The 258,402-nt window shown below is 52.0% G+C and overlaps 16 protein-coding genes and 1 non-coding gene across 20 annotated transcripts; 10 read left to right on the forward strand and 7 right to left on the reverse strand.

Annotated features, from left to right (window-relative positions):
• Positions 1-8,091: 8,091 nt before the first annotated feature.
• TRPM2 (transient receptor potential cation channel subfamily M member 2) lies at positions 8,092-59,969 on the forward strand. 4 transcript variants are annotated; one of them, XM_070366819.1, is made up of 33 exons: positions 8,092-8,337; positions 16,460-16,719; positions 17,384-17,472; positions 21,901-22,069; positions 23,222-23,384; positions 23,905-24,071; positions 25,591-25,771; positions 26,302-26,363; positions 28,235-28,435; positions 32,301-32,403; positions 34,207-34,328; positions 34,523-34,858; positions 38,160-38,297; positions 39,497-39,626; positions 39,796-39,941; positions 40,789-40,901; positions 41,275-41,488; positions 41,973-42,091; positions 42,926-43,058; positions 43,488-43,659; positions 45,923-46,106; positions 47,149-47,330; positions 47,551-47,683; positions 48,357-48,444; positions 48,607-48,694; positions 49,292-49,449; positions 50,077-50,153; positions 50,336-50,437; positions 53,294-53,380; positions 53,811-53,916; positions 55,320-55,421; positions 56,593-56,709; positions 57,357-59,969. In XM_070366819.1, exons 2-33 carry the CDS (start codon positions 16,546-16,548, stop codon positions 57,480-57,482), a joined length of 4,482 nt encoding a protein of 1,493 aa, XP_070222920.1. In that variant the 5' UTR covers positions 8,092-8,337; positions 16,460-16,545; the 3' UTR covers positions 57,483-59,969. The 4 variants fall into 4 exon arrangements, with proteins under 4 accessions (XP_070222920.1, XP_070222918.1, XP_070222922.1 ...); XM_070366817.1 differs by having other exon boundaries at positions 8,093-8,337; positions 23,204-23,384; positions 57,357-59,965; XM_070366818.1 differs by lacking the exon at positions 8,092-8,337 and adding an exon at positions 8,805-9,020 and having other exon boundaries at positions 23,204-23,384; positions 57,357-59,965.
• LOC138986843 (Z6 small nucleolar RNA) lies at positions 55,295-55,363 on the forward strand. Its single transcript, XR_011463464.1, has one exon. It is a non-coding gene; the product is annotated as a Z6 small nucleolar RNA (small nucleolar RNA).
• Positions 59,970-71,291: 11,322 nt separating the features above from the next.
• Positions 71,292-76,515, forward strand: LRRC3 (leucine rich repeat containing 3). Its single transcript, XM_070366813.1, has 2 exons — positions 71,292-71,462; positions 72,153-76,515. Exon 2 carries the CDS (start codon positions 72,289-72,291, stop codon positions 73,069-73,071), a length of 783 nt encoding a protein of 260 aa, XP_070222914.1. The 5' UTR covers positions 71,292-71,462; positions 72,153-72,288; the 3' UTR covers positions 73,072-76,515.
• Positions 76,516-87,279: 10,764 nt separating this feature from the next.
• TSPEAR (thrombospondin type laminin G domain and EAR repeats) lies at positions 87,280-230,279 on the reverse strand. Its single transcript, XM_070366815.1, has 12 exons — positions 229,784-230,279; positions 146,807-147,027; positions 112,777-113,015; positions 111,204-111,294; positions 110,006-110,162; positions 108,654-108,785; positions 107,749-107,975; positions 104,532-104,718; positions 103,356-103,585; positions 91,200-91,387; positions 88,754-88,855; positions 87,280-87,848 (listed from the first exon to the last, which is right to left on the reverse strand). Exons 1-12 carry the CDS (start codon positions 229,866-229,868, stop codon positions 87,695-87,697), a joined length of 2,013 nt encoding a protein of 670 aa, XP_070222916.1. The 5' UTR covers positions 229,869-230,279; the 3' UTR covers positions 87,280-87,694.
• Positions 115,666-116,292, reverse strand: LOC106700751 (keratin-associated protein 10-8-like). The gene is made up of 2 exons (XM_070366816.1): positions 115,898-116,292; positions 115,666-115,846 (listed from the first exon to the last, which is right to left on the reverse strand). Exons 1-2 carry the CDS (start codon positions 116,290-116,292, stop codon positions 115,666-115,668), a joined length of 576 nt encoding a protein of 191 aa, XP_070222917.1.
• On the reverse strand, positions 122,209-122,925 carry LOC138986840 (keratin-associated protein 10-8-like). The gene has a single exon (XM_070366801.1). The coding sequence runs from the start codon at positions 122,923-122,925 to the stop codon at positions 122,209-122,211; it is 717 nt and encodes a 238-aa protein (XP_070222902.1).
• On the reverse strand, positions 130,545-131,321 carry LOC102264845 (keratin-associated protein 10-8). Its single transcript, XM_070366802.1, has 2 exons — positions 130,923-131,321; positions 130,545-130,829 (listed from the first exon to the last, which is right to left on the reverse strand). The coding sequence occupies exons 1-2, from the start codon at positions 131,319-131,321 to the stop codon at positions 130,545-130,547; spliced, it is 684 nt and encodes a 227-aa protein (XP_070222903.1).
• On the reverse strand, positions 139,442-140,083 carry LOC106701685 (keratin-associated protein 10-8-like). Its single transcript, XM_014483627.2, has one exon. The coding sequence runs from the start codon at positions 140,081-140,083 to the stop codon at positions 139,442-139,444; it is 642 nt and encodes a 213-aa protein (XP_014339113.2).
• On the forward strand, positions 160,008-160,709 carry LOC102286938 (keratin-associated protein 10-1-like). Its single transcript, XM_014483625.2, has one exon. It carries the CDS (start codon positions 160,008-160,010, stop codon positions 160,707-160,709), a length of 702 nt encoding a protein of 233 aa, XP_014339111.2.
• Positions 171,489-172,070, forward strand: LOC102264562 (keratin-associated protein 10-8). The gene has a single exon (XM_014483620.2). It carries the CDS (start codon positions 171,489-171,491, stop codon positions 172,068-172,070), a length of 582 nt encoding a protein of 193 aa, XP_014339106.2.
• Positions 180,795-181,776, forward strand: LOC102288366 (keratin-associated protein 10-8). Its single transcript, XM_070366803.1, has 3 exons — positions 180,795-181,162; positions 181,194-181,324; positions 181,484-181,776. The coding sequence occupies exons 1-3, from the start codon at positions 180,795-180,797 to the stop codon at positions 181,774-181,776; spliced, it is 792 nt and encodes a 263-aa protein (XP_070222904.1).
• LOC106701683 (keratin-associated protein 12-1-like) lies at positions 187,910-188,371 on the reverse strand. Its single transcript, XM_014483619.1, has one exon. The coding sequence runs from the start codon at positions 188,369-188,371 to the stop codon at positions 187,910-187,912; it is 462 nt and encodes a 153-aa protein (XP_014339105.1).
• LOC102287224 (keratin-associated protein 12-2) lies at positions 190,559-190,933 on the forward strand. The gene has a single exon (XM_005911466.3). It carries the CDS (start codon positions 190,559-190,561, stop codon positions 190,931-190,933), a length of 375 nt encoding a protein of 124 aa, XP_005911528.1.
• Positions 194,742-203,973, reverse strand: LOC102287793 (keratin-associated protein 12-2-like). The gene is made up of 4 exons (XM_070366804.1): positions 203,725-203,973; positions 203,549-203,622; positions 201,273-201,386; positions 194,742-194,847 (listed from the first exon to the last, which is right to left on the reverse strand). The coding sequence occupies exons 1-4, from the start codon at positions 203,971-203,973 to the stop codon at positions 194,742-194,744; spliced, it is 543 nt and encodes a 180-aa protein (XP_070222905.1).
• Positions 207,897-208,271, forward strand: LOC138986841 (keratin-associated protein 12-1-like). Its single transcript, XM_070366806.1, has 2 exons — positions 207,897-207,988; positions 208,067-208,271. Exons 1-2 carry the CDS (start codon positions 207,897-207,899, stop codon positions 208,269-208,271), a joined length of 297 nt encoding a protein of 98 aa, XP_070222907.1.
• Positions 215,902-216,741, forward strand: LOC106701684 (keratin-associated protein 10-8-like). The gene is made up of 4 exons (XM_070366807.1): positions 215,902-216,202; positions 216,254-216,287; positions 216,405-216,498; positions 216,547-216,741. The coding sequence occupies exons 1-4, from the start codon at positions 215,902-215,904 to the stop codon at positions 216,739-216,741; spliced, it is 624 nt and encodes a 207-aa protein (XP_070222908.1).
• LOC138986842 (keratin-associated protein 10-8-like) lies at positions 221,653-229,717 on the forward strand. The gene is made up of 5 exons (XM_070366808.1): positions 221,653-222,005; positions 222,051-222,475; positions 228,611-228,652; positions 229,524-229,552; positions 229,679-229,717. Exons 1-5 carry the CDS (start codon positions 221,653-221,655, stop codon positions 229,715-229,717), a joined length of 888 nt encoding a protein of 295 aa, XP_070222909.1.
• Positions 230,280-258,402: the final 28,123 nt, after the last annotated feature.

The raw sequence follows: 258,402 nt of genomic DNA on the forward strand, positions 1-258,402 counted from the left end.
GATGCCATCCAACCATCTCATCCTCTGTTGTCCTCTTCTCCTCCTGCCTTCAGTCTTTCTCAGCATCAGGGTCTTTTCAAATGAGTCAGCTCTTCACATCAGGTGGCCAAAGTATTGGAGTTTCAGCTTCAACATCAGTCCTTCTAATGAATATTCAGGACTGATTTCCGTTAGGATGGACTGGTTGGCTCTCTTTGCAGTCCAAGGGACTCTCAAGAGTCTTCTCCAACACCACAGTTCAAAAGCATCAATTCTTCGCTCTCAGATTTCTTTATAGTCCAACTCTCACATCCATATATGACTACTGGAAAAACCATAGCCTTGACTAGATGGACCTTTGTTGGCAAAGTCTCTGCTTTTTAATATGCTCTCTAGGTTGGAATCCTAGTAACTTTCCATCCACTTGCCCCTCACTGCTCCTTTTCTGTAAATCCCCCTAGTCCTTGTTGAATTTGGAGTTGAGCCCAGTCTGTCTCTAAGTGCAATAGTCTTGAATAAAGTCTTCCTTACCCTTTTAACAAGTGTCAGGATCATTTTTTTCTTTCACAAGGGTCAGAGTTGGCTTTGCCAAGGTGTCACGGCAATATCCGAAGCCCAGGGCCCTGGAGACTGGTGGAGGACTTGCCTGTACGAGGGACTCCTGGCACAACCAGGGGCCCTGATTCAGTGGGGGAGAGTGGAATTTTGCTGTAGCCCAGCTATCTTTATTGTAAAGACAATACAGGGGATTATAAAAGAGAAAAGCATCCCCACAGTAGTTTAACTGCTGCATTTCCTGTATTTCGTCCGGTGTGCAAATTGGAAGTGGTCAAACGAGAGATGGCAAGAGTAAATGTCGACATTCTAGGAATCAGCAAACTCAAATTGACTGGAATGGGTGAATTTAACTCAGATGACCATTATATCTACTACTGCAGGCAGGAATCCCTCAGAAGAAATGGAGTAGCCATCATGGTCAACAAAAGAGTCTGAAATGCAGTACTTGGATGCAATCTAAAAAATGACAGAATGATCTCTGTTCATTTCCAAGGCAAATCATTCAATACCACAGTAATCCAAGTCTTTGCCCCAACCAGTAATGCTGAAGAAGCTGAAGTTGAATGGTTCTATGAAGACCTACAAGACCTTTTAGAACTAACACCCCCAAAAAGATATCCTTTTCATTATAGGGGACTGGAATGCAAAAGTAGGAAGTCAAGAAACACCTGGAGTAACAGGCAAATTTGGCCTTGGAATATGGAATGAAGCAGGGCAAAGACTAATAGAGTTTTGCCAAGAAAATGCACTGGTCATAGCAAGCACCTCTTCCAACAACACAAGAGAAGACTCTACACATGGACATCACCAGATCGTCAACACCGAAATCGGATTGATTATGTTCTTTGCAGCCAAAGATGGAGAAGCTCTATACAGTCAACAAAAACAAGACCAGGAGCTGACTGTGGCTCAGATCATGAACTCCTTATTACCAAATTCAGACTTAAATTGAAGAAAGTAGGGAAAACCACTAGACCATTCAGGTATGACCTAAATCAAATCCCTTATGATTATACAGTGGAAGTGAGAAATAGATTTAAGGGCCTAGATCTGATAGATAGAGTGCCTGATGAACTATGGAATGAAGTTCGTGACATTGTACAGGAGACAGGGATCAAGACCATCCCCATGGCAAAGAAATGCAAAAAAGCAAAATGGCTGTCTGGGTAGGCCTTACAAATAGCTGTGAAAAGAAGAGAAGCCAAAAGCAAAGGAGAAAAGGAAAGATATAAGCATCTGAATACAGAGTTCCAAAAATAGCAAGAAGAGATAAGAAAGCCTTCCTCAGTGATCAATGCAAAGAAATAGAGGAAAACAACAGAATGGGAAAGACTAGAGATCTCTTCAAGAAAATTAGAGATACCAAGGGAACATTTCATGCAAAGATGAGCTCAATAAAGGACAGAAATGGTATGGACCTAATAAAAGCAGAAGATATTAAGAAGAGGTGGTAAGCATACACAGAAGAACTGTACAAAAAAGATCTTCACGACCCAGATAATCACGATGGTGTGATCACTGACCTAGAGCCAGACATCCTGGAATGTGAAGTCAAGTTGGCCTTAGAAAGCATCACTACGAACAAAGCTAGTGGAGGTGTTGGAATTCCAGCTGAGCTATTTCAAATCCTGAAAGATGATGCTGTGAAAGTGCTGCACTCAATATGCCAGCAAATTTGGAAAACTCAGCAGTGGCCACAGGACTGGAAATGGTCAGCTTTCATTCCAATCCCAAAGAAAGGCAATGTCAAAGAATGCTCAAATTACCACACAATTGCACTCATTTCACGTGCTAGTAAAGTAATGCTCAAAATTCTCCAAGCCAGGCTTCAGCAATACGTGAACTCTGAACTTCCAGTTGTTCAAGCTGGTTTTAGAAAAGGCAGAGGAACCAGAGATCAAATTGCCAACATCTGCTAGATCATGGAAAAAGCAAGAGAATTCCAGAAAAATATCTATTTCTGCTTTATTGACTATGCCAAAGCCTTTGACTCTGTGGATCACAAGAAACTGTGGAAAATTCTTCAAGGGATGGGGATACCAGACCACCTGACCTGCCTCTTGAGAAATCTGTATGCAGGTCAGGAAGCAAGTTAGAACTGGACATGGAACAACAGACTGGTTCCAAATAGGAAAAGGAGTACGTCAAGGCTGTATATTGTCACCCAGCTTATTTAACTTATATGCAGAGTACATCATGAGAAATGTTGGACTGGAAGAAGCACAAGCTGGAATCAAGATTGCTGGGAGAAATATCAATAACTTCAGATATGAAGATGACACCATCGTTATGGCAGAAAGTGAAGAGGAACTAAAAAGCCTCTTGATGAAGGTGAAAGAGGAGAGTGAAAAAGTTGGCTTAAAGCTCAACATTCAGAAAATGAAGATCATGGCATCCGGTCCCATCACTTCATGGGAAATAGATGGGGAAACAGTGGAAACAGTGTCAGACTTTATTTTTCTGGGCTCCAAAATCACCGCAGATGGTGACTGCAGCCATGAAATTAAAAGACGCTTACTCCCTGGAAGGAAAGTTATGACCAACCTAGATAGCATATTCAAAAGCAGAGACATTACTTTGCCAACAAAGGTCCCTCTAGTCAAGGCTATGGTTTTTCCTGTGGTCACGTATGGATGTGAGAGTTGCACTGTGAAGAAGGCTGAACGCCAAAGAATTGATGCTTTTGAACTGTGGTGTTGGAGAAGACTCTTGAGAGTCCCTTGGACTGCAAGGAGATCCAACCAGTCCATTCTGAAGGAGATCAGCCCTGGAATTTCTTTGGAAGGAATGATGCTAAAGCTGTAACTGCAGTACTTTGGCCACCTCATGCGAAGAGTTGACTCATTGGAAAAGACTCTGATGCTGGGAGGGATTGGGGGCAGGAGGAGAAGGGAACAACAGAGGATGAGATGGCTGGATGGCATCACTGACTCGATGGGTATGAGTCTGAGTGAACTCTGGGAGTTGGCGATGGACAGGGAGGCCTGGCGTGCTGTGATTCATGGGGTCGCAAACAGTCGGACACAACTGAGCGACTGAACTGAACTGTGGTGTTGTGAAGGGTTTATCAGTCAAGTCTTGGCCAGAACCCCCTCATCCATGCCTGGGTTCTGCTGTACAGTGGGTTCTCTTAAGTGAGTAGAACCGGTGTGAGGGGTTCGGGCAGAGAACACGGCCAGCTGGAGTACAGGTGTCCCAGACCCACATGCCACCTGCCCTGGTTTACTAGCCCGTGTGGCCACACGGGGGCTCCTCTGATCAGCTGGTGAAGGATGGCTGGCTCAGTGCTAGCTGCAGAATGTCTCCCTCTGGTGGTCCCGAAAGAACTCATGAAGGCCAATGCCCGCAATAGGCAGCACTTCGAGCAGGGCACTGGCCTGGGATTTGGTTTGATCCCACTGAAGGAGTTAGTCACTCAGTCCAGACTCTTTGCAACCCTATGGATTGTAACCTGCCCCAGGCTCCTCTGTCCATGGGATTCTCCAGGCAAGAATACTGGACTGGGTTGCCAGTCCCTACCCAACCCAGGGATTGAACCTGGTCTCCTGCATTGCAGGCAGATTATTTACCATCTGAGCTGCCAGGGAAGCCCTTCATCCCTCTAGCAGGCTAGTGAGTCAGCCTGTTACACCTTTGTGAGTGCCAGCAGGAGACTGCAACTCCTGGGTCAGAGACAAAGGACGGTTTATTCCTCGTGGCACTGACAGATATGCATCAGCACCCCCACATCTGAATTTCACAGGAGCAACTCAGTGGGCTCTGTAGATGCTCACTGCCTGTGCCATGGGCACACATGGTACTGAGAGGGATCAAGGAGCTGTGGATCCACCACTTTTCCAGCCAGTAGTGAGAGATCCTCATCTTGGTCTGGGGTGACGACCCTCATGTCTCAAGGTTACCAGGTGTAGAAACAATGAAAGGAAACAGCCTTGCCACCTTGGCACACCAGCAAGACCTGTAGGTGAGCAAGAGGTCCAGGGGCCTGGCCGCCACGTGGAGTGCCTGTCCCTCTGCTGTGTGTGGAGGGCAGTGTGCTGACATTGGATTGTGCGTGGACTCACAGACAGGTAGGGATGGCCTGACCCTCTGGTGGTGGGGGGACCAAAAGGAGAGAGATGGAGAATCAGGGGCAGAGAGGTCTGGAAGGGGTGGTAGTGTGGGCTGCCAGGTGGAGATACTCATACCCCGCTGTGAGGCCACTGGGCACCCACCACAGATGAGGCACTGGACAGCAGGGAGACAGCCCATTGATGGCCGTCAGTCTCTTTCCTCAGCCAGCCTGGTGCTGGCTGTGGGTCAGACAGGGTGTGGCTGGGATGGAGGCTGAACATGGCATCGTCCCTCGGAGAGACTGGGCAGTGATGCACTCCAGCAGGATGGACACGTTCTGGGTTGGCTCTGCTTCCTGCCTGTGGGGACTCACCTGGTACCAAAGTCTTGGGGCTCATTGTGGTTTGATCCACCAGCACAGGATCGGTCCCACACATCACATCAGACTAGGGGACCCACTTCAGGGGCCCCAAGGCCCTGCGTGATGTGCCCCCACCCCCTCCCCTCATCTTGTGCCACACTCCCCTGGCACACTTCCCTTCCTGATGGTCCTCAAACATACGACTGAGTTCACCTCAGTTTGCAACTGCTCTTCCCTGGATCCAGATGCCTTTCATTGATTGTTATGGCTTGATCCATCACTTCCTCAGAAAGTGGATCACTTCCTCTATCCACCCTGCTGAGAAAGGCCTTCCCAGCTACCCTCCCACCAACCCTGTGACCTCTAGTTCCTGCCCTGCTGACCTCAATGTTTATTATGTCCCTTGTGCTTTATGCTGTTCTCCCCCTGGACTACGGGCCTGGGCTCTTCTCCCTGGAGACCCAGCACCTAGACATGGTCTCCCTGTAGCAAGGCTTCAGTGCCCGTGGGCTGGCTGGCTGATGAACATGCAGGGTCTGCAGGTGCCTTTGATGCCAGTCCTGGCAGGTTCCCAAGTCACCGCTCCCTCATCCACTGGGGGTGAAAAGATTTCCTTCTGCACTAGATCACAAAGTCTTCAAACAGTTGTGGGAACTTAGCATGGTGCTTGGCGTGTGGGGGGCCCAGGCTGAGTGATCGAGCCTTTCTGCCCTCCTCCACTGACAGTGACCCTGGCCAGTGCAGAAAGCCATCAAGATGGACAGATGGACTCTGTGGCAAAGCACAGAAAGGACTTGTAGAGAAAAGACTGGCCTGTGTTTATTCATTTTATTCCATGTCCTGACTGTCCGGGTCATTTCTACCTCCATTCTCATCACTGTCACTGCAGAATCTGGGCAATCTGGTAGAACTTTCTGGAATGGCACTCAGCCACTAGGGTGTCCACAGTCTTTACCCTCCTGGGCAGCACACCACACCCACTTACTTCATTGGGCAGGCTTTTCTGATTAGATGTTTCTAGAATGGAGGCCATCTGTTGACCTCATCGATGAAGTGATGAAGGAAAACAATGTTGTCCCCCAGCATTAGGCCCACTACTTTTCATCCTCTCTCTCGACCAGGGTTCAGCAACCTACAGCCCACAGGCCAGATCCAGCCACTGCCTGTTTTTGTAGATAAAGTTTTATTGGCACATAGCCAGGCCCTCTGCTTGTTCTTATAAGTAAAGTTTTATTGACACACAGTCAGACCTACTTGCTTGTGTTTTGCCAATGGCTGCTCTCTGGCTGTAAGGACAGAGTAGTTCAAATGGAGGTGCAAAACCTAATGATTTATCATCTGGCCCACTATAAAAAAGTCTGTACGCCCTCTCTAGGCTTCTCATGAAGACTCACCACAGGCAGACCATGTCTAGGGGCTGGGACTCCCAGCCCCCGGACTCTCACCGCCTTCCTCTGCCAACCCTCCCCAGCTCTTCCTCCAAGGAGCCAACAGCCTCGCCTCTCTATTTCAATGTATTATTCACAAGAGCGCGCCATGCTAGTAACTTTTTCAGTGACTGTGGTTTTCTCTGGCTGGCAGAGCAAGGGGCTTTATGTTTTTGGCATGATGTCTGTGCTGGAACAAAGTCCTCTACTCTGCATTTCCTTTATCTGAACTTGAAACACCCCTCAGTCAGGATCAGTACTTAATGATCTTGTACTCTATGGTTCCTGCTTTTTATTTTTATGGAAAAGATGTTTCATAATTGGTTTTGCAATTATGGAGCATGACCTGCTTGTGAAATATGTGGTTTTCTAGAAGGGAATGCACCCCAGGGGGGACCCTGTGGGCACAAATGTTTTGTCAGAAGCCTGGTTCATGAGATACTCGGCCTTAAGTGATATTTCCACGAAGGCCCTGGGATACATGAAAATGAAAGCCAGCCTGTCCGACGGCTCTGCAGTTACTGCTGTGTCATGAAATATTAACTTCCCTTTAGTATGCTTTTAGATGTGAGATGACTCTCGGGCCAGAGGGCATTGGGGAAGGAGCCCTGGGCGAGAGCGTGGACAGAGCTGCTGAGAAGCAGCTGCGGACACGGGTGGGTCTCCGCTTCCTTTGCCTGTTGACTAGGGTCTGAGATGCCTCTTAGGGGTTGTGGCTGTCCATGTAGCAGGATAACCCCTGTGATGGCCACTCACTGAGCTCCTGCTGCTCTGAGGATGCAGCTGTGGCAGATGGAGCCTGTGCCCCTGCAATGTGAAGTCCTACAGACCAGAGTTGCAATCTGGTGGACCAGCCATGATGCCTAGGTGCTGTGCCCCTGCAGTGGGCAGCCCTGCATATGAGAGCTGTTGGGTAACAGCCACCATTGCTGGTGCCAACCACCTTGGAAGAGAGACTCCAGTCATCTTCAAAGTACTTGAGAAAATGATCTAGTGCTGTCCAAGGAGCTCTGATGGGTTCTGACACTTACCCCAAGCTGCTTCGAAACCTCTGGGTGGTGGGCGAGTGAGACAGGGGCCAGCCATTGGCCAGGGCACCTGGGGCACTTTGGTCAATGCACCTAGCAGCTTTGCAGAGAGGCAGAGGCAGATGGAGGCGAAAGGCCCTCCAGAGGAGGATGCTCTAGGCAGGAGTCTGGACACTGCGTCCATGTACCCAGAGGAGGAAATGAGGGTCAGCTGGCAGCCCCTGGCCCTGCAATCAGAGGGAGCACGGGACCCTGTTCACTTCCCTAGGTCATGAGGCCACATGGGGTGGCAGCCAGGAAGGAGAGGGCAGAGGGCTGCTGTGGGGTGAGAGATTTGTGGTGAGGGAATTTGGGGTTGTAGGAAAAGCTTCGATCAGTTTTTCGGGAGTCAGCATTCAGTCCTCTCTGTGCTCCAGTCAGGAGGACTGGGAAGGTGCAGCCAGGGTGGAGATGAGGCACCTGTGGGTCCGGGGCAGCACCTGCTGGGGTGAACCCTGTGTGGAGCTCCTCCTGGTGCCTTGGATCCTGCCTTACAGGGAATGGGCTCCTGGCTCGGGGCCCCTAGGAAGATGGGGCAGGGCAGCTGCAGACCAGTAGGGGAAGTGGTTCACCCAGTCTCCGGGCCCCCATTCTCCGACACAGCCCCAGTACAGTCCTGCGCCCCACCTCCCAGCGGTTAGGACTTGATAAGAACTTCCTCCGGGTTCACACTTGGCGCCAGCCTCTTGGGAGGGGATCTGGGGAGGCGGACCGGGCTCCAAAGGGCTAGTCTCTCCTCCTGGGCTCTGGTCTGGAGTGCGGAACTGGGCGGACTGCGCTCTCTGGAGCCGTGACGCGGAACACGCTGCGGGGGCCCCGCGGGGCCAGGGCTGCGGTCCTGCTCAGCCGCGGAGGCGGCGGCGCGAGTGACGCGAGAGCGCGGGCCTCTCAGCGGGTGGGTACGCACGCCGGCCCGGGTGGAGGGAACCGAGGTGCTGCGGCGGCGCGTATCAAGGGCAGGATGCCCCAGGATCCAGGGGGAGGGTCGGGCCGGCACAAGGGTCGGAGCCCAGGCTGGGGTGCGTGGGCCAAGGGATGCGGCTGGGTCCGGGCGCGGGCGCGGGAGCTGGGGGTCGTGGAAGGCTGCAGCAAGCTCCAAAGTGTGAGTGCGCCGGAGTGCAGAGGGCTGGGCTGGGCGCGGCTCGGGCTGCGGTGCGGGCTGCAGCGGGGGTGCGGGGCTGCTGCGGGGGGTGCGGGACTGCTGCCACAGGCAGGCGGCTGGCCGAGTGCGGATGTCCGCTGGACTGCGGCGCGGGGCGCAGGCGCTGCGACACGGCTGGGTGCGGTCTCTCCGGAGGCGCCGTGTCGCGACTTGGGGGCATCTGGGACTTGGCCATCTCAGGCTCTTCCTCTGACCCGCGCCCCCAAGACCTCCCGGCCCAGTTCCGTGGTTGGCGGTTCCTTTGCCCTTCACCCGCATGTGGCTATTTTTAGTCTTCGAAGTGCTGTCACAGCCAGGATTTCAAAGGATGCTGGAGGAGGAGCTCAGGGAGCAGCTACAGGGTTAGAGAAGTGGAGAGGGGGCGCACACAGGGCAGCAGCCAGTGTGCCCAGACCAGCACGTGGTTCTGTTTACCGGTGAGTCTTCTGGGGTGGGGAGGGTGGGGTACCAGGAGGAGCCCTGTCTGGGTGAGTCCCCATGGGAACATCCACCCTGTGCTCCTGTCAGCCCCCCACTCCTCTCTAGGGCCACAGGTTCACGTTTTGTTAGTGTTTTGTGCTGGATGACATTTGTAGGTGAGCATGTTGTTACTGGAGAAGGCGATGGCACCCCACTCCAGTACTCTTGCCTGGAAAATCCCATGGACGGAGGAGCCTGGTAGGCTGCAGTCCATGGGGTCGCTAAGAGTCGGATACGACTGAGCGTCTTCATTTTCACTTTTCATTTTCATGCATTGGAGAAGGAAATGGCAACCCACTCCAGTGTTCTTGCCTGGAGAATCCCAGGGATGGGGGAGCCTAGTGGGCTGCTGTCTATGGAGTCGCACAGAGTCGGACACGACTGAAGCGACTTGGCAGCAGCAGCAGCAGCAGCAGCATGTTGTTACTATATTCAGGCCTGCTGCTGCTGCTGCTGCTGCTGAGTCGCTTCAGTCCTGTCCGACTCTGTGCGACCCCATAGACGGCAGCCCACTAGGCTCCTCTGTCCCTGGGATTCTCCAGGCAAGAATAGTGGAGTGGGTTGCCATTTCCTTCTCCAATATTCAGGCCTAGTGGTCAGATTCTCTTTCTTCTTGGAAGTCATTTCCTTTTAGAGTTTTCTCAACATACCTGTGCTAATTGTTGTTGCTGTTCTGTCCCTAAATCATGTTCAACTCTTTGTGACCCCACGGACTGCAGCACGCCAGGCTTCCCTGTCCTTCACCATCTCCCGGAGCTTGCTCAAACTCATGTCTGTTGAGTTGGTGACGTCATCCAACCATCTCATCCTCTGTTGCCCCCTTCTCCTCCTGCCCTCAATCTTTCTTAGCATCAGGGTCTTTTCTAATGAGTGGCTCTTTGCATCAGGTGGCCTAAGTACTGGAGCTTCAGCTTCAGCATCAGTCCTTCCAATGAATATTTTGGATTGACTTCCTTTAGGAATGACTGCAGTCAATCATCTCCTTGCAGTCCAAGGGACTCTCAAGAGTCTTCTCCAACACCACAGTTCAAAAGTATCAATTCTTCCCCACTCAGCCTTCTTTATGGTCCAACTCTCACATCTGTTCATGACTACAAGAAAAATCATAGCTTTGACCATACAAACTTTGTCAGCAAAGTGGTATCTCTGCTTTTTAATACACTGTCTAGGTTTGTGATAGCTTTTCTTCCAAGGAACAAGTGTATTTAATGTCATAGCTGCAGTCCCTGTCTGCAGTGATTTTGGAGCCTGAGACAATAAAATCTGTCACTGTTTCCATTGTTTCCCCATCTATTTGCCATGAAGTGATGGGACTGGCTGCCATGTTCTTCGCTTTTTGGATGTTGAATTTTAAGCCAGCTTTTCCACTCTCCTCTTTCACCCTCATCAAGAGGCTCTCTAGTTCCTTTTCAATGTCTGTCATTAGAATGGTGTCATCTGAATATCTGAGGTTGCTAATTGCTCATGGAGAATTTTTGCTATATAACAGGGTGGCCAAATTTGCTTTTAGGTGAGATGTGAAGAGAGCAACTGATGGTATGATTCTGGGGAAAAGAACCCCAGAGAAGGTTTGATGCGGGGGTTGTAAGTTCATTGTCAGCTTGGTTTTCTGGACTCTCCCAGGGCCTAGACTGTTGGGCAGGGGTCTGGGTGTGGTGTGGAGGGTGTGGGTGGAGGGGAGGAAGGGGAGGGTCAGGCCAGACTCCCCCTGCGCTGGGCATGGGAATGGTTACACATGGCTTTGCCCTTCAAAGTCTGATGAGTGGTGGGTGTGAGGAATGGTGTTTGACACGTTTCCTAGGGACCTGTTGGCAGCTGGGATTGAGAAGATGTGCACAAGCCTCTAGTGAGTGTGCTGAGATGGGCATGTGTGAATCCAAAAACTGTGAATCTGGGCAAACGCACTTGAGTTTCTTGAGACCAAGTCCTTTATTGCTTCTTCTGTCACTTGTCCCGTAGAACAGTGGTCCCCGACCTCTTGGCTCCAGGGACCAATTTCGTGGAAGATAATTTCCCCACAGACCGGGATGGGGGAATGCTTTTGGAATGATTCAAGTGCATTACATTTATTGTGCCCTCTGTCTCTATTATTATTACATCAGCTCCACCGCCGATCATCAGGCAGTAGGTCTTGGAGGTTGGGGACCCTGGCTGCAGGACTGAGCCCTGGAGAGTCCCGGTCCCCTTACAGATTAGCTGCCCAGTTGTGAGATTCTCAGAGCCTTCTTTTCCTCTTCTGTCACCTGGAACATTTCCTGCAGGTCTGCTCCCCCGAGACGCTGACTGTGAGGTCTGGCAAGCTGCCGACTAGGACAGCAGGTGGCCCTGTAAAGGCCACTCTCGAGTAAGCCCCCTTTGCCACGGGGGGTGTGCCAGGCGGCTCCTGAGGACTGCAGGGCCAGCGCCGCTCACTGCTTGCCTCAGTGCATCCTGGCTGCTATACAAAGACCATGTTCGGTGGCTCATAAACAGCAGACATTTATTTCTCACAGTTCTGGAGGCTGGCCATCCAAGACTGTGTGGTTGGTGGTTCTGGAGACTGGAAGTCCAAGACTGTGTGGTCAGTGAGGGCCCACTTTGGGAGCAGACTCCTGTGTTCTCACGTGGAGGAAGGGCCCTGGGGCTCCCGGGGGTCTCTTTTACAAGGGCATTGATCCCATTCATGTAGGCTCCACCCTCCTGACCCAACCACCTCCTAAATGCCCCATAGGAATTTTAGGGGAACACAGCCCATCCCATTCTGGCCCCCCAAAATTGTGTCCTTCCCACATGCAAAATACAGTCACTCCATCCCAACAGCCCCCAAATCTTAACTCACTCCAGCATCCACTCCAAAGTCTCCCCTAAATCAGATGTGGGGAGACCTGAGGTGGATTCACCCTGGGGCATAGTCCTCTCCAGCCGTGAGCCTGGGGAACCAGACTGTCAGTGGCACTGAGCTCCAGTTCACGTGCTCGATGGACACACAGGGAGGCTAAAGGAACTGAAACATCAGCATTGGAGCAGAGAAAGGTTTACCGCAGGGCTGAACAAGGACAGATGGGTAGTTTGTGCCCCCCAAATCTGGAACCCCTGAAGCCTTCAGCAAAGCATTTTTAAAATCCAGGCCATTGGGGAAGGGGGGCAGTGGTCACAGGGTGTGTGATCAGCTCGTGCATGGCTCTCTGATCAGCTCGTGCACGGCTCTCTCATCTCCCACTGGTTGATGGCAACAGGGCAGGGTCTCGGGGGCTAACATCATCAGTCCTCAGGCTCCAGTAGGTCTGGGGGCTACATGCTTATGATCATCAAGTAATTAACATCTTCAATTTGGTGGAGGTGGAGCTTTCATGCGTGTAAAACCACTCAGGAAATGTACAAGAGAGGATGTGGGCAACACACCTGCCCTGGGAAGTCCCCCTTATAGGGTCCTGCTTGGTTGCAGTAAGCTGTGTGCTTCCAGAATGGAGTGGAAGGCCAGGCAGAGGGTGGACATTCCCATTCTGAAAGGGGAAGTGGGAAAGAAGGCAGGGTGACAGGTCCTAAGTGAGCCCAAAGCCTTGAGGACCACTGGGGGATGGTCCTGCCCCGAGGCTTTGCTGTGCAGAGCCCACTGCACCCTCCCGGCTGGAATCTCAGGCCAGGGGCTCTTCCGGTCTGGGGCCGCCCCGCCCCCACACATTGCCCTCTGCCACAGGCTTTGGGCACCTCCATCCTTCAACTCTGAGTGGAAGTAACCATGTGTAATCTCCTGCCCCCAGCCCTGGGGGTGTGCACATCCCTGGTCAGAGTGCAGGCCATCATGCAGGGTCACCCCGTGCCACACCAGGCCACTCCTGGGGCTGCTGAGGAGGCCAAGATGGGAGGGGCGCAGGGCAGCTGGGCCCCCAGGAGAGCATTCTGCCCTGTGTGCCCTTTCCCTCTGGGCCTGTGCTGGGAGGGCTGCCCCCTGAGCCGTGAGATGCCTTGGGGCCCATCCTCCCTTGTCACGGAGGCAAGTCCCGGCCTCTGTTGACTCTGTTGAGATGCTGTCTAGTCTCCCTGCTGGATGAAAACGGCCAGCCCACCTCCATCCCGAGCAAGTCCAGCCATACCCTCTATGTTCTTCCCTGAATAAGCTTTCTCAACCCTTTCTGTGTCAATAGGCTGAGCATCTCCCAACTCTCTAAGCTCTGAGTCTTTTGTGATTAGAAGTCCATCTTTAGGTCATTTCTCTCTTCTTGCATTTTGCTGTAAGTACTCAAGAGAAGCTTTGCTGTACTTTCAACACTTTGCCTACATGTTTCCTCAGTCAAATTTCATCACTCACAAGTTCTGTCTTCCACAAAACACCAGGAAAGAAGCAGTCCACCAAGCTCTTTACCTCTTTATAAAACGATTGCCTTTCCTTCAGTTTGCAATAACATGGTCCCTGTTTCCATCTGAGACTCATCAGAATGGCCTTGACCACCCCTCTTTCTACAAGCATCTGCTGGTGACCACTTAGGTTTCTCTAAGGAGGCTGGGGCACTCCCTACCACTCTCCTGTCCCGAGCTGTCGCCGCACTCGTTCTGTGTGCCCGTGGTGATGCAGGCTTTTTCTAGCACTCCTCTGAACTCTTCCACTCTGCACGTTGCTCAGGTCCAAAGCTGCCTGGGCGTCTGTAGGTGTCTGTAGCATCAGCACCCACTCCTGGAAACAATGTCCTGAGTTGTCGCGGTGCCTCCACGGGAGGGAGGTTTGGCTCCCTTCCTCTCCGCAGGTGTGAGCACGTCTGGGAGTGACCCTGGCCCAGAAGCAAGGGGGCAGGAGCTGCCCAGGGGGAGGAGTGAGGACAAAGAGGTGAGAGGTGGCCTGAGCCCTGACCCCAAGTGCCCAGCACTGAACTGAATAGCCCAGAAGAGGGTGGGCCAGGGAGGCCAGGTGATGGCAGGCGCCTCGCTCCCTGGCAGATCCCAGCCCCCCTCCACCAGAGCACGGTGACCACGTGTTGAAGCTAGATGAGAAGTGTTGGGAGGGGAAACTTCCTCTGCTTCCTGTTTTGGGTTCTTATGGTTGAACTATAATAAAACTGACACAAGACTGATCAGCAGGAGAAAAAGAAACTAATTTAATTTCATGCACCTGGAGGTCCCATAGGCATGGGACCTAAGAAGTGGGCAAAGCAGGCAGCTTTTAGTATAAAATAGTATATTTAGGAAAAGAAACCATACACTAGTGAAGAATTGACAGGGCAGTGACACTTAAGTTTGGGGTCCCCAGCGAGTGAAGGATCTAAAGAGTTTGGGCTTTAGTCAATGGAAGAAGTCGCGAGGCTGGTTTACACAGGCCTCTTGGCCCCGAGCCTGCATCTCTGGTGATAGAGCCCTTCTGTCTCTGGGTGCAGGGGTGCACCTTTCACAGGAGAGGTTTATGCCCTGCTCCCAAGGAGACGGAAGGGAGGGGAAGAGTGGCCCTCTTTCGTTGGTTGTCTCTTAAGGAATTTTTGTTGTTGTTCAGTTGCCAAGTAGTATCCAACTTTGTGACCCCATAGACTGCAGCACGCCAGGCTTCCCTGTCTTTCACCATCTCCTGGAGCTTGCTTAAGTTCATGTCCATTGAGTCAGTGATGCTATCTAACATCTCATCCTTAAAATTCATTCAGTTCAGTTGCTCAGTCGTGTCTGACTCTTCGCGACCCCATGGACTGCAACACGCCAGGCTTCCCTGTCCATCACCAACTCCCGGAACTTGCTCAAACTCATGTCCATTGAGTCAGTGATGCCATCCAACCGTCTCATCCTCTGTCATCCCCTTCTCCTCCTGCCTTCAATCTTTCCCAACATAAGGGTCTTTTCCAACGAGTCAGTTCTTCTTAAATTTAAATTCAAAATAATCAGTGTGTCTCGGAGGCGCATTTTGGGGCCACCTCTGCTGGACTCCACAACGGGCAGAGAAAGGACCGTCAGTGACCGTCAGTGACTGTCTTGTATGGGGGAGGGGGATGTGGCCAGAAAGGGCTTTGGGGCGGGAGAGGGAGGGAGACCTCACGACCTGTCCTCTGCCCCTCTTCACACCCTTGGAGCAGCTGATGGCAGCGGGGCCTCCCTGGATGACACCTTGTGTGATATGGGTGATGTCATGAGATGTCACTGTGGGCGTCTTGTCTCCAGGGAAGCTCATGGGGTCTGCACGTATTTATTTTCACATTCATAACCTGAGTTATGAATAACTGAGTAAGCAGTAGTCATACTGCTTACCGAGGCCCCAGGGATGGAGACCGGGTCAGAGCAAGGGTTTCAGAAAAGAGGATCTGTTCTACTTGGAGGGTACGTGTCACAGAGTGCAAGGCTCTGCCACTCCCAAAACCAGCTCTGTGGGCAGTGGGGGCTTTTCTTCTTCTGGGAAAGCAGAAGAAGTGACCCATGTCTGGAAGCAGGAGGCTGGGACCCCATCGTGAGCACTGTGTGTGAGGACTGGGCGGTTTCTGCACTGGTCTTGGGCTCCCGGGCATCACCGGGCACACAGGAGCAGTAGGGGTGGGCATGGTGCTCTTTCTCTGGCCCTTCACGGTGACCAAAGAGGATGAAGGGGCATCTGGGCCCCGTGGCTGTACACGTGCCTCGAGACTGCCCACACCTGATGAGGCCAGAGCTCGGGCAGTCAGAAAAATGTGCAAACCAGAAGGCAGTGGGGCCCCACAGGAGGAAACACCTGACTCGCCCTCTCTGGCCCACTGCAGCAGCCCGGTGGCTGGCTTCTCACCTTGGGTGGTCTTGGGGTATGACAGCTTCAAGTGGGATCTCATTCCCTGACCGAGAATTGAACCTGGGCTGTGACGATGAGTGCACTGAATCCTAACCACTAGACCACCAGGGATCAGTGGCTAGAGTCAGTAACTAGTGGTTCGGTTCTTGACTATTTTGAAGAAAGAAATCAGCAAAGAGATGAAAAGCAGTGGGACAAGTAAAGTGTGTATTAAGAACAGGATACTTGCAAATAGACACCTGGTCAGGTTCACAGAATTGTGTGCAGCGGGGGCAGCTTAGATGGCTTATATGGGGCCGTTTTCTGGGTCTTTGTTTTCCTCTGGCCAATTATCCTACTTTCTGCCCGTATCTGGGCTGACTCAGGGCCCTCCCCTGTGTGTGGGTACATCTTCTAGCCAAGACGGATTCCAGCACGAGGGTCTCTGAGAGGTTGACAGGACATATTATGGGCTAGTGCTCCTTCCTTTTGGACCCCCACCAAACGTTTCTGTGCTTGTGCAGAGGGGTTGGGGGGAGTCTCCTTGACCTCAAGGACGAAAACTGTGGTTGTCTTGTTTTTATTCCATCAGAGCTTAGCTCCTCTCTGCTCCTGCCAAGGTAACTTTTCCTTGAGATGTTAGAAGGAGAATTTCCTCAAAATGTCTAATTGCTCACCTTGGGGCCCACCCACCTCCTACCTCACTTCCAGGCCCCCTGGCTTCAAAAGCCAGAGAGAAGCTTATTTTGAGGTAGCAGGACCAAGCCCGTTCTGTGGAGCCTGAGCCGGGCATCAGGATGGAGTTACTGGCGAAGAGGCATCGGGATCAGGCCAGCTCCGGGGAGGAAGACAGCTTTGGGGTGCAGCCCAGGAGGGTGGCCGACCTGGCCATGGTCCCCAACCTCCGGTGGAGCAGCACCGGCCTCTGCAGGAGAACGAGGTCGCAGTGCCTCTTCAGCAGCTGTGAAAAGGTAGAGCTGGGGTCACTGGGTCCGCCAGGGCCCTGGTGGGGCACAGTGACCACCTAGTTTTGCTGGGGACCACAACCCAGCAGAGGGGACCTGGAGAGAGCACTGGGGGCCCGGGTCCATGCCCCTGGGTTGGTTCCTGTCCTGGTTCCAATTGGGAAAGTGCTGGGTAAGCCCCCACACCCACCTGCCTCATTGTGCAATGACTTTGCCTCCTTTACCCAACAAGGAAGGCCCAGGCACCAGCTGAAGCCTGGGTTGGCTGCACGGAAAGCCCCAGGCAGGCTTGTGTTGGGGACATTTGAATGTCATACACCACTGGTTGGGTGTGAAGATGGTGTCTCACGTTTTAGCCTGGTCCCACAGATGTGGGCGGGTGTCCTGATACTCATGGTCACCTTTGCATCACACTGTTGTTCCCGAGGAAGGCAGCGCTGACCTACAAACTGTAAAGGGCTGTGGAATCCCAGGGTTCCCTCCTCCCTCTGGGGTCTGCATCTGAGGGTCTCCGGCAGGTGGTGGGGGAGGCCTCGGTGTCCTGTCTCTGAAGGAAGACCCTGAAGGGTGTCAGGGCTCACGGGTGGGCCTGAATGGGGTGTGGGGTGTGGTTTTTGGAATGGCACTGATCTAACTGCCTGAGAATCTCTCAGTGACCTTTTACCCTCAGCAAGGAGACCTGAGTTCATGGATTTCTGACAACATCAAGAAGAAAGAATGCATATACTTTGTGGAAAGCTCCAAACTGTCTGATGCTGGGTGAGTGGCTTGTTCTGTTCCCACTGGTGGTTCAGACAGTATAGAATCTGCCTGCAATGCAGGAGACCGGGTTTGATCCCTGGGTTGGGAAGATCCCCTGGAAAAGGGAGTGGCAACCCACTCCAGTATTCTGGCCTGGAGAATTCCATGGACAGAGGAGCCTGGTGGGTTATAGTCCATGGGGTCACAGAGTCAGACATGACTGACTGACTAACACATTTCTTTCCCTGTTTCCACATGGAGTAGCTGACCAGGGCAGGGCTGACAGAGCCTCAGCAGGGGACAGTTCCAGTGTATATACCAGCCTGGGGTGCTCGGAACATTCCCCTCCAGATATACCCTAGTCCTCACTCTGCAGCAAACAGGCCTCACTGTTTCTTACTTCCGCTCCTTTGTCACCTGGTGATGCCGCCTCCACCATGGAGCCCTCCTTGACCACACTCAGGATGTAACCCGTCCCTCCACTGCACTCTGTATTTGTCTTTTCTGCTGCACTGCTATTATGTGGCTCTGTGGTTTTCTCAGATGAGTTCTGAGCTCTCACCGTGGCTGAGTCACTTTATGACTTCCCCACTAGACAGATAGCCAGCGTCCAGCTCAGACTGTGAACAATACAGAGGGGAGGGGCATGCCGTGTCTGGGTGATGGAAGAGGATGATAATCTGGAGCCAGAGGTGCATGATCATCGACCATGATGCTGTTCCTCCTGGGACGTGCCCAGGATGTTGTCACAAAAAGTGCCCCATTTGGGGGTTCACACTCCAGCTTGGCTCCTCTTCAGACAATGGCCCCCCTTCCTCCTCGGAGGCCATGGGGGACCCCCGCATCAGAGAAGTTTGCCATCAGGATCCAGCTGATGGCCTCAAGGTTGTATTCAGTAGTGATCAGAGTTCAAGTTTAGGCCAGTTGCTCTGACCATGTGCAGAGGGCTTTGCACCGAGGTCTGTGATTTTAGTTTTTAAAGCAAGCTTACAACAGTAGGCCCAGGTTTCCTTGCAGGAGTCATTGGCTCCAAAACCCTTTGAAGAAGGTTATTGCGGAGCCCGGGTCTGGTCGGTAGAGGTTCAAGGGGTGCCATCTGTCCAACCTCAGCCCCTCCTGTCCTCTGAATTCTGAACAAATAGCAGAGAAACATCCACAGGGGTCAGTGAGGGTTGGGGTACAGTTTGTATCTGAGACAGAAATGGGGCTCCTTCCTGTTCAGTGTTTCTGTCCCTCTTTGAAGGAATGGCGCTCAGGATATGTTTGGCTCTGAAACTTCTGAAACACCTTTCTTGGTACCTGGACCCATGCGAGGAGCAGCCATGGGGGCTCTGTTGGGGTGGGCGGTGGGTGGGGCGGGCTGTTACTTGAGTGTGTGTAACTCCCCATGGCAGCTTCTTCCTCATATGTCCCGAGGTGCTGGTGAGGGGAGGGGAAAGGGGGTGGAGCCCCACTTACCCACATGGGCCAAGAGTGCTATGAAAATTCTCTGATTATTCAGCTTCTGGGTCACAGTCTGTGGTTTCCTGCTCTGGGTCAGGCTTGGGAACACTCTGTTGATTGAAGACCTTATCTCGTTGGGGGATGGTTGAAAGAGAGGAGGGGAGGGTGTGGGCTATTTTGGGCTGTTACAACTTATGAGAAAGTTTGGGGTGGCCTTGGGCAAGGACACAAGACGGAGTCCTTGTCCTGGCGGCCCCCTTCCCCAGCTTGGACCCAGCTTCCTCCTACCTGAATGGAGGTGCTCACGGGTGGTGCTCAGGGGAGCCCTACAGGTCTAGAAGTGATCTGAGTCCCCTAAGGGGTCATGAGAGCTTCCCAGGTGGCGGTAGTGGTAAACAACCAATTTGCCAATGCAGGAGACAGAAGAGATGCAATTTTGATCACTGCGTTGGAAAGATCCCCCGGAGGAGGGTATGGCAACCCACTCCAGTACTCTTGCCTGGAGAATTCCATGGGCAGAGGAACCTGGCGGGCTATGGTCTGTAAGGTCGTAAGGAACTGGACACAACTGAAGCAATTTAGCATGCCTGCACACAAGGAGTCATAGAAGAAAGTGGGCTCGGAGTTCCTAACGGCTGGGCCAGTGCTCCTGGGCCTGAGGAGGCCCCGGCCTGAGCAGTGGGACAGGGGTACTGAACCCAGGAGACCAGGAGACAGAGCACAGGGTGGGCCTTGGCCTCTTGATTTTCTGCAGCCTCGGTTTTCTGCACGGTTAGTTAACCTGCACAAATTTTATATGTTAGCTTTCATCTAGAACCTTATTTGGCCCTCACAAATTCTGCAGGTCAGGGGTCAGAGAATGTATTTTTTTCTCCCATTTAATGATTGAGAAGTTGAGAGTCAGAGCCCCTAAGGCCACATTCCACAAGCTACAGGGAAACCCATTTTCTCTCTCTAGGTCCGGTCGTGTTTTCCCCTGGGGTCGCTGGGCTCACGTCTCACCTGGTGTCAGATTTTTTGATTTGGTCTTATCTGTATCTTGTCTTCTAGGTCACCTGTTACTAGCTAAAGTAGCACTCTAAAAAAATGTGTAGATTTCCAATTTAACAAGCTGTGAATAGCATAGTTGCTGTCTCCTCTCTCTCCTCCCATGAACGGCGTTAAAGGAGTAAAATGATTTCAACCCACCAAGACAAAGGAGGAAGGGAGGAGGTGGCAGTTGAAAAGAGATGACGGGTGTTCTCTCTGGGGGGCCATGTGCATCCCTCTAGCCCCAGCTCTAGGTGTTTCTGCTTTGAGCCTACACCGTGTGCTTTTCTGACCTTTTTATTTTGAAATAACTATAGATTTATAAGAAATTGTGAAGATACTGCAGATGGACCCCTCGGTCCCACCAGTGGTTACTTCTTCTACCCCACCATCCATAACACCTGGCAATCACTCATCTGCTCTTCATTCCTACAGTTGTTTTGGGTGCTGAATGTCACACAAGAGGAATCCTTCACGAGGTGATGTGTCAAGGCTGGCTTTTGTCACCCAGTGGAACGCCTCTGTGATCCGTTGAGTTGTGTGTGTTGGTCCTAGGCTCCTGTTTGCTGCAGAGGAGCCAACCAGCCTAGATCATAGTATTTGTAGTGAGGTTTCGGTAGATGACAAATAATTGGATCTTATTATGTTTTATCCACTTTGCCAATCTCTGGGGCTTCCCTGGTGGCTCAGTGGTAAAGAATCTCCCTGCAATGCAGGAGACACAGGAGACATGGGTTTGATCTCTGGATCAGGAAGATCCCCTGGAGGAGGAAATGACAACTCACTCCAGTATTCTTGCTTGGAGAATGGACAGAGGAGCCTCGTGGGTTACAGTCCATGAGGGTGCAAAGAGTTAGACAGAACTGAGTGACCAACACTTTCACTTTCATTGATAATGAGGACTTAAGTTTGCCATTGTATTTTTTTGTTTGTTATATTTCTCTATTTTTCTTTTCCTGCCTTTCTGTGGGTTACTTGAACTTTTCTTAGAGTTCCAATTGGTTTATCTATGCTATTTTTGCCTATATCTCTTTTACAGCTTTTTAGTGGTTGTTCCAGGTACTACATTATATATATTTAACTTATCACATATTACTGATATCCATGTGTATTGGGAACTCATCCTAGTCTCCTGGTGTTGACATTCACCAGTTTGTGGGAAATGTAGAAACATTCCCACTTTTACACCTCTTTGCCCTTCCCCATTTATATTATAACTGTTACAAAATTTCCTCCACATACATATTAGGTCATGGTGCAATTTTGCTTCAACCGTCAAACATACTTCAGAAAATTCAAGAGGAGAAAAATGTGTTTATTCAGGCACCCGTAGTTTTACTCTTTCCATTCTTCTTTCTTTGTTTTCAACAAGTTATTGACCAGAGACAGAGCAATACATCTTAACACATCTTTCCTCACCTGAACACTATTGACTAAAGATGTCTCAGTATTCACTTACAGAACAAATAGCCGGCCGTAGGCATTGGTGTCTAAACAAATCCCCTGCTTGACAACATGCTAATATTCCAGAATTCCTCCTTTTATCATTTCCTTTCTGTTTGGAGAACTTCCTCTAGCCATCTTCTTTGGGGAAGTTTGTTTGTTGACCAGTTCCCTGGTTTTCTTTCATCTGAGAGTGTCTTGATGTCCCTTTCACGTGGAATGATATTTTTGCTGGATGCAGAATTCTGGGTTGGTAGTTTTCATCTTTAGAAAAATGTTGTGTGGATTCTTCCTGGCACTGATTTCTGACTTCTGATTCAAAATCAATTGTGCAATTATTTTCCTCCAACAGGTAAAGTATCATTTCTGACCTTCAAGATTTTTGTCGTTAGATTTTAGATGTTTGACAATTATGTGTCTCCGCTGACTCTGTGGCTGGGGTGCCAGTCATGACTCCACTGGGCCTCCTTTATCCCTGCTGAGGAGAGGAGCAGGCATCAGTTGCCCCTGGTGATCCCGCTGCCTTTGCAGGAAGGTGGTGTGTGAGTGCGGCTACCCACGTGAGCAGCACCTGGAGGAGGCCACGGGGTCCCACACCTTCCAGGGCCAGGAATGGGACCCAAAAAAGCATGTCAGAGAGATGCCAACAGACGCCTTCGGTGACATCGTCTTCACGGGCTTGGGCCAGAAAGTGGGAAAGGTTGGTTTCCATGACTCCATTGTTCTTATGATGGACCAGAGCCCACCCTAGGTGACTGCAGTGGCCGGACCTCCTTAGGGAGGGAGTGAGAGGCTGCAGAACCCACCTGCCCAGTGCTGGGGGTGGGGTGGAGGGCTCTGCATGGCAAATAGAGCTACATGGTGCCCTCAGGGGATTTGTTGCCAGGGCTCCAGGAGAGGTGTGGGCGGGGCACAATGGCAAGTTCAGGGGGTGGCCTGAATGGCTTTTATCACTGCCAGGAGGGAGCAGGAGAGCACACGGCACGCAGGTGGGGGTGATGGGCAGTGGGGAGGCCTTGGGGCTGGCAAGGAGAGCCAGTAGTAGAGCTGAGAGCCCTGCAGGTGGTGGAGCAGGGTGGGTTAGGGCCCCAGGCCTGCCCGGGGGCACGGGGGTGCGGATGGGAACAGCAGGGGGCCAAGGCCTGGCCGGCGTCTCCCTCTGGTGCTGCGAATCTCAGGGTGGTCACTGGGCCAGCAGCGTTGCCAAGCAGACTAGGGCCCCACCCCTGCCCTGCTGAATCAGAGTCCAGTCCCCTGGCTTTAACCCACCTTCTGGAGGGTTCTATGACAGCTCGTGGGTAGCTCTGCCCTGAGGGGTCTGGTGGGGTCACTTGTTTCTGTGCTGCAGTTCTGGGACCCCAGCCTCTTATTGGCTGGGTGTGATCCTCCTCCTCGATTTCTTAGAGTCGCTGCCCACGTGGCCAAAGAGGCTAAACAGCATGTTGTACAGGTGAACTTGGCCCCAGAGCTGCCTTCCTCAGCACCACCTCCAAGCCCCGCCCCTCCATGAGCTGCTGTTGATGCATCACCACGTTGCCTTGTGGGGAGACTAGAGTCAGGCCGTGGGGCTCAGGCTGGGGCACCGTCAACAGAGAGACCCCAGGGCTGCTCCCCTCCCTCCCCCCGGTTGGCCTCTCTTCTCAGCCCTTGCCTCCCCTTTCTCTCAATTGGCTACCTGCTTGGTGGCAGCCACTCTTGCTTCGTCTGGACCCAGTGTGAGCGTCTGTCCACCTGCCTGCCTGGGGCTGTCAGGCATGGCTGGGGCAGGGTGGCCAGGTTCTGGGGCCTCAGTTGGCCACCCACTGACCCCCAGGGTCTTCTGACCTCCCTGCAGTATGTCCGCCTCTCCCAGGACACTCCCTCCAGCCTGATTTACCAGCTCATGACCCAGCAGTGGGGCCTGGATGCCCCCAACCTGCTCATCTCCGTGACCGGCGGGGCCAAGGACTTCAAGATGAAGCCCAGGCTGAAGAGCATTTTCCGAAGAGGGCTCCTCAAGGTGGCCCAGACCTCAGGTAGAGCAGGGACAGAGGGACTGAGGCCCAGACCATGGGTGGTGCTCAGGCCTGGGAGTGCTGGGTGGGCGAGAGGACCCCTGGAAGGCAGAGTCAGGGCCTTGGACTGGCCAGCCCTTGTGGGTCATCGAGTTGGGCCCAGGCCTGGGCCAGGTGGGGAGTGTCTGATCAGATTCACCCACTTCCTACTGCTGTACTGGCTTGCTCATGGTGTAGACCCAGCTCTGGTTGGCTCCCCACTGATGATGCTTTGAAACAGAAGCATTTAGAGAAAGTTCTGAGATGCCATGTTCCTGAGAGCAGGACAGAGGGAGGCAACAGGGAGGTGGGGGAGAGGGCAGGGCCTACAGTCAGAGACGGGGTCGCCTTCCTGCCCCCACCTGACTGAGCATCGTGGAACATCACGGGTCCTGACTGCCACAGGAAAACCTGATCGTGGTGGGGCTCACACCTGACCATGAGTTTGAAAGCCTTGGAGCAGAGTCTGCATGGCACCAGGTGTCCCTCTGCTCCTCCCCAGGGGCCTGGGTCATCACCGGGGGGTCCCACACTGGCGTGATGAAGCAGGTGGGCGAGGCGGTGCGGAACTTCAGCCTGAGTGGCAGCTTCTGCAAAGGGGAAGTGGTCACCATCGGAATCGCCACGTGGGGCGCCCTGCACAACCGGGAGAGCCTGATCCACCCCATGGTGAGCTGGAGGCTGCTTCTGGGCGGGTCAGAGCACAGCAGGGAGGTGGTGGGGTAGGATCTTAGCCAGCGGTCAGTGAACGGGCCACCCCTTGGACACCCAGGGTAAGTGCAGTGTCACGGGAAGTGGCTGGATAGGGACGTGGGAGACCCAGGCTCAAATCCCCCCCAACCCCCCAGACCCTGGTGACCCCAGGAGAGTAAGCACCTTGCCTGGACTTTGGTTTCCTCCCTCGAGATCATAGGATGGGTCCACGTAAGAGCTGCCAGAGCTGCCGCTGATCTGGGGGCCCTCCTAACACCACTCTGATGAGAAATGGACTTTGCAAAGGTGTAGCATGGCTGGGAGCATACAGCCTACCAGCATCTGGGTTTTCAGATCCCAGAGCCTGGCCTTTTAGCCCAGGGCTCAACAGTTCCCTGATTCCCCTCCCGTGAGCTTCTCTTCTGAGCTTGAAGACAAAGCCTTCCTGCGTCCATTCACCTGGGTGCAGGCCTGAGAAACAATTGCTTAAATGTGAGGATGTGAATTGGAAAAGAGAACTGGTTCATCCAGCAAGATTTTTTGAGGACACAGCAGATTTGGCATAATGAGCACACGGAAGTTTGGAGGGAAACACTGGCCCCAAAATAAAATTCTCCTTGACACACCGAGGAGGTGTGATGACAACTGTCCCACGAGGTTTGACTGATGAGCGAGGCTCTGGCCTTCCTGGGGCGGGGGAGCTGTGCATCCACTTCCTGGGGAGCGCGTCCTCTGCAAAATGACTCCTCATGTCAGTCACAGACGCTGGTCACCAGGCCCCTCGGCTGCTGTCCTTCCGTGTCCACGTCACAGATGTGCTTAGTGGGCTGGATGGGCTCTGTCTTGAACGTCGTTACAGAGTGGAAATTTGAGGCCGAGAGATACTGGCTGACTTCCAACATCACGCTTCACTTTTCTCCCCATGTTGAGCTCAGAGGACTTCCAGCGGCACCACCTGCCCTCCTCTGTGGCATCCAGGGGCCGTGTGCACGGGTCCATAGCCAGCTCTCCTGGACCTGTGTCCCAAGTGACCACAGAACTGATGGCTTAAAGCAACTGAGTGTACTCTCTCGCATTTCTGAACACAGAAGACTGAAGCCAGTACCACTTGGCCAGAATTGAGACGTGGGCAGGGCCGGGCTCCCTCCAGTGGCTAGAAGCTGAACTCCCTGCCTCCTCCAGCTCTGCTGGATGCCACTTTCTTGGTGTGTGCCCGCATCGCTGCAGGCTCTGCTCTTGGTCACGTGACCTCCTCCTTGTCTAGGGACACTTGTCATGGCATTTAGGACCCACCTGGATGGTCCGTGCTAAGATCCTTAGCTTCATCACGTGACCAAAGACCACGTTTCCAGATGACAGAGCATTCACAGCCTCCAAGTTTTAGGACCTGATATCTTGGCGGGTGTATCACTTATCCCGCCTGCTAGAGCACCCATTCCTGGTATGAAAGATGTAGAGCTGTCTGTCTGTCCTGCCCACCTCTCTCCATCCCCAGGGCGGCTTCCCTGCCGAGTACATCATGGATGAGGGAGGCCAAGGGCACCTGACCTGCCTGGACAGCAACCACTCCCACTTCATTCTTGTGGACGACGGGACCCACGGCCGCTATGGGGTCGAGATTCCCCTGAGGACAAAGCTGGAGAAGTTCATATCGCAGCAGACCAAGGAGAGGGGAGGTGAGCAGGGCCCACTTTCTAGGGCACTTGGAGGAGACGGGAGCAGGCTGGTCCAGGGGTCTGGGGCTCAGCTGGCCGTAGCCAGGACATTTGGTGGGTGGGGTGCTGGGGCGGCCATCAGAACACACCTGGACATCTGTATACTTGGTCAGGGGGTCATCTTCTCACGCCCCTTTAACATAAGGAAAGGCTAGGCAGGCACTCAGGACACAGAGCACCCTGTGGTCCCTTCACTACACACACACCTCAGTCCGGAAACCAGAGTGTGAAGGAGTCAGAGCTCAGACTTTGATCTCATTTCCTCTGTGCCTGGGGTGGGATGGATCCTAGGGCGCTGGGAGGTCAAATACACAGGGTTCTGCACATGTTTTGCTGGTTGGTTAGACACCTTTGAGCTGAGGTTTTCAAGTTCCACTGCATATTGGGGTTCCCAGAGTGTTGTTAGGCTGCAGCAGCTGGCAGGAGCGGGGAAGGCCCCAGGGGATGCTCGGAGCCCATGGTCCTGAACTATGCTCCCTGCTTCATCCTAGGCGTGGCTATCAAGATCCCGATTGTCTGCGTGGTGCTGGAAGGGGGCCCCGGCACACTGAACGTGAGTCCTTTTGGGGATGGGTGTCTTGGGTCAAGTTCTGTGGTGGGTGAGTAACTGCCCAGAGTGCTGTGGCCTGCCTCCCAGTGAGGCTGTCAGCAAGAGGGGGCAGAGAGCCTGTCCACTGACAGAGGGAAGTGCGTTCACCATGCGCAGTCTCTCTGGGTGGGTGGGCTGGAGCCTCCTGAGAGGCCCTGCCATGGGAGGGTCAGTCCTGGGGCTTGACCAGCACAGAGCAAAGAGGGGTTCCAGAGGGACTGCAGCCCTCACCTGTAGGACCCCTGGACAGCCTGTGGGGGGCTTCTATAGCTCTGCACTCAGGCTCCCAGGAGGGGTCCTCAAAGTACAGCCCTCAGCAACCCCCACCCCCAGCCCCTTTACACTCAGCAGCTGAGTGTAAAGCAGGTTCTGACACACGGCCACGGAGCTTCATGCAGAACCGATGTCCAGCAGGGAGTGTGCCTGCCTCATGGAACTCGGGCCAAACTGACCTCTGCCATAGGATTGTAGGATGATTGCAATTGCAGGATTGCCCTGGAGAAGCTGAACTCCCTGCCTCCTCCAGCTCTGGTGGATGCCACTTTCTTGGCTTGTGCCCACATCACTCCAGTCTCTGCTCTTGGCCACATGATGGCGGCCGTGGGTCCTGTCATCCACAAGGATGAAGTGGGAGTGGTTGCTGTCCAGGCAGGTCAGGTGCCCTTGGCCTCCCTCATCCATGATGTACTCGGCAGGGAAGCCGCCCTGGGGATGGAGAGAGGTGGGCAGGACAGACAGACAGCTCTACATCTTTCATACCAGGAATGGGTGCTCTAGCAGGCGGGATAAGTGATACTCCCCGCCAAGATATCAGGTCCTAAAACCTGGAGGCTGTGAATGCTTTGTCATCTGGAAACACCGTCTTTGCTTATGTGATGAAGCTAAGGATCTTAGCACGGACCATCCAGGTGGGTCCTAAATGCAATGACAAGTGTCCCTAGACAAGGAGGAGGTCACGTGACCAAGAGCAGAGACTGCAGCGATGTGGGCACAAGCCAAGAAAGTGGCATCCAGCAGAGCTGGAGGAGGCAGGGAGTTCAGCTTCTAGCCACTGGAGGGAGCCTGGCCCTGCCCACATCTTGAATTGGGGCAGAGCATGATGTTCTGTTTATGTTTAGTAAACTCAGGGGGTCAGCATAGGTCCTGGGGTGCCTCGGGGGGCAGGATGTGTCTGATCCCCCCCACTACCTCCCAGACTCTCCCGCAGCAGTGCTCAGTGCAGGTCATCCTTCCTGCTGTGGTGGTGCCCATTCCTCATGGTGCTCTCACCCTGGTCTCTGGGGGTCTCCCTTCATGTCCTTGTCTGACCCTGGGTCTCAAGGAGGGTGTGGAACTCTGGCCCAGGCAGTGCCCCCTTCTTTCTGGGGACGGCTCTCGTGTCCACACGTTAGGGGGTGGAAACGTCCCAATCTTTCATGACAGTGGTGTCAAGTGACAGGCCTGAGAGAGGTGGCAGGTCGGGTGTGTACCCCATGTATATCAGGATCAGCGCCCTCCCCTCTGAGCAGAGGAGCGCACCAAGTAAATGTCTTCAGTAAACTTCCCAGCAGGGCTTTCCTGGCGGCTCAGTGGTAAAGAGTCCCCCTGCCAATGCAGGAGATGCAGGTCCGATCCCTGGGTCAGATCCCCTAGAGAAGGAAATGGCAACCCACTTCAGTATTCTTGCCTGGAGAATCCCATGACAGAGGAGCCTGGCAGGCTATAAGAACCGACCACGACCAAGTGACTAAACAACAAGAACAAACCTTCAGTAGCCAGACAGCAGGGCTCTCGGAGAACCCTCCGTTTTAGGAGGAGTGGGTGTGGGTGGGCTCATACTGGCCCCTGTGTTGCAGACCATCTACAATGCTATCACCAACGGCACCCCCTGCGTGGTTGTGGAGGGCTCGGGCCGCGTGGCTGACGTCATCGCACAGGTAGCCGGCCTGCCCATTTCTGAGATCACGATCTCCCTGATTCAGCAGAAGCTGAGCATGTTCTTCCAGGGGATGTTTGAGACCTTCACTGAAAGTAAGATCGTGGAGTGGACCAAAAAGGTGAGGCTGATGGGTGTGTCAGTTACCAGGTGTGAACCTGCAGCCATAGGTTAGACGCTGTCAGCCTGGCCAACGGGACCAGGACACGCATAACCGAGACTCAGAGGCCCTGGCTGACCTGGGCTGGGCACGGGAGCCATCTGCAGGGGTGGGGGCTGTGAGCCAGGCAGGCGGGGAGCTGTTGGCTGAGGCAGCACGCTGCCCTGCAAGGGAGGATGTGCTGGGCCTCCACCTGCAGAACTCCAGGTGGACAGGTAACACAGGGCAGGAGCCACGGCCATCCTGGAAGGAGGACCCTGTGCACTGGGTGGGCGTGAGGCTGGTGCTGAGGCCCTGGGGGTGGCAGAGGGGTGGGGAGCCCAGATTCAGGCAGCTGGGGTGCTGCAAGTGATGGCAGTGGGTAGCAGGGCCCACCTTCTGGGGTTGTGAAGGTGGGGAGACATGTAGATGTATCAGATGGGGGCCTGAGTGGCTCTGGGAACCATGTGGTGATCTGGGGGTGGTTTCACATGCACCCCCAGATAGAGGCATCCGTGGTCCGGCCCATCCTAGGACCAGCATTCCAGAGGGAATCCCGTCGCCAGTGGTTTTGGAGACTCGAGTCCTGGGAGGGAGCTAGTTCCACCCAAAGAGGGGACCCCCACCCTGCCATGGGAGGAGATGCTGAGTGGAAGCACAGGGAGCTGGGGACCTGACCTTGGGGCTACACATCCAGGGACAGATCATTCAAAGAGGACTCAGCCTTGCTTCGTGAGCCTGCCTGTCCTCTCTCCTTGTTTTGGGACCATTTTAGATTCTTGGAAAAAGCACAGGTCGTAGAGGGTTTCTGTTTATCTTCACAGCTCCCTGCTGTCAGTGCCCTACGCAAGCCCAGCCCGAGCGCCAGAACGGAGCAGTCAGCTCTGGTTCATCACTGTTGACCAGACTCGGGCTGTCCGGATGGCTGGGACCTGAACCATCAGCCTGTTGTCTTCATTGTCTCTTTTCTTTCTCTCTTTCTGTGACATTTTCTAGCTAGCCCACTGGACTCCAAAGAGTTTTCTGGAACGTGACCATATGAACTGGATGATAGTGGGCTGCTCTGGTCGAGGGAGTGGGCGGGGGTCTCTGGTACATGGCTTTCTGCCCATCCCCTCAACTCCTGAGCAGTGAACTTCATGGGCACCCCCACTCCGAATGGTCTGGCTTGGACCCTTCTCCTGACCCGTGGGGAGAGCATGGCTGTTATAGCCCAGGACCACGATTGCCCTGCATTTCAGTAATTTTGCTGTAAAACGCATCAGTACTTTGCTCTTCCATGGCTAGAGTGGGAGATGACACCAGGTACAGGCGGGTGAAGACCTTGCAAGGCTTCTTCTTCTGAAGACCTTACAGACAGGCTTCTTACTGGGCTGGGAGGGGAGGTGGTGCAGGAGTGTACATGGGACGTCTCTCCAAGTCCTGGAAAGAAGGAGCTTCTCTTTCACGCCCTTTGAGTCAGTTGGATTATCTGGGGCATTTGGAACGGGCCTCAGAATTGGTCAAATCCCCAGTGCAGATTTTGGGGGTCCTGTTGAGCTCTGCAGAGGGACACATGGCCTGGCCCCAGCCTCCAAAGGCGGGGCAGGTGGGAAGGAGAGTGGCTAGGCGAGCCCTCGACACCCACGAAGTCCTTGGCTGATAGAGAGCCCTGCCGCCACGGCCGCCCCCCAGCCCCAGTGGTCCTACTGACCCTGCAGTCCGGCCATGCTCTGAGCCCCTGGGGCCTGGGCTCACCTGTCCTGAGGTCCCTTGACCCCTGTTTCCTGGCAGGATTCTTTGTGGGATGGAGGCAGTCAGGGCCTCTCTGACCCTCGGTTTCCCCAACAGTAAGTTGAGGCTGACAAAGCAGTTGGGGTCTGTGTCTGTCATATATTCCGTAGATGCTAAACCAGATTGTTAAATCTCCTGGAGGCTCACAGTTTAAGTGCCTGACGGTCTCCTTTCAGGGCAAGTCTGTGGAGCAGCTTGGTTCTAACCACGTCCAATTTCAGGCCTTGTGGACCAGCCAAAGACCAAGCAGAGGGTTGGGAGCTGGGTAGGGGGACGGCAGCAGGCAGCCCAGGGCGAGCAGGACAGGTTCCAGAGGCAGCACAGCGACCCTCTCTCGCCTGTCTTCTTGTGTCCTCAGCGGACCTCTTAAGGTTCTGGGGGGTGTTTTCACTGTGGACGTCAGATCAGCTCTTCATGGAGCTGGTGGGTATTGGCCGGCAGGCCTTTGGCCTTCCCTCAGTTAGCTTGTAAATTATTCAGGCGATTCTCAGAAGTGGGTCTAATCTGCTGAGATTTAAAGGAGCTTGTGTTATCAATCCATTCTGAGTCAAGGCCTGAAAATGGTGTTTCATACATGCCAGTCTTCAGCCGGGGGGCTGCCCGCGATGGTGGCTCCTGTTCAGTGGGGAGGGGGCCCCCAGAGCTGTGATCACTGATTCACTCCACACGCCTTGGGGCTGCTCTGCCCCATGGTGGGTACACAGGTGCAGCCCCGGGAGGATGCGGATATCTGCCCTGGGGGTCTTCTTGTTGACCCGCAGCCAGCACCACATTGCTGGTGTCAGGAGTGCTGGCCCTCTCTCAGAAGTCCTGCTGTCTTATCTACAGATCAGGGGTGATTGGGGCTTAGACTCAGAGGATGGAGCAGGGCCACCTGGGAAAGTACTTAGTGCCTGGTCAGCGCACAAGCTCAGTAGCTACTCCGTCCTGTGAATCAGGAGTAGAGTTAAATCCAGGAGAGGTTTTGGCTGGAGGATGGGGTAGGGTTGGGAAGAGAGACATTTTGGCATTTTGGAGTTGACATGAAAGCTGGATCCTGAGAGATGGGGAAGGTTGGGGTCTTAGAGGTGGAGGCAGGGTGTATGAGGGGCCCTCTAGGTGGGAGAAGTCTTTATAGAGGGTACAGAGGCAAGAGCCGTGTCCAGGCTGAGGGGAAGGGGGTGGGGGAGGGCAGGAAAGCAGGTGGGGCTGGGCGTGGTGGCCTGGGAGCTGGGAGTGGAGTCTGAAGATTTGGGCTGTGAGGAACCAGCTGAGGCCCACCCCTGCCTCAGGGTGAAAGTTCAAGGGAGCAGTGACTGGTGGCAGGTCTTGTCATTAGGTCGTTCAGTCATGTCCAGCTCTTTGCGACCCCATGGACTGCAGCACTCCAGGCTTCCCTGTCCATCACCATCTCCTGGAGTTTGCTCAAACTCATGTCCATTGAGTCTGTGATACCATCCAACCATCTCATCCTCTGTCGTCCCCTTTTCTTCCTGCCTTCAATCTTTCCCAGCATCAGGGTCTTTTCCAATGAGTTGGCTCTTCCCATCAGGTGGCCAAAGTATTGGAGCTTCAGCTTCAACATCAGTCCTTCCAATGAACTTTAAGGACTGATTTCCTTTAGGATTGACTGGTTTGATCACCTTGCAGTCCAAGGGACTCTCAAGAGCCTTCTCCAGCACCACAGTTCTGGCAGCTGAGAGACGATAGGTAGATGAGATGGGTGACAGCTAGATAGAAAGGGGACAGGAAATAGAGGATAGATAGATTGGTGATTGATAGGTAGGTAGGCAGGGCCCAGGCAGAGGACCAGGCGGAGGTCTTTGGTTAAGCATTGCTGGGTGTTGAACAGATACCACTGATCAGTGAGCTGGAGGTTCTACCCCAAAGGCCACTCGAAAACACCATGTGTTTGGTCCTCACACATCTTCATCTTCATCACCGTCTGGGCGTGGGGGCGAGGCGAGGTGGTGGTCCTGGCCACACGGCAGGAGAGACTCCTGCCTGGGCCTCCGGTTCTGTGTCCGGGGCCTTGGTTCTTCAGGTGCTCTTTGAAGAGGTTGGGGGAACCTCATGCGGAAAATGCCTGTTGCAGATTCAAGACATCGTCCGGAGGCGGCAGCTGCTCACTGTGTTCCGGGAAGGGAAGGATGGCCAGCAGGACGTGGACGTGGCCATCCTGCAGGCCTTGCTGAAAGGTGAGGGTCAGGCGCGGTGAGGATGTGGGGGAGGAGCCAGAGTCCTAGTCCAGAGGAAATACCACCCATGGGCAGACGGGCTGGTCAGAGAGCAGCTGGACCTCGCCACACCACCTCACGCTCCCCCTGGGCAGGTGGTGCCAGTCACTGATGTTGGGGTGTAGGCGCCTTTCTCAACTCACCTTCTTACCTGAAATCTGAGTGCAGCCTGTACTGATTTACCCTTTCATGGTCTTCACAGTTCCTCATAAAATTCTAGGGTGGGAAGAAAGAGCCTCGGATGTCCGCTCCTGTCTCCCCACTCTCTGTCTCCTGTCTAACTCCTGTGTCTCCAGTGGCAGAGTCCAAGTGCAAGGGAGACTCCAAACTTAGGCATCCGGGAGACCATAGAACTCTTGGCCAACTTCCACTCCTTAGTCTCATTTCTGCCCTTCAGCTTGTTCTCCCGGGACCCACACTTCCTGCCTCTCCCAACTCTGGGGTGAGACCCATGCTTCCCTGTCCTTCCTGCCGGCATGGACCTGGACATGACATCCCTGGTGCCCAGGAGCATTTGTTCTGGGCTGAATGGCCCCTCACCCTGCAGGGAGGCCGGCCCCAGGCCAGCAGCGATGGCAGAGCGGGAAGCGTTCACTCTGTTTCTGTGCACTGGTCCCCACGCTGTGGGTGTGGGTCCAGGCTGCTCTGTGCCCTCACCCACACTTGGTCCTGTCAGTCCGTGAAACTGTAGCCCTCCTGGTGGGTGTGAAGCCAGATCGCTGTGTGGTTTGAATTTGTGTCTCCGGGCTTGTTGGCCATTTCCATTTCATCTCGATGAAGTGTCTGTCAGATCTTTTGTCCATGTTTAATTGGTTATTTGTCTCTTTTGTGGAGGTTTAAGAGTTCTTGGTATATCCTTGTGCAAATCCTGTGTTGGACCTATATGCTGGGATGTTTTCTCTTGGTTCATGGTCTGCTCTTTTATGTCCTCCAAGGTATCTTTAGGGAGCAGAAGGGATATACACGTATCTATTCATTTTTTTTGCCACACCGTATGGCCTGTGGGATCTTAGTTCCCCACCTGGGATCAAACCCACAACCTCCTGCAGTGGAAGTTTGAAGTCTTAACCGCTGGACCACCAGGAAAGTCCTATTGGTAACATTTTAGTTTACCAATTTTTTTCCTTCATTATTTATGTTCTTCACATCCCAGGAAATCTTTTCCTTTCCTGCGGTTGCAAATACTTTCTTCCATAGCCACAGCCTTTACGTGTAGGTTTGTGATTCATCTCAGGTTACTTTCTGTGTGTGTTGTGAGGTAAGGGTCGGAGTTCTTTTTTCTTTTCCCTAAATAACAACCCATGTTTTAAAATGTTAGTCCAGAAAGAGCAGAAACTAGTTGGGCAAATAGTTGCACTGAGAACCGGGGTGAGGTGGTGGTTCTGCAAACAAGGCAAAGAAGGACATGTGCTGGCTTTCGTGGTCTAAGCTTTGAAAGTGAATGTTAAAGTGCCTGCCTTCCAGAGAACCGTGTCTCCTTTAAACTTAGGGCGGGGGGCTTGAGCAGGACCTGGGGCCAGGGCTGGGAGCTGGGGTAAGCAAGAGTGAAGACAGAAACCCAAAGATGGTCTGATGGTAGCCTGAAAGGAAAAGTGATTGCATGAAGGCGTGTGTGTGGTGGGGTGGGGCGGTTCGTGACTGAGCACCTTATCTATTCACTTGAAACGATGGGGACGACTTGCTGACCCCACTCTGACTTTGTTGGGCTTTGAAGTGGCTCTGAAGCCCAGATGAAGTCCCCAGTGTGTGTGCTTCTACCTGTAGCTTCTCGGAGCCTCGACCACTTTGGCCATGAGAACTGGGACCACCAGCTGAACCTGGCGGTGGCGTGGAACCGCGTGGATATTGCCCAGAGTGAGATCTTCACCGATGAGCGACAGTGGAAGGTGAGACTTCCGGGGTTTGCCCTAGGGAGGGGCTGGCTGGGGCTTGTCCAGACTCCAGCCCTGTCCTTGGTGAGGGCGACTGGCATGCCTCCTCCTCCTGAAGTGGGAGACGACAGCATCCCTGTCTTGGGGATACCAAGATCGGGGCCTGAAGGCTGGTGACCAACCACATGGCCCCCATGGCCCCCTTTCAGCCCTCAGAGCTGTACCCCATGATGGTGGCCGCCCTCATCACCAACAAGCCCGAGTTTGTGAAGCTCTTCCTGGAGAACGGGGTGCAGCTGAAGGAGTTCGTCTCCCAGGCCACCCTGTTCTACCTGTACCAGAACCTGGAGCCCACCTGCCTGTTCCACTGCAAGCTGGACAGGGTGCTTGGCGGGGAGCCTGAGCGCCTGGACCCCGGTGTGCTCCTGCAGCGTGTGGCCCAGGTGCTCCGGGAGCTCCTCGGGGACTCCACGCAGCTGCTATACTCCCAGCCCCACTCCAGCGACCAGCAGCGCCTCTTCACAGTGCCCAGCGTCAAAATCAGTGTGAGTGCTGGCCAGCTTTGGAGCTCTGAAACACAAGCTATTATTGTTACTGGGAAAGTCGGCTCTCGCCGTCATAACACAGATGGGGCAGGTTACGTGGCGGGCATCTTCTTTTCCCTTCTCTGGAGGCTGGAAGTCAAGGTCTTGGTGCTGACAGGTGAGCTTCTGGTGAGGCCTCTCCTCCTGGCCTGCAGAGGAACGAGAACTTTCTGGCTCCATCTTCACGGCGCCCAGTATGGGTTCCTTTCCTCCCAGGCACCCTAGGGCTAGGGTCCTGTTGGATCAGGGCCCCACTTCTATGGCCTCCCTTAACCTTAATCACATGCATAAAGTTGTTGTTCAGTCGCTCAGTTGTGTCTGATTCTTTGCACACCAGCAAAGAATCCTATCCTTCACCACCTCTTGGAGCTTACTCAAACTCCTGTCCACTGAGTCGATAATACCATCCAACAATCTTGTCCTCTGTTGTCCCCTTCTCCTGCTGCCCTAAATCTTGCCCAGCAGTAGGGTCTTTCCAATGAGTCAGCTCTTCATATCAGGTGGCCAAAGTATTGGAGTTTCAGCTTCAGCCTCAGTCCTCCCAATGAATATTCAGGACTGATTTCCTTTAGGATTGACTGGTTTGATCTCCTTGCAGTCCAATGAACTCTGAAGAGTCTTCAACACCACAGTTCAGAAGCATCAATCCTTTGGCACTCGATCTTCTTTATGGTCCAACTCCCACATCCCTACTACTCGAAAAAACCATAGCTTTGACTATATGTACCTTTGTCGGCAAAGTAATGTCTCTGCTTTTTAGTAAGCTGTCTAGGTTTGTCATAGCTTGTCTTCCAAGAAGCAAGCATCTTTTAATTTCATGGCTGCAGTCACTGTCTGCAGTGATTTCAGAGGCCAAGAAAATAAAGTCTGTCACTGTTTCCATTATTAAACTATCTATTTGCCATGAAGTGATGGGACCAGATGCCATGATCCTAGTTTTTTGAATGTTGGGTTTTAAGCCAGCTTTTTTACTCTCCTCTTTCACCTTCATCAAGAGGCTCTGTAGTTCTCTTTCCGCCATAAGGGTGGTGTCATCTGCATATCTGAGGTTGTTGATATTTCTCCTGGCAGTCTTGATTCCAGCTGTGTTTCATCCAGCCCATGTGTGAAGAATCATCTCCAAATACAGTCACATTAGGGTTGGGGCTTCAGCATATGAAAGTGGTGGACACAATTCAGTCCAGGAGCTTCCTTTCTAAAAACTTCCAACAGTACAAAAAATTATGCGGGAAAATGCTGTCCCCTGTGCCCCTTCCCCTGAGCCCTGCTCACATCATTGGTGTTTGTGTGGCCAGGTCGACATAGCTCATCTGTGTCTGCGTGAGACGCACATGTGTGGCGTCTAGGAGGGGTTTCAATAGGAGGGGTTTTCTAGTCTGAATCTTTATTTGATGAGGATCCCGAAGTTTCCAAGCATTAAGTGTAATGCTGGCATCTGTGGTATATTTATGTGAGTGAAACTCCTCTCAAGATTCAATAAAGTTTTACAAATGACACCTCAGGGCTGAATTTTGTCAGATGCCTTCTGAGAAGTTGCAATACTCTTCTTCTTTGACATATGAACTTGGTGAGTTATAAGTCATTATTCTTTTTTTATCCCTATTTTGAATCTCAACTTGATTTCAGAGTAACATGTATTTAATCCAATGCTGGAGTCCCAACATTTTTTTAGGGGTTTGCAGTGGTACTAGTGGTAAAGAACCCACTGGCCAAAGCAGGAGATGTAAGAGGCATTGGTTCAATCCCTGCTTCTGGAAGATCCCCTGGAGGAGGGCATGGCAGCCCACTCTAGTATTGTTGCCTGGAAAATCCCATGGACCAAAGAGCCTGGCAGGCTACATACAGTTCATGGGGTCGCAAAGAATCAGACTGAAAGGACTTAGCGCATCAGAATGTTATCTTTAATTGTCGTTTTATTTGGGGAGAGTTGTATATGTCAGGTTCTGGTATCAATTTTATGTTAGCTTTGTAAAAACACTGGGAAGAGTTTCTTCTTTCTCTGCCCTGGGACAGTTTATGTGGCTGGAGTTCACTGCCTCTTACACACTTGGCAGAATCCCCTGGGAGTCCAGCGCCTTTTTGGGTAGTAATTCTGATAACTTTCTATTTTTCTTTCCTGATGGTCCTGATGTTTAGGTTTCCTGTCTCTTCTCAGATCACAGTGATTTTGTTTTCTTCTTGCTAGAAAATTATGTACTTTCTTCAGGCTTGCAAATCCATCCATTGTCCTAGGTGAGCTGTGCCGAACCCCTGAGACTGAAGTGGCTGTGGCTTGTTTCTATACATTCATGGTTCTAGTTTTCTTGATTCCAGTATATTTAAGATGCCTAGTTGGAAAGTGCTTATGAAAGTCCCAAGAGGAAGCTCATATTGAACCATGTCTGTAATTTAAGAAGATGAATTAATTTTTCTTTCTTTTTTTTTTCATAAAGATGAGCCTTCAGATGATTTCTGAAATCACTTAAAGTGTAGGTTTGTGTGTGATGTGGGAAATGTGTTCTCTGGGAATTGCTTCCAGAGGATGGACTTGTCTGAGGATGTGTTTGTTTACAGATGGGCCAGGAAGCCTGGAATCAATGTAGACTGAGTGTGTCTGGGGCCGGAGCCCTCCCACTCACATGTGGCTCTGTCTGTCTGGTCTTTCTTGCTGGTCTTCTCTGCAGGAGACACTGCAGGTTCCCTTGAAGAGGTCACAGCATGAATCTATTAACAGACTGTCTTAGAATTTTACGACTCCGCCTAGTGGCTCAGATGGTAAAGCGTCTGTCTGCAATGCAGGAGACCTGGGTTCGATCCCTGGGTTGGGAAGATCCCCTGGAGAAGGAAATGGCAGCCCACTCCAGTATTCTTGCCTGGAGAATCCCATGGACCTCAGAGCCTGGTAGGTTACTGTCCATGGGGTCCCAAAGAGTTGGACACGACTGAGAGACTTCACTTTCACTTTCCTTAGAATTTTACTTCATAGAAAAAGATTTTGATGCTATCACATAAGACTAAGGAACGTTGGGATGCCTGGCGAGTAGCAGGGGTCTGCAAATGATGGTAGTAACTGAGCATTGCACTTTCTTGGTGTTTCTTCATGTCTCCAGAGTGGTGCTTAAGAAACCCCAGTGTGCGTGAGTGTTCATGAGAACATCTGAGTGCTGTTGGAAAAGTGGCTTTCAGGGCTCTTCCTCCGAGGATAGTGGGGCCGAGCTCAGGTCCTGCGTCTTCAGTAGCTGTCCCCCGCCAGGTAGGGGCGCTGACTGTCCGCTGCTCACAGGTGCAGGGAGTGAATCCCCAGTCCTCCTACAAGCATTCATCAGGCCAAGCTACCTTCACCATAGATCCCGTCCGTGATCTTCTCATTTGGGCCATCGTGCAGAACCGCCGGGAGCTGGCAGAAATCATCTGGGCTCAGGTCAGCAGACTGCAACTATCGGTGGACCAGTGACCAGGCTCCAGCCCCATGGCTGCCCGTGTCAGTGGACTCTGTGGGCACGTTCCACCCCTGGAGGGGCCGCTTCTCTTCCCATTGATGGTTGGGGGGCTCAGGCATTATCTGTCGCTAAGATGGGCGCTTCCCAGATGCCGTCACCCCAGGCTGTTGCTGGGCTGTCTGGGAACTCCCACCAGTCAGCTGGGCGGCTCCTGGTAACTCGGCCTGAGTTTGGCTTCATTTTCAATGAAGGGGACTGGCCGGGCAGCTCCTGGTCAATGGACCGCATGGGGCTTTATCACCCATGGCAGGGACTGGCTAGGCGGCTCCCTAAGAAGCAGAACACTGCAGGCCAGGACTCCCCTCATGGTTTTCCTTTATTTCAAGCTGGCTTTCCTTTTAACAGGAAAGTAAAGTTTCATAATTTTTCTCAGAGAGGCCTTGCTTTTCTGAGCCAGCATATCCAGGCTGCTCTCAGAGCCAGCTCCCTCAGGGTCCTGGCAGAGGCTCTGGTGACCACGGCCCCCCCAACCCTCACCAAGGTTCTTGGAGGTACACCCTCTCCCAAGGTGCTTGGGGGAGGGGGTGGGCGACAGAGCCGGCCTGACTGTGGCCTCAAGTATGCCCGGTGGGGCTTATTGGCCAGAAAAACCAAACTCAGGTTTCCAGGCTCTGACACCAACCCCTCACCCGGGCCAGTGCTGCCTTCAGACCCAGGGCCTCTGGGCTGAGTATTGAGAGCCTCCTGTGAGATTCTCTTGGCCCCCTGTGATGCCTGGGACTGGGGGTGCCACCGAGGGTGAGGCCCTGGCCTTGGACAGGGCCATGTGATGGCCAGGTCCTCGTTTCTCCTCTTTGGGAGCGCTCCTTGAGTGGGGTTGACCAGATGCCTAGAGAGCTCTGGGCCTTGTGCCAGCAGAGCTGTTTGAGTGCTTGTGTCCAGTCTGTGTTCTTGGGGAGCAAGGGGGCTGCCTGGCCTGTGCAGAAGACTGACTGACAGCAGGGCTTGCATGTGACCTGGGGTGAGCCCAGAGGTTTATGTGGAAGGAGCCACACTGAGTCCTTGCCCCGCAGCCTGTGCTGTCTCAGGGCCTCTGCTCTCATCAGCCTGGGTGGTGGCATGTTGAAGGTCCTGGGGCAGGACCATCCAGAGCCTCATGGTGGCTCCCCTGGGTACCCAGAGCCAGGACTGCATTGCGGCAGCCTTGGCCTGCAGCAAGATCCTAAAGGAGTTGTCCAAGGAGGAGGAGGACACAGACAGCTTGGAGGAGATGCTGGTGCTTGCGGACGAGTACGAACAGAGAGCCATTGGTGAGCTTCTGAGGCTGCAGCCTCAGACCCGGGGCCCTCATAGGTGACCCTGGGGTCCTCGCCCCATCCCTGTGCACACTGTGCTGTCTGGAGGGGCCGTGCTCCACCACTGTCTGCAGCTCCCCCTGGTGAGGATCCGGCTGCTGTGACGAGACCTTCTCCCATCCAGGGGTCTTCACTGAGTGCTATCGGCAGAATGAGGAGAGGGCTCAGAAGCTGCTGGTCCGCGTGTCGGAGGCCTGGGGCAGGACCACCTGCCTGCAGCTGGCCCTGGAGGCCAAGGACATGAAGTTCGTGTCTCACGGGGGCATCCAGGTGATGTTCTGGGGGCCTCCTTCCAGAAATACCTGCCTTGGTGCTGCAGGGGCGGATGCAGCCTCCTGTGCATGTGGATAGCACAGGAGGTCACCATGTTGGGTCCTGTGGGGACCCAGGGATGGCGCTGGCCATCGGTCACCTGCTGCAGACAGGCATACCCTCTCCTCACTGTTTGCCGAGGAGAGAGCCGATGCTGAGTGAGAGTGCGTGGTTAGTTGTGAAGGCGGTGGCTCACCTCTGCACAGGATGGATGTCCCTACCTGGGAGCCCCCAGCAGGGCTCCAGGGCCAGGCCTCAGCTCCACCCACCCCTGCTACCTGGGGTCTCAGGAGGGATACATGGAGGCGGCACGACATCCTCCTGGAGCAGCAAGTGCAGGACACTCTGGCGTTGCCTTGATGACATGAGACATGTAGTGTACCGGGGGGCCCCTCAGAGCCCTGGCGCTTCCTTGGAGCACAGTCTCATCCTGTCACCACATGCTGAGTTGGCCATGCTGGATCCCAGGGGCTTGGTAGGGAGGAGTTCTGCCCACACCACCCACCCCAGGGAGAACTCAGGGGCCAGCTGGTGAGAGTGGGGCAGGGGGACAGAGCCCGGCTCCGGGTTTGAGCCTCACTTTCTGGTCTGGGAGAGCCCGGTCCTGCCCCCAGAGCCTCTTCCTGGGCTGTCAGACTCAGGACCAGACCAGAGCTGCCCACTGTGCTGCCCATCACGTCACCTGTGGGCCTGGCAGAGCGCCGTGCTTGAGCCTGCAGAGTCGCTCCTCCTTGGGAGTCTCAGGGAGCACAGGGTCAGGGTGGGTGGGGGGCCCATCGCCCTGAAACCCTCCTTCTGTCCGCAGGCCTACCTGACCAAGGTGTGGTGGGGCCAGCTCAGCGTGGACAATGGGCTCTGGCGCCTGGTGCTGTGCATGTTGGTCTTCCCGCTGCTCTACACTGGCCTCGTCTCCTTCAGGTGCTGGCCCGGCTGCAGGGCCGCTGGGGCTTGGGGCCAGACCTCCCTTCCCAAATGCCCCCTCTGGGTGTGTTCACTGCTGCCACCGGTCCCAAGATGGAAGGGATTCGCGCTGGGGAAGGGTGAGAACTGCCGTCGCCCAGTATCCACCGGGGCCGAGTTCCACCATGGCCTGAGGATTTTTTGATAGCCCTAAAGGAACCCGAGGGCCCTTCGGGGACCTCTTTGAAGGGCCGTCTGGCCGGGCCCGTACCATAGCCATGCGTGGAGGGTGGGTGGCCAGCCGCAAGTCCTGGGCCTCCCTTCTGTGGTGTGACCCATGGCTGAGCTTGCCCCTCACGGCCGTGGTCTCCCCTGCCCATGTCTTCCGCAGGAACCGGGAGCTGCAGGCAGACAGGTGCCTGGCCCGCGTCCGCGCCTTCTTCAGCGCGCCCGTGGTCGTCTTCCACATGAACATCCTGTCCTACTTCGCCTTCCTCTGCCTGTTTGCCTACGTGCTCATGGTGGACTTCCAGCCCCAGCCCTCCAGCTGCGAGTTCCTCATCTACGTCTGGCTCTTCTCCCTGGTGTGCGAGGAGCTGCGGCAGGTGGGCCAGCCCGCTCCCACTCCACCCGTGGACCCTCCTACCCCCAGGAGCATCCCGGGCTTGGTCACTTTCTCGTGGTGGCCCTTGGCCCCATGCCATGCACAGTGAACCCCACGTGGGTACTGAGAGCCGGGCGAGGCCCCTCAGAAAGTGCAGCCTGTGGTCTGCCAGCCGCTCCTGCCCTTGCTCCTCCTCCACCCGACCCCCTCAAGGCATTGGTTTTTGCTTGAAACTCTCTCTTATCACCCCAAGGGTGACATCACTGAGTGGTGTCCTGGATTTTGTGAGTCCCTGGCTCCGCTGTGAAGGACACTGCAAAATGTGGGGGTCCCCTCTTGGGAGGGGAGCTGGGCTCAGCGGGGGCCACCTCTTCTGCCAGCAGCCCCTCCCCGACTCTCAGCTACCCAGGAAGTGGTGCCGGTTTGTTGGTGGGAAACTGAGAAGGATGACCCACAGCCCCGCATGTCCCTGCTCCCCCCTCCAGCTCTTCTATGACCCTGACGGGAGCGGGCTGCGGAAGGCGGTGCTCGTGTACTTCAGTGACTACTGGAACAAGCTGGACGTGTGCGCTATCCTGCTCTTCATTGCGGGGCTGACCTGCCGGTGAGTGGCCTCCCCTCCTGGTGGCCCTCCCGTCCCATCAAAGGAGCAGCCCCCACAGGGCTGGGCTGGGGTGAGGCTGTGAGCTGGGTCCCCCTTGCGGTTTCAGCACCTCTCTGGATATATCTGTGCCAAGGGTGCCCTGCCCACGTGGGGACAGGGAGGAGCTGGGGCAGAGACGTGGGCTATGTCACCACGGGGAGCTGTCTGGTGGGAGTGCCCACATCCCAGCCGGGGGCCCTGACATCTCTAGAGCCCATCAAGGCCACATGTCTGCCCTGCGTGACCCCTTCATGAGCAGAAGGGGCTGGGCCAGCCTGGTGCTTCCCAGGACGCCCACAAGGCCCAGCTTCTCTGCCTGAGGCTGGGCTTCCGAACCCTCCTGGAGGCTCTGCCTCTGAACTTACACCCAGTTTTAATGCTTTGGGGTCTGGGGTCACAGTGGGGCTGGGGCCAGGCCTGAAGCAGCCAGCTAAGGCCCTGCTCCCTGTCAGGCTGTTCATGGGGCTGGGGAAGCTGGGCAGGGGGTTAGGGCCAGGCCTGGAGTGGCCAGCTGAGGCCCTGCTCCCTGTCAGGCTGTTCATGGGGCCGGGGCAGCTGGGCAGGGGGTTAGGGCCAGGCCTGGGGTGGCCAGATGAGGCCCTGCTCCCGTCAGGCTGTTCACGTGGCTGGGGCAGCTGGGCAGGGGCCTGGGGCCAGGCCGGGGGTGGCCAGCTGAGGCCCTGCTCCCCGTCAGGCTGTTCACGTGGCTGGGGCAGCTGGGCAGGGGCCCGGGGCAGCTGGGCAGAGGGCTGGGATCAGGCCAGGGTGGCCAGCTGAGGCCCTGCTCCCATGCAGACTCATGCCCTCGCTGCTGTACACCGGGCGCATCATCCTCTCCCTGGACTTCACCATGTTCTGCCTGCGGCTCATGCACATCTTCACCATCAGCAAGACGCTGGGGCCCAAGATTATCATCGTGAAGCGGATGGTAAGGGGGGGCCCAACGCACTCCAAGGTGGATGGTAAGGGGGGCTCTGAAGCACACTGGAGTGATGGTAAGGGGGGCCTAAGGCGCCCCGGGGCACAGCACACCCCACAGGACCCCAAGTCACCACTCTGCTTCCACACCCTAGTGTGCCTGTCTCGGGTCTTGCCTGTACGTTGCCTCTTCCAGGCAGCCTTCCCTGATCCCTGTTATAGCTCCTGTCGCTCCCCTTCTTGGGTCATGGTCACGACCCTTCCTACTCCTCGTGGGGTGCCCAGCACCCCTCTAGGCTGTTCCCTGAAGCTCCTGGCTCCATGCAGCCATGCTGTAAGGGTTGATGGAGTCTCGTCCATTGCAAGGCACTCGGGGACCCTCCTGTGGGCAGGGACAGTGTGGGGTGGTGTGGCTGCAACTGGTACCCCGCTCCCACAGATGAAGGACGTCTTCTTCTTCCTCTTCCTGCTGGCCGTGTGGGTCGTGTCCTTCGGGGTGGCCAAGCAGGCCATCCTCATCCACAATGAGAGGCGGGTGGAGTGGATCTTCCGGGGGGCCATCTACCACTCGTATCTCACCATCTTCGGGCAGCTGCCAACCTACATTGACGGTAGGAGGGGCCCTGACAGCTGTGGAAAAGGAGGTGCCACCCTTGTGGGATTCCTCCAGGGTCACAGAAGTGGGAGGATGGGAGGACTGGGCACATCCCACTCACTCAGCACTGCCTGGGGCTGTGGCTCCTGAAGGAAGAGATGGGTGCACTTGGGAGCCCATCAGTTGAGTGGGGCAGGCATCAGCTGGCCGCAGCTGGGCTGTACTTCGCAGTTGCGGGGAGATCAAAATGGGTCGGGGATGTGGCCTGGAGCATCAGCTGACACCACCCCCCCCCATTAAATGCCATCTGATTCCTTCCGTTCCTCCCACTGCAGTCAGACATAAGTCTTCCTTTTCTGAGTGGAGAGAACACAGAGTTTGTTCTCTGTCACGGCTTCATTGAGATGAATTCACATACAATAAAACTCGCCTGTAAAAAGTGGCCACTTCCACGGTTTTTAGTATATTTACAGAATCTAATTTTAGAACGCTTGTTCCAAAAGTCACCCCATACCCTTTAGCAGTCACCCCCGCCCCCCAAACGCAGGTGACCTGTCGTCTACTGTCTCTATCGTTGATGGTGCTCAGTAGCAAGGTCGTGTCGGACTCTTTGCAACCCCATGAACTGCAGCACACGAGGCTTCTCTGTCCTTCACTGTCTCCCGGAGCTGGTTCAGATTCATGTCCACCGAGGTGATGATATCATCCAACCATCTTATCTTCTGTCTGCCTTCTCCCGCCCTCACTCTTCCCCAGCATCAGGGTAGAAGGTGCCTTTTCTGGACGCTTCACATAAAGTGGATCATATGATATGTAGTCTTTTGTGTCTTGCCTGTTTTACTCAGTGTAATGTTTTCAAGTCATCTGTATTGTTATCCATATTTAATTCCTCCAGGGGATCTTCCCGACCCAGAAATCAGTTGACTGTTAACAAAAGGGTTTACCTGTTTTATTCCTATTAACCATGTGTCTATCCAGGTGCCAGCACCATGGTCCTAGCCAGTGTGAGTCCTTCAGCTTTGTTCTTTTTTTCATGATTGTTTTGGCCTCTGGGTCCCTTGGGTCCACATGAATTTTCAGGTGATCTAATCAGTTTCTCCAAAAAAGACATCCAGGATTTTGATTATAAACATGGGGTTTCTTCCAGTTATTTAGATCTTTAATTTCTTTCCATAGCATATTTTATTTTTCATCATATAAGTTGTAATTCTTTTGTTAAATTTACTCCTAAGTGTTTTTATTCTTTTTCATGCTTGTTGTAAGTAGAATTGTTTTATTAATTGGATTGTTTACTGTATAGAAAAACACTATATTTTGTATATTGAACTTGTATTCTGAAACCTTGCTGAACTTCTTTATTAGTTCTAATAGTTTTTAGGTGCCTTTTGAGGGATTTGCTATGATCATGTCATCCGCAAATACTTGTTCCTTTCCAATCTGGATGTCTTTTTTCTTTAAGTATTTAGATTTGGCTGCGCTGGGTCTTCACCGCTGCACGAGGCCTTCTCTAGACAGAATGAGTGGAGGCTACTCTCTGGCTGCAGTGCATGGGCTCCTCACCGTGTTGGCTTCCTTCGTTGTAGAGCATGGGCTCTAGGGTGTGGGGGCTTCTGTGGTTTTAGTGCACAGGTTTAGTTGCCCCGAGGCATGTGGAATCCTTCTGGACCAGGGATTGAACCCATGTCCCCTGCATTGCAAGGCAGATTACTCACCACTGGACCACCAAGGAAGCCCTTATCTTACAGATTTTTAAACGCCGAGTATATAGTTATGTTTTGTAATATTATGTATCCTTTACTTTTCTGCAAGTGCGGAGCTGTGTTTTGGTTTCTAGTCACATGTTCCATAGAGAAGGGTCGCCTCTGCAGCACGTTTCCTTTCTGACGTCTCCCTTTTCTTTACGACAGTTGTTCATTTTCTCTTTGACGTCTTTCCTGCCACATTCTGCTCCCAGGGTTAGGACCTGTGACTTAGATGACATAGGCCCTCCTGTGGATGACACACCCCCAGGAAGTGCCCTCGTAGGGTGCCTGGATCCCAGAAAGGCATGTGCCAGCCTGCAGTGCAGGTCTGGGTCTTGGGCTTTCCTGGCAGCGGGACTTCCTGCCCGTGAGGATGCTGGGTGTAGATGGTCAGCCCTTTCTGGCTTCCCTCGGGCTTGAGCTGACAGCTGAGGTCACCCAGATGTCCGGGGCTCCAGGCCAGTGAGGTCATTTCCCAAGGGCCCCTGTGACTCCACATGGCTTTCTGGACTCACTTGCCCCCTCATCCCGACCCAGGCGTGAACTTCAAACCAGACCAGTGTAGCCCCAACGGCACGGATCCCTACAAGCCCAAGTGCCCCGAGATCGACCAGGCGCGGCAGGAGCCCGTGTTCCCCGAGTGGCTGACTGTCCTTCTGCTCTGCCTCTACCTGCTCTTTGCCAACATCCTGCTGCTCAACCTGCTCATTGCCATGTTCAAGTGAGTGGCACATGCAGGGTACACACCCTGCTGCCTGTCCCCACCCTCAGGGTGGTGTGGATGGCGTGGAGCCTGGGACCCAGGACCTGGCTCAGCCCGGGCTGACCTGGTGATCGTGGCATCCAACCTGGGCACTACTGCTGGGGGGCAGCCCATGGGCCCTGTGCTCAGAGACCATGGGGAGGGGCACTGAAGTCTCACTCCTCCCACCCCAGCAGAAGGAGGTGGATGCGGGGCAGCGACTTAGCTGAGATCATCTTTGGGGGTGGAGGCGTGTGTGTCACACTTGTTAAGAATCTTGTGAGGCAAGACGACCTGTCTTTGCTCTCCATGTAAAGCAGGCACATAGGGCCGGCCCTGACTGTGGTGCCCAGGAGGCTGACCCTGTGGCTCAGGGCATTGCCACCCCCTCAGGCCCCTCCCGGCTTCTGGAGAAGAGCCCCTGGGACCTGTGGCCGGTTTGGGCACTGTTTCTCTTCTCTTCATCAGCTAGGGTGATGAGGTTGCCACTTGATGATTTTCCGTGTGCTCTGAACAGTGAGAGACCCTGCTCCAGTGCTGGGCTGTGATAGACAGAGGCCAGAGGCCCAGCAGGCAGCGGCTGTGTCTCAGCCCTGCCCAGCCTCCCTCCCCTCCTCCGAGGACCTCTGTCCGGGATCTGGGCCAGCTGACCTCTACCCGCACGAGACACAGGGTGTGGAGAACGAGCATGTCAGCCTGTTGAAGACACTGTCTCTTCTGTTTGTCAGATTCAGGGGAATCAGACCCTTTTAGGGTCCAGTGCAGGACACCATCCATCTCCCAACACATGAGGGTCTGTTTTGTTCTCTAGCAAGGTTTATGGGCTCTAAAATCTAGGTCTTCTTTCTTCATTCTCCTCTGGGCCCCCAGGGTGCTCAGCTGCCTTTCCTGTGTCCCGGTCGCCCTCCCTGGTGTGCCTTTGTGGGCAGTCACGGCGCACACTCAGGCAACGACACAGTTGTGCATAACCCAGCTTGTGTGGCCCATGTTCCTGGTAACCAGTGCTCCTCGCCCCCTGCAGCTACACCTTCCAGCAGGTGCAGGAGCACACGGACCAGATCTGGAAGTTCCAGCGCCACGACCTGATCGAGGAGTACCAGGGCAGGCCCCCCGCGCCGCCCCCCTTCATCCTCCTCAGCCACCTGCACCTCATCATCAAGAGGGTCGTGCTGAAGATCCCTGCCAAGCGGCATAAGCTGTTCAGTAAGCTGTCCCTCCCTCGTCCCCAGAGCCGCGTCTGGGGTGCAGCCGGGATCGGGGGGCAGCTCCTCTGAGCATCCCAGAAGCTCGGGGTGAGAGAGGGGACATGCAGTCCTCTCAGGCCCCCAGACTGCTGCCAGCCCACTGGGGTTGGGCGTGGGTGGGCTCCTCCGCCCCTCCCTGCGGGGCCCCCAGTGGGTCAGAGGCTCTCCTCCCCGCACAGAGAACAAGCTAGAGAAGACAGAGGAGGCGGCCCTCCTGTCCTGGGAGATGTACCTGAAGGAGAACTACCTGCAGGAACAGCAGTTCCAGCAGAAGCAGAGGCCAGAGCAGAAGATCCAGGACGTCAGTGACAAGTACGGGGCTGGGGATCTCGGCAGGGCTGACGCTGCAGCCCTGTGGTCCCTGAAATGCCTGTCACTTTGTTGTGGAGCAGGAGGCTCTGGGAGAAGGCGGCTTAGAAACGCCAGGGGAAAAGACCGGGGTGTTTGGATGGATGCTTGGCTGTGGAAGTGTTCTTCCTATGAACACATAGGCCCACTTGGGTGCAATTCCTACATTGTAGCAAACTGAGACCAAAACCAGCAAACATTTCCCAAACCACAGTGTCCCCTCCTCCTTCCAAAGTCCCCACTGGTACTCGGAGGCAGCGTCCCCTCCTCTGCCCAGAGGCCGCTCTGTCCTTCCTGAGTTTGTAACTGACAGCCTGTAGGCATATTGAGGTGAGGAACAGGTGTGTGTGCTCTGCACACCTGCCCCTCTGGCCCGGCCACGCCCCTCGGGCTGTCGGGTGGCCTGTGGGCCTGGGGCATCACTGGCTGCGAGGTCTTCCCCCTGGGCCACTAGGTGGTGCTCATTCTCTATGAAACTGTAGAGTGTAACCTTTCAAATCAAGAAGCCTGAAACTAGAGCTGAAGGAGCCTGTGCTGCTGGATGTGGTAAGCTGCCCACCTGCAAAGGGCACCAGGCTCTCTCCACTCACACCCAGACCCCTGGAAGGCCGCGGACCTCAGCTGTGTCCTCTTGCAGGGTGGATTCCATGGTGCGCCTGCTGGAAATGGCACATCTGAAGAAGTCGGGCGCCGTGGAGCAGAGACTGGCCTCCCTGGAGGAGCAGGTGGGCTCCGGGCTGGGACCTCTGTTTCTGCGCATGGTTCCGATGGCCCTTCTGGCCAAGCCCCAGGTGTTGGGTGGCTGCCTGGGGAAGACGGGGGTGGGGAGCTGGGCATCCCGTGTGCGGGCACCTATTGACCAATCTTGTTTTGAATGAGCGTTCCAGGTGGCCCAGACAGCCACAGCATTGCACTGGATTGTGAAGGCCCTGAGGGACAGTGGCTTTGGCTCAGAAGAAGGTGTCCCCACTCTGGGTGAGTGGGTGGCTGTGCCAGCGGCTGGTCTCTACCCACCTGTGCTCTTTTCTGTCTGGGTGTCTTTGGAGTGGAGAGGAGCAGCCCCAGCACCTTGGGATGCTTGACGCACCCCACGGCTACATGTGCTGAGCGTGGCCAAGTCCCCCGGCTTGACCAGGCTGGGGAATTCCAGAGGTAGCCTGTCCCAGGCCCCTGACCTCCCCGTGTGCATCAGGTCCAGCAGACCCGAGACCCAGTTGACCGGGTGACAGAAAGCACGTCTTTGCTCCCAGATTTGCAGCCGGCCAAGAAATGGTCACGAGCAACCCTCCTGGGCTGTTGCTGGCCCCAAAGGAGCCATCTGCCCTTTCATCCGGACAGGCTTCTGGAAGGGCTTGTGCATCATGTTGATTACTAAGAGCTCTGCTGGGAGCTACCCCAGGCAACGGGGGCCTGTGCCCAGGCCTTGGTCCTCCTGGCTGCAGTGATGGGAACCCTGGGGATGGTGCTCTCTTTGTGGCTGACTTTCAAACTGGGCTCAGGGAGGTGGAGGCAGCCCGGAAGTTTGGGGGAAAGGACCTCAGAGGGTGGCCCTGTCCCTCTCCCCATTTCCAGCACCCCAGAAGGCCTCAGTGGGGCGGGATCCTGAGCTGGACAGCGGATCGAAGGCAGAGGACCCAGGTGATGCCTACCACGTGAATGCCCGGCACCTGCTCTACCTGAGTTGCTCTGTCTTGCGATTCCCGGTGCCCAACGAGAAAGTGCCCTGGGAGGTGAGTGCCTGTTCTGGCCTCACCCACCAGGCTGCAGGGGCCCAGTGTCCTGGGGGGAGTGGTCTGGGCCCCAGGGTGGCTGAGCCTACCGAAGCCTTGAAGGGCCACGAGGGACAGATGAAGAGGGAAGCGTGGTCCACGAGACCTGAGGGCTGAAGCTGGGCCATGAACCTGGACACTGGGCTGCTATCCACACAGGCCCCACTGCCCTGCTTGTCCTCAAGCCCCCGTCCCCAGAGAACAGCCCCTATCCCCTTTCTGAATGCTGGGGAGGATGGAGGTAGAGAGTGAGAGGGAGCGAAGGAGGAGGCCTGGGGGTGTGCCACCACCCCCCGCCCCTCCCCCCACCCCGGCCCAGGCCTTCTCTCTGGTTTTCCTGGCACATCCCGGGCTGTCACTCCTCCCCAGTCTCTGCCAGGGGACTCCTCCTTCTGGAGTCCAGCCTAGCCCCCCATCCTCCCGCCTGGGGAGACTCCCCTCGACCACGGCTGGCCTAGGTGTGTGTGTCTTGAGGTCAGCCCAGCTCGGACTTTCGTGTCCTTTGGGCCCTCCCAGAGTTCTGCAGTCAGCTGTCCTGGGTGACGGCCAGCCTGGGGTGGTGACCGTCTGAGTCCCTGTGTCCCACAGACGGAGTTCCTCATGTACAACCCGCCCTTCTACACGGCCGACAGGAAGGACAAGGACCTGGTGGACCCCGTGGGAGAGTGAGTACCCTGCTTCCTGCCTGGGTGGGCGCCCCATCCTCCCTGGGGGCTGGGACATGCTAGGAGGCATGTGGCTGGGGGCGCCTGTGGCTGGAGGAGCCCCATGGTGGACGAGGGGTCACTGTGGCCACTCTGCCTCCCGCCATCTCTGTTGGGGATGCGACTTCTCCTCTCCCTTCCAGTGCCCTGGAACCTCTGTCCAGGATCAGCTACAATGCAGTGGACGGACCTCTGGACCGGCGTAGCTTCCATGGAGTCTACACAGTGCGGGACGGGCTCCCTCTGTGAGTGTACCCCCCCCCCCGCCCCCGCCCCGGCCCTTCTCCAGCCCTCAGCCACATCTGCGGTTTTCCTTCTGGGGTCAGGCTTCCTCTCCAGCAAAGTTGGTGTTTTTCTGATTTGTTGTTCAGTCTCTCAGTCATGTCCAACTCTTTGGGACCCCATAGACTACAATATGCCAGGCTTCCCTGTCTTTCATTATCTCCTGGAGTTTGCCCAAACTCATGTCCATTGAGTCGATGATGCCATGCAACCATCTCATCCTCTGCTTCCCTTCTCCTCCTTCCCTTGATCTTTCCCAGCATCAGGGTCTTTTCGCATCAAGTAGCTCTTCAGCTCTTCGCATCAAGTAGCCAAAGTATTAGAGCTTCGGCTTCAGCATCAGTCCTTCCAATGAACTTTCAGGGTTGATTTAAATTTTTCTGATAAAAACAAACAAAGTATGGAAGAAAGAAACATCAACATAAAGTACTTTCTACCAACCCCCGAGGCCTACACTTGGCAGTCTCCCTGGACACGTGTGGAGGGGTGGGGACTGTGAGCTGGCCCTGCTGGCCCGGGCACTGTGCCGTGGTTCTCTGACACAACTTTTAGGACCTCCATTCCTGAGGTGTAGAAAGAGGGTAAAACGTGGACCCCATTGTGAGAGTAAAGCAGGGGCAATGTTAAAGGGCTGCTGGGCTTACATTTCCAGGCTTGTGCTGTAGGGACAGTATGCCCCACTGCACAGGTATGGAATCAGCATAGAGATGAAAGGGGGCCTGTGGCGTCAGGCCCAGCAGGCACTTGGTGGATGCCTGCCGTGTGATGGCCTGGGGTCTGAGGGTCGCTGGGGAGGCTGCACCACCAGGGCGGAGGCCGGGGATGGGATCACAGTCAGCTGGGATTTGGAGACTCCAAGGAGCAGGCGGTTGTTGGGGGAAATTGCCTGTGGAAGGAGGTGGGTGGTGGGCCTCTGGGAATGTTCTGGAGCAGGGACGGGTTGCCGGGGTCCAGCCCCGGCTGATCCAGGGAGTTCGAAGTGGGGACGGCGTCGGCGAGGATCAGGATACAATAGCTTCAATTAGATATTAACTTGAGGTATAAAGAGTAATAGAATGAGGATAGCTCAGTAGGAAAATTCAGTGGAGAAAAGAGGCTGAGTAGCTTGGTTTACGCAGGAGACCAATAAAACTTCAAGACAAGAAGTTTGCACCACTTACGTAGGCCGCAGGCGTCCTTCCGTTCTCCCAAAGGAGAGGAGACTCTGAGGCCTCCCCGGTCGGATCTTGGAAGCCCAGGCAAAATTAGTAAGCTTGGTGGGTTCCGCGCTCCAGATGGAGACTCAGCCAGAGTGAGAGAGAGAGCGACATGGAGAGACCAGTATTTCAAGAAACTGATCCCAATTCTTTATTTTCCATGGTCTACTTTTATACACTGAGATGTTATGCAAAAGTCACGCGGGGTCAGCAGTCCTGACTTTTATCAAAGTCAGGTGCTTCATACAAATGTATACAGAGATCCTGGGGGTGTTACATCATCTTCTGGCCAGGGGGCCTGCTGACAATTTATGACCCTCTCCTTGTGACAGTGGTCAGTCAACCAGGACACTTATTTCTCCAGGGGTGATTATTCTCAAAACAGATGCCACCCAAATAAAGTTACATTCCTATAGGGTGAGGGTGTAGTGGGTTTTAGTTAAGGAAAGAATTTACTTAGCCTAAGGTCTAACGTGATTTATATCAAAGGTTAATACTTATTTCTTCTATATATTCATTAATGTGTGTAAGGCCAGGGGATGTGGAGACTTAGCAACAAACATTGGCTCAACAAATGAAAAACCCTTCACCAATACAATTTCTAATCAGCCCACTATACTTATACTAATGGTTTTCTAACTTTTCTAAGGAACCTGTTTTTAGAAGGTTTAAAGCATCTCGTGCCTCTCACAGTTGGGAGGCTGTGAGCAATCACATGTGGCCGGACAAGCCTGTCAGGCAGGCTAGAGAACCTTCAGAGGAGTTTGTAGGTTAAAACACTCTTGTCACGCCCAGGAGTTTTTATTAACTGGAGCTCTAAGTTAACTCCTTCTCTGAAAGAGGTGGTGGGGGACAGCCCCCCATAAAGTCAGAGGTGTAGGTGAGAGCACAAAGTAGTAAAGTAGGCAGGCTCTGGTTATGGGGGTAGATGCTCGAGGATTTCCAGGGGGACTCCTGAGGCTCGATCCCGCCTTTGCGTATGTCGAGCCTCCTTCCTCATGACCTTTGCCACGGGCCGAGTGCCTCACTCTGGCCCCCAACAAGGGGTGACCACTGGGGTAGAAGCTGCAGGATGGGGCGGTAGAGATGAGTGGGGCAGGGAAACTGAGGTGACCAGGTGCGTCTCCAGCCCTGGACAGGGGAGGGGATTGGCGAGGGGGATACAGTGTGCAGGAAGACAGCAGTGCTGAGAGTCACAGGCAGAGGAGGGGGACCGTTGATGCATGCTCACAGGCCAGCTGAGGGCCTCAGGCACGGCGCCATGGTCAGTCAGGCGCTCTTTGGGGGGACATCTGCCATGGGGCTGGTTTCTGCTCCCAGAGGCCCCTTTCCTCTCCAGCCCACCCCAAGGTAGCCACTGCCCACCCTGGAACCCCCGACAGACAGGGTTTGCAGTGGACAGCCCCAGCGCATGACACAGAGTCACCCAGCCTGGTCAAGGGGCCTTGGGCTCTGGAGTCTGGTCTGGGCCTCCTCCCTGGTCCTATCCAGGGGAGCTGCCTGGGCTCCAAGAACCCTGAGCCAGGGCAGCTTTGGGTAGAGCTGGCACACAGCCCCTGCCTGCTGCCCTGGCTGGGGTCTCCAGCCACTGGCGGTGGGCTGAGCTGACCCCTGTCTACCCAGAAACCCCATGGGTCGCACGGGACTGCGCGGCCGTGGGGACCTCAGCTGCTTCGGCCCCAATCACACGCTGCAGCCTGTGATCACCCGGTGAGTAGCCCCTGATAAGTACAGTGTCACCCAGCGCCCCACCCGTGGTGGGGCAGGGGATGAATGTGGGTGCCTCCAGGAGAGCCCAAACCCTTCTTCCCCACAGGCTGCCTCACTTCCCTGTGGGTCCCCTCCTTCAGAGGCCCCTTGGGGAGGACTTTGTCACTACGCAGACAAATATCCATACCAATTCACCCTTCACTTCCAGAGTGACAGAGGGGGAAGGGCTGGGTCCAGGGCATGGGCTTCTTTAAGGCTTTTGGTAGAAAAATATTGTCCAACAAGGCTGACCCGCTCTGGTCAGACTGGAGGTTATGGGAGCAGATGGTTCCTCTCCCCTGGAGCAGGTGCTAGTGGCCTAGCAGGTGGCCTCCTGGGGCGGGGGTGGGGGCAGGGGTAGCCTGACCCTTCCCCTCGCATCTTTTTGCAGCTGGAGGCGGAGCCTGGATGGTGCCATCTGCAGGAAGAACGTCAAGAAGATGCTGGAGGTGCTGGTGGTGAAGCGTGGCCCCTCCGAGCACTGGATGCTGCCTGGGGTGAGGCCCCCGCTGTCCCAGGCCCTGCACTCGTTTGCCTTCTCTGCCACCGACAGGTCACCAGCCACCAGCGGCCGCTGCCCTGGACAGCTTGGAAGCTGTCCCTGTTCTGAATGACAAAGGCTGGTCCTTGCCTTAGAAGGAGTGCTTTCTCCTAGCTCTTCGTTTGGTGGTTGTGAAGATGGGTTCAGGCGCTCTTTGGAGCGTAAGCACTGACTGAGCACCTGCTGGGTCCAGGCACCAGGCTCAGGGCTGGGGCTGCCCCTGCAGAGCTCAGGGTTGGGGGTGGGCGTCTTGGGCACGCAGGCCCTGGGGCCTGAGCTGAGCCCCGAGGGCAGGATGGTGTTGCTGGGGGCAGGGCGGGGCATACACGTGTCCTCTGCTCGGGGCAACAGCTATTTGCAGGACTGATGGGCTCATGGTAACATAACTGGGATGTGTTCTGCTGGGCCTGTCCTGACCAAGCAGCCCAACCACTCGGACTCTGACCCGTCTGTCTGCCCTCTGCTCTCCCAAACCCTGTCGTTACTCTGGGGTCAGAACAGGCAGGTCCAGACAGGAGGACCGTGCACCCACAGGCCCCAGGCCAGTGTCCCTGTGCAGCTCTGAGGGGCCCCTCCCCCGAGCCTGCCCCTGGAGTCCATAATCTACCGCAGCTCAGCACGAAGCTGCTGGGTTTTCCCGGCATCCACCCGGTGGGGCAGCAAGTTAATGAGTGTGCGTGGGGCAGACCCCCTGAGGGTCTTCAGACCCCAGCCAGGATTCCAGGGCTCTGGGTGGTCTGGCTCCTGCAGCCACGACCCCCGTGCCCTCCAGGTGAGGGAAGGTGAGCGCAGGCTGGGTCATCTCCCCCCGAGAATTCTCCAGCACCCTTCAACCTCCCTCTCCAGTCTCTCTTGACATCTTCTGAGCAGTGTCCCCTGAGAGACAGCTGAAGGTCCTGCCACCCCAGGCGGTGCAAGGCAGGGAGTCTCCCAGGCTGGAGCAGTAGATGTGGTGTGGATGAGGCGCCCTAGATGGGTGGAGAGGGGAGTGCAGGTGCAGGCCCGTGTCCAGGGCAGGGTGTGCCAGGAGCCCAGCACACTGGAGCCGAGGCTAGAGGTGGGGTGGGGACGCACACACACGAGACACAGCCCTCTGGCTGGTGGCCAGGTGGCAGAGTTCAGGGTGCTGGTTCCCCCATGGTGCCTGGTACCCCTCAAAGGTTGTGACACCTGGCCTCACGGGCTGACATGGAGAGTAGGCTCTGGGCAATGTCACACTGGCCCCGAGGCAGCTGCTGCCAGAGGCTCATCCGCTTGAGGCTCCGGGGGGCTGGCCCACTGCCCATGCCAAGTGGGTGGCCAGAGGACACAGGTCCCAAACCACCCTGCCCACCTGCCCCTGCCTCCCTCTCTGCTCAGGGCTTCCGGGAGCCAGGAGAGATGCTGCCCCGGAAGCTAAAGCAGGTCCTGCGAAGAGAGTTCTGGTCTTCCTTCGAGCGCCTGCTGACTCAGGGCATAAAGGTGAGGTGGCTCTTCCGCTTTGCTCCCACCTGTGCGCCTGGGCCCTGGGGTGTGGTTGTGCCAGCTGCTGAGCAGGCTGCAGGAGCCGGGTGGGGACCCTGCCCTGAGCCCACTGCCCACAGCTCCTGGAGGGAGAACTGGGGCCATGTGGCCTGGCTCTGGGCCCCTCGCCTTCCTTCCCTGTCTGGGCTTTCTCCCGAGATCAAGGAGGGCTCTTGGGTCAGGGAAGGCCTATTGTCTGGCTCACAGTCACTCTTGCCCTGAGCACAGCTGGGCACAAACACATAACTTGCTTTTTCAGTGAATTTGCAAAGGCCGTAGTTTTAGGTCTTTATTTCCGAATCCACTTGCTCTTTTTCACAACCACGTAACATTCTGTGCCGTGATTTATTTAAGCAGTCCTCCAGGTGGGTGTGTGAGTCGTTGGTTCTGCCTCTTGTGTCTCAGGATGAGGTAGGCAATTGCTGATATTTACGGCTTGACCTACAAACCCAGCAGTTCCGCGTGGTTTGTCCGCTGCAGCCCCTGAGGGAGCATCGCCTTCTCTCTTTTCTCTACTTAGTAAAAAATAATTAAACTTGATTTGTTGAGGTTAAATCTAAACAACATATAATGAGCCATTTTGAAGTGAGCAGTTCAGTGGCATTTGGTGCATAGACAGCTTGGTGTGGTCCCCACCTCTGTCTAGCTCAAGAATGTGCTGTTACCCCCAAAAGGGAGCCCGTACCCTTGAGCAGTCACCCGCTTCATCCCCGCTCCAGCCCCTGGCGCCCATGAGGCTGCCTTCTGTCTCTGTGGATCTGCCTGTTCTGGACATTTATTGTCGGTGGAATCATTTAGCGTGAGGCCTTCAGTATCTGGCTTCTTTCACTTAGCCTACTGTCTGGAGGTCCACCCATCCTTTTTAATCCTTCCAAGGGCAGTTGAGGCAGGTCTGGATGCCAGGCCAAAGACCAAGAGGGTGACGAGCGAAGCCATGGCCCCCTGTGATGGGTCATTCAAATTGAAGGCTGTGCTGGGGGCAGGAAGACAAGGCAGGGAGAGGCAGGTGGGGCTGGGGCATGGTGGACAGCTGTGCTCACAGTGGCCCAGACCCAGAGAAGTCTTGGGGCCCTCCCTCTGGGGGAAATCCAGGGGATCAGGGATCCATCACACCCTTGCTACCCACCAGGTGTACAAAGGATACATGGATGACCCCAGGAACACGGACAATGCCTGGATCGAGACGGTGGCTGTGAGCATCCACTTCCCAGACCAGAGCGATGTGGAGCTCAAGAGGCTGAACTCTGTATGTGGCCTGGGTTTCAGGCTTGGAGGAACAGGGGCTGGGGCCATCAGTGCTCTGGAGAGGTCCTGGGGCCTGCAGGGAGGGGTCTGAGGGGTCCCTGGCCTGGGGCCAGAGCTGGCCAGGACCAGAGAAGGGGGCTGTGGGGTTTGAGTTGTACCAGAGGGTCTGTGGGGGCAACCAGGAGAGGCCAGAGGGCAGCAGCAGGTGGGTGGGGCAGAGGGGGACCCTGGGGCCTCTGGGCTCATGCCCAGGTGAGGCTGGTTCATGCACTCTTGTGGGGATATCGTCCTGTGTACTTTGATCCCCCTACAGACCCCGAATCTGGAACTGGGCTGGGAAGTCCCAGGGAACAAAACCCAGGCCTTGTCTGCAGGACAGAAAACCGCAGAATAAGGCTGTACCCACCCGCCCCCCACGCTTTCAAAGTTTCTGGGGCTTCGCAAACATTTTCTGATTTGTGCCTGAAGGGGGTGATCTTAGCACCGTTCAGTAGAAGTACAAAGGCAGCGGTCACTAGCCAGTCTGTAGCAGGTCTGGGAGCCGGGCCTTGGGGTCCCCACCGCCCTCCTGCTGTCTATGGGTTCAGGGTGTGGGCGTGAGGGCAGGGCTGCTTGGGAGGGACTCAGGACTCACTTCTGTTTCCGCAGCATCTGCACTCCTGTGACGAGGGGATGGCCATTCGCTGGCAGGTGGTGGATGAGCGCATCCCCCTGTATGACAACCACAAGGTCATCCTCCAGAAAGTGGCCGCCTTGTTCATGGCCTACTACTGACCCGAGACACAGCCTGCGTGGCCCTGTGGGGGCCAGCGGGGCTGGTGCATCTACGGCCCACTGGGAGTGTCTGCCCCTCATGGCCAGCTCATGAACTGGAGGCATTGGGGTGGTCTGGGAGGAGAGCTGAGCAGGACACAGGCAGGCTCTGGCCACGAGGCAGGGCCTCGGGGTCAAGGTGGCCACTGGGACTCCGCCAGCCAACACTGCCTCTCCCGAGCCTGCTGGTGGCCTGTGGACGCCCTCCTGGCCACATCCTCTGAGCAGCACGTCCGCCACCCTCAGTGCATCTGCCCCAGGCCAGCGCATCTCCGAGAGTCAGCGCTCCCTGTGGCCTCCTCAGGCCCACGGCCCCAAGAGGGCCTCCACTGTGCCCTAACTGGGACCCTCACCTGGTCTGGGGCAGCCTGGGACTCCAGTTCCCATGACCGTCAGGGCTGAGCCCCGTGGTGGGACAGGAGGACAAGCTCCCACCTCCTCTTGAGTTGCGGAGGTCTCTGCCTGTGTGCTGTCCCGGGCCCAGGCGGGGAGGACGCAGAAGCACCGGGGGTGGGACCTCTCCTGCACGTGGTGCTCCCTCCTCCCTCCTCCAGGGAGGAGTGGGTCGTGGGTGTGGACTGAGGGGCCACCCAGTTTAGCATCAGTACCTCACAGACTGTCTGCAGCCTTGGGATGTTGTGCAAACCCTGCACCAAACCCGCCCTCCCCACCAGAGTCACTGGTCTCTTGTTTGTCCTTCAGATGGAGTTGCAGACAGGAGCAGTGGTGGGGGATTGTGTCTGAGTCACAAGACCTCTTCCAGCCACAACCAGGCTTCCCGGGGCCCAAGGGGATCTCCTGTGGACACCCCACAGCCCCCTAGTCCAAACTCATGACTGCTCCTCCAATCAACAACCTTCCCAACACGCACACACAGCTTCCCTCTTCCTCATTTTCCTAGAGCCCAGCTCCAGCCTCCAACCTGGGGCTCAGCTGCTCATGCCTTCCCTTGCCCCTACCCTGCAGGTGCTCAGGCACTGTGGGGTACTTGCTTGTTTTTTTAATCTAGAATTACAGATCCAGCCAAACTAGCGCTTAAGTGGCAGCACCAAATAAAGACATTTAAAACTCATAAAGAAAGTTACTCGCTCAGTCGTGTCCGACTCTCTGTGACCCCATGGACTGTAACTCACTCTTCCCCTATCCATGGAATTCTCCAGGCAAGAATCAAGAGTGGGTGGCCATGCCCTTCTCCAGGGGATCTTCCCCCTCCCAGGGATCTCTCACATCGCAGGCAGATTCTTTACTGTCTGAAACGTGCTTCTCATGCATCCTTTCTGAAAGAACTTCTCAAAGAAGAACTACAGAAAAGTGAAACACACCGTAACAAAGGACCACAGCCGGACCACTCCCTTTCCCACAGTTCTAGAGGCTGGGAGTGGAGGTCAGGTGTGGGCAGGGTGGTCCCTTCTGAAGCCTCTGCCTCTGCTTGTCCCTGGCCGCCTCATTCCACGTCCTCAGGTGGTCTTTCCTCAGAGTGTGCAGGGAAGGAGGGGTTTCTAGTTCTCCTCTTACAGGGGCACTAATGCTGCCATGTCTGGGCCCCACCCTACGACCTCATTTAACCTTACTTATTTAGAGGTCCTTGCTCCAAATACAGCCACATGGGATTGGGGCTTCAACATAGGGATTTGGGGAAGGGATACAAACAGGTGTCAAACACGAACAGGACACAAATATCTGGCTTCCCTGGTGGCTCAGTGGTAAAGAATCTGCCTGCAGTGCAGGAGACTTGGGCTCGATCCCTGGGTCAGGAAGATCCCCTGGAGAAGGAAATGGCAACTCACTCCAGTATTCTTGCCTGGGAAATCCCGTGGGCGAGGAGCCTGGTGGGCTGTAGTCTGTTGGGGTCACAAAAGAGTCAGATGTGAGTTAGCAACTAAACAACAGCACAGACATTTAGTCCATCACACAAACACACACACACGTAACCAAAAGCGGGGTCCAGTTGCTCACTGCTCAAAAGACAATAAAGAGGCCAGGTTGTTGGAAAGGAAAGTTTGTTTTATTCTGGATGCCAGCAACAGGGGTTGGGGGGGAGGGTGGACACCTGTCCAAAAGCTGACTTCCCCCACTTTACTGACAATCAGTGGCAAGAGCGTTCATGGACAGAGGGAGGGACTCCTCACAGAAACAGCAGTCAGCTCTGACTGTCATCTGGTGATTGGTCTTCAGTGGTCTGAGCAGCGTCACCCGGATTGTCTCAAGTACATTAATCTTCAATTCCAGGGTCGGCTTGTTCCCATTTCCTTGAGGCCAGTTCTTGGAACTGTGGCAGCTTATGTCATAGCTACACTCTGGTCATTATGCACCAATGGTTAACTTCTCCACCTGGTAGGGGTTTCAGTATCTACAGGACAGCTCACAGGAGATGGCTCAGAATATCCTCTATAGCACTGGAGGAAGAACTAAAGGTCCTTGACTCAGCTTCCTGACTATTTTTGTTTTGTCCCATTTGACTGTTTTCCTCTGCTTTTGTATTTTTTCACTTCTCTGATTAAACTTGTTCTTGGCTGAAGTTTTTCTACAGACAAAAGGCAGGCAGAGAACATGGGAGGGAAGGACCCGTTTCACACATAGACTGAGCTCTGCAGAAGCAAAAAAAAACCTACTAAATGTAGAGCTAAGTTTTACCACTGTTGAGGCATGATGTAAAAAGAAAATTTAATGGTCGTTCTTGTAGAAATCCCAGCTTGTGTCCCTGGGAGCGGGCAGAGGAATGAACGCAGCCAATACAAGTAGAGAAGGTCTCCTCTTGTCACAAGGAAGAAATAGATGCTGACCGTCACAGTGCTGGGGGAAGAACACGGGCAGTGAGACCTGCGAATGTATATCACAGCCCAGGTAACCTCCAGAGGATGGAGAGAGAGGAATAACATCAAGCCACCAGAGGAACCAAGCAGAAACCTAGTCAAAGGGAGAAAATAGCAGTAGAGGATGCTTCACATGGAATAAGGTGGCAGGAAATAATCAAAACGTATTAGCAATTATGACACATGCAAAGTGTGAGTCGCATATTGGGATAAAAGATAACAACAAATTTCTCTTCTTTTCTGTATATTTTCCTCTATCACCCCAAAGAGACATGTTTTAGCTGACAATAGTAGGGAGTCAGCCCACCAAACACTGTCCAGAGAAAAGGTGCGGATGCAGGTCCAGCAGAGGACAGAACTTAAGGTTTGAGTTTGTCCTTTTAAGAACAAAGGGGAGTTTGAGCGGGAAAAGGTAACAATCTATTAAGAAGGTAGCGGTTTTGCAATGGCACCCCACTCCAGTACTCTTGCCTGGAAAATCCCATGGACTGCTCCTCCGTCCATGGGATCGCTAAGAGTCGGACACGACTGAGAGACTTCACTTTCACTTTGACTTTTCACTTTCTTGCATTGGAGAAGGAAATGGCAACCCACTCCAGTGTTCTTGCCTGGAGAATACCAGGGACGGGGGAGCCTGTTGGGCTGCCATCTATGGGGTCGCACAGAGTCGGACACGACTAAAGTGACTTAGCAGCAGCAGCATCCATCTTCCCAGGTGACTCAGTGGTAAAGACCCCGCCTGCCGATGCAGGAGACGTGGGTTCAATCCCCGGGTCAGGAAGATCCCCTGGAGAAGGAAATGGCAACCCACTCCAGGATTCTTACCTGGGGAATCCCACGGACAGAGGAGCCTGGCAGGCTATAGTCCAGGAGGTCACAAAAGTCAAGACTCAACTGAACACAAACTTCCAATCTAGCATCATATCTTTTAAAATATGAAATGCAAAATTGATAGAAATTCCAGGAGAAATGGGCAAACTCACAGTAATGTTTAAGATTTTTCTTTTAGAATCAAGGAATCAAGGAGCAAACAAAAAATAGGGCAAAATTTGAATAACGCAATCAACAGGATTGAGGTCATTCTATGCAGTGTTTGTGAGCATGTTTATCTAAATATTGTGAAACTGTTAGTTGCTCAGTCATCTCTGACTCTTTGCGACCACGTGGACTGTAGCTTGCCAGGCTCCTCTGTCCATGGAATTCTCCAGGCAAGAATACTGGAGTGGACAGCCATTCCCTTCTCCAGGGGATCTTCCCGACATAGGGATTGAACCCAGGTGTCCTGCACTGCAGGCAGATTCTTTGCTATCTGAGCCACCAGGAAAGCCCCTTACCTACATATTACATGTGCTTCAGTTCAGTCCAGTTCAGTCCAGTTCAGTCGCTCAGTTGTGTCCGACTCTTTGCGACCCCATGAATCACAGCACACCAGGCCTCCCTGTCCATCACCAACTCCCAGAGTTCACTCAAACTCATGTCCATCAAGTCGGTGATGCCATCCAGCCATCTCATCCTGTGTTGTCCCCTTCTCCTTCTGCCTCCAATCCCTCCCAGCATCAGAGTCTTTTCCAGTGAGTCAACTCTTCGCGTGAGGTGGCCAAAGTACTGGAGTTTCAGCTTTAGCATCAGTCCTTCCAATGAACACCCAGGACTGGTCTCCTTTAGGATGGACTGGCTGGATCTCCTTGCAGTCCAAGGGACTCTCAAGAGTCTTCTCCAACACCACAGTTCAAAAGCATCAATTCTTCGGCACTCAGCTTTCTTCACAGTCCAACTCTCACATCCATACATGACCACTGGAAAAACCATAGCCTTGACTAGACGGACCTTTGTTGGCAAATTAATATCTCTGCTTTTGAATATGCTATCTAGGTTGGTCATAACTTTCCTTCCAAGGAGTAAGTGCCTTTTAATTTCATGGCTGCAATCACCATCTGCAGTGATTTTGGAGCCCCCCAAAATAAAGTCTGACAGTGTTTCCACTGTTTCCCCATCTATTTCCCATGAAGTGATGGGACCAGATGCCATGATCTTTGTTTTCTGAATGTTGAACTTTAAGCCAACTTTTTCACTCTTCTCTTTCACTTTCATCAAGAGGCTTTTGAGTTCCTCTTCACTTTCTGCCATAAGGGTGGTGCACATTTATAAATACATGTGTGTATGTATATATAAATACATGTTATATATTATACATGTACATTATGTCTCACTTCCACATATATTTGTTTATATATAAATTGTGTGCAGTATATTTATTTGGGTACAATATGTATAATACATATTTGTATAATAAAGGATGTATAACATGCACATCTATGTATGCACATTATATGGTGTGTGTGTGATTGTGTACCCACCCCAACAACAAGGTCCAGAGGTGACATGTTGTTCTCAGACACGGAATATTCACAGCAGTGAGCGACCATCACACCACCAAGGGGGTCTCAGCAACTTCCCAAGGCAGCTCCATCACTACAGCCACACTCCACCCACAGCACCAGAAGAGTGCTGTTAGGAGGTGGCCATGCACCAGAAGAGGACAGGAAATACCTCAGTGGGTCCAGGTGTCTGCCTTGGACGTGAGTGACTGGTCCCCTGACCAGTTGGGAGGAGCCCAAGGTCAGGTGGTATCCAGGTCAGGACACTGGTCCCCGCCCCCGCCCTCAGCCCTTCGTGGATGGGGGCTTCTGTCCTTACTCTGGATCCTCTAGTTTTCTGGGCAAGAGGACCACTGGGGAGGGGCCGTGTCTCCAGGGGCAGAGCAGTCGCTGGCCCCGGGTTTCCGGTTAGCACTAGGTCCAGGGCCAGCCCACTGCCTAGGATTCAGAGCAAGAGAGCCCTGCGGGCGGGGTGCCACTGAGGGAATGCCAGAGTGGGGGCTGTGTATGCTTCCACGCCCTCTACCTCTGCCAGAGACCTGCACTGGGGCAGCTAGAGCAAGACAATGAGAGGGTCCAAGTCACGGCCTCAGGGATGTGGCTGGAAGTCTCAGAAAGGAACAGTTAAGACCTTAAATGCACTTATTTGAAAATCAAGAGTGAAAGTAAATTATCTGAGTTTATGACTCAAAAAGCTCAAAAAATAGCTACAGAATCAACAGAGGCTCAGAGGCTCAGACAGGGACTAAATCAGATGTAACCAAAGAGGGAGAAATTAAGAATTGGCATGGTGAATATATTCAAAACTCAATTCTTGAAGAAGAGCAACAAAATCAACAAAACTTGAAGAGTGAGAGGCCAGGGGAGGGTTGTGTGTACTGGTGCGGGGCAGGCGAGACTGCTGCGGAATTCCCAGATCTACTGGACAGGCTGTAGTTTGGGGGTGCTGCTCAGGCCCAGAAATCCAAGAATTCCGGGAAATCCAGGAATCTGGGGGCTTAGAAGGAGCTGAGAATGGCCCAAGCTGCTGAGGATAGTTTTACCATTGACAGTCCATCCATGGAGGCTCTTTGCGAGCTCAGGCCCTGCCTGTGGGGTTCTGGGCAGCAGGTTTTGCCGGGGGTCCTGCGTCTTCTCTCTTTGAGTAGTTCCAGCCCCTGCCCATGAGCAGGCTGTAGTCAGCAGTGCTCTGCAAGCCAAGGGTTCTGGCTTAGGGTTCCCCCAGCTGGGCGAGGGCAGGAACTGGGACCAGCGGGGGTCAGTGTGAAGGCCAGAGTTGCTGAGGGTGGAGCTGGGCATGGTGGATGGGAAGGTGGGAGAGCAAGGCGGCAGCACACACTAAGCCAGCCAGCCACACCCCAGAAGGGCCCGTCCCAGGCTGCTCTGAGGCCTCTGCCTGGGGAGGCAGCGTCTGGACCTTGGGATCTTTGTTCATCCCACCACTGTGCTGTAGCTCCTCCTGGTTCATCCCCAGGGAGACGCATTCAGCCCTCACTAGCAAAACAACCTGCCTGACGGGGAAGCAATTAACCAGTGGGAGCCTCGTGTTTTGTCCCTTGGGTCAGGAGGCCTGGATTCTGGGCGGATAAATGGGTAAGATAATCGACCTGGAGCCCAATTACAGTTATGAGGACAGCTACAGTGAGTGGGCGGACCACGTGGCCAGGATGGCATTGGAAGGCTGCTGGTGTTGCTGAGAGCAGACTTGTGGTCCAGAGTGGACAGTGAGCCAGGCTCTCACAGGGCCCTAGCCTGGGCCTAGCCGGCCACCGTCACCTCCTGCAGTGACTCTGATGTCATCATCCAGTGAGGCCACAGCCCGTGAGGACCAGGAGGACAGCATCATGCCCTAAATGGACCCATCCACCCATCCATCCATTGCTGTATTCACTACCCACATGTGTGACCATCTGTGAACACACACGTAGCCAGCACATCCCTGCTTTCTTTTACTGAGGAATTACATGCCCTCAGTTACCTGCACACATCTGCAGCCTAGCAGCTTGGAGGGTTTTTCACTGATGTTGACGACCAGCACCCAGATCATGACACAGAACACCCAGGCCCAGAAGCCCCCTGGAGCCCCTTTACCTCCCCGCCTCTGCCACCAAGGCGTGTTGCCTACTCTGGAACTTTCCATAAAGAGAAATCACAGAGGGAACTCTGAGTGTTTGGCCCTTCCCCTACTGCATAATAATGTCAGGATATGTCCACACCCACGCTGTAGTTTTGGGTGGTAATCACATTGATTTGTTTAACTTAAATATTTAAAATATTCCATAATTTGGGGGCTCCCCTCTTCAGTCAGTGTTAGACTTTATTTTTGGGGGCTCCAAAATCACTACAGATGGTGACTGCAGCCATGAAATTAAAAGACGCTTACTCCTTGGAAGGAAAGTTATGACCAACCTAGATAGCATATTCAAAAGCAGAGACATTACTTTGCCAACAAAGGTCTGTCTAGTCAAGGCTATGGTTTTTCCTGTGGTCATGTATGGATGTGAGAGTTGCACTGTGAAGAAGGCTGAGTGCCAAAGAATTGATGCTTTTGAACTGTGGTGTTGGAGAAGACTCTTGAGAGTTCCTTGGACTGCAAGGAGATCCAACCAGTCCATTCTGAAGATCAGCCCTGGGATTTCTTTGGAAGGACTGATGCTGAAGCTGAAACTCCGATACTTTGGCCACCTCATTCGAAGAGTTGACTCATTGGAAAAGACTCTGATGCTGGGAGGGATTGGGGGCAAGAGGAGATGGGGACGACAGAGGATGAGATGGCTGGATGGCATCACTGACTCGATGGACATGAGTCTGAGTGAACTCCGGGAGTTGGTGATGGACAGGGAGGCCTGGCGTGCTGCGATTCACGGGGTTGCAGAGAGTCGGACACGACTGAGCGACTGATCTGATCTGATCTCTTCAGGCTACTATATAATAAAAACATTGCAGCAGTTTCATGGCTCATCTTACTTTAATCTCTTAAAAGACACTTGACAGTAAGATTTGAGGGGTTCCTACACATGTAGACGTCCACTGCATGGCCACTACATGGCCAGGGGAGAGCATGCCCTCAAGGCTCCCACCCTATTTGGGAAGCAGGGTGAGCTGACATGACCCCTGGGGACTGTGACGAGAAATGATAGTCGATACCACACCCTAAAGCGACTGTGACACAGCAGAGTCTCAGCTAAGAGTTAACTACACAGAGAAAATGGGCTCATAAAATACTCAATCCAAAAGAAGGTAGGAAAAGAGGAAAAGGGAACAGAGCCGAGGGACAAATGGGGCAGAAATGGGACAGACAGGAGCTCATCACCCCGCGGATGTGGGTGGCCAGAGCCAGGATGTCACCTACACCATCAGACTTGTGTGACCCCATTTCCCACTGTGCCCAGGTCTGTTCCAGGACCCCACATCCCATGCAGTTGCTATTTTCCCTTAGTCTTTTCCAGTGTGTAACAGTGAGTCAGTCTTTTCTCATCTTTCCATTTTAGAACTGATCAGTCACTTTGTAAAAAACCTTTCAATTTGGGTGTGTCTGGTGTGTTCTTTTAATTGGAAAGATCGTGCCTTTTTGGCAAGAATACCACAGAAGAGATGTTGTGTCTTTCTCAGTCCATGTATCAGGAGCTACATGATGCCAGCCTGTCTTGTTACTGATGATATTAACCTTAGTCACATACATAAGGTAGTTTCTGCTGTGTTTCTTCACTGTAAATCTATTATTTCTCCCTTAGCAGTTCATAAATATATTGAGGATGATACTTTGATTCTATGGAAATCCTTAAGGAAACTAAATATAAAGACATAGGAGGGAGGAGGGATAAATCAGGAGATTAGGACAAAATAGGTAACTATGCAGATATACACTATAATATATAAAATAGATAACTAATAAGAACCTGGTGTACAGCACAGGTTGTTGTTCAGTTGCTCAGTCACGTCCAACTCTTTGTTACCCCATGGACTGCAGCATGCCAGGCTTCCCTGTCCTTCACCATCTCCTGAAGCTTGCTCAAACTCAGATCCATTGAGTCGGTGATGCAATCCAAACTTCTCATCCTCTGTCGTCTGCCGGGAGCCGGCATATTGCATATTGAGTGCATATTGCATATTGAGTGCAGCACTTTCCACAGCATCATCTTTCAGGATCTGGAATAGCTCAACTAGAATTCTATCACGGCCGGGAGCCAGCGTGAGGAGCTCCACCCATGACAAAGGTCATGAGGAAGGAGGCTCAACATACACAAAGGCGGGATCGAGCCTCAGGAGTCCCCCTGGAAATTTTTGAGCATCTACCCCCAAAACCAGAGTCTGCCTACTTTCTGCTTTGTGCTTTCACCTACATCTCTGACTTTATGGGGGGCTGTCCCCCACTACCTCTCTCTGAAAAAAGAGTTAGCTTACAGCTCCAGTTAATAATTCCTGGGTGTGACAGTGTTTCAACCTACAAACTCCTTTGGAAGTCCTCTAGCCTGCCTGAATAGGTTTTTTCCGGCCACATGTGATTGTTCAGAGTCTCCCAACTGTGAGAGGCAGGAGATGTTCTAAACTGTCTAAACACAGATTACTTTGAGTAGTTAAAAGATTGATTAGAAATTGTATTGGTGAAGGATTTTTCATTTGTTGGGCCAATGTTTGCTGCTAAGTCTCCATATCCCTTACCTTCTGTGTCCTTGGCAGTGTATTGATTGATATAATGGGTGTATAGAAATGTAAGTAGTAGCCTCAATGTTTGTAACCTTGGACCCTTGAGTTAATTCTTTTCTTGATTGAGCCCACCTCACCTTTGCCCTATAGGAATGCAACTTTATCCAATGCTTTTTTGGAGGCTGGTGCCTGACTTTAGAATAATCACCTTTAGAGAAAAATAAGTTTCTTAAAATGTTAACAGGCCTCCTGGCCAGAAGATGATGTAAATCACCTAAACTTTGCATATGATAAGTTTGAAAGCCTGGCTTTGATTAGGATCAGGAACTGCTGTCCTTGCATGACTCTACCCCTTCCCCCATTATCCTCTATGCACAACTTAAGGTATAAAACTACTTTGGAAAATAAAGTATGCCCCTTTTTTGTTTACTGAAATTTGGTCTCTCCATGTCGTTCTTTCTTTCACCTTCTAGCTGAATTTTTCCTCTGAGGCGGGGAAGCTCGTCAAGCCTACTAATTTTGCCTGGGCTTCTAAGATCTGACCCGGGAGGCCTTAGTGTCTCCTCTCCTTTGGGAGAACGGGAGGACGCCTGCGGCCTTCGTAGGTGACGTAAATTCCCTGCTTTGGAATTTTATTCAGCCTCTTTTCTTCACTGAATTTCTTCGCTGAGCTATCCTTATTTCACCACTCTTTATATCCTTAATAAACGTTTAATTAAGCAGTTGTTTCCTGATTTTCGCCGATGCCGTCCCCACTTCGAATTCCCTGGATCCACCGGGGCTGGACCCTGGCAGTCGTTCTCTCAGCACACTCAGTTACCTATTTTATCCTAATCTCCCAATTTAATCAGCACAGGGAACTCTACTCAATTCTCTGCAATGGCCTATATGGGAAAAACATTCTTTTAAAAAAAAAACAGACATAAGTATATGTATAACTGATTCACTTTGCTGTATACTTGAATCCAACACAGCATTGTAAATTGACCACACTCCAATAAATTTTTTTTAAAAAAGACACAGGAAAGCAAAAAGAGTGGAGGAAGGTAACTCATCTTTTGATGTTAATCCATCAAAAAAGAGACTTGGAGTGGCTACTAATGTCAGAAAAGTAGAATTCAGGGCAAAGAATCTGGGGATAAGGAGGCTCTTTTCATAATGACAAAGTGGTTAATTAATCAAGAGGACAAACTAATCTGAATATAAAGCTTCAAAATGCATGAAACAAAAACCTGATAGAACTTCAAGGAGTAACAGACAGATCTCAGGAACCTCAGTACACCTCTCTCAATTATTAGGTAGCAAGTAGATGGAAAATAAGTAATCACTGAAGTGACTTAGCAGTAGCAGCAGCAGCACTAATTGAAGGAAGCTTCCTTATACTGATAAGGACAGCTGCAAAACCCTATAGTCAACATTATTCCTAATGGTGAAAGATTGAATGTTTGCCCCTAGGGTCCAGAGGAACAAGATATCTGCTCTCACTCCTCCTTTTCATTATTGAACTAGGGCTCTAGCCAGTGCAATTAGGCATGAAAATGAAGTAAAAGACATTCAGACTGGGAACAAAAGTGTAATACTCTTTTTACTTATAGATAACACAATTGTGTTCATGTATGCAGAAAATCTTAAGGTGTCTACTAAAAGGGTGTCTACTAATTAGTTCTAGTAACTAATAAGTGAGTTTAGCAAAATCCAGATCAGCATGCAAATGCCAATTTTATTTCCATATATTAGCTTTTAACAAAGATACGTTGAATTTAAAATACCATTTACAGTAACATTAAAAAATTAGATAAATCTGACAAAAGATGTGTGAAACCAAAAACTACAAAACACATATGAAAGAAATAAAAGAAGCTCGAAATGAGAAGATATACCATGTTCATAGAATGGAATACACAATATTGTCAAGATGTTAATTCTCTTAAACTGATTTGTAGATTCAATACAATCCCAAACAAAATCCCAGTAAACTCTTTTGGTAGAATTTGTCAAGCTGATTCTAAAATTCATGAGGCAAAGCAAAGAGTCCTGGATGACCAAAAGAACTTTATGGAAGAACAAAGTTAGAAGATTTATATTACTTGGCTTCAAGAATTACTGTAAAGCTTAAGTAATGAAGACAGCTTGGAACATTTACATAAAAATAGACAAATAGACCAACTGAATATAGAAAGTACAGAATAGACTCATACAAATACAGACCTCTGATTTTCAACAAAGATGTGGAGATAATTCAGTAGAAAAAGGATCATTAAAAAAAATAGTCCTGGAAAACTAGACATCTATTTGCACAAAAAATAAACTTCAAATCGTATCTCACACCAAATGCAAAATGTAAGTGCAATATGTAAGATTTGTTACTTATGACACCAGAAGGATGAGCCATAAAAATGAAAACACTGATACACTGAACTGCATCAGAATTAAAAATTTCTCTTTGAAAAACTTTTAACAAAATGAAAAGAAAATCCACAGAATCAGAGGAATATATATAAACCACATGTCTGGTAAAGGATTTATATCCAGAATACATAAGGAATTCTCAAAATTCAACAATAAGAAAACAACTCAATTAAAAGAGGGTATGAGATTTGAACAAAACACTTCCATAAAGAAGATAGACAGAAAACAAACAGATAAAGACATTCAAGTTCTGAGTGAAATACAAATTAAAACCACAATGAAATGTACTCCTACACACTTATTAGAATCTCTAAAAACAGTGACCATACCAAATCCTGGTGCTGCTCTGGAGCATACAAACAGGAATGTAAAATTGTACAATCACTTTGGCAGTTTCTTAGAAGTTAAACATAAGCCACCATAAGAGCCAGCCAGTCCACTCCTAGATATTTATCTGAGAAAGCAAGAGTATTTGTCCAAACAAAGATTGTACACAGTGTTCATATCATCTTTGGTTGTAATAGCAGAAAACTGGAAACAACCCAGATCTCCACAAGCAGATGAGTGGATACACAAACTGTGGAACATTCATGCAATGCCTCATTACTCAGCACTAAAAGGAATAACCACCAGCATCCGGTGAACCCAAAGTAATCACTCTGAGTGAAAGAATCTACGATTCCATTTATATAAATTACCGGAAATGCAAACTGATGTAGTGACAGAGTAGGTCTGTGCTTGCCTGGTGATGGGCATCAGAGGGGATGGATTGAAAAGGTGAAATTTTGGAGTATTTTGTGGTGATGGTTTCACGGGTGTATACAAACGTCAAAACGTATCAAATTTGAATATGTGTTTGATCGTATAACAATTACACCACAATCAAGTTGTCATTAAAAAAAAATCCCTAAGAATGGCTCAGGTCGAGTTTAAAAGGCTCGATCCCCGCATTCTCTACGCTCCTCGGAATGTCCATGCAAGGTCCCTAAGACGCGGGGAGGAGGGGTGGGAGTGGGGATATGGGGGTTAGGCAGGAAGAGACTCAGGGGGACTGAGGCCTAACCCCATTAACGCTTTGGCTGCCGCTGGCACCAGACCTGCGAGGGAGGCTCAGCAGGGTCGCACTGACCCAAGGGTCTCCAACCTCCCTGCTGGCACCTCCATCCCCGATCACATTATCCCTTCCACCGCCTTTATGGCCCCCAACCTGGGGGCCAGGGACCGGGCTGGACTTGGGCAGGGGCGGGGCTCTATCGCCCCCACGGCCCCGCCCAGATCCCAAGAGACACACTCCCATCTAAAACCCTGCTCCCAGGTCCGCTCCACGCCTTCCCACAGGCCCCGCCCCCAGGCCCCGCCCAAGGCTCCGCCCCTCGCCTTTACGACTCGCTTTGTCCAGGCAGCGTCCTGCACACAGGCTCCGCCCGTGCCCCGCCCCTAAGTCTCAGGCCCTGCGTCCTCCAGGCCCCGCCCCGTACCACAGCTCCGCCCCCAGACCCCGCCCAGGCCCGCCCCACCCCGCCTCTCGCCCGCAGGCACCGCCCCACGAGCTCAGGCCGAGCCGCGTGTCTCCCGAGCGGCCGCGGACGTGGGCTCAGGCCTCGGGATAGCGGCCGCTCTCGGGCGTGGCGCTGGGTCGGGCTCCGAGCGGCAGAGATCCTCAAGCACAGCAGTCTCCTGTCGAGGCCGCGCAGGTAAAGGCCCCGCCCTACCCCAGAGCTTGGACACCCTGCCCCCGTCCATCCTCCTCCCTGGAATCCCGGGAGTCCCTAGGGTCTGGGGCCCGGGAGTCCCTATGTCCGATATCCGGGGTCCCCGGGGCCCGAGCCCCGCCTGCCCAGGCCCCGCGCGGCCCCGCCACTCCACGCCCAGCGCGGGCCGCGCGCCCAGGGCTTGGCTTTTCTCTTTTCTCATTTTCTCTTTTTCAAACATAGTTGAAATAAAAGGCGCCCTGGCGGGTAGTTGTTCCCTATAGGACCGATAGAGAAGAGCTTTAATATTAATAATTGTCAGAGGCATTGTCACGATTAGCAAAGTGCTGAGCTTCTTCTGACAGCAGCCTAGCCCCAAGGCGATGAGACTGCTTGCCTGGTTCTCAGGCGCCGCCAACCATCACCCGTACATTCCAGTTTCTTAAGAAAGCCCTGCAGCCCCAGTCTTCCTGCTTTCCAGCCTTGAGCTGCTAGAAAGGAGTGGACTCCCATTACCGGGTGCTGTCCAAGCCATTGACTCCCCCCAAGGGTGTGCGGTGGGTGTGTCCAGGGCAGGGTGGAGGCGGTAAATCACAGGGATCCCCTCTGGTCAAGAGTGTCTGGAAGTCAGAGTGTGCCCTCAGGTCCCCAGATGAACCACGGCCAGCAATGCTGATTGCTCCTCTCTTTTAGAGCCAAAAGAGGACACCGGGCATGTGAGGGAAGAGAGTTTACATCTACGCGATGGTCCTTGCACAGCGACGACCAGGCCGTGGGGCAGCGTGTAACCTGCAGCCCTGAGTGACAGCAGCATCCTGTCTGTCCCCAGATGGTCAGCATGGGCCCAACAGGCAGGCAAAGCCCCTCCTCCCTGCCGGTCCCTGCAGGAGGGCCCTGCCTGCTCCTGCTCTTCTGCCTGAGGCTAGGTGCCTCTTGCCCACAAAACTGCCAGTGCCCTGACCACGCGGGGGCGGTGGCTGTCCACTGCAGTGCGAGGGGCCTGCAGGAGGTCCCCAGGGACATCCCCGCAGACACTGTGCTCCTGAAGCTTGATGCCAACAAGATCGCCCGCATCCCCAACGGGGCCTTCCAGCACCTGCACCAGCTGAGAGAGCTGGACCTGTCACAGAACGCCATCGAGACCATCGGCCCCGCCGCCTTTTCAGGCCTCGCCGGGGGCCTGCGGCTGCTGGACCTATCTCATAACCGCCTCCGGAGGATCCCCAAGGACGCGCTGGGCAAGCTCAGCGCCAAGATCCGCCTGGCGCACAACCCGCTGCACTGCGAGTGCGCCCTGCAAGAGGCCCTGTGGGAGCTGAAGCTGGACCCCGACTCAGTGGACGAGATCGCCTGCCACACTTCGGTGCAGGAGGAGTACGTGGGGAAGCCACTGATCCAGGCCCTCGACTCTGGCGTCAGCTTCTGCAGCGTCCACCACAAGACCACCGATGTGGCCATGCTGGTCACCATGTTTGGCTGGTTCGCCATGGTGATCACCTACGTTGTGTACTACGTGCGGCAGAACCAGGAGGATGCCAGGAGGCACCTGGAGTACCTCAAGTCCCTGCCCAGCACCCCCATGTCCAAGGACCCCACCAGCTCTGCGCCCTAGTGCCCACCCGCTTCCTGCTGCTGCCGTGGCAGATGGGACTGGCTCTGCCCCCGGTGTCCCTCAGGGAGGTGGTGACGTGGCTGCTTCTGCCCAGTGCTCCACTCCCACAGAGCATTTTCCTTCAGGTCCAGCAGTTTATCCACCTGACACACTGATGGATGCGGAAACGGGCTCAGAGAAATGGGAGGTCTGGGGCAAGAAGTGGTCCACTCAGGACGTAAAGCCAGGCAGTCCATCTAATGTGTTCCTTCCACTCTGGGAGCCTGTCCCACCCATAGGGTGGACAAGCATTCAGGGACAAAAGAGGGCCTGCCTGTGAGTGAGGCTCCCCAAGGAGGTGGGGTGCAGCTTGTCAGTTGAAGGTTCGGGTCATCTACACTGTGGAGCTGGTTTGCCTCTGCTTCCCCAGTATGTCCCAAACAGATCTGACCACAGACTCCCTGCAGAGCCAAGTGGTAGAGACCAGGTTTTTCTAGAGAGGTAAGTGGAACGTGTAACCTTTGAACAACTCTTGTTTATTCTCAGAGTGTTTGTTAAGAGTAACACGTACCAAAGTTCAGTCCAGCGAGAAGGAAAAAAAAAATCAAAACCCCCCAAAATAACTAAACCACGGAGAGAACCTGAGACAGGTCCAGCGAGGCTCACGGGAAGCCGTGTCAGCAGCCAGACAAGGGAAGCCCTGCCCGACTCCCGCCCTGCGGGCTGTGTCCCGCCAGGGAGCCCATTATCGGGGGTCGCCACGTGCCTTGCTTTTCTACTCACCGAAGCAGCTCCTTTCCAGTGGTCAAGAGCCAAAGGGAGGACCAATGTCTGATGCTTCAAGGCGGGTTGCTTCCTCTCTCCAGGAACAGGAACTCTCTCTCTCCTTCTCAGCTTTGCTGCCAGGAATCTCAGAGCGACTTTACTGCTCGGTTTTCCTATCTGATTCATGTTCAGGGTAGACCTTACCTCCACCTACGTACCCCAACTCTGTCTTTCCAGTTTTATTTTTTAACGGCCTTTTTGTATGAGTGTTTATATTTTAAACTACTTCAGATATTTTGAGGGGGAGCAAACTACGGGTACACTGCTCGTGGATCTGAGGTATAAAGGACAGGAAGGGCAAAGGTGTATGAAGGTCTGTACTGGGAATGCGTCGCATGACTGGCCACGGAAAGCACATTTACGCGTGGATGCAGAGACGCGGTGCCCGCAGCCGAGGGACCAGAAGCAGCAGCAGAAACCTGAAAAGCACATCTGAGCAAGGTCATGACTTTTTAGTTGTGGTGCGTTAAAGAAATGACCAGCAGATGCCAACCTTCGTCCACACCCCAGCGCCCCGCCTGCCCTTGCTGGGGGCACAGCGAGCACCGTGTGAACAGGGGGCTCCATGCTGAGCGTGGGGTGGGCACCTCTCTGCCCGCTGCCCACTAGAGTGCGGGGTGGAGGGCAGGGCTCAGACGATGCTCCGAATGACCCCAATCCTCAGGAAACTGATGGCCTGCCCACCCTTCCGGTGACCGCTAAAGCCGAGAAGCCAGCCTGGGCGCCAGTCCACCTGTGGGACAGACGCCATGGGTGTAGGTGAGTGTGGGCCGACTGACGGGGGACACAGGCTCCGTGGGTGAATTGGGCCCCCTCCCGCATCCATCCCGGGGTGCACACAGCGGGGAGGGGTCCTGCCACACAAGGAGCTCGTCACCCCACAGGTTTGTGGACGTGACCCTGGGTCCCTGGGTCAGGGGGAGAGAGGGAATTGAGGCCTGGATGGAGGTGGGGACAGATGCCAGGGTCCTGCTGCCTCGGCTCAGGTGCTGCAGGGGCCAGTCAGCCTGGGCACCTCCAGGCCCTTTCCTTGCTGCTCTCACCTGGAAGCAGCCCAGAGCCTCATGCCCCCAGCTGCTCTTCTGGGGACACACGGGGCACATGCAGGGCTTTCCCTCACCCTTTGCTGCTGCCCGGCGCCCAGTGTCCTGCCAGCTTTCCCCCAGGTGTGGGCCTGCTGGCTCTTGTCCACACAGCTGGGAAGAGGAAGTGGGGCCAGGACTCCAGAACACCCCAGAAGGGCCCTCTCCCTCTTGTCCTGAGCCCAGCAGCAGGGGGCTACCAGGCCCTCCTGGCCTTTCTGGGCTTCTCAGCCTTCGTGCAGTCTCCTGGCAGAGGGTACCTCCCTCCCAAGACCACTAGGATCCCACCTCCAGGAGCGGAAACTCCTTCCTGCTCGCCGGAGCGCCTGTTGGCCCTGGGCTCTCCTGGGAACCCAGCCCTCCCCTCGCCCCTTGCCCCCTTGTTTCTCTGTTTGTCCCTCTCCTCCTTAAGGGACTCCTGCAGATGACACCCAGCGTCTCTTGCTGCCATGTGTGAGCCTGGACACCCCACCACCTCCATGGGCCCTCGGACTGGCCTCCCACCCCCACCTCAGTACCCTGAGCAAGCATCTGCCTGTCTCCTAGTTCTGCAGAGGCCAGGGTTCAGCCAGCCCAGTCGAGGGGACCGGGGTTGATAGTGGTGGGGACATGGCAAAGGGGGGGCCTCAGTCAGGTGGCAGGGAGGCAGCAGCCCTTGTGGGGTGTGGGTGGACCCCAGCTTTCGTCACAGTCAGTCCACAAAGAGCCATCTGCATACAACCCTGCTCAGCCCTGTCCACCAAGCCCCTCCTTCCTTGGGAAGCAGCTCTTCACAGGGTCTGGGGGTCAGGGCGGGATGATTTCAGGGGAGTTTATGCGGCTGAGGATGGCATGAGCAGACTGGCCCAACAGCCACCTCAGCTGGGCCTGTCTTCCTTCTCACAGGAGTTGGGGTCTTGATTCTGGGAGGCCTAAGGGCAGAGGAAAGGGGAGGAGCAGCCCCCCGGGAGCCCGGTCCTCTTGCCCACCACTCTGGACTGGGGTGGGACTTCATGCTGGCTTGGTCCCCGGCCTCAGCATGGACAGTCCCCTTGGAAACCAGAGCCCCACCCTTGACCTTGACCCTGACCCTAGGCAGGGATCCCCACACTCGCAGCCTCCTGATGAGCCCTGACAGTCCTCTTTGGACTTTGGGACCCCAGGCTCTCTCGGGTGGTCCAGCAGTTGGGGATGAGCAGGTGTACTGTGAGCCCACAGCAGAGCCACTGGGACACAGGCTGTCCCTGGCATGGAGCCACCTTTCCAGGACCTCTGGTGGGCACAGCAGCAATGGTGGGCACAGGCCTGGGGCACTCCCAGAGCACCGTCCTGGGGCGGCACTGTGCACCTGCCCTGCTGGCCACCTGCCTGCCCGGCACTCCCCGGGCTCCCTTGCAGCGGGTTCTCCAGGATCCTGGCCTGAGTTCTGGAGAGCAGGCCCTATGGACCATGGAGGAGGTGGAATGGTCTGGACTCTTGGCAGGAGCCTGTGGTGGTTACCTGGAAGCTTGGCCCCAAACCTGATTCTATTCATTGTCCTCCCCATTGTCTTTGAACCCTAAATAAACCTCTGAGCTCATGTCTGCTGGAGTGGACTCTGTTGTTGCAGCTCGGTGACCCCACCAGGTCTGACCTGCCCTCACGCCAACCTCGCCAAGTCCTGGAGCCGCCAGCCCCACGAGCTGAGCCGAGGGCTGGAAGAGCCGGGTCAGGATGGGGTGCGGTGGGTGCTGGGCTTGCCTGTATAGCTGGACTGGCTTGTGATGGCCAGTTGTCAGGCTTTAGGAATTTTGTGAGCCAGCTGACGTCATGATGGAGGCTTGAGGTTGCCTACGGGAGAGTCTACTTCAAGGCCTTTGACAGCAGCTACAACCAGGATCCTCCCTCCTGCCCAGGGAGGCTGCTGGCACTGCTTCTGGGGTCCCTCGGGAGCACCATGGGCACCCAGCAAGCAGGTTCTACTTTCATATCATCCCTACTTCAGGCTGGTTCTGAGGGAACAGTGGCCCTAAAGACATCCAGGCCCCGGTCCTGGGAGCCTGCGAAGATCAGGGATGGGCAGCAGCGAGGAGTGTGGGGGGTGCAGGTGCCCAGGAAGCTGGGAGAGGCCAGGACGGGGTGTTCTCTGGAGCCTCTGGGAGGAAGTGGCCCCACATACCTTGGTTTAGCCCAGGAAGACCCATGTCAGCCTCTGACCTCCAGAATTTTGAGAAAACAAATTCGTGCTGTTTAGGCTGCTGAATGTGGGTCCTTTGTTACAGCAGCTTCTCAAACAGTCTCCCCAGTTTGAGAGCGGCCAGTGTGCCCAGAGCAGACGGCCAGTCTCACCCTGCTCATCCTCACTGAGCCCTGCTCCTTGGGGTCAGCGGGTGCTCCCTGCCTTACACGGGTGGCCAGGAGTGACCTCAGGAACTCACCTAACACGTTGGCCAGAAGGCACCCTCCAGATGAAGGGCCTAAGTTTGGGGGCTGCAGCGGGACGGGAAGTCAGTCTGCCAGCCTCCATGGCCCCCCGCCCCCCAACACCACACACGTGCCCACCGTGCACCTACGCTGTGCAAACATGCACACACACTCCTGAACACATGCTGGGGAGGGAGGGCAGGACTTGTCAGCCCCTAACCTGGGGCCCTGGGGGCAGATGTGGGGGCTTCCCGAGTGCAGGCTGGGGGTAGGGGCGGGGTCAAGAGGAGGAGGCCATGTGTCAGGAGGGAAGGCTCTTCAGGGGGCAGCAGCTTGGACCCAGCTTGGAGGAAGGGCCTCTGGGTGGGCGCCCAGTCCAGAGTGTGTGAAGGTAGGCCGGGCATGGCGGGGCTGTACATGGGGGGGCCACTACAGAGAACGTGCTGACTGACGGGGTGAGGTCCAGTCTCAGCAGTGGCCAAGCCACACAGCCTTGTAGGAACCGTGTGTGGAAATCAGCACTCAGGCCCCAGAGGGCACCCTGGGCAGGCTGCCTGCTGGGAGGGGGCAGTGGCTGCGAAGGCATGTGGGCGGCGGGTACTGCCAGGCAGGGCGCCTCAGGGAATTCCCACCAGGCCCTGGCACGGTCGGTAATACTTCTATTTTCAGACAAGAAACCCAAGATTCCAAGGTCCAGGGAAAGAAATGACAGACACAGGAGTTGGCTTGTGGGCAGAGTGGAGCTGGAATCCAGGCCTTCTGACACCCAGGCCTGGAAGTTCTCACTTGGGCCCTGGAGTGTTGTCAAAACAAAGAAGCGAATCCTGGGTTTCGCCCTGGTTTGGAGAAGGGCCAGAGTCAGCGGCCTTGCGGGTCCCCTCCCTGCCGGCAGCTGCGCTGGCCAGGAGAGGGGAAGCCCCTGCTGGGACCCAGGCCTGCCAGGGTCTACATCTGTACCCGTGGTGGCAGCACTGGCCACAGAGGGCATTGCGGGGGTAGCTCTGCAGTCAGAAGCAGCCCTGTGCCCATCTGGGGTTCTGCAAAGGGAGACTGGGAGACAGTTCCCCAGAGAGACAAGCCCATGGCTGGCCTTCCCTGTGAGACCAGCAGCTGTCAGAGGACAGGGGCCTTCGGAGGAAGGGCTGCGGAAGCAGGCTTTGCAGAGAGATGCAGGGAGAGGGGCCGCTGGGCTGGGAGCTGACTCAGGAGCCCACGTTAGCAGCCGACCCTCCCTAATGGACGGGGCAGCCAAGGCCTGGAGCACTGAAAGGACTTTCCCAAGGCTGTCGAGCTGCTGAACGCTCAGCGGGGCTGTGACCAGGTTGCCGGGCAGCAGTGAACGGCAGAGAGACGTCCAGGAGACGCCTATGAGGCCTCCACAGCCAGGCAGTGACATGGGAGCAGTTAAGATGCTGAGAAAACCCTGAAGGAAAATGCATTTATGTCAAGACTCCATGACCACAGTCGCCAGACTTATGGTTGTAGCAGGTATGTAGTTCTCAGAACAGAGGACGCTGAACTGTCTGTCTGTCACCTGTTGAAAGTCCCTTATCTCATCAAGTCACATCGGCTCCCAGCACCCTGTCAGCCTGGGGCAGAGAGCCCATGAGAATGCTCACCCTGTCTTTGTACCGTCCCTGCTTCACGCCGCCCCACCCCCCACTCACTCAGACCCTCAGCAGGTCAGCAATGAGGCCCGGAGACTTCTCTGGGCAGGGTAACCTCCGTGCTGGAATTCCCTCAGGGGCCTGTCTTCTGAAATGGTGTGCAGAGTGGGCACTCAGGCCGCTTGGCACAGCTCCAAGCTGCTGCCCCTGCCAGGCCTCACCAGGGCAGCCCCTTCACCCACATGGGTGAGCTGGAGGGGCTCCCCTTGGGTGGGCACCCACCATTCTGCTCCCCAGAGCACTTAGGACCCTGCTGCTCAGCTCAGCTGGCATTCCCCTGCACCCACCTCTGGCACCAGCCAGAGTGGACTTTGCTTGGCTGGAAGGCCTGGGTCCTGCTGTCCCTGCAAGATGGTCACCAGCCGTGGAGAGTGGCGCGGCCAGAGGGCAGCCCTGCGCACGGTCAGACAGGCCCAGTTCCCCGCCAGGCTCCCCGGGCGTGGTGTTCTCCCAGGGACCACTGGATCAAGCACCAACCTCCCGTCCTTGCCCGGGCTGAGAAGTCACCTTGGAATCAGAGCCAGTCAGTCTGGGTGTCACAGTGATCAGGACGTCAAGAGTGAGGTTTTCCACACCAGTAACTTGTAAACAGAACTGCTTCGCTTAGATTTTAACTGTTTAGCAGCCCCAGGAGAAGGAGAAGGACCCGCGCAGGTCCTGGTCACCGCAGCCGGCCCTGGAGTGCCTGTGGCTGTGACGTGGCTTGCGGCACTGTGGGTGCAACTCACCAATTTAAGTCTGTTTTGCACCGTTTGGTGGAAGGGAAGGCACAGGGAGCAATTCAGAGAGAGGGCAGGTGAAGAAGACTCCGCTGCCCACTGCAGCCTTGGAGGTGGAGGAAGTACTGAGACCCCAGGATGTGGGCACTTCTAGAAGCTGGAAAAGGAGGGAACATTCACTCCTGGAGCCCTAGAAGGAACCAGCCCTGCCCTCACCTTGACTTTGGCCCAGTGACACCTGGGAGGGACCCCTGACTCCAGGACTGCGAGGCAGTGCAGTCCCTGTTGTTTTAAGCCACTGAGTGCGTGATAATTCTGTCCCAGAGACACAAGCCTGAGGCGGGGGCTTCTGTGGTTTTGTAAACACACAAGTGGTGCTGGTCTGCTGTCCTCTCTCCACGGAAATGAAGTAAGACAGGTAGGGTGGGCTCAGATTCTTATACGCCTTTAATGGTCAAATGAGCTCACAAAGTTCTCGTGCTGATTCTAGTAGGTTCTATCAACAGAGAGACTGTCCACGGGGCATCACCCTTTGTCTTTCTCACATCCTGTCTCTCTGCCCTTTGCTCTCACCACAGAGGCCAGGACTGGCTGGACTTTGATATACAAACAGTGGTGCCACCAGGCTGCTGGGCACATCCGTGATTATCATCTGAGGGCTCGAGGGTCCCTTGCTAAATACCCTGCGGGCAGCTGGTCTGAGAGCTTCTTTGTTATTATGGGAATTATAGACGTGGAAGCGGGTCCCCAAGCTGGAGAACCGCTTGGAGGAATGTTACAAAGCGCAGCCATCACTTACCCAATGGCCCCTGCTCCCAGATGTTTTCCAAGGGAAATAAACACCTGTGCACGCAAATTATCCAGTGATGTTTATAGCAGCCCCAAACAGAAACAACCCCACAGCAGATAAATAGGAAGGGCAATGGGCTATTGATACGATGGACTGAAGCCACGAGCAAATGGCAAAAAGCTGCAAAGAAAGCAGAGAGCCTGCAGGTGCGACAGCTCGTATGAGTGTCAGAAGCGCTAAGCTGAGAGACGGACACAGACAGTGCCCTTCACGGTGCCATGGGAGCGATGCCGGTGGCGGGCAGGGCTTCTGGAGACAGAAAGCAGATCATGTGTGTGTGTGTGTGTGTGTGTGTGTGCGAGGGGGTGACCGGAAGGGGCACAGGAGACTCCTGGGGGGTGGAAATGCTCCTGGCTTTGTTGAGGGTGGTTCCGCATATGTGTACAATTAGCAAAACTCAATGAATAGAGCCCTTAAGGTTGGTGCATTTTTAATTATATAAAATTAAATAAATCAAAATTAAGCAAAGATAAGGGCCTTTAACAAATTTAAAAATAACATTCGAGTCATGAAAAGAGCCACAGACTCTCTGAGATGCCCTTTTTCTTCCTTTGCGTTTGCTCTTTTGTTGCTGGCATAGCGGATGGTTTCAAGGGCTCTCCTAATATTGACCATCTTTCTGTCAGAGGAGAAACCATCTTTGGGTATTAGGTGTTACTGATGACTTTGATTCACTAGCATGTGGTTTAAACCAGTAAATCTACCATCAAAAATGAGACAGGCTCAACATTTTATTTCCAATGGGATTTTAGGTCCAACTTTGTTCAGGAAAACTGGTGGGCAGATGACAAGGATGAGGGGCTGCTGTTGTCCACTCATGGGTCCAGGAGCTGTGCTGGGGCCACAGGACACCCACGTCACATTGCCCAGGCATCGCCTGAGGGAGGTGGGTCCTCGAGGGACCAAGGTTGAGGGGATTCAGTAACTGGCTAAGTTAAAACCATGAGTGAAAGAACTGAGGTGGTAACTCCTCTCAGTCTGATAGGAAAGCCATTCTTTTCATAATCCTGTTGGAATGGATCTTTTCAGCAGTGCACACCTGGAGCCCTGCTCTGGGATGTGGGGTGGGAGCCCCTGGAGCACCTGCTCCTTGGAGCGGGGAGGGGCTCAGAACCCCTGCTCTGTGGAGCGGGGAGGGAGCTGGGAGCCCGTCCTCCATGGAGAGGGGAGGGGCCTGGGAACCCCTGGAGCACCTGCTCTGAAGTTCCAGAGGAGGAGTGGACGTGAATGAGTTAACAAACATGAGCATCTGGATTTCTGCAGATGCTGCTCAGTGAGGTATGCAGGTGGAGAGAGAAGGGAGTGTTCTGTGCACTCGTAGGGTGTGGTGGACCAGCTCTGGTCATGAGCCTGGGAGGTCTCTCTGAGGGATGATGGAGCTAAGGACAGGCAGGTCAGCCTGAGGAAGGAATGGGCTGGGTGGGACAGGGGAGGCAGCCGGGCGGTCGTGCAGCGCCTGGAGGTCACCTGGGACTCTGGGTTCTAGCCACTGGAGAGTTTAAGCGTGGCCGGGACTGTGTGGTCACGTGTGCGGCTCCGGCCCGGGCAGCTGGTGCACAGTGGACACTTCAAGTGTGAGCAGATACCATGGCCGCCCAGACCCTCGGGCAGCACCAAGCTTCAGCTCTGAGCCTGAATTGCCCAGACACGGCTCCCATCCAGAAGGGATGTGCATGTGTGTGCAGTTGTGTAGGAGCTTGTGAGTGTGTCAGCATGTGTGGGGGATGTGTGAATGTGTGGGGCTGTGTGTGTGTGTGTGTGGCAGAGGCTGGGGCTTTGTTGCTGGTGGTGAGATTAAGAACATTAATGCCTACAGGAATCGTCCAGCAACCCCAAGGCAGGTCTGCTGACCATGGTGAAGTTTTGCCAGCAATTTACCACAAGATAGTTTTGCCAGCAATTCTGCCCTGACAGATTGAGAAGTAGGTAAAGTCCGGTCTGATGGGGCTGATGGAAGAGGTGCGCGTCACACATCTGGTCACCCTTCTGCTGGATGGAGTTTCAGGGAGGGGAGCCCTGAAGGCAAGGAGAAGGTGCAAAAAACTGCCACAGACGGTACTTCTCCAGGAAATCAGAAGGAACTTCAAAGAAAAGCAATTTGTGCAAAGATGTTGTGTTTATCACAGAAAAGGCTGTTGATCTTTAACAAAAGATGATCAGTCCAGCAAATTCCTGGATGTTCCTGTGAAGAAAGCAACATTGTTGTCAAAACAACAAGGATGTGGCCACATCACAGAGCGTGCTAACTCCTGGGAGCCGCACGCGCCTTGGGAATGACACGGGACAGACGTTCAAGAGCTGACTTGAAAAGATATAAATACTGGCATGCTCTCTGCGGTCACTCCCCCTAACTCAAACAGCTCTTGATTGGTGCGTTCTCTTTCCACCCACCAGAGCAGAGATAGGATACTGTCGGAGCCGCAGTGGCCCTGCTTGGCCAGGACAAAGCCCTGAGCAGGCACAGGAGGTGGTTGCTCCCTGCGTGTTGCTGGTGACGTCAGTGTCTGTGGTCTGCCTCCTCCCTCCCCGGGCGCCAGCTGGACGTCTGGACCACCCCAGGGGGAGAGGAGCTGCGTAGGTGGGTGCCTGGGGAGTGTGGACAGTACCCATGGGCCCCTCTCCTATGGACAAACCCGGGAATGGGACCGAACACAGCTGTCCTGACTCCCGGGCACCTTGGCCCATTTGGGCATTTTGTTCTTGGGGGCGGGTGGGGGCTTTCCAGGGAAACCGTGTGTAGAGAGACAGTGATGCCATCAGCCATCTCATCCTCTGTTGTCCCCTTCTCCTCCTGCCCCCAATCCCTCCCAGCATCAGAGTCTTTTCCAATGAGTCAACTCTTCGCATGAGGTGGCCAAAGTACTGGAGTTTCAGCTTTAGCATCATTCCTTTCAAAGAAATCCCAGGGCTGATCTCCTTCAGAATGGACTGGTTGGATCTCCTTGCAGTCAAGGGACTCTCAGAGTCTTCTCCAACACCACAGTTCAAAAGCATCAATTCTTGGTGCTCAGCCTTCTTCACAGTCCCAACTCTCACATCCATACATGACCACAGGAAAAACCATAGCCTTGACTAGACATGGCTGACCTTTGTTGGCAAGTAATGTCTCTCCTCTTTCAGAATTTCCCACAGTTTATTGTGATCCACAAAGTCAAAGGCTTTGGCATAGTCAATAAAGCAGAAATAGATGTTTTTCTGGCACTCTCTTGCTTTTTCCATGATCCAGCGGATGTTGGCAATTTGGTCTCTGGTTCCTCTGCCTTTTCTAAAACCAGCTTGAACAACTGGAAGTTCACGGTTCACGTATTGCTGAAGCCTGGCTTGGAGAATTTTGAGCATTACTTTATTAGCGTGTGAGATGAGTGCAATTGTGCGGTAGTTTGAGCATTCTTTGGCATTGCCTTTCTTTGGGATTGGAATGAAAACTGACCTTTTCCAGTCCTATGGCCACTGCTGAGTTTTCCAAATTTGCTGGCATGTTGAGTGCAGCACTTTCATAGGATCATCTTTCAGGATTTGAAATACGTGGGGTATCTCTTCACGGCTGCTCCAGCAAATCTCTTCAAGAAAATTAGAGATACCAAGGGAACATGTCATGCAAAGATGGACTCGATAAAGGACAGAAATGGTATGGACCTAACAGAAGCAGAAGATATTAAGAAGAGGTGGCAAGAATACACAGAAGAACTGTACAAAAAAGATCTTCACGACCCAGATAATCACGATGGTGTGATCACTCACCTAGAGCCAGACATCCTGGAATGTGCAGTCAAGTTGGCCTTAGAAAGCATCACTACGAACAAAGCTAGTGGAGGTGCTGGAATTCCAGTTGAGCTATTTCAAATCCTGAAAGATGATGCTGTGAAAGTGCTGCACTCAACATGCCAGCAAATTTGGAAAACTCAGCAGTGGCCATAGGACTGGAAAAGGTCAGTTTTCATTCCAATCCCAAAGAAAGGCAATGCCAAAGAATGCTCAAACTACCACACAATTGCACTCATCTCACACGCTAATAAAGTAATGCTCAAAATTCTCCAAGCCAGGCTTCAGCAATACGTGAACCGTGAACTTCCAGTTGTTCAAGCTGGTTTTAGAAAAGGCAGAGGAACCAGAGACCAAATTGCCAACATCCGCTGGATCATGGGAAAAGCAAGAGAGTGCCAGAAAAACATCTATTTCTGCTTTATTGACTATGCCAAAGCCTTTGACTGTGTGGATCACAATAAACTGTGGGAAATTCTGAAAGAGATGGGAATACCAGACCACCTGACCTGCCTCTTGAGAAACCTGTATGCAGGTCAGGAAGCAACAGTTAGAACTGGACATGGAACAACAGACTGGTTCCAAATAGGAAAAGGAGGACATCAAGGCTGTATATTGTCACCCTGCTTATTTAACTTATATGCGGAGTACATCATGAGAAACCCTGGGCTGCAAGAAGCACAAGCTGGAATCAAGATTGCCAGGAGAAATATCAATAACCTCAGATATGCAGATGATACCACCCTTATGGCAGAAAGTGAAGAGGAACTAAAAAGCCTCTTGATGAAGGTGAAAGAGGAGAGTGAAAAAATTGGCTTAAAGCTCAACATTCAGAAAACAAAGATCATGGCATCTGGTCCCATCACTTCATGGGAAATAGATGGGGAAACAGGGGAAACAGTGTCAGACTTTATTTTTTTGGGCTCCAAGATCACTGCAGATGGTGATTGCAGCCATGAAATTAAAATTCACTTACTCCTTGGAAGAAAAGTTATGACCAACCTAGATAGCATATTGAAAAGCAGAGACATTACTTTGCCAACAAAGGTCTGTCTAGTCAAGGCTATGCTTTTTCCAGTGGTCATGTATGGATGTGAGAGTTGGACTGTGAAGAAGGCTGAGCACCGAAGAATTGATGCTTTTGAACTGTGGTGTTGGAGAAGACTCTTGAGAGTCCCTTGGACTGCAGGGAGATCCAACCAGTCCATTCTGAAGGAGATCAGCCCTGGGATTTCTTTGAAAGGACTGATGCTAAAGCTGAAACTCCAACACTTTGGCCACCTCATGCGAAGAGTTGACTCATTGGAAAAGACTCTGATGCTGGGAGGGATTAGGGGCAGGAGGAGAAGGGGACAACAGAGGATGAGATGGCTGATGGCATCACTGACTCGATGCACATGAGTCTGAGTGAACTCCGGGAGTTGGTGATGGACAGGGAGGCCTGGTGTGCTGCGATTCATGGGGTCACAAAGAGTCGGACACCACTGAGTGACTGATCTCTAATTTTCTTGAAGAGATCTCTAGTCTTTCCCATTCTGTTGTTTTCCTCATTGTTCATCTGCAATTCAAGCTAACTGGGGAGCCTACATTTTTCTCTGGTACCATTGGCCCAACCTACGTGCACCAGCAGATCTATAGTCCTCCCACCTAGCCCATGAGGCCCCCAGCTGCCCAGGGCAGGGACCAAGCCAGGTCGTAGGGACAATGACAGCAAGGGGATGTGGGTCTAGCAGAGACCCGGGGGCTGCAGGAGGAGGGCCTGACTTGTATGCGGGCACATCCTTTCTCCAAGCACTGAGTGTATATAAGGGGTGGGGGTTCTTTGCCCGTGGAATTACCCTGGGGGCATTCTAGCCCCAGGACTTCTCTCTCACACAGGGCCCCTGGCCCGCACCCCTTCTCACCCTCCACTCTGTCATTCTCCCAGGCAGGAGACATCCTTGACCAAGGTCAGCCTCCGCCTCCCCAAGGCATGTGGCTCACCTGCTGGCCTGGAGGAGTCTCTAGAAAAATCCCTGCTTTGGGAAATGAAGAGGGTCCCAGTTATGGTCCTGAGACTCCAAATCTGGCCTGGATGGAGGGGGAGCAGATGCACACAGATTCCTTCCTGGGTATTTGGGCCAGCCCAGTTCTTACCTGCAGCTGACTACAGACAGCCAGGACTCCCATTGGCTGTGTGATCCTGTGCAAGAACCAATGAGAATTTGAGATGGAAATAGCAGAGCATTAAACCAAGCAGGGGCCTTGCTGCTGCTGAGGTCCCGGCTCTCGCAACCAATCCTAGAGCAGGTGGGCCTGGCTGATGGAACAGGCCTGGCTTGGCTACGGCCCTGTGGTCTGGACCCCAAGGGCCTTCCCAGCAAATCTCCTGGCATGCAGGATCTCCCTTCCACCCAGGGGACTTCCTGGTGGTGATGGCACCTCCATCCTCCTCCCCAGGTTCCCAGAGTGTTGCCACGTCACACCTGCCATCCATCTCCAGGAGGCTGGAAGCCCTCGCGCAGTGGAGGGTCAGGAGTTGGACACGGGAGGAGCTGGGCAAGTGCTGGCCCCAAGGAGGCGTTCCAAGTCCATCTGGCACACCCATAAGGCCGTGTGGAGACCAGGAAGGCCTGCCTGGAGGCAGAGGCATGAGGGTCCATCTGCCAGGCATCTCCCATGGGTGTGGCCTCAGGGAGGAGACTGGACCCATGCCACGCATGCTTGGGATTCCTGACCTGACCCTACCCAACCACATTTGTGGGAAACCTGAGGCTGGAGGAAGAAGCTCCTGCAGAGGAGAGGCGTGCTGGTGACCAGGGACATGAGGGCACGTCAGGCCAAGGTGGCCAAGTGAGTGCACTGGCCCCGGGCTGCGCTCGCTGGGGGACTAGCTCCCATCAGAAACACACAGACACAGCAGTACTTTCTGTAGGAAGCATCATAAATAGACAGAACACAATAAATAGCTGGTACAAATATGTGAGGCAGCACGAAGCCGGTCCCTGTGTCGGGGCTCCCCAGCCAGAGCTGAGTGTCTGGTCACGTGGTGGACGCTGTGGGAAGGTGACCAGTCCCTGCTGTTTTTGAGGTAAAACTTTGTATGAGCTTTTCCTTTAAAGCAAAATCCCTGCAGGACAGCAGAGTTGCAGGAGCAGCTCTGGTCTTCAGCTTGTATGCTCACAGAGCCACCCATCTGGCCACCATGGTTGTCTAGGTGATGATGGCGTGGCTGGACAAAGGCCAGAGAAAGCGAGTTGGTGGCTCTGGAAGCCACAGCTTCTCCCAGGCTTGTCCTACTCCCCAGAGGCTTTGGGGGTTCCTGGTGAGGTTCTGGGGTGTGGCCACGTAGGTCTAGCTCCTGGGGCTCTGAGCCCATCACCCCGTCCTCAGCTTCAGCACCCGGGACAGCGGTTCCTTGGCGCTGGAGTAGACCAGGAAGGAGCCGGCCGCTGTGCGGAAGGCCTCCCAGTCCCTGCAGCCGAAGGTTGGGAGGCTGTGCACGGCCACGAAGCCTTCATACCCCTGCCACCTGCGGGGAGAGATGCTGTCAGCTTCCAGGCTGGGACGCCAGCCCCAGCGAGAGGAGTGAGTGTCTGGGCTGCTCCCTCTCCCCGGGGCTCCCACCCCACCCCTCCCTGACCCTCACCAGGGTCCCACCTGCCTCTCCCACCATCACAGTATGAGGGGCCATGCATCCCAGGCCCAAAACCTCCCCAGGTTCCAATCGCGAGGAGCTGGGCCAGGAGGGGCCTTAGCCTGTAGAGAGGGAAACTGAGGCCTGAAAGGGGGTACCTGCCCTGTCCAAGACGATTCAAGATCATCCTGGAATTTCTAGATAACTGAGAAACTTAGATCAACAGTAAAAACATTAGAAATACAGAGGCAAAGGCGCTTTTATTTGCAGACATAGTTGTACTTCTTGAACTCCCATGAGACATTTCTTTAGAAAACTATTAAAACTAATAAGATACTGTGGTTGCATGACCAGATACAACAGTTAATTGTGATACACAGATGAAAATGGACATATGCTTACAATACTTGGAAAACTCCTGGAAGGGAAGGTCGCGAGAATGCCATGGTGCCTCTAAGATGAAGTGTACAATTTTACTGAAGGACACGTGGAAAATAGAGAGATCTACCACAGCCTTGGCTGGAAACATTTAATAGGATAACACACTAATAACTCTCACATTAGTGTAGCCTCTCACTGCATCTCCAGCCAGAACCCAAAGTTGTGAATGCCAGCAGGGCTAGTGGTCACCTAGCTGGCCCGGGCGCCTGACCCAGACTCAGCCCGTGCTCAGGTGCTCCCAGTGCCAGGCGACCCACAGGGCTCCATGACCTGTGACTCGCTCTGAGCCCGTGGTCATTCAAGGGGAAGGTGGGCCCACCCAGCTGAACCGAGGTGTCTAGCAGGGGCAGGGCCTTTACCTGTAAATAATACTGTTTACCGAGAAGGTATTTCCATCGAAGGAGTTTGCAACCACCAGGAAATAATCTTCTCCCACCGAGAAGAACTCCCAGTCCAGAGCACTGCGGGAGCAAGTGAGCAGAATTAGGACCTGGAGATGCTGCCTGGGGACTTGGGGGTTGGTGTCCGGCTGGTTCTCCCCCTAATCTCAGGATTCAGGGGGCTAGGTCCCACCTCCAAAATCCACAGAAGGAGGAGCAGTTTCCTCAGTCATACAACCGGTTGGTCTATTCCAGGGAAATGCGAATTAGTTGTTCACTTTTTAAACTTAAAACATTTAATTGTAATAAAATACACATAACACAAAGATTTCTATTGTATTCATTTTTAAATGGACCTTTAAGCTTAGTGGCATTGGGTACCTTCACATTGACATGCAACCATCACCACATCCACCTCCAGAATTTCTCCACCTTCCAAACTGAACCTCTGTCCCCAGGAAACACTCACTCCCCATCCCCTCCCCCAGCCTCTGGCCCCCACCATCTACTTCCTGTCCCTACGGATCTGACTCCTCCAGAGGCCTCGGGTAAGTGGATCACAAAGTATTTGTCCTTCTGTGTCTGGCTTATGTCACTGAGCATATGTCCTCAAGGTTCATCCGTGCGGTCAGGTGTCAGGATGTCCTTTTTTGAGGCTGAACAATATTCTACTGTAAGAATGGACCCCACTCATCTGTCTATGGACACCCGGGCAACAAGAGCGAACAGTGAAGTTGTGAACACGGGTGCAAAAGTCGTTCACTTGGAAGAGGTTGAAATAGAGGAACAGCCCTAAACTCGTGGCCACTCCCTAAAAGTCTGCAGCGCCCCCTGGAGGCGAAAACTTGAGGACAATGGCTGTGAGGTCACATGCTTCTTCCCTGACTCCAGTTCAGGTACCAGCAGGGTCTGCCAACGTAGAGACGTCCCCCTAAATTTGGAAGCTGTGGTTCTTACTGCAAACAGACCACTGCATCCTGTTTTCAACAAACGCCCCTGAACTTGCTAAGGGTGAGTCTGCGCTCAGAGACATCTTAGTTCTCAGGGATCTGACAGAGGGCTTCTGGGAAGGACATCCCGGAGCCTTGTCTATCCCAGGAGGCCAACCTGGGCATCAGCTGTGATCCCCAGCCACTGCTCTAATTACCGCGGGCCTACTTTACAGATGAGGAAACTGAGGCTGCAGTCTTGCAGGAGTCACTCAGATGCGCAAGGCCAGGCCAGTGCCTCTGCATCCAGAGGCCTCAGGGTTATGGCCTGTTGAGACAGCACAGTCGCACTCTCTTGGGTGACACTCACCCTGGATTCCTTCTCAGTGGGGCACTGAGGGCGCTGGCCTAGAGCTCCAGCAGAACCCTGGACATGAGTCGGCCACAGAGGTACCTGGGGACATGCAGGGGGGCAAGGCCAGTGGGGGCCCTGGGGCTCCTGACTCTTCCTTCTTCTGTTATCTGGAATCCTGTCTCCGCCACTTCCAGCCATGGCCAGTTGTGACTCATCATTAAGAAAAAGTGGTGACTGTGGCCATGCCCACTGAGGGGTTTCATGCAGTGTGGCATGGGTGGGGCTGGTAGCACAGCCGTGTGGTCCCACACGCAGCATTCTGCCAACTGTAACTGGTTCTGGAACCAAGGCCCACAGCTTTGCTTTTGCAGCAAAATGTTGACTGCACCGTCTGCCCCCACGGCTTGCATCAGAAGCTGCTGGGGCTTAACCCAGTAGGAAATCAAGGTCTGGCATGACTTCCAAAGCATCAGGGCAGTAAGTCTGCTGACGGTAATGTGAAGCATATTTTTAATCCTTCAGAACCACACTATTTGGTCAAATGGTGGAAATAGACAAGTATCCATCAACTGATGAAAAGTAAACAAAGTATGATAAATAAACACAGTGGAATATCACTCAGTCATTAGAAGAGTGAGGCACTAAGGTACAACGTGGATGAACCTTGAAAGAATGACCAGTAGAAGAAGCCGGACACATCTGAATGCAATGTCCAGGTGGGGACACCCAGAGGGGCAGAGAGCAGGCTGGTGGGCCCCAGGGGCTGCGGAGGGCACTAACAGCTGAGGGGTGGGGTTTCTTTTCAAGGTAATGAAAATGTTCTAAAGTCACCTGGAAATGGTTGTATACATATGCAAATTTCATTAAAAAAATAAAAACCCTGAATTCTAAAAACAAGCACACAAGCCACAGCTTTTAAAAGCAGTTAGAGTCAAGGCTACAGCGAGGAGCCGCGGTCACTCAGCTGGTCGTGTGGAAGGTCTGCGGGGTGCACAGCGAGGCCGCTTCACACCTGTGGGCTGGGGGGTGGGCACCGCGGCCCCACAGATGCTCGGGTGCGCGCTGTGCGGTCCGGGCGGCCTCAGAGGTCGTAGGACCGGGGCCCCTGGATCCCCGCCCCGGCCGCCCGCCGCCCGCGTACCTGCAGGTGCGGATCTCCTGGAAGCGGACGAACGTCTGCGCGGTGACGTTCAGCTCGTATATGACCGAGTTGATGACGTAGGAGTCGTTCTGCACTCGCATCTCCACGTCGTAGCGGTGACTGTTCGCCACGGCGAGGAAGACCCTCTCCCCAATGTGGAAAACCTCCCAGTCTGCGGCGCCAAACGTCTGGGACCGTGAGAGGGAAGCCGAGAGCACGCTGTGGGCAGAGACCCTCAGGATGGCCACCCACGCGGCGCCAGCCCCCGCACTCCGGGCGTGAAGCAGGCGCCCCTCTTGAGGGTGCTGCCCTTTCCCAGCCTCCTCCAAGGCCAAAGGACCATCTGCCTAGAGAGCTTCTTAGCGCCTGTGCTGCCCCTTCCCAGGCCCCAGTGTGCCCTGGAGGAGGTCCAACTGCTATAACACCTCTTCCAGGGAGCCCTCTCTGCTCCCTCCAGTTATGAACTCAGAAGCAACATCTAGGTACCTCCAGAGTTACTTACTAGGTACTCTCCCTGGCCTGAGGCTCTCCTCTGGCTCTCTGGACAGGCCCATCCTGTGTAGGCTACTCCTCCAAAATCACTCATCAACCTGGAGGGTGAGGTGTGCATGGGCCCATGGGGCTGGACTTACATGAATGGCCGGCTGCCAAGCCTTGGCTGCAGACCTCGAACTGCATGAGCTGATTTACACGTAGGCCCACCAGGAGGTTTATGACCAGCATCTCTGGGATGCTGGGCTGGGAGTGCATGGGGAAGGGGAGGACCAGACCAGTCCAGATCCATCCCTGTTCTGAGAAACAAAGGAGTGACCACACGGGATGGCAGCTTCAGTGGAGGGGGGATAACACAGAAGCTCCCCGAAACAGGGGCCTGTGGCTGGTGGAACAGTGTGCAAAAGTTCCTGAGGACTCCAAACCACAGCCTGATGAGGCTGCTGGGGTCTGAGTTCCTGTGTCAGCAGAAAGGGGTTGACTCTGTCTGTTCTCACAAGCAGGTGAGGGCTGCGGAAGCTCTGATGGACACTCGGCATTGAAATTGTCTTTAAATGTTTTGCCTCTTGACTTTTGACTTGTGATACTGATGGAGAGACTGACCCTCCTGTTGATAATAATCATAAACTCTGGATACAATAGGCAATGTAGGAAAATAGGAAATGGCAACCTACTCCAGTATTCTTGCTGGGAAAATTCCATGGACAGAGAAGTCTGGTGGGCTATAGTCCATGGGGTCACAAAGAGTTGGACATGACTGAAGTGACTAAGCACTGGATACAATACTTAAAAATGTACACAATTGCTTGAAGGTTCTGGAGAAGGGCCAAGGGCAGGCAGAAAGTGGAGGGGAGATGATGGCCCTTGAACACGTTTGTCTGACTCTCCCTCTGAGGACATTCCTGGTCCTGTGTCATATGGGCTTCGCACTCAAGTGGAGGGAGCGGACTCGCTTGAACTGCATGAGCTGACATACACATGGGCCCACATGTAAATAAAAGGAGGTTTATGACCAGCATCTCTGGGACGCTGAGGTGGGAGTACATGGGGAAGGGGAGGACCAGACAAGTCCAGACCCAAGCTTAGCGTTTGGGGCTTGCAGAGTGTCTAGAAACCAAAGGAGACTAGCCTAGGAAGGAGGGACTCCCAGTAGGGGAGGCCCCAGTATCTCCTTATTAACTTCTCGCAAGTCCATTTTAGCTCCTGAAGTGCACACACAGGGGACAGGACCCCAGGGACCTAGGGACAAACAACAGCTGAGCGGCTGGTGGAACTGACCAGAGAGTTAGACAGCAGGGGAACCAGCAGGTAAATGTGACTATGATCAGGAGAAGAAACAGCAAGTAGAAATAGGTTGACACAGCGCAAATACTGGGGTGAACAGATACAAACTTTATAGTAACTGTGATCAGAATCTATGCGCAAATATGTATGTAATCAACAATAAGGTGGGGAGATTTGGAGAGTTATGAAAACTCTAAAAGGAGGCAGATAGAAATCCTGTACCTGAAAAGCAAAATGCCCGTATTCACAAATCTATTGCACGGGATCAAAAGCTACCTAGACAATCCAGAAGAAAGCATCTGTGAACTAGAAGATACGCCAATAGAAATTATCTGATTTGAAGCACAGAAAGGGGGGGGATGTTTACAATGAAAGTAAACAGAGCCTCAATGATAATATAATTCAGTGTAGTGCATGAAGCTAGGACAAACCTAGACAGCTTACTAAAAAACAGAGACATTACTTTGCTGACAAAGGTTTATATAATCAAAGTTATGGTTTTTCCAGTAGTCATGTATGGATGTGAGAGTTGGACCATAAAGAAGGCTGAGCACTGAAAAAATGATGCTTCTGAGCTGTGGTGTTGGAGAAGAGTCTTGAGAGTCCCCTGGACTGCAAGGAGATCAAACCAGTCAATCCTAAAGGAAATCAACCCTGAATATTTATTGGAAGGACTGATGCTGAAGTTGAAGTTTCAATACTTTGGCCACCTGATGAGAAGAGCCAACTCATTGGAGAAGACCTTGATGCTGGGATAGATTGAAGGCAGGAGGAGAAGGGGGCAACAGAGGATGAGATGGTTGGATGACATCACTGACTCAATGGACATGAGTTTGAGCAAGCTCTGGGAGATGGTGATGAACAGGGAAGCCTGGCGTGCTGCCGTTCATGGGGTCACAAAGAGTTGGACATGACTTAGTGACTGAACAGCAACAACTGTGTGTGTAATTGGATCACAGAAGGAAAGGAAAGGAGAATAAGGCAGAAAAAAATTTAAGTTAAATGTTGGCTAAAATTTCCCCAAATATGATTAAAACCACCAAACCACAGATCCAAGATCAGAGACCCCAAGCAGAATAAATACAACCCCCCCACCCCATAACCTCCGCACATCATGTTGAATATCTGAGGATAGACAGAGAAGATTTCAGAAGCAGCCAGAGGAAAAAGACATTTGCTATAGGGAAACAGTGGTGCCAGTGGTACCCAACCTCTCATCAGAAACAGTTGAAGCTCGATGTCAATGGAAAAACTTCTTTAAAAGAAATGAAAGAAAACCATGAACCCAGAATTCTACAACCAGTGAAAACATCCTTCACTGTAAAGTCACTTTCAGATAAAAGTGGTAGAATGAACTGCCAGCAGACCTGCTTTACGAGCAGTCCTGGAGGAAGCTTAAGAGGGTAAAACTCCACAAGAAGCACAGAGTCTGCGAGAAGCACGCAGAGGGCGCTGGCAATGGTGAGCTGGGTGTCAAGATAGCTCACTGTTTACAGCAAACAAGAGGACAAGCTGTGGAGCTCGTACCTTAAGTAGACATGTGAGTTTATACATGCTCCCAATAGCCCAATGGACAGGTAAGGATAAATGAGATCATGTAGTTGTAAGGTTATCACATTATATGTAAAGTATAATATTAATTCAAAGATAGATTGTACACCCAAAACTAACACAACATTGTTAGTCAACTATACTCCAATATAAATTTAAAAAATTCTTTAAATTTGAACATATTAACGCAAGGCCTTCCCTAGTAGCTCAGACAGTAACACATCTGCCTGTAGTACAGGAGACCTGAGTTCAATCCCTGGTTTGGGAAGATTCCTTGGAGACGAAAATGGCAACCCACTTCAGTGTTCTTGCCTGGTGAATTCCATGGACAGAGGAGCCTGGCAGGCTACAGTCCATGGGATCACAAAGAGTCAGACACGACTGAGCAACTGACACACACTGCTGCTGCTGCTGCTAAGTTGCTTCAGCCGTGTCCGACTCTGTGCGACCCCATAGACGGCAGCCCACCAGGCTCCCCCGTCCCTGGGATTCTCCAGGCAAGAACACCGGAGTGGGGTGCCATTTCCTTCTCCAATGCATGAAAGTGAAAAGTGAAAGTGAAGTCACTCAGTCGTGTCCGACTCTAGCGACTCCATGGACTGCAGCCCACCAGGCTCCTCTGTCCATGGGATTTTCCAGGCAAGAGTACTGGAGTGGGGTGCCATTGCCTTCTCCAGAGCAACGGACACACACACACACAGTTAATTAAAAAATAAAAAATAGGTTGCAGTGTAGATATGGGATGGGGCAGAGGAGTGTGAGATGAGCTGGGAGATTAGGATTGATATATATATACACCACCATGCATGAAAAAAGATACCTAGTGGGAAGCTACTGTATAGCACATGGAACTCAGCTTGATGCTCCGTGATGACCTAGTTCAGTGGGATGGGGGTGGGCGGTCTAAGAGGGACAGGATATATGTATACCACAGCTGATCGACTTCCTTGTACAGCAGAAAATAACATTGTAAAGCAACTATACTCCAATAAAAAATAGATTGCAGTAAGTTGAACATGTATATTGTGATTGCTGAAGCACACAATTACACAACAAACTGAATTAATACAAAAAAAAGGGGATCAAAGGCTATGTATGTGACAAAGAACTTGTTTTATACCTGATGTATAAGGAACTCCTACATATCAATACTGAAAGGCAAAAAAATTAAAGTATGGGCAAAGACTTGAATATGCATTTTGCAAAAGGGACTCTGGCAAACCAGCAGGTGGGTGGAAATGTGCTATCGTTAGTTACCAGGGGACTGTGACTTAAAAACCACTGCGGTGCTGCTTCACACCTTGTAAGTAAGACTAAAAATACAGACAAAACCGGGTGTTGGCTAGATTGTGGGATGACTGGCACTCACGCTGTTTTTGGGAATGTATGAAATGGTAGAACTGTTTTGGAAAACTGCTTGGCAATTTCTTCAGAAGTTAAACATCCGCCTACCTCATGGCCTAGAATTCCACTCCTGGGTTTTTACTCAAGAAAAGTAAAAACAATTTGCCCACAGAAAACCATGTATGAGATGCTTTTGTAGAATTATTCATAATAGTGAAAATCTGGAAACAGCTCAGGTCGTACAAAGAATTGAGCCTAGAAGCCACACAGCGATCAATTTCTGGACCCGGCTGCTTCCTGGGGACACCGTGCCTACTCCGAGGTAGGTAGTCCTGGCCGGCCAGAGCTGGTCACCGCGATGCCCAGCGACGCTGGAGGGACAATTGCATGCCCAGTCCACGTGGGAAGGGGCTCTGTTTTCCTTTACTCCGACCGGCGGGGACGGGTCTGAGGACTACCCCTCCTCGGAGGTCCCTTTCCGGCTTGAGCAATCCGCCCAGCGGCGGCCTCTGGTCCCCGCGGGTCCGGTACCCGCCCAGCCGCTCGCCTGGTGTTCTCTCCACGTCCAGCAGAGGGCGCGGCTGCCCGTTCTACCGCCCGGTGTGCGGAGCCCGGGACACCACCGCACCCCCGCCCCCACCCCACCCCACCCCCGCCCCGCGGGCGAGAGGGGCAGAGAAACACGCTTGGGCCCGTCCGAGGGTCGGAAACAAGGCAGCTCAAGCTAAAAGAGTGACTCACAGGACAAGGACAGGGATCAGGGCACCTGGCGTCGCCGACCCAGCCGGACCAGGAGCTGGGCTGAAGCCTTCCTGGGTTAGCACCCTCTCCTCACCGCGGCTCGGACGTGGCACTATTTCTGTCCCCTGGGGCCACGCCGCAACTTCCGAGCTGGGGGGACACTCGGGCCCGTGGGGCCTCCAGCCTTATCAGAGGACCGACGTTAGAGACCCACAAGAGTGTACAGAGTGACACACACGTGCCAGCCCAACCAGGTCTTAGAAACCACGGGAGTGGCCAGACTGTGAATCGCCGGTTCTGCCCCGTCCTTTGCTGAAGAGCACCGCAGTACATACCTGCACGTACCTGTGTATACACGTGCACACACCTGCATGGATGCGATTTTACACACAATCCTGCACGCATGCATCTGTATACATGTGCACATAACTGCAAGCACCCACATGCACACACCTCCACATGTACACACCCACACAGAACAAGCGGCCAGGGCTGGTCTGAGAAGGGGGTCTCCCCCAGATTACCAGAGCTTCCTTTCAGCCCGGAGCCACTCCACCCTCAGCTCACTGGTCTTGAGTCCCAGCAAGAAGGGGTTGGCCTGCAGACAAGGGTCGGTAAAAGGGGATGTCTGGGCCTGGGAACTGGGAGAAGAGGGCCCGAGCCCAGGGGGAAGGACGGGAGCGTGGCCAAAGGCTGGGGAGGGGAGGAGCATCCAGGTAGGCATGGCTTAGAGGGGCTCTCACCTCTCTGCTCTGTGTGCCCAGTGGGGTGGGGGCGCCCAATACAGCAAGTGCAGGGTGCCTCATTCAGTTTGAGTTTCAGATTAAAATGATGTTTCAGTCTGTGTGTATGGGCACGCTTTTACTAAAAACTGATTCGTTGTATATCTGGTTTTCACATTGAAATGCTGCTGCTTCTGTGAAGTCACTTCAGTCCTATCCCACTCTGTGCGACCCCATAGACAGCAGCCACCAGGCTCCTCTGTCCCTGGGATTCTCCAGGCAAGAATACTGGAGTGAGTTGCCATTTCCTTCTCCAATGCATGAAAGTGAAAAGTGAAAGTGAAGTCGCTCAGTAGTGTCTGACTCTTCAAGACCCCATGGACTGCAGCCTACCAGGCTCCTCCGTCCATGGGATTTTCCAGGCAAGAGTACTGGAGTAGGTTGCCATTGCTTTCTTCTTCACATTGGAATAGGCGTCCTGTATTTTATTTGCCGGATGCTAGCAGAGTCCGGCAGGGGCCCGACTGACTGCCAGTCATTGGCTGGCCGTGAGCTTCCCTGGAAGCCTGGGCCCACACCTGCGCCCTCAGCCAGAGGCTGGGCTCCTCCCATTCGGAAGTAAAACGGGGAGAATCCCAGCCCAGGGCTGCACCAGCCTGGGCAGGGGTGAGCTGGCCTGAGGCCCCGCTGTCAGGCCACTCCTGGATTCTGAGTGCATTTAGGACACGTCAGGGAGAGAAGAAGAAATTCCCACATCAAACAGCCCTGCCAAGCCCTGCCTGGCACCGGAGCAAGGCAGCCTGGCACCTGCTGGGCTGGGCGGACCCTTCCCGCCCTTCTTTGAGCGGAATTCCCCCGAGCCCTGCCCTGGAATCCCCTGGCATCGCGCCTGCCTGGGCCTGGAGCACCTCGAGGGAGGATGGTGCTTCTGGGACTTGGCAGCCAGAGCACCTGGAGCCCTTGACAGTGCCCTAGAGGGTGGGTGGGTTCCCAGTGATCAGCAGATTGCTTGTTGCAGGAGGCTCTTGGGTTCTGGCTTTGATGGAGCAAAGAACCCAGGTCTTGGAGTGCCTGGGGAGGCAGGACCAGGCTCACCGCCAGGAGAAGGCAGGCAGGTCCCAAAGGACCCTGGGGGATTCAGCCCTTGACATTGTGGGCAGTCGGCTGAGGTGGGAGAGGGGCCTGCTCCTGGGAGACTGCGGGGGGCAGCACACTCCCCGGCCAACTTTGGGGTGCCCTGCAGCTCTCCCCCGGTACAGCGACCCCTCCACACCTTCTTCCCTGGGCTGCCTGGCCCACTGCCAGCTCCAGCCTCACAGAGCAAACCAGAAGCACAGGAGAAAGTGCCCTGGCCCTGGTGAGCACACAAGCCGGTCCCTTCCAGGGCTGACCACTGGGGGCGCTCTCACAACACTCTCCTTACAGACTGCTGCTTCCTTCATTTGCGGACATTTACATTCTTGGGGCTTCCCTGGTGGCTCAAAAGGCAAGGAATCTGCCTAAATGCAGGAGACTGGGTTCAATCCCTGGATGGGGAAGATCCCCTGGAGGAGGGCATGGCAACTCAATCCAGTATTCTTGCCTGCAGAATCCCATGGACAGAGGAGCCGGGCAGGCTACAGTCCATGGGGTTGCACAGAGTTGGACATGACTGAAGTGACTTAGCATGCATGCACATTCTTGATGGAGACTGCCTTTCTGACAAACCCCAGCTTCATTCTCTGTCTCCTCAAACCCACTGATGACTCTTGGCAGCTCCTCTGCCTGTCCTTCCCCTGCCCTGATAAGTGGTTTCCCAGGGGGCTTCACTGGCCCTCTTCTTGGAAACCCTGTCAGCCCTCACCCCACACCCTGCCAGAAATACCCCATTGCCCTTGGTTCTCATTTCTGCCAGTGGCTCCTCCTAGCAACAACCCCCAGTCTTGGCCCACTGCTGCCCCCTCCCCTTCCCCATCCCCTCCTCTCCAGGTCTACACGTGATGACTGTAACCGCAGATCCCACAGCCAGACAGCTCAGGGAGCAGAAGTCCCAGCAGCTGGAGGCCGGAAGTCTCATCCTTCCGACACACCCAGCTTCCACCTCCTTTGGTCCAAGATGGTGAGGCCAAAGGGTTGGAGCCTAAAGTGGTCCGCCACCTGAAGGAAGATTCTAGGATTCCTGGTGAGAGAGGTGGGGAGGTCTGGAAGGGGTTGCCAGGGAATGCTTCAGGGTGGACAGCTAGTCTCCCATGCACCCCTGGGCTGCAGACCCAGCATGAGCACAGCCTTTCTCATGAGCTGAATTCACCCTACCAGTGAGGGACCCACCTGGTGCCCCTCTCAGCACTGTCCGTGTGCACAGCGCCACAAATGCCAGCAGCCTGCATCCCTTGCCTGGCCATCCCTTCAGAAAGGGCTCCCCTCGAAGTTGGCACCTCTCTACACACACTTCAAACTTCAACTCCTGCTTCAAACTCATGTGAGCCCATGAGAGATGCTGCAAAGCTCCAAACCAAGTGCAAACATATGGAGGTATCTTCAGGACCTAAGAGGATTTAAACAGCATACAAAAACAGCTGGCAGAACATGAAAATGGGATCTGGTGGGCTCTGCGGGATTCACTGGGTGCGAAGAGACTCGGCTCATTAGAGAAGGCAGGGTCCTCGGGTGTGTGGGCACAGGGAGCAGCAGTGCCCCCTTGCAGCCCCCAGAGTCAGATCCTGGGGCAGCTCTGCCCACCGGCTGGAGATGTGCCCTCTTGCAGCCACTGTGGTTCTGCCCACTCCCGCCCCCGCCCTGCACTTCTGGCTGATTCTTCCCGCCAGCGTCACACCCCTGGGCTGGCTCTGGTTTAGGGCATGGAGCTCAGATGGCCCCCATCCTGGCTCAGTTGGGCCTGTCTCTGCCCCTCGGCCCAGTCTCCCTTCTGAGGATGCCCTGTGTCCGAGGCCTGTGGTGAGGCTGGACACAGACTGGAGCCAGATCTGGATGCTGCTTGAAAATACAGAGGTTCAGGGGCTCACAGCTCTGGAGCCAGTATACTGGGGAGCATTCAAGGAGATGGGCCAGAACCTGGAAGGGATCTGAGACATCCTGCATGAGAGACAGTGGCAGAAACGAACACTGCTCTGAGAGATTCAGGCTGAGTGTTTCCCCATGGTGTCCAGAGAGCACAGAGACTCGGCACGCAGCCTTCTGGCCAATCACACACGTCCCCAGCTGGGCTGTCACACCAGGCACGTGACATGAAGAGGGTTCTTGCAGCCGGTCGGGGAGTGCAGCTTGGAGATTATGATCCTATCTGACCTCTCCTGCTGCTGCTGTTGCTGCTAAGTCACTTCAGTCATGTCCGACTCTGTGCAACCCCATAGACATCTCCTACGTTTGCACAAAAAGCCAGTTTAGAAGGTCGTCATCATGGCGCCTCATCAAGGGCCTCAACCAGACCCCCAGCTCCCTGGGGCACAAGCCACCAGTGACAATGCCACCCCCTGCTATGCTCGACAGGAAATATCAACAGAAAACAAAGGGTCCTCCAGACGTGTGTCAAAGGACCTGGAACATGAGAGTCAGGCTAAAATATATACATACACTCATACTGGAAGAAACCGAGCTGGTTCTAGAAACAAACCAGAATATTTTAAAACTATAATGATCTTCAAAAGTATTCAAGAAGATACTGCATTTATAGAGTAAATATAGAATGGCATGAAGAGGAAGAGTTCTTGGATATTAGAAAGATACTAGCTTTATGAGACGATGCTCATCAACACGATTGGAGAATAAAGGTAGGGAAAGAGTCTAGGTTGAAAAGATAACTCAACACAGGAGATCTGAAAGCCCTCTAACCAGTGTGCCAGGGTCGGGTGGGGCATGGAATGATCAAGAAAAACCAAGGAAATCTCCCAGGCCTGGAAAAGCACAGCTTCAAGTTGAAAGGGCACTGAGACAAAGCCGTCAGGAGGCACAGGGAGCCACTGTAAGAGACCTGTGGGTGCCGAGGGCAGAGAAGGCCACCGGAAGGGCGCTCGGGGGGCAGGGGGGCCACTGCACCCCTGGGTTCTGGGAGAAGGCCACCAGAAGGGCGCCCGGGGGGGAGGGGGGCCACTGCACCCCTGGGTTCTGGGAGAAGGCCACCAGAAGGGCGCCCGGGGGGGCAGGGGGGCCACTGCACCCCTGGGTTCTGGGAGAAGGCCACCAGAAGGGCGCCCGGGGGGCAGGGGGGCCACTGCACCCCTGGGTTCTGGGAGGCCGGGGGCTGCCCTCCGTGTTCTCAAGGGAATGACTTCTACTCTAAAATCCTGTACACCATTTATCAGGCAGGGCGAGGGACGCGGCCACCACGAGCGTGCACACTTCCTGCCACAGACGGTGGTTCTCACTGAGATGAAGCTGGCGAGGTCATGGCTCCCCCAGCCTGTGGTTGTGCCATCAGGCCACGTGGCCCATGTGGCTGTGGAGGATGAGGGGTGGGCTGTGACCTCTCAGTCCAGATCTGATGTGGGCTTGCTCCGCTCTACACCCATTGGCTGACTTTGGTCACATGACCCGGGTCAGCTGCAGGGACACTGGGGAGCATGGGGGAGTTCCTGGAAGGGGGTGTCCTTGAGGTGTCACCCAAAAACCTGAGGTCAACTGGGACACTGGAGATCAGAATTGGACATGGTGGCTCCAGCCAAAGATGGCAGTAAAGGAAAGTTCCAGAAAAGCGACCACTGTCAGCTCTAGAGACAGTCGGCCAGGATGGCACAGGCAGAAGGGCCCAGGAGAAAGGGCTGCAGGACAAGAGGGCTCTTCATGGACACATGCTGACCAGAGACCTCGCAGCGACACACGGTGGAAACCCAGGAGGCACTGAGGACGCAGTGCTCGCAGGAGCCTGGGGACAGGGAGGACCAGCAAGAAGCCGGGGGACGTTACCCTGTGCAGAGATGGTGGTTTTCTTCCCCCACAGAGGAAAGGGGAGGAGGGAGGGATACGGGAAGAAGCAACTAGGAACTTGTGGAAGCGTCCTGTGCAGCACCTGGGGTCCACGCGTGAAGTGAGCCAGGTGGTGGGCTTGTGGCATGGAAGAGAGTCTGGCCTGCATGCAGGGCCTGTCCCCAGGGGCTGGCCCAGAGGTTGTCCCAGCCCACCACTGAGAAGGGAGTGGTCAAAACGCACCCTTGGCTCTGCAAGAACGAGCTTATGACGTGGCTAGGACGATGCAAATACCGACCTCGACTGTTGATTTTAGTCATCCATGGGGGCTTGGGCTTCCCAGGTGGCTCAGTGGTAAAGAATCTGCCTGCTAATGCAGGAGACTCAGGTTTGATCCCTGGGTCAGAAAGATCCCCTGGAGTAGGAAATGGCAACCTGGTCCTGTATTCTTGCCTAGAAAATCCTATGGACAGAGGAGCCTGGTGGGCTACAGTCCATGGGGTTGTAAAGAGTTGGACATGAGTTAGCACCTGAGCACGTGGGGGCTTGGTCTGGGGTCTGACACTGAGAGGGACAAGCCAGGCAGCTTGGAAGGAGGAGGGCATGGGAAGGCAGAGGAGGGTCTGGACCCTGTGTCATCATCCTAGACCACAGTGGGGCCTGAGGAGGGGCTGCCAACACTGCCCACTAGCCTGGGACTGGTCAGTACCCGCATGGTTCACCGAGGCGTTCAGCGCTGCCCCACCTAATAAAGCCTCTCGCTGCCTCAGTTTGATGCTTTGCCAGGCAGCCCACAACAGCTGGAACCAGCTAAGGGACACAAGAGCTCAGAGAAGGTGAACAGTGCTGTCCCCACAGATGGCCAGGTCAGGGGCCAGCTGCTGGGTGCCTCAGGACAAGAGGCTGACACCCACATAAAGGCAGGTTAGACTGTGGGGCCCGCCGGGGGCCAGGGGACTCATCTGAGCACAGGTACTGGTAGGAACTCTGTGCCAGGGAAGCCCTTCCACCTCGTCTGCAGGCTCCCTCGCCTGACCTCTGGGGAGGCGCCTGGTGTGGACAGGCCTGGGGGTGGGAAGGGTGTGTGTGTCGGGGGGTGCCATGGGGAGTGCAGGGTCCTCACCAGGAAGGACTGGAAGAGCTGGAAGGAGCCGTCCAGCCGCACGTACAGGTGGGACTGCAGCCGCGTGGATGTGCCGTTGAAGGCGTTGGCCACGGCCAGAAAGGCGTAGGGCCCCACCGTGAAGAACTCCCAGTCGTAGGCGCCCGAAGTGGCGATGGTCTGGTTGGCCTCGAAGAGCCGGGTCCCCGGGTTCCACTTGTAGATGACACTGTCAATGTTATGGTTGTCGCCTGGAAGCCGAGCGGCATTGAGGGAGGGAAACAGGCTTCTGCAGCCTCATGCCAGCGCCTGGGACCAGGCCCCCCGGGACCCTGCCCCAGGCCCTGCAGCCAGCGCAGTTCAGCTGGACCCTGATCTGCACTCTTCCCGGGTCCCCAGCCATGTTACCCATCACATAGCCTTCCTGCCTCTGTGCCCCATGAGAACCCTCAGTGGCCCAGCCTTTGGGGGACTCCAGATCCCTGTGATCATCTACTGTGTTGGAGGTGGGACTCCCCACCCCCGCTGCAGCCTCACCCTTCACTCTGCCTGCCTTCCCCTTCATGCTCCCTCCCACCAGAGATCAGACCTGTGCGGGCTGGAAGCCTTCTCCCCACATTGTGCTCCTTAGGGCCTCCCACTCCCCAACACACACCCCGCTGGGCCAGCCTCTCCTGGAACACTTACTGTCCTTGGAGGTACCTGGTAGCAGGCTCCTGGGGTCCCTCTACCCATGAGTGGTGGTGGGGTCTCCTCCCTACCCCCCACAGAGCTCCCTGGCAGGTTTTAGACTCAGGTAAACTCTGAGCCTTGGAACCTGCAGAGGCTGGAGACACTTTGCAGGGCCAGCTGCCCCCAGGGTCCAGTCCCCCTTGAGTTATAGCACCCGAAAAGGCTTGCTGCGGTCACTCGGGGCAGTCACCTGGCCCAGAAGCCAGGTTTCCCAGCCCCTCCTAGGCCTATCCCCACGTACCCATTGCATCTCACAGAGTTTGTGCCCAGAATGGATGGGGGCAGGGACCCCTCCCACCTGAACAGGTGAGAGGGTGCTCAGGTGTGTCCACCTTCAGACACCACTGTCATACAGCAGAGCCTGAGGATGCAGGCCAGGTGAGGTTTATTATACATTTCTAATGAAATACACTGAATGCTGCAGGCGATCACGCCCCAGCTCAGAGTCAAGGCCACGGCCCCTACCTTCGCGGTGGTTGGCCACGGCCAGGAAGTGCTCGCCGGCCACCTCGAAGGCCTCCCAGTCCCGGGCACTGTGGGTGGGGACCCTCTGGTATGGCGTGAACCTCAGCCTTCTCTGGCTCCACTTGTAAATGACCGAGAACTCCTGACCCTTCTCATTCGGCTCAAAATTAGCCACAGCCAGGAAGATCTGGGGAGAGGACCAGAACAGGGTTCTCATCATCCGAGTGAGGGGCCGGTGCTCTGGGTTTCTCAATGTCAGCCCTGGGACACAGGCTGAGCCCAGGGACAGAGGATGAGCCCGGGACAGAGGCCGAACCCGGGGACAGAGGCCAAGCTCTGGGACACAGGCCGAGCTCCGGGACACAGACTGAACCCCGGGCTAGAGGCCGAGCCCCGGGACACAGACTGAACCCCAGGACACAGGCTGAACCCCCAGGACAGAGGCCGAGCCATAGAACAGAGGCCAAGCTCTGGGACAGAGGCCGAGCTCTGGGACAGAGGCTGAGCCCTAGGACAGAGGCTGAACCCCGGGACAGAGGCCGAGCCCCGGGACAGAGGATGAGCCCTGGGACACAGGCTGAACCCCGGGACAGAGGCTGAACCCCGGGACAGAGGCCGAGCCATAGAACAGAGGCCAAGCTCTGGGACAGAGGCCGAGCTCTGGGACAGAGGCTGAGCCCTAGGACAGAGGCTGAACCCTGGGACAGAGGCCGAGCCCTAGGACAGAGGCTGAGCCCTAGGACAGAGGCTGAACCCCAGGACAGAGGCTGAGCTCCGGGACACAGACTGAACCCCAGGGTAGGGGCCGAGCCCGGGACAGAGGCCGAGCCCCAGGACAGAGGATGAGCCCTGGGACACAGACTGAACCCCAGGACACAGGCTGAACCCCGGGACAGAGGCCGAGCCATAGAACAGAGGCCAAGCTCTGGGACAGAGGCTGAGCCCTAGGACAAAGGCTGAACCTCGGGACAGAGGCTGAGCTCCGGGACACAGACTGAACCCCGGGGTAGGGGCTGAGCCTCAGGACAGAGGCCGAGCCCCAGGACAGAGGCTGATCCCCAGGACAGAAGATGAGCCCTGGGACAGAGGCTGAGCCCCGGGACAGAGGCCGAGCCCCGGGACAGAGGGCAAGCCCCAGGACAGAGGATGAGCCCTGGGACACAGGCTGAACCCCAGGACAGAGGCTGAGCCCCAGGACAGAGGCTGAGCCCCGGGACAGAGGCTGAGCCCCAGGACAGAAGATGAGCCCCAGGACAGAGGCTGAGCCCTGGGACAGAGGCCAAGCCCCGGGACAGAGGCCAAGCCCCAGGACAGAGGATGAGCCCCGGGACACAGGCTGAACCCCAGGACAGAGGCTGAGCCCCAGGACAGAGGCTGAGCCCAGGACTGGCATCCTGGGCAGGCCCCAGCACGTGGCACTGACTCCAGATCTTAATTACTCTAAGACCCGTAGCCAGGCCTGTGTCTACCAGCCTATTAGCTCTGTTTCTATCTCCCAATCCCAGGGAAAGCCTTATGCACAGCAGCGTTCATCACTCAGACAAGGAGGAGAGATCTTATCACCCTGCTGTCCGTCAAGAAGCACGTGTGTGTCACACACTTGAGGACCATGTGGCAACGCCCTGTGTGTGACACAACCCAGAGGCCCAGATGGCGGGTCATGTGATGTGACAGAAGCTGGAAGCCTAGGGTGAGGGGCTCACTTGCTGTGGCTGAAGCAGCCCCAGAGACCCTCTGTCTGCTTAGGGGACCTGATAGATTTTTCTTATTTCTCTGAATTTCCCAATTTTTTGATATAAAGTTATTTTTTATTAGGAAGGAGTAAAAATCTTTAAAATGTCATCAACCATAAGACCAGAGAGCTAGTCACTCCTTCACCAGGCTGCCCTGGAGTTCAGGACCCTGACAGTCAGCAGGGACCAGAAACAGAGATTTGTCCTCACTGCATGGGCCTTGGGGGTGGGGTGTGCGGGGCTGGAACCGGGCACATTGGTGACTGACTTGAGAGCAGGTGTGGGAGGGGGCCCGGGGATCCTGCCACTTGGAGTGGAGGACTAGAAGGAGCTGGGAAGGAAATTCTTATCTCAAGGGGGCCGCCCTCTCAGTCCCACCCTTGGGCTACTGCTCAACACAGTCCTGGTGAAAGGAAGGGGGCTGCCTGCCAGGCTCTCCCATCCAAGGCCTCATGTCCAGCCCTCACCATCTCACCTGTCCCCTCCATCAGGACAGCATGTGTCCCCCATGTTTATGGGGCCAATAGAGGGAGGCCAGGGTGGAGCCCCATTTCCACTCCTGTTTAGGTCAGATAAAGAAAGCTGAGCACCAAAGAACTGATGTTTTTGAACTGTGGTGTTGGAGAAGACTCTTGAGAGTCCCTTGGACTGCAAAAAGATCAAACCAGTCAATCCTAAAGGAAATCAGTCCTGAATATTCATTGAAAGGATGGATGCTGAATCTGAAGCTCCAACACTGTGGCCATCTAAAGCAAAGAACTGACTCATTGGAAAAGACCCTGATTCTAGGAAAGATTGAAGGCAGGAGGAGAAGGGGACGACAGAAGATGAGATGGTTGGATGGCATCACTGACTGGATGGAATGAGTTTGAGCAAGCTCTGGGAGTTGGTGGTGGACAGGGAAGCTTGGTGTACTGCAGTCCATGGAGTAGCAAAGAGTCAGACATGACTGAGTGACTGAACTGAACTGAAATTAGGTCAGATTATCTCAGAGCTTTGAGGAGGCAGTGGCAGGTCTGCATGGAGTGGGAAATGTCCCAGCAGCCGTCTTGTGTCCATTTTGTAGGAAATGGAACAGATTTTTTCAGTCACATTCCAGACCAAGACGCAGGTGTGTCTGATTCAAAAGCCATTTAGAACCTGTATGAGGCTCTGAAACCAGTAGAAATGCTTTTCCCCATAAAATCTACATAAAGCAAAAGTCATTCAGTCATGTCCGACTCTTTGAGACCCCCATGGACTGTAGCCCACCAGGTTCCTCTGTCCATGGAATTCTCCAGGCAAGGATACTGGAGTGGGTTGCCATTTCCTTCTCCAGGAGATCTTCCCAACCCAGGGACTGAACCTAGGTCTCCCACATTGCAGGCAGATTCTTTAACATCTGAGCCACCAGGGAAGCCCAAAATCTACCTAAGGAGCCCCAACCCTCGGACTTTGTGGGTTTTTCCAAGATAAAAATGACATAGTCGCACATGTGAACTTGCCTTTTTCCCAATGGTGAAGTGTCTCCAGGACTGTGCCTGGTGCGTGGGAATGTTCTGGTATGAAGCAAACTTGCCATCAGTCCACTTGTAGATGGCAGATGTGGTTTTCCGGTTGGCGGTTGCTACAAAGAGCCCAGCCTCAGGGATGACGAAGACCTCGATGCCCAGCGTCTCTGAGTTCGTGAATAGGCTCTGATGCTCCTCCACGTAATCCAGCTTTTCTTTGGCTTGTGATAGAGACATGGAGACTGGTTAAGGCTTCCCAGAACAGAAGCCCTGATGGATGACATCCGGGAGTGACCCCAGGGCCCTGGGCCATGACCCTAGCATGAGGTCAGGCGAGTGTCCCTAAGTCCTGTACCACCCTCACCTGGAGGCCCAGCAAAGGAGATTCTGGTCCCTGAATGGGCTGTAGGGCCTGCAGAGCCCCCAGGGACACTTGTTGGATGGAAGTGACATGTCAGGTCCTTACTAGACACTTCACAAGGCTCCAGACTTCCACAAAAAGCTGTGCCCGAATGTGAACTAGAGAGTGGAGGCCATGGCTCCTGGACGGTCCCCTGCAGCCAGTTCCCATTTCCCAGGGACCCCCACCCTCAGACGGCTCCTCTCCTCACCTCCCTGCCAACAGCCCCACTCTTGGGCTCCAGGCACCATCACATCCCATCTGACCAGAGAGGGAGGAGAGGGTGAGGACAGTGGATGGAGCACCCTGGAGGAGGCCCATGGCCTACCCTAGTTGGGACAATGGATGAGAGCCTGCCAGCCCACGAGTCAGGCCCAGGAGGGCGCGTGTTTCCAGGTGAAACACTCAAGCTCGCGGCTCTGTGAGGTTCGTTCCCTCTTCCTACATAACACTGGCTCTGAGAAGACCCCCTAGGCCCCTGGAGACCTGCATGTCTCACCTGCTAACACGGAGACCCACTCGCTGCCCACGCACAGGTATAGCCCCTTGCGGCTGGCGTCGAACCAGAACTGGGCATCCTCTGCTTTGGTGCACGGAGGCCGGGGTCCCAGCGTCACCTTCATGTTGGTTTCTGATGGGGGTGACAAATGTCCTGTGGGTATGTGCTCCCCAGAGGGAGGCAGAGTCAAGGGTGTCAGGTGACCCCTGACCCCTGTACTCCTTCCAGGAACCACTCAGGTCGTAACGAGGCCTCTGGGAGGCAGGGAGACCCGAAAGCCCAGGACTTGCCCTCGGCATCTGTGCACAGGACCTGGACATGCCCCTGAAGTCCAGCCACCTGCCCACCAAGTTCTTCCCCAGACCCTAGCTCCTCTGAGAACCCTCAGTAATCACGCTGCCTTTCTCTCTCCTCCATCTGAGACTCACTAGCACAGGTTCAGCTAACTTCTGTCTGTCTGGTTCTCAGGCACCTTGACCCCCTCATTCCTGGTCATCGTGGCTTCATCCAGGTCCAGCCCTGTCCTAATGACGCCACGTGGCCTCCATACAGTGACTCCTGAGCTGAGACCCCAGTGGCCAGGCGGTGAAACAGAGCATCCTCAACCTCGCCAAATGCCCAGCAGAGGCCTTGGGAGTCAGACACTTGCTCAAGGCCCAGAAAACACCCCAGAGGTCATGAGACTCTGGGAATTTGGGGATGCTGGCCCAGGACTGGCTCTAAGGGCCGACTTGCTCAAGGGGCTTCCCTGACTTGTGAAGCAAGGGCCGTGAGGCTCTGGAAGGAGTCAGGGGTCTCCCCACCTCCCCAGTAGGAGTTGGGGCTGTCGGGGAGAGAGTTTTGGATTCTCCATGGCAGAGGGTATAGCTTAAATAAAGTCAACACTGACTTTACATTGGGGAGGTGCAAACACAAATGAGAAATGCCAGTGCTGGGGACCTTCTAGGCTGAGGGGTCCCAGAAAATAGAACCGAACATCATGAAGATCAGGGTCCCCACTGGGGGGTTGAGGTTTGGTGTCTGTTGGAGAGGGAAGGGGAGAACGGGCCCCAGATGCTGCTCTGGGAGCATAGCAGGTGGCAGGTGGGAGTCAGAGAAGGAATTCGTGTCAGCTCAGCCCCAGGTCCCAGGCAGGACGAGTGGTCCATCAAGGGCACCGTCTGGTGGGGCTTAAGCACGTGGATCTAAGAGTGTCGTCTGCCTCCCCAGGGAGGAGGTCATCTGCATCAGCCCCAGCTATCCATTCGTCCACATGATAAGCACCCTCCTGTCTTGTGCCTGGGGAACCTGGGGGTGACCAGGCTCTCAGGGTCTTCTCTCAGTGTGGAGAGGGGTAGCTTTGGCCTACTAACCATAGGGGTATTTTAGCACCTCGTTGTCTTCCGGCTTCCCTGTGAGGCCATGCAGGATAGCAGGGATGGACAGCACAGCGAGCTCAGGATTCACGCAGGGACAGAGCCTCGGGGTGGCATCTGAGCCAGGCAACAGAACCAGCTGCCTCACCAGGCCCTGCAGAGGGAGGGGCAGGGCACTCAGACCTGTGCTGTTGGAGGGCCTGATGACCCCTGGGCTCAGCCTACCCAGACCCTGAGGGAGGGGTGGCCAAGAGAGAGGAGTCTGCCTGTAGGTTAGGGGGCACTGGGAGCAGTGGTTGAGAGCTGTGCACAGTTCTAAGGTGATTACACCACAGAATAGGTTCTTCCTGTGGACTGACCTAGAATGACTGGGTGCATTGGTCATTCGTCTGTATGTCCACTTGTCCATCCATCTGTCCACTTATCTGCCCGTCCATCTATTCATCTCTCTGTTCATCCATCCATCTCTTTGTCCAGTCATCCATTCATCCATCCACCCACCCAAATGCCCATCCATCCATCCATCCATCCATCTATACATCCATTCATCTATCTGTTCACCTAGCTGTCCTCCCATCTGTCCATCCACCACCCATCTTTCTATTACTCTGTACATCCATCTAGCTGTCCACCCATCCATCCATCCATCCGTCCATCCATCCATCCAAGCATCCCATTGGTAAATATTCAGATCTCACCTCTTATGCACAAGGCATGGTTCTCAACACTGGACACAGCAAGAAACAAAAGCCCATATCCTCAGTGAGCAAGGTCCCCCCACCAACACTCTAAGGGGGAGACAGGCAGGCAATGACCAGACACATAGCTGGTCTGAAGGAGGTCATGGCTACAAAGACCATCCGGAAAGGGGATGAGAGGGCTGGGTGTGGGGGCATCTTCTCAGGGGTGAGCAAGGCCTTCATGGTACAAGGGCACAAGGCAAGGCCCCAGGGTCACTGGAGTGCACCATGGCAGGACTGGGGACTCACACTCCAGGAGGAGGGCACAGCAGGCGCAAAGGGCCTATAGGGGAGTGTGCCTGGCTAGCAGGGGTCTCCTCTGAGCCCTTATGCTCCCCATTCCCATTTGGCACACACAATTGTTTAATTAGAGCATCGGGGTGCCAGGCCAGTGGTGACAGCCCCCAGGAGCACTGGTGTTGGGAGGGCCTGGTGGGCAGTGCCTCCATCCTTACCGTGAATCGGCCTTTCGTCCTCCTCCGACTGCCGATGAAGAACCGGGCTCCTCGCACAGATAGGGTGGCTGGAAAGGGCATGTCAGCCATTCTGAAAACATTGGAGGGTGGTTTTAGGGCCATGGGAGAGCAGACTCGAAGCCCACTTATGCAGAAAGGACAGCGGGCAGCACCGTGAGGCTGTACCAGTGTCTAGGGGCAGCTGTGACTAGCTCCACCGCCTTAAATAACAGAAGTGTGTTCCCTCATGGTGCTGGAGGCCAGAAGTTGAGATCAGGGTGTCATCTGGGTGTGTCCCCTCTGAAGACTTGAGGGGAGCCTCTTTCAGCTCCCAGAGCTCCTGGCTTCTGACCAAATCGTGTGGCCTCTCCTCTGCTCCTCTTTTCCTCGGGTCACCAATCACTTGACTCAGGGCCACCCTCCTCCAGCATGACCTCAACTGAGCTCAGTTATCCCAGTAGGGATGCTGCGTCCAAATGATGCCCCATTCCTGGTTCTGGCAGATGTGAATTTGGGGGACATGCTTTGCCTCAGGACAGGGTCTTCTACAAAAGCATGTGCTGCAGAAGTGCTCAGTGGCCCCTCTCCATCTCACAGAGGCCTCCAGTGACTTCTGTCCACACGGGGGTCCCCAGTCTGCCCCCCTCCTCTGAGCCCAGGGCGAAGGGACAAATGGTGTCAGAGTTAGAGGGGGTTCACCTTGTTGGTGACCCAGGGGGTGTAGGAAGATGTGGCTGGAATTAGGACCGAACAATTTCTAGTCTGGAGCTTGCCGGGGGTTGTGTCAAAGCTATGAAGATTGTTCTGTACCTTTAATTGGGAGTTTTGCTGACTATTTATTCCCTCACCCCAGAAAAGGAAACTGAGTCAGAGAGGTTAAATGATGGGTTGAAAGTCACAAAGCAAGACTTGCGCCTCAGGACTTCCCTGGCGGTCCAGTGGTTAAGAGCCTGCTTTTCAATGCAGGGGATGTGGGTTTGATCCCTGGTCTGAGAACTAAGATCCCATGTGCTGTGGGGCAACTAAGCCTGTGCAACACAACTACGGAGCCCTGGAACTCTGGAGCTGGGGGACACTAGACAGAAGGCGCTGCACCGGGAGGAAAGATCCCACCTGCTGGGGCAACTGAAACCAGACAGAGCCAAAATAAATACATACATATAGGGGGAAGAAAGCCCTGGGCTGGATCGGGGGCAGCTCCTTTTGGGCTCCTGGTGCCAGAGTTCACCCTGACCTTCCCCTGGGCCTTAAGCGATGCTACCGACTCTTTAGCAGTGCTTTTACTCGGTCAAGTCCAGTCCACACAGCGAGGACGCGGGCAGGCTTCGGCTCCCTTCGCACCCGTGCGCCCCCACCCACCGCTTTTCTAGCAGGGCAGCTCCAGGTCCACCAGCTGAGCCTGGTGCTCCTCCTCCAGCCTGACCGCATCCGCCAGGGCTCAGGTCCTAGGCCGGGTCCACGTGTGCACTGTGAGCTGTCCCGGGCGGCCACATGTACCGGCTGGCTGTGTGGATCCCCCTTGCCAGGCAGCACACAGCCCCACGCGACCCTCTCAGGGTGTCGCAGTACCTACATGTCCACGGCGGGGCCGCAGTCCGTAGTGAGCGAAAAGGAGCCCTCGGACACGGCCAAGACCAGCACGTGCCACTGGCCGTCCACCAGAGCCGGGCTGCGGAAGGACACTCGGGTCTGCCAGGCGCCTGCCCCGTCCTCGCTGAGGAAGAGGAAGTGCAGCTGGGTGGGTGAGTATCGCAGGCCCAGCAGCAGCGAGTCCCGCTCCTCTGCCACCACCGCCAGCAGGTACTCGTTCTTCTGCAAGAGAGGGGGCGGGTGAGGTGAGGGGCGGGGCAGGTGGTGGGCGGGGTAGGTGAGGGGGCGTGGCGGATGAAGGGGCAGGGCAGGTGAGGGGTTGGGGGCGGGCAAGCGAAGGGCCAGGGTGGGTGAAGTGGCAGGTGAGGGGCAAGTGAAGTTGCGGGGCAGGTGAGGGGTGGCAGGGGCGGAGCAGGTGAGGGGGCGGAGCAGGCACGGGAGCAGGACAGGTGAAGGGGCAGGGGAGGGGAGCAGGTGAGAGCTGGGGCTCCAGACTGTAGTGCCTGAGGCAGTAACCAGAGTCTGTGATAAAACCAAACCAACCGCTGGGGTCCCTGAGGACAGCTACTGTCAGTGAAACAGAAAACTGCGTGTTGGCGAGGATGTGGGGAAATTGGAGGCCCTGTGCGCTGTTGGTGGGGATGGAAAATGGAGTAGTGGTAATACTAATAAAAAACAGAAAGGAACGTTGGGGTACATGTGCCTTTTTGAACTGTGGATTTCTCAGTGTATATGCTCTCCAATTAAGAAATAAAAAAATAAAACAATAAGGAGACTCCTCAAAAAATTTATGTGGAATTACCATCTGACTTAGCAATTCCACTTTTGGCAGACACCCCAAAGGACTGACAGCAGTGTCCGGAAGAGGCAATTGTACACCCCTGTTCTTACCTGTGTTACTCTCAAAAGTTAAAATGTCACAGCAACCAGTGTCCATCAATGAAGAAACGGATAAGTAAGATGTGGTGCATTCATGCAATGAGATATTATTCAACCTTAAAAAGGAAGTTCTGACATCAACCTGGATAAACCTGGAGGACATTACGCTGGGTGATGTAAGCCAGTCACAGAAGGACGACTAGTGTAGAGTGCACTCATATGACATGGCTGAAGGGGTCAGAGTCCGAGACAGAAAGTGGAGTGGGTACCAGGGGCTGGGGGTGTTGGGAGCTATTATCCAGTGTCGGTAGAGGTCCATTTTGGGGAGGATGAAAAAGGTTCTGGAGGTGGGCGGTGGTGATCACTGCACAACAGTGACTGTCCTTACTGCCACTGAACCACACACTTAAAAAGGGCTAGAAGGGAAATGCCACTTTACATGTATTTTTCCACAATTTTAAAAACCTCTCACAACCCGCATGATCACCATCTCCAAACACCAGCAACCCCAGCTGAGCATCACTTTCCAGCTTGAACCACAGAGAGACCATACATACTTGACTGTTTGTTAATGCAACTTAGAGTCTGTTCATTTCTAGCCTAAAAATAAAGAAGGCTGAGTGCCAAAGAATTGATGCTTTCAAACTGTGGTGCTGGAGAAGACTCTTGAGAGTTCCTTGGACAGTGAGGAGATCAAACCAGTCAGTCCTAAAGGAAATCAGCCCTGAATATTCACAGGAAGGACTGATGCTGAAGCTGAAGCGCCAATACTTTGGCCGCCTGATGCGAAGAGCCAACTCACTGGAAAAAGACCCTGGTGATGGGAAAGAATGAGGGCAAGAGGAGAAGGGGGTGACAGAGAATGAGATGGTTGGATGGCATCACCAACTCAACAGACATGAGTTTGAGCAAACTCTGGGAAACAGTGAAGGATGGGGAAGCCTGGCGTGCTGCAGTCCATTGGAGTCACAAACAGTCAGACACAACTTAATGACTGAACAACGATTTCTAGCCTAATATCACAAAAAGGTAAAGAACTGAAAATGATTAAATCTGCATGCTAAGCAGATATGTAAAATATAGAATATAATCTTTTAGCAAGTCTTTGCCCATGTGAAAGTGTGAGTGAAATTTCAAGCAAGTATTACACTAAAACAGAAAGCCTTCATGGTCCTCAAGTTTAACAGCTAATTTAGTAACATCCATGTGAACAGTTTGGGTCACTTGGCCTCTGCCCACTCCGGCGCCAAGGGAACACTTGTGGCCCCTGTGCTTATCTTCCTGTAGAAGGTATCTCCAGAAGCCACCTCTCAGGAGTGTGTGCCTGAGGGCACAGTGGGACAAAATGCTCACGGTGGTGGTTGGGGCAAGGCAGGGGTTGGGAAAGACGCTGACGTCACAGCAAGCGCATCCGGGCTGGACAGGCACCTCCACTCCCCCCACGTTCACCTCCCAGGACCACAGGACCTGAGCAACCCGGTCCTTCCCAGCGAGGGCAGGAGCCCCACCCAGTGTGCCTGCCCAGAGGAGTCAGGCCACTGCCCTTCCAGTGGCTTGTCACTCACCCCCTAGAAATACTTGTAGCTGGAGAAGACCAGTGTCTGGTCAAAACCCTGGGTTTACCCTCAGTGAAGGTGAGATGAACAGAGCAGATCAGGTGATGAACTGAGTTTATTTATCCCCGTGCCCAAGGGGGTGCACCCAAGGTTGGAAGTCAAGGCCAAGTGACCCAGACAGAGGACCTGGAGGGGTAGGGGGGCAATGACCCAGAGACAGCTGGAGGTGATTCCTGGGAGGCAGGAGCCCTGGGAGCCGTGAGCTTGGGGTTCCTGGGGGCAGGAGTGAGAGGTCAGTCAGTCAGGACAGTGGAGACATTGGGGAGCCTGTCCTGAGTGAGGGCAGCCACCCAGCTCAGGTGAGGACAGAGGGAGGGTGGGAGGACCGAGTCACAGGTGGGACCTGAGGCTGGCTGGCCCACAAGTGATGTGCCAGGTCAGCAGCAGGGCTCTGGGGCTGAGACAGGGACACAGCAGGCTGGGCGGGAGCATGTAGGCTGGCAGAGGAGGGACACAGAGGAGGCTGGGCGGCAGCAGCTTGGCTGGCAGGAGGAAATGGGCACGTAGCAGGCGGGGCGGCACACAGGGCGGCAGAGGAGGGACACTGAGGAGGAGGGTCTGCAGCAGGATGAGGGGGCTGAGCAAGGGGAGGCCTCACAGCACACAGGCCTGCAGCAGACAGGGGTGCAGCAGATGGGCCTGCAGCAGACAGGGGTGCAGCAGACAGGCCTGGAGCAGACGGGCCTGCAGCAGACAGGTGTATAGCAGACAGGCCTGCAGCAGACAGGGGTGCAGCAGACGGGCTCACAGCAGGCCTGCTGGCAGGGGGAGGAGGTGCAGCAGGAGGGCTGGCAGCTAGACTGCTGGCAGCATGAGGCCAGGCAGGAGCTGCTGCAGGCTGGCTGGCAGCAGGGGCGGGACTTGCAGCTCACTGGGGCACAGAGGAGGGTCAGGCGGGGGGCTGGGGCGCAGCAGCTGGGGGCACAGCAGGGGGGCTCGCAGCAGCTCTCTGGACAGTCATACATCAGGTCGCTGGAGCAGACAGACAGGGTGGAGGCTGCCATGGTGGAGACGGTGGGGTTGGAGGAGGGTTTGAGTGTGTGTGAGTGTAGAGCTGTGTGAGTGAGGTGCTTGGGATGCAGGGCTTTTATACCTGGCCCCTGGCTTGTGTTGTCCCCACAGGAGATTCCCAGGCCCTCCCTTCCTTGTTGGGGTTGAGAGCTGGCTGCAGGAGCCCCTCATTAGTGCTGGCGTAGTTTCCACAATTGTTTTCACTCATTAAACCCGTGAGCATAAATATACTGCGTAAATGTTGCAGGATGTTTTTCCATTTCTCCTTTGTTTGGCTCCAGAAAAGATATAGAAAATATCTGAGGTAAGATCCTAAAGGAAATCAACCCTGAATATTCACTGGAAGGACTGATGCTGAAGCTGAAGCTCCAATCCTTTGGCCACTGATTCAAAGAGCTGACTCATTAGAAAAGATCCTGATGCTGGGCAAGATTAAAGCAGGAGGAGAAGGGGACAACAGCGGACAAGTTGGTTAGATGGCAACATTGATTCAATGGACGTGAGTCTGAGCAAGCTCTGGGAGATGGTGAAGGACAGGGAAGCCTGTTATGCTGTAGTCCATGGGGTCACGAAGAATGGGACACGACTGAGCAACTGAAAAACAGGAACAATGCTGGGTGAAGGAAGGAAGGAAGGAAGTTTCCTCAGTAAGGAAGTTTCCGCAAATAGATGAGGCAGCCCAGGCACAGAGACGTTAAGCAACCATCTCCAGGTCACACAGCCCAAAGTAACAGGCAGGAAGGCCAGGGGTCTCCAAATGGAGGAAATAGGCTGCAAGTGTCAGACATTTTTATCTCTCTCAAGTGGCAGGAGGAAACAAACTAGTGATATTTTTTCCTTCTCTATACAAATTTGAAAGGAGGTTTCTCTTAAAATACTGTGTTGCCATAATGACACCTGGTTTCACCTGAAGTTAACTATTCTCAAACCTTGAGTTAACCAATGCATTTTTCTTATGGAAATGTTTGTCTTAAGCTATGTTAATGTGCTATGCATTTACCCCAGACTCTGTCTTCAAGTCGGTTCTGCCTAATGGCTCAGAACCTACTTGACAAAACAGTATGTTATACTCAGATATTGTTCCCCTAATCTATGTAAATGAAACTATTTGTATGGTAATCTGCCCTTCTACAAGATTTAAGTCAATCGTTTTATGGCCCGGGATGAATCATCTGGTGCCAACATTATCCCAAAATGCATCTTATGGATGAGGGGCCTGGTGCCATTCTAAGTTTAAAGACATTCCTTTCTTTCATTAACAGACTGCTAGTGACTATATAACATCCAGCTGAAGACTAGCAGGGGGGTACTTTTTCTGCCCCCTTCTGATGCCTATGTCAGAAGCTTTCTCTATCTCCTTTATACTTTAATAAAACTTTATTACGCAAAGCTCTGAGCAATCAAGCCTCATCTCTGGCCCTGGATTGAATTCTTCTCCTCCGGAGGCCAAGAATCCCGGCGTCTTTTCGTTCAGCAACAACCTTTCATCGTCAGGACTGGGACTGGAAGCCAGCCGTCTGTGTATAGGATCGAGGCTCTTAGCCAGGCCTTCCCCCAGGCCAACTTCAGTGCTACTCGCAGAAGGAAGCACGTGTCCAGGGAAGCTTAGCACCAGGCAGCTGAGCTGAAAATTTACAACAGAGGCGGGAAGCAGCAAAATTAACACCACAGAAAATCAACTCTGTGGTTTCCAGCACACTGCTAGTTCCTCCAAACTACAGAGGTAAAGTATGCATGTTTGCTCAGGGGCTCAGTCGTGTCCATCTCTTTTTGACCCCATGGACAGTAGCCCGCCATGTTCCTCTGTCCATGGCATTCTCCAGGCAAGAATACTGGGGTGAGGTGCCACTTCTTACTCCAACAGAGGTAAAGCATAAATCCCCAAATATGATGAGAGAAAATGTAATAAACAGACCATGTGTTTCACTGACACCAAACATGATCACACAGTTGCTAACAAGGAAGAAGGAAGAGCTAGGATAGAACAGTAAAGACAGGACTGAACACGAACCACTCTGAGCTGAGCGAACCAAGGTGCGTGTGTTTGGACTGGAAGGGCCTCATGAATTCAAGAGCATTGGAGTTTTAGAGCCCACCCTAGTCATACATTGGCAGAACTGAATGAAGGGCAGCTCCATCTCCAGGCAGGAAGAAACGGCCAACAGTCTGGAAATGAACCCTGACCGGTCGGACCCCATACCTCTCCCACCAAACAGTGAGAGACACAGAGCTCTGGGGGAACACTGGGGACTAAGACTGATTTTTTTCTTTTTTCAAATTATTACAGCATTCTCCTGCACTGGCAGGCCAAGTCTTTACCAGTAGTGCCACCTGGGAAGCCCCTTATATATTCCTCAAGTAAAGAGAACAGCAGTGTGTTTTCACATAAGCAAGAGCTTGGAAAACACTCTACTCATGTTTCCCTCTTGGAGAAATATTTAAAGAAACAAGACCAACGATGGGACTCCCCTGGAGGTCCAGTGGTTAAGGATCCACCCTCCAGTGCATGGGGTGTGGGTTCAGTCCCTGGTCAGGAGGCCAAGATCCCACACGCCCCTCAGCCAGAAAAACTGAAACACAGAAAAGAAGCAATGTGGTAAAAAATTCAATAAAGACTTTAAAAATGGTCCATGTTAAAAAAGTCTTAAACACAAAAACAGAAAGAAAGAAGACAAACGGCCCAAGTGATGTCACATACAGGAGCACATGGGGAATTAGGCAGGTGTAGGTGCAAAGAATTGATGCTTTTGAACTGTGGTGTTGGAGAAGACTCTTGAGAGTCCCTTGGACTGCAAAGAGATCCAACCAGTCCATTCTAAAGATCAGTCCTGGCTGTTCTTTGGAAGGACTGATGCTAAAGCTGAAACTCCAATACTTTGGGCACCTCATGCGAAGAGTTGACTCACTGGAAAACACTCTGATGCTGGGAGGGATTGGGGGCAGGAGGAGAAGGGGACAACAGAGAATGAGATGGCTGGATGGCATCACCGACTAGATGGTCGTTAGTTTGAGTGAACTCCGAGAGTTGGTGATGGACAGGGAGGCCTGGTGTGCTGTGATTCATGGGGTTGCAAAGAGTTGGACAGGACTGAGCGACTGAACTGAACTGAAGTGAACTGAGGTGAGAAGAAAAGGAAGAAAAGTCTAAACAGAGTTTAGACCTTAGGGTTCTGTTGGTACATACAGTGTCTGACCCTTCTCAGGCAGTGACCCTGGTGAGTTCTGATACTTTATTAATATCAAGTGTATTGAAACTAAGCTTTTGGATTGTTGTTGTTGTTCAGTCACTAAGCTAAGTCCAATTCTTTGTGACCCTATGGACTGCAGCACGCCAGGCTCCTCTGTCCTCCACTGTCTCCTAGAGTTTGCTCAAATTCATACCCACTGAGTCGATGATGCTATCTAAGCATCTCACCCTCTGCCTCTCTCTATTCCATTTGCTATCAATCTTCCCAACATTAGAGTCTTTTCTAATGAGTCAGCTCTTCCCATCAGGTGGCCACAGTATTGGAGCTTCAGCTTTAGCATCAGTCCTTCCAATGAATAGTCAGGCTTGATCTCCTTGCTGTCCAAGGGACTCTCAAGAATCTTTTCCAACACCACAGTTCAAAAGCATCAATTCTTTGGTGCCCAGCCTTCTTTATGGTCCAACTCTCACATCCATACATGACCACTGGAAAAACGACAGCTTAACTAGACAGAGCTTTGTTGGCAAAGTAATGTCTCAGCTTCTTAATATGCTGTCTAGGTTGGTCATAGCTTTTCTTCTAAGGAGCAAGCATCTTTTAATTTCATGGCTGCAGTCACCATCTGCAGTGATTTTGGAGCCCCCAGAAATAAAGTCTGTCACTGTTTCCATTGTTTCCCCATCTATTTCCCATGAAATGATGGGACCAGATGCCATGATCTTAGTTTTTTGAATGCTGAGTTTCATGTCAGATTTTTCACTCTCCTCTTTCACCCTCATCAAGAGGCTCTTTAGTTTCTCTTCACTTTCTGCCATAAGGGTGGTATCATCTGCATCACTAAGCTTGTTGATATTTCTCCTAGTCATCTTGATTCCAGCTTGTACTTCATCCCGCCTGGCATTTTGCATGATGTACTCTGCATATAAGCTAAATAAGCAGGGTGACAATATACAGCCTTGATACTCCTTTCCAATTTGGAACCAGTCCACTGTTACATATCCAGTTCTAATCGTTGCTTCTTGACCCACATTCAGGTTTCTCAGGAGACAGGTAGTGTGGTCTGCTATTCCCATGTCTTTAAACATTTTGCATATATTGGGTTTAATAAAATGTAATTAAATAAACTCTACCTGTCTTTTTTCACTTTTAAATGTGGCTATTATAACAGTTGGGCTTCCCCTGTGGCTCAGCAGTAAAGTATTTGCCTGCTAGCAGGAACTGCAAAAGACATAGATTTGACCTCTGGGTCAGGAAGAGCCCCTGGAGGAGGGCATAGAAACCCACTCCTGTACTCTTGCCTGGAGAAGCTCATGGACAGAAGAGTCAGGCAGGTTACAGCCTATAAGGTCACAAAGAATCAGACACGCTTGAAGCAACTCAGCACACATGCATGCGTATTATAATAGGTACAGTTACATATGAGGCCCCCAGTCAAGGCCCTTCACACTGCCCCGCAGGTGCCTACCCAGCACTGTCCTAAAGGGCCAGGGTATGTCCCTCCTCCCTGTATTTCCCCAGAGGGATAGCTGCCTTAATACTTCAATTCCTGAGGGCATCGCCCAGCAAGCACCTGTCATTTCCAAATAGCCCATCCCCCTTGGCTGTTGGTCCCTGTGATGGATAGTTTCAAGGGTCAACTGACCAGGCCATGGTGCCCAGTTGTCTGGGTAAACATGTCTGGATCATGACACAGTTGCTTTTTAGATGAGAACAATACTGAAATCAGTGGACTAGGAGTAAAACAGATTGCCCTACAAAATGTGGGTGGGCTACACCCAAGCAGTGAAGACAGTGACAACAGACTGAGGTCCCCCAAGGAGAAAGAGATTCTACCAGCTGGTCATCTGTAGCTGCAACACCGACTCTTCCCTGGAAGCTCACCCTGCAGATTTGGGTCTGGCCCGCCTCCAAACTGTGTGAGCTAGCTCCTCAACATCAATCTCTGCATACCTGCACATGTCTTATGGGTTCTTTCTCTGGAGAACCTTGACTCACACAGGCTCCCAACATCACTGCATGTGGCTCTCACCATCCAGACCTTCCCACACAGAGGGAAGCACTCACAGTCCTGTCCAGGGCACTAGGGAATGGCTGGCACCAGCCTGTCTGAAGCTGTTTCTGGAGTAAGCTTTACGTATTCAAGGCAGATGTTTACTAAACGGGGTCTTCTTTGTCCCTAGGGAAGCCCCATGTTCCCAGTGTGCAAGCTTGGGGCCTGAACATATGCCCCACTGCCACCCATCACTCACTTCATGCAGGGGTCTACAGGTGAGCAGGATACTCTGGACTGGAGGCTGCAGTCGAATTATGGCCTCAGGACACCCTGGCAGAGAGTAGCAGGGCGTGGTTAGCCGTGCCTGATGATGTTACAGTCCTGGATACAACTCAAGGCCAGGTTTCTAAACCAGCCCAGACCACTGTCCACAACAAAGGTCTTTCCCAGGGTTTGAAGAGATACGCATTCAAGGCACAGAGACGACATGACAATGACTTTATTTGTTAATAGGCAGACCCCTCACCTAGGTCAGGACAAAATCCATGACCAACAAGGATGGAGAGCCGCATGCTGGCTGACACTCAGGGCCTGGAGGGAACTAGGAGCCAGCCCAGGCTGCTCACAGGAAACTCTGGGGCAGAAGGAGAACCCAGACTGGCCTAAGGCTACAGAAATTTCAGGTGAAAGTCAGCGTTGGCCCTGGAAGGAGTTGGCAATGTGCCAGGTCAGCAACAGGGCTCTGGGGCTGAGGTTGGGATGCAGCAAGTAGGGCGGGAGCACGCGGGCCGGCAGAGCAGGGACACGCAGGAGGCCGGGCGGCAGCAGCTGGGCTGGCAGGAGGAGGTGGGCACACAGCAGGCGGGGCGGCACACAGGACGGCAGAGGAGGGACACGGAGGAGGAGGGTCTGCAACTGACCGAGGAGCAGGGATTGGGCTGGCAGCACAAGGAGGCTGAGCAAGGGGAGGACTCACAGCACACGGGCCTGCAGCAGACAGGTGTGCAGCAGACGGGCCTGCAGCAGACAGGTGTGCAGCAGACAGGCCTGCAGCAGAGAGGTGTGCAGCAGATGGGCCTGCAGCAGACAGGTGTGCAGCAGACAGGCCTGCAGCAGACGGGCTCACAGCAGGCCTGCTGGCAAGGGGAGGAGGTGCAGCAGGAGGACTGGCAGCTAGACTGCTGGCAGCACAAGTCCGTGCAGGAGCTGCTGCAGGCTGGCTGGCAGCAAGGGCTGGACTCGCAGCTCACTGGGGCACAGAGCAGGGTCAGGCGGGGGGCTGGGGCACAGCAGCTGGGGGCACAGCAGGGGGGCTCGCAGCAGCTCTCTGGACAGTCGTCCACCTGCCAGGAGGAGCTGGTGCAGGAGTCACAGGACCCGGGCAGGCAGACCCGGCTGCCGTAGCTCAAGTCACTGGAGCAGACAGACAAGGCAGAGGAAGCCATGGTGGAGGCGGTGGGGCTGGAGGAGGGTGAGGATGTGAGTGTGTGTGAGTGAGTGAGTGAGTGAGTGTGTGAGCACTGCTCAGGGCTGTGGGCCTTTTATACCCTGTCCAGGTGTATGTTGGGCCAGCTGAAGGCTCCCTGAGGCTTCCCTTTCCTTGTTGGTGTTTTGAGCCCCTATTACTTCTTGTTTATTTACACAAGAGTTTGCTGCTTATATAATGCATGTCCTGGTTGAGGGCTGGATCACCCTGAGCTGTGTGAGGTTCTCTAAGCAAACACAGGATTAATCTAGGGTCCCGGAGCCCCACCTGTGTGTGCCTGCAGGCTCTCCTCTCCCACCTGTCTCCATGGCTCTGCAGGGGAGCGGCTGTGAACCCCCGTCTCAGAGACTTGGCATCACAGAGCTCAAAGTTGGGACAGTGCTGTCACCTGCTGTAGGACATCCCTCTCAAGCACCAGGGCTGAACAGTGGACAGACCAGCCAAAGGGAGAAGGAGTGAGTGAGAAGAACCAAGACATGTCTCAAGCACAGCGCAGGATGGAGGGAAGGTCCAGCTGCGTCAGACGAGGTTTCCAGGGACAGAATGTGTGCAGCAAAGGGAGAAACAGAACACTTTCCAGAGAGAAGGGAGAGAAACACGGTGCTTCCGATTTGGGACTTGGACCGAACTAGGACAAGAGGAATGGAAAACGGTGCGTGTCTGACACACTGGTGAAATGTCTGACGCCAAATACGAGGAAACAGCCTAAAAGCTTCCAGAGAGTTTGGCATCTGACTTCACTCAGCCAATCAACATATCTGAAGACAGTGCAACCAACTCTTGAAAGTCTGAGGAAATGGATTATCGGGTGGATGGAGATTAGAGCATTTTGGATAAGACAGCTATTCTGAAAAGAAGCCACTCATATAGTTTCTACAAAAACCACCTTGAGAGTACATGGTCCAGAAAAAGAGCGAGCCCAAAGGCAGGCAGAATATAAAAAAGAATAATAAAGAACAACAAAGTCAGCAAAAAGCAGACAGAGGGAGAGGAGGTCCATCGGCTTGACCCTGTAGAAGCAAGTGCCTGATGGCTGCCCCGCCCCTCTGGCCTTTGACAGACTCTTTCCCGCGTGCAGGTCTCTGAGTTTGACCAATGCAGACACATCCCCACCAGACCATAGAGGCCCCCAAACTCCTGTCCCACTGGAATTAGCTCCTCCTTCCGCCCAAAGCCCCAGGCAAGTGCTGATTCAAAATCACTGCAGTTGTGACTTTTCTAGGAGGTCCTTGCCTACACTGGCATGGTAATGGTTTTTAATTCGAGCCTTTCTCATAGATATGAAGGGGACTTTGTGGCAGTTTTAATTTGCACTTCCCTACTGAGTAATGATGCGGAGCATCATTTTATATGCTTATTTGCCATCCCTGCATCTTCTTTGGTATTTCTTCAAATCTTTACGCCCTTTTCTTTGTTAGTTTTTCTTGATGTTGGATTTTGAGTGTTCTTTATATATTTTGGATATAAGTACTTTAGTCAGATGTGTGATTTGCAAATATTTTCTCCAAGTCTATGGCTTGTGTTTTCATTCTTTAAGAGTGCCTTTTGATGAACAATACAATTTAATACTGATAAAGTCCAGGGTATTCCTTTTTTTCTTTTAGCGATCATGCTTTTGGTATTGAATCTAAGAACTCTGTCTAACCACAAGGTCACAAAGATTTTCTCCTATGTCTTCCTCTGCTGCTGCTGCTGCTGCTGCTGCTGCTGCTAAGTCGCTTCAGTTGTGTCCGACTCTGTGCGACCCCATAGATGGCAGCCCACCAGGCTCCCCCATCCCTGGGATTCTTTTCTGTATCATTCATCTGGGCCTTTACCTTTGCTAGCATTGGACTGTTTTGATTATTGGCACCCCATTCCAGTACCCTTGCCTGGAAAATCCCATGGACAGAGGAGCCTGGTGGGCTGCAGTCCATGGGGTCGCTAAGAGTCGGACACGACTGAGCGACTTCACTTTCACTTTTCACTTTCATGCACTGGAGAAGGAAATGGCAACCCACTCCAGTGTTCTTGCCTGGAGAATCCCAGGGACGGGGGAGCCTGGTGGGCTGCCGTCTATGGGGTCGCACAGAGTCAGACACGACTGAAGCGACTTAGCAGCAGCAGCAGCATGGTAAATACTAAAGTCAGATAGGATAAAACCTCCAACTTTCTTCCTCATTTTCAAATTTTGTGGCTCCTTGAGCTCCTTTGCCTTTCCAAATAATTTTAGGGTTAACTTATTGATACTAACAAAGAAATCCTATTTGTTATTGGAATTACTTTGAATCTATAGATCAATTTGGAGGTGATGTGTTGTGTTTAGTCGCTTAGTCGTGTCCCACTCTTCGTGACCCCATGGACTGTAGCCCGCCAGGCTCCTCTGTCTATGGGGATTTTCCAGGCAAGAATACTGGAGTGGGTTGCCAAGCCCTCCTCCAGGCGATCTTTCCAAGCCAGGGATTCAACCCATACATCTCAGCCACCAGGGAAGCCCCGGTGTGGGTAGTCTGTCACTTCTCCAGGGGATCTTCCCAACCCAAGAATCAAACCAGGGTATCCTGCCTTTCAGGCAGATCCTTTACCAGCTTGACAAAAGGAAAAATAAAAGGGATTTAAGTTGAAAAACGGAGAAGGTAATGGTAACCCACTCCAGTACTCTTGCCTGGAAACACCCATGGACGGAGGAGCCTGGTAGGCTGTAGTCCACGTGGTCACTAAGAGTTGGGCACGACAGAGCGACTTCCCTTTCACTTTTCACTTTCATGCATTGGAGAAAAAAATGGCAACCCACTCCAGTTTTTTTTTTAAACTTTACAATATTGTATTGGTTTTGCCATATATCAACATGAATCCGCCACAGGTATACACGTGTTCCCCATCCTGAACCCTCCTCCCTCCTCCTTCCTTGTACCATCCCTCTGGGTCGTCCCAGTGCACCAGCCCCAAGTATCCAGTATCGTGCATCGAACCTGGACTGGCAACTCGTTTCATATATGATATTATACATGTTTCAATGCCATTGTCCCATATCATCCCACCCTCTCCCTCTCCCACGGAGTCCAAAAGACTGTTCTATACATCAGTGTCTCTTTTGCTGTCTCGGATACAGAGTTATTGTTACCATCTTTCTAAATTCCATACATATGCGTTAGTATACTGTATTGGTGTTTTTCTTTCTGGCTTACTTCACTCTGTATAATAGGCTCCAGTTTCATCTACCTCATTAGAACTGATTCAAATGTATTCTTTTTAATGGCTGAGTAATACTCTATTGTGTATATGAATGGATAAGAAAGCTGTGGTACATATACACACTCCAGTGTTCTTGCCTGGAGAATCCCAGAGATGGGGGAGCCTGGTGGGCTGCCGTCTATGGGGTCGCACAGAGTCAGACATGACTGAAGTGACTTAGCAGCATCAAGTTGAAAAAGAAGTAAAATCATCTCCATTCACAGATGTTATATATACATAATCCTTATGTGTACAAAATCTGAAAAATTCCATACCTACACACAAAACCATTACAACTAATATGTGAATTCAGCAAAACAGCAGGATACAAAGTCAATATACAAAAAATTAGTTGTATTTCTATACACTAATAATGAATAACCCTAAAAGGAAATTACAAAAATGATTCCATTTAGAATATCATCAAAAAAGTAAAATACTTAGGAGTTAATCAAGGAGGTCAAAAACTTATCCAGTGAAAACTACAAATCATTGTTGAAAGAAATGAAAGAAGACATAAGTAAATGGAAAGACACCCCATATTTATGGATTGGAAGCTTTAATATTGTTAAGATATCATTACTGTCCAAAGCAATCTATATATTTAATACAGTTGCTATCAACATCTTGATGACTTTTTACAGAAATATAAAAAGACTCATTCTAAAATTCATATGGAATTTTAAGGGACCTTGAATAACCAAAAAAAAAAAAAAATCCTGAAAAAGGACAAAGCCAGAGGAATCATACTCCCTGATTTCAAAGCTCACTACAAAGCGACAGTAATCAAATAGAGTGGCACTGGCACAAAGTCAGACATAGAGATGAATGGAAGAGAATACAGGATCCAAAAACAAACCCTCACACGTTAGGTCAAACCATTTTTGACAAGGGCATTAAGTCCATTCACTGGAGAAAAGACAGTCTTTTCAACAAATGGTTCTAGGAAAATTGGATATTCACATGCACAAGAATGAAGTTAGATCCATACCTAACATCATACACAAAATTAACTCAAAGTGGATCCTCAATCTAAATGTAAGACCTGTAACTATAAAACGCTTTGAAGAAAAAATAGGACAAAACTTCACAACCTTGAATTTGGCAGTCATTTCCTGGATATGACACCAATGACATAGTCAGCATAAGAAAATATAGAAACGGGACTTCATGAAAATTTTAAATATTTTTCATCAAAATGTAGTATCAACAGAGAACAAAGGTAACCCAAAGAAATGTGAGGAAAGATTTGAAAATCATATATCTGATAAGAGATTGATATCCAGAAAATATAGAGAACTCCTAAAACTCAATAACAACCACAACAAAAAACCTAACTCAGAAATGAGCAAAGGCCATGAATAGACATTTTTCCAAAGAAGATATACAAATGGCCAATAAGCACATGAAAATATACTGAATGTAACTAATCATTAGAGAAATGCAAATCAAAACTACAGTGAGGTACCACCTTATACCTCTTAGTATAATGACCATTTATTTTAAAAAACAACATAAATACTGGTGAGACTGTGAAGAAACTGGAACGCTTGTACACTGTTGGTGGGAACATGAACTGGTACATCTACGTGGAAATCAGTATGATGGTTCTTCAAAATTAAAAGTAGAATTACTGTATGATCCAGTATTTCTACTAGGTCCATGCTGAAAAGAATTGAAAGCTGAATCTTGAAGAGCTATTTGTAAAACCACATTCACAGAAGCATTTTTCACAATAGCTGAAAAGTGGAAGCCATTCAGGTGTTCACTGATGGATGAATGGATAAGCAAAATGAGGTATACCCATAGAATGGAATATTATTCACCCATTAACAGGAAGTAAATCCGGCACTTATGGACAAAGCATGAGGACATTATGGTAAGATAAATAAGCCAGTCACAAAAAGACAAACACTTTGGGATTTCATCTACACGAAGTACTTTAGAGACAAAAAGTAGAATGATGCTTTCCAGGAGCTGTGAGAAAGGAAGTATGGGAATTGTTGTTTAATGTGTATAGAGTTTGTTTTGCAAGATAAAGAGTTCCAAGTATGGACAGTGGTGATGGTTACACATGGTTATGAATGTACTTAATACCACTGAACTGTACACTTTAAAGTGGTTAAGGTTGTAAACTTTGTGTTATGAATATTTTCCCTCAAAAAAAAAAATAGAAAAAGGCTATAAGGCATGAAGGAACATGAAGGAAACGTAAGTGCACAGTCCTAAGTGAAAGAAGCCAATCTGAAAAGTTTCCACTCCTGATGGTTCCAAGGATATGACATTCTGGAAAAGACAAAACTATGGAGTCGGTAAAAAGATCAGTGGTTGCCAGGGGTTAGCAGGGAAGAAGAGATGAACAGATGGAGCACAGAGGATTTTTAGGGCAGGGAAACTATTCCGTAATGCTCCACATGTGCTATAATACAGTTATCAAAACACATAGAACTTAGCAACAGCAAGAGTGAACTCTATGTAAACAATAGACTTTGGGTGATATTAACATGTCAGTGTAGGTTTATCCATTATAACAAATGTAGCCCATTTGTAACAAATGCATCAAATCACAAGATACTGATGGTGGGTAGGCTGCACCTGTGTGAGGGTGTGACTATATAGGAACTCTATACCTCCCACTCAGTTTTGCTCTGAACCTAAAACTGCCCTAAAAAACAAGATATGTTAAGTTGATACAGGACAATTGAGGAGATCTGGGTTTTTTTAAGTGAATTTTGGTTATTTGTGCCTTCAAAGAATGAGTCCATATCACCTTAATTGCTTATTGCATTTCCTTTTAATATCTGGGCGTCTGTGCTAAGTTCTCCTCTTCCATTCCTACTATTTTCTCTCAGAATTGAGGCAACATCCTTCGGAAGAGCCACCCCATGTCCTGAGACTTATGAATATTTCCAACAGGCTGGTGGGGGCAGGTCCATTTAAGGCTGTCTCTCATCTCTGCCAATCAGTCCAGCTAACTTTATGGGTTTTCCCAGGCTCAGCCTCACACCTGTTTGCTTATCATTTCTCAGGGGACACTTAAGGGAGGCCCTCCGTGGACAGGGGAGTTTCTCAGAACAGCTCTCTTCTCTCTGGCATCCTGACCCCGGACACTAGCTGCCCCACAACGCCCCCAATTCCAAGACCAGCTCTAAAACTGAGGGATCCATGGCACTCCACCTGGGTTTCTGGCCTGGGTCCTGGAAACATTCTCGAGGGGGTGAGCTGGGCAGCTGTGAGACCCACTCAGTTTCTTTCCCCTCCCAGGTGGGCCTGTGCTGTCCTCCTCAAGTCCAGCATCTCAACCTCCTTGTGTCCGGACCTTGTTAGTTCTCTGGATCAGTCGGGGGGGAAGGTCATCCAGGCCCTCTCACCCCACACGGTTGGAGCAGCCTCCCCCTCCCACCACATTTCTGCTAAAAGTGCAGACCCACTGGCTGACCAAAGGGGTGACCCCAGCCACATACAGGTTGTGTCACATGGGGTCCTTAGGTCACCCGCATGGAGCGGACTCAAGGGGCCAGTTCCATATGTTTCAAGTGGGCAGGAACAGTCCAGGGAGCCTGAGAAACCCCTAGACCATGACAGGTCTGCAGGGGACCAGCCACAGGACAGGGCCTGAACAGGCACTGACTTCCTGGAGAAGCAGGAGCCCCATATGGTGACCTTGTCCAGAGGGGTCAGGCCAATGCCCTTTGGGGTCTCAGTCACTTACTGCCGGGGCTTCCCCAGTGACTCAGACAGTGAAGAACCTGCCTGCAATGCAGGAGATCCAGGTTCGAACCCTGAGTCAGGAAGATCCCCTGGAGAAGGAAATAGCAACCCACTCCAGTATTCTTGCCTGGAGAATTCCATGGACAGAGGAACCTGGTGGGCTACAGTCTATGGGGTCTCAGAGAGTCGGACATGACTGAGTGACTAACACGCTCGCTTACCAACAGAAATGCTTTTGGCTGGAGGAGACTAGTGTCAGGTCACAATCGTGTGCTTCCTTCCACCCCTGCACCCACCCCAACAGAGAACCACATGAAGGGAGCAATCAGGTGATGACGTGAGTTTATTTATCCAGGTGCCTGATGGGGGTGCTGACTGGTTGGAAGTCCAGGCCAAGTGACCCAGCTAGAGGATCTGGAGGGGTAGGGGGGCAGGTGACCCAGAGACAGCTGGAGGTGACTCCTGGGAGGCAGAAGCCCCAGGGAGCCGTGAAGTCGGGGTTCCTGGGGCAGGAGTGAGAGGTCAGTCAGTCAGGACAGTGGACACATCGGGGACCCTGTCCTGAGTGAGGGAAACCACCCAGCCCAGATCAGGACAGAGGACCAAGTCACAGGTGGAACCTGAGCTCGGCTGGCTCTGTGGTGACATGCCAGGTCAGCAGCAGGGCTCCAGGGCCGAGGTTGGGATGCAGCAGGCCGGGCGGGAGCATGCGGGCCTGCAGAGGAGGGACACGGAGGAGGCCGGGCGGCAGCAGCTGGGCTGGCAGGAGGACTTGGGCACACAGCAGGCGGGGCGGCACACGGGGCGGCAGAGGAGGGACACAGAGGTGGAGGGTTTGCAGCAGGACGAGGGGGCTGAGCAGGGGGAGGCCTCACAGCACACGGGCCTGCAGCAGACAGGCGTGCAGCAGACAGGGGTGCAGCAAACAGCACAGGAGGCCTGCTGGCAGGGAGAGGAGGTGCAGCAGGAGGGCTGGCAGCTAGACTGATGGCAACATGAGGAGGTAGAACAGGGGGAGGCCTCACAGCAGACCGGCCTGCAGCAGACAGGTGTGCAGCAGACGGGCCTGCAGCAGATGGGTCTGCAGCAGACAGGTGTACAGCAGACGGGCTTGCAGCAGACAGGTGTGCAGCAGACGGGCCTGCAACAGACAGGCCTGCAGCAGACCGGCTCAGAGCAGGCCTGCTGGCAGGGGGAGGAGGTGCAGCAGGAGGACTGGCAGCTAGATTGCTGGCAGCAGGAGGCTGGGCAGGAGCTGCTGCAGGCTGGCTGGCAGCAAGGGCTGGACTCGCAGCTCACTGGGGCACAGAGGAGGGTCAGGCGGTGGGCCGGGGCACAGCAGCTGGGGGCACAGCAGGGGGGCTCGCAGCAGCTCTCTGGACAGTCATAGCTCATGTCGCTGGAGCAGACGGACATGGTGGAGGCTGCCATGGTGGAGGTGGTGGGGCTGGAGGAGGGTTTGTGTGTGTGTGAGTGTATGAGCTGTGTGTGTGAGGTGCTTGGGGATGCAGGGCTTTTATACCTGGCCGTTGGCTTGTGTTGTCCCCACAGGAGACTCCCAGGCCCTCCCTTCCTTGTTGGGGTTGAGAGCTGGCTGAAGGAGCCCCTCATTAGTGCTGGCATAGTTTCCACAATAGTTTTCACTCATTAAACCTGTGAGCGTAAATATCCCATGTTGCAGGATGTTTTTCCATTTCTCCTTTGGCTCCAGAAAAGATATAGAAAATATCTAGGTAAGATCCTACATGAAATGAACCCTGAATATTCATTGGAAGGACTGATGCTGAAGCTGAAGCTCCAATCCTTTGGCCACTGTTTCAAAGAGCTGACTCATTAGAAAAGACCCTGATGCTGGGCAAGATTAAAGCAGGAAGAGAAGGGGACAACAGAGGACGAGTTGGTTACATAGTATCATTGACTTAATGGACATGAGTTTGTGCAAGCTCTGGGAGATGGTGAACGACAGGGAAGCCTGCTGTGCTGTATAGTCCATGGGGCCACGAAGAGTGGGACACGACTGAGCGACTGAACAACAGGAACAATGCTGATGAGGTTTAGAGGTGATCATCTCTCTAAATTGGTGAATTTAGATGTTGAGCTCTCCTCTGTTTGAGGTGCAGTACTTTTAATAATATTTTGAGTTTTACGCATTTTTAAACTTAGGTGTAAAGTGACATGTGCACGTCTGTAAAATGCAAGTGGTCCAGGGGATGTGACCGTGCAACCAGGTGAGAGTCGTGTTCAGCAGGGGCTGGGAGATCCTGGCACTCACCCCAGCAGCTGCTCTGCCAGCAGGAAGCATGGTGACAGGGACATCCAGTCCCCTGCAGCCCAGCCAGTGTGCCTGAGAGGAGCGTTAACGGAGCGTGGTCATACGTGGAGTCTGTTAGGAGATTTCAGGGAGCAGCGCTCACAGGTGTCTGAGTCAGGGGCCGCGTTCATCAACATTTCACCCAGACCCAACTGCTCACAGCACACCCTGTGCACCACACACTTCTCATCTGAGCAATCTGCCCCCCTGGCCTGCCTTCCTCAAGGGGAATGTCCTGAAAGACCCAGAGAGAGGGAGGGTCTCCTCCTGGAGAACCGCGTGTGAGCAGCGGAGACTCGAGGACCCAAGGCAACACCCAGAAGTAAAGCTCAGGCAAGAGTTGGTTTTCCTTGTGGATACAAGAAGATGTGGTCCCAGGGAGCCTGGAACAGCAAGTCAGCAAGGGCTGACTCTGGGGAAGACAGTGACATCTAGGCAGTGGTCATCACGGTGGCCCTGACCATGGCTGTGGGGTCAGATGACACTGTCTGAGCACCTGTTCTAGGCCAGGTGGTGAGCTGAATGCTCTACACCTGCCAAGTCACTTGATTTCACATCCACTCAGCAAGGAAGTTTCTGTAAGTAGGTGAGGAAGCCCAGGCACAGAGAAGTTAAGCAACCATGTCCAGGTCACACAGCCCAAAGTCTCAGGACTGGGACTGGAAGCCAGCCGTCTGTGTATAGGATCGAGGCTCTTAGCCAGGCCTTCCCCCAGGCCAACTTCAGTGCTACTCGCAGAAGGAAGCATGTGTCCAGGGAAGCTTAGCACCAGGCAGCTGAGCTGAAAATTTACAACAGAGGCGGGAAGCAGCAAAATTAACACCACAGAAAATCAACTCTGTGGTTTCCAGCACAAACACTGCTACTTCCTCCAATCCACAGAGGTAAAGTATGCATGCTTGCTCAGGGGCTCAGTCGTGTCTGACTCTTTGTGACCCCATGGACTGTAGCCTGCCAGGTTCCTCTGTCCATGGGATTCTCCAGGCAGGAATACTAGAGTAAGGTGCTACTTATTCCAACAGAGTGTAGTGAAATTTGCTCAGTCGTGTCTGTCTTTTTGTGACCCCATAGATTATACAGTCCAAGGAATTCTCCAGGCCAGAACACTGGAATAGGTAGCCTTTCCCTTCTCCAGGGGATCTTCCCAACCCAGGGATCAAACCCAGGTCTCCCACATTGCAGGCAGATTCTTTACCAGCCAGCCACAAGGGAAGCCCAAAAGATGTAAAGCATAAATCTCCAAATATGATGAGAGAAAATGTAATAAACAGACCATGTGTTTCGCTGACACCAAACGTGATCGCTCAGTTGCTAACAAGGAAGAAGGAAGAGCTAGGACAGAACAGTAGACAGGACTGAACACGAACCACTCTGAGCTGAGCGCACCAAGCTGTATGTGTTTGGACTGGAAGAGCCTCATGAATTCAAGAGCACTGGATTTTTAGAGCCCACCATAAACATACATTCAGTCAGTTCAGTTCAGTCACTCAGTCATGTCCGACTGTGACCCCATGGACTGCAGCACGTCAGGCCTCCCTGTCCATCACCAACTCCTGGAGTTCACTCAAACTCACGTCCATTGAGTCAGTGATACCATCAAACCATCTCATCCTCTGTCATCCCCTTCTCCTCCTTCCTTCAATCTTTCCCCCATCAGGGTCTTTTCAAATGAGTCAGCTCTTCGCATCAGGTGGCCAAAGGATTGGAGTTTCAGCTTCAGCATCAGTCCTTCCAATGAACATTCAGGACTTATTTCCTTTAAGATGGACTGGTTAGATCTCTTGCAGTCCAAGGGACTCTCAAGAGTCTTCTCCAACACCACAGTTCAAAAACATCAATTCTTCTGAGCTCAGCTTTCTTTATGGTCCAACTCTCACATCCACACACAACTACTGGAAAAACCATAGACCAGACAGACCTGTGTTGGCAAAGTAATGTCTCTGCTTTTCAATATGCTTTCTAGGTTGGTCATAACTTTTCTTGTAAGGAATAAGCGTATTTTTATTTAATGGCTGCAGTCACCATCTGCAGTGATTTTGGAGCTCCCTAAAAAATCAAGTCTGCCACTGTTTCCACTGTTTCTCCATCTATTTGCCATGAAGTGATGGGACCAGATGCCATGATCTTTGTTTTCTGAATGTTGAGCTTAAGCCAACCTTTTCACTCTCCTCTTTATCTTTCATCAAGAAGCTCCTTAGTTCTTCTTCACTTTCTGCCATAAGGGTGGTGTCATCTGCATATCTGAGGTTATTGATATTTCTCCCAGCAATCTTGATTCCAGCTTGTGCTTAGCCAGCCCAGTATTTCTCATGATGTACTCTGCATGTAAGTTAAATAAGCATGGTAACAATATAGAGCCTTGATGCATTTTTTTTCCCTATTTGGAACGAGTCTGTTGTTCCATGTCTAGTCCTAACTGTTGCTTCCTGACCTGCATACAGATTTCTCAAGAGACAGGTCAGGTGGTGTGGTATTCCCATCTCTTTCAGAATTTTCCACAGTTTATTGTGATCCACACAGTCAAAGGCTTTGGCATAGTCAGTAAAGTAGAAATAGATGCTTCTCTGGAACTCTCTTGCTTTTTTGATGATCCATCAGATGTTGGTAATTTGATCTCTGGTTCCTCTGCCATTTCTAAAACCAGCTTGAACTCTGGTAGTTCACAGTTCATGTACTGTTGAAGCCTGGCTTGGAGAATTTTGAGCATGATTTTGGTAGCGTGTGAGATGAGTGCAGTTGTGCGGTAGTTTGAGTATTCTTTGGCATTGCCTTTCTTAGGGATTGGAATGAAAACTAACATTTTCCAGTCCTGTGGCCACTGCTGAGTTTTCCAAACTGGCAGTTTTTAAATGAACTGAATGAAGGGCAGCTCCATCTCCAGGTAGGAAGAAATGGCCGACAGTCTGGTCTGGAAATGAACTATTACCAGGCAGACCCTGGACCTCTCCCACCAAACAGTGAAAGACACAGAGCTTCTGGGGGAACACTGGGGACTAAAGCTCATTTTTCCTTTTTTCAAATTATTACATCTTTCTCCTGCATTGGCAGGCCAAGTCTTTACCAGTAGTGCCACTTGGGAAGCCCCTTATATCTTTCTCAAGTAAAGAGAGCAGCAGTGTATTTTCACATAAGCAAGAGCTTGGAAAACACTCTATTCATGATTCCCTCTTGGAGAAACACTTAAAGAAACAAGACAAACGATGGGACTCCCCTGGAGGTCCAGTGGTTTAGGATCCGCCTTCCACTGCATGGGGTGTGAGTTCAGTCCCTGGTCAGGAGGCCAAGATCCCACACGCCCCTCAGCCAGAAAAACCGAAACACAGAAAAGAAGCAATGTGGCAACAAATTCAATAAAGACTTTAAAAATGGTCCAGATGAAAAAAATCTTAAGACCATAAACCAGGAAGAAAGAAGACAAATGGCCAAGGATGAAACATACAGGAGAACATGGGGAATTGGGCAGGTGTAGGTGAGAAGAAATAAAGACGCTTACTCTTTGGAAGGAAAGTTATGACCAACCTAGATAGTATATTGAAAAGCAGAGATATTACTTTGCCAACAAAGGTCCGTCTAGTCAAGGCTATGGTTTTTCCAGTGGTCATCTACGGATGTGACAGTTGGACTGTGAAGAAAAGTAAAGTAAAGTAAAAAGTCACTCAGTTGTGTCCGACTCTTTGCGACCCCATGGACTATAGCCTATCAGGGCCCTCTGTCCATGGGATTCTCCAGGTAAGGATACTGGAGTGGGTTGCCATTTCCTTCCAGGGGAGAAGTTACTGCTGCTGCTAAGTCACTTCAGTCGTGTCCGACTCTGTGCGACCCCATAGACGGCAGCCCACCAGGCTCCCCCGTCCCTGGGATTCTCCAGGCAAGAACACTGGAGTGGGTTGCCATTTCCTTCTCCAATGCATGAAAGTGAAAAGTGAAAGTGAAGTCGCTCAGTCGTGTCTGACTCTTAGCGACCCCATGGACTGCAGCCTACTAGGCTCCTCCATCCATGGGATTTTCCAGGCAAGAGTACTGGAGTGGGATGCCACTGCTGTGAAGAAAGCTGAGCGCCAAAGAATTGATGCTTTTGATCTGTGGTGTTGGAGAAGACCCTTGAGAGTCCCTTGGACTGCAAGGAGATCCAACCAGTCCATCCTAAAGGAGATCAGTCCTGGGTGTCCATTGGCAGGACTGATGCTGAAGCTGAAACTCCAATACTTTGGCCACCTCATGTGAGGAGTTGACTCATTGGAAAAGACCCTGATGCCTGGAGGGATTGGGGGCAGGAGGAGAAGGGGACAACAGAGAATGAGAGGGCTGGATGGCATCACCGACTCAATGGACATGAGTTTGAGTGAACTCCGAGAGTTGGTGATGGACAGGGAGGCCTGGCGTGCTGTGATTCATGGGGCAGCAAAAAGTTGGATACGACTGAGTGACTGAACTGAACTGAGGTGAGAAGAAAAGGAAGAAAATTCTAAATGGCCAGAGAGATGGGTTCTGGTGGTACACACAGTCTGATCCTTCCCAGGCAGTGACCCTGGTGAGGTTCTGATACTTCATTAATATCAGATGTATTGAAATGCTAAGCTTTTGGATTGTTGTTGCTGATCAGTCACTAAGTGAAGTCCAATTCTTTGTGACCCTATGGACTGCAGCATGCCAGGTTCCTCTGTCCTCCACTATCTCCCAGAGTTTGTTCAAATTCATACCCACTGAGTCTATGATGCTATCTAAGCATCTCACCCTCTGCCACCCGCTTCTCTTTTTGCCATCAGTCTTTCCCAACATTAGAGTCTTGTCTAATGAGCCAGCTCTTCACATCAGGTGGCCACAGTATTGGAGCTTCAGCTTTAGCATCAGTCCTTCCAATGAATGTTCAGGCTTGATGTCCTTGCTGTCCAAGGGACTCTCAAGAGTCTTCTCCAACACCATAGATCAAAAGCACCAATTCTTTGGTGCTCAGCCTTCTTTATAGTCCAACTCTCACATACATACATGACTACTGGAAAAACGACAGCTTTGACTAGACAAACCTCTGTTGGCAAAGTAATGTCTCTGCTTCTTAATATGCTGTCTAGGTTGGTCATAGCCTTTCTTCTAAGGAGCAAGCATCTTTTAATTTCATGGTGGCAGTCATGAAATCACAGCCATCTGCAGTTTTTTTGGAGGCCCCAAAAATAAAGTCTGACACTGTTTCCATTGTTTCCCCATCTATTTCCCATGAAATGATGGGACCAGATGCTATGATCTTAGTTTTTTGAATGCTGAGTTTCATGTCAGATTTTTCACTCTCCTCTTTCCTTCATCAAGAGGCTCTTTAGTTTCTCTTCACTTTCTGCCATAAGGGTGGTATCATCTGCATCACTAAGCTTGTTGATATTTCTCCTAGCCATCTTGATTCCAGCTTGTACTTCATCCCGCCTGGCATTTTGCATGATGTACTCTGCATATAAGCTAAATAAGCAGGATGACAATATACAGCCTTGATACTCCTTTCCAATTTGGAACCAGTCCACAGTTATATATCTAGTTCTAATCGTTGCTTCTTGACCCACATTCAGGTTTCTCAGGAGACAGGTAGTGTGGTCTGCTATTCCCATGTCTTTAAACATTTTGCATATATTGGGTTTAATAAAATGTAATTAAATACACTCTACCTGTCTTTTTTCACTTTGAATGTGGCTATTATAACAGCTGGGCTTCCCCTGCGGCTCAGCAGTGAAGGAATTACCTGCCAGCAAGAACTGCAGCAGGCACAGATTTGACCCCTGGGTCAGGAGAAGCCCTGGAGGAGGGCACAGAGGCCCACTCCTGACTCTTGCCTGGAGAAGCTCATGGACAGAAGAGTCGGGCAGCTTACAGCCAATTAGGTCACAGAACTCAGACACACTTGAGGCAACTCAGCACACATGCATGCATATTATAATAGGCACAATTACATTTTAGGCCCCCAGCCAAGGCCCTTCACACTTCCCTACAGATGTCTGCCTACTCAGCTCTGTCCCAAAGGGCCAGGTATGTCCGTCCTCCCCATATTTCCCAAAAGGGATAGCTGCCTTAATACTTGAATTCCTGAGGGCATCACCCAGTGAGCACCTGCCATTTCCAAATAGCCCATCGCCTTTGGCTGTCGGTCCCTGTGATGGATAGTTTCAAGTGTCAACTGACCAGGCCACGTTGCCCAGTTATTTGGGTAAACATGTCTGGATGTCATGACACAGTTGCTTCTTAGGTGAGATCAATACTGAAATCAGTGGACTCGGAGTAAAACAGATTGCCCTACAAAATGTTGTGGGCTACACCCAAGAGTTGAAGACCTTGAGAACAGACTGAGGCCCCCTCAAGGAGAAGAGATTCTACCAGCTGGTCATCTGTAGCTGCAACACCAATTCTTCCCTGGAAGCTCACCCTGCAGATTTGGGTCTTGCCCGCCTCCAAACTGTGTGAGCTAGCTCCTCAACATCAATCTCTGTATATGTGCACATGTCTTATTGGTTCTTTCTCTGGAGAATCTTGACTCACACAGGCTCCCAACATCACTGCATGTGGCTCTCACCATCCAGACTTTCGCACACAGAGGGAAGCACTCACACTCCTGTCCAGGGCACAGGGGGACGGCTGGCACCAGCCTGTCTGAAGCTGTTTCTGGAGTAAGCTTTACATATTCAAGGTAGATGTTTACTAAACAACGTCTCCTTTGTCCCTAGGGAAGCCCCATGTTCCCAGTGTGCAAGCTTGGGGCCTGAACATATGCCCCACTGCCACCCATCACTCACTTCATGCAGGGGTCTACAGGTGAGCAGGATACTCTGGACTGGAGGCTGCAGTCGAACTATGGCCTCAGGACACCCTGGCAGAGAGTAGCAGGGCGTGGTTAGCCGTGCCTGATGATGTTACAGTCCTGGATACAACTCAAGGCCAGGTTTCTAAACCAGCCCGGACCACTCTCTACAACAAAGGTCTTTCCCAGAGTTTGAAGAGATATGCACTCAAGGCACAGAGAGGGCATGACAATGACTTTATTTGTTAATAGGCAGACCCCTCACCTAGGTCAGGACAAAATCTATGACCAACAAGGATGGAAAACAGGATGCTGGCTGACACTCAGGGCCTGGAGGGAACCAGGAGCCAGCCCAGGCTGCTCACAGGAAATTCTGGGGCAGAAGGAGACCCCAGACTTGGCTCTAGGCCACAGAAATTTCACGTGAAAGCCAGCGTTGGCCCTGGAAGGAGTTGGCAATGTGCCAGGTCAGCAACAGGGCTCTGGGGCTGAGGTTGGGATGCAGCAAGCAGGGCGGGAGCACGCGGGCCGGCAGAGCAGGGACACACAGGAGGCTGGGCGGCAGCAGCTGGGCTGGCAGGAGGAGGTGGGCACACAGCAGGCGGGGCGGCACACAGGACGGCAGAGGAGGGACAGGGAGGAAGAAGGTCTGCAACTGACCAAGGAGCAGGGGTTGGGCTGGCAGCACAAGGAGGCTGAGCAGGGGGAGGACTCACAGCACACGGGCCTGCAGCAGACAGGTGTGCAGCAGACAGGTGTACAGCTGACAGGCCTGCAGCAAACGGGCTCACAGCAGGCCTGCTGGCAGGGGGAGGAGGTGCAACAGGCGGACTGGCAGCTAGACTGCTGGCAGCACAAGGCTGGGCAGGAGCTGCTGCAGGCTGGCTGGCAGCAGGGGCTGCACTCGCAGCTCACTGGGGCACAGAGGAGGGTCAGGCGGGGGGCTGGAGCACAGCAGCTGGGGGCACAGCAGGGGGGCTCACAGCAGCTCTCTGGACAGTCGTCCACCTGCCAGGAGGACCCAGGGCAGGAGTCATATGACCCAGGCAGGCAGACCCGGCTGTTGTAGGTCAAGTCACTGGAACAGTCAGACAGGGTGGAGAAAGCCATTGTGGGCTTGTGGGTCTGGAGGAGGGTCAGGATGTGAGTGTGAGTGAGTATGTGTGTGAGTTCCCAGAGCTGCCCAGCTTTATACCTCTCCTCTGTGCTGTGTGTTGTTCTGGCAACAGCTTGATGAAGTCTTTCCTTCCTTGTTTTTGTTTAGTATCATGCTCTGTTTGGCAGCACTGGTCACTGTCTGTAAATACTTTTGGCTGGTGAGGCTCCTGAGTGGAGGCAGGGATATCCTGCCCATGTTTGTCTCCAGAGGCAAGATAACAGCAAAGCTTTTGATGCCTTTGCAAGGACAGTAGCAGTCAGGTAACTTTCTGATAACAAAGGCCCTCTGTGCCAGTGGGGACAACAGCTGCTCTTGTAAACAAAACTTCTAGTCCCAAGGAAGGGACGAGAGCCAATCCCAGAATCAGGGCTTTGAGAGAAGGGAGGTATGTTCAGGAGTGGACAGGTCTGGCCACGCCCCACTGGCATGGCTGCAGGGTGTGAGCTGACAGAGCAGGCTGTACTTTGTGAGCTGATACTGCTGGTTATCATGGAAGGTGAGGGGACCTGTGTCTACTAGGAGTGAACCCTGGGTCAGATGTGAGGGGCTGTGTCCTCCTGGGGCAGAGACTGGCTCACAGAGAAGGGCTCGGATGCAGACGCAGGCTAGCCCAGAGAGAATGACCACTGGAGCAATTGCCTTTTGCTGCATTGCACCTGAGCCTTTATAGAAGCTGCACAAAAGAGTCTTAATGTTCACACCTTCCTCCTCTCCTCACAGTCCAGACAATGTCAGGGGCTCCTGCAGCCCTGGGTGCTGATTAGAACAACATCTCCTCCCTCAAGGACCCCTTCCACCGGTAGGCATTCACCAGGTTGAGGTCCTGGAGTCTGTCACAGTGAACGTCAGTAGGAGGGCCTGGTTGTCTGTGAGCCTTGTGCATGGACACCTGGACACTGTGTCTCCAGTACTCCGTTCACAGCTGTGGCCTAGCGAGCACAATGGCATCTGGCCACGACCCTGTGTGTCCTCATTTTTCAGCCATTGTATTCTTCCAAGTCTCTGAAGGGGCAAGGGCAGGACCTTGGTGATGCCCTTGTCTGCAGGTAGCCCCCAGATTCCATAGAGGACTTGTCAGGGACAAGTGGGCTTTCGAGTTCCAGCCTTCACTGACCTCTGATGGGTGGGGCTGAGGACTCTACTGGAGGACTGCATGGCAGTCAGATAACAATGGAGAAATATTACCTTAAAGAAATAATATGTTAAAACTGTATAAATGTATTGAACAACTTTAATCTACACATCCAGGAGGTTGAAGAAATTCCAAATAAGATACACAAGTAAGAGTCACAAACAGACACATCCTAGTAAATACATTGAAAGTCAAAAGCTTAGAGAAAATCTCAAAAGCAGAAGGAGAAAAATGCTGAGTCTCTCACAAGGGAATCCCAGTAAGACTTACAGCTGACTTTCCATCGGAAACAACTGAGACAAGAATCAATGGGACCAGGTATTCTCAAAGTATAAACTGCTAGTTTTCATTCCAATCCCTAAGAAAGGCAATGCCAAAGAATGCTCAAACTACCGCACAATTGCACTCATCTCACACGCTAGTAAAGTAATGCTCAAAATTCTCCAAGCCCAGCTTCAACAATATGTGAACCGTGAACTTCCAGATGTTCAAGCTGGTTTTAGAAAAGGCAGAGGAACCAGAGATCAAATTGCTAACATCCGCTGGATCATAAAAAAAGCAAGAGAGTTTCAGAAAAGCATCTATTTCTGTTTATTGACTATGCCAAAGCCTTTGACTGTGTGGATCACAATAAACTGGAAAACTCTGAAAGAGATGGGAATACCAGACCACCTGACCTGCCTCTTGAGAAACCTGTATGCAGGTCAGGAAGCAACAGCTAGAACTGGAAATGGAACAACAGACTGGTTCGAAATAGGAAAAGGAGTACGGCAAGCCTGTATATTGTCACCCTGCTTATTTAACTTCTATGCAGGGTACATCATGAGAAACGCTGGGCTGGAAGAAGCACAAGCTGGAATCAAGATTGCTGGGAGAAATATCAATAACCTCAGATATGCAGATGACACCACCCTTATGGCAGAAAGTGAAGAGGAGCTAAAGAGCCCCTTGTTGAAAGTGAAAGAGGAGAGTGAAAAAGTTGGCTTAAATCTCAACATTCAGAAAACAAAGATCATGGCATCTGGTCCCATCATTTCATGGGAAGTAGATGGGGAAACAGTGGAAACAGTGTCAGACTTTATTTTGGGGGGCTCCAAAATCACTGCAGATGGTAACTGCAGCCATAAAATAAAAAGACGCTTACTCCTTGGAAGGAAAGTTATGACCAACCTAGATAGCATATTCAAAAGCAGAAACATTACTTTGTCAACAAAGGTTCGTCTAGTCAAGGCTATGGTTTTTCCAGTGGTCATGTATGGATGTGAGAGTTGGACTATGAAGAAAGCTGAGCGCGGAAAAATTGATGCTTTTGAACTGTGGTGTTGGAGAAGACTCTTCAGAGTCCCTTGGACTGCAGGAGATCCAATCAGTCCATTCTAAAGGAGATAAGTCCTGGGTGTTCATTGGAAGGACTGATGCTGAAGCTGAAACTCCAATACTTTGGCCACCTCATGTGAAGAGTTGACTCATTGGAAAAGACTCTGAGGCTGGGAGGGATTGGGGGCAGGAGGAGAAGGGGACGACAGAGGATGAGATGGCTGGATGGCATCACTGACTTTATGGACATGAGTTTGAGTGAACTCCGGGAATTGGTGATGGACAGGGAGGCCTGGCGTGCTGCGATTCATGGGGTCGCAAAGAGTCGGACACGACTGAGCAACTGAACTGAACTGATAAGCTGTCAATCAATAATCCTATATACAACAAGGCATTTTTAATACATGGAGGAAAAATATATTCCCAGATAAAAATAGAGAGAATTTGTTATTAGTTGATTCATCTTATAAAATACTAAAAAGCCAGTAACCAGATAGAAATTCTAATCCACAGGAAAAAACAAAGAACAGCAGTAAAGGTAACTATGTAATTACAAAAAAAATACAAATTCACTTTTTTAATTCCTTCTCTTAATTGATTTAACACAATTTAAAATAATATATGTATAAAGCATTGTATAAAACAATATGTATGTAATGTATTGTTGGGCATACACTTCATTGACACGTAATATATTTGACAACATCAGCAGAAAGGCAGTACCTGGGAGCACAGCTATACTGGGCAAAGGAAATAACAGCAGATGATGACTCAGATCCACAGGAAGAAGTGAATAGAACCAGAAACAATAAAAAGGTTAGCATGCTGCTGCTGCTGCTAAGTCACTTCAGTCGTGCCTGACTCTGTGCGACCCCATAGACGGCAGCCCACCAGGCTCCCCCATCCCTGGGATTCTCCAGGCAAGAACACTGGAGTGGGTTGCCATTTCTTTCTCCAATGCATGAAAATGAAAAGTGAAAGTGAAGTCGCTCTGTCTTGCCCGACTCTTAGCAACCCCATGGACTGCAGCCTTCCAGGCTCCTCGGTTCCTGGGATTTTCTAGGCAAGAGTACTGGAGTGGGGTGCCATTGCCTTCTCCGAGCATAGAACAAGCTTTAAATATATATTGCTTTTCTTTCTTCTCTAAGCTTCTTAAAAAATCATAAAAGTATAATAAGTAGTAATTATAACCACATATCATTTAATTTTAACATGTAAGGTGTAATATTTTAACAGCAAGACCACAGAAAATATAGGAAGGACTAGAGTTATATATAAAATGGAGCAATGTTTTCATACATCGCTGGAATTGAGTCGGTATAAATCAGAAGTTGATTCTGATAACTTAAATAAATATATGGTAGGCCCTAGAGCAAACACTAAGGGAAAATTTTAAAAATAGGGTAAAAATCATTAAAAAAATAGAACACTATATCGGAAAATATTTACTAAAAGAAAAACAGTAAAGGAGGATTTTTTGTTGCTGTTGTTTAGTCACAAAGTTGCATCCAACTCTTTTGCAACCCCATGGACTGTAGACCACCAGGCTCCTCTGTCCATGGGATTTTCCAGACAAGAATACTGGAGTGGGTTGCCATTTCCTTCTCCAGGGGATCTTCCTGACCAAGGGACTGCACCTACCTCTCCTGCAGCGACAGGCAGATTCTTTACCACTGAGCCACCTGGGAAGCCCAAAGAGGAACTCAGTTATGAAAAGACGTGAAATAAGGAACAAAAAAGTGAAATAGCAGGTATAAAGCCAACCACAGTTAATGCTCATTATTATGTTTGAGAAAGTTACCACAAACACTGGACCTTTGCTTCTGGGGAAAGAAAGATTTTGGTTCCTGTGAGCCTCCGGTCTCATTTTCATCAACTAATCAATACATAATTGTGTGCCTCTGTGTCAGCAATGAAGACAGCACAACCGAAAATTTTTTTTTTTTAAGTTTTTTTAAAAAAGCTAATTCTATAAAGCTATTAGAGAAAACTTTGGGATAAATCTTCATGTCCTCAGATTTGGCATTGGATTCTAAGATATGGCTTTAAAAGTAGAAGCAAGAAAAAAAAAAGGTAAATATGACTTCTTCAAAATTAAAACATTTTGTACTTCAAAGGAGACCATCAAGAAAGGGAAAATACAGTCCATAGAATGGGAGAAAATATTTGAAAATCCTATATAGCACAAGGAACTTATATCTAGAGTTCTTATATAAAGAACTCTCATAACACAACAATTAAAAAGGCAAATAATCCAATCAAAAACTAGGCAGAGGACTTGAATAGACATTCCTCCAAAGAAGAGGCATAAGTGGCCAGTATGCACATGTAAAAACACACACCATCGCTACCCATCAGGGGAATGAAATCAAAGCCACAGTGAGATACTGCTTCGTGCCCACAAAGGTCACTAGAATAACGAAGTCAGATAACAACAAGGGTTGGGGAGGATGTGGAGAAACTGCAAGCTTCATCCAGTGCTGGTGGGGATGTCAGGTGGTGCAGCGACTTTGTGAGACAGTCTGGCAGTTTCTAAAATGTTAACCCATTGATGTAAGAGCCATCAACTCCACTCCTAAGTATATACCCAAGAGAGATGAAAATCCATGCCCCTACAAAAATGCTTATACATGAATGTTTATAGTAGCATTATTCGTAATACCCAGAAGACAGCAATAAGCCAAATGTCCATCAATGACAGATGGGGCGATCAAAATGTGGTATATCCTCACAGTAATCTATGGCATGGCCACAAAAAGGGATGAAGCACTGATACATACTACAGTACGGGTGAACCTTGAATACATACTACATAAGCCAGTTACAAAGACCATATATTATATGATTCCCATGCTATGAAATGTCCAGGCAAACCCAAAGATAATGTGAAGTCAATGGGTTGCTGCCTAGGGCTGGGGGTGGGGAGTGTGGGGTGAAGGGTGGGAGCCAATGGGCTAAGGGCTTCCTTCTGAAGCCCTCATGTCACAGGCATGAGCTACAACAGGCTGTGGTGAGGGTTGCACTTGGAGGTTGACTGCACCCAATGCCCCAGACACGTGCACCTCAGATATCTGAATCACTAAAACCTATTTTTAAAAAGTTACTGAGAATCACAGGAAATAAAGAGATGGAGTCAATTTTCTGGGAGACCCGTGGGTTGGATCTTGTTCAAGAAAGTAGCTGACATGACAAAGACTTTTACCTGAGAACTGGAATTACATAAAACAGAAGACAATGGAAATTACAGTACTGAAAACACAATGGCTGGAGCTGAAAACTCAGCAGATGGGTTTGCAGGTAGATTTCATGGAATGAAAGCAGAGAGGATACGTGAGCAGAAGTCCCTAGGGAGTATCAGGATGGACTCACAGTTGACAGAGTTCACAGTGAGAGTCTCGGTTATGGAAGGATGGGGCTTTCCAGGTGGCTCAGTGGTAAAGCATCCACCTGCCAATGCAGGAGACACAGGAGATGTGGGTTCAATCCCTAGGTGGGGAAGATCTCCTGGAGGAGGAAATGGCAACCCACTCCAGTATTCTTCCCTGGAAAATCCCATAGACAGAGGAGCCTGGTGGGCTACAGTCCATGGGGTCATAAAGAGTTGGATACGACTGAGCCCGCACGGATACTGCTATGAGAAGATGGAGAATCCTGACTTGGAACGTGAGGGATGGGTCGCATGCCTAGCAAGTGCCTCTCTCCTGGACCCTGCGGAACCTTCCAGAGCGCTCCTGTCCTGGCAGGAGAGGGTGGGGATGTTAGCTGGATCTGGGGTGGATGGGACTGCAAATCTCAGGTAAGCAGACCCCAGAAGGGTATGTTTTGTTATTCTGTTCACATTTCCTGCCAAAGGATGTCAAACTAAAAACTGTGGCATCATCTCTCGCCTTTGACAGCTCAGGACACCAGAAAGTTACAGTTGCTATACGGACCCTTGGTGACAGTCACACGGGCTCTGCCTGCACACTCACAGCAATGGGCACCTCAATACCTACCAAGGCCAGCCGTTCTTGACCTCTTGATGGGCCAGTCATGCCCTCTGCACACTCTGGCATTGCTCTAAGTCCTTCAGTCGTGTCCGACTCTATGCGACCCCATAGATGGCAGCCCACCAGGCCCCGCCGTCCCTGTAAGTCTCCAGGCAAGAACACCCTGCACACTCTGGCATTGGGAACATGCAAAGGCACGGGGTCATTCTACAGGTAGAGCAGGAGGAGTCACTGACCTTAGGGGGGAGGCTGGGGACTTTCAAGGTCACAACGATGGAAAATTCCTCCGGGAAGAGATCACATCTGAAGAAAATCCTCGAGGCAGGGAAGCTCAGGGCACGGGGCGCGGCGGCTGAGAGCTGGAGTCCTCGTGCACCTTGGACCTGCATCACCCTGACCCCGACTGCAGAGCCATCGGGAGGGACCGCCTCTGCCAGCATATCCAGGGGCCGCAGGTCTGTGTCAAGGAAATCATAGGTGGGTTACAGGGTGCCTGGGTGTGACTGCAGCATCATCACAAGAGCCCTGCAAGCTGAGTGTCACAACTTCCCTCTAACCAGTGAGCAGACAGAGGCACGGAGAGCTTACAATCCAGTGGGTCTGCTGTGACCTCTCCTCCCCACAGCTCCACCCTGTCCTCCGACTGCCAGGCGCTGTGCTGGGCCTGCTGGGGGTCAGCTGGAGGTCAAGGAAGTCCCCGCCTAGCCCCAGGTGCCCAGGAGATAGGCTCCCACGTGGGAAGCACCCGGTCTGGATGCGGCAGGGACCACATCCGTGCCCTGCAGAGCTGTCTGTGAGGTTACCTGTGCTGCTGGAGAGCGGGCACCTGACAAGACCTGGACTCACCCCGGCCTGGGCACTGCCTCCTCCACACGCTGTAGAGGAGCAGGCGGGCTCCTGTTCTGAAGTTCAAGGTCATCAGACAAAATATACCCAAGGCCAGATGGTAGGAAAGGACAGTGGGGAGCCGGGTGAGCACCTGTGACTAGCAGTGGGGGTCGTGTCAACCCCACCACCCCCTGGCCCCACAGTGGGAGGGAAGGACTGGCTCGGGGCAGAGCCCACGGCTGCCCCTTGGACCCTTCCAAACTTGGCTGCCATGTGTCAGGTCATGGCTGGGATAAGACACAGGCCCGTGAGAATGAAAAGCCCTCCCCAGAGCTGTCTCCCTCGGGGCCTCGGCGGTTCTGCTAGGAGGCCTGAGCCTGACATGGAGCTAGCGGTCAGGGCACTACGGGGATGGGTCAGCAAGTCAGCAGGGCTGCGGCCATAAGAGGAAAGGACGCCCCCAGTGCACTCCCACCACACTCAGGCCCAGCCCCACCCGCCCCAAGGCTGCCCCTGCCCTCTGCACAGCCCCAGAGGGTGACCAGAGGGGGCTTTGTGGAAGCTCCCAGGGGCGGGGTGTCACAAACAGGGTAGATGAAGCAGAAGACAAGGAGCATGTTTTCTCCATTAAATTAAGGGGATTTAGGAAGGAAAAGGTCTCTCCAAACCAGTTCAGAGGAAAAACACTGAGTCCAGAGAAGAGAGGAGTGAAGTGAAGTGAAAGTCGCTCAATTGTGTCTGCCTCTTTGGAACCCCATGGACTATACAGTCCATGGAATTCTCCAGGCCAGAATACTGGAGTGAGTAGCCTTTCCCTTCTCCAGGGGATCTTCCCAACCCAGGGATCAAATCCAGGTCTCCCGCATTGCAGGCAGATTCTTTACCAGCTGATCCACAAGGGAAGCCCAAGAATATTGGAGCGGGTAGCCTATCCCTTCTCCAGCAGGTCTTCCTGACCCAGGAATTGAACCGGGGTCTCCTGCATTGTGGGTGACAGCCACTCAAAGTCAGAGCACAAAACGTGGAAGGTCAGTGGTGAGAGGGACCAGAGCAGACCAGGGTGGGCGGGGCGAGGGGAGAGGTCCAGAGAACAGAGGGATTCTACCCAGAAGGCAGGAAATTCTTACTAACAGGGAAACTGGGTGGCCTCAGTAAGCAAGGAACTCGGACTCTTAAAACCAGACCACACTGTCCCACCCCCAGTGCTCAACAAGTTTCAGAGTTAAGGGCCATCAAGCCTGGGGCACAGCCAGGGATGCTGACTTCCTCCTGGAGAGGGCCAAGGGGCATCCTCGTGTGTCTGGAGGCGCCCACTGGGTGTGGACGTGCCCGAGGGTGCGGGGACTGAAGGCAGGCTGGACACCGATTTGAGGCTCATGCCAGCTGGGCAGCAATGCTTGAGGCCCAGGGATGTGGCAGCCTGCGCAGGGTCTGGGAGGACAGACAGGCGATGTGGTGAGGGAGGGGTGGATGCTGCTCTGTGATGGGAGGGCAGGTCATAGTTGTCATTTCCACCACTGGACATGAGAGGCAGCGCATGGTGGGGGGCTTCACTTCGGAAAGCATGCATGCTGCAAACTACACTACTCGTGGCTTGGGCTCTGATGTACCCGAACGTTGAGGGCAGGAACATTGGCTGTGTGTGTCGGGGTCAGGGCTCCCAGACAGATGCCAGGGTCGGAGGTGGAGGGGAGTCTGTTTCGAGAGCCGGATCCTGACCCCGGCCTTGGGCTGCCCAGGTGAGGGGTGAGGTTGTGTCTGGGCAGGGCCCCTGGAGAGCCTGGGGCTGTAAGTGAACACTGCTTACCCTAAATTCACCCCCAAAATGAGAGACACAGGGTACACGGGCCCTGCCTGGCTGTGGCCCACTGTCAAGGTTTCAGCTGTGGCCCCACAGGGGTCCAGCCCCTCCTTTAGGAAATATGGGCCATCCACCAGGCAGGCCACCCAGCTGCCAGGACATGACTTGACCTGGCCAAGCCCCAGGCACGGCAACTAGGGAGACCTGGATTGCACTAATCCCAGCTCAAGCCTCTCCCTCCATTGTTAACCGAGACAGCCTCTTCCTGGTACCCTCCCCAACACCACTCCACTACCCACCGTGCAGCCTCTGCCCTGGCAGGCCTCTGTCCACACAGGCTCTCTCTCTCTGTGCCTCATCCACACCCCCGCCCTGCCGAGGGTTCTGCAGGTTAAAGAGATGGTGTGTTCGTCTTCCTGGGGAAGTCCCGCTGATGCAGGAACCACTGAGTGACTGATTTCATAAGGGTCAGGGTTCACAAAGGACGCTTGGACACGCAGTGATGGAGTCCAACAAGATAACTCTAACAGATGTGGCATGGTCACCAGCACCTCCTGGGAGGCTGGACACACAGATGGACAATGGCCAAGCCATAGAGAGGTTCTGCCCTACAATCTCGACAGTGACCAGCCTGGAAGCCTGCCCACAGCCTCTGCACTGCCCAGAACATGGCCAGTGACCACCAGCTCCCTAACATTTGTCCCCAGGTCCAGTTTAGGGCCACACAGAGAAAACCAGACCTGCTCCTTGACCCAGGCACATGGGCACAGCTCTGGTCCACCCCGCTTCCCACACTAAGAGCCTCCATCAGACCACACCCAGGCCTTTCTGTCCACTCCAGTCTGTGCCTGAGCCTCTGCCAAAGCCGGTTGTGGTGGCAGACCACCTGCTGGAGCCAGCATGGAATAGACTGGCTTGTTCTCCTTTGGGTCTTGTTCTTATTTTGGTGGTCTTCCTCTATTCCACAAAAGCTCCTTGAAATGCCAGTTTCCAAAATAAACAGTTGTCCCAGGTGCTCATAATTTGGCAGAGAGGATGTAGCAGCCGCAGAGAGATGAACTCAAAGCTGGCTACACATAGGTCCTAACCCCGACCTCAGCCTCATAAGACCTGGCCCACGATTGACTCACTGCACCTTCTGAGCCTCAATTGCCTCGTCTGTAAGATGGGAGGGTGGTGACCGGCCCTGTCGGGTACTCAGCGCAGCTGAAGAAAGAGCTGAGTGACCTGGGGCTGGAGGAGCTGATCACAGCAACAGACAAGGCAGAAAGCAAAACCCTATCTTCCCCTGGAAGGGTGCCCACTGGGGCCAGGGCAGGGACCCTGGGACAAAAGCCTCCTGCAGAATGAGCCCTGGGGCTGGAGAGGGAGCGGAAGGAAGGGCTGGTGTGTGGAAGCGTTTTCACAGGAGGTCTGAGAGGAGGCCCGGGGCTGGGGACGCAGAGCTCCCTCCAGGATGGCCGTGCCTGGCTGTGTCCCGAGCCTGGACAGGGCAGCATCCTGGGGAGGCCTATGGGGAGGCCTGAGGTTGGCCGAGACAGTATGCAAAGCGTTTCTGGCCAGAAGCCAGGCTCCTCATGCCCGAGAATAGTCCCCTAGGGAGGCCTCCTGTACAGGGACCATGAAGACTGAGGTTATTCATTGGCTGGGGGCGGCGAGGAAAAATTGCCTTTGTTGGATGCCCAGGTGTGAGCCACAGGCCAGCTTCAGATGGTCTCTGAGATGGCCCCTCCATTAGAGGTGGGGAGGGAGGGAGACCACACAGCCAATAAAGTCCTCTTCACTCTGGATTTCATTGAGTTCACTGGGAGCTCAGGGACTAGGAACAAATTCATTTCCAAGAATTAGGGGTCCCTGCAGGGCAGTGAGACTGACCAGACTGCCCTAGCAACAGAGAGTCCAGTTTGGGCCCAAGGAGAGGCAGATGGACCAGTGATGGGGTGAGCCAAGAGCTCAGACACCGCTGGGCAGGATGACAGCAGTTCAGGCACCGTGGAGGTATAGTTAGTAAGGAGGGATGGTTGACCTGTGGGTGGTGATGGGAAAGTTGGGGCTCAGCAGAGAGAAAAACCCAGGCCCATTCCTCCCTGAACAGGGCACACAGAGTCAGCTCTAGGCAGGGTGGGAAGTGGGACCTCCAAGTTAGAGGGAGAGGTTGCAGGCTGTCTTTGTGTCCTGAGGTTAAGGAAGGTTTCTCAACACTAGACGCAAACCATCAGAAGGAAGCTGGATCATCTGCTCACATCAAAACAAGAATGTCTGCCCAAGAAAGGACACCACGGGCCATGCCGTATTCACAGAACGGAGCCTGGGCAGGATTTAAAACTGACAAGGAGTTAACACACCTCAGGAGCAAGACACCCAGGACACCAGCAAGGAAAATGTGAGAACAGTTGTTGCCCCAAAGGCAGGCAACCCGAGAAAGAAACAGCCAAAACAGCCTGATCAGTCAGACAAAAGCAAATTAAACAGCGACAAGGTATCATTTTCCCCCTATTACACTGGTTAAAAAAGGAAACAGGAAAAAGTATACAGATGGAGCCCAGAAACAACCTACACATCCATCGAGAGCTGAGCAGAAGATGTGGCACATATACACAATGGAATATTACTCAGCCATAAAAAAGAATGAATTAATGCCATTTGCAGCAACATGGGTGAAGCTAGAGAGTATTATACGAGGCGGAGAAAATCACACAAAGACAATACCATATGCTGTCATTTATATATGGAACCTGGTGTACAACACAAATGAATTTATCTGCAAAATAGAAACAGACAGGCACACAGAGAACAGATCTGCCGTTGCCAAGAAGTGGGGTGGGGGAGGGAAGGATTGGGAGTTTGGGATTGGCAGATGCAAATTATTGTATGTAACATGGATAAACAACAAGGCATTACTGTAGAGCACAGGTAATCACATTCAGTATCCTATCATAAACCATAATGGAAAAGAATCTAAAAGAGAAGGCATATATATATAGTATAACGGAATCGCTTCACTCTACAGAAGAAATTGACAATATTGTAAATCAACCAGCTTTCAATTTAAAGTAAAGATGGAGCACAAAAGGGGAAAATGGTTCCTGACCCTGTTCTGTGTTTAAATCGGCTTTTCTTCACTTTTTTAAAAGGCGCTGAAGGGATGTGGAGGGAGGCTGGGCTGGGCCGCTGGGCTTCGAACGGGATGGGCTGTTTTGGCTTGAGCCTGGCGTGTCCCTGGGACGTCCACAGCCTGGAAAGCCACAGCTGCATGGTGACCGGGCTGCAGAAGCTACAGGGAAGGTGTCAAGAGAGCAGGATGCCAGCAATGAATGACCAGCAGGCGTGAAGAGCCCCCAGGGTCAGCTCGGGCTAAGCCCTTCTCTTGCATCCACGCTTTTAAACTCACACACATCCCCTCCCTCGTCACCCTCCAAGGTCTGCGCTAGCCCGGAGCCAAGGGCTCTCAGAACGCGGGAAGTTGTCCAGAGGGCCCATCAGAGAGTACAGCGACAACCGTGGCCTTGGCGCCAAGCTCTCCTGCAACCTGACCTCTCAGAGGCCTGGACCCCCTTTCCTGTGGGGTTGTGGGAAACATCGTCAGGCAGGCAGGAGCTGCCCCCTGAGGCAGACTGCCTCCCAGTGACGGGTAGATGGACCGCCCACCCCACAAGGTCGGTGCAGTCAGTCCCGTTCTAGGCCACTTTGTAGGTCACACTTTAACATTCCTGTGAATTTGTGAGAGGCTCTGTGTCTGCCTATGAAAGGACAGCTGCTGGGGCTGCAAGCAGGTCCCCTAAGAGCCACGTGGCTGGCAAGCAGCTGACTTTAGTTCACGGTGTGTAAACAGGTAATAGGGCTTCCAGGATCCCTCAGTCAGCTGACGCAGGGAAGTCCGCACACGGAGTGGGACCAGTCCATCTCCCAACCCCACACTTGCAGTCCAAACCCAAACCTTCCGTTCTCACCTTTCTCGGATGTTCTCTATAGGGTCCAGCAACTGCCTGACCTCACCAGGCGCCTGGATATTCAGGAGACAAAGCACACGCATCATGCAGGCAGCGGGGCTGGCACGTGGACAAGGGGTTGGGACAGGATGCTCAGCTGCCCGCAGGGTCCCACCCACAGAAGGCACCGCCACTGATCCAAAGAGCCGCCTCCCAGTCTTCTCCTGCCAGGAGCAGAGGTGGGTGAGGCCAGGATGGAAGGGCAGCACCCGCCCCAGGGACCTTTGCAATAGAAACACAGCTCACTCCTGCAGGGTGCGATTATCCTGTGATCCAGCCAGCTTTCCGTGTTCCCTTATCGCACATCCTCCTGGTGAGTGAAGACACGACAGTGATGAATGGGGCTGCAGTGGCCTCGGGCTGCAGGAGGTGGAAGTCCAAACACTCATCAACCAGGGGCTCGGCTGCTTCCAAATCCTGTGCATGCGAGTGCCCTGACTCTATTATCCTGAAAACTCATGCAATGATGGAATCAGAGTGAAAAGAGCCATGGAGACCACACCATTCCAAGCCTCCGGTTACAGACCAGGATGGCCAGCACAGAGAGGCGTGTGGATACAGCTGAAGGAGAGGAAGGTCTGTGGTCCCAGTGCTTCCAGGAGGAAAGGAGGATGGTATCAAGTCAACCATAGAGGCTTCGATTGGAGAAACTTAAACTAAAAGGGCAAACGGAACCCACAGTGAGAGGAAGGGAGGAGAAGGATGGAAATCAGTGTGACTGAAACAAAAGGAAAATTCACCGAAACCAAAGCTGGGCCTTCGAGACGATCAATAGAACTGATAAACTTCTATCAGACTGATGGGAGCGGTGGTGTGGGATAAGAAGAAACGATGTATCAATGTCAAAAACTGAAAACGAGGTAACACCGAACATTTTTCAAAAGCTAAAAGAAAACAGACTCACAGACATAGAGAACAGACTGTGGTTGCCAAGGGGGAGGGGAGATGGGAGGGGATGGACTGGGAGTTTGGGATTAACAGATGCAAACTGTTATCTATAGGATGGATAAACAGCAAGGTGTCACTCAGAGCACAGGCAACTATGCTCCATATCCTGTGATTAAACCATAATGGAAAAGAATTTGAAAATGAATATATATATATATGTATAACTGAATCACTTTGCTGTACAGCAGAAGTTAATATAAGATTGTAAGTCGGTTATACTTCAATAAAATAAAATTCTAAAAGGAGGAATTAAAAGGATAATGAAGAGACTCTACAAATAGCATTATGCCTATATATCCGAATCTTAGATGAAATGGACCAATTCCTTGATAGGCAGAGACTGTAACTGAGTAGGCCCCTTCTTGGGACAGACCCTCCCTCCACGTCCTCCACCTGCCTCTTGTTCATAGAAAAACTTTTAATACTGTTTGTGGGGTTCTCGCGGCAGGAATTCTGGAACCATTTGCCATTTCCTTCTCTAGTGGACCACGTTTTGTCAGAACTCTTCTGACAAATGACTCGTCTGTCTTGGGTGGCCCGACATAGCATGGCTCATAGTTTCATTGAGTTACCCAAGCCCCATTGCCAAAACAAGGCTGTGATCCATGAAGGGTTAGTGAGCAGTGATGTCCCAATGCTGGTTTCAAAGACTTGGTAACTGATCTACACCTCCATGTGACGTTAACACTAGAGAAAGCTGGAGAGGGGCATATGTGACTTCTTTGTGCTCCTTGTGTGGCTGTGCCATAAAATAAACTAAAGAAGCACCCCACAAGCTCAGACCATGCCTGGACCAGCAGAAGGCCCATGCGTGCTCTGAACCTGCCAGGCCAGCTGCTGCTCGCAACCCCGCCCTTCACGACTCACCCAAGGAAGAAGAAAGGACACCTGCTTGACTCCTCCTTCCACCCAGAGCCTGGCCTTGCGCCAGCCTCAGGGCAGGGACAGCATTTACTAGGGGCTGGTTGTGTCCCGAGAAGATGCTGCTGCCCCAGCCCCAGTAGCTGTGACTTTGACCTTATTTGGAAATAGGGTCTTTGCAGATTAATCAAGGTACAGTGAGGTCTTCGGGGTGTCTCTTAATCCCACCAGATTCATGTCCTCATAGAAAGGGGAAGTTTGGAGGCAGACACATGCCCACGTGGAAAACGCCCTGTGACGATGGAAGCAGAGATCGGGGTGATGCTTCTACAAGTGAGGGAACCCCAAGAATTGCCAGAAAAGTCCCAGAATCCAGGGGAGAGCTAAGAGACCCTGGGACAGCTCGTTCCCCAGAGCCTCAGATGGCACTAACCTCCGACGTCTGACGTCCAGACTAAGACCCATTCGTGTTGTGTGAGCTGGCCGGTCTGTGGGGCTGTCACTGCTGCCCGAACGCTGGGCCAGGGCTGCCTGCAGACCAGGACTCACAGTATCTTTATTTAGAACCAAACACACCTCCTCGCTGACCTTCCAGCCACACGACATTGTTCAGCCAGCCCGGAAACCCCAGCGGCACTCACCCTGACCGGGCCAGGACGCAGCGCCCACAGACCCGGGTCCACCTCTGCTCCTAGTGACACTGGTGAAAACAAGAGAGCTGACGCTCCACCCAGGGTTGTTTTTTAGGCCAAAACCAAGTAAAGTCGTTCCAAGCTGACTTCAAGAGACAGCTGAGCTCCTGGGACAGAAACAGTTGCCACTTGTTCTCTGAATCTGCTCTCAACAGCGACCAGGAGGGAGGGTGTAGAACCTCCCCCAGGACAACACACACACCAGGAGGGGAAACAAAAAACAGCAGCCTGGACACTTCACACACTCACACACACACTCACATCCTCACCTTCCTCCAGCCCCTCCACCACCACCACGGCTGCCTCCACCTTGGTATGGCAGCCGGGTCTGTCTGCCTGGGTCCTGTGACTCCTGAACCGGCTCCTCCTGGTGGACGGAGGAGGACAACTGTCCAGAGAGCTGCTGCGAGTCCCCCTGCTGTGCCCCCAGCTGCTGCGCCCCGGCCCCCTGCCTGACCCTCCTCTGTGCCCCAGTGAGCTGCGAGTCCCACCCCTGCTGCCAGCCAGCCTGCAGCAGCTCCTGCCCGGCCTCGTGCTGCCAGCAGTCTAGCTGCCAGCCCGCCTGTTGCACCTCCTCCCCCTGCCAGCAGGGCTGCTGCACACCTGCTGCAGGCCTGTCTGCTGCACACTGGTCTGCTGCAGGCCCATCTGCTACACAGGGAAGATCCCTTGGATGAGGAAACGGCACCCCATTCCAGTATTCTTGCCTGAAAATTCCCATGGACAAATAAGCCTGGTGAGCTACAGTCCATGAGGTCACAAAGAGTCGGACATGACTGAGTGGCTGAGCATGCACTGTTGCACACCTGTCTGCTTCAAGCCTGTTACACACCTTTTTGTTGCACACCTGTCTGTCACACCCCTGTCTGTCATACACCTGTCTGCTGCAAACCTGTCTGTTGCACAAGGAAGATCCCCTGGTGTAGGAAATGGCACCCCACTCCAGTATTCTTGCCTGAAAAGTCCCATGGACAGAGAAACCTGGCGGGCTACCGTCCATGAGGTCACAAAGAGACACAACTGAGTGACTGAGCATGCACTGTTGCACACCCATCTGCTGCAAGCCTGTCAGTTGCACACCTGTCTGTTACACACTAGTCTGTTGCACACCTGTCTGCTGCAAGCCTGTTAAACACCTGTTTGTTACACATCTGTCTGCACACACCCGTCACACACCTGTGTATTGCATACCTGTCTGCTGCAAGCCTGTCTGCCTTTCAATCATTCTACCTGGAGATTTCTCCTTAATGTTAATTTAAGTTGGTCTTCTGGTGTTGAAGTTGCTCAGTTTTTGTCTGGCATCATTTTGTTTTACCTTCACCTCTGATGGTGTTCTTAAAGGTTTGCAGTTATTTTCTTTCAGCCCCTTAAAGATGCCCTCTCATTGCCTCCTAACTTTCTTCTTTTCTGATGGGAAAACTACTATAAATCTCTGCTGCTGCAACTATGAAGTTAATGTTTATTTTTCCTCTGATTGTTTTCAATGATTAGTCTTTATCTTTGACTTTCATCAGCTTCATTATGATCCACTTAGGTGTGGCTTCATTAATATTTAGTTCTCTTAAGGTTTATATTATTGCTTGAATTTGTAGCTTGAATCTTTGTTTTAGAAAAAGATTTACCATGATCTCTTCAAATATCCCCCATTATATCTCTTGCTTTCATTTTGGGCTCAAAGGAGGAAAAAAAAAAAGTGAAATTGCTTCACCACGTTCTCCCATATTTATTCAGTTACTTTCCCTCCTTTTGACGCTCTAACCTCATCCTAAATGCTTCATAGCTTCTATCAGTAATCCACCCTCTGGCTGTCTCTTCTATTATTAAATCCACCTATCAAGTCATAAATACTATTGTTACATTTCTGCAATTCTTTGAGTCCAGAATTTCTACTTCTTTTATACATATTTCAGTTTTAGATAAAACTGCCCATCCTTACACCTGTTTTCTTAAGCATAGTCATCACAATTGTTTCAAAAGCCGTGTCTGACGACTCTAACGCCGTGTCGCCTGTGGGTTTGTTTCCACTGTCTGTTTTGTCTCTTGGTGCTATCCCTTGGCATGGCTGTCATCCAAGATTGAATGGCTGAGGTTGTATACGCAAATCCTGGCAGCTCTGAAGGCTTCTCTTCTTCTGAAGAGATTCACCGCACCCTGGGCAGATGGCTTGGGTGTGGCAGAGGACTGTTATTGTTGTGAGGCTGGGAGGCAGACTCTGTAAGCGCTGGTCTGTGTCTGGTTTTCCCCACTCCTAGGACTGAGCTCTTTGGGGTCCTGGCCGAGAGCTGCTCCTTTTTGGCTAGTCTTAACTCTGGGTTTTGTCTCCTTGGTCGAGACTACAAAAACTCTGCTTGGCCTTCAGTGGCTTTCTGATGACCTTCTAAGTATCTTCCCTGTACAGTATGAAACTGGGCAGATGCCTTGAGGGTTCAATCTATGTTTCTAGAGCTCTGCCTCCAATTTGTCTGGGATCTTGTCCCCTCGAGTCCTTGCTGCCTCCACGTGCACAAACCCCATGTAATTTTCTCCAGCCCCCTGGGATCTCGGGAGCTCTGCTGGCTTCTCTTCATTGTAGTCGCAGCCTTTGGCCACGTTTCTCCTCTGTGCACCCAATGCCAAGACTCGTCAGCCACATTTCAGGGAAAAGCCATCAGGAAAAGCTGGCTCACCCCTAAAGGGAAAGCCAGACATAGACCAGCGCTTGCAGAGTCTGCCTAAAGTTCCCTAACATTCAACAAGTTTGCCTCTCAATTCTTAGTTTGATCAGCAGCCCTCCAAAGCTTTGAACAGATGTTTGAGTTTTATCCAGCTTTCCAAGTTCTCCTCGGCAGGAGTGTATCTGGCACTGGTTCCTTATCATAGGTGGAAACAGACATCTCTCCTCTCTTCCTCTGTGTGTGTGTGTCTGTCTGTTTCTCTCTCTATCTCATACATTCCCAGTCTATATGATGAGTTCCTGTATCTACAGAGAGGCCAGGAACCTGAGCACAAGAGGCCAGGTTCAAATGTATTTTATTTGTATAACTCAAAATATGCAGACAGACAACTCAGCCCACAATTTGACTGAAATCCTAGACCCCTCTCTTGCCTTTCATAGACTCCCAAGGAGTCGAGAGGCCTAGACTGAGCCCCATTGTTGGAAGCACAGAACAGCCAGGAAGGGTGAGAATTTGAGCACCCACACTTAGCAGAAGCAGCAGTGCCCCCAGAGTCCTCCCACAGGGGTGAGGTGTCACTCCTCCAGGCCGACGCACACCATTCTGTGCTGGACCTAGAAAACAGCATCACAGGGCACCAAGAACCTGACTTTCCTAGGCTGGCAGCTCAAGGCTCAGCTTGTTCATCTTTACATTTCTGAGCCTGCTGCACAGTCAGGCAGGTCCCCAGGTGTGCACACAGCGGCCCCGGGCATCAGTCAGGGAGGTGGAGTTAGGCTAGATGGATCTCTCATGCAGCCAGTGCAGACCCCTGCCACATTACCACAGACATACTCCCTTCCTACCTTGATGTTATGTTCTGTCATAAATGTCATAAAAGTTATGACCAACCTAGACAGCATATTAAAAAGCAGAGACATTACTTGGCCAACAAAGGTCTCCTTAGTCAGAGTTATGATTTTTCCAGTAGTCGTGTATGGATGTGAGAGTTGGACTGTAAAGAAAGCTGAGCGCTGAAGAACTGATGCTTTTGAACTGTGGTGTTGGAAAAGACTCTTGAGAGTCCCTTGGACTGCAAGGAGATCCAACCAGTCCATCCTAAAGGAAAACAGTCCTAAATATTCATTGGAAGGACTGATGCTGAAGCTGAAGCTCCAATCCTTTGTCCACCTGATGCGAAGAATTGACTCATTAGAAAAGACCCTGATGTTGGGAAAGATTGAAGGCGGGAGGAGAAGGGGATGACAGAGGATGAGATGGTTGGATGGCATCACCAACTCAATGGACATGAGTTTGAGTAAACTCCAGGAGTTGGTGATAGAGAGGGAGGCCTGGCCTGCTGCAGTCCATGGGGTCACAAGGAGTCAGACATGACTGAGCGACTGAACTGAACTGAAAGGTGCTCAGGATATGTCAACAGACTTCCAGATATACTCAAGAGTTCTAAGAGCTGAGCAATATCTCATAAAACCAAACAAAAACTGGCACTAATGAGAGATCATGGGGTTCCAAATACCAATCAGGAAGAGAGGGTGTTGTGAGCCTCTGTAGGGACAACACACAACACAGAGGAGGGCTATAAAGCCAACAGCCTGAGCACCTCACACACACACACACACACACACTCACACACACTCAAACTCTCCTCCAGCTCCACCTCCACCATGGCAGCCTCCACCCTGTCCATCTGCTCCAGCGACCTGAGCTATGACTGTCCAGAGAGCTGCTGCGAGCCCACCTGCTGTGCCCCCAGCTGCTGTGCCCCGGCCCCCCGCCTGACCCTCCTCTGCACCCCAGTGAGCTGCGAGTCCAGCCCCTGCTGCCAGCCAGCCTGCAGCAGCTCTTGTCCAGCCTTGTGCTGCCAGCAGTCTAGCTGCCAGTCCTCCTGCTGCACCTCCTCCCCCTGCCAGCAGGCCTGTTGTGAGCCCATCTGCTGCAGGCTCGTCTGCTGCACACCTGTCTGCTGCAGGCCTGTCTGCTGCACACCTGTCTGCTGTGAGGCCTCCCCCTGTTCTACCTCCTCATGTTGCCAGCAGTCCAGCTGCCAGCCCTCCTGCTGCACCTCCTCCCCCTGCCAGCAGGCCTGCTGTGAGCCCGTCTCCTGCAGGCCCGTCTGCTGCAGGCCCGTCTGCTGCATACCTGTCTGCTGCACACCCGTCTGCTGTAAGGGTTCCCCCTGCTACAGACCCTCCTCCTCCGTGTCCCTGCTCTGCCGCCCCGTGTGCCGCCCTGCCTGCTGTGTGCCCACCTCCTCTTGCCAGCCCAGCTGCTGCCGCCCAGCCTCCTCTGTGTCCCTGCTCTGCCGGCCCGCATGCTCCCGCCTGGCCTGCTGTGTCCCCACCTTGGCCCTGGGGCCCTGCTGCTGAGTGTTCCTCTCAAGGTCACCCCAAAGTGTGAGAGCTCACAGTCATCTGAACCTTCCGACTCCTTACTGAGAGCCTAGACAGCTTTCCCGTCGCCGCCCCAGGCCCTGCCGTGAGCTCCGCCAGTCACCCCTCCTGGGAATGGCACACCCACTTCTTCCAGTGCTGCCTCCCCTCCGCCCACCCTGTCCTGTGTCAGCCTTCCCTCCACAGCCTGGGTTGGCGGCCCAGCTCTCCCAGGGGTGTGAACCTCACGTGGCATGAAGGAAAAGATAAATGCTTGGTGTTGGTTTCTCATCCTCGCCCCCTGAGCTCCGGCACAACCCCTGCTCCTCCACTCGTTCCTAAGCTGGTTTCAATTTCTCCTTCCGTGAGCTGTAAGTTCCTTCCAATAAATTCCTTTCCTGATCAGTTTAACCACAGTTCATTTCTGTTATTTCCAACTAAGGCCCTTGCTGGACACTCCCCCATGTAAGGTGGTCCTGGATCACTCCCAAGGGCTTCCCTGTTCCTGCCCCTTCAGTGGTGTCCAGGAACCCCCACTCCAGAAAGATGAGCCCCTGGGCCTGTGCAGGAGAGCACACAGCAGGCCCGGGACACTGTCCTCAGGCGGTGGGGAGGGGAATGTGCATGTGGGGAGGGGTCTCTTGTTGGGGGGAGCCTCAACCATCTGCACAACTGTGAGGTGTGTTCTGCACACCTGCTCTCGCTCGGGGGCTGGGGTCTTGGTGCCAGGCAAAGGGTGCCCATGTGACCAGCCCCCGATAAACTCCCTGGGTGCTTGTCTCCCAGGAGCCCCCTGCTGGCGGATCAAGCGCACCCCGTGTGACCTGGCCGGAGGTCTCGGGAGGCCTGTGTCTAGCGCCCCTTGACTTCTCCCCAGGCCATGGTCCCTGCGCTGATTTACTCTGTGTTGAGTCCTGTGAAATCTAGGGGATCACCAAACCTGGGTGAGGTCCTGGGGACCCCAGTGCCCATCAGACTGGCAAAAATGTCTAAGTTTGATAACAACAAGCATGGTCTGAAGTATAGGAAACAAGATCTGCTCTGAGATGCAGGCAAGGTTTCCAGTTTTCAGAGTAGGTTAGTAACACCTGGGAAAGCTGCCCAGGTGCACACCTGACCCCTCCCCCAGGGGGCCTCCTGGAGATGACATCACGTGTCTGTACATGAAACCCACACAGGCCATCTCACAGCAATGCTGGCAATAATCTAAGTGCCCCTCAGTAGGAGAATGGACAACTAAACCACAGCATGTACACACAAGGGGGATACGCAGAGGTTAAAACAGCTGAACCAGGGAAACACAGGTAGGAGTGAATTCCAAAACATAACATCGAGTAAAAGGAAAATCATATTGCTGATTAACACATACAGAGTAATACATATACACAGGTCAAAACACTACTTTGACTCCACAACTATAAACATCTCTATGAAACTATAAAAATATCCATGGGAATGACAGACACCAGCCTGAGAACAGTGGCTCCCCTGGCGGGGGCATGTGGAGAGTACATAGCACCTGTGACGTGCTGTAAATTCGGCAAAATGTAAAGACTTGTTACTTGTTACTGATTTGTAGATGCCTAGGTGTTTATTATACTATTTTCTATACTTTCTGAAATATAATTTTAAAAAACTACCTAGAAAAGTAAAAAGCTGTTACACAGACCACGTTCCTGAGCCAGATTCAATAAGATAAACTTGCAATAATTAAAAGAAAATTTCCTCTGGAGAAATCAAAGGTGGTCTCTCCACTTCCCAGGTGGCACTAGTGGCAAAGAGTCCACCCACCAACGCAGGAGACATAAGAGATGAGGGTTAGGTCCCTGGATGGGGCAGATCCCCTGGAGGAGGGCATGGCAAACCACTACAGCAGTCTTGCCAGGAGAATCCCCATGGACAGAGGAGCCTGTCGAGCTACAGTCCATAGGGTCACAAAGAGTTGGACACGACTGAAGCTATTTAGCACACCAGTTGAGGAAACAGAAACTTAATTACAAATTCTTTGAAAATAAATGAGGCAAGTACTACACCCCAGGACACATGTGGTTTAGGTAAGGTAGTACTCAGGGAGTAAATGAAACCCTTAAAGACATATAGCACAGAGTAGGTGGGATTGAAAATAAAATCTCAAGTCAGAAAGTTAGGAAAACTTCAGAAAGGAGGGGAAAGAAATAAATTAGCAAAATTAAGGAACTAAGAACAAAGAAAGAAATAGTAAACATAAAAACAACGCTAAATATTTGCTTTTAAAAGCAAATTAAAAAAAAAGATGTATAAAAGAATTTAAATGTTGACAAACCTAAAAGAGATAAATAAACACTAAAGACAAAGAACAAAGTTTATGAGAAAAAGCTACATCTGTGCGTCAACACAATCAACATTTTTAGGTGAAGATGGTAATTTTCTAGGAAAATATCAACCTGGGAATCAGTGCAAGAAAAAGTACAAAACTTGAATGGCAGTGATCACAAAAGAACTTGAGAAGATAGGGGAATGCTTTCTGGGGCAGTAAGTACCAGATCCACACACTGAACAATGACAGAAAATAGACCAATGGAACTCAGTTGTGTCCAGTAACTGCGCACACTTGTGCTGACACTTGGTTCACAATCAGGGTGTCACTGGGATTTCATAGGTGGTGATAGTACTGGACAACCAGATATCCGCATGGGAGGAAGTGAGCTTTGCCTATCCTCACAGCATACACACACACACATTGACTGGAGGTCGATTACAGAGCTGAATGTGGAAGGCAAAATACTGAAGAGCTGGGAGAAACGTCAGTAACCTCAGATACGCAGATGACACCACCCCTATGGCAGAAAGTGAAGAAGAACTAAAGAGCCTCTTGATGAAAGTGAAAGAGGAGGGTGAAAAGGTTGGCTTAAAGCTCAACATTCAGAAGACTAAGATCATGGCATCCAGTCCCATCACTTCATGGCAAATAGATGGGGAAACAGTGGAAGCAGTGGCTGACTTTGTTTTTCTGGGCTCCCAAAATCACTGCAGATGGTGGTTGCAGCCATGAAATTAAAATTCACTTACTCCTTGGAAGGAAAGTTATGACCAACCTAGACAGCATATTGAAAAGCAGAGACATTACTTTGCCAACAAAGGTCCGTCTAGTCAAGGCTATGGTTTTTCCAGTGGTCATGTATGGATGTGAGAGTTGTACTATAAAGAAAGCTGAGTGCCAAAGAATTGATGCTTTTGAACTGTGGTGTTGGAGAAGACTCTTGAGAGTCTCCTGGACTGCAAGGAGATCCAACCAGTCCATCCTAAAGGAGATCAGTCCTGGGTGTTCACTGGAAGGACTGATGCTGAAGCTCCAATACTTTGGCCACCTCATGCAAAGAGCTGATTCATTTGAAAAGACCGTGATGCTGGGAAAGATTGAGGGCAGGAGGAGAAGGACGACAGAGGATGAGATGGTTGGATGGCATCACCAACTCAATGGACATGGGTTTGGGTGGACTCCTGGCAGTTGGTGATGGACAGGGAGGCCTGGCATGCTGTGGTTCATGGGGTAGCAAAGACTGAGTGACTGAACTGAACTGAGAATAATACACTGAACAATGTCTTCATGACATTGTGGTAGGCAAAAACGTTTGAAGCAGGACATAAAAAACATTAAGCATAAAAGAAAAGAATCAATAAATTGGACTTCATTAGAATTAAGAACTACTCACAGAGAGGTAAAACTGTCATTATGTGCTGATGACATGATACTACACATGGAAAACCATAAAGATTCCACACAAAAGCCACTACTACTACTACTAAGTTGCTTTAGTCGTGTCCGACTCTGTGCGACCCCACAGACGGCAGCCCACCAGGCTCCCCTGTCCCTGGGATTCTCCAGGCAAGAACACTGGAGTGGGTTGCCATTTCCTTCTCCAGTGTGTGAAAGTGAAAAGGGAAAGTGAAGTCGCTCAGTTGTGTCTGACTCTTGGAGACCCCTGGATGGCAGCCTACCAGGCTCCTCCGCCATGGGATTTTCCAGGCAAGAGTACTGGAGTGGGGTGCCATTGCCTTCTCCGACAAAAGCCACTAGAGCTGATAAATGAATTCAGCAGGGTAGCATGACACAAGATTAACACACAGAAATCGGTTGCATTTCTTTACACTAACAATGACATATCAGAAAGGGAAAGGAAAAAAACATTCTTTTAAAATTACATCCACAAAAGACACAACTTGGGAATAAGCCTGATCACAGAGGTTAAAGACTCATATGCAGAGAACTATAAAATATCAATAAAGGAAACTGAAGATGATCCAAAGAAATGAAAAGATATTCCATGCTCTCAGTTTGGAAGAACTAATATTGTTAAAATGTCTGTGCTACCCAAAGCAATCTACAGATTTAAAGTAAGCCCTGTCAAATTACCCACATTTTTCACAGAACTAGAACAAATAATTCTGAAATTTATATGGTACCATAAAAGTCCCAGAATTGTCAAAGCAAGCCTGGAGAAAAAGGACAAAACTGGAGGCATAGCCTTTAAGACTTCAGACAATACTACAAAGTTATAGTAATCAAAACACCACAGCATTGGCACAGAAACAGACATGGATCAGATATGGATCAACAGAACAGACCAGAGAGCCCAGAAATAAATCCACACACCTACAGCCAATTAATCTTCAACAAAGGATGCAAGAATATACAATAGAGAAAAGACAGTCTTTTCAGCAAGTCATGTTGGGAAAGCTGGACAGCGATATGCAAATCAGTGAAGTCAGAACAGACTGTCACACCCTACACAAAATAAACTCAAAACGGCTTAAAGACACAAATGTAAGACATGACCCCATAAACTCCTAGAAGAGAACATAGGCAAAACATTCTCTGACATAAGTCGTACCAATGATTTCTTAGGTCAGTCTCCCAAGGCAATAGAAATAAAAGCAAAAATAAACAAATAGGACCTAATCAAACTGATAAGCCTTTGCTCAGCAAAGAAAACCATAAACAAACAAAAAGACAACCTACAGACTGGGAGAAAATATTTGCAAATGATGCAAGTGATAAAGACAATTTCCAAAATATACAAATAGCTCAATAGCTTAATTTCCAAAATATACAAACAACTGAATAACAACAACAACAACAAAAAAGTGGGCAGAAGATCTAAATAGACGTTTCTCCAAAGAAGACATACAGATGGGCCACAGGCATATGAAAAGATGCTCAGCATCACCAATTATTGGAGAAATGCAAATCAAAACTACAATGAGGTACCACCTCACATTGGTCACAATGACCATCATCTAAAAATCTACAAATAGTAAATGCTGGAGGGGGTGTGGAGAAAAGGGAACCCTCCCTACACTGTTGGTGGGAATGTAAATTGGTTCAGTCACTATGGATAACAGTATGGAGGTTCCCTGAAAAACTAAAAATTGAGTTACCATATGATACAGCAATCCATATGCAGAGAAAACTGCAATTTGGAGAGAAACATGCATCTCTATGCTCATAGCAGCACTGTTTACAATAGCCAAGACATGGAAGCACCTACATGTCCATTGATAGGTGAATGGATAAAGAAGATGTGATATATATAAAAAAGAATGAAAAAAATTCTTAAATGAGATAATGCCATTTGGAGCAACATGGACCTAATCATACACAATCAACATGGAGGTTATCATACTAACTGAAGTACATCCGGCAGAGAAAGAGAAATACTGTACAATATCACTGGTGCGTGAGACCTAAAATATTACACAAACGAACTTATTTGTGAAACTGAAACGAACTCACAGACACAGAGGACAGACTTTTGGCTGCCAAGGGCAGGTGGGATGAGGAATAACTTGGGAGTTGGGGATTAGGAGATACACACTACTATATATGAAATGAACAACAAGGACGTCCTGTACAGCACAGGGAACTATATCCAATATCCTGAAATAAACCATCATGGACAATAACATGAAAAAGAATACGTATACATGTATAGCTGAATCACTATGCTCCAATAAAAAGAACTATTCATTGAACCACACCATGGGGCTTTCCTGGTGCCTAGTGGTAAAGAATCTGCCTGCCAATGCAGGCGACATGGGTTCAACCCTTGATCCAGAAAGGTCCTACATGCCGCGGAGCAACTAAGTCTGTGTGCCGCAGCTACTGAAGCCTGCGCGCTCTAGAGCCCATGCTCCATGAGAAGAGAACCAATGCAGCATGAAGCCCATGCACCCCAACTAGAAGGTAAGCCCTGCTCTCCACAATCGAGAGGGAAGAAAAGCCCGTGCAGCAACAAAGCACCATCATAGTCAAAAATAAATACATGAAAGTTTTCAAAAAAGAAAGACACCATGAACTCACACATCCATTGGAATGACTCATATTAAAAAGACTGTGACACCCAGTGTCACAACAAAGTGGAGGGACCAGAATTCCCACACATCTGCTGTTTCGAAGATAGAGGGTGTCCTCAACACACTGGGGGAAAGGGTCCATACTGCATATTCCAATTTACACGTAACTTCAGAAAAGACAAATGTAGTCTAGAGGGAGAGGAGAGCTATGGTTCAGGGTCAGGACGGGGTGGGACTGACTCTGAAGGAGCACGTGGGAACTCTGGGGATGATGGGAAGCTCTGGATCTTGCTGTGGTTGTGGTCTCATGGTGTCCATGTTTCCCAAAACTCAGCAAATGAAACTTGAATAAGTCCATTTTGTAGTATGTAAATCATGCCTGTATGAAGTTGACTTCTTGAAAAGGACACCCTCAAGAAAATGAAAACCACAGCCCTGGACCTGGACGAGCTGGATGTGGGTGACTGTCTTGTGGGGGGTGGGCTGCAGCCACTTGCTCCAGCTCTCGAGGGCTGACCGTGCATCGCTGTGCATTTGGTAACATCACACTGGTAGCCAAGCTGAGGGTGTCCACACCGTGGAAACTGACAAACACAACACCCCAGGGCTTTCTTGTTTTTGCTTTACAGCCAGACGGTTATTATATATTTACCAGCACAAAACTGCAAAGATACAAAGATAACTCATATTCAGAATGTATAATAAATTTCTATAAATCAGTAAGAAATGCAATTAACCCTACTAAAAAATCAAACGACTTGAACAGACACCTCCCAAGAAAAGATATCTGAATGTTCAACTTTACTGCATCCAGGATGCAAGTTAATTCAACATTGTGTACTGAAATGGAGCAGGACCCTGTGGTCTTGACCCCCATGCCTTCAGCCTTCCTTTTGTCTACAGAAAACTTTAGCCAAAGAATAATTTTAATCAGAGAAGTGAGAAAACAAAGCAAAGGAAAACAGTCCAATAAAACTAAATAATAGTTTAGTCATTAAGCAAAGTCAAGGGCCTTCAGTTCCTTCTCAAGAGCAATATATTCTGAGTCATCTCCTGTGAACTGTCTTATAGATACTGAAACCCCCACTGGGTGGAAGAAGTTACCTACATTAGGACCAGACTGTAGCCATGACATAAGATGTCAAATTCTGAGAACTGGCTCCAAATAAATAGGAACAAACTGACCCTGGAACTGAATATTAACTGTACTTAGTCAAGATGATGCTGGTCAGACAACCAATGACCAATTTCCAGATGACTGTCAGAGCTGACTGTGCTGTTTCTCCAGGTAACTTCTCCCTCCAGCAATAAAACCTCGTACCCTCTTATTGCTGGTGGGGGCCAAGGCGGTGCGGGGGAAAGGGAAGCCAGCCTTTGGACAGGAGTCTGCCCTCCCCCCACCTGCCAGCATCCAAAATAAAGCAAACGTTCCTTTCCTCCAACCCTCCCTCTATACTGGCTTTTGAGCAAGAGCTGGACCCCGCTTTCAGTAACAGTAACCCTATATTTCCCATAAGGGATAAAAACACCTTTTAAAAAACTATAGAGCAACTGAAATTCATAAAACTCACTTGTGGGAAGTAACTCTGTAAAAAGTTGTTGGTCAGTACACACTAAACTGCAGATATCCCTTTCATGTGACCTAGCATTTCAACACTTGGGTATACACCAAAGAGAAATTAGTGAATATACCCAGCAAAAGCAAAATATATAAGAATTTTTATAGCAGCATCTTTCATCTTAGCCAAAATCTAGAAATAATCAAAATCTGCATCACCGGGAAAGAGAATATTAAGTGAAACACAGTGGGGTTTAATGCAATGGTTTTCATCACAGCAGAACAATGATCTATGACTCAGGCAGCCACATGGGTGCTTACTACTGATGTTTGTTGAGTAAAATAATGAACAAAAAAGTAGAGAGAACAGATGAAACCAGTCAATGGGAGGAGAAGGTGGAAATGTGACTCCTCCTGGGGGAAGTGAGTTAACTGAAAACAGCACAGGGGGACAACTAGAATTCTGGAAATGTTCTCCACCTTCAAAAAATATACTGCAGGAAAACTTCCCCAATCCAGAAGACCGTCCCAAGCTAAACTATCAGTCAAGTATAAGGGCAGAATAAGGCATTTTTAGATATGCTAGACTCAAAAATTAACCTGCCATTAACCCGTTTTTCAGAAAACCACTTGAGAGTGTGCTCCACCCAAATAAGGGCATAAACTCAGAAAGAAAAAGACACAGCACTGGGGAAACAAGAGACCCATGATAGGAGAGATATGAAGGAAAATCTAAAGACAATAGTGAAGAGAGATCCTTGAATGATACCTGCACATCTGGCTGAGAGAAGAGCCAATGGATCAGTTTACTTCAGTCGCTCAGTCGTGTACAACTTTGCGACTCTGTGGAGTGCAACATACCAGGCTTCCCTGTCCATCACCAATTCCTGGAGCTTGCTCAAGCTCATGTGCATTGTGTCGGTGATGTCATCCAACCATCTCATCCTCTGTCATCCCCTTATCCTCCTGCCTTCAATCTTTCCCAGCATCAGGGTCTTTTCCAATGAGTCAGTTCTTCCCATCAGGTGGCCAAAGTATTGGAGTTTCAGCTTCAGCCTCAGTCCTCCCAATGAAGATTCAGGACTGATTTCCTTTAGGATTGACTGGTTTGACCTCCTTGCAGTCCAAGGGACTCTCAAGAGTCTTCTCCAACACCAAAGTTTAAAAGCATCAATTCTTTAGTGCTCAGCTTTCTTTACAGTCCAACTCTCACATCCATACATGACTACTGGAAAAACCATAGCTTTGACTAGATGGACCTTTGTTGGCAAAGCAATGTAATGTCTCTACTTTTTAACATGCTGTCTAGGTTTGTCATATATTGGCCAATAGACATAGACCCACAAATACAGAGGGCTCCAGAAGATGGATTTCCAAAAATAAATGAAGCAAATAGATTCCCTGTTATGTTGGAACCTCTTGAATGGGCTCGGGATGAATTAGTCAGAGAACCTGGGAATGGTTTATTGATAGGTACACAGAAGAATTAACACTTTCAAATTGAGGTGTTGGAGAAGACTCTTGAGAGGCCCTTGGGCTGCAAGATCAAACTAGTCAATCCTAAAGGAAATCAACCCTGAATATTCATTGGAAGGACTAATGCTGAAGCTGAAACACCAATACTTTGGCCACCTGATGTGAAGAGTTGACTCCTTGGAAAAGACCTTGATGACGGTAAAGACTGAGAGCAAAAAAAGGAAAAGGGGGTGGCAGAGGACGAGATGGTTGGATAGCATCACCAACTCAATGGACATGAATTTGAGCAAGCTCCAGGGGATGGTGAAGAACAGGGAAGCCTGGTGTGCTGAAGTCCATGGGGTTGCAAAGAGTCAGTCATGACTTGGCAACTGAACAACAACAACAGAAAGATAAGCAAATAAACACCAGAAGCAATTGTTAACCCTAAGAAATGAAAAACACGAAGCGAAAACAAAACACATATAAATAAGGAAGTTAAATCTCGTTTCACTACACAGACTTGGCTATGGACAATGTTCAACTAAAATATTGACAATAATACAGATTTTGACCATGAGTTTAACCAAATAGTGGGATTTCACTGCCTTATGACTATGCAGATAGGGAATTTTCTTGGGGCTGATGGAAAACAAGAGAAAGGCTTCCTTCTACAACAGGAAATCAGATCATAACTAAACCTGAAAACTCAGACATAACATAATATGAATATAAGTAATTGTGAGATAAATAAAAGAACTAAAAACAGTGTTTTAGATGAGCACTGGAAAAGATGCATATAGGGATGAGCCATGGACACCCTGCCACCAGGTCTGCAGATGGAGAAGGTAAGAGGGCACCCTCCCACCAGGATACCTGTTGTTCAATACAAGAGGGTCTGCAACATGTGTGGAGCATCTGTAGGCACAAAACATCCTGGGACCAGAATACGTATCAAAGAGACACAAGCAAAGAGGTGGAGAGAGCAGTCAAGGCTCTACAGGCACCCAGAGAGTCTGCATCTCAATGCTTGCTTTTAAGACACAAAAACACCTCCAGTCATCAGAAGTCTCAAAGACAGTGTGATAAACATCTCACTGCTACTGCTGCTGCTAAGTTGCTTCAGTCGTGTCTGACTCTGTGCGACCCCATAGACGGCAGCCCACCAGGCTCCCCTGTCCCTGGGATTCTCCAGGCAAGAACACTGGAGTGGGTTGCCATTTCCTTCTCCAAAACATCTCACAGTAAATAAACTAATAACTTCATCTGGGAACATCCTCTGAGCAGTAACAAGGAAAAGGAAGGTCTGTTGAGCCTCAGGTGAGGCAGAGCATCCCAGGGAGGGATATAAAAGCCCCAGTGCCCAGAGCACCTCACTCACCCACCAATCACACCCCCAACTGGAACACCTCTCAGCACAAACCCCCAGCATGGCCGACACCTGCTGTTCCAGGACTTGTGTTGTTGCTGCATCCACCTTGTCTGTCTGCTCCAGTGACTTGAGCTGTGGCAACCAGGTCAGCTCACCCAGTGCCTGCATCGGCTCCTCCTGGCAAGTGGACGGTTGCCAGGAGACCTGCTGCGAGCCCACCTGCTGTGCCCCCAGCTGCTGTGCCCCGGCCCCGCGCCTGACCCTCATCTGTGCTCCAGTGAACTGCGAGTCCAGCCCCTGCTGCCAACCAGCCTGCAGCAGCTCCTCTCCCTGCCAGCAGGCCTGCTGTGTACCTGTCTGCTGCAGGCCCGTCTGTTGCACCCCTGTCTGCTGCAGGCCCATCTGCTGCAGGCCTGTCTGCTGCACACCTGTCTGCTGCAGGCCCGTGTGCTGTGAGGCCTCCCCCTGCTCAGCCCCCTCATCCTGCTGCAGACCCTCCTCCTCCGTGTCCCTCCTCTGCCATCCTGTGTGCCGCCCCACTTGCTGCGTGCCCACGTTCTTCTGTCAGCCCAGCTGCTGCCGCCCAGCCTCCTCCGTGTCCCTCCTCTGCCAACCTTCATGCTCCAGCTCAGCCTGCTGAGTCCCCACCTGGGTCTCAGAGCCCTGCTGCTGACCTGACATGTCCCCTTGGAGCCAGCAGGTTCCAGGGATCCTGCCCTCCATCAGACACACTTGAGCTCCCTGACCCCCCTGGCTTGCTCGGCCTATCCTCCCCAAGTCTGGCTCAGCACACGGAAAAGACCAGACCCTACCACATCCCAGCCCTGGCCAAGCTCTGGGGGCCTGACCTGCTCAGGGAACTCCTCTCCTAACCTTGGCCCATGAGTGCCCTGCTGCTCCATACCTGCTTCCTTGATCCCTGGTCATCCTGGGCCCTGCTGACCCTGGTCCTGGCCTGAGCAGTGTCGCTTTGCATCTCTGAGCACCAATAAAATTTCTGCTCCCCTCACTGGGTCTCCATGCTGACACCTGGGGCAGGAGGGGTGGGTGTGAGGCCTAGCCCTCCTTTACATCATCAGATCTGGGGAAACTGAGGGGCTTCTGAACCTGACACTTGTCCACCTTGTGCTGCTGTTCTGCTGTCCAGGCATCACCCTAGCCCTGTTGTGCTCCTGAAGCTTTGCTCTTGGGCAAGTCCTGTGGGCACCACCTGGGCTCAGATGAAAGACACCCACAACCTCCCTGTGGCAGAAGCAGCCTTTCCAGTCCCAGGGATCACCAGGACCCAGAAGTGCTGGGAGGGGGACACAGGGTGTCTGTGGCAATTGGCTGGCCCAGCATCCTAAGAGGGTGGGTGTCCTGGACTCACTCACAGACACTGGGAGGCCACCAGACTCCAGCATGTGCCAGTTGCTGGGAAGCCAAAAGCAGACAAACTGCAGCCTCTGGAGCACCCCCTCCCCAGTGCCTGCCAGGCTGGGCTGGTGGAGAGCTGATGGGAAAGGCTAGACCTCAGGCGGTGAGGATGGACAAAGCCCTGAACAGTGTGAGCACCTGTCTGATCATGGGCAGGAGACACATGGGAACACTCGTCCAATGGAGCCAATTTGGTGTCACAGACGACCAAGCATCGGAGAACAGACTCCTGGAGTTGAAGTCCTGAGCAGAGGTGCAGGCAGTGACATGACAATCACCTCGTTGTCCACAGGGGTTCTAGGTCTTTACTCCTTAACAACAATGTAGATTCACAGCACAGGGGCACACACTTTTCTGTCTTTGCCAACCTGATAAAGAAAAACTTATGTGGGAGGGAGGTTCAAGAGGGAGGGGACATATGTATACCTATGGCCGATTCATGTTCATGTATGGAAGAAACCAATACAATACTGTAAAGCAATTACTCTTCAATTAAAAATTTAAACAAAGATTTAGGCAAGTAGTATTTTGAGAATAAAGAGCATGGAACATGTATGTAGTTAAATGTAAAAATGAAAAGAAAACAAAAACCTTATCATGGTCTCTTTTGCCTGAACACAGAGCATCCCAAAGTGTGGGTCCACCATTATTGGTTTATTAGCACTAGGTGGACACACACTTAGAGTCTCCCTGTGTGTGCTCACTCAGTCGTGTCTGACTCTTTGCGACCCCATGGACTGCAACCCACCAGACTCCTCTGTCCATGAAATTTTCCAGGCAAGAATACTGGACTGGGTTGCCATTTCCTACTCCAGGGGATCTTCCCAACCCAGGGACCAAACCTACATATCTCGTGTGTCCTGCATTGGCAGGTGGATTCTTTACCACCCGGGAAGCCTCAAAGTCTCCCTCAGTTCAGTTCAGTCGCTCAGTCGTGTCCGACTCTTTCGAACCCATGAACCGCAGCATGCCAGGCCTCCCTGTCCATCACCAACTCCCGGAGTCCACTCAGACTCACGTCCATCGAGTCGGTGATGCCATCCAGCCATCTCATCTTCTGTCATCCCCTTCTCCTCCTGCCCCCAATCCCTCCCAGCATCAGGGTCTTTTCTAGTGAGTCAGCTCTTCTCATCAGGTGGCCAAAGTACTGGAGTTTCAGCTTTAGCATCATTCCTTCCAAAGAAATCCCAGGGCTGATCTCCTTCAGAATGGACTGGTTGGATCTCCTTGCAGTCCCAGGGACTCTCAAGAGTCTTCTCCAACACCACAGTTCAAAAGCATCAATTCTTCGGCACTCAGCTTTCTTCTCACATCCATACATGACCACTGGAAAAACCATAGCCTTGACTAGACGGACCTTAGTTGGCAAAGTAATGTCTCTGCTTTTGAATATGGTATCTAGGGTGGTCATAACGTTCCTTCCAAGGAGTAAGCGTCTTTTCTGACTATTACAAACATCACCACTAGCAGAGGCCTCAGCATGTACCTATGGCAATAGTGCACATGGTGCTTAAATTCCCAGACATGGGATTGCCCCACCAAAGTGTCTGCCAATTTTAGATTCTGGATGATATTGCCAAATACCCTAAAAGGGACTTTTCAAAATTGTGCCCGCTAAGAGTGATGTCAGGAAAGACAGGGACTAGAGAACTCTAAGGGCTCACTCCCCACAGAAACACCGAAGAAACTGGCAAAACTCTCAGAATCAGCCACATCTGAGCTCTGGAAATGGTAAAAGTTTTACAACAACCAGGAAAAGGCTCCACCAAGGAAAAGGCAACTGAGGCAGGTAGGAGAGCTCGGTGGCACTTTAGCAGAGCCTCACCCCCCCACCACCACCAGCACTCCACTTCCCCACCCCTGTCCCCCAGCTCAGCAGCAGTCTTGAAGACAACAGCCTGTGTGCTGGTGAGGTTCCTGGGGCTGAAGGGAGCAAGCAGACCTAATTCCGAAAGAACTGTGGTTGTTGTACCTGTTGGTGGCTTCTGGAAGGACTCACACTAAGAACTTGCCTTCATTTCTCGTAACTCAGAACTCTCTGGAGGCAGAAAGGTGACTGCATGAACAGTGTTTGTCAAATCAACTGGCTGCTATGCCAGGGGGAAAACATCAGTTGTGACACACAAGATACCCCAAAGAGCCTAAGACAAAGATTTGTGAAGTGAGATGCTTTGAGAACAGGACTTTCAGATCTACCACAGCCTCCTGAGGGCAAGAAGAGTCTGAGCATACTCATGAGGAGACACCAGCTCAGACAGCACCCAAGAAGGCCCTTTGCACTCACCTCTGGCCCCACCTCCAGGTCTGACCAAGCAGGAAGTGGAAGTGAAGGTAGAGTTGTAAACTGCCCAGCTGAGGTCTGAAAGCATGCCCTGACTCACAAACAGAGTACAAATACAAAGACTGGAAAAAATATTTCCGGCTCCAATGTTTAAGGAAATTTCTGTCAAACCACTACCTGACCACTAAGCTAATGGAACATGAGAAAGAGTAGTCATTCCAAAACAAGTTCAGAAGAGTCATCAAACAAAACAACAACAGTAAGTCACAACAACCGACAACCACAAACTACAGGAGGAAAACCTGATGTTCAGAGTTATTGCATTATCATATTCAAGATCCCCCATTTCCATCAAAAATTGTGCAGTATGTAAAGAAAAAGTATGGCTCATTGACACTCCAAAAAAAAAGCAATTAGTAGAAAATGTCACTGAAGAGCCCAGGAATTGAAATTACTAGACAAAGTCTTAAATCAACTCTTAATGTACCCAAGTAGTTCAAGGAAACTGTGAACAAAGGTTAAGTCTCATGAAACAGAACAGCAATAGAGAGACAGAAATTTAATTTTTTTTAAAGTACCAAAAAGAATTTCTAGAGTTGAAATGTATAAAAACTGAAATAAAGATTTCACTGAAGGGGCTCAATAGCACATTTGAGGAGGCAGAAGAATTAGTAAATGTGCAAATAAATCAGGTGAAAAGACTCCAGCTTGAGGGGTAGATGGGAAAAAAGAATGAAGAGAACTCAAGAGACCTGAGGGACGGCATCAAGTGCACCAGCATACACTTAACAGGAAGGTCCAGGAAGAGAGAAGAGAAAGGAGCAGAAAAAATTATTTGAAGAAATAATGGCCAAAAACTCCCCAAATTTGAGGAAACATGCGAATCTACATGTCCAAGAAGCTCCATGATCTCCAGGTAGACTAAACTCAAAGAATTACACACTGAAACATGTTCCAGTTAAATTATCCAAAGACAATGATAGGATCTTACAAGCAGCAAGAAGAGAATTAACACCCAATTTATTATGAGAAACTGTGAGACTAGAGGCAGAGGGATGACTTTTAAAGTGCTGAAAGAAAAAACTGTCAACCATGAAGTCTACATCCAGCAAAATTACCCCTCAAAAATGAGACAGAAATTAAGACATTTCCAGGTAAATAAAAACCGAAAGAGTCCATAGTTATTAGACATGCCCTACAAGATATGACAATTCAGACTGAGATAAAAGGGCACCAAACACGAACTTGAAACAATATGAGGAAATAAAGAACCTTAGGAAAATTGTCAGTTTTGGTAGTTTGTGTTTATGAGATTTTCCATTTTTCTAGGTGATCTAATTTTTTATGAATAGTTGTTCATAGTGCTCCTGTATAATCCTTTTTGTTTATGAAATGTCAGTAGTGATGTCCCCATTTTTATATCTGACTGTAGTAATTTGAGACTTTTCCTTTTTTCTTAGTCAGTCTAACTAAACGTTTGTTGATCGCGCTGCTCTTTTCAAAGAACTAACTTTTAGATTCATTGACTATCTATATTTTTCTAAGTTTCTGTTTCTTTCATCTGAGTTCTAATCTTTATTTCCTTCCTTCTGCTAGCTATGGGTTTAGTTTGTTCTTCTTCTTCTAATTCCTTGAAGAGTAAAGCTAGATTCTTAATTTGAGATTTTTCTTCTTTTTTAATGCAATTGTTAGCAGGTATAAATTTTCCCCTCAGCATTGTTTTTGCTGTATCCTGTAAGTACTGGCTTGCTGTGTTTTCATTTACATTCACCTGAAAAGTATTTGCTAACTTACCTTTTGATTCTTTTTTAAACCATTGGTTGTTTAAGACTGTACTGTTTTTATTTCCATTTATTTGTGAATTTTCCAGTTTTCCCTTTGTTAATTGATTCCTAGTTTCTTTCCACTGTGGTCAGAGAAGATATTCTGTATGATTTCAATCTTTTAAAATGTATTGAGATTTGTCTTATGGCTTAACACAGGGTCTAATGTGGAGAATGCCCCATGTGCACTTGAAAACCAACAGGTAACCTAGTGTTGAGTGTTCTGTATGAATGCTTGTCTGGCTGGTTTACAGTGTCCTTCAAGGCCTCTATTTCATTACCAAACTTTGATCTAGTTGTTCTGTTTCATTGTTTAGTAATGGAAATAACATTAATTATTTTTTAAAAAATGCTAATTCTCTCCTCATTCTGTCTATTTTCACTTTACATAGTTTAAGTCTATTGCTAGGACCATATAGGCTTATAATTATTATATCTTCTTGACATAGTAACATTTTTATCAATATTTAATTTCCTTATTTGCCCCCTACTACAATTTTTGACTCAAAGTTCATTTTGTCTAATTGTATTATTGCTATCCATCTCTCTCTTGGTTATTATTTTCATGAAATTTTCCCCATCCTTTCACTTTCAGTCTATTTGTATCTTTGGCTCTAAAGTGAGTGAACTGACTCAAAAAGAAATAGGCAAGACATAAATCGAGTGACAAGATTAAATCAGTAATCGAAAACCTCACCAAAAAGGAAAGCCCAGGACCAGCTCAAAGCTGAATTCTACTAAACATTTATAGAACAATCGCTACCAATCTTTCTCAACTCTTTCCAAAACAGAAGATACGGGAACACTTTCTAACCACTTTCTAACTGATTCTATGAGGTCAGCACCATCCTGATGTCAAACTCACATAAAGACTAAGAAAAGGAAAAAAGAAAACTACAGACTGAACTTCCTTATTGATACAGATTTTTTAAATCCTCAGCAAAATACAATCAAACAAAATCCAGCAGCATATTAAAAGGATATATACCACGTTGTGGATATACACCACAACCAAGTGGGATTTATCCAAAGAATGCGAGAGTGATTCACCATGTGAAAACCAGTCATGTAATGCACCACATTAATAAAATAAAGGGGGGGACCCCACATGATCATCTCAATTGATACAGGAAAAGAATTTGAAAAAAGACAACACTCTTTCAAGATAGAAACACTCAGAAAACTAAGAGTACAGAGAATTTCCTCAACTGTATAACAGAGGTCATTTTGAAAAACCCACAGTCATCAACATGCTCAATGGTAAAATACTGAAAACTTCTCCCTACAATCAGGAAAAAGACAATGATGTCCACTTTCACCACTTCTAGTCAGTGTTGTCCTGGAAGTTCTAGTCAGAGAAATTAGGCAAGAAAAAGAAATAAAAGATACACAAATTAGAAAGAAAGAAATAAAACTTAGCACAGAGCTACAGTCTTCTAAATACTGGTACTGACACAAGGATAGACATAATAGATCAATGGAGTAAAAAAACATACACCTATGGTCTGCTGATTTTTAACAAGAGTATGAAGACCATTCAATGGGGAAAGAATAGTCTCTTCAATAAATGGTGCTGGGACAACTAATAGTTACAAGCAAAAGAATGAAGTTTAATCCTATCATACACCATATACAAAAAATAACTCAAAGTGCCTCCAAGATCTAATTATGAGAGCTAAAACTACAACTTTTAGAAGAAAACATAAAGATAAATCTGCATGACCTTAGATTTGGCAACAGTTTCTTAGATATGACACCAAAAGCACAAGCAACAACAAAAAAAAAATAAATTCAACTTCATCAAAATTAAAAAGTTGTGTATATTGATGGATACCATCAAGAAAGTGAAAAGGCAGCCCACAGAATGGAAGAAAATATTTGCAAATCATAATTCTGATAAGGGTCTAACATTCAGAAAACATAAAGAACTACAACTCAACAACAAAAAGACAATCTAATTTAAAATGGTTCCTGGGTTTAAAATCCCCTGGAAAAGGAAATGGCAACCCACTCCAGTACTTTGGCCTGAAAAATTCCATGGACAGAGGAGCCTGGTGGGCTACAGTCCATGGGATCACAAAGAGTCAGACACGACTGAGCGACTTCACTTTCTTTTCTTTCTTTCTTTCAAAGCACTTTAATAGACATCTCTCCAAATAAGATATATGTTGCACCTGAGTGAAAAACTGCCAGGCAGTACCTCTAAATGTTAAACACAGAGCCACCATATGACCCAGAAATTTCACTCCTAGGTATACATCCAAGAAATTAAAAAGCAGTGTTCAAACAAAAACTTATACAAAATGTTCAAAGCAGCATTAGTCACATTAACCAAAAGGTGGAAATGACCAAAATCTCCATCAACTGATGAATGGATAAATAAAATGTGGTCTATCCATATAATGGAATATTATCCCTAAAAGAAATTAAGCACCAACACATGCTACAATGTGGATGAACCTTGAAAACATGCTGAGTGAAAAAAGTCAACACAAAAGGTACATATTGTATGATTCCACTTACGTGAAATGTGCAGAATAGGCAAAGTTGTAGAGACAGAAAGCAGATTAGTGATTAACAGGGGCTGGAAGGGACTGCTTAATAATGCAGGATATCCTTTTGGAGTGATGGAAAATGTTCTAGAACTGGGTGGTGGTCATGGCTGCACATGTGACTGTATTAAACGTCACTGAATTGTACACTTCAAAATGGAGTAAATAATAAATTTCATATTATGTGAAAAAAAGCATGCCTAAGAGTGAGCCCCCATGCACAGCAGCCCTGGAAATGATCAGCTTTGTAAATCTTGGTTCATCTTAAAGGTGGGACATTTATGTTTTAATTTGGGAAACTTTCATTATTGATATCAAGTAGTTTTTCATATGATTATTGAAAACAAATGTTTTTAATTTTGTTCGATTATTTTATCTTATATTGTTTTAGTTTAGTCACTTTAAAATTTTCATATTAACTTTTCACCTATCATGCAAATTGCAAGTATTTTCTGGCAGTTCAATATTCTTGATTTGTACACAAAAAAGATTCCCTTTGGATTTTTATTGAAATTGTGACAGATTGTTCTCCAGCTTCTCCACACCACCTTCACCCACGCCTGTCTCAGGATTAAATCCTGATCCAAGACCTGCCTCTCAGGACAACTGACCATGGGCTCTGGGGGACGTGGTTTAGCACTCAAAGTTCAGTCCTTGGATCTGGTCACTCTAATGCACCAGGGAGCCCCAGCATCACGGGAACAGTCCATCTCCTACTTAGGGGAGGGAAGATCCTCTCCTGTTCTCAGGCACCATCCTCCTTACTGACATGGGGACCACAGAAGTTCACAGAGCCCGCCAGTAAGGCCCTGCCCTCTCCTGTTGTCTTTTCCCCAAAACGGATACCTCTGTCCTCTTCTCCCCAGTCACAGGCCAGGCCAGCTAAGCCAGGTGAGGCCCTACACACACAGACTGGCCCACTCAGTGCACGTCCTCATGGACCTGGAGCTGTCACAAGGTGCCCATGCATATGACCTGCCTGGGAGAGGCCAAGGGGTCAGCCATGGGAAGCCTGCATGTTTCCTCCAGGTGTCCTGTAGAGCCAGTCTCAGGCCAGAATCTGGCACCCTGCCAGCAGTGACCCCAAGTTTTATGAGCTGAGCAAGGACATCTCATGACAGTGGAGCTGACCCAAGTGAGAGTCCTCACAGGGCACCATACCAACCAGGAAGAGAGGCGTGGAAGCCTCTGTTGGGACAACACACACCCAGGAGGGGTATATAAGCCAGGAGTCTGAGCACCTCACACACACACATACTCACTCACACACACATACCTCCTCCAGCTCCACCATGGCCTTCTCTAACCTGTCTGCTTGCTCCAGCGACCTGAGCTACAGCAGCCGGATCTGCCTGCCTGGGTCCTGTGACTCCTGCACCGGCTCCTCCTGGCAGGTGGACAACTGTCCAGAGAGCTGCTGCGAGCCCCCCTGCTGTGCCCCCAGCTGCTGTGCTCCAGCCCCCCGCCTGACCCTCCTCTGCGCCCCAGTGAGCTGTGACTCCAGTCCCTGCTGCCAGCCAGGCTGCAGCAGCTCTTGCCCAGCCTTGTGCTGCCAGCAGTCTAGCTGCCAGCCCTCCTGCTGCACCTCCACCCCCTGCCAGCAGGCCTGCTGTGAGCCCGTCTGCTGCAAGCCTGTCTGCTGCAAGCCTGTCTGCTGCAGGCCCGTCTGCTGTGAGCCCGTCTGCTGCAAGCCCTGTCTGCTGCAAGCCTGTCTGCTGCAGGCCTGTCTGCTGTGAGCCCGTCTGCTGCAAGCCTGTCTGCTGCACACCTGTCTGTTGCACATCTCTCTGCTGTACACCTGTCTGCTGCAGGCCTGTCTGCTGTGAGGCCTCCCCCTGCTCAACCTCCTCATGTTGCCAGCAGTCTAGCTGCCAGCCCTCCTGCTGCACCTCCTCCCCCTGCCAGCAGGCCTGCTGTGAGCCCATCTGCTGCACCCCTGTCTGCTGCAGGCCAGTGTGCTGTGAGGCCTCCCCCTGCTCAGCCCCCTCATCCTGCTGCAGACCCTCCTGCTCCTCTGTGTCCCTCCTCTGCCGTCCTGTGTGCCGCCCCACCTGCTGTGTGCCCACCTCCTCCTGCCAGTCCAGCTGCTACTGCCCAGCCTCCTCCGTGTCCCTCCTCTGCCGCCCCGTGTGCCGCCCTGCCTGCTGTGTGCACACCTCCTCCTGCCAGCCCAGCTGCTGCCGCCCGGCCTCCTCCGTGTCCCTGCTCTGCCGGCCCGCATGCTCCCGCCCAGCCTGCTGCGTCCCTGCCTCGGCCCCGGAGCCCTGCTGCTGACTTGGCCCCTCAGGGCCAGCCAGGCTCCAGGGTCCCTCAACAGAGAGGCTCAGCTCAGAGCTATCAGCCCTTAACCTCCCCCAGGACTTTAACCCCAGAAAGGACACCCACAGGCCGTCTCCTCTGTGTCACCAGGAATGACAGGGACTCCTCATCCTCCAGGGTCTTCTCAGCAGTTGCTGCCAAGGTCATCCTAGAGCCTAAACCCAGGCTGAGTCATCACAGCGGTCCGGTTCTCTGGGCCCCGCCCCTCCTCCAGGCCCCGCCCCCTTGGCTCCCAGACTCTCCTCCGCAGGACCTGCCAGCCTAGCCTGATAAACTCGGCTTCTTCACTCTACATGCTTCCTCATCCCATGTCCTCTCCTGATGTGAGTGTGGTGGTGGCAAGGGGCTCCGGGGAGGGGCACACACCGCCCTCAGAACTCCAAACAGAACCTCCCATGACCCTTCCTGGGAGAAGAGAACCAGGAAGGCTCTGGACTTGGGACCTGGCAAAACAGGGCACAGCCACCCTGTGCTTCAGGCCGAGGCTGCGCTGTCCAGGCCTCCCCCACAAAGCTGAGGGGTGGCCGTGCACCCCGAGGTCAATCAAGAGACCTTGAGGCCTGCGGCTCTGCAACCCAGCCACATTCTGCCTTTCTTCCGTGGCACTTGCAGCCCTCCCTCCCCGGTGAGGTCCCGAGGACAGTGAATAGTGTTTCCTCAGCTCTGAATGCTGCTTATCAAAGGCGCACTGTGTCCATCCTGAAGGCTCCACGCAGACCCCCTCACAAGAACCCACCATGGGGTCCCAGCTGCCACTGTTGCTTTGACCCCAGCATCCATGCCAGGCTGCTCCCAGCCCACCATTGGGACAGCAGGACAGAAGCCTCGTGCTCCAACTATACAACCACCTGCTGAGGCATTCTCAGAGCTGTGTGGAGGGCCAAGGTGCTGCCCACCAGGCCCTCCTTCCTTCCTGCTCCCCACGCAGGGGAGTCTGGTCAACCTGGGCATGTCAAAGCCCTTCCCCATTCTGCTCCCCCTCTTACTCTTCCCCCAAAATAAACTTCTAGCGAGTCTATCACATGATGGCATTGGCTTCTTGGAGAACCCAAAATGACTCCTGCAGCCTCATTTCAGTGCAGAAAGAGGGGAGGGACGGAGGGAGAAAAGAGGAGGGGGAGGGAGGGATGGAGGAATGAGTGATTAAGCTGTGGCCCAGCACCAGAGCTGCACCTTACATGAAAAATTCACACCCTCAGCATACATGTGTGCTCAGTCACTTCAGTCATGTCCAACTCTTTGCAACCCCATAGACTGTGGCCTGCCAGGCTCCTCTGTCCATGGGATTCTCCAGGCAAGAATACTGGAGCAGGTTGCCATGCCCTCCCTTCAGGGAATGTTTCTGACCCAGGGATCGAACCCATGTCTTCTGTGTCTCCTGCATTGCAGATGAAGTCTTTACCACTGAGTCACCACTGAAGCCCCACACCAGTCTCTGTTTGCCTTTAAATTACTTCAATCTATTCTGAGGAATTTTGGCAAAATTTTCACCTCAATTTGCATGTGTCTCAGTCTAAATCCATAATGAATTCATCTACTCATTTCTTGTGGACATCACCTTTTCCTGGCTCCTGGAAAGATCTTAGTGCACTAAGATACAAAAGAAAGACTTGTGCTAATAAGCCAACAAAGGAAATAATATGAAATCATAAACAGAATCAATTAATCCAAAAATAAAGCATAAAATGAGGAAAAGGGGAGGAAGAGTATGGGACAAATAGCATTATCACACTAAACATAGGTTGTCTGCATGCTCCAATTAAGATGGAGACTGGTTGACTGAGGTTGACCTAACTTTATGCTGACTATGAGAAATGCACTTTAAATACAAAATGAAAATGGGTTAAAAGTAAAAAGTTGGAAAGAGGTATATCATGTTGCTGCTGCTGCTGCTGCTAAGTTGCTTCAGTCGTGTCCAACTCTTTGCGACCCCATAGATGGCAGCCCACCAGGCTCCCCCGTCCCTGGGATTCTCCAGGCAAGAATACTGGAGTGGGTTGCCATTTCCTTCTCCAATGCATGAAAGTGAAAAGTGACAGTGAAGTCGCTCAGTCATATCCAACTCCTAGCGACCCCATGGATTGCAGCCTACCAGGCTCCTCCGTCCATGGGATTTTCTGTGCAAGAGTACTGGAGAATCAAAAGAAAGCTGGGGCAGTTTTATCAATACCATAAAGTATAGTTTCCAGATCAAAGACTATTGCCAGGGATGGAGTGGATCCTTTCATAAAGATAAAATAGTCACTCAATCCTAAATATTGATGCACCTAATAGTAGACCTTCAAAATGTATGAAGCAAATACTGATTGACCCGCAATGAGAAACAGACAAATCTACTCTTACAGCTTGAGATTTCAATAATCCTCTCTCAATAACTTATAAAACATGGAGACAGAAGGTCAGGAAGGATATAGACTATTGAGTGGCTCAGTGGTGAAGAATCTGCCTGCAATGCAGGAGACACAGGTAGACATGGGTTCAATCCCTGGGTCAGGAAGATCCCCTGGAGAAAGAAATGGCAAAACACTCCAATATTCTTGCCTGGGAAATCCCATGGACAGAGGAGACTGGTGGTCTACAGTCCATGGGATTGCAGGGAGTCAGACATGACTTAGTGACTGAACATGAACGTATTAACCAGTGAACTATTTGACACTGAAAAAACACTCCACCCCCAGACAAAAACCTTTCATTTTCAATCAAAGCAAAACATGTATCAAGAAAATTCACATTTGTTAAGATAGACCATATGGGGGCTATAAAGCCAGTCTCTGTAAATCTGAAAAGATTTGAATCACAAAACAGGTATTTTCTGACCACATTGGGATTAAATTAGAAACCCAGGGACAGAAAGATCTTGTAAAATCCCCAACTACTTAGAAATGAAATAGACTTCTAAATAAAATATAAATCAGGAAATGAAGAAAAAAGGAAATCAGGAAATATTTTGATGTGTATAAAAGTGAAAATACAACATATCAAAATTCGTGGGATGTTGCTAAAGTGATGCAGAGTGGGACATTTGTAGCACTGAATGTCCTTGTTAGAGAAGAAGAAAACTCTCAAATAAATGACCTCAGCTTCCACCTTAAGAAACTAGAAGGCAAATTAAATTCAGAAGAGAAAAACAAAACCAAAGATCAGAGTAGAAAATCAATGGAATGGAAAACAGAAAAATAAAAGAGAAAATCAAATAAGCCAAAAGCTTTTTCCTTGTGAAAATGGATAAAATTGAATAATCTTTATCTATACTGACTAGCAAGCCAAACAGAGAAGATCCTAATCACTAATATCAAGAATGAGAGATGTGACATCACCAGAGCTCCTACAGACATTGGAAGTATAATAAGGGAACATTATGAGTCACTTTATGCCCACAAATTTGACAAACTAAGTGAAACAGATTAATTCCTTAGAAGACACAAACTATCAAAAATCACTCAGGAAGAAATATATAAACTGAATAGCCCTATATCAATCAGAGAAAGTGGATTCATAGTTTAAAACCTTTCCATAACCCACCTGCCCATTGATAGGTGAATGGTTAGCAAACTGAGAAAAATATACACCTTGGAGTCTTACTCTGCAGTAAAAAGGAGCAAATTATTGACACCACAGCCTGAGTGGATCTCAAGGGAGTTGTGTGGAGTGAATAAAGTCAGTCTCAAAAACTGACATATTTTAGGATGCCAAAAAATGTTCAAACTACTGTACAATTGCACTCATTTCACATGCTAGTAAGGTTATGCTTAAAATCCAAGCTAGGCTTCAGTGGTACTTGAACAAGAACTTCCAGATGTACAAGGTAGATTTAGGAAAGGAAGAGGAACCAGAGACCAAATTTCTAACATTCATTGGATCATAGAGAAAGCAAGGAAATTCCAGAAAAACATCTACTTCTGCTTCACTGACTATGCTAAAGCCTTTGATTGTGTAGTTCACAACAAACTGGAAAATTCTTAGAGATGACCAGACCACCTTACCTGCCTCCTGAGAAACCTGTATGCAGGTTAAGAAGTAAAAGTTAGAACCCAACATGGAACACCTGACTGGTTCAAAATTGGGCAAGAAATACCACAAGGCTGTATATTGTCACCCTGCTTATTTAACTTACATGCAGAGTACATCATGTGAAATGCCTGGCTGGATGAATCACAAGCTGGAATCAAGATTGCCAGGAGAAATATCAACAACCTCAGATATGCATACAATACCAGTCTAATTGCAGAAAGTGAAGAGGAACTAAAGAGCCTCTTGATGAAGGTGAAAAAGGAGAGTGAAAAAGCTGGCTTAAAACTCAACATTCAAAAAACTAAGATCATGGCATTCGGTCCTGTCACTTCCATGCAAATAGGGGAAAAGTAGAAGCAGTGACAGATTTTACTTTCTTGGGCTCCAAAATCACTGTGGACAGTGACCGCAGACACAAAATTAAAAGACACTTGGTCCTTGGGAGAAAAGCTATGACAAACCTAGACAGTGTATTAAAAAGCAGAGACATCACTTTGCCTATAAAGGTCCATATAGCTATGATCTTCCCAGTAGTCAAGTACTATGTGAGAACTGAACCATACAGAAGGCAGAATGCCAAAGAATTGATGCTTTTGAATTGTGGTTTTGGAGAAGACTCTTGAGAGTCCCTTGGACAGCAAAGAAACCAAACCAGTCAGTCCTAAAGGAAATTAGTCCTGAATATTCATTGGAAGGACTGATGTTGAAGCTGAAACTCCAATACTTTGGCCACCTGATGTGAAGAGCTGACTCACTGGAAAAGACCTTGATGCTGGGAAAACTGACAGCAAGAAGAGAAGGTGGTGGCAGAGGATGAGATGGTTAGGTAGCATCACTGACTCAATGCATATGAATTTGAGCAAACTCCGGGAGATAGTAGAGGACAGAGGAGCCTGGCATGCTGCAGTCCGTGGGGTGACAAAGAGCTGCACATGACTTAACGACTAAATAACAACAGTAAATGATACCCTTTAATAACATTCTCAATTTAACAAAAGAGTAGAGATACAGAAGAGATAAGTGGCAGCCAAGGGTTAGGGATGCGAGTGTGGGTGGGTGTGGCTGTAATGGGGTAGAGGAAGGAGCCTTGTGGTGATGGTACAATCCTGCCTCTCACTGTGGTGGTGTTTGTGTGAACAACAAACATGAAGATGCTGCATGGAGCTACACACACACATAAAATCGATGCGCTCTGGATGAGATCTGTGGACTGTTAACTTCCCGGTCGCGCCCTGTGCTTGTTATCCAAAATGCTATCATTGAGGGAAACTGGGTCAAAGTATACAGGAACTCCCTGTACTTTCTTTCTGGCAACTTCATGGAAATCTGTAGTTATTTCAAAATTGAATATTAAAAAAAAAATTCCACCAAAAAAAGGCCTGGACAGATTCACTGGTGAACTCTGTCAGTGTGACACAAAACACCAGTGCGTCCAAGAGGCCCAGTGTCCACTCTCTGGTGGGCCACCAAGGTGGGTGCTGTGGCCTTTCCACTGCCCAGCACCTTCTCCTCACCCTAAACCAGGGAGCTACTGCGGCCGTATAATCACTGAGACCTCTGGGAACCTTCCTTCCTTCTCAGCGCTGTTCCAGAACATGGAGCCGAACACCCCTCCCCATGTGGTGTGCCAGCAGGGGCGCAGTCCTGGCTGCCTCCCTAATTCCACAGATGGCCCATCTGCCCTCTGGGATGGCTCCAACCCAATGTCCAGCCACCCCACATTCCCCCCAGGTGTGGGTGTAGAAGACAAACTAATCAAGCACAATCCTGGTTGAGCCCAACCTGGATGACTCAGTGAACATCGCACTCTGATGTTTATTAGACCTGTGATGCTGGAGGCATCAGAGCCTGGACCAGCCAGTGCAGGCACCATGGGGATGACCCGGGCAGGGGCCGGGGGACACTGATGGGTGAGTCCCTCAGCCTAGCTGGTTGGGACCATGCGGCCTTGCTGCCACACAATCTAATCGGGTCTGGGAGGTGTGAGGAGGACGATGTTTGGGCTGCCTTGTGGGAGGTCAGAGAGCCCGCTGCTTCTGACCCCCCACACAGGGGATGGGTCCTGCAGGTCATGGGCTCAGAAGCAGGAAGGGACGCTGCAGGGGTCCGGTCTGCAGACCACAGCAGGGCAGGAGGGCTGGCAGCACCCAGAAGGCTGGCAGAAGGGGACCACATACACGATGTGCTTGCCATGCACAGGGACATACAGGACAGGCTTGCAGCTCAAAGGCACACAGCAGGATGCCTGGCAGGGGCTGGGCACAGAGCAAACGTCCTGGCAGGGCCTGGGTGCACAGCAGGATGCCTGGCAGGGGCTGGGCACACAGCAAACGTCCTGGAAGGGGCTGGGTGCACAGCAGGTCGGCCGGCACAGCACAGCCATGCGGGAGGCACCACAGGGGCTCCCACAGCCCAAAGCGGGGCAACAGACAGCAGGGCAGGCCGGCTGGCAGGAGCTGGGCACACAGCAAATCTCCTGGCAGGAGCTGGGCACACAGCAAGCTGACTGGCAGCTTGCAGGGCAGCTGGTGTCACACATGGTGGTTTGGGGCTGGGTGGGGTCGAGACAGAGGACAGGGCTGGTCTGGAGGCTCCCTCCCCAGGGTGTCCCTTATACCCAGGCTGTGGCGTCCTGGCAATGAGGCACCAGGTGTCTTCTTTATGGCCGCCTGCTGTTTTTCCTCCTCCTCCCCCTGAGGGTCTCTTCCTGGAGCCTCCAGCTGCCGTGACTCAGTTCGGGAAGCTCCCTCAGCTGGAGGCTGACAGTGACCCAGTCGCCCTGGGATTTCTGAAATCAGAGCCTGGGTTGGATGGGGAAGGGCCATCAGGCCAGGACTGGGCCCCCACGTGGTGATTTTCAAGGTCTTCCCCCAATTTAACCACCCTGTCCTTTGTCCACATAAACACAATCACACTTGTTGCACCAGCACCTCCATTTGATTTGTGATCCAGAAGGTTCTCCCTTGGGGTGGGGCTCCTCACTGGGGGCTGTGGCCACGTTATTGCCATAATCATAACAACCAGGTTCCAGTTCATGCCAGGGCTGAACTAAGCATTTTACATGGACTGTCTCATAACCAATCAGTTATCAACCCTGCCACCATTCAAGGGGCCGGCAACACAGACATCCAGTCAGGAAGACCTGGAAGGTCCTGTAATGCACTGAAGCTGCTCGGTCTCACTCTGCAATCTGTGGTCTTTACATTGCTCCTAACAGAGTGGGATTTAGGTGTGGTGTGTGATTCTTGGATCTGTAAATTGGAATTTTCCTAATCAGATTTGGGGGTTTTGTCCCTTATTTCTTCAAAATATCCTTAGGCTTCAGTGTCATTCTTTTCTCCTTCTGGGGTTGAAATTACTTGCATGTTAGCCTTTCTGATATGGTCTCAAAAACCCTCTTTGTTTTTCTTATCTCTTTGTCTCTCTTCTTCAGATTGGATGCTTTCTACTGACATGTCTTCAAGTTCACTGACTCTTTCTTCTTCCATAGCCCAGGTTGTGCTGACTGGTCCTCAGGCTCTATGATCTGAGTCTGTCCCCCTACACTGGTTCTCTGGCACCCCACGCTGTGGGATTTCCCACTGCTCCTGGAATATTTCTGTTTCTGCAGCAAGGTCCTCACACCCTGTCCTTGCTGCCTCTGCCTGGAGCACCCACCACCCCTGACCTTTCACTGCACCCACTGTCAGCTCAGCATCACCTCCTCCCAGAGGCCCCCAGATCACTTCTCCACTGAACCTGCTTTCTTTTCTGGGCCTCAGCCCCCGCCCCTCAGAATGATTCCATGCATTGATTTTTCATTCACTCCACTGCCCTGGAGGGCTCATGAAGCTGGACGTTTCTACCCCAGCACACAGAATAATCTGCTGCCTGAGCAAATCAGTTCTTGCATGATTACAATAAGGCAGGAGCTGACAAACTCTGTAAAGGGCCTAGAGTAAGCATCTCAGGCTTTGTAGCTATGTGGTTTCACTCACAACAACTCAACATTGTAGGGAAAAGCAGCCTTAGATACACTAAATGCATGTGTGTGGCTTTGCCCCAAAGACTGAAATTTGCAGGCACCTGCTTCAATGTTTTCCTATGCAAAGTAAAAAAGCTTGAGGGCTTCCCTGGTGGCTCAGATGGTAAAGCATCTACCTACAATGAGGGAGACCGGGTTTGATCTGTGGGTTGGGAAGACCCCCTAGAGAAGGAAATGGCAACCCACTCCAGTACTCTTGCCTGAAAAATTCCACGGACTGAGGAGCCTGGTAGGCTACAGTCCATGGGGTCACAAAGAGTTGGACATGACTGAGTGACTTCACTTTCATTTTCACATGCAAAGTAAAAGCTCAAAATATACGATGGCCTCAAAGTCTTCACTGACAGCATGAGATTAAAAGGACTAAAAAGATACAGTACTTTTAGTCAATCTGGGGATTCCCCGTGCACAATGATAACCTGGAGAAACACCATGAACCCCATGGAAAGGCAAACTAGAATATCCTGTTTAGAGGGAGGACCTGGCCTCAAAGCCAAACTAATTTATGGAGGAGAATAGCCCAGAAAAACGTGCCCCAGGATAATAAGACGTTGGGGAAACACAGTGGCGACAACCACAAGGAAGTCAACAGTTGTGTTTTTGTTGCTGGGACGCCCACAGCCTGGGTATAAAAGCTGCTGAGGGAGGCAGCCTGCAGACATCTCCAGCTCTCTGCCCAACACCACCCAGCCCCACACCACCATGTGCCACACCAGCTGCTCCTCAGGCTGCCAGGCTGCCTGCGTGCCCAGCTCCTGCCAGCCATCCTGCAGCACATCCAGTCCCTGCCACACGTCCTGCTTCACGTCCAGCCTCTGCCAACCAACCTGCAGCACGTCCAGCACCTGCCAGGCAACCTGCGTACCCGTGAGTTACAGGCCAGCCGTATGTCTACCAGTGACCTACAAGCCCACCCTGTGTGTGACTCCTTCTTGCCAGTCCTCTGTGTTCCTGCCCGTGAGCTACAGGCCAGCCGTGTATGTGGCCCCCTCCTGCCAGTCCTCTGGGTGCTACCAGCCCTCCTGCCCCACCCTGGTCTATAGACCCATCTCCTGTAGCACCTCTTCCTGCTTTTGATCATGAGCCTCCTCGCAGATGCTCCCAGTGCAGACCAGATCACTCCTATACCCCTCCTAGCACAAGTCCTCAGTGGGCCTCCAGGTTCTGAATGTGGCAGATGAAAAGCATGATCAACCAAGCTCTGAACCTGCGTGAGAACGTGGCAGGATGATCTGGACCCTTCTGTGAACTGGTGCATCCACCCCTACCCAGAGGAAGCCCTGGTTCCCAGGGTCCTTCTCTGACTCCAGCAGGAAACCACACCCTATGTGAGCCAAATACAAATAAACCATGCTACTCAATGCAGCCTGTCCCCCTGTTTTATCTTCACATATTTTGAAGTTTTCTTCTTAAAAGTGTATACAAATCATAAGTACCGAGGACTCTCCTCAAAGAGCCCTCTTGACAGCTCAGCTGAAGGTGGAGGGTCCTTGGTGGGTGGAGGGTGGGGAAGGTATGTCCCCACATCGGCCACTTGAGACTCACATTGTGAGTGGGGAAGGACTTCCCCTACCTCTGAATGGCGGGTGGGAAACAGGCCCAGACCCAGGTCCAATCTGGTGCCTAAAGGATGACCACACAGGGAGACCATAAGGCTCATACAAACCCACCACACACACAAAGGGGAGTCTGGCCATCCCAGGGAGAGGAGACAGATCTGAGAAAGCCTCACCCCTCAGGCCCAGGCACACAGGGCCTGCCAGGGTTGACCTTGGGCCAAGACCAGAGAGCCCCACTTTCCTCCTGGCTCCAGCCTGGCCAGCACAGCTGCCTGAGCACATAAGTCTCCAGCAGGGAGAGGCAGACAGATGTAGAGGTCACTTCTGTGTGACAGGCATGCAGGGGCAGAGCAAAAGTACTGTGTTCACAGCCCCCGTCCTAAGCACAAGATGCTGACAACCACACAAGGACTCTGAAGCCACTGGTACCTGGAAGGTCCTCAGAAAACACCAAAACCCAAACCAAGGTCAACATCTGAGCAGGTTGATTCAAATGTCCCCCACACTGATGACCTGACACTTATTCCCAGGAAGAAACACAGTTTATGTCCATTTAAATTAACACATCTGAGGTTGACAAAACTTAGAAGACATTCAAAAAAGCAGGGAAAAATCAATTCATTGTCAAGAGACAAAGGCGTCAATACAACTAGACTCAAAGTGACCCAGATGCTGCAGTCGTGAAACTGAAATTTAAAAATAAACGTGACTAATATGTTAAAGGGTTGAGTGTAAAACATGGGCCACACATGTGGGGACCACACAGATGCGGAATTGCTGCAGAGAGATGGAAAATAGAGGAAAGGGTCAAATGGAAAGTATAGAAATAAAAATACAGCATCAAAGATGAATTCCTTCCATGGGCTCTTGAGTAGACCTGACACAGTCAAGTGCAGAATCGATGAACTTGAAGATGGGGAAATAGAAACTACCATATTCAAAAGCAAAGAGCAAGATGGTGGGGATGGGGATAAGAAGAGAACATCACAGACTCTGGGACAATATCAAAGTATCACTGATGCATGTAACTAGAGTCCAAAGAAAGAAAAGGCATAGAACGTACCTCTTCACAGAAGAAATATTTGAAGAAATCGTATCTGAGAAATTTTCTAAAAGTGATGAAAGACATAAGCCTAAAAACACCAGAGCACCTCACGTGGGATAAGGACCTTCTCCCTACCCTCCCCTGACCAAAAAAATGACCTGGACACATCATATTAAAATAGTGGCTGTCAAAAAAAAAAATAAAGAGGAAATCTCGAAAGCACTCATATGGGAAATATATGCCATGTACAGAAGAGTAAAAATAAGAATTACATCAGAGTTCTAATTAGAAATTCCACAATCCAAACACAATGGAATGACATCTATAAAATACTAAATGAAAAATCTGTCAGCCCACAAAACTGGGAAATATCTTTCAAAATTGAAAGTGCAATAAACACTCTCTTAGGTAAACAAAAAATGAGAGAGATCAGCAGATGATATGTGCTGCCAGAAATATTGAGAAAATTTCTTCAGGTCAGGAGTATGATAGCATAGAGAAACTTGGGCCTACACAAGGAACAGAATGGCCCTAGAAATGATTTTAAAGAGAAGACAAATATAACAATCATTATTAGACAGTTGTCTAGAGCAAATGTAGTAACAGTGCACTGCGGGATTCTTAATAAATGGAAAAGTAAAATATGACAATAACACAAAGGCTATGAAAGGAAATGGACGTGCTGGGCTGTGGAATCCTGACAATATGGATGCAATGGTAGAATGTTGTCTGGAAGCAGACTGTATTATGTTAAAGGTGTATAGTATAAACTCTAGGCCAAGCAGCTTCCAAAAGATGTGTAAGTGATGAGCTAAAAGTAGAAATGAAATGGAATAATTAAAAAGAAGGAAATGAGGGAAAAGAACAGATGGGACAAATCGAACACAACTCACAAGATGGTATTCTACCTTTAAAAACAGTAACAATTACATTCAATGCAAAATGTCTGAACGTCAAAATCAAAAGACAGATTTTCAAATTGGATCAAAAAGCAGTACCCAACCATTAAGATATCTATCAGAAATCCCACGCAGGGCTCAGTTTCCTCCCTCTCAGTGGTGTCCAGCTGGTCTGTCCTCCCCAGGGGCTATAGAGCCATGCAGGCAGGAGTCTGGGCACGTCACCCCAGGGTTCTCCCCTCCTTCCCGACACCAGGTACCCACATTGGCAGGCAGGACGCCCAAATGTCCCCACAGCAAGAGGCCCAGTGGGGACTTGAGCGGAAGAGCCGAGCAACATGCCCCAGCCCCATGCACAGCATGCACAGACACCCCAGGGCATGTGAGTGTCAGTGCCCACCAGGGACACCCAGGGACTGGCAGCACGGGTACACTGGGACCCTGACTCCTCAGGCAGTTTGCCCACCTCAAACCACCAGTAGAGCCCAGTGGCCAGCATGGCACAGCACCTGCCCAGCACGAGCCCTGCCCAGCACGAGCATGGCCACTCCCAGCCCAGAGACTGCAGGCTGTGCTTGTTGACGGGCTTCATGGGGCACCCGGCACAGGGACAGGAAAGTGCAAACAGGATCAACAGCACAAGGAGGGGCCACGTTGCCGGGACACACGTCCCGGGTAATAAAGGCTGCTGGGGAGGGACCCGCAGACCAGACCAGCAGCCCCACCACCATGTGCTGCGTCGGCTCGCCCGCCGGCTGTGGTGCCCTGGGCTGCGCCCCCATCTGCTGCCCGCCCGTGGTGTGTGGGGGTGCCTGCGACTCCCCCGACCCCAGCGGGTCTCTGCTGTGCTGTCCCAGTGACGGCATGGTCACATCCTGCCAGCCACTCTGCAACCCTCATTGTGCGTGTAGCCCTGCCTGTTGCATTCCTGTGACCTGCCAGACCATGGAGTGCAAGGCCCACTTCTGCCCCATCTGCTTCTGCGTGCCTGCCTCGCTCTGCATCCCCACCTGCTGCTGACGCTACAGTGGGTGAAGCCATGGCTCCTGATCCTGGAAGCTGAGCTGTCCATCAAAGGTCTTCACCCTCTGGTTCTGCCCTTCACGCAAACAAGCTCTCCAAGCCCCACAACTGGCTGATCACCAAAGACCCTACCCGCTCCTGCTGAGTTTCTGAACCAGGAGCCCACCCCACTGGCTAGTTAATAAACACATCCACCTAGCTCCCTTTCCTCAGAAATGGTCAGGAGCCCACGCCCCGGGGCCGGGAGGGCAGTTTGTGTGTGCAAAGGGGCTGGGGGGCAGGGCTGGGGACTGGCCCATCCTCATGAAAATGTCCCGAGGGGGGCCCAAGCTTGGTGCCCACCTCTGTCCTCCCTGCCCTCATAGTCCCGCCTGCAGCCTGCGAGGCCGGCCAAGCACCACCATGCCCTTGGTCATGAGCCAGGGGATGCTCGGCCACTCCCGTGAAGAGCCCTGACCAGGTGGTCTAGCGCCAGGACAGAAGAGGGTGTGGTGACAGCCCAGCCAGGCTGCTCCCCAGCCACCCATTCCAGCCACTGCCTGGCCCTCAGCAGGGAGAAGCAGCACCTGTCTTCTGCGCACCTGGGGTACCGGCCAGTGTGCTGGCCGCCATGACGCCTAGCCAAGGCAGCTCCTGGTCGTGGATGCTCGGGAATGGAGAGGAGCGGAGCTGTAGGCTCTCCCCTCACATCCACCTCCACACCCACTGAGGGGCCCCAGGCGCACAGCCTTGAGTCACCGCAGTACAGTCCTGGCCATGGTGAGTGAGTGACCCTCAGATGACGACGCGGGTCAAGGTGAACGTGCAGCAATGCCTGCGCACCTGCCGGGCCCCGCGATCTGCCGTCCTCCCCTCCCTCATGTGACGCGTGTAGCCTGGTGTGGTGGTCTGTGCGCGGGCTGGAAAAGAATTCCCAGATATGAGACAGAATGAGAGGAGAATAGAGTTTATTAGAGTGGGAGACGCAGCTAAAACGGGGGGCCAGCTCAGCAGAGAGCCGACTTCGAAAGTGAAGACTTGGTCAGCTAAAATATAATTCTGGCATTGCATTTAATGGCATGGACAATCGTCCTCACAAACCGCATAATCCTTTTTCCACTTGTAACTTCTCTTCAGACAATTTTAATTTAGCTTCATGTACCTTACAGTAGGCAGAGAGGAGGATCCAGCCCGCCACCCAGCACGGCACATTCTAATCCTTTCTAAACTGGGGCTAGCCACAAACATTCAATAACTTCTAAAGGTTCAGTCCACTTTAATGTAAGGTTCCAATTCTCACACAATCCAGTGAATATGCCCCATTCATTAGCTAATAAGCAATACGGTGGATCGTCCCATCCAGGAATAAAAGCTTCATCCACTTTAAACTCTTTCTTCTTAAAGACTGGCATTTTGTTTCATGAATCCTGCTCACGGTGCCAATTCAATGTTTCGCCTAAACTTTTAACTTTGGTTTCAGGTTCAAAAGATTCATTAACAAAAGAAATCACTCGTTATACACAAACAATATTTAGTAGAGAATTACCAATATTTAATAGAGCATTATCTAACTCACTTTCAATACACAGACATTAAAAGAACAGAGCAATCGAAACAGTAGAGGAAGGTAACCCACACACATCACCTAATTGGGCCAACCAACATCCAGCCTCAAACAGTGCTGGGAAGTCCCATGTAACAGCAATCTGGAGTCCCGCTGGGGAAAAGGTCCTGGGCAGCGTGTCTGCTCCACGGGTGAGACTTCAAAATTGCAGTTTGGGGGATTCCCGCTTATAATTCCAGGCCACAGACTGATATCATCGTCAGTCTGTGAGCAAAGTGCAGCTCTGGTTGTATGTTAATCTTTTTTACAATGCTGTTTGTTTCATCTTCTGAGTCTTAGGATGTGGCTAAACCCCAAGTGTGGTTGGCCAGACCTCCTCCACAGGCTCAAGAATTCCAAGACCTGCTCCCTAAGTTATCTGTAGTGCTTCTCAGTTTTCACTTGTGAGCAGGCACATAGTCAGGGCAGTGTCCAGACAGGTCAGGAACAAGGTTGGAGGCCTGCCTGCTCTCCTTTCTTGTCTCTGAAGCCCGGACAAGACCACTTCCATTTAATTCCCCTAATACCTAGGGGGCTCAGCACCCCATCATCACGTGCCTGGCAGGGGTTATACCACATCTACAAGACACTGTCGCCTGGGTAGCCACATGCCTATCACATCAATGTTCCCATCTGTAAGGTGGGTCTTTACTGACTCAGGAGTGCTCCGTGAGACATGGCTTACAATGAGCTGCACCTGGCTCCAGCACACACTTCCCTGAGGCCCCCAGGCTACTGGGCAGCGTTAACACAACTGAGAACCTGAGCGTGAGCTCACAACCCCCAACACGGTGCGTGTGGACACATGTCCACACACCAAGGGTGGCAGACACAACAGATGTCCCCAGAACTTCATGCTGTGGGTTCTTATCCACAGACTTGTAAGCAAGCGTGCTTTAACATCCAAGGAACTAAAAAATGGGATGAAAAACTTGAGAAAGGAATAAGATACTATTTTTTTAAAACAGATATACCTGAGAGAATCAAAGACAACTGCTAAAGCCAAAACATATAAAAATCATTGCAATAAAAGTCCGCAGCCTGGGTGGGATGGCAAGTTGGGGAGACCAGTGCACACGAACCAGACACTGACCTGAAAAAAATTACACAGAAACTAAGACATTTATTCAAAAAATGACAAGCAGCCAGCAGTCTTGGGAGACAGAGAAGGGTCAGCACACGCCACACGGCTCTCCAGAGAGAAGCGGGGAGAGGCGACACTCAGGGGCAGAGACCAGACTCCAGAAAAGAAAGCACCCAATTATGAAGAAATCCACGTGGTGAAAACAGAGAACACTCAGGTCAGCAAGCATCCACAGCACCGGGGAGATGCGCTGGGCCTGGGGCCTTCGCTGTAGGGCCTGCACCTGGACAAACGGCGCCTCCAGCTACAGGTACCAAGGAACGAGAGGGACTACAAGTAACTGCCTGCGTGTGCAGTTGGGACAGAGTGTGGACAAAAGATTCAAAAAGACCAAAAACCCAACTGCCACTTCCAAGGTGTCAGGGCAAAGGCAGGGTCCTGCTCACACCCCCTGCACACACCACCACGAAGAGGGTGGGCAGACCACCCAGGACGCCTCTCTGGCCTGACATCTGGACCTGCCACCACCCTCATCCAGGAACCAGCTCACGCACCTCCTCGGAGGGCGAGCAGGGCATGTGTTACTTGTTCTCCCCGCCTCCACTGCAGCACGAGCCCCAGTAAAGCCTTGCCTGAATTTCTCACCTGACCTCTCATCAATTCCTACTGACAGAGATGGCCTAGCACCTGGTTGGTCACAAAAGGAGCAGGTTGCCCACAAAGGACAACCAAGAGGGGACTTCTCAGAAGTGACAAAACCTGGCTGGATTCCAAGGAAGAAAGACAAAGCTCCGACACAGAACAGACACACGCCCTTCTCAGAACACGGCAGAGCAAGCAGACCAACGGCATTCAAGGGTAATGTATTCAAAATCTGAAATTTTTCAATTACTTTTCTCTAGCTTTAGATGAATCTTGCTGAAATGAGACTTTGTTAACTAATAGTTGGGGTACATTTTGTCTCAAAGAATTTCCAATTTCATGAGGAGATGTCACAGTGGCCTAAAAAAAAATTGCACGCAGTGTATAAATACATGTGAATCTTTTGAATTCGTCAAAGAATTTCAGCTAGAGACCCCGTAAAATGGTATTTACCACAAGATGATACCCCGTCACAACAGGCAAGAAACTGACTTTACTGTCCCTTTGAAACAAGGGACTGACCTTTCCCTTTTGACTTTGTTCCTCTGTATGACATGTTGAAAATATCTGTGCTGTTTTCAGAAGCTTGTCTATGAAAAGCATCATGGAAAAGTAGTTAAAAGCATTCAATATATGCATAGCAAAATCAGGGGCAGAAATTAAACAGAAACAGTTATCCACAGAGACCGACAAGGTCAAAAGATGGTTCTCTGAAAAGATAAGTCTTTGGCTTGTGGAACTGGCTGGCAGAATAAAATGGAAGGCCCAATAAAGGCCCCTAGGAAACTGGGACTGAAAATTATGCCAGAACTACAGGAGTAAGAGAGATGTTAAAAATAATCATTGGCTATTTCAACAATTTTGTCCCAATAAATTTTCTGAAGATATTAAAACTTTCAGCCCTGGGATTTCTTTGGAAGGAATGATGCTAAAGCTGAAACTCCAGTACTTTGGCCACCTCATGCGAAGAGTTGACTCATTGGAAAAGACTCTGATGCTGGGAGGGATTGGGGGCAAGAGGAGAAGGGGATGACAGAGGATGAGATGGCTGGATGGCATCACTGACTCGATGGACGTGAGTCTGAGTGAACTCCGGGAGTTGGTGATGGACAGGGAGGCCTGGCGTGCTGTGATTCATGGGGTCGCAAAGAGTCGGATATGACTGAGCGACTGATCTGATCTGATGGTGAATTTATTAGAAACATAAATAACCTTTAGGCCCTAAAGAAACTGAATCAGGATTTAGAATCTACCTGCCAAGACCATACCAGAGATGGTCTAGGAATAAATGTCTCCAAAGTGACACAAAGTCTCCCAGAGAATACAAAGATGAGATAGCTCCCTCACTGTATGAGGTGAGACCCACCTGAGTGCCTAAAAGTGAAGGTGAAGACTGTCAACAAAAGGAACCATGTCCGGTGCAATTCACACCACTCAGAGCACATCATTCCTGCTAGAGGATGGGGCAGAGGTTACTCAGGGATGGTGGGGCCAGGGGCCCCTGGAAGAGGCCTTAGATGGTGTCGGGGGTGGGTATCTCCACTTTCTGGACCTAGAGCCAGTTACCGGCAGTGCCCACTCTACGAAAAGCCATCAAGTTTTGACCTTATTTTGTGTCCTTTTCTACGTGAGCATCACCCTGTAAAAAATACATAAAATAGAAAATAAAGTTCCTAAGACATTTCACAATGACCAGGCTGTCCACACTTGGAACATCCGACGATGGTGGCCGTGGGTTAACATATGGAACAGCCAGTCCCACACCTGCTGGCAGCATAGTTTGGGAACAACCCCTTTGTGGTGAAATTTGCACCCTCTGGAGTTGGTGAAGGCATGCACAGTGACACACGAGCAGGGCACTTCTCAACAAAGATGCTTAAGAGACACTGACTCAAAGAAGAAGTTAAGAGTGAAAAATTGCAGCATTTGCGGTAGGAACTACAGAGTCAGAATAACCTAAGTGTCTGTGACTGGAGACTTAATCGATGGATCCCAGTATATTTGGACGGTGGAATATCATCATATAGCCCTGAACAGATGCCAAGAGCTGGTGTATCTGCAAGGATGAGTTACTCCAATGTAACATGGAGGAAGAAAGCAAGTTACAAAAAGATACACAGTGTATGACAACATCTGAACTTTAAAACATACTAAAAGTTATGACCAACCTAGATAGCATATTGAAAAGCAGAGACATTACTTTGCCAACAAAGGTTTGTCTAGTCAAGGCTATGGTTTTTCCTGTGGTCATGTATGGATGTGAGAGTTGGACTGTGAAGAAGGCTGAGTGCCAAAGAATTGATGCTTTTGAACTGTGGTGTTGGAAAAGACTCTTGAGAGTCCCTTGGACTGCAAGGAGATCCAACCAGTCCATTCTGAAGGAGATCAGCCCTGGGATTTCTTTGGAAGGAATGATGCTAAAGCTGAAACTCCAGTACTTTGGCCACCTCATGTGAAGAGTTGACTCATTGGAAAAGACTCTGATGCTGGGAGGGATTGGGGGCAGGAGGAGAAGGGGACGACAGAGAATGAGATGGCTGGATGGCATCACCGACTCGATGGACGTGAGTTTAAGTGAACTCCGGGAGATGGTGATGGACAGGGAAGCCTGGCGTGCTGTGATTCATGGGGTCGCAAAGAGTAGGACACGACTGAGCGACTGAACTGAACTGGAGGATCTAATGTATTGTCTCAGAACCTGGATGAAGAAATGCACTGGGGAGAGAAACCCCAAGTTCAAATGGGGGTTCCTGGGGGGAGAGCCAGGGAAGGTGCTTCAAAGGCAGTGAAACCCATTTCCCGGTTGTGGCTCTGCTGGCATCTTCATCTTGCCCACAGCCCACCCAACAACAAAGCTACGGCCCCTGCCGTACCCCCAACACCATCCTCACCCTCTCAGTGAGCTTCACAGGAATTACCATAGGCTAGCTTAACCAACGGCAGAGCCAGTCCAGCACGTGTGTGTGGCTACCTGTGTGTGTGTGTGTGCACGTGTGTGTGCCTGGAGTTGGTGAAGGCACGCACACACGAGCAGGGCACTTCTAGACAGACAAGCTCAAGAGACAGTGACACAAGGAAGAAATTAAAAGAGTGAAAATCTGCAGCATTTGTGGTAGGAGCACCCACATGTGGTCCAGATGGAGACAGGCCAGAGGAACTGCCTGCAGTAACAGCCTGGAGCCAGGAGAGGGCGGCAGACGAAGGCGCCGAGACGGGGCTTCGCGGGGAAGCTGGGGCTCTCATCTCCATCCCCGCGTGCACCCCTGAGACAGGAAACCCGGGGGCCATAGTTCTGAGTCTCCCTCTTTGTCACACAGGTTCTGAATCCCTTGTCATAATCCCTCTTATGTTCTCACAGCTCTTTACCTTGGCTTTTCATTATATGAGGTTCTTACCATGTGGCCTGTTTGCTAACATTTTCTAAGACTCTGATGTGGCAAGCGTTATGCCCAAAGCTCACATATGTTATTTTTAATCTCTTCTACAACTCTGCAGGGAGCTCCCTTCTTGAGATGAGGGAAAGGCAGTTCAGAACCGATAAAGAATTTGCCCCAGCGGAGACTGAAGCCCACACCTGCCTACCTCCACAGGCCACACGAGCTCAGCGGTGCTGTGAGCTCCACCAGCGGCCTGGAGAGTAGAGCCCAGACTAACCTGAAAGCAGAGAACCGGTTCTGCTTCCGCAGGCAAGGCGGGCTGTGGAGGCCGCGATGGCCGTCAGACCCGCGGTGCGCGGCGCGCAGCAAGCCCGCACCGTGGGGGGAGGGGGCGTGCGCCCCGTGCTGCCTGCGGCTGCGTGCGTGAGTGTGCGTGTGCACGTGTGTGCGTGCCCTATACGTGTTTGCGCTGCGTGTGGGCACGTCGTCGGTGTATGTCGAGTGGGAGCACTTACGTGTGTGTGTGTGTGTGTGTGCCGCATAGTGTATCCTGTGGGCGTGCACACGCATGTGAGCCTATACGTCCAAGCTGACTGGTTCCATTTCTGGCTCAGTTTTACCCAAAGTCCTTGAAATGTAAACAATAGGAGTACGTTCCAGATCACCTGGACACATCAGCTCTATCATCTGCCTCCAGGACATAAATTAAAAGGTTGGAAATCGGGTTGTCAGCAGTGAGAAAGTCCCAGGAGGGACTGTGTCCTCTTGCCTGTGGGCGGGGATGGCCACCACCCTTAACCGTGAGGGAAGGAAGCTCAGCACAGACCACAGCCAATCACCATGGTGCTTGTGTGTCTCAAACCACACCCATCTCACCATCTTAGAAAAGCTCCCAGGAAAATCCATTACAAAATAAACCCCCAGAAACAAAAGGCATGGAATTTGAGGCTGCTTCAGAGCATGTGGCAGGGAGTGAATTTTCCTACATCTCCAGCTAGGTGAAGCTGGTCCCGCCGTGCACACCAGTTCCCTGCCTGGCACTATCCTGCAGGGCTGGCCTCTACCCCTTGCTGTAATTCTCTCTGCTGAGCACCTTTCTCAGGGTAGAGCTTGGCTTGGCCTAAACAGAAAGGTCACAGATGCCAACAGGAGGAGGAGGAGCAAGGACAGTCTGCAGCCACGTCCTCCCGCCCACTGCCCACTCGGCCCCTGCACGCCAGCCCTCCACTGGAGTAGGTGTAACCTGAAATAGTCCCACGAGCAGACAGCAGGGAGGGGTCTAGACCGATAAACCACATGGCACAGCCGTGTGGAGGAAAACTAGTATGGTACAAAGAGTGAAAAAAATAAGTTCCAGAAGATTACATCTGGGACAGCGCCCTTCCAACATCGTGGGAAACCAGCAAATCAGAAATTCTACCTTTCAAGAATACAGAGATGTGGATCCATTCTATGATGTTAAAGGTAATGGAATAGTAAACGTATGTTTCTAGCTGAAACGTACCCAAGAAGTTAGGGGTAAATTACTGATGTTCTACTTTCCATGTTAGGTAGGGCATTCATGAGGTTTATTATAAGAACCAACACGGGATCATTAATTGATCAATTTAAAATGGATGATATATGAAGTGAGACATAAGCCGCAAACTAGAGCAATCCTAATTCTGTGAACCTGACTCCAAATAAGTCAAACTGCCCCAATGGACTTGACTCTGTGACGCAGGAAGCAGGATGTCTTCCAACAAGATGAGAAGCCGGCCTCTCTCCCTGAGGCAGGGCGTGATAGATGCGGGAAACAAGGCAAGACACTGCCCGAGCCTCCTGCCCCCAGGCCTCATTGGCCACTCCCTCCACCCAAAACCGCCCACCTTCCCATGAGCCGCCGGGGACAGGGATCAATGAAGAGGTGATCAGCCTTAAATTCTTGGTAACAGCCTGGTGGTGGCTGTAGTTGCTCAGTTGTGTCCAACTCTTTGCGACCCCATGGACTGAAGCCCACCAGACTCCTCTGTCCATGGGATTTCGCAGGCAAGAATACTGGAGTGGGTTGCCATTTCCTTCTCCAGGGGATCTTCCCAACCCAGGGATCAAACCTGGGTCTCCTGCCTTGCCTTCTTTACCACTAGAGCCACCAGGGAAGCCCTGGTAATAGCCTCGCTAGCCAGAAAACAGAAATGAAAGACAGTAGGAAGAGACTGTTGCGTGGGGAAAGCACAATTTATTTGGCTCACATAGGGTGTGGTTTCCTGCTGGAGACAGAGAAGGACCCTGGGAACCAGGGCTTCCTGGGGGGAATGCAGCAGTTCACAGAAGGGTCCAGATCATCCTGCCATGTTCTTGCCTGGGTTCAGAAGTCGGTTTAGTGTGCTTTTTTCATCTGCCACGTGCAGAAGCTGGAGGCCCACTGAGGACTTGTACTGGGAGGGGTGCAGGAGTGACCCCATCTGCACTGGGAGTAGCTGGGAAGAGGCTCATGATCACAAGCAGCAAGGGGTGCTACAGGAGACGGGTCTGCAGACCAGGGTAGGGCGGGAGGGCTGGTAGCACCCGGAGGACTGGCAGGAGGGGGCCACCAACACGGCCGGTCTGCGGCTCACGGGCAGGCACACAGCCGGCTTAAAACTCACGGGCACATACACAGCAGGACTGCAGCTCACGGGCAGGCGCACAGCGGACCGGCAGGAGGGAGTCACACACACGGCCGGCCTGCAGCTCACGGGCAGACAGGATGGCTGGCAGGGGCTGGGCACACAGGCAGCCTGGCAGGGGCTGGATGTGAAGCAGGATGGCTGGCAGGGGCTGGGCACACAGGCAGCCTGGCAGGGGCTGGACGTGAAGCAGGATGGCTGGCAGGGGCTGGGCACACAGGCAGCCTGGCAGCCTGAGGAGAAGCTGGTGTGGCACATGGTGGCGTGGGGCTGGCTGGTGTCGGGAGGAAGGTGGGTGATGTCTGCAGGTTGCCTCCCTGGGCGGCCTTTATACCCAAGCCGTGGGCGTCTGGACAACACAGACGCGACTGTTGTCTTCCTTGTTTTGCCTCTTCCGGGCTGTCTCCCAGGACATTGTTTTCTGTTGCAGATTTTTTAGTTGCTTGTTTGGCTTTTACTTATCTTCATGACTAATGGCCCCTCTTCAAGCTCTTGTATTGGCATCCTGCCTGAGTGCCTTACTGGCTCTGTCTGGATTCTGCTTCATTCCTTAAAATTTTACCTGACCCACTTTTGTACAAATCTCCAGATGTCCCTCCCTGTGTGATACTGGTCCTCAAACAGCCACGGAAACCACCCTCCTCCCATGTCAGCTCTACCGTGGAGCAAGGAGAGCAGAGTGCATCTGTCTGACACCCGAGTGTCCAGGGTATCAAGCTGCAGGTGGGGCACCAGAGGACACAGGAAGGATGGGGACTCCTCACCCATAGAGTCCAGAGGACAAAGGGCTGAGTCCCGGAGAACTTCTGGTGGGTGGTGACCTTAGCCCTTCATCTTGAGATAGCCTCATAGTTAGAGAAGCAAGAGACAAAGCCAGAAGGGGCCAGGGGTCGGCACTGGAAGCACCAGGCATCTGAGCAGGGGAGCATCAGAAAGGACCCCCAGGAAATCGGAAGAAGGAGGGGCTGTCCACGCTCAGTACAAGACCACTGGACGCTATGGAGAAGCTGCTACAGGATTAGGGGTAGACCTCTGCTGGCCTCCCACTGAGACCCCACAACCTGTACCTATGGAGCAGGGGTCCCTCCCTCACCCTGAGTGGGACCTGCTCCAGATCCATCCTGACAGCCTGGCCCACCCACGACAAGATTTCCAGGGAACACAGTTCGGAAATGAAGTCTCACCAAAATGGAGAGCTCGGGAAGCACTTTGGACTTTCCACAAATTTACACTTTGTTACACCCTAACAAAGTGTAAAACCAAACCCACATAAACAAGCTCAAGGTGACCAGTTAGTAAGTGACTGTTCACTAGACAAAAAAGTGAATCATCAGTAAAAGATAAGAGAATGCAGGCTCTCTGAATGTTCATAATTTCTAATATTATAATCAAAAATCACTAGACATAAAAGATATAGGAAAGGGCTTCCCTGGTGGCTCAGTGGTAAGAATCCGCCTGCCAATGCAGGAGACATGGGTTCAATCCCTGATCCAGGAAGATCCCACATGCCATGGAGCAACTAAACCCACGTGTCACAACTAGTAAGCCTGTGCTCTAGAGCCCAGGAGCCACAACTACTGAAACCCTCACAGCAATGAAGACCCAGCACAGCCAAAAGTAAATAATAACTATAAATTGTAAGAAAGAGATAGGAAAATACAATTCATGGTTAAAGGAAAAAACCACAGTGATGCAGCCTGAGATGGTCCAGATATTGGTCTGGCAGGTGATGACCTAGAGCAGCTGTATGTTTAAAGAATCAAAGGAAGATGTGTTCAAAGAATCAAAGGAAAATATTATATCCATGAGTTAACAGATAGAGAACCTCGGTTGAGGAATGGCAATTTTTAATAGATAGGACATCTCAGCTGAGGGAGGGGGTATTCTAGAATTGAAAAGCACAATAGCTAAAATAAAATGTCTGTTGGGTGGGCCTTACAGCAGACTGAAGGTGGGAGAAGAAAGAGTGGATGTGAAGATATATGAATAAAAGTTATCCAATCTGAAGGAGAAAGGAGAATTAAGAAAACTGAGAAGAACTGTGAGACCATATCAAACAGTATAAAATACATGTATGTTCAACCTCAGAAGCTGATTTGAAACAATTTACAGATCCAGGAATCTTAGAAAACCCAAAAGCAGGATAAATATAAAGAAAACCAGATCTGGGCACTTAATCATTAGAGATGAAAACCCCAAATAAAAAGAAGTATCTTCAAAGCAATGAGAGAAAAAACACTCTACATACAAGAGAAAGAACACGGCTGACTCTTCATCAAACAGAGCGAAAGACAGAAGGCAGTAGGGTGACATCAGTAAAATGATAAAATACCAAAACTGCCCGTCGAGAATTCTAGATCTAGCGAAGAAGAAAAGAAAAGGAAAGCTTCAAAGCTGAGGGTGAAGTGAAACAATTTCAGAAAAACAAAAGCAAGAGGGTTCCTCACCAGCAGATTTGCATTAGAAGAAATACGAGGTGGAATATTCCTTGAGGTGGAATAGAAATGGGCTCAGGTAGGCACTGGCTGTACAGGTAGGAATAAGGAACAGAGGAGAGGTAGAGAGCAGGCAAGTACAGGTTAGCTTTTCACTCTTCTAGAGACTGGCCTGTAAGACAACTGACAATTTCAAATGGATTGACACTATTCAGTAACGAGGTCACACATGGACATGTAGTCACCTGGATTTTCTTTAGCTATGGTTTTGACTTGTGGTCAGAGCCCAAGGAGGAGTGTGTGAAGGGATGAAATCACGGGCCGCAAGGGGCTTTTCTAGGGGCCACGAGGTCATTTGCTGTGTGGTCTCAGGTCAGCTCAGTCCACTAGTTTTGCAAGTTCTGACCATGCTTTAGCCCCTGAGACCACGGTGGTCTTCAGCCTCAGGATGACTTCATTACTGGGGTGTTTGACTCTTCACAGGACTTCCCAGGGCCATCCCCTCTGTCCACACCAGCAGTCACACAGGGGCTGCACAGGGGCAGAGGGTTTCGGGGACACAGCCTCTGAGGAGGGAGCAGCACTGTCCTGAGAGATGGCCACCCCAATAAACGGCACCCACCATAGAATACGTGCTAAGGCTGATGTGTAGACAGAGCACACGGCGGGGAGTGGGGTGGGAGGAACTCGTAATCCACACTCCGGCAGCTGCCCTGTGCCCTGGAGGAGGACCCCAGGCTCCCACACTGGCTCCAACCTGCCTCACAGGGCCTGGCTGACCAGACCCTTGGGTGGGGAGAGGAATCGGAGGTGGTTCAGCCCTCTCTCCACCCCAGTCCTCCTGGGACCTACCTGGGGCTGCCTGACCTGGTTGGGCAATCCTGAGTTGGATGCTCATGGTGGAGTCACACCCTTAAGCCTTGCTCTTCAGGGCCAAACAAGATGAATATTTTCATCTGCCTGCCCCTCGCTCTTGTCTGTGCCAACTGATTCTGGCCTGTGGGTTATGTCACCAGTGAACCCCTAAATCCCAGCTCCGTGAGACGCCAAGTAAGGACCACAGATTCCACAGCGAGACTGAGCAGCTTCAGAGCTTCTCCATTTGCAGGGGTGGAACCTGCATGCATTACAGGACCTTCCAGGTCTTGCTGACTGTATATCTGTGTTGTTGGCCCCTTGAATGGTGGCAGGGTTGATAACTGATCAGTTATGAGACACTCCATGTAAAATGCTTAGCTCAGACTTAGCACAAAGCTGGAGCCCTGTTGCTATAATTATGGCAGAAATGTGGCCACAGCCCCCCAGTGAGGTGCCTGACCCTGAGGGAGAACCTTCTGGATGACAAATCAAACGGGGTCACTGGTGCAGTGAGTGTGACTGTGCTTGTGTGGACAGATGACAGGGTGGTTAAACTGGAGAGGACCTTGAAAATCATGAGGGAACCCAGTCCTGGCCTGATGGCCCTTCCCCATCCAACCCAGGCTCTGATTCCAGAAATCCCAGGGCCACTGGGTCACTGTCAGCCTCCAGCTGAGGGAGCTTCCTGAACTGAGTCACAGCAGCTGGAGGCTCCAGGAAGAAACCCTCGGGGGAAGGAGGAGGAGGAAAAACAGCAGGTGGCCACTAAGAAGACACCCGGTGCCTCATTGCCAGGACGCCACGGCCTGGGTATAAGGGGCAGCCTAGGGAGGGAGCTTCCAGACCAGACCTGTCCTCCGTCCCGACCCCACCCAGCCCCAAACCACCATGTGTGACACCAGCTGCCCTGTGAGCTGCCAGCCAGCCTATTGTGTGCCCAGCTCCTGCCAGGAGATTTGCTATGTGCCCAGCTCTTGCCAGCCGGCCTGCCCTGCCCAGGGCTGCGGGAGCTCCTGCAGTGCCCGCCATGTGTCTCTGCTGTGCCAACCTGCCGGCAGGTGCCCATCCCCATGCTGCCCAGTGGCCTTCTATTGCGAGCCCAGCCCCTGCCAGGCGTCCTGCTGTGTGCCCGTGAGCTGCCAGCCGGCAGTGTGTGTCCGTGTGAGCTGCCAGCCCACCGTGTGTGTGGCCCCCGCCTGCCAGCCCTCCTGCCCTGCCCTCATCTGCAGGCCCCTCCCCTGTGGAACCCCTTCCTGCTACTGACAAATCATCCAGAAAATCGATTCTCTGCTATTGATCTTGAAAGGCCTCTCCTTGTCTAATTAACAGGATTCTGTCCACACATCTCAGTGCTGAATCGGTGACAGACCCACATCGCATAGAGGTGGGACATCCACCTTACTTTTCTTATTCATGAAAGCTTAGCGATCTATAAAAAATAAATCTCTGAGCCTCAACGCTGGCTTTTTGTGATTTTCCCCTAAGCCCTGTCTCCTTGCCATTTGCTGTCCTGGACAAGCCGAGGCCAGCATGGAACTCCTGTCCTGGGGTGGGGGTTCTTCTGAGAAAGCCACCCCGCTGGGACATCGAGGTGGGGGCACTCTGTGGGGAGGGCTGGCCCAGGCTGCTGAATCCAAAGGGCCGTTCTCCCAGCATCTCCATTGAGAAGCTTGATCCTGGGCTCTTTAAGGAAAGAGTAATGGGGCGGGGGTAGGCAGAGCCCAACTTGCAGCTGCCTGCAATTTCCCAGAGGGCTTTCCAGGAATAAGGTTCACTGCGAGGTTCACTGAAGGCTGGACTGGGAGCCAGGGTGGCAGAGGAGTGGATGTAAGCTCAAGAAAAGAGTTTCCTACAAGTCAGAGCCACCCTGAACAGAAGCCACCTGGCTACCGTCCTGGCTTCAAGCACTGAAAGGCTGGAAGACAGCAGGCAGAAGCAGGCACCAGCCATGTGCCTGTCAGCAGGGGAAGTGTTATCGCCCAGTCGTGGCTGACACTTTGCGACCCTACGGACCACAGCCCGCCAGTCTCCTCTGTCCATGGGATTCTCCAGGCAAGAATACTGGAGTGAGTTACCATGCCCTCCTCCAGGGGATCTGCCTGACCCAGACTGAACCTGAGTCTCCTGCATCACAGGCAGATTCCTTACCATCTGAGCCACCAGGTCAGCAGGGGAGCCGGTCATGAAGCCCAACTTGGCAACAGAAGAAAATCAGCACAACAGCGGAATGAACCTCAGAAACACCATGCTGGTGGAGGGAGCCAGGCACAAGGGCGCCTGCTGTGTGACTCCATTTAGGTGAAGCCCCGAGATGAGCTGAACTAATGTGTGACTTGAAAATACACGAAGAGTGGCTGCTTCTGGAGGCTGGGATAAAGTTGGCTGGGCAGAGTGGGAGGGAGGTTCTGGGTCATGACCACTGAACACTACTTAATGCTCCACCTCCTAGCATGTTCGAGTGGTATGTACTGCTGTTGGTAACCTAGGAATCCTTCAGAAAATAAGACACATGGACGAGGATTTCCTGGGCAAGTACCTGGGGAAGCAGACAAAGCACAGAGGCCGTGGTGGACTCTCAGTGTGGATACTCTCTGTTTAAGCTTTTCAACTTCCTGTATGTTTGAGATTTTTCACAAAATGAAAACAAAGAATTGAAAATATAGTTAAAATATCATAATAAAAATATTCATGAAAAGAACAGGAACCACATATGGGGTTCCTGCTCTGGATGGGAAATTAAACCGAGAGCTTCCGTGCCACAGCCAAGTGAACTGGGGTGCAGCCCAAGGAAACCAGGTCCCGACCCCCAAGTGGCGTAACAGTGGACTCCAGGTCAGCCAGATGTGCAGAGTGCGGGTGACTGTGAGAAAGCCAGTCTTCCAGTTCAAGGTGGGGTCTCAGCCCACCCACCATCCCATCCAAACTTCCCAAGACCCACTGTGGGGCCCAGGGGATCATCTTACAGACAGATGAAGGACTGAACACCTGAGATGGAGGCAGAGGAGAGTGTGCTGACCACAAGGCGGGGCAGCAGAGGTGGGGACCAGCCTGGCCTGGGAGCCCCACGGCACTCTGCTCCCTGCGGGCAGGCCTGGGGGAAGGAGGGTGGAACATGGCCACATGGACCCAGGGAGAGTGCCCAGCTGTCCCACATCCACCCAGGAGGTGTGCTTCTCCAGCAGCAGTATGGATACCTCACGGTAGGAGTCAGGGTAAGGCTACTCGGGAGCTTCTGGCAACCTCAGCACATAGCTCATTTGTTCCTGCATCTGGGTTCCCATCTCCTACTCCAAAATGAAGTCCACCACCTGACAGTCCCCCACCCCAATCCCAGGTGTCACCTTCCCCATGTAGACGAGAATCCTCTAATACAGCACAGTGTGACAGGCACAGTGGGAAAGGCGCCTGGACCACCGAGGACCACCCTCACCCTCACCTCAGCAAACAAGGAAAAGTTGTGGCATGGAAAAGAAAGACCAGACCGGGAGGCAGAAAAAATAAGAAGAAGGAGAGACATTTTTAAAAATCCCTAAATGTAACTCAAAGACATTCAATAAGATGCTACAACAAGAAAACAAGGATAAGAAGCTTTGGAAAGGAAAAAAATTAGAAAACTTACCAAAATGGTCCAGATTTATAAAATAGCTTCTTTAGGTAGAAGTGGGATGGGGAATCCAGAGACCTGTCAGTCTGTCTTCCTTCCCTCCCCTCTTTGTAATCCCAACCTTCATCCCCCTCTTTGTCTTCTTCTTCCCCTCCTCTCTTTCTCTCTCTCTCTCTGACACATGTCCTCTCCTCTGAAGTGTCTCCCCAGGACTTGGTATTAAAGCCTTGTCACTTTGAGTCCCTCTCTCTCTCTCTACAAGCTTTAAGGAATCATGGAGTTGGCATGCACATCATCATTGGATATAAAGGTGGAGAACTGACAGCAAAAAATGACCTTCACCTGTATGTCTCCAATGTCTTAAATTGTTAAACAGTATGATGAACTCAATTCAACTGAGTTCAGTCACTCAGTCATGTCCTACTATTTGCCGCCCCATGGACTGCAGCACGCCAGCCTCCCTGTCCATCACCAACTCCCAGAGTTTACTCAAACTCATGTCCATTGAGTCGGTGATGCCATCCAACCATCTTATCCTCTGTCTTCCCCTTCTCCTCCTGCCTTCAATCTTTCCCAGCATCAGGGTCTTTTCAAATGAGTCAGCTCTTCGCATCAGGTGACCAGAGTATTGGAGTTTCAGCTTCAACACCAGTCCTTCCAATGAATATTCAGGACTGATTTCCTTTAGGATGGACTGGTTGGATCTCCTTGCAGTCCAAGGGACTCGTAAGAGTCTTCTTCAACACCACAGTTCAAAAGCATCAATTCTTCGGCCTTCAGCTTTCTTCACAGTCCAACTCTCACATCCATACATGACTACTGGAAAAACCATAGCCTTGGCTAGATGGACCTTTGTTGGCAAAGTAATGTCTCTGCTTTTTAATATGCTATCTAGGTTGGTCATAACTTTTCTTCCAAGGAGTAAGTGTCTTTTAATTTCATGGTTGCAGTCACCATCTGCAGTGATTTTGGAGCCCAAAAAAATAAAGTCTGTCACTGTTTCCACTGTTTTTCCATCTGTTTGCCATGAAGTGATGGGACTGGATGCCATGATCTTCGTTTCCTGAATGTTGAGCTTTAAGGCAACTTTTTCACTCTCCTCTTTCACTTTCATCAAGAGGCCCTTTAGTTCTTCCTCACTTTCTGCCATAAGGGTGGTGTCATCTGCATATCTGAGGTTATTGATATTTCTCCCAGCAATCTTGATTCCAGCTTGTGCTTCAGCCAGCCCAGAGTTTCTCATGATGTACTCTGCCTATAAGTTAAATAAGCATTGTGACAATATACAGGCTTGACATACTCCTTTTCCTATTTGGAACCAGTCTGTTGTTCCATGTCCAGTTCTAACTGTTGCTTCCTGACCTGCATACAGATTTCTCAAGAGGCAGGTCAGGTGGTCTGGTGTTTCCATCTCTTTCAGAATTTTCCACAGTTTCTTGTGATCCACACAGTCAAAGGCTTTGGCATAGTCAATAAAGCAGAAATAGATGTTTTTCTGGAACTCTCTTGCTTTTTCCATGATCCAGCAGATGTTGGCAATTTGATCTCTGTTTCCTCTGCCTTTTCTAAATCCAGCTTGAACATCTGGAAGTTCACGGTTCACATATTGTGCCTGGCTTGGAGAATTTTGAGCATTACTTTACTAACATGTGAGATGAGTGCAACTGTGCGGTAGTTTGAGCATTCTTTGGCATTGCCTTTCTTAGGGATTGGAATGAAAACTGCCCTTTTCCAGTCCTGTGGTCACTGCTGAGTTTTCCAAATTTGCTGGCATACTGAATGCAGCACTTTCACAGCATCATCTCTTAGGATTTGAAATAGCTCAGCTGGAATTCCATCACTTCCACTAGCTTTGTTCATAGTGATGCTTCCCAAGGCCCACTTGACTTCACATTCCATGATGTCTGGCTCTAGGTGAGTGATCACACCATCATGATTATCTGGGTCGTGAAGATCTTTTCTGTACCGTTCTTCTGTGCATTCTTGCCACCTCTTCTTAATATCTTCTGCTTCTGTTAGGTCCATACCATTTCTGTCCTTTATTGAGCCCATCTTTGCATGAAATGTTCTCTTGGTATCTCTAATTTTCTTGACGAGATCTCTAGTCTTTCCCATTCTGTTGTTTTCCTCTATTTCTTTGCACTGATCACTGAGGAAGGGTTTCTTATCTCTCCTTGCTATTCTTTGGAACTCTGCATTCAGATGGGTATATCTTTCCTTTTCTCCTTTGCTATTTGCTTCTCTTCTTTTCACAGCTATTTGTAAGGCCTCCTCAGACAGCCATATTGCTTTTTTGCATTTCTTTTCCATGGGGATGGTCTTGTTCCCTGTCTCCTGTACAGTGTCACGAATCTTTGTCCATAGTTCATGAGGCACTCTGTCTATCAGATCTAGTCCCTTAAATCTATTTCTCACTTCCATTGTATAATTGTTATGCATTTGACTTAGGTCATACCTGAATGGTCTTGTGGTTTTCCCTACTTTCTTCAATTTCAGTCTGAATTTGGCAATAAGGAGCTCATGATCTGAGCCACAGTCAGCTCCCAGTCTTGTTTTTGTGACTGTATAGAGCCTCTCCATCTTTGGCTGCAGAGAACTAGCCATGACTTATAGCTGTCTTCCTCTATAATAAACTTATTATTTTCAAGAATTCTTAAGTCCCCATCAACACACTAAGAATTGAAAGACTGACACATAACACTTACCAAGGACCTACTCATCCACATTATACCAACCACAAAAATGCACAAGAGAAGAACACTATTAATAAAAGACTGAATTCATCAAGGTGATATAAGGATTAAAAATATATATGCACCACACAACTGAGACCCAAAAATATATGAAGCAAATGTTGGCAGAATTGAAGTGAGAACCAGACAGTTCTGTGATAACAGTTGAGGCTTTGGAAACCCCATGTTCAATAATGGATAAAACATCTAGGGAGATCAATAAGGAAACAGAGGACTCGAAAAACACTGCAAATCAACTAGTCAAAACAAACACACAGAACACACCACCCATCAACAGCACATTCGATGCTCTCCAGGACAAGCCATATATAGGACACAAAACAAGCCTCAGTGAATTAAAAAAAAAAAAGCTGAAATCATACAAAGGGTCTTTTCCAATCACAATGGAATGAAATTAAACATCAATAACAGAAAGAAACTAGAAAATTCACAATATGTCGAAATTAAACAACAGATTATTTTTTTAAATGGGGTCAAAGACAAAAGTCAGGAAATTAGAAAATACTGATAATGAATTAAAATGAAAACACAATGTATCAAACCTATGGTATGCAGTGAAGGCTGGGCAGAGGGGAATTTAAGCCTCTAAATGCCTACTTAAAAAAAAAAAGAATAGGGACTTTCCTGGTGGTCCAGTGGTTGAAAATCTGCCTTCCAATACAGGGTATGTGGGTTTGATTCATGGTCAGGAAACTAAGAGAGCCACAGCTACTGAGCCTGCACACCTCCACTAGAAAGAAACCCGTACGCTGCAAAGAAGACCCCACGTGCCACAACTAAGACCCAATGCAGCCAAATATTAAATAAATATTAAAAAGAATGACCACAAATCCATAAACTAATGTTATACCTTGAAGAACTAGAAAAGAGCAAACTAAATCTAAAGATGGAAAGAAATACTGAAATTAGAGTGAAAATAAATGGCATAACAGACAGAAAAACAGCAGAGAATTAACAAAACCAAGTTTGACTCCTTGGAAAGATATACAGATAGACTAGCAAAGAAAAAACAGAGAAGGTACAGTAACTAAATTCAGAATTGAAAGTACGGATATTACCATGAACCTCAGAGAAATAAAAAGCATTATAAAAGAATACCAAGGACAATTTTGTATGCCAACAAATTATAACCTAGATGAAATAGAAATTTTTCAATAAATATACAAATTAACAGAACTGACAAAAAAAGAAACAGAAAATCTCAACAGACCTATAACAAAATATTGAATTATTAATTAATACTCTCACAGGGAAAAAAGCCCAGGACCAGATGGCTTCACTGGTGAATTCTACCAGCGTATAATAAACTAACACCAAACCTTCTCAGGCTTTTCCAAAAGCCAGACGAGAGAACACTTCCTAACTCATTCTGTGATGCCAGCATTTCCCAGAAGTAAGGAAAAATATTCACCAATATACTTTATGAACATAAATGCAAAAATGCTCAACAAAACACTAGGAACCTGACTCCAAGAGCATACCAAACTGATTATATACCATGACCACGTGCCATTTATACCAGGAATGCAAGGTTGGCTCAACATTGTTTTAAAAAAATCAACCAATGTAAAATACTGCATTAGCAGAATGAAGGAATAAAAGATACAAGTTCTCAGACTACCCTGGTGGTACAGTGAAGAAGAACCTACGTGCCAGTGCAGGGGACACAGGCTCAATTCCTGGTGCAGGAGGATCCCACGGGCCACACAGCAACGAAGCCCATGCACCACACCTCCTGAGCCCTTGCTCTAGAGCCCATGCTGTAGAGCCACGAGCCACAACTACTGAGCTAATGAGGCCCATGCTCCTAGAGCCTGTGCTCCACAATAAGAGAAAGTCTTCCCACAGAAACAAAGAGCCAGGGCAACCAAAAATTTTAAACTTAATAAAATAAATAATCTTTAGAAGACACGATCTCAATTGGTGCAGGAAAGGATTTTGACGAAAGCCAACACAATTTCATAATTTAAAAAATTACTCAGAAAATTAGGAATAGAAGAGAAATTCTTCAACGTCATAAAAGGAATATATGAGAAATCCATAGCTAACATGACACTCAACGCACCCTTTGTTGGTGTATGAATTCAGGAGAAAATAACATGCCAATCAAGAGAGTATTTAAAAAGAACAAAACATGCTAGTGATTCAACTGAGTGTTGAGAAGTAAGGGAATAATAGCGAGAAGCCCCGGAAAGATGCTGGTGGTGGGGCTGTGAGGAGTGCTGGCCGTCTAGAGTCTACCCACAGGATGGACTCCAGGATACTGGACACCGCCCCTGGGGCTGGACCCCTGCTTCATGGATCCCCCAGGCTCCAACTCCTCAGGAGTTTAATGAGTTGAGTGACCTGTCATGGGATTATGACGCGCATCCTCAGGACCTGCTCCAACAAGGAAGCAGACTCTGCTGGGCCCCCATGATGCAACAACACACACCCCAGAGCTGTATATAAGCTCCAACCACCTAAGGACATCACACAGCCTCACCCATCCACTCTCTCACACACTCACACCTCTTCCAGCCCCATCACCTCCACCATGGCTGCCTCCAACCTGTCCGTCTACTCCAACGACCTAAGCTATGACTGTCCAGAGAGCTGCTGTGAGCCCCCCTGCTGTGCCCCCAGCTGCTGCACCCCGGCCCCCCGCCTGACCCTCCTCTGTGCCCCAGTGAGCTGCGAGTCCAGCCCCTGCTGCCAGCCAGCCTGCAGCAGCTCCTGCCCGGCCTCATGCTGCCAGCAGTCTAGCTGCCAGCCCTCCTGCTGCACCTCCTCCCCCTGCCAGCAAGACTGCTGTGAATCCGTCTGCTGCAGGCCTGTCTGCTGCACACCTGTCTGCTGCAGGCCTGTCTGCTGCACACCTGTCTGTTGCACACCTGTGTGCTATCAAGCCTCCCCCTGTTCTACCTCCTCATGTTGCCAGCAGTCCAGCTGCCAGTCCTCCTGCTGCACCTCCTCCCCCTGCCAGCAGGCCTGCTGTGAACCCGTTTGCTGCACCCCTGTCTGCTGCACCCCTGTCTGCTGCACCCCTGTCTGCTGCAGGCCTGTCTGCTGCACCCCTGTCTGCTGCAGGCCTGTCTGCTGCACACCTGTCTGCTGTGAGGCCTCCCCCTGCTGCAGACCCTCCTCCTCCTCTGTGTCCCTCCTCTGCCGCCCCGGGTGCATCCCTGCCTCCTCTTGCCAGCCCAGCTGCTGCCGCCCGGCCTCCTCCATGTCCCTCCTCTGCCGGCCCGTGTGCCGCCCCGCCTGCTGCGTGCCCACCTCTTCCTGCCAGCCCAGCTGCTGCCGCCCGGCCTCCTCTGTGTCCCTGCTCTGCCGGCCCGCGTGCCCCCGCCCTACCTGCTGCATCCCCGCCTCAGCCCCAGGGCCCTGCTGCTGACCAGGCACACCCCACCCCCGCCCAGGGCTAGCCAGGCACAATAGGGCAACCCCTCACCACCAGCCTCATGACCACCTTCAGGGTTTCTCCAGGAGCTGCTCTGAGCTACTTGGACACCCCCTCATCCTCTCTACCCAGGAGTAGGGTCCCCTCAAACTCCAGATGATCGTGCCCTTGCCTACTGCCCACTCCTCCTGGGACCCAGTGCTCAGGCCTGGGGACCAGGTTTCACAATCCAGGCCCCAGTGGTCTCACCTCAGAAGCTGCTTGAAAACATAATAAACTTGACTGCATTTAGTGGTGCTTTACTCTCTTCCGGTCATTTCTGGTAGCATTGCCAGCCAGTCTCCACAGAGGCCAGGGCACGTGCACTGCCCAGGTCCTCGCTGCCCTCCTGTCCCTGGCCACACTCCTGGGGGCCGTGCCCCACGCAGGCCTAGCACCCAGGTCCTGTCCTAGAAGCCAGCCGGGCAGGCAGGTCCTCAGCAGTGGCCAGTCGCAGGCAAAGGAACTTCACTGCCCTGGGCATCTCCTGGCCCCCTGCACTGGGGTGCTGGCAGGACACAGGATTCAGGCCACTAGGTGGAGAGGATGAGGCCTCTGCCTGCAGCGGGAGGACTCGGAGCCTGGGCAAACGGCCCCTCTCAGTCACCTGAGCTTTCCTGCCCCACCTTCCTTCTTCGGCACCTACAACCCCTCTGTCCAGAGTCCTTGCTCTGATCACACGCCCCGAGGGTTTTTCTAATATAAACAATGAGTGAGACTCAGCCCCCATCCCTCCCAGCTCAGTGCAGCTGCACCCCACCCCCAGAGCTTCCGCACAGTTCTCCCAGTCCTTTCTCCACCTTGACACCCTCCCCTCTACACTCCCACCCCCCATGTTGCTGACCCTACTCCCAGCCTGGTCACCAAAGGCCCCTTGGCAAAGGTCAGTGTCCCCCTAGACCTTGTCCTGTGGACCTATCCCTGCAGAATTTAGCCCTCGACTTGGGGACAGGTCCCTCTGCTCCTCCTTACCCCTCTGTCTCCTGGGCCTTCACCCTGACCTCCGTTCATCTCCTCGCTCCTGCGTCTGGACCTTCTGATGCATCTCGGGCCTTTCCTGGCTTCCAGGCCACTCATGGCACCTCCAGACACAACCTCACCCCAGGACCTGTGGAAGCCCTTCGTGGACCATCCGAAGCTGAATTAGCACTTTCCCCAACTAGCCTCTACTCACACTCCATCCCAAGGGTGCCGGTCCCCTGCTGGGCCAGCTGGACTCCGCCCCCACCCCCACCCACTGTCCTGGGCCTGAGCCTGAGGCTCTCCGGCCACATGTTTGAGGTCTGTCCCTGCCTCTCACGACCACCATTTCCCCAGCTCAGGCTGACACGCCCTGTGTTTGCTAAATGGCCCTGGGCAGTGGACAGGGCCAGGGTCCCAGCTTCAGGGCCCCTGTGGCTGCCAACAGCCCGTCCTCAGCATGAGGGGCTGTGCTTGGAGGACTCCCAGTGATGCACATTCCTCTACAGAATTTATTCTGGAAAGAAACTATCATTGTCCAGTAAAACATGCCAATTTTGGAGAAAGGAGAAAGGTTTACAGGTCTGGGGGAAACTCTGCCTTCCAGGGTCCCTCAAGATATCAGCACAAAGCCCCACCCAGGTGCTAAAAATAAATCAAACTTTCAAAATGTTTTTGACTTTTTAAGAATCAATAAAAATTGTTTTAATTAAAAAAAACGGGACTTCCCTGGCAGTCTAGTTGATAGGGACAGAATGAAGGGACAAAATAGGTGATTAAATAGTAAATCCCACTAGGAGATTGTAAGTGAAAAATATGAGAGACACCTGTTAGTTAATGATTACTCTAGAAAGCAGGTTTACTTAACTATAAAACCAAAAAGGCTTGCTTAGCAACAAAATTATGCAACAGGAGTACAAGGCATGTCCCAAACCAACAAAACAGTGGCGACGTGAGACCCACATCCTGCCGAATGAGCTCAGTCGGCTGTTCCGAGTGCTGAGTCACTTCAGCTGTGTCCAGTTCTTTACGACCCTATAGACCATAGCCCACCAGTTTTCTCTGTCCATGGGATTTCTCTAGGCAAGAATATTGAAGTGGGTTGCCATTTCCTCCTTCAGGAGATCTTCCCAACCCAGGGATCAAAACCATGAGCACCATCAATTGGTAACCCCCAAAACATGTTCTTTGGCTTTTAAGACACACTCTTTGCACAATATCCCCAAAACATAAAAACAATAGTAGAAAATAGGGCTTCCACCCTGCCCAGTGGTGTCATCAAGTCAATGACCCCCAAACAGCTCCGTGCACACAGAAAACAATCACTTATGGGAAGGCGACTTTGCAAAATGAAAGACATTCATTGGACTGAGACCTGAAAATTTCCTGAATTGTTATGACAGTCCTGGCCTGACCATCTAGGGAGGGACAGGTAAACTCCCTGCCCCAGAGGAAATGATGATGGAAACATGACGTCTTCTCGAGAAAGAGAAGTTCTCCTCTCTTCCCCACTTTTCCTTTGATGAGAAAACTGTGTCCACTGAGTTCTCAGGGCGTGGCATTTCTCACCCACCTGCTCGTAAGCCTCATGGTGTCCTATTCTAATAAGTGAAAGTGTTAGTTGCTCAGGCATGTGTCTTTGTGACCCGTGGACTGTAGCCACCGGGCTACTCTGTCCATGGGATTCTCCAGGCAAGAATACTGGAGTGAGTTGACGTTCGCTTCTCCAGGGGATCTTCCTGACCCAGGAATCAAACCCAGGTCTCCTGTACTGCAGGTGGATCCTTTACCATCTGAGCCACCAGAGAAGCCTATTCTAATAAACCACTTCTTATCTACCACTTTGCTCTCACTGAATGCTTCTCTGCCCTGACACATAAAGGACTATGATACTGGAGCCCTTCAGAGGCCCCCTGAAATGACACCAATCGGTTTCACAGTGACTAAGACCTCGTGCTTCTAAAGCAGGAGGCTTGGGTTCAATTCCTGGTTGGGGAACTAACATCTCATATGCTGCAGGGGGCAGCCAAAAAGCAATAAATAAGTAAATAAATATTTTAAAGGCCAGAGCGCGGGCAGCAGAGTTTCAGGCAGCAGAGGAGAGCTGACGCCTGGGCTGCCTGGGCAGGGCTGAGCCTTTACCCGAGCCCTGGGTGCTCCCAAAGCGTGTGCGGGAAGATGGAGAGGAGGTGAATGGAGGCGGGAAGAAAGGAGAGCAGACCCCTGGAGCTCCCTTTCTGACTCAGAGCCTCCCAGCAACCACAGCCTGGAAGCTTTTTCTAGATCAGCCCACACCTGTGCACATGACCTTGGGAGGAAAAAGAACTTTGCAGACTGACTGCAACTTGCTGATTAAGGCTCTTGACCAGGAGGAGGGGACGTGAAGACAGGCAGAGGCTGAAGGGAAGTGGCCACAAGCCCAGGACACCCGGAGGCAGAAAAGCTGGAGGAGGCAGGAAGGGCCATCCCCTCTGGCCATAGGATGCCCTGATTGCAGCTCATTATAACTCTTCTCAGACTTCTGGCCTCAGAACTGTGAGAGAATACAATTCTGTTGTCTGGATATTTCATATGATCCAGTGTTGACCATTTGTTACAGCAGCCACAGGAAACTGGTGCAAATGTACATGATAAACAGATTCATAATTTTAAGTGCTGTGGCTTAAGCTGTCATTGAGACAATATAAAAACAATTAATAATGAAATAAACCTTCCTGTCCAGCCAACCGCTTCCCATACACACCATCGAGGGTCTGCCTGCCTTTCTGACCAGCCCCAGGCTCCTCGGCAGTGCTTCCCTACCCCCAGCTCCCACCCCTCCATGGTGGCTGTCACATCCCAGCTGCTCTGCATGCTGGCCTCACTAATCCCTGCCACCTGTCTCTCTCCTCCCCCACCCTTCACCTGCAGAGCTGCCCTGACCGCTGTACCTGGCAGCGTCAGGCTCAAACAGCTTTTGGTGACTCTTCCCTAGACCACCAAGTATCCCACCAGGATGTCCCAGGAGCCCACAGACAGAGGTCCAGGCTCAGCTCCCAGGAAAGAGGCAGCAGCGACAGGGTGGGGCAGAGTCTGAGTGGACGTCTGGAAGGAGGCAGGAGGAGAGGCAGAAGGAGCCCCAGCAATCTGTCCAGCAGGAGGGGGCGACCCATCCTTGGGAGCCTGAGCAGGTGCCCAGCTTTGGGAGGAGGGGGCAGCCACTCCCAGCCCCACCTGGCTGAGCCTCTGATGGGCCACCTGGTATGGCCCGAGCCACAGGGATGCCTTGAGCCTAGCAGGTGGAAAGGAGACACGCTGAGCAAGGGGACCACTGCCCATAAACATGAGCCCACCCCTGGAAACACAAAGTCTGTTGGTCTCGGCCACGCCCTTCCCGCAAGTCTTGCCCAAAACAGGACAGCTAGATACACCCAGCCTGAACCCACCCAGGTAACGCCCCTCCCTCCATCTGCAGGGGCTTGTGACAAACGCAAAAGAAAAGGGGCCATATGCCCCAGTAAAGAGCCCCTTCCAGGGCCCAGAATGCAAGTCACATTCCCTAATCCCCTGGCGCCCACAATGAGTGCCCAGTGGCCAAGTGCCCCCACTGCCCACACTGGGTCCACCCCGACCTTGTACTCCCACACCTACTCAGCACGTGGTCAGGAGCAGTATGGCCCAACACACAGGTAGGACATTTACGAGCTGGGCCTCCATCTCCCGGGAAAACAACGCAGCCCTAATGAGGGTTCCCTGGAGCCAGATCCAAACACCAACCAGGAAAGGAGCGCGTTGTGAGCCTCTGTTGGGACAACACACACACAGAAGAGGGGTATAAAGCAGGCAGCCTGAGCACCTCACACATACACACTCACACACTCACACACACTCACATCCTCACCCTCCTCCAGCCCCACCACCTCCACCATGGCTTCCTCCGCCTTGTCTGTCTGCTCCAGTGACCTGAGCTACAGCAGCCGGGTCTGCCTGCCCGGGTCCTGTGATTCTTGCACGGGCTCCTCCTGGCAGGTGGACGACTGTCCAGAGAGCTGCTGTGAGCCCCCCTGCTGTGCCCCCAGCTGCTGTGCTCCGGCCCCACTCCTGACCCTCCTCTGTGCCCCAGTGAGCTGCGAGTCCAGCCCCTGCTGCCAGCCAGCCTGCAGCAGCTCCTGTCCGGCTTTGTGCTGCCAGCAGTCTAGCTGCCAGCCCTCCTGCTGCATCTCCTCCCCCTGCCAGCAAGACTGCTGTGAGCCCGTCTGCTGCAGGCCCGTCTGCTGCAAGCCTGTCTGCCGCACGCCTGTCTGCTGCACACCTGTCTGTTGCAGGCCTGTCTGCTGCACACCTGTCTGCTGTGAGGCCTCCCTCTGTTCTACATCCTCATGTTGCCAGCAATCTAGCTGCCAGCCCCCCTGCTGCACCTCCTCCCCCTGCCAGCAGGCCTGCTGTGAGCCCATCTGCTGCACCCCTGTCTGCTGCAGGCCTGTCTGCTGTGAGGCCTCCCCCTGCTGCAGACCCTCCTCCTCCGTGTCCCTGCTCTGCCGCCCTGTGTGCCGCCCCGCCTGTTGCGTGCTCACGTCCTCCTGCCAGTCCAGCTGCTGCCGCCCGGCCTCCTCCGTGTCCCTGCTCTGCCGGCCCGCATGCTCTCGCCCTGCCTGCTATGTGCCCACCTCCTCCTGCCAGTCCAGCTGCTGCCGCCCAACCTCCTCCGTGTCCCTCCTCTGCCGGCCCGCGTGCTCCCGCCCAGCCTGCTGCATCCCCGCCTCAGCCCCGGAGCCCTGCTGCTGACCTGGCACGTCTTCTCAGGGCCACCCAGGTGCTATGGGCCACTCCGTTCCCCTCTGTTGCCAGCCTCTGGCCCCCTTCAGGATTTGACCCAGACCTACATGAACGTGCACTGGCCTGAAACCTCAACTAGCAGGCCTTAGCCCACCTGCAGCCTCTGGGTCAGGCCCAGAGGAACCCGAGACAGCCCCATGTTACCGAGGGTCCACAGGCTTCTCCTGACAGCCATGGACACTGCTCTTCCCCCCAGCCTTTGGGGGCCTTGCTCTGCCCTGTCTCTGCCCGTCCTGTGCTATGTACTTTCCTCCCACAAGGGTCTTGAGCTGAGTGAATAAACTCACCATCCTTGCCTTCGCTGGTCCTCTCTCCCAGTAGCCATATGCGTCACTGTCTCCAGCCTCCGGGCTGACGTTAAGTAACCCCATCCTCAGCAGCTGTGTCTTTGGAGCATTTCCAAAGGGCTTGAGCTCTAAGGCTCACTGCGGTCATCCCCCCGGCCCTCGACTCCTGTGTCTGACTCTCTGGGCAGCTCTGGAGGGATGTGCTACGTGACCAAGACTTAGCACTGATCAGCAGGCCTCTTGGCAGGAGGGCCCGCTGGCCCCCATCTGGCTCTCCCTGGTCAGCCTGAGACTCGCAGGGGCGGGGCCTCCTGGGACACAGCTGAAGTGGAGCAGTCCTGCTGACCCCAGCTCACCTGCCCCTCCACCTGCCCTCAAACTTGGTGCTTTATTCAGTCTTCAAATACCCAAGCCTGCCTTGTCTGTGCCACGGACCACTGACCCACCCCCTCCCCAGCCCCTGGGTCAGGCTGGGTGTGATGGGGCTCAAGGGAGGAAGCCAGAGGGTAGGTGACTTCCAGGGCCCACACTGGTCCTGAGACCCAGGCTTGCTGCCTGAGGTCTACCCCTGGGGGCGCTCTGGAGTGCCCCTCATGTTTGCCAGAGCCGACATTCGCTTCTAACCTGCCTTGCCCTGCCTCACCCCTTCCCCAGTGCCACCTCCTAGCTCTTGACCTGACCCTGCTAGTGACATGACACTGCTCCCCTCAGGAGGCCATGAAATCCCACAGGAGGGGGGGGGCGGGTCAGAGAGGTCACCTGACCTCTGATGGTCTCCCCTGGAGACCCTGGTCCAGACTCCCAGGGCTAGGATGGCATTTCTAGTGCCACTGTCCCCCAAAAAAACAGGCCCTCTGGGAACCTGTTGGTGGGAGTAGGGCCCTCTTGCAACTAGAATTGGGTAGTGGAAATGGGTGTAGACAGACTCACTCTATGCCCTCTGCCTGCACTCTGGGGCTGCAGGGTCCTGATCCTGACTCCCCTACCCCCTGCCCCACAGGACCCTGTCCATATCTACAAGGACCCTCTTATGGAGAAGATGTGAGACATCAACTTCCCCAGCTGTTAGGTGATAGGAAATCCCCTGGGGCTCTGCCCACCTGGGCCTCCCTATGCCTTCACCAGCCTCCCTCTGGCCAGCTTCACCAACCGTCCAGGGACCAGGGAACTGGGGGCTCCAGCTTCCTGTATGCCTCAACTCCTCTGGCCAGCTACTGAAACCCACAGGCCCCTTCTCAAAAACACACATTTAAATGCACATACTGTAATCTTCCAGATTGCAAGAAGAGACCATGATCACTACCAATTATCCAAAAAAAAAATTTTTTTTTCTACTGACTAATAAGATGTGCGGCTTCCCTGGTGGCTCAGTGGTAAAGATTCTTTACCTGCCAATGCAAGAGACGTGGGTTCCATCCCTGGATTGGGAAGATCCTCTGAAGAAGGAAATGACAACCTGCTCCAGTATTCTTGCCTGGGAAATCCCAAGCTCAAAGGAGCCTGGAGTGGCTACGGTCCATGGGCTTGCAAGAGTTGGACATGACTTAGGTACTAAACAACAAAACTAAGATGTGGGCTTTCTCACTAAGACATTAAGAAGAGGGAGCGCAAGCCTCATTTGGATAGGGGACAGAAACTTCGTGAGTATTTGGACGGAGCACAGGGATGCTGGCGCCTCAGTTGGCGCCTCAGCTGGAGACAGTCCCAGGTGTTGCCAACACGGGGCACATCCCTCACTGGGAGCTGTTGCTTCTGCATTAGTTTTGAAGGGGAAAGTGCAGCCAGTTTCACTCAAGTTCACGGCAGCTGAATTCCAACCCCCAACTCTGGATGGAGCCACCTGCCTAAGGAACAGAACACCTGTGTACAGCAGCAGCAGCCAGTCACCAATGACCTTTCCCTGGGGCACCCCAAGTTCAGTGTGCGACACCCCAGACACACAACACACAGAGCGCGTTGTTCCAGGGAGGGTCATTGCCCAGCATGGGGTTCCCCCAGCCGGGTCCCCAGGAGTCTGCACCTGAGTCTGGACACCACTGACACTGAGCCCCAGCCTGGAGCACCGTCCAGCCCACCTGCGCCAGGTGGGGCTGTGGAGCTGCAGCGTTGGTGGCCTGGAAGGGCATCTAGTCTCCCTTGGTTTCGCGGGCTGCCAGGCCACTGCAGAAACCACGGGAACTGCGCCAAGCCAAAACCACAACCAAACTTCACCTCCAGGTGACTGTGCTCTGGGTTCTTCCCAGCAGCGCGGAGGTGTGCACACACTCACACACTAATACCCATACGTATTCACACACTTACGCACACTCACATGCGGCGCGCACCCCGCCTTCCCCTCAACATCGGATGACCCCCTTGGTCCACTCATGTCCTGCGGTCCAGGCAGGCCTGCAGGTGCGATGCCAAGGCCGGCGCGGGGGCCCCCACCCTGCCCCGCAGGGCCCAAAGGTGGGCAGCTCTGGCCTTTGAGGTCGCCTCCCCTCCCCCTTCCATTACCAGAGGCTGGTGCTGAGGGACTCGCTGGGCTGCAAACCCATTGCGCGGTAACCATCGAGGGAGTTGCGGGGGCATTCTCCTTTCCCTCACCCTCCTCCCAGCGGCGAGTAAGTACCCCTGACTTTGCTAGAGACGCTCATTATATTGGATTTGCCGGAGACCCCCACAAATTCCCTAAAGTGCAGTACCCCGACCTGGGGGCAGCATGAAAAGTGAGCGGCTAACACAGGGGGCTCCTACCCCGTGTCCCAGCCGCTCCCAGGACTGAGACCCACCGGAAGGACCGGTTTGCAGGCTTCGTGAGCAGAGCTGGGGGAGTAGGAGCTCGTGGGCATGGCTGAGAAGTGAGAGGAGGGTGAGGCGCTCGGGAGCCCCAGCCCCCGCCCAGAGTGCTCTGGCGGGAGCCGCGTTCCGCCCCGCCCCCTTCAGGCGGAAATGTGGGGTTAGGACGCAGAGGGCCTGGCACTCCCCAGACTCTCAGGACAGGGAGAGCACCCTACCCGACACCCACACAGAGGTCCTTTCTAAGCCTGGAGCTCAGAGTCCACCCAGGAGCACAGGGCAGCGGGGAGGGGGAGATGAGGCAGGTGGGGAGGGCAGGGCTCCAGCTGGAAACAAAACCCAGACCCCAAAACTCGGAATGGTGGCTTCTTAGATTTTGTCCTGGAAAAAGGCCTCCTGGAAATCCATTATTTACTCTTAAAAATCAAAACCCTAGGAGCAGCATATAGTGTATGTTGTTGCTACGTTGTTACTTAGTGGCTCAGCCGTGTCGGCCTCTTTGTGACCTCATGGACTGTAGCCCACCGGGCTGTTGTCCATGGGATTTTTCAGGCAAGAATACTGGAATGGGTTGCCATGCCCTCCTCCACGGGAGCCAACCTGTGTCTCCTGCATTGCAAGCAGATTCTTTACCCACTCAGCCATCAGGGCAGCCCCTTTGTGTATGAGGTTCCATTGCAAAAATGAGTAAGCTTTGTTTCCTAATTTCTGTGCAGGGTCCTAGCTTAATGGTTGAGAATGTTTTAAAAGGAAATGGGCGTCAGGCTGACAGTTTGTCCCCACCTGCAAGCCACCCCCCAGCCCTGCAACACTGTCAAGCAGGTGAAGTGGACCTTTCAGCCTGGGTCCCCTCACAACCGCGCCAGGGGCCCTCCCCTCGCTGTGGCACATGCCAGCTCCCACGTGCCAGCTCCTGTGGTCACCTGGGCTGTAGGGCTCAGAAGGCTGCTCCTGAGCCGGGCGCCGGCCTGGGGCTGGGGCTATTCCCAAGCAGCCTGGTGGCCACAGTACCAGAGGGTGGGGTGGGGGCCACACCCACATGGACAGAGGTCCCCTGACCTGAAGCAAGCTGCAGCTCCCAGACTGCCAACTGATCAGACGGCCTTGCCGCGTGAGCCCAGCAGGGGGTGTTGTGCCCACACTGACTCCCAGGAACCCGCCTGTGGGCCTCATTCAGCACCAGGACTCCCCAGCTCACTTCCTGCAGCGTTTTCATTAAAGGAGCTCAAAAGTCAGGGTGAGAGATTTCCTGGGAGCTGCCAGAGGTGGGGTAGGGAGGGCTTCCTGCTACCCCCAGATGCCCTTCACTGAGCTGCCTACCTGCCTGCTGGCCTGCAGCTTCCATACCTCAGCTAGCTTTTATAATGCAAACCTGTGCCCCACCTCTCCTGGGCACTGCCTCTAGCCCCAGGGATGCGCCCCACCCCAGATACCAGGTCTGATCCCACCCACAGCCTGCCCTGGGGTCCCCCATGTCTGCCAACAGCCTTGTCCATGTGCCGGGCAGGGCTGCGGTGTGCTGGTGTGCCAGCTCCCAGCCTGGGGCACAGCATCTCCCTGGCAGGGGTGTCAAGCAAGTGAAGGAGGGAGGGGCTGCTGCGGATGCCGGATCCACCAGGTACCCACACCTCAGCACCGCCCTGAGTCCTAGGCGAGGAGCCGCCTCTAACTACTCCCGGGATTACAGGGGATGTTGTTCTGACATCCCACAGCCCCTGGACAACTCCCCCCCAACCCCCTTCTCTCTGCTCCACCCCCTACACCCACCAGTGACCCAGCCTTGGGGTCCAGCTGTCCCCATTATGGCTCCCACTGAACCCCTCCACCTTTCCTGTCCACGTGGAGATGACACCGGGTGGGGATGGGCTGAGTTAGGGGTGGACAGCAGGCTCTTTGGCCACAGCTGCCGTTCACTCCTTGACCAAGAGTACTGGTCTAGAATTCAGGTCACCAAGCCATCCCCGCAGGACACACCCAGCCACTTTCTTGGCACTACACGCATCACGCCCCCCAGAATTGTGGACTTGGTGTGGGAGCTGGTAGAGTCTTACAGTCATGGTTCGCCCTGTGTCCAAGGGCAGCTGGCCCCACTGTGGGGAGCAGGGGGGGGGTCTGGGCGTCAGAAAACTCAGGCTGACTCTGGGGTCAGGGAGGCCCCGAATCCTGCCTGACCCACTCATCCCAGGGGAGCTTGCCCCACACACCCCATGTGCGCCCAGAGCCCCTGCAGACCCACCTCATCCTCCCACCCTGAGGCTGCTCCAGCAGCTGCAGCCGGTCTCCCAGCCTGCCCCTACTCCCTGCCCTCCACAGCCTTGGTCATGCTGACCACCTGCTAAGGTCTTTTTTTCCATCTTGGCTGAGGCTCTATAAGACTTCACTTGTCCTCGGATGCCCCTGTGCAGCAGGACCAGCCCCAGGCCCCTGCCCTTATCAGAGGGTCTGCCCACCAGGCTCTGGGCAGAGATGTGACCTCAGTTTGCCCATCGGCAAATCTGGCCACCCCACCTCCCGTAAGAGGCTACTCTTTCCGAGTCAGAGGCTCGGACGGGGTGGAGGGGCAGAGGACTTCAAAACCCAGGGTCACAGGGTTGCAGTCAAGGCCCCAGCACTTCCCAGGCACAGACCCAGGAACAAAGGCCAAGGGAAGGTGGAACCCAAACCCCACACAAACCCCGCGGTGTAAACTCCTGTGCTTTTCCAAACCAAACTCCATCAAAGTGACTATTTGAATCCTGACTGGCCATTATCGACTGTCCTGGGAGCGTTCCAAATTGAGCTCAGTATTATTTACTTGACTTTTATCTTTCCTCCCTGGTTCGAGGTATTTATAACTGGGTCATCTTTTAACTATCTGCAACATGCCTGCAGGGGAGAGGGGGCGGGCTTTATAAATAACCTTTATTATTACTATGCAGGTTGATTCTGTTCCCAGCGCTGAAGGGAACATGAAGACACACGTCTGTGACTCACCCACCAGGGAGACACGGAGTGCTCAGGACAGCGGGCTCGGATGCTTCACCCCTGTACCCTAGACCTGCATGCAAGTCTGTCCTCCATGCTCCAAGCCAGGGATTCAGGGTTGTAGGTGGGCTTGGCCTGCATGTGGTTTGCAAATCACGCATCCTGAGGCTTTGACTGTGGCAGGTGCAGGGGCCTGGGGGCTCGGAGGCCCAAGCTTCAGTCCTTCCCGACACCCCAACTCCATGGCTGCTCCTCTTCACCTGCACGATCTGGCTGTTCCCTGGAGGAATGGGGGGCTGAGAACCTTTATGGACCCCCCCATACGGGTGAGCGTTCCAAACACTCATGCTGCGGGGGTTGGGGGGGGACATCATGGGCCATGGTGCCATCACCGGGAACCAAGAGCCATCAGAGCAAAGTGCCACAACATTCAGGGACCAGGGAGGGTTCCAGGAGCCCAGGACCAGATACTTGAAAGTAAACCCAGAGCCTCACACAAGCCATCCCAGTGCCATCCTGCCCTCGATGACAGCCGGCCAAACCACCACCCTCCATAACGCCCCCCACCATCATTCACTCCCCTTCCCGAAGCCTGGCTTCTGGCTTCCAGTCTTGTCTCCCTGTTACTCTGTTTTACAGTGTTAGGTTTGATCAATAGTCTCTCGGTAGAAACTCCAGAAAGGCATGATGAGGTCATGCTCACTGACAGGTCAAGGCGCCCTTTCTAAGGAGGAGGGGGCGGAATCTCCCCTCCAACTCCGCTCTCCGCTTGGTGGGGGTGGACAGTCGGTGCGCTAGGGGCTGTCATCACGCATTCTGCATCTCTAGGGACTGCGGCCACCAAGACTGCACTGAGCTAAGAGTGCAGCCTTGGGTTCTCTGTCCGGGGCAGGTGACGGACCTGCCAGCTGCCGGGCCTCATTCCTCTGGCAGGTGTAAGGCCTTCTCGGGAGGCCCAGCAGGTAGGTACCTGTGAAGGGCCTCGGGTGGGGGCGGCGAGGTCTTTGAAGGGAGTCCCCACCCTGCTGGCATTGCTATTGTGAGCGCCGGCTTGCTGCTCCCTTTAATCTCTGCCTCCTCCCTCCCAGTGGTGCAGTTCCCACAGCCATCTCCGCACGGTGACCTGACCTCGGCCTGCCTGCTCCCCTCCTGACCCCCAGCCCACCCCACCCCCATCCGCGCCCCCCACCTACCAGTGCAGGGCTCCCATTGCCGGGCCCCGCGGCCTGGGGTCGCCAGGGGCAGGAGCACGACACACAGAGTCAGCAGGGCAGACATGAGGGGCCCGGGTCCCAAGCTCCATCCAGCGGCTCCGCACACGCCCGCGTCGGGGAGGCAGCCACTGGCTCCGTGAGCACCTGGCTCGGCCCTCGCAGCAACCTCGGCCCGGCAGTCACTGTGGCGGCCGCATCCCTGGGCCGGCGCAGGTGCTGCTGGCACGTCGGGCTGCAGACAGCTCTATCTCCTCATTTCCGCCCCGGGCGGGGGTCCTGCCCTGCCGATAGCATCTCCGTGGGCCTGCGATTAGTCATTGGCAAAGCGCGTTTTTCCCAAAGGAAAGACAGAAATAGATCATCCGGGAGGGCTGAGAGCGAACCAGAAAACTCCCAGGACCTGTGTCCCCTGGTGCGGACTCCGAGCCCAGGACTGAGGTCGGCCACCGCTGAAAGGAGGCAGCAGCCGGCGGGCGGTCCCTGTGCCTGCAGTGGCCGTCCAGGAGGCCGGCTCCCGCGAGGGCTTTTATCTGGTGCCCAGCCTTCCGAGGGTGTGTGGGTTTGTCAACTGCTGGGTTTCAGGAATTTCCCTCCGGAGGGAAGTCAGTCATTCAAGGGAACAGCTAATGAGGAGACAGGAGCGTCCTGGGGGAGGGGCAAGGCGGTGGTTCCTCTCCTCATGGTCTGTGGGCTCTGACCTCCCCAAACCACAGTCGACCTGCGAACCTGCTCCAGGCAGGACAGTTACTAAGCGTGATCTAAGCGTGATTATACTTTCTGAAATCCCTCCGAGAGTGTGCAAGGACAGCCTAGGGAGGGGAGAGAGTTCCCAGGCCCCCAAAGGCACCTTTTCCTTGTTTAGGAGGCAGCGTTCTGGTTGTGAACCCCAAGCTCTCCCTGGGAAGCCCCAGCTCCGAGGTGTGGGCGGCTGCCAGTCTGACACAGAAGGTACTTGTGGGGGCAAACAGAGCCTGGGTTCAGGGCTTGGAGGGAGGGGCGGGAGGGACAGAGAGAGAGAGAGACATAGGCATAGAGAGAGAAACAGAGTCAGAGAGAGGGAGGGAAAGAGAGAGAGGAAGAGGAAAGCGGAGAAAGAATATGCCAAAGGCATGCTAAGTCGCTTCAGTCATGTCCGACTCTTTGCAACCCCATGGACTATAGCCTGCCAGGCTCATCTGTTCATGGGATTCTCCAGGCGAGAATACTGGAGTGTGTTGCCATGTACTCCTCCAGGGGATCTTCCCAACCCAGGGATCGAACCCATGTCTCTTATGTCTCCTGCATTGGCAGGCGGGCTCTTTACCTCTAGTGCCACCTGGGAAGCCCATGCCAAAGGCGCTTCCCACAGCATAGCCCCTGTGACTCCAGAGATTGTCCCTCCGTCTGTTTCTCCATCTGTCTGTCCATGTACAGGTGGTTGACATCCTAATCACAGGAATCCCTGTCTCCTGAGGAAATCCCACAAGCCCCCTCTTACACCTGCCCTGTCACAGGACCGGGAGCCCCGAACCCAGAGAAAGCTCAGCAGGTCCTTCTCCATATTGGGTCCTATGAGATCCTGAGCAAATTCATATGGACGCAATGAATTGTCTTATTCTGTCCAAGGTGCCTGGTCGGCCCTGCATAGCAGGGACCCAAGATACGTGGTGGGCTTAGTTCACAGGAAGCAGCATTTCTTTAATGTGTGTCAAGCACGCGAGCTTTGAGGGGCACAGCGAGCGCAGAGGGACCAGCGCCCTCCCTGGGGACATGCAGGCACCCATGAGTGGAAGCCTCTGAGGCTTCGGCAACACAGAAAGCCTCGCAGTCTTCTATCCCAGGTTTCCCCAGCCTCTTGTGCCGTGGCAATCACTTTTTCCCACATCACAGGCTCTAAAGTCACAGGGACATGTCCCAAGAACCCACTAGACACAAGCATGTGCAAAAAACAGCAGGACCCTGCTTTGCGGTTGTTCAGAACCTGCCAGAAAGGTTCACGATTGGAATTTCCCTCCTGGGAATGCCTGCCCAATCGGGTTGCCTAACTGTCTCCAAGTGAAAGCATAGAAAACCTCCCAAGAGTGTCCCCAAACACATCCAGCCTAACTCTGATCCCAGCTGACCTCCCCTCTCCCTTGTCCACTTCTCTTTGGGGCTGTTCAGCTTGGAAGAGAGGCTTGTATCCCAACCACGGCTGATGCTTTCTCCAGGAAAAGCTGGGAGTGGTGACAGATAAAGGGGGATTTGAAATGACAACTTTGTGTTACAAGAGCATATCACCAAATCCCCTGGTTTTTCTATTAAACTCACCTGTCCATTATGCAGACTGTTTAACCTTGATGGTTTTTAGTAATTTAAAGACACACACACACCTCAGGAATATACCATGTTTGGGTATTTAATGACCACTGTTCTAAGGATGTTTGCAAAGATCTCTGAGAACATAAGAGAACACTCAGCATGTGATGGCGAGTCTAAATGGACTTGGGAGGATCTGGCACGCTTGCACAGGGAGCAGAGCCGACCCTACACTATCTGCTCCTGGGCCAGGCCCCCTGCCAGGGCTGGGCTCCCCCCTGACACCCAGCCGTGCACCCATCAATCTTGGACTCAGCTGGAAAGAAGCACATGAGGCCACCATTTCCAGCAAATGCAAGGTAGGATTCCGTTTAAAAAGTGGTTTAATAAGAGGTCTCTTTAGGTTATTGAATAAGAGTTTGCTTTTATTATTTTTTTCCAGTTTTTAAAATTGTATTTACTTTCGACTGCGTGGGATGTTCGTTGCTGGGAGGGCTTTCCCTTAGTTGTGGTGAGTGGGTGGCTAACTGCCTAGCTGTGGGACTCTAGCTTCCCACTGCGGTGACGGCTTCTGCTGATGTGGAGCACGGGCTCAGTGGCTGTAGCACCCGGGCTTAGCCGCTCTGCAGCATGTGGCATCTTCCCAGAGCAGGGATGGAACCCGTGTCCCCAGCATTGGCAGGCGGACTCTCGACCACTGGACTGCCAGGGGCGTCCTAGAGTTTGCTTTTGTTCTTTTATGTAATTTTATTTATGTATTTACTTTGGGCTATGTTGGGTCTCCGTTGCTGTCCAGGCTTTTCTCTAGTTGCGGTGCACAGGCTTCTCACTGCGGTGGCTTCTCTTGCGGACCACGGACGCTCATGCACAAGGGCTTCTGTAGCTGTGGCTCACGGGCTGCAGAGCCCAGACTCAGTAGCCGTGGTGCACGCGCTTAGTCACCCTGCCCAGCATGTGGGATCTTCCCAGACTAGGAATCGAACTCATGTCCCCTCTATTGGCAGGTGGACTCTTAATCACTGAGCCACCAGGGAAGCCCATGAGTTTGCTTTTCTCATCCCAAGAAGCATTCTTTGGAAAGTAGGACTTCTAAAGGGCTGCTAAAGGCTTACTACGTATATTTTCTCCCTATCACTTCTTTTTTGATGCTGTTGGGGGGAATACTTTTTGATGCTTTGTCTTTTGCCAGGTATTTAAATTTTTTATTTAGTAACATTTTCCTCAAGATGTTTGGGTCTTACAGGACTTTTCGATTTGTGTTTGTGTAGCTCTCTTTTCCGTCTGGTCTGTGGTCCAGAATATTTGGACTGCTAATGAGTTGAATTCTGCTCCCAAGAAGCTGTTCTGCATGCATCAGTATTAAACACCTCTCCTTTCCCACCATTTTGAAACATCACATTTATGATGGACCAGGCTTCTCTATGGGGCTTCCCTGGTGACTCAGGTGGTAAAGAATCCACCTGCAACACAGGAGACTCAGATTTGATCCCTGGGTGCGGAAGATCCCCTGGAGAAGGGAATGGCAACCCAGTGCAGTATTTTGGCCTGGAGAATTCCATTAACAGAGGAGCCTGGTGGGCTACAGTCCATGGGGTTGCAAAGAGTCAGACACAACTGAGCAACTAATACATAGACACAGACACAGAGGCTTCTCCGTGCACTCGGATCCACTCCCCTGATCTCTGCTGTATTCATCTCTTTCTCTCTTTCCTTTACCAGAGTATTATTTTGACAACAGCATTTATAGTAAGTGTTCATACATACAGATAAAGGATATACACACTAGTTTTCCCTTTTCAGGAATGCATTAGCAGTTCTTACGTATTTTCCCACATGAACTTAAAAATGATTGGTTCTTACCTCTGCCTTCCAAATGAAATTTGAACAAATGAGCAAAAAGCATTACAGGAATACCTATTAGAATGGCAATAAGTTTATAGATTAATCTTAGAATACAGGGCATTTTTATGACGTGAAGTCTTCCCACCCAGGGATATGTATATCTCTCTGTTTATTCCAACCTTGAATTAAAAGTATGGTTTTGACTGTAGAGGTCCTGCATTTATTCTGTAAAGTTATTTCTGTAAATATTCTATAAGTTTATTCATGATTTTATCACCATTTGTCATTGGTTGTTGCTAGTATTAGGAAAATTTATTCATTTTTGTACAATTATCTAGCAACCTTAAACTTACAAAATCTTTTTTTTTCCTTATGAAAGTAGAAAACTTGGGGAGGTTGTTTTATTTTTATTTATTTTTTGGCTGTGCACTGAGGCATGCGGATTCTTGTCGCCCAGCCAGCAATTGAACTCACACCCTCTGCATCAGAAGCACGAGAGTGCACTAGAGGCATAGAGTCTTTACCACTGGACTGCCCGGAAGTCCCTACTAAGTAATTCCAGCATCTCTTGTTTTTCAGACAAACACTATCTCCAAATGAAAGTAATGCTGGCCCTTCTGTTTTAATATGTGCACCATCTGTCTTCTTATTTTATGGTATGAGCTAGAACCTTCAGAAAATGTTGGCAACCGTGACAATAGCAGGCTTTTCTTGTCCCTGAGTTCAGTGGGAATCTCAGTGGGGCTTGCAAACATCATCATATTAAAGAATTTTTCTTTTCTTTTACTTAGAGGAGGAAGGGCTGCTGCATTTTCTCAAATGCTGTTGCCCCTCAATTGATGTGATTTCACGTATCTTCTATCTTACATTTTCAGTGGAATTAAGCATAAGATCTCCTCCTAACGCTGAATGATCCTTGCATTCCTGGGGTAAAGCACACTCGTGGTATGTTTTCCCCTAATTCACTGGAAGTTCCACCCAGAGGCTCACTTGGAGCACTTGCTTTCTCCCTCACATCCCCCTCCTCTCAGGCAGCCCCTGGACGCAGAAGGCACAGCCTGTACCTCTGTGCTGAGCATCAGGCTGTATTTGCAGTAGCTCACCTGAAATCCTTACCCACCCAACACCCCCAACCAGCGTCTCAAAGGCACCGTTCCAACGCTGCCCACTCAGAGCCGGCTCCATCCTGGGTGTAGGCCAGTACCCCGGAATTCTTCCTTGGCACCTCCCTCAGGAAGCCCCACTGAGTTTACCCACGAACACTGCTGCCCCCGCCCCCGCCTTCCTGGCCAGCCACCCTTGTCCCACAGTGCCACTGCCCAGCTGTCTCCTGCCCCCTCAGGACCCCCCGCACCCGCCCGTAGTGGCCACCGCGGAACCCAGCCCTGGCCTGGCTGCTCTCCCTCCACTGCTCCCGGGATAAAGAGAACATCCAGGGTGTGCCCTTCAGGCCGGGGGTCCAGCCCTGCCCAGCACCCAGCTGCAGTTTCACCTGTCTGCACACCCGCCGTGTCCAGGGGGTGCCTCCTCCTCCCAGGGGCTGTTCCAGGTGGGCCGCTCCCCAGCACTCCCGCTCGCCCCTCGCTCCTCCCTGGCCTGACTAACCCCTCTGGGCAAGCGCCCCTGCAGGAGCCACTTCTCTGGGTTCAGTCACTCGTTCAGGCGACCCTTTGAATGACGTCTGAAGTTCCAGTGCCCAGACCACGCCTTGTAGGGCTCAGCCTTGCATCTTAGCATTCAAAAATGCGTAATCAGGGACTGCCCTGATGGTCCAGTGGTCAAGAATCTGCCTTCCAATGCAGAGGACTCGGTTTGCTCCCTGGTCTGGGAACCAAGATCCCACGTGAGTTGGAGCAACTAAGCTCCGTGAAGCAACCACTGAGCCTGAGCTCCAGAGCCTGCACAGCACAGCCAGAGGGAAGCCACGCGCCGCAACGGAAGACCCCGCGTGCCACAACCCAGACCAGACACAGCCAAACAAGTAAGTAAATTACAGAAAAACCCAACCGCTCCGGGTTCCCCGAAGCCCTCCCGGCAGCTCACGCCACCAACGCTCACCGAGTTTGATGCCCCCGTGGCTGGTCTCTTCTTCCACACACCAGACGGCCCCACGCAGATTCCCGCCTGACGACAGAAGTGCCAGAAGAGCCTGCAGGAGGGCTCTCCCTCTGGGGACTTGGGGTCAGAGTCACAAAAAGGAGATATTTGAGCCTGTCCTCCACCACGGTTCAATTTCTCTGAAGGACCCTGACTACCTCAGCTAAAGGAGTGCTTCTAAACTTATCTTCAAGACACATCCGAGGGTGGAGAGCAGAGCAGAAGGGGAGGAAAGGGAAGAAGAAGAGGAGCTGAGACGTGAGGGTACTGTATGCTGACCTCTGTGCATACAGGACTGCTTTTATTATGCTTATAACCTGGAGTTCTGGGTCATGTCACTTTAGAGGGGAAGAGTCTCCTACATTACAGTTTAAGTCTAGAAACCACTGTTGCAGGGAATTTCAATGTGATGTATTAATATGTGTCCAGATGCTGGGGTCTTTTTCCAGTGGGCACCTCTATTCCCCAAGTGGGTTACAGCGCACTTTAGGCACCTGCTTACTGTTCCCTATACTGTCCTGCCCTGTAACACCACCCCATGAGCCTCTAAGAGACTCTGGTATAGACCCCGCCCAGACAAACCCCGTCCAAGGGCTCAGTGCCACTCAGTGTCACATCTGTGGTTCAAGGAGGCCCTGGCAGTTTTCCTTTGAAGGTTCTGGGCCAAGTTTGCTGGAAATGTGGGCCCAACCAAGGGAGGACCCTTCCAGGAGGAGGGCAGGCAGGAGGCTGTCGCCAGGAGGCCGCCCAGAGCAGCTGCTTAGTTTCTGACACCACAACCCACTGCCCCAATCCCAAGTAATTTTTTTCTAGCAGCATATTTCCTGCTGGAGCAGCCATCTTTGGGGCTTCCCAGGTGGCTCAGTGGCAAAGAACCTGCCTGCCAATGTGGGAGACGTGAGAGACCTGCATTCGATCCCTGGGTCGGGAAGATCCCCTGCAGAAGGGCATGGCAGCCCACTCCAGTAGTCTTGCCTAGAGAATCTGGTGGGCAGAGGAGCCTGGTGGGTCACAGTCCATGGGGTCACAAACAGTCAGACATGAATGAAGCGACTCGGCATGCACACAGCCATCTCTGAAGGCTCCTCTCGCTATGTTGGGACCAAATGTGGGGAGGGGATTGGGGATGGGTAAGAAGGGAGAATGAGCCTACCTCTCCCCGCACCAGCACGCTCTTGGCTCATTTCAAATACCACAAGCTGCATTAGTTTAATCATTCAAGTTAGTCTTATTAACCATATATAAAAAGGAAGCAGACACAAAAGTGGCCAAGCAGTCAGGGCTTCTGCTTTGTGCCACTTCCGGGGCTGCTGTGCTCCAGACAGGACAGGGACACAGGGAACCTCGGCACGTCTGCCCACAAAGGACCCGCGGCACCAGGCTGCTTCCTCTCCCCGGTTCACCAGCTCTGTCATTTCCAGCTGGCGAGGGGCACCAGTCCCCACCCCCAGGCTGAGCCCATCCTTGCCACACAAAGCATGTTTTTAAAATTCTTTACAGATTAACCCACATTAATCTAAACCCGATAAAAGCATAGGTTTTACCTTCTGCTTGGAGCTGCACTGTAATTTCCCCCAACAACCTGCTGAAAAGACCAAGAAAAACTTAGCAGCCAGCAGCAGGGCCTGGAGGGGGCTGCAATTAGGGGTGCGAGGCCTTGGGGGGGCAGCGACGCCCACTTCAAAGGCCAGGGTGGGGGCGGGAGCAGGCAGAGCTGTAATTAGCGGCCGATGAGGAGCAAGAAAGCCCCGCGCGCGCACACGCAGAGCGGCTGGAACAAAGGCCCCACTGTTTGATGTGAATCACCCCAGTACTGGAGGGAGGCAGCACCTCCACCTCCTGCCCTGCACCCGGGGACCCCCCAGGCCTCCTCCCTCTGCTTGGTCCACACAAACTCAGGGGTGGGTGCAACAGGCCAGGCTCTGGGGAGACCAGCAAGACTCATTTGCTCCCTATCAACATTAGCCGGGGCACCTCAAAGCTGGATGGAGTTGGGCATGATCTGCCACCCACATGTGGAGGGGCATTCAGGGACAGGGCCAATCTGGGCCCCAGCCTGCACCCTGTTGGGGCCCCAGCCACCCTCAGAGGTACAGCTCAAAGCCTCCCTGGGCTGGGTGTCCTGGGCACCTGAAGAGCAGGGATCCCACCCTCCCTGCCATGGGACCTGGCCATCTGGGGATCTGAGCACCCGGGTATCTGGGCATCTGGGGACCTGGGTATCTGGGCACCTGGGGACCTGGGTATCTGGGCACCTGGGAAGGGAAGTCATTTGGGGGAGGCCTCCAGAAGGACTTGTCCAGGGAGAAGAAAGCTTGGGGTTCTGGGCAACCATCCACTGACCACTTGCCTGACGGGCAGTTGGCCCCAGACTGGCCCCAGATCAGGGTTTTCGGCCTCTGTTGGTGTCCTGTCCCTGCTACCTGATGATATTTTTTTGTTTTTCCTCCATTTTGATGACACTTGATAAGGCACAAAATGCACCGTCTTCGTTGGCCACCTTTCCTCTCCATCTTGCAGTACATAAATCTCGAGGGTTTTGTGTTTCTTCAAGAAAGAAGAAAACTCGAGGGTCCTGAGATGCAGGACTGCCCGGTTCTCCCCTCGCCCAGACCTCGGGAAGATGTAAGTGCTACTGCTGGTGACAATTTTAAAATCATGCCTCCTGGAAGCAGGGTGTGCGGATGCTAGTCCTGGGGCACTGTGTGCTCAAGGTTAAATGGGTTTAGGGCAGTGACAGTGAGGCTCTATGAGCAGTGAAGGCAGTTTTTTTGGCTTCAGTAGAAATGGAATTAGTGGTGTTTTGGGATTCTTAACCCTGCATCGAGATTTTCTTTGGCAATTTTTTGGCAAGATTTTGGCAAAATCTCTGGCAAGATTTTCTGTCCTCTTGGCTAGATGGGCATGGATGTCCTCTGCCTGGCCAGCGAGATGGTCAGGGTCGTGACCCAGCCTGCTTCAGTGGGGGCGTCAGAGTGCATGTGGTCTCACCATTACTACCACCAACGCCACCCTGTCTTCAGCCTCTTTCCTGGGTGGGGGGCCCCGTGCTCAGAGATCATGTGCTCTCCCAGGGGCTCTCTGCAACCCCCTTCTCCCTCAGCTGAGCGACCTCACTCCACCCCACCCCGTGCCTGCCCCTTTGCGCTGCACCTGGGGTCACATTCATGGTCACTGCAGCCCCTGGTATCCAGCCCCTCCTTCTCTCCTCCGCCCATGTTCTTAAGGATCCCCCCCCTCCTAGGCCCACCACCTCCCCCTCTAAGGGCCATTCATTCTATCTGCCAAGGGAGGCTCCAGGAAAGCAGTTCTCAAAGCTGGTGCCTGGGAACCCTTGATCTGGGGTGCAGGTTTCTGCAAGGCTCCTCCTCCCCGCTGGAGAGTTCACCATGGGCTTCTTCCTCTCCCCTCCCTCCCCTCACTCTCCCCTTTCTGCTCCCACCTCTCAGCACAGACCTTGAGCTCTTTCTCCTCAAGTTCTGGCTCCTTGGCCCCCACCCCCAACGCCTAGGAGGGGCTCAGCAAGTGGGATGTGCACCTCTGTGATGGAGGTCACAGAGGTTGGCGGCTGGCAGAGGACTTCCTGTCACAAGACCCCCTGGGTTTCCCCTGAAATGCCTCAGCACGGGGTGCTTTCCAGCAGAGCCCCTGATAACCCCCTGAATCACCCATCGTTCACGTGCTTTGTAAACGCTGATGGAGGACCCACCCCACTTCAGCCACCATCCAGGCGCTGGGCTATGGCAATGCTGAGGGCCCCGGCCATCCTCCTATGGTCCTCCTGGGGTTTCCCTTGAGTGTGTCTGGGTCCTAATCGCTTATCCTAAGTCTCATCAGATCAGGGCCGATGAGACCTGTAACCCTGGTGGCTCAGATGGTAAAGAATCTTCCCCTGCAATGCAGGAGACCTGAGTTTGATCCCTGGGTCAGGAAGATCCCCTGGAGGAGGAAATGGCAACCTACTCAAGTATTCTTGCCTGGGAAATTCCATGGGCAGAGGAGCCTGGTGAGCTACAGTCCATGGGGTCGCAAAGAGTCAGACATGACTGAAGCGACTAACACATGTAACCAGAACCACCTCCCAATACAACCACAAGCTCTGATACTCCAGGGGTTAGGGATCCAACCGATGAGTCTCAGGGACACAACTCGGCCCACAAAACCATCATTACAGAAGAGACACGTTACATCCTTATTTAAAATAAAACGCATGGATGGCCTTAGTCCTTTCCTCAGTTCCAGGAACCAAATCAGCAGCATGATAACTGATGTTTGTCTCCACAGAGCAATGCTTTCTGTGGGGGATCCTGGCTCCGTGTTAATCATCCTCACACACCCAGACGTGTTAACTCATCACGAGAAAGATGTTGGTCAAATTGTAACTTGAGTAGCTGCTTTTTCTCCCGTGGAATTCTGAAGTTACAGCCAAGTTCAAAGCACAGGTACTTCCTGTGCCCCGGATGCAGCCCCACCTTGTTTGAAAGCACGTGCTCACGTCTTACTTGTGTGATTTGTTAGGATAACAGTGACAGAGGCCGATGAGCTTTTACAAGTTTATTCCCACTGACAGCTTCGAGGGCGCCATTGGTGGGGACCTCCCGCAGCTGTCTGGACGGTTGTGTCCATCACTCCCAGTAAATACGTTACGGCTCTTGGACACAAGCCTTTAAAAGTAACGCTGCTGTGTTTATCACACAAGTAAAGATTGGCTCAGTGTTGAAGCTTCATCACGTTCTGCTGACAAAGAGAAGGAAGCGAACGTCTTCCATAGTCCTGCTTTCCAAGGACCACCTTGTGCACAGCAGCTGGGACCCCTGGTGTGAACTGAAGCCTCTCTGCTATCTGCTCTCAGCTGGCAACGAGCTGACACGTGAGCCACCAGATCGTTGAGGCCATCTCCGTACCCCTTCCCTAAGGAGACCAGGACAGGAGCCTCCCTCTTCCCCAGGGCCGGGCCCCCTCAGGTGACTGGGGTGCTGGGGCAGCGGGTCTGCGTGAGCCGGGGCCCCAGGCGGCCCCCATCCAGGGCAGAGAGGCAGAGGGTCAGGGTGCTCCCTTGAAGGCTGCCTCCCCCAGGGTGAGGCTGTCTGCCGCTTTCTCCTTCAGGGCTCTGGACCTGCACTCCCGGGCGAGGGCTGGGGGCACACCCCTGACTTCACTGAGCTCCATTTCTTGGTCTGTACCCCAGCAGGGCCGCCGCCCTGCCTCCCAGAGTTGGTGCAAAGCAGATGAGCTGGGGGTCTGTGCCCAGTCCTTACCCTGGGCCAGAGACGTGCAATTACCAAGAACAAACAGACGGATCTGGGAGAATGAACTTTAGGGAGTTCTCTGAGGCCTTGGCCCTGGGGCCTCCCCGCTGCCATTCTGGCTCCCTAGCAAAAGGTAGACATCAGGGGGCCTTCCTCAGGGTGGAGCAGCTCTGCCCTCCAGGATTCTCTCTGTGTGGTTCAGTTCAGTTCAGTCGCTCAGTCGTGTCTGACTCTTTGCGACCCTATGAACCGCAGCACACCAGGTCTCCCTGTCCGTCACCAACTCCCAGAGTCCACCCAAACCCATGTCCATTGAGTTGGTGATGCCATCCAACCATCTCATCCTCTGTCGTCCCCTTCTCCTCCTGCCCTCAATCTTTCCCAGCTTCAAGGTCTTTTCCAATGAGTCAGTTCTTCGCATCAGGTGGCCAAAGTATTGGAGTTTCAGCTTCAGCATCAGTCCTTCCAATGAACACCCAGGACTGATCTCCTTTAGGATGGACTAGTTGGATCTCCTTGCAGTCCAAGGGACTCTCAAGAGTCTTCTCCAACACCACAGTTCAAAAGCATCAATTCTTCGGCACTCAGCTTTCTTTATAGTCCAACTCTGACATCCATACATGACCACTGGAAAAACCATAGCCTTGACTAGACGGACCTTTGTTGGCAAAGTAATGTCTCTGCTTTTTAATATGCTGTCTAGGTTGGTCACAACTTTCCTTCCAAGGAATAAGTGTCTTTTAAGACTTGCTGTCTAAACGGAGGGCTTCTGACCCACACATCAGGTGTAGGGCGCAACCCAGGTCCTCAGAACCCACACATTTCATCCTTGTGCTTCCCCACACTGGGAGATTTGCCAGAAAACACGGCCCTCGTGTGAAGGGCAGCCACGCCACCTGTGGATTCCTGCCCTGTCCTGTCCCCATCTCACCCCAGGGCCAGCCCCCGGCCTCCTCTCTCTGAGCACAGACAGGCCCTCTCCTGCAGTTGGACTTCCTGCTCCCAGCCCTGGCTGGGCCGAGCAGGCACATGGTCCCAGCTCTCCAGGCCCTTCCCAGCAGTAGGGGCCCGGGACCTGCCTTGGGTCCCCCGACCAGGGCACCAAGGGGCAAAGGAGCCCCTCCAGAGCCGAAGGGCTGAGCGGGCCGTGGAGCGGAGGTGCACTTGTGGCGGGGTGGGGGCGCGGGGTGCTCCTGTCCTGGGGGCCCAAGAGCTCCGTGTGAGAGGCCAGAGGCACTGGGCTGCATCCGAGGGGAGTCAGGCAGCAGTGCCACGCTCCCAGCCTGGCCCTCCACATCCAGTCCGTGCCAGGCAAGCACCTTCCCAGGGCTGACTGGACCGAGGCCCTGCCTCTGACCGCACTGTAACCTGGAAGGCAGTGGACTGAGCCTGGCTCTGGCTCTGCTGACCCAGGACAGCCAGCATGGTGGGGCCAGCAGAGGACCCCGCCTTGAGATGCCTCCCCACACCCCATCACCAGGGTGCTTGCTAGTTTGGGGTGTGGGCTGGGAGGGGAGAGGACACAGTCAAGTTCAGGGTCTCCACCCTGGGGTCCTGCAAAGTCCAAGCTCTTGGTCGCATCTCTGCCCCTCGTCCCAGGCTCCTCCCTGAGTCTGTCTTTTCTCAGCTCCACTCAAAGATGCCCACTGGTAGGTAGGGCCCACCTGCTCCAGCCAGGAAGGTGGGCCAGCCAGTGCTGCCATCCTGGCCCGGGGACCCCCTGCCTTCCGTGGGAACAGCCACCCCTCTCACCCAGAGAGTTCCGTCGGGGACACTTCATAGACTTGCTCCCCATCAGCACGAGGAAAGAGAACAAGGCTCTTGGTAGCGCCCGGTGGAGGGGGGAAGTGTCCTGACTATCAATCGGAGAGGAGCCTTGAGTGGGGTGGGCAGGACGTGGCAGGGGCTTATGGCAGGAAGAGCACGGAGGACATGTCTTCATGTCTCCCTCAGCTGCTCGCCACCCGGAAGCCAGGACAGATCGAGGATGGCGAGTGCCAGGCCACCCCAGGTGACCGCACACTGCACTGGCAGCTGCACACCAGGCAAGGGAGCTCACCACCACCTAGGCCCCAGAACTCCCTCTGGCCACTGCCTCTTGTCCCTCCACAGGTCCCAGCCTGTGACCCCGGAGGCCTGGCCAGTCTCCCTTCCCCCCGGCCGCTGAGAAGGACCTTCCTGTACCCGAGCTGTCCCCTCTCACAGAGCCCAGCCCAGCCCCTGCATGGTGTGGGCCCCGGGGCCAGTGGGCAGCTGTCTGTGGGGCAAAGGTGAGGAGTGTGCCAAGGCCATGCAGGGCCCCTTGGAGGAGGCAGCCAAGATCCCCAAATCAGTGCAGGTGGCCCTGGGGCACAGGCCTGGAGGTTCAGGGGGTAGACCCATTCTCTCCCTCTCTCTTCCTATCCCTACTCCCTCTCAGAGCCCAGCTGCCAGGTAAAATAATCCAGGCCACCCCGTTGAAGAGGCCACACGGCAGGGCATCCAACTGATGATCAGCAGGATGAGGCCAGCTCTCATGGGTGTGGACCCTCCAATGGTGGAACCCGAAGGACACCTTGACACCAGCCCCATGGGGGTCCTGACCAAGCGGGACCACCTGGCCGAGTGGCTGCAGGATCCTGACCCTCAGAGACAGACAGGTCTTAGAGCATCTAAGTCTGGGTGACAGGTCACAGAGCAGGCCCTCAGCCAGTCCTTTGCTGCTCGGACACAGCCTCCCCTGCCGTCACCTGCCGCCACCTCACGTATCCATCCAGCCCCACTGTGTACTGATCTGATTCCGACCAAACTGACAGCAATGAAGTGTCAACTCCAATTCTCATGAGACACTACCTGGGCTTCTGAGAGGCCTGAGGCAATGTCATCAATTCAGTGTTAATGCCCATCAAGCCTTGTTTGATCCTGCCGCTGTGGTTAGTCACTCAGTCATGTCCAACTCTTTGCGACCCCGTGGACTATAGCCTGCCAGGCTCCTCTGTCCATGGGGATTCTCCAGGCAAGCATACTGGAGTGGGTTGCCATACCTTCCTCCAGGGGATCTTCCCGACCTAGGAATCTAACCGGAGTCTCCTGCATTGCAGGAGGATTCTTTACCAACTGAGCTACCAGGGAAGCAATAAGTGAAGCACAGAAAAACCCAGACACCCATCTGAGCAAGAGATGCATTTAAAAAAAAAAAAAAAGCCTACTGTGGTTTTACATATTTTTCAAAAATATAATTATAATATGTGCAGTTTTGTGCATTTTGTACTAAGATTAACTTAAGGGAAAATCCAGAAAAATCTAAAAGAAACTATTGAACACTGAGGGCCTGATGTTCACAGAACTCCCTAGATGTTAGTTTTGATTTGCATTAATTGCAGAGAAGTGTGATAGGATGGCCCACAGGAGCCTTTCCCAATAAATCTATGGGACCTAGGTTCATCATAAGCATGGGCAGTGGAGCCTGCCTTCGAGAAACCGGGTCCCCGCCCCATGCTGTCCTCTGGGTGTCGGGCAGACAAGCCTGCTCTCGGCTGTGCCTCACACAGGCCCGGCTCTGCCAGGGCCTGGCCAGACCTGAGTTAGAGGCAGGCAGCACCTGCAGGTGAGGCTCCCGGTGCCCAGGGCGGGAGAGCAGCCCCAGGGGCATCACCTGGGTACTCGTTAGAAAGGCAAATTCTCCGGCCTCACCCAGGCTCCAGGGCCCAGTCCTGATTCAACAAGCCCTCTGGGTGGTGCTGATGCTGGGAGCAGCTGTGGGGCGGGGGGAAGGAAGGGCCTGAGGCTGGAGGAGGAAGGCTGGGGCCTGAGCACCTGCAGCAGGAAGGCCAAGGACCCTCAGACCCTCAGTGCGGGAGGTGTGGACCCGGGGGGATGCGTGGCAGTAGGGGTCAGGGTGCCGGAACGTTGGCACGGAGGACAGAAACGAGGCAGAGCCCCGGGTTCCCTGACGGGCCCGCCCAGAGGCCCTGCTGGGCACTGACTTCCCCCTCAGGCAGCTGCACTGTGGCCAAACCTCAAAGTCCCACGCTCCGCGGAGGCAGCCAGACCCCAGAACGGCAAAGAGCGGATCCCTGGGTGCTAACAGAGGGAGGGAAGGCGGTGACGGCTGATGGGTGCAGGGTCATCTGTGGGGTCATGGGCGTGTTCTGGAATTGGGCAGAGGGGGTGGCGCCATGATGATGTGAACGTGCTAAATGCCTCTGGACGGTCACTTTAAAACCAGTGATTTTATGTCATGTGAATTTTATCTAAAAAAAAACAAAAAACCCACTCGGGACCACAGCCTGATTCCATCTGTCTGTCTCCCGCCCACCCTTTCCTGTCACTTAGGTCATGAGCTGTTCGAGGTCCTTCTCAGTCAGCATAGCTGTCCCATGCTAGTGACCAAAGACCTCGCTGGTGAGCGGGCCAAGAGCCCGGGCCAGCCCCAGAGCCGAGCGCCGACACAGCAGTGTGCTGCTGCGGGGCTGGACACAGAGACCCTCTTAAGGCTTTGGGTGGGGTGGGAGCTGCCTGCTCCTGGGATAGGGCACACGTGCAGAGTCCCCATCAGGTTGCCCTGAGGCCAGGGGCACTCGGTGTGCACTTAGCTTGGAAGCCTGGGCGTCGGGTGCCCTCACCCACTGAACGCTATCACCCATGTCTCGTATAGGCCACCGCCTGCCGCCCTCAATGGGGAGCAGGAAAGGCAAGCGCCAGCACTCAGTTCTTAGCCAGGTTTGGGGGATCAGGGTGCCTGGGTCCCCTTCAAGTTGGGTGAACCTGGCCAGGGGTCTCCAGACACAGGACACTCACTGCTGACTCAGCCGACCCCTGACTCCTCGCCGGCAGATCCCAGGAGCCCCCACAAGAAGCATGGCTGCCCACCCAGTCTCCACGTGGTGGCCCTGCCAGCTCCATCCTGCAGGGTCCATGCTTACCTGGCTCTTCACCAATCAGAGCCCACGTGACCCTCGGGTGAAACGGTCCCAAGGTGTGGGGTCTGGGCCTTTGGAGCCTGTGTCCAGGGATAACATGGGCAGTCCAGCCCCTGCCCATGGTGTGAAACACTTGGCCACATCGTTCCAAGATGTGTGCAGTGACCTTCAGTTCAGTTCAGTTCAGTCACTCAGTCATATCCGACTCTTTGCGACCCCATGAATCCCAGCACGCCAGGCCTCCCTGTCCATCACCGACTCCCGGAGTTCACTCAGACTCACGTCCATCGAGTCGGTGATGCCATACAGCCACCTCATCCTCTGTCATCCCCTTTTCCTGCCCCCAATCCCTCCCAGCATCAGAGTCTTTTCCAATGAGTCAACTCTTCGCATGAGGTGGCCAAAGTACTGGAGTTTCAGCTTTAGCATCATTCCTTCCAAAGAAATCCCAGGGCTGACCTCCTTCAGAATGGACTGGTTGGATCTCCTTGCAGTCCAAGGGACTCTCAAGAGTTTTCTCCAACACTACAGTGACCTTACAGTTAGTTATTCCCAGCACCACCAGACTGAGCAGCACACAGGTTCGTACCAAGTGAATGGATAAATGAACTGAGTCCCTGCCCCACTGATGGCTCACTGAGGTCCTGGCAGGTGCCTGGGGTGGACTGCCTACCTGCTGTGGGTGTTGGCCTCCCCTAAGCCCCACAAGACCTGGCTGCAGCATGCTGCACCCCTGCACCACCCCCCATCCAGGACTCAGACCCCAGACCGGGGCACTAGCCAGCTCTCACCACCTCTGAGCAGCAGAGGGGCCCCATCAGCACTCTGACATTTCCAGGTGTGGACACAGGCACTGAGCTGTGCCCTCTCCATGCTCTGCACCCTACCCATTCAGGTGGAGAGTGTCTGCTCTTGCTCACAAACCAACATAAGCGGCTGCTTTCCTGCTGCGAAGGAGTAGGTTTTGGCAGGGTTAACCCTCCTCCTCAGGGCTGGTGTGTGTGTGCAACATGCAGAATTAAACACCAGGCATGTGTGTGCCAGACAGTCAAGTTGCGTCCACCAAGCAGGAGGGGTGAGGGCATGGGTGAGGGGGTATGGTGCCCCCACAGAATTCAGCAGAACACATAGACCAATCACAGGTAAGCAACACAGGCAGGAACGTCCCCTTGGAAGCCTGGCCCTTTCCAACCTCAGCCATTTCACTCCTGGGGTTTGTGCCTCCAACCTGCTGTCGACCCCAGAGCTTGGGATAGGACATGTGTGTCTCAGAGTGAATGTTTCAGAGGCCCTGGTGGTGGGCTCCTTGGGACAGAAGTGGGTGGGGGTTCCGGAGTCACAAGACCACAGGACGTCCTGTGTCTGTCCCAGGACTCTTGGTTCAGGATCCCACCCCTGAGGCACAGTCCCAGTGGCTGAAGAGTGGGTCACAGGCTCCTGGTCCACCCATTGCACTCAATGGAGGGAAGCAAATCCCAAAGGTAACTGGGGCGTGTGTGTGCTCAGTTGTTAAGTCATGTCTGACTCTGTGACCCCGTGGACTGTAGCCCACCAGGCTCCACTATCCACAGGATTCTCCAGGCAAGAATACTGGACTGGGTTGCCTTGCCCTCCTCCAGGGATGAGATCCAGAGATGGAACCTGGGTCTCCTATGTCTCCTGCATCACAGTCCAGTTCTTTTCTGCTGAGCCACCGGGAACTGGGGTGGGGGTATTGCCAAATTAGAGGAGAAGGGGCCAGGTCCCAAACAGACATCTCTCAGTTCACACTGCCCCAGCTCCCCCATGTCTTGGCCGCCCGACTTCAGCCAGCGTCCTTAGTCCCTCGCCTCTGCTCCTCCTCAGACCCACAGCAAATCCCGTTGGTTCTTCTCTGAAATCAACCTTGAGTGCATCCAGTCACCATCTTCAGGGCTGCCCCCCAGCATGGCTTCCAGCTGACTGGCCTCCTTATCTGCCCCCTACCCGCTCCCCACCAGCAGGAGAGGCCTGTGAAGACGCCACTCCACACGGGCAGCTCCTGGAACCTCGATGTCCACTGCCTGCGGAGGGACAGTCACACTGGACACACCGCCCACAGGGCCACATCTGGGCTGCTCCATCCAGCCTCGTGAGGAAGTCTGTTCCCAGCTGTCTCTGTGCATGTCTGCATGTGTGCACATGTGTATGCAATTGCCCATGTGTGCATGTGCACATGCCTGTGTGGCCGTCTAACCAGTAGGGACAACGGCCCCATGAGATTCCGAGGTTTGTGCGTCACCTTCCGCTGCAGGTGATGCGTGCCGGGGGCAGGCCTGCAGCTTCAACAGGATCTGGGCCGACCAGGTGAGTGACTGTATCTCCAGGTGGCTGAAGGGAGGAGACTGGACAGGTTCCGAGCGGGACTGTCGCCCACTGCCATTGCTAATGAGGGGCTGGCAACTCGTCTGGACACGTGGTGCACATGCAGACAAGGAGGGTGAGGTTCTCATGCGGGTGATGCTCTGTCTGTGGCGGGGGGCAGCGGGGGGCAGCGGGGGACGCTGGAAGGCAACCTAGTAGAAGGTGCCTGTCACTCCACGCTCCGCCCTGGAGGACCCCAGGAGGTCAGTGGGCGGCGACGGTGATAAGTGACACAACAGTCACTGGTCCTGTTTACCACGAGCCCCTGAGCACCAGGCTCTAGCTCTAGTGAGTAGGATCCAGGCCTGAACTCAGGTCTGGCTGCTCCCTCAAGTCATCAGTTGGCTCCTGGACAAGGACACGGGGCCTGAGCTCTGGACGAGTCCTCCTGGGCCAGTGAACCTCAGCTTCCAGCCTGGCTGAGCCCTCACATCAGATAGTGGCATCCCAGCTCCTGGAATGAGGTGGAAGCACCCCCAGGGGATACACTATCTGCGAGACCTCAGTCCTGACTGCGGGAGTCCAGGAAAGTGGGTCTCGACAGAGCTGAGCCAGGGATCCCCATCCTGGAGGGGCGGAGACGTGGCTGGTGTGCAGCTTCATCTCAATGGCTGCTGGTGATCTGAACCCAAACCCAGGCGGTGCAGGCAGTTAGAGGAGAAAGGCAGACCCTCCCCCGGGCAGATGCTGGGCTATAGTGCCGGGAGCACTATGAGCTAGGGCCAGGCCGGCAGAGCAGAGGTGGGGGGCCGCAGACCCTAGGAGTGAACAGCCGTGGGCCGTGTTAGAACCGCGCTGGCAGGTGGGAGGCCACTGTCACCTCCTGATGCCACCAGACACAGAGGGCCAGTAGGTCCCAGCCGAGGGCTCCTGGCCCTTCCACCCCAGACCTGGACACCCTTCCAGGGAGAGTCCGCCTAGCGTGCACTCCAGCTTCCTGGGCAGACATAGAGGTGGCTGGAGCAGTCATACTTATTCGTGCATTTACAAAATTTAAAAGGTAAAAAGTGTTGTTTTTTTTTTAAACATATAGCTGAGGGAAATCTTGGCAGGTGGGCTCTTCCCCAGGAGACATCACAGGCCCCAGGTGAGTCCTTGGGGGCAGGGAGTGGTGCCAGGTGAGGGAGGTGAGAGGGGAGACCTGACCTGAGACCTGTGCTGGGAAGCTGTGTGGACACGGCCACCCCCTAGTATGTCCAGGCCTGGGAGGCCCTGACCTTGTCCTGACCCCCGTGTGTGATTGCTTCTGGCCAGCAGGTGGTGAGCAAGGTGACCGCATCCCAGAAGGGTGGGTGGCGGGGGTGGCCCCGGGCAGCCGCAGGCCACACGTCAGGTGCCTGCAGGTCACACACAGAACCACACACTTGCTGAAGACTGAAGACAGGGAGATGACACCCATGAGGAAACCGGCCCTGCCCAGCACAGCCTGCCCACCCAGGCCCCAGGCTCAGGACCACTACCCGGGAAGGGCTGGACCTGCAGCTAGCGTGGCTGCAGAGCTGGGCCTGGGCCCTCGTTGGACAGGGTGAAGAGGAGACCAGGTGAGCTCACCTATTCAGTCCTGGCTGCAGAGCAGAGCAGGCCGGCTCCCCTTCTGATGCACGGGTGGTCTCAGAGTCCTTTGGGTGTGCGGGTTTGCAGCTTTGTGGCTAGAATCCAGCGATGTGGGTCCAGTAGGACCCCTGGTGCCCCCTCTACTCAGCACTCAGATGGCAAGCCGCTCCTTCAAAGCACCATCAGTAAGATCTAACTGCATTTCCAGAAGAATTAGAGTTTCAAAAGCTTAATTTTAATGATTTTTATTTCCATGTTATACTCATTAATTATATTTTGTTTTTTGTAAATTATTAGTCATAATTTGCAATTTTACTTGTAATATATACCTTTGAGTATCTTAGAACAACACTTCTTGAACACAGAAAAGTATTTTGTTTCTTATACTTTAAAAAATATTTATTTATTTATTTGGCTGCATCGGGTCTTCACTGGAGCACATAGGATCTTCCGTCGTGGTGCACGGACTCTCGCTGTGGTTCAGGTTCAATCAGTGCAGTCAGTCAGTCAGTCACGTCCCACTCTGCAGTCCCCCTGGACTGCAGCACGCCGGGCTTCCCTGTCCATCACCAACTCCTGGAGCTGCGTGTGGGCTTAGTTACTCCAAGGCATGTGGGGTCTTAATTCCCTGACCAGGGATTGGACTTGTGTCTCCAGTATTCCAAGGGGGATTCTTAATCACTGGACCACCAGGGAAGTCCCTTGTTTTTTATTTAACTTTATTTTTTTTATGGAAATGTATTCACGTTTTGTAAACTTTGAATACAATTACAGCTTTTAAAAATATCGTAGAGCAGCACTGTTAACAGACACCAATTTAATGAAAATTGAATATAATGTAATTAGTGATTCCTTCAAATGAGGGTAAGGAATATAAATTTTACGAGATAAATGTAAAACAATGAGTGACTAACACATCTGTCCTTGTTACGCGTCTGATGCCACCGGGTCATCAACAGAGGCCCAGACCCAAGTGGGCACAACCGAGCTTTCATACTCTGCTGTTGGCTGTGGGCCCGCCAGAGGTATCTTCCCCGAGATGGGGACAGACCTGTCATTTCAGTTTGCTGTTGTGTCTTTGTTCTTTCCAGGTACAGACCTCCCTCCCCAACATACTGGCTCTGAGCCCCCTCCCCTCCTGGAGGGGCCCCTGCAGGTGAGGAGCCCACGGCCAATGGATGGGGACAGGGACAGAGCTCAAGGAGCAGGCACACCCCTCCTGGCCGTCCTGGAGCCCCACGGCCATCTGAGCACAGCATGAGCGGCCACCAAGGCCAGATCTGCCAACCCCACTGGGTCCCCACCAGAGGATGACCCTGGCTGGAGTGCTGGACAGAGGGGCCAGCCAGTGCCCATGGACTGCGGGCAGGAGCCGGTCTCGATCACTGAGGCTGCCTGGGATATGACGACGCCAGCGCTCAGGGACCTCCTTTGCCACCTATGGTTGTCAAGGTGGCAGCAGGTGGGTGATGTGGGGTGGGGTGGGGGGTCCAAGTCCTCCGATGAGGCTGGGGCCCCTCCCCTGCAGCGGGCAGCTGTCTGCCCGGCGGTGATGATCACCTGGAGACAGGCGTGTGCAGGCTGGCAAATCACAGGTGATTCATGTGGCTAATTTATTTACGACAATCAGGCTAAATTTAGGTTAATTACTTTTTAATCATTCTCTCGAGGGTACATGAAAATACTTGAAGACAACCCACAAGCGCAGAGCGCTGCGGGGTATGGGCGCTATCTGATGGAGAGGATGCCAGCCGGCGGGGACTCGGAGTGGGGCAGGCCTCTGCCCTGCCGTGAGGGGACTGGGGGCCCCTCGCGGGGCGCCCAGGCACTTAGATGTGAATGTGTGCTCCAGCGCTGTCTGCCTGCCCAGCCATGCGGCCCCTCCCATGATAAGCCTGGAAGCCATCTCCATATAGTGGGGCTCCCACCCCTGCTCCTCCGTCCTGGCCCCTCATCCCACCACCCTTTTCCACTTAGCCCCACAACAGAACTTTCCAGAAGATCAACCTAAAAAACCCTGGGGTGCAGAGCCCTGCAGTCTCCCAGCATCCCCCACAGTGGGACTTCAAGCCCCGGTTTAGAACATGCTGACGCTTCCCTCACCCCATCCAGCCCCTTCTCCTGGCTCCCTCCCTTGAGACTTCAGCCTCCCCTGACCCTCACCCCTGGCCAGAGCCCCACTCTGGGCCACCTACTGGCTCAGCCATCACTCTGGAATTTCTGGCCCCTCCAGCTGACCAGAAGTGGGGGCTGGGGCGGGGGAAGCTGCCTCCCGCTGCAGAGGAGCCGGTGGAACACAGACAGCACCAGCCTCAGCTGGCTCTTTCCGCCATCAACTCAAACCTCCAGCAGCTGAGGTGCCCCCGCTGCCCCATAGCCACCCACCTTGCTCTCCATGCCCTCCTCGTTGTGGCAGGAAACCCTGTCCTGCTCCCATGGCCACAACTCCTGGTGGGGCTGCCCACAGACAGCGGACACCCTCATGTCCAGAGTCTGTTGCCCACCAAGCCGACATCCCACAGGCCTGCACACAGCACGGCGGCCTTGCCGGGTCTGGGGTTCTCGTTCTTGCTGCTCTGCATCTTCAGATGGACCTGACACCAAGGTCCATGCGGGGCCCCCACACAGAGTGTGGGCTACACAGAGGATGCTAAAGCCACAAATAATGTGAAATATTTAAATATTAAAATAACCCCCTGGTGTCCAGGGGAGAGAGAAGTTAGCACAGAAAAGTGACGGGAGCAAGGATGGCGGCCAACCGCTCTGCTCAGGAAAACGCTCTAATATACACACTCACAAACTGTGACATCCAACAGGACAAACCGAAAGGGGGCCCAGGCCGGACACACCCTGGTGTGAGAACCAAAGACGGTGGTCGGAGCCTGGAAGCCATCAGGAGGAGGAGAGTTCGGGGGACAGCAATTCCAGCCTCGAGGGCTCCTCACTGGACACAGAGGCCAACAGGTAGTGGGACGATGCCTCTAGTGTGTTTCCCATGCGGAGCGCAATGTCTCCAGGGACACGGGCAAAACCAACAGGCTCGGACGAAAGAAAAGAGGATGCAGCGCCCACAGAAAGTTCTCAAGGCAATTGTCAACAGGGGGACGAGGCCCACAGGCAGGGGAAGAAAACAAACAGTGAGCAACTCCACATAATATACCGCTTGCCTCCTTCAAAAGTTGGCTTAAAACTCAACATTCAGAAAACCAAGATCATGGCATCTGGTCCCATCACTTCATGGCAAATAGATGGAGAAACAATGGAAACAGTGACAGACTGTATTTTGGGGGGCTTCAAAATCACTGCAGATGGTGATTGCAGCTATGAAATTAAAAGATGCTTTTTTATCATTTTAATTTTTTAAACCTATTATATTTTGCCTATATTTATTCCTTTGTTTCCCTTTCCTACTGTTCTTTTCCCCTTGCAGTTAATCTTTAATGTATATAAACCTTCTTCATCTACCTCTATTTAACTTTCCATATCTATTCTTTCTTTCTTTTTTTCCTCTGAACATATTTGTTAGTTTTGTTTTCATTGCTTTATTCCACAATTGGCATCTTGCTTTAGTTTTGCTTTCCAGTTTGTGCTTTAGTTAGTCTTGTTCTTAACTGGTAAATATAATTTTTGATATCTTGTTTTCCAGGTCAATCTACTGTACTTTATTTCTGTTGGACTGTTTTGACTTTGCTCATGGGTGTATATGTATATGTGAATATTCCTTTAATTATTATTTGCCTGATTTTGTAACTGTCATTTGTCTGGGGTTCATCTTTGGTTTCTCGTTTGGGGATATTTTAACCGCTTTAAACTCTGCCTCTAATGTGGGAGACGGGGGTTCGATCCCTGGGTCGGAAAGATCCCCTGGAAAAGGAAATGGCAACCCACTCCAGTATTCTTGTCTGGAGAATCTCATGGATGGAGGAGCCTGGTAGGCTACAGTCCATGGAGTCGCAAAGAGTCGAACACGACTGAGTGACTTCACTTTCACTTTGGTGATATTTGTTTTAATCTCACTTAATGCCATAACAAACCACTTATGGAATCTTTGTTCCTGACCAGAGATCAAGCCCTGAGCCCTTGGAGTGGGAGCACTGACTCCAAGACTCTAGACTACTAGAGAACTAACCCTCAGTTCAGTTCAGTTCAGTCGCTCAGTCGCGTCTGACACTTTGCGACCCCATGAATCGCAGCACGCCAGGCCTCCCTGTCCATCACCAACTCCCGGAGTTCATTCAAACTCACGTCCATCGAGTCAGTGATGCCATACAGCACGTCTCATCCTCTGTCGTCCCCTTCTCCTCCTGCCCCCAATCCCTCCCAGCATCAGAGTCTTTTCCAAAGAGTTAACTCTTCACATGAGGTGGCCAAAGTACTGGAGTTTCAGCTTTAGCATCATTCCTTCCAAAGAAATCCCAGGACTGATCTCCTTTAGAATGGACTGGCTGGATCTCCTTGCAGTCCAAGGGACTCTCAGGAGTCTTCTCCAACACCACAGTTCAAAAGCATCAATTCTTTGGTGCTCAGTTTTCTTCACAGTCCAACTCTCACATCCATACATGACCACTGGAAAAACCATAGCCTTGACTAGATGGACCTTTGTTGGCAAAGTAATGTCTCTGCTTTTTAATATGCTATCTAGGTTGGTCATAACTTTTCTTCCAAGGAGTAAGTGTCTTTTAATTTCATGGCTGCAATCACCATCTGCACTGATTTTGGAGCCCAGAAAAATAAAGTCTGACACTGTTTCCACTGTTTCCCCATCTATTTCCCATGAGGTGATGGACCAAATGCCATGATCTTAGTTTTCTGAATGTTGAGCTTTAAGGCAACTTTTTCACTCTCCGCTTTCACTTTCATCAAGAGATTTTTTAGTTCCTCTTCACTTTCTGCCATAAGGGTGGTGCCATCTGCATATCTGAGGTTATTGATATTTCTCCCGCCAATCTTGATTCCAGCTTGTGCTTCTTCCAGCCCAGGGTTTCTCATGATGTACTCTGCATATAAGTTAAATAAGCAGGGTGACAATATACAGCCTTGACGTACTCCTTTTCCTATTTGGAACCAGTCTGTTGTTCCATGTCCAGTTCTAACTGTTGCTTCCTGACCTGCATACAGATTTCTCAAGAGGCAGGTCAGGTGGTCTGGTATTCCCATCTCTTTCAGAATTTTCCACAGTTTCTTGTGATCCACACAGTCAAAGGCTTTGGCATAGTCAATAAAGCAGAAATAGATGTTTTTCTGGAACTCTCTTGCTTTTTCCATGATCCAGCAGATGTTGGTAATTTGATCTCTGGTTCCTCTGCCTTTTCTAAAACCAGCTTGAACATCTGGAAGTTCACGGTTCACGTATTGCTAAGGCCTGGCTTGGAGAATTTTGAGCATACTTTACTAGTGTGTGAGATGAGTGCAATTGTGCAGTAGTTTGAGCATTCTTTGGCATTGCCTTTCTTTGGGATTGGAATGAAAACTGACCTTTTCCAGTCCTGTGGCCACTGCTGAGTTTTCCAAATTTGCTGGCATATTGAGTGCAGCACTTACACAGCATCATCTTTCAGGATTTGGAATAGCTCAACTGGAATTCCATCACCTCCCTAGCTTTGTTCGTAGTGATGCTTTCTAAGGCCCACTTGACTTCACATTCCAGGATGTCTGGCTCTAGGTAAGTGATCACACCATCGTGATTATCTGGGTCATGAAGATCTTTTTTGTACAGTTCTTCTGTGTATTCTTGCCACCTCTTCTTAATATCTTCTGCTTCTGTTAGGTCCATACCATTTCTGTCCTTTATTGAGCTCATCTTTGCATGAAATGTTTCCTTGGTATCTCTAATTTTCTTGAAGAGATCTCTAGTCTTTCCCATTCTGTTGTTTTCCTCTATTTCTTTGCATTGATCACTGAGGAAGCCTTTCTTATCTCTTCTTGCTATTCTTTGGAACTCTGCATTCAGATGTTTCTGTCTTTCCTTTTCTCCTTTGCTTTTGGCTTCTCTCCTTTTCACAGCTATTTGTAAGGCCTCCCCAGACAGCCATTTTTCTTTTTTGCATTTCTTTTCCATGGGGATGGTCTTGATCCCTGTCTCCTGTACAATGTCACGAACCTCAGTCCATAGTTCATCAGGCACTCTATCTATCAGATCTAGGCCCTTAAATCTATTTCTCACTTCCACTGTATAATCATAAGGGATTTGATTTAGATCATACCTGAATGGTCTAGTGGGTTTCCCTTCTTTCTTCAATTAAAGTCTGAATTTGGCAATAAGGAGCTCATGATCTGAGCCACAGTCAGCTCCCAGTCTTGTTTTTACTGACTGTATAGAGCCTCTCCATCTTTGGCTGCAAAGAATATAATTAATCTGATTTCGGTGTTGACCATCTGGTGATGTCCATGTATAGAGTCTTCTCTTGTGTTGTTGGAAAAGGGTGTTTGCTATGACCAGTGCGTTCTCTTGGCAAAACTCTATTAGCCTTTGCCCTGCTTCATTCTGTATTCCAAGGCCAAATTTGCCTGTTACTCCAGGTGTTTCTTGACTTCCTACTTTTGCGTTCCAGTCCCCTATAATGAAAAGGACATCTTTTTTGGGTGTTAGTTCTAAAAGGTCTTGTAGGTCTTCATAGAACCATTCAACTTCAGTTTCTTCAGCGTTACTGGTTGGGGCATAGACTTGGATTACTGTGATATTGAATGGCTTGCCTTGGAAACAAACAGAGATCATTCTGTCGTTTTTGAGATTGCATCCAAGTACTGCATTATGGACTCTTTTGTTGACCATGATGGCTACTCCATTTCTTCTAAGGGATTCCTGCCTGCAGTAGTAGATATAATGGTCATCTGAGTTAAATTCACCCATTCCAGTCCATTTTAGTTCGCTGATTCCTAGAATGTAAGCGTTCACTCTTGCAATCTCCTGTTTGACCACTTCCAATTTGCCTTGATTCATGGACCTGACATTCCAGGTTCCTATGCAACATTGCTCTTTATAGCATCGGACCTTGCTTCTATCACCAGTCACATCCACAGCTGGGTATTATTTTTGCTTTGGCTCCATCTCTTCATTCTTTATGGAGTTATTTCTCTACTGATCTCCAGTAGCATATTGGGCACCTACTGACCTGGGGAGTTCCTCTTTCAGTATCCTATCATTTGTCTTATCATACTATTCATGGGGTTCTCAAGGCAAGAATACTGAAGTGGTTTGCCATTCCCTTCTCCAGTGGACCACATTCTGTCCAAGGAGTGGTGGCTGCATGGGCTCAGGAGGGCCTAGAGGAGCTACTCCACGTTCAAGGTCAGGAAGGGGCGGTGAGGAGATGCCCCTCGTCCAAGTTAAGGGCAGCGGCTGCGCTTCTTTACTGGAGCAGCGGTGAAGAGATACCCCACATCAAGTTAAGAGAACCCAAGTAAGATGGTTGGTGTTGCGAGAGGGCATCAGAGGGCAGACACACTGAAACCATACTCACAGAAAACTAGTCAATCTAATCACACTAGGACCACAGCCTTGTCTAACTCAATGAAACTAAGCCATGCCCTGTGGGGCCACCCAAAAGGGCGGGTCATGGTGGAACTAACCTAGAAAGTATCAAATAGTGAGAACTCACACAAAGGAAACCACCTGAATACAAGACCCAGCATCACGCAACCACCAGTAGCACCCTGTGCAGGACGCCTCATCTAAACAACAAACAAAAAAAAATAAACCCCATCATCAGCAGACAGGATCGCCACCTCACTCCAGCCTTGCCCAGAGGAAAAACAAACAAAGAAACAAACAAAACTCAGCACAGATCTCACCCTATAAGAAGCTTACACAAACCACTGGACCAACCTTAGAGGGCAGAAACCAAAAGGAAGAAAGAATTCAACCTTGAAGCCTAGGAAAAGGAGACCTCAAACACATTAAGTTTAAAAAAAAATAATGAAAAGGCAGAGAAACACTACACAAATGAAGGAACAAACTAGAAACACAGAAGTTCAAATAAATGAAGAGGAAACAGGCAAACTCCCTGAAAAAGAATTCAGCATAATGATAGTAAAGATGATCAAAATCCTTGAAAACAAAATGGAGAAAATGCAAGAATCAATTAACAAAGACATAGAAGAATTAAAGAATAAACATACAGAGACAAACACCACAATTACTGAAATTAAAAATACTCTAGAAGGAATCAATAGCAGAATATCTGAAGCAGAAGAAGGAATCAGTGAGCTGGAAGATGAAATGGTGGAAATAACTTCTGAAGAGTAGAATAAAGTAAAAAGAATGAAAAGAACTGAGGATAGTCCCAGAAGAAACATA

This window comes from Bos mutus, unplaced genomic scaffold, assembly GCF_027580195.1.
Source record: "Bos mutus isolate GX-2022 unplaced genomic scaffold, NWIPB_WYAK_1.1 CTG214, whole genome shotgun sequence".
Lineage (NCBI taxonomy): Eukaryota > Metazoa > Chordata > Mammalia > Artiodactyla > Bovidae > Bos > Bos mutus.

Excerpts from the sequence above, each read along its gene's own strand:
- LOC102286938 (XM_014483625.2), top strand. The coding sequence starts at position 160,008 with ATGGCAGCCTCCACCCTGTCCATCTGCTCCAGCGACCTGAGCTATGAC.
- LOC138986841 (XM_070366806.1), top strand. The coding sequence starts at position 207,897 with ATGTGTGACACCAGCTGCCCTGTGAGCTGCCAGCCAGCCTATTGTGTG. Across the intron at positions 207,989-208,066 it reads TATGTGCCCAGCTCTTGCCA|GTGCCCATCCCCATGCTGCC; the intron begins GCCGGCCTGCCC and ends ACCTGCCGGCAG.
- LOC138986840 (XM_070366801.1), bottom strand. The coding sequence starts at position 122,925 with ATGGCTTCCTCTGCCTTGTCTGTCTGCTCCAGTGACTTGAGCTACGGC.
- LOC106700751 (XM_070366816.1), bottom strand. The coding sequence starts at position 116,292 with ATGGCAGCCTCCACCCTGTCTGTCTGCTCCAGCGACCTGATGTATGAC. Across the intron at positions 115,847-115,897 it reads TGCACCCCTGTCTGCTGCAG|ACCCTCCTCCTCAGTGTCCC; the intron begins GCCTGTGTGCTG and ends ATCCTGCTGCAG.
- LOC106701684 (XM_070366807.1), top strand. The coding sequence starts at position 215,902 with ATGGCTGCCTCCAACCTGTCCGTCTACTCCAACGACCTAAGCTATGAC. Across the intron at positions 216,288-216,404 it reads ACCTCCTCATGTTGCCAGCA|GCCTGTCTGCTGCACCCCTG; the intron begins GTCCAGCTGCCA and ends TGTCTGCTGCAG. Across the intron at positions 216,499-216,546 it reads GCAGACCCTCCTCCTCCTCT|CCCAGCTGCTGCCGCCCGGC; the intron begins GTGTCCCTCCTC and ends TCCTCTTGCCAG.
- TSPEAR (XM_070366815.1), bottom strand. The coding sequence starts at position 229,868 with ATGTCTGCCCTGCTGACTCTGTGTGTCGTGCTCCTGCCCCTGGCGACC. Across the intron at positions 103,586-104,531 it reads CGTGGCCAACCACCGCGAAG|GCGACAACCATAACATTGAC; the intron begins GTAGGGGCCGTG and ends CTCGGCTTCCAG. Across the intron at positions 88,856-91,199 it reads CAGGAGATCCGCACCTGCAG|TGCTCTGGACTGGGAGTTCT; the intron begins GTACGCGGGCGG and ends TTGCTCCCGCAG.
- LOC106701685 (XM_014483627.2), bottom strand. The coding sequence starts at position 140,083 with ATGGCTTTCTCCACCCTGTCTGACTGTTCCAGTGACTTGACCTACAAC.
- LOC102264562 (XM_014483620.2), top strand. The coding sequence starts at position 171,489 with ATGGCCGACACCTGCTGTTCCAGGACTTGTGTTGTTGCTGCATCCACC.
- TRPM2 (XM_070366817.1), top strand. The coding sequence starts at position 16,546 with ATGGAGTTACTGGCGAAGAGGCATCGGGATCAGGCCAGCTCCGGGGAG. Across the intron at positions 23,385-23,904 it reads CAAGGTGGCCCAGACCTCAG|GGGCCTGGGTCATCACCGGG; the intron begins GTAGAGCAGGGA and ends GCTCCTCCCCAG. Across the intron at positions 43,059-43,487 it reads TTATCATCGTGAAGCGGATG|ATGAAGGACGTCTTCTTCTT; the intron begins GTAAGGGGGGGC and ends CCGCTCCCACAG.
- LOC102264845 (XM_070366802.1), bottom strand. The coding sequence starts at position 131,321 with ATGGCAGCCTCCACCATGTCCGTCTGCTCCAGCGACATGAGCTATGAC. Across the intron at positions 130,830-130,922 it reads CACCTGTCTGCTGCAGGCCG|GCCTCCTGTGCTGTTTGCTG; the intron begins GTCTGCTGTGAG and ends CCCTGCCAGCAG.
- LRRC3 (XM_070366813.1), top strand. The coding sequence starts at position 72,289 with ATGGTCAGCATGGGCCCAACAGGCAGGCAAAGCCCCTCCTCCCTGCCG.
- LOC102287793 (XM_070366804.1), bottom strand. The coding sequence starts at position 203,973 with ATGTGCCACACCAGCTTCTCCTCAGGCTGCCAGGCTGCCTGTGTGCCC. Across the intron at positions 203,623-203,724 it reads GGTCCGCTGTGCGCCTGCCC|TCCTCCGGGTGCTACCAGCC; the intron begins GTGAGCTGCAGT and ends CCCTCCTGCCAG. Across the intron at positions 194,848-201,272 it reads AGCTCGTGTGGCCTGTGGAG|ACCACCTGGTCAGGGCTCTT; the intron begins GTAGGCAGGTGT and ends TCCTGGCGCTAG.
- LOC138986842 (XM_070366808.1), top strand. The coding sequence starts at position 221,653 with ATGGCTTCCTCCGCCTTGTCTGTCTGCTCCAGTGACCTGAGCTACAGC. Across the intron at positions 222,006-222,050 it reads TGCAGGCCCGTCTGCTGCAA|GCCTGTCTGCTGCACACCTG; the intron begins GCCTGTCTGCCG and ends TGTCTGTTGCAG. Across the intron at positions 228,653-229,523 it reads GGCTCGGATGCTTCACCCCT|GTGTAAGGCCTTCTCGGGAG; the intron begins GTACCCTAGACC and ends TTCCTCTGGCAG.
- LOC102287224 (XM_005911466.3), top strand. The coding sequence starts at position 190,559 with ATGTGCCACACCAGCTGCTCCTCAGGCTGCCAGGCTGCCTGCGTGCCC.
- LOC106701683 (XM_014483619.1), bottom strand. The coding sequence starts at position 188,371 with ATGTGTGACACCAGCTGCCCTGCAAGCTGCCAGTCAGCTTGCTGTGTG.
- LOC102288366 (XM_070366803.1), top strand. The coding sequence starts at position 180,795 with ATGGCCTTCTCTAACCTGTCTGCTTGCTCCAGCGACCTGAGCTACAGC. Across the intron at positions 181,163-181,193 it reads TGCAAGCCTGTCTGCTGCAG|CCCTGTCTGCTGCAAGCCTG; the intron begins GCCCGTCTGCTG and ends GTCTGCTGCAAG. Across the intron at positions 181,325-181,483 it reads CTGCTGCAGGCCTGTCTGCT|CCCCCTCATCCTGCTGCAGA; the intron begins GTGAGGCCTCCC and ends CCCCCTGCTCAG.